General features: G+C 41.8%; 3 protein-coding genes across 6 annotated transcripts; 1 reads left to right on the forward strand and 2 right to left on the reverse strand.

Moving 5' to 3' along the window:
* Positions 1–9539: 9539 nt before the first annotated feature.
* On the forward strand, positions 9540–15686 carry MKRN2OS (MKRN2 opposite strand). The gene is made up of 4 exons (XM_068557430.1): positions 9540–9813; positions 13319–13368; positions 14366–14528; positions 15325–15686. The coding sequence occupies exons 1-4, from the start codon at positions 9596–9598 to the stop codon at positions 15563–15565; spliced, it is 672 nt and encodes a 223-aa protein (XP_068413531.1). The 5' UTR covers positions 9540–9595; the 3' UTR covers positions 15566–15686.
* TSEN2 (tRNA splicing endonuclease subunit 2) lies at positions 14818–60236 on the reverse strand. 4 transcript variants are annotated; one of them, XR_011075633.1, is made up of 15 exons: positions 60188–60236; positions 54470–54692; positions 54080–54294; positions 52209–52290; positions 48132–48168; positions 42617–43142; positions 41385–41462; positions 35469–35519; positions 33220–33358; positions 27012–27048; positions 25755–25866; positions 24589–24678; positions 23575–23708; positions 16177–16258; positions 14818–15578 (listed from the first exon to the last, which is right to left on the reverse strand). XR_011075633.1 is itself a non-coding variant. In XM_068557428.1 (13 exons), the coding sequence occupies exons 2-13, from the start codon at positions 54627–54629 to the stop codon at positions 23649–23651; spliced, it is 1587 nt and encodes a 528-aa protein (XP_068413529.1). In that variant the 5' UTR covers positions 54630–54692; positions 60188–60236; the 3' UTR covers positions 22958–23648. The 4 variants fall into 4 exon arrangements, 2 of the variants coding, with proteins under 2 accessions (XP_068413529.1, XP_068413530.1); XR_011075632.1 differs by having other exon boundaries at positions 14818–16258; XM_068557428.1 differs by lacking the exons at positions 14818–15578; positions 16177–16258 and having other exon boundaries at positions 22958–23708.
* A 40370-nt stretch (positions 60237–100606) lies between these two features.
* PPARG (peroxisome proliferator activated receptor gamma) lies at positions 100607–227142 on the reverse strand. Its single transcript, XM_068557219.1, has 8 exons — positions 227102–227142; positions 203723–203796; positions 148578–148805; positions 147020–147189; positions 133565–133703; positions 126907–127106; positions 117180–117630; positions 100607–100867 (listed from the first exon to the last, which is right to left on the reverse strand). The coding sequence occupies exons 3-8, from the start codon at positions 148795–148797 to the stop codon at positions 100620–100622; spliced, it is 1428 nt and encodes a 475-aa protein (XP_068413320.1). The 5' UTR covers positions 148798–148805; positions 203723–203796; positions 227102–227142; the 3' UTR covers positions 100607–100619.
* Between the last annotated feature and the right edge of the window lie 57839 nt (positions 227143–284981).

The raw sequence follows: 284981 nt of genomic DNA on the forward strand, positions 1-284981 counted from the left end.
CCCACCCAAACCCTCCCTAGGCCCCTTTCTCAGACCCAGCCTCAGCTGTTTCCGCCAAGCCTCGCCTCCCACTTAAGGAATTCCTTAGCCCTCTCCAGGGCAAAATCCAAAGATTTTGCTCTTTTTCAAAATCTCCATTCCCACCCCAAGTTTTAGACCTCATTTTCTTTCCTGGCATTCCTCAACTGTTCATCTTCCATTTCCTCTGGTGGAAACCCCAAAAGACATTCGTGACATTTTCCTCTGGTTGTCTACATCCTGCAGATCCTGCTTCCACACCCGTCTCCAAAGCGTCCCTCCTCTCCATTTCCACCGTCATGGTTCCTGTCTAAGCAAACGGCACTCCTTGCCTGGGCCCATGCACTGGCCTCTTAACTGGTCTTCTGGCTTCTGCTCCTGCCCTTTTCTAGTCTGTCACACAAAACCTGTTTTAAAAAAAATAATAATAATTAATTTTACCTTATTTATTTTTGGCTGCGTTGGGTCTTTGTTGCTGCACGCGGGCTTTCTCTAGTTGTGGCGAGCAGGGGCTACTCTTCGTTGCGGTGCGTGGGCTTCCCATTGCGGTGGCTTCTCTTGTTGCGGAGCATGGGCTCTAGAGCGCAGGCTCAGTAGTTGTGGCTCACGGGCTTAGCTGCTCCGCGGCATGTGGGATCTTCGCGGACCAGGGCTCAAACCTGTGTCCCCTTCACTGGCAGGCGGCTTCTTAACCACTGCGCCACCAGGGAAGCCCACAAAACCTGTTTTTAAAACATAAATTGGATCATGTCATTCACCTCTATTAACCTCTCAGTAGTTTCCCATTGTTTTTTTCAAAATTTCTTTTTTAAATTGTAAAAACTTGAGATATAGCAAACTACAGGGAAGTGCACAAAATACATATATACATGTGAATTTTTACGTATGTATACACTCATGAAACCACTAACTAGATCAATATAAAGAACTGTATCAACACTCCAGAGGGCTCCTTTATGCCACCACCCAGTCAATACCTCCCAATTGTTCAATTGTTTGAACAATTGTTTCAATTGTTCTTGACTTTCATATAAATGAAATAATTCAGTATGTACTCTCTTGTCTTTCTTTTGACCAACATTCCGTGAGATCTACCCATGTTGTTATATACAGCTGTATGTTGTTTTTACTTTGCTGTAAAAATATTGTCTTCTGATGAATGAGCATGGTATATACCTCCAATTACTTAGACCTTTTGAAATTTCTCTCAGAAACTTAGGAAGAATATTGGAAAATTTGTAGTTTTCAGTGTACAAGTCTTCAACAACTTTTATTAGATTTATTCCCAGGTACCTAGATGAGTTTTTTTGATAGTTTTAAATGATATTTTAAAAAATGTCCTAATTGTTTGTTGCTTGCTCCATCCTACACTCATGTATTAATTTTAATTGTTTGTTGTTTTGTATTTTCTACACACACAATCATGCCATCAACAAATAATGACAGTTTCACTTTATTTTCAACCTTCATATCCTTTATTTCTTTTTCTTGTCTTATTGCACTACTGAGAATCTCAGTGCAAGTGTAAATAGAAGTGGTAATAGTGAACACCTTGTTCTTGAGTTCATGGAAGGTATTTAATATTTCATCATTAATTAGCCCTAGAGTTTTTGAAACTATCCATTATCAAATTAAGGCAGTTTCTTTATAATTCTAGTTTTCTTAAGAGTTTTTTTTTTTTTTTTTTTTTTTTTATAAATTTATTTATTAATTGATTGATTTTTGGCTGTGTTGGGTCTTCGTTTCTGTGCGAGGGCTTTCTCTAGTTGTGGCGAGCGGGGGCCACTCTTCACCGCGGTGCGCGGGCCTCTCACTATCGCGGCCTCTCTTGTTGCGGAGCACGGGCTCCAGACGCGCAGGCTCAGTAGTTGTGGCTCACGGGCCTAGTTGCTCCGTGGCATGTGGGATCTTCCCGGACCAGGGCTCGAACCCGTGTCCCCTGCATCGGCAGGCAGACTCTCAACCACTGCGCCACCAGGGAAGCCCTTCTTAAGAGTTTTTAATCATGAATATGTCTTGTTTTTTAAATCAAATCCGTTTCCCCCCCCCCCCCCATCTATTGAGAAAACCATACTGTCTTATCCTTTATTCGGTTAATGTGTTGAACTATATTGATTTTTGAATGTTAAACCAACCTCAGATTCCTCGGCTATACCCCCACTTGCCCATGATATATTATTCTTTCTATAAATCATCAGATTCTATTTGTTAATATTGTGTTTAGGAGTTTCACATCCTTATTGATAAGACATATTGGTATGTAGTGTTCCTTTTTTGTAATGTCCATGTCAAGTTTTGTACCTGAGATGTGCTGGCCTCATAAAGTGAATTTGGAAGTCTTCCCTCTTTTCTATTCCTTGGAAAAGTCTGTAATATAGCTATTAATTTTTTCCTTAAATATTTGGAAGAACACAGCACTGAAGCCATCTCAGCCTGCAGATAACATCATAAGATATTTTATTAAAGGTTTAATTCTGTATTACATATAGGGCTATTCAGATTTTATCTTCTGTCAGGTTTGGGAAGCTTTTTTTCCCCCAAGTAAATTAGTCCATTTCATCTAAATTATGAAACATGGAGTTTTTAATAACATCTTCTTTAAAAAAATGATCTGTAATGGTGTCTCCTTTCATTACTGATATTAATAATTGGTGTTTTATCTCTTTTTAAAATCCATTTTACTAGAAATTTATCAATTTTGTTAATCTTTTCAATGGACAAGATTTTGGCTTTGTTCATTTTCTCTATTGTACATGTTTTTTTTCTATTTCAGTGATTTCTGCTCATATCTTTACTATTTTCTTTTTCTATGTTCTTTGAATTCACATTGCTATTGTTTCTGGCTTCCTGAGATGGAAATTTAGATCACCAGTTTTCAAATGTTCTCCTTTTTTAAGTATTTAAAGCTATAATATTCCCTCTAAGCACATTTTAATTGTGTTCCACAAGTTTTTATGTCATATTTTCCTTGTCATTCAGTTCAAATATTTTCTAATTTCCATTCTTTGACCCGTATGTTATTTAGAAGTGTTCTGCTTAATTTCCAAACAACTGAAGATTTTCTAGTTATCTTTTCCTTACTGATTTCTAGTGTAATCCCATTGTGGAATTGTCTATTCTCCTTTTGGTTTGGTCAACATCTGATCTATATATTTTGAAGCTGTGTTTTAGGTTCAGACAAATTTAGATTGCTTTAGCTTTTTTTTGTTTCAACACATCACTAAGAAATGTCCTTCTTTGTGCTTAGTTGCACATGTTAATTAGGGGAGTGTTGTATCAGTGAAAGAATGTGTTAGAAGGTGTCTAGAAATTCTTTTAATTTAAAAGTGTACTTTTTCTGATATAAATATAATCATATCAGCTTTCTTTCAGATAGTCTTTGTATGGTATATCTTTTTCCATCCTTTTATTTTCAACTTACCTGGTATTTTTATATCTAAACTGTATCTCTTGTAAATGGCATATAGTTGATTAATTTTAAAATCCTATCTGATAATCTTTGTTTTGAATTGGATTATTTAGACCATTTACATTAAATGCAATACAGTTGGATTTAAACTTACCATCTTGCTGTTAATTTTCCATTCATATCATCTGTTATTTATTCTCCTTTCTTGTATTCCTTTGGATTAAGTATTTTCATTTATTCCATATTTTTCTTTATTGATTATACACTTTTAATTATCATTTAAAAATTATTCTTTTAACAATTACCCTAGAGATTACAATATGCGTCTGTGAATTTACTAAAGTACTAGTGCCTTAAATTAGTACCAGTACCACTTCCTCAACAATGCAAAAAACCTATGATAACTTACCTCCATTAACCCTCCTACCCCATTTTGTACTATCGTTATCATATATTTTACTTCTGCATATGTTTAAACCCAACAACATGTTATAATGAATGTTGTTTTAAAATGTGGTATTCATTTCTTTCAACCATTCCATGTTTCCATCTAAGATCATTTTTATTCAGCCAGAAGAACTCTTTTAGTATTTCTTATACTGAAGATCTTCCAACGATTAATTTTCTCAGCCTTTATTATATGAGGAAGTATTTGTTCCCTTTTTAAAACATGCCTTTTATTTTAGAATAGTCTTAGATTTGCAGAAAAGTTGTGAAGATAGTAGAGACTTCCCATACACTCCACATCCAGTTTCTCCTATTATTAACATCTTATATCAAGATGGCAATGTATGTTGAAACACTAATGCGTTATTATAAACCAAAGCCCATACTTTATTCAGATTTCATTAGTTTATACCTTTTTCTGTCCTGGGATCCCATCCAGGACACCACATTGCATCTATTCATCATGTCTCCTTGGCTTCTCTTGGGATGGCAGTTTCTGAGAGTCTCCTAATTTTTGATGATCATGACAGCTCTGAGAAGTACTGGTGAGATATTTTGCAGAATATCCCTCAACTGGGATTTATCTCATGTTTTCCTCATGATTAGACTGGGATTATGGGTTTCGGGGGTGGGGGAAGAACTTGGAGCTAAAGTGCCATTCTCTTCACGTCATATTTGGATTAGACACACAAACTACTGAAACTGACTCAAGAAGTAAAAAATATGAATAGACCTCTAACAAGAGACTGAATTAGTAATCAAAAAACTTCCCACAAAGAAAATCCCCAAATCAATGGCTTCACTGGTGAATTCTATTAAACATTCAAAGAAGAATTAACACTAATCCTTTACAGATTCTTACAAAAAACAAAAGAGGAAATACTTCCTATTCTATGAGGCCAGTACTACACCTTGATACAAAAACCAGACAAATACATCACAAGAAAACTATAGACCAATATACCTTATAAATATAAAAACCCTCAACAAAATACTAGCCAATGGAATGCAGCAGCATATAAAAAGGATTATATGCCATGACCATGTGAGATTTATCCCAGGAGTGCAAGATTCGTTGAACATATGTAAATCAATCAATGTAACTCACCATATAAATAGAAAAAAAAATATGGTCATTTCAATAGAAATGGAAAAAACATTTGACAAAATCCAACACCCTTTCATAACAAAAACACTCAAAAAAACTAGGAAGAGAAAGGAACTTCCTCAACGTGATAAGATCATCTACCAAAACCCCACAGTTAACATCAGACTCAATGGTGAAAGACTGGACCTTTTCCCTCTAAGATCAGGCACAAGATAAGGATGTTTACTCTTAACACTTCTATTCAACATTATATTGGAATTTCTAGCCAGGGCAATTAGGCAAGAAAAAGAAATAAAAGTTATTCAGATTGGAAAAGAAAAACTATTTTTACTTGCAAATGATATGATCCTGTATAAAACTCTTAGAAGAAAGCATAATCATAAATTTTCATGACATTGGATTAGGCAATGGATTCTTAAATAGGACACCAAAAGCATAAGAAACAAAAGAAAAAATGGATACATTTGACTTCATCAAACTTTAAAAAATTTGTGCTTCAAATAACACCATCAAGAAAGTGAAAAGACAGTATTTAGAATATATATAGTATATCCAGAATATATAAAGAAACAAAAAATACAAAAAAAACCACAAAGATATATAAAGAACACAAACTCAACAATAAAAAAAACAAATAACCCAATTAAAAAATGGGCAAAGCATTTGAATAGATATTTCTCCAAAGAAGAAATGCAAATGGCCAACAGGCACATGAAAAGATGTTCAACATCATTAGTCATTAAGGAAATGCAAGTCAAAACCACAATGAGATACTAATTCGAAACCACTAGGATGGTTAAAACAAGAAATACAGACAATAACAAGTGTTGGTGATATGGAGAAACTGGAACCCTCTTAAATTGCTGGTGGGAATGGAAAATGATACAGCCACTTTGAAAAAAAGTTTGGCAGTTGTTCAAAATGTTAAATACAGAGTTACTATGTGACCCAGAAATTCCACTCCTGGGTATATAATCAAGAGAATTGATAACATATGTCCACACAAAATCTTGTACAGTAATATGAAACTTGTTTATAGCAGCGTTATTCATAATAGCCCCAAAATGGAAACAATCCAAATGTCCATCAACTGATGAAAGGATATACAAAACGTGGTACCTCTCTACGGTATATTATTCAGCCATAAAAAAGGAATGAACAACCAATACATGCTACAACATGGATGAACTTTGAAAACATTATGCCAAGTGAAAGAAGCTAGATACAAAAGACCACATATCGTATAATTCCACTTATATGAAATGTCCAGAATAGACGAATCCATTGACAGGAAGCAGACTGGTGGTTGCCAGGGGTTAGTGGGAGGGAAGAATGGGGAGTGACTGCTAACAGGTACAAGGTTTCTTTTTTGGGGTGATAAAAATGTTCTGAACTTAGATTAGGTAAAAACCACAGAACTGTACACTTTAAATGGGTGATTTTTATATGTAAATTTTATTTCAATTTTTTTAAAAAAGTAAGGCATATTGAAGATAGAAAAAGGGGATCCAACATACACAGAATAGAATTTCATGAAGAAGAAAATCAAAACAGAATTGGGAGACTGGATTGACACATATACACTAATATATATAAAATAGACAACTAATGAGAACCTGCTATATAGCACAGGGAACTCTACTTCACTTTGCTGTACAGTAGAAACTAACACAACATTGTAAAACAACTATACTCCCCCCTCAAAAAAAGAAAACGAAAACCAAAACAAAGGAAGCAGAACAAATCCTCAAAATTATAATTTATGAAAAACTTCCTGGAATAAAAAAGATACGAAACTGTATATTCAAAGAGCACACCACAGAATATAACAAAAAGGAAGCAGACTCACAGATACAGAGAACAAACTAGTGGTTACCAGTGGGGAGAGGGAAGGGGGGAGGGGCAATACAGGGATAGGGGATTAAGAGGAACAAACTATTAGGTATAAAATAAGCTACAAGACTATATTGTACAACATGGGAATATAGCCAATATTTTATAATAACTATAAATGGACTATAACCTTTAAAAAAATAAAGTTTTATAAGTTAAAAAAATACAAAGAACACACCACAAGCCTGAATAAATCAACCTAAAAAAACAACATCAAGACATATAATAAAATTACTGATCTTTAAAAAAAAAAGAAATATCCTTTGGGCATACTGGGAAAAAAGAACACGACTTATAGGAGAAAGAAAATTGTTTTGTCATCAGACTTTTGACAGCAGTGCTTTATACCAGAAGAAAATGGAATAATCTATTAAAGAAAATGTGAGCCAAGGATTTTATATCCAGCAAAACCGACTTAAAGAACAGAGATAAATTATCGACATTCAAGAACTCAGAGAGGGACTTTCCTGGTGGTGCAGTGGTTAAGAATCCACGTGCCAGTGCAGGGGACACGGGTTTGAGCCCTGGTCCAGGAAGAACCCACATGCCACGGAACAACTGAGCCCGTGAACCACAACTACTGAAGCCCGCGCGCCTAGAGCCCGTGCTCCGCAACAAGAGAAGCCACCGCAATGAGAAGCCCGCGCATGGCAACGAAGAGTAGCCCCCGCTTGCCGCAGCAACAAAGACCCAACACAGCCAAAAATAAATAAATAAATTTATTAAAAAAAAAAAAAAAAAGAACTCAGAGACTATTCTTCCTATGAGCCCTTCCTAAGGAATCTTCTAGGAATGAACTTCATAATTACTAGAGAGTGAGGAAAGGACTAATAGTGAGCATGAAAAGATATTTGTGTGTAAAACTAAGCCTCAGCGAGGGCTAGAGGGGAGAGGTTATTGTTTACAATGGCAGATGCTCTGACAATGAAGAAATAGGACAACCACTTAAATACATGAGAGGAAGACGGGGAGAGTATGTGCAAAAATTTTAAAAAACCTCTAATCGTAATTAGAGGTGGTGGTATTACTATTGCTACTCTGAGATTGTGTAAAGTGGGATAAAGCATCCCCTGTATCCTTGAGACCAAGGTTTTCAGTGTGGAGGAAAAGAGATACAAATGTAATATAGAAGAGATAAAGTAAAAACACTAGACCTGAACTTGAATTGGAAACAGCATTTAATCTTTATGTGTATGCATGTATGCGTGTACCTTTTTTACCCTGCTCTGTTCACTGAAAAGATCAAGAAACGATTTAAAAAAAAGAATGCTAGTGTATTAAAAATGTTTATTAAGGCATGGTTCCTCTGTTTCTTTTCATAGGACTAAAAATACCTCTTGGTATTGGTGTCATGAAGATGAATATATTCTCAGTTGAAAGTAACTTGGGTCACACAAACAATCGAACAGTAGCGGTGGTTTATATTAATAATGAACAATCTCAGATCCTTGTCACCTGAGCTGGGCGTCTAGCTATAACCTGTCTGCCTTCACTGTAACAAGAGAAGGTTGGCTGAAATGATTTCTAAGGTCTTTTATATTGCTGTGAGTCTGATCATCATTCCATATTATTACACTGAATATGTGCTTTTCTGCACTTCAGCATACTGTAGCTTATTTAAATGCACATTAGGAAACACTTTTCTGAAGCGCCTTTACCTGCCATGATACCTTCTCTGTGGGTCTTCCCTCTACGATCGCTTTTCTCTGGAACCACAGGCATCAGGAGGCAATTGGCTAAGTAAAGTGTGCTGCCACCAAACTTTGGATTCCTCTGCAGGCATCTGCAAGGCTGAGCTGGACCTATACAACTGATAGTGTGAAAAAGTTTCCAAGATGAGAGAAAAACCACAAATTTCAAAACAGTATACAGTAAAACAACATTGGGGTTTGAAGAAAGTATGTGGAAATATTCACTTATTTTACCTTGCAGTTTTCTCCCGGGAGTACAATATGGTGGGTGGAAAAATGCTATGAGAAATGGGGGGCATTACCTTTCTTTCCACATATCCTCATGCAGCTGCTTAAAATTATTTTAAAACTGAAGAATCATGAAGTGCATATAGTAAAATGTGCAGCTTGATGTATTTTCACAAACTGAATATTCTCATATAATCAACACCTAGATAATGAATCAGCACAACCCCAGACCCCCCCTCATGCCCTCTTCCAGTCAGCACCCACCACCTTGGGTAACCACTATCCCTATCCCTGTGCTGTTAATTTTTTATGAGCAAGAGTCCTTCTACAATATAAAATATCAAAAGAAAAATAGCCTCAAAGTAAGGATTCCATTTATTTATCCAAAACCCAACCGATATAACCTATTCTAGAAGACCAAAAGTAAACGTGGGTCGCTAACTCCAAGAAGCTCACAGACAAATTAAATAACAGCGCTGGTGGAAACAAATACAGCGTTGCCAGCGCAAGGGAACGCTGGGGGAAGCTGAGGAAGGTTTCACAGAAAGGTAGGGCTTTGGAGGAAAATGTACAAAGGTTACAAAGAAACGTTGTGAGCGCAAATGAAGCTGGCTCTTTAAGACACCTGTTTATGGGGAGGCCTGGTTACAGGTTAACCCTAGCTGTTTTGGCTTCCGAAGCCACCAGTCAGAATGACATCACTGTTACCAGGTTACTCGGATGGAGGGCATTTGCTGGCCATGTAATGAGGAAAAGGAAGTCCCGGGAAACGCGCCCCTCCTTGCCCAGGAGGGGAAAGCCATGCAGCGCCCAGAGGCCGGGAAGCCTATCATCAAATTCAACCACTGCCAGAAGTACATCTACAGCTTCAGCGTGCCGCCATGCTGCCCCCTCTGCCGGCAGGACGTGGGCTCCAGGAAGCTGGAGGAAGCGCCTGTCAGCATCCCTAATCCGTTTACCGATGGGCATCAAGAAGAGTGTTCATTCCTCCTCAGACCAACTCAAGGGACGTTTCTTAGGTACAGTGTTTTATGTGTTGCATTGGATTGTGCAAAGTTTTCCTTCGTTGTTTTAGTCACTTAAACTTTCTTTTTCTAACGTGCTATATACAGTGTGAGATTTGGTGGATAATCTTTTCAGCGTTCTGGTGTTAAATCCTAAAATGTAGGCCTTTTTGTTTCATAAGAATAGAAGGCTGCATACTTTCCTGGAATGATAAGTGCAAGAATATACGAAGGTCAAACCTGCTTATACAATTTTAAGAGAGAGGAATCGACAGCCTGGAGATTTTTTTTACCCATAGATTTTGTGCTAAGAGGCTAACTGGGAAAATGACCCAGCAGCTAATCTCATCAAAATAATACCTTTACTTCGAGTTAGTCTGTAACATTTGTGACAAGCAGGTACCCTGCACAGAGCCTGAAGAATGGCCACGTACAGACTATTTTGCATGGAGGTGCATGAAATTGAGACTAGAGCTGGTCTGTTTCAATGGTAGATGTCACCTGACTTTAAGAAATATTTCAGAAATCAAAAGAAAGGATGGTGCCTTCCTAGAGTCCTGAGTTTACAGGTGGAATTGGAACTGGCCCTGCACAAGCCAGGTTTCAAGAGAACAGTGATGAGTAATGGTGCGAGCTTTGGGAAGTGTGTCGTGCACTCCATCATGGTCTGATGCCCAGACCTTCCTGCCTCCTTGAAACATACCCTCCTGAGTCCCTCATGCCCTCTAGTGCTGGTTTGGGATGAGAAAATTGGAGTTGACTACTTCCCTGCTCACTAACTTCCTTAATCAATTTCCTTCCAGTCCCTATGGGGATGAAACGAACCGACGTGCGTACAAGGCATCGGTCAAACACTAGGGGCAGAACAGTCTGCACTCCTGACCCTTCCTCGTGGAGGCAGCGGGATGCAGAAGGGACCGTGCAGCTTGTACGCCAAGAAGCTGCCCATTCCTACCCTGATTCAGACCAGCTCCAGGACCCTCTCCGAGTCTCTGGTTCCTCACCTGTAAAACGAGGACCCGCTGACCTTGCAGAGTTGTGAGGGTCAGCGAAAAGGCCTATAAAGCTGGCCCGGGTGCCAGGCAGGACGATGAACCAACACGCTCCTTCCTTTCCCGATATTTTCATACTCAGCTCAGAACGTGACTGGCAGAACCTTCATTTCTACCTTAACCAGAATCATGAAGCCCAAACTGTTTTATAAGGCCCCTCATGCACGCTACCTTGGAGTTAGTAACTGGCTGGATTCCGAAAGCTTTTGAACAGAGGTGAAAATTCAGAATTCATTTCCTGTAACGCTGGTTCATTCAACAGGTCCTCACTGAGCAGCTCTGTGTGGGAAATGCTAGGGATGTCATAGTGAACAAGCTGCAGCCCTGCTCTCCAGAAATGCCACAACACGCGATAGGCTTTCAGGCTAGCCCCTGAAAAGCATTCATCTCTTCTGTGATGTGGTGGTGACACGAGCAGGCCTGGCCTCCCTCGGCAGCAGCAGAAAGGAGGTGGTGGTGCTGAAATGCATCGTGTGCTCAGGCATCTTCCTATTCCCCTCAGGAACTCAGGCCACAATCCACAGAATCCAAGCAGCCCCCTGCCTGCCAGTCCCTCGAAGGCCAAGTTCCAGACTATTTTTTTCCCTCTCATCCTGTTTCTAAACCCTCAGGACCAACTCCCACAACTCATCTTGAGACAATTTCATCTACTTCATAAGAGAACCAGCAGTGACTCAAAGGAATCACGGAGGCTCTGATCTAACTAGATGAGGATCCCTCAGGGCTGCCACATAGGGTTGTGCAGCTTGTGGACTGCACAAAGGCACCTGGCCAAGGCAGTGGCGGGTACTGAAATTCAGCCTGCATTCCACTCACCCTGGGCAGCACCTGGGCAGAGCTGCATCTGCAGGAAGAAGGGGCACCTTTTCTTAATCTGTACAAAACTATCATATGGGATAGGGGTGGCCCTGGCCCTGCCCCATCACATGCTTCTGTAACACTTCTCAATCTATTAAAAACTTGTTAAACTAAAAAAGTCTTCTCTGGAAGCAAGCAAACCCTGTGAGGCAGGGACCTCATTTCCCGTTGTGTCACTAGCCCTTCACTTCAAATGACAGGCCCGTAGTTGACATGTTACATGATTGAGAAATAACTGAAGGAGAGGGAGGAGACCAGGAGTGAGAGGGAACGCCTGGGATTTAGGCAGGAAACAGAGAGGCTGTACGTGCAGGGAGTGATCTTGGGATGGCACACATCCAGGTCCAGCACCGTGATCGGCCACCCAAGACTTACTGTTTTTCCCAGCTTCATTCTTAACCTCTGAACCCACAGGGTCTCAGAAAACTCACAGTGGCTGCAACAAGACGGCCTGGGGGGATTGCTCTGAAGAGGTGGGGCAGCCATTTGTGTCCTTGGCCATTGTAAACCCCGGGACTGCTTGCTTCAACGAGGAACCAAACACTCAGAACTGTGGTCCGACAAAGGAGCTTTGTCATTTAAAAATTACCTGACTTATTTGACACCTCTACACGGTAGCACTCAATAGGCAATTTATTCTTACAACCAGCTTGCTAGGAGGCTTATGCTATTTCCATCTTACAGGTGAGAAAGTCTCGGGGCGAGTAAGTGATGGCCTGGGATCATATACAGAGGTTAAATTACCTAGAGTGTACATCTAATGCACAGTCTCGGGGGAAGAATAATTTCAGGAAAGAAGGGCTGTCCAGGAAAAGTGAGTGTGGCCACAGGCTTCAAGACCACATTAGTTTCAAAGGTAGAAGCCCACTGAGGTGCTTTCAGGACCCTCTCACCCACGCTGGCCTGAGGAACAGGCTGCCCTCTCACACTTGAGGAGGAAAGAATCAGGAGCTTCCTCAACAGCTGACGGCCGGGTGGGCCCCTCTGCCGCAGAGCCAGGCGTCATGCTGACTTTACGCACCAGTGGGGCTGGCCTTCCAGCACACTCACCTTTAGGACTGCGGGGGCCAAGAAAATCCAGAGGGGGTGCAGGGCACTGTTTTCTACCTCACATGTACTCTTGGCCTTTCCACTAACCTGGCCTCTGGCGCCGAGTTCTGGCACCGGCCAGGCTGGGAGGCCCACTGTTCCCCTCCCACTTTTTTTTTTTTTTTTTCAAATATTTATTTATCTATCTATCTATCTATCTATTTATTTATTTATGTATGGCTGTGTTGGGTCTTTGTTTCTGTGCGAGGGCTTCCTCTAGTTGCGGCAAGCGGGGGCCACTCTTCATCGCGGTGCGCGGGCCTCTCACTGTCGCGGCCTCTCTTGTTGCGGAGCGCAGGCTCCAGACGCGCAGGCTCAGCAATTGTGGCTCACGGACCCAGTCGCTCCGCAGCATGTGGGATCTTCCCAGACCAGGGCTCGAACCCGTGTCCCCTGCATTGGCAGGCAGATTCTCAACCACTGCGCCACCAGGGAAGCCCCCTCCCCTCCCACTTTAAATACCAATTCTACACGCCTGCTGTGTGCAAATGAGAGGGCAAAAACGCTCTTGTTTCTTCTAGGGAGTATGACGGAAGGTCTGATCTTCACGTGGGGATAACCAACACAAAAGGTAAGTGCACTTTCATAGCTTAAAAAGTTCCTCCAATACCTGGTTAGAAGAGAGCAGCAACTCTAGAGAAAAAGTATTGTGGCAACATTACTAACAATACTGAGTATCTGAAAGCTCTTTAATGTTTTCTCAGCCAAGAGCTGAGAAAACATTAAAAACATCGCAAACCTGTATGTTTTTTGTTAGTTTTTAAGACAGGAAGAAACAGACGTCCAGAGAGGTTGAGCTGTCCAAGACCTCATCTTGTGTTAGAAGCAGACCCTCTGCTCCCAATGCTATACTCAGCCCACTGCCACTGGGTCCTCCTACTCCGGGGTCTCCAGGGGCCAGGCAGGAACACCAGGGATAAACTGGAGGGACAAAGCACCTGAACGTGCGGTAGGGCCTGCGAAAGTTTGCTTTAAAAAATCAGAAAAGCAGCACATTTGAATAAAATGGTTCCTTTGGCCAGATTTAGCTTGGAGGGCACAGTGTGCAGGAAAAGGCCTGGGGAGTGCCGCCAGCAGGAAGGTGCAGGCCTGGGAATGGTGAGCGAGGCCAGCCACTTGCGGCTGCGATCAGGCCCCACAGGTGAAGTCTGATTACAGCCCTTGCTGCTCCCTTGAGGCAGGAGAACTGACACAGTGAACAGAAACCTAGGACTGGGTTTTGAACTCAGTGACTGGCAGAGCAGTCAACTCTGCACCAGTCTGCCAGGAGACATGTACTGCTGATTTAAGGAAATGAGACGGACGCCTCTGTAGATAGAGAACTTCAAAAAAAATATTTGGAGATGATCACCCCAGCACCTATTACTGTCTCGTTTCTCTGGGACAACCTCGGGTGCTGAGAGCAAGGAGGCAGAGGCTCCCTGGAGGAGGGGGTTCGAGAGCTCTCGGATGGCAATCGGGAAGTGCCGTCTGGGCCCCTGTTGTGTGCAGTTACCAGGTGGCCGCTGTCACGTTCACCGGGGTGCGTTTCCCCTGACACCTCTGTGTGATTTTGGTGTTGGCGGCAGGAGTCGTGTATAATTACACGGTGCACGGTGTCCAGCGAGACGAAGCGGGCTGGGAGCAGAGTGTGAGCGTCCCGCTCCTGCAGCCTGGCACGTTCGGACTGATGGACCAGTGGGACCAGTACCTGGAAGACTTCTCCACCACGGGGGCCTGGCTGCCTCACAGGTAGGACAGCGCCCTCACTCACCACCAGGCGCGATCACAGCTCACAGAGGACGCTACGCTGCACTGACTTTCATGTTGAGCCTGTACTGAGATAGTAGCGTCTGTAACAGAATTAAGCAGGGCCTGAATTACTTGGGGTTTCTTCAGAGGTGAGCTAGCACACATTTCCCAAATAGAACCACAGCACTCTAAGAGCCGAAAGGACCAGAACTTAGTACTTTAGTTACTGTACTTATTTGACTCTTTTACACACTCGACATTTAATAATATGTACAGCAAAACCCACAGTATTATATTCCCTTAAAACAATTTTAAATGAGGTTCAAAATGTAAACCTATCTAAAGCTCCCCCCTTTTTAAGTTTCAGCAATTTTGAAATTAATTTATCGATTCCTTGCCCCCTTATCACTGTAGAAGATATATAGCATACTTGTGGACTTAAATTGTTCTGATGCTTCCCTTGAAGTAAGTTTAGACACTGCAGGATATCATAAAACTCAGACATGGAATTCCACTTCTAGAATCTAGAATTTCAGTGAAATTAAGTTCCCCAAATTGGGGCTTATATGCAACTTGAGTCACCACTCTGGACATCCCGGTGAGTCCTATCTGTACTTAAGCTGCGAGCAGAAATAGCCCCAGATGCCAAGTGTCCCTCAGAACTACACCTCTGGACACTTTGTCATCAAGGGGGCCAGCACACATGGGGGCCCAGCTTGCAGCGAGATTAAAATTATGAAAGGCCTTGGGCAGCTCAGGGCTAAGCCTTGTCTTCCCGACGTCCTTGCCCCGTAAGGTACGAAGAAGACCACCACAACTGCTACAGCTACGCCCTCAAGTTCATTAACTGCGTCCTGGCCACAGAGGGCGAGGAGCGGCTGGACCGGGAAGAGTTCACGGAGAAGTTCGTGATCCCGAGGACGAGGAAGGCTTCCAAGTACATCACGCTCTACCGCGTGATAGAAGAGCACGGCTTCTACGTCATCGACCCCCCTGGTCCCCAAACAGGCCCAGGTCCGGGAAGCGGCTCGTGCTGAGTGCGCGTCGCGCCTGAGAGCAGACAGGAAGGGATGTCTGGGGGTTCCTGCCTGGAACAGCTACTGGGCCTCTACGTGTCTTAAACTGTGGTTAATAAAAAAGAGTTATGGCTTCCCTTTACGCATATTTCAGCTTACTGCAGTGTAGGAATTTACGAAATTAATAAAAATTGCCCTGGGTTTTCAAAATTGTCGGCACCACAACTAAAATTCTTTTCACAGTAGTTTGGGGTCCATGTTACAGCGTAAAGTGGCAGCATCTTACAGAGCAATGAGAACTCTTCCTATAAATTAATTAGGGAACAAATTCACCTTTCAATGTGAATCCAGAAATTGGGGACTTGTAGGAAGAGACCCTTACAGTTTATGAAGTAATGACTGCCTTCACCTCATTGTTTTTACATAAAAAGCACATGGTAACCTTTTGACAATCAATAATAATTAAAAAAAAAAAAAAGAAAAAAGAGAAAAGGTCTCAGAATCTGAGCCGGGAACCATATGCACTCCTCCTGAGTCAGCCTTTCTGTGTCTACGCGCACAAACAGGATTGGCAATTCCTCAATCAACCTGCTTCCCAGGCCTGAGGTGGGGAGTTGGGGTGTTGGAGTTACCACAGCGAGTCACCTCCTCTGCCCACTCTAGGTGCAGAATTCAGCAAGGACACGATGAAAGTCCGTCTTCTTTCTCTAATACCTTCAGGAGGAGGAAGGGGACGAAGGAGATGAGTAACCACAAGGATTGTTAACAAGCACATTAGAATTTTCACACCCAAATAATCAGACTTTAAACAGCCAGTGAGCAAAACGTTTCAGGATTCCTCTTTGGAAACTGCTTCCAGAACTCTTTGTTTTTGACCAAACGTGATATACTACCCACCTAATCTTATTCCTCAGCGTGGGCACCGAATGATGTCTAATTTCCAAAAACCAAACCCATCTTTCAAGGTAGCAATAGTTACTTAGTAATAGAGATATTCGGAAAACTTGCTACAGATCCTTCAAGCTTGTTTCCAAAGAGGCATTGGTCAGTGATTCACACTAGCGACTTCAGTGGGAAAAAATGCAGGCGGCTCAACATTTGCATTTGTTAAGTTTTAGGACTGTTCTTTAAGAAATACAAAACTTCCTACCTAGAAAATGAGACCACCTTAAACAAGCTGCCTGCTACTCTGTGTGTTCAAGGAATCATAAAGACCTCAGCGGGTAAAGATGAAAGGAGCGTGGGGTTTGGGGGATATTCCGATTTGCCCCATTCTCTTCACGCTCTGTCTTAGGACTCTGCTTCCCTGGTCCAGTTCTTTACCTTATTATTAGTAATCGTAACAGCTGCAATTAACGCGTATTCATAAAAGACTCCACAACAGAGTAAACACTTCTTACTCTTCCCTTTTAATCTCTAAGACCATCCTGTGAGGTAGGTACTGACATCATGCCCATTTTACAGATGACAAGGGAAACGGACTTGCCCAAAGGCACCCAGGGGCAAAACCAGGGTTCAGACCAGGTTTGACTGCAAAGCCCGTGCAGTTACCTCCAGCACCCAGCAACCCAAAACCGACCACTGGCACGCAGGGTGTAGGGCAACTGGGTCAGCAATTTGCCATCATTAGAGAAGATAAGCATTCTGCTTCCATCAGCATTCGAATATGAACAGGAGCTAAGAAACATGTCATAAAACAATTAAAATAAGAATTGTTGGGACTTCCCTGGTGGCACAGTGGTTAAGAATCCGCCTGCCAATGCGGGGGACATGGGTTCGAGCCCTGGTCCGGGAAGATCCCACATACCACAGAGCAACGAAGCCCATGCGCCACAACTATGGAGCCTGTGCTCTAGAGCCCGCGAGCCACAACTACTGAGCCTGTGCGCCTAGAGCCTATGCTCTGCAACAAGAGAAGCCACCACAATGAGAACCGCGTGCACCACAACAAGGAGTAGCCCCCGCTGGCCGCAACTAGGGAAAGACCGCGCGCAGCAACGAAGACCCGGTGCAGTCAAAAAAAAAAAGAATTGTTAATATTAGAAACGCTAATTTGATGCTACTTTCTCTAATTGCTGCATGACCTTGATTTTCAAACAAAGCTTTAACAATCCCCACTCCCTATTTTCGGGGCTGCTCTACACCCTGGGGGTGCCTTTGGTAGCGGTCGGCCTCGTATTTCTTCTTTCACTTCAGCAGGCTACAAATGCCCTGCTCACAAAACCACAGTACCAGCCTACAGGTTTTACTCCAGTAAAGGAAATGGGGCATCCGAATACCACAAACAGATGGGCGACGTGGCTCAGTTCTGCAGAAATGTGAGCTGAGAATCCTCAGCACTGGCACCAACTCCAACCCCAGATGAAGCCTCAGAGGTCCACCCGGCAGCCCAAGTGCACTCCTTCACGTCAGCGGTGAGCGCAGCCCTGGGCACACATCTGTCTCCGTCAGTGCTCCTGGGATGATGGACGGCTGGGCTCCCGTTCGCAGCAAGGCCACAGACTGCCTCAGAGTCAGCGATTCGCAAGACTAAACTAACCCACATGAAGGCATTTTTCCAAAGCCTCCACAGCGTGCATGGATTACTCTTATAACCAGGAAAACCCAATAAACAATATTAAAAAAACAAGAAGCCACCCGCAATGGCTGCACCTCGCTCCCTTCGTGCAGGAAGTGCTTACCACGGTACCCCTCCCCCATCCCCAGAGCTGTCTTCACTACTTTACCTCGAACTTTTTCTGTCACCTCCTTCTCCTCCACTGTCTTACCTACCAGGGCATAAAATAGGCTTTTTACTTCCTAGAGGAAATAATTATGTCAATGATCACACTTTTGGTTCATCTGAAAGGGAAAAAAAGCACACCTATAATGTGCCAGATCCTTTCATATACCATCTCATTTAGTCTGCAAAACAAACTCAGGAGCTAGTAATTATCCCCACTTCACAGCTGAGGAAACTGAGGTTCACAGGGATTAAGCAATGTTCCCAGGGTCACCACTGTTTTCCTAGTGTAGACCTGGACTCTTGGACCCAGGTTTTTCTGATTCCACTCTTTCTACTCTTATCAGAATGTGCCATCTAAACGTTAGGAAGAAGAATATCTACCTTTGAAATACTGCTTCTGAAAATGGAAAGATTCCAAAAATTTTTAAATGCTAAAAAACTTTCACTTAAAAGAAATGATAGCGAGTTACTTTGAAATAACAAGTACTGCCTTAGTTTAACAACTTCACAAATTTGCTTTTCCATATCATGTATTCTTAACTGAGGCATCCGTATATTTCACAAAATGGTAAAAAGACTAAAAATTTTCAGCTTGTATATAAAAAACCAAAGATTTAAGATAAACTCATGGATTCAAATCTCTCTCAATCCATTTTAGAAATAGGCCTCAGTTACAGTCTTAAGGAAGTTAACATTCATGGGATAATTATTCGAGTCTGTAATCAGGTTTTTTTTTTTTTTTTACTAAATTTCTTTCTTTCATTTATTTATTTTTGGCTGTGTTGGGTCTTCGTTGCTGCACACGGGCTTTCTCTAGACGCGGCGAGCGAGGGCTACTCTTCATTGTGGTGCGCGGGCTTCTCACTGCGGTGGCTTCTCTTGTTGTGGTGCACGGGCTCTAGGTGCGCGGGCTTCAGTAACTGTGGCGCACAGGCTCAGTAGTTGTGGCACACGGACTTAGCTGCTCCACGGCATGTGGGATCTTCCTGGACCAGGGCTCAAACCCGTGTCCCCTGCATTGGCAGATGGATTCTTGACCACTGTGCCACCAGGGAAGTCCCTGTACTCAGGTTTTTAAAAATTCAATTCGGTTGGAAAAATCATAAACGGGAGGTGGGTGATGGGGAGGAGAGACATTTAATTTCTTTTTAGCCTAAGTACTTTCCCCACAGGGGAACACTAAAAACCACATTCAAGTAAAGAGCAACTTTTTTTTTAAAAAAGAAAATGAGGGCTTCCCTGGTGGCGCAGTGGTTAAGAATCTGCCTGCCAATGCAGGGGACACGGGTTTGAGCCCTGGTCCCAGAAGATCCCACATGCCGCGGAGCAGCTGGGCCCATGAGCCACAACTACTGAGCCTGCGCGTCTGGAGCCTGTGCTCCGCAACAAGAGAGGCCGCGATAGTGAGAGGCCCGCGCACTGCGATGAAGAGTGGCCCCCACTCGTCACAACTGGAGAAAGCCCTCGCACAGAAACGAAGACCCAACACAGCCATAAATTTAAAAAAAAAAAAAAAAAGAAAGAAAATGCTTTAATAAAGGTAAAATAATTAAGACAAAATAAAAACTTTATCAATAAGTAACAATGAACTTTCAGATCTGTATACTATGCTCAAAAACGTTGGGAAACCTAACCAGGTCCAGCCTGGTAAACCTGCCTAAAACTATATCCCATTCATGTTGGTTTAATCCCTGCCAAGTGTTACACATAAACTTATTATTTTATAGAACTGAATCTCTTTATGAGGGAATTTTAGAACAGTGAAGGCACAGATATCACCATTTCCCCTTATAGTTTGGGGCTGAGGTCAGAAAAGGCCAGCCTCTACAACTGAAGGCAGGAGAATCAACCTACGATAATCACCCGTGTAAGCAGCAGCTGTCACAGGCAGCGTGCATTGTGGCTGTGAGGACATGGTGCTTCCTCCTTCCCCCACATGAACCCTCACAGCTGCAGAGCTGAAGGGTGTTACGGGCCAGGCTCTGTGCTTAAAGCCCCTTGTAAGGACCAGCCCACTGCATCCTCCAGCAACCCGCTGGGGGAACATTATTATTTTTTTGGCAGTGCCATGTGGCTTGCAGGATCTTAGTTCCCGGACAAGGGGTTGAACCCAGGCCCACGGCAGTGCAAGTGCCGAGTCCTAACCACTGGACCGCCAGGGAATTCCCACTAACATTATATTATTATTTTTACTTTCTTTTATTGAGGTGAGAGTCATAAACAGTATCATCGGCCCATTTTAGAGATAAGAAAATCAACGCTCGTAAGGGCAAGTAAATCGTCCAAGGTCACATAACCACGAGAGACAGAGCTGAGATCTCAATGTTTCCTTTCTAGAAGGCTCATTCCACTACACTGACTTCAATAAAATTCTCTCTGGGGAAACTACGAGCTAAGAACCACACTCTGCCCCGAGGTTCCTGACCTTGGATCCACAGAGGGTCCTCATGGAATCTGTGAACCCCTGACACTGTGTGCCAAGTGACATGGACCAGCACGTTCCTGGTGACAGGCGCCCCGGGCTGTACCCCAACCTTGAGGTGGGGACCACTGCCCAGCGTTGCCAGCACACCCCAGGCCCTGCCTGGAGTGGTGGGCGGCCTTCCCCTCTAACCTCCACTGGATGAGCCCTAGCAGGGCTGTTCTGTTGACTTCACATGATTTTTCTGGGCCGGTGTCACTTCAGCTGTGGTGATCTCACAGAGGTACCGAGGGCTCTTGGATCAAGTCCCCCGCGTGGACATCCTGGCGGTGGCATACGGAGGCCACACCTCTGAGCCTCCCTATTCCTCCTGTGGAGCGTCCCACCCCCTGAACTCAGAGGCTGCTACGGGATAAACAAGAACACAAAGGTATCTGCCCCATCTCAACTCTCACTATCCAAATATTGGCTGTAATGGTTTGCAAAAAGCATTAGCCCATATTGGCTATCCAAGTGAAAAATGACGAATATGTAAGAGCCTGCAGCAAAAGCACTCAAGTTCTGAGTGTCTGAACCGAACAGAGGACACGGCACATGCTGCTGTCTTAGCTGACTGCCGGGAGCTTATGCTGTTTAGATGTGTAGTGTGTTATCACCCCATTTTCCCCACTTTATTAGGTGAAACTGTCTCCTCTGGAAGTGGAGGAGTCCACGAAGAAAGCAGGTGAGTTTCAGAGGCCGAGGAAATTCCCTATGTTAGGAAAAAAAGCTGGAGCGACACTATATTGAGAAGGGTGATCATATAAAAGATATAACCTTGGCCAAGTACGTGCATCCCTTTCCTGTGTATGGTTTTTGCATTGGGTGGGTGACAAAGCACAACTTGTGAAACGCGTGGGTTCCACAAAGTCTCGCAGTCTTCTGGAGCATGGGAGCTATTTTTATCAAGCTAGTGAGATTCATGTACGGAGGATGCACAGCCAGTCAGCGTGATGCCACTGAGCACATGCTGGTACAGATGGAGAGTTAGGAAAGTGACGGGGAGCAAGGATTTGGTGATGGACTTCAGATTTAAAGCAAGCCTGGAAGGTCTGGGAGATTTATGTAAGCCTGACTGCAGCTGCATGTAAGGCTGCAGCAGCTCCCCCAGTGAACCCCTGAAATTCCCGAAGGTGGCTGTATTGCAGAGCAAATTTCCAATCTTGATGAACCTGAGCTTTTTTTTTTTTTTTTTTTTGAAAACAAAGCGCATGGCCTGCTACACGGTGTTCAAACCATACACATGACGCAGGAGAATCTTTCACACAAGGCTTCTTTGACGGAAGACGATGCTTCTAGGCATCCTTCTAGAGCTTTCAGTTACAGATAATAACTGTGGTCTTTCCGCTTTCACACACCTTTAATATAGCCTTTATTCCAAGGAGTCACCACAACCGTCAAAGCATATCGGCTGATGATACAGTACCTGGAGAGCTGATAGGATGACTGAACTTTGATGAAGGATTCATGGCAGAGTTTTTACCATAAAGGCATTCGATGCACTGATTAGGCTTGGAAAGGAGTGTCATCACAAATGATGAATGAAATAGGAAAGAAACAGCTCTTGAAATTTTTTGCTGACTTCCAAGGTTTTGATAAAGTGATGATTCAAAGCCAAGTCTTCTGCTGTGTAAGGAGCCTGGAGTGAGCAAGGCGGACGGTAAAAATGCTGACCAACTATTCTCGTCACTAATGAAGAGCAAAAAGGTTGCCACAGGCTCTTTCAAACTGACGGCTTTACTGGTCTGAAACAGGGAAGGAAGAGGAGCTCCATCACCTGGATGCCAAATCTTTAAGATGTAGATCACGCTGATGTAATGGTCTGGCTGCCAGAGCAGGATCGTGAGGAGAACAGAGGCAACCCCTTAAACACTCAACCTCAAGCAGAATCTTCAGTCATCAGGAGCTCTAAGCCCAAGGTCAAGGGAATGCAAACAGAGGCACATTTTAGTTTTTTCATCTCACAGCTTCCCAAGATGGTTCTTAGCCATCCGCTTCTGGGGTACTTGGTGTCAAGGAGAAGCCTGCCCGCCAGTGATGTGAATCTGGGCGCTGGGTGGATCTCAGACGTTCACCGTCCCCTCCACCCATCCCCCCCCCCACCCCCGCTGCCCCTCAGGCAACTCTTCATTGTCATCTAAACAATTTAAAAAGGGCTTTGTTTACTGTATTTTACCAAATATTAATTGCATTCACTATATATCTCCATTCATTTTTTTCACCACATATTTTTATTGTATAACGAGTTCAGTGAAGCAAGATACAATTCTTATCTAATCCTGTACAATATTGTTGTGTACTCTACACAACGTGCCCACTAATGAGTTCACTTGAGAATTAAATAATGAGGTAACTTGTTTTAAAATGCTTCCTATGATACAGAAATCCTTGGTAGACAGTAAATGGAATTTCCCATGTTTGCGAAATTGGCTGAAGTTCCTGGAGAGCTGGACACCTGTGGACAAAGGCCCCTCTTCCAGGACAGACTGGACGTGGGTAATCAGAGAGGCAGGTGCACAGAGGTGCCCTGAAAACTGCACAGCCGCCTGGAGAGAAACTACCATTTCAGGTAAAATCAGAGAGTAACAGAAGTTGCCTGTTGCTGGGAGAGTCCTCTCGGGACTGGCCTAGTCCAGCGCCCTCGCAGAAAGGACGAGGCCCCGAGGCGAGAGGCCCGGGGTCAGTGAGTGGCCGATCCAAGGACAGAACCTGCAGTCCCCGCACAGGGCTCTTCTTCCCTGTGTAATTTTAACTTTTAACACGCTAACACTTTCTGGTGCTGGGAGTGCCACGCCCTTTAAAACTTTTACATTAATGGGCAATTACAATAAAAGGACTCTTTACCTCGCCCTGAACTTGGCTTATACAGGAGACTCAGTAACATTTGCTGGTGAAATCAGAACCCTGAGGCTGAGTTGTTAAAGCTCGTCTTGATCACTCCTCTCCCGTGAAGAAACCCAACGGCTCAGAATCACCTCCTGCAACCAATCAAAATACAAAGGCGACTGAATTTCAAAAACAGAGATGAACGAACACGAACACGCTAGGCATACAGCATCGCAGAGACATTTTGTAGCGAGCCGTCTGTACAAGGATGATACCTGCTCCCCATTCCTTGTCACTAAACATTTGGAGAAATGTGAATGCAGCAAACCTTATGTGGAAACAGCATCTACAGTAATCACCCCAAGATTTTAAGAGCCACCCTTGCTGTGGTTTCCTACCAGCACATTTCAGGAAGAGGAGCGCTGGTGCGAACCCAGTGTTCAACACAGAACCAGGTCTGTGACGGTGCCGGCGTGTCTGGGTCAGCACGGGGAAGGGAGACGTGGGTCTGGACTGGCATTTTATGAAGAGCTAACCCAGTGGGTGTGAGCAGGACAAACAGGGGGACGAGGCGCTTGGGCCCTGGAGACCAATGGCCGGCCTGCTGCGGGACGGGCAACTGGATGGCGGATTGGCAGTCCCGGCGGAGAAAATCCCGCCAGGAAGATGCGGGAGCCTCAGCCCAACACAGGCCCCCAGCAGCCAGACAAGATGTTCAAGGAGGCGGCGAGCCAACAGCGACCCTTGTCGTTTCAGGGGCCGAGACCTGGGAGAGGTCTGGGCTGCTCCCGGCCGGCTATGAGGGCGGTTTCGGCCGAGTGCCAGGGGCAGAAACCAGAGGACATCACAGGACAAGGGACCACAGGGTTGAGGGGGAGCGAGGCTGGGCTCAGAGGGGAAGGACCTGAGAGGGCTCTCGTCGCCGAGGCGAGATGCTTTTCCTGTCCTGTCTCGGGACCACAGGTTCCAAGGGACGCAATACGCTGGGCAGAGCCTTTGTGACGACATGAATTTGTCTCCGAGTTCACCTACCTGAACTTTAATTTGTTTCATACATTCTGGTGACTCCATTTCTTTGTCAGTCATGGCGGAGGGTTTAATCAAATAGCACAGCATAAATTCCTGTTGAGACATGAAAAACAAACTCCGTATCCCACAAAACAAATACAAATCTGGGCAGGAAACGCAGCCGTCTCCACCCCCTCTCAGTGTGTGCTACTCGAAACTCACAAAACATGTCTGTTTCCTCCCGGGAACGTAACCGGGCCCCACTCTAGACCAAAGACCTGCCGTTCACTCATCGTTGACATGACGGGAGAATGCAAACAGAGCATATAATATGCTGATTATAAACACAGCATTTAAAATATTCAATACTATTGAGTATTGAATTCAATATTCAATACTGGAAACAGTTTAGACCCCTATTTCTCTAGGACAAAGTTACTTTCACAGGATAAAGCCTAAGCAACGTAGCCTGCACCCAGGCAGCTGCCATCTGGCCCCTGCTGGCCCTTCCGGCCTCACCGCCCTGCACGCCTCCAGCAGCCGTGGGAAGGAGAACTCAGAGAATTACTGAGTAACAGAGAAAACACAAAACTTTCGTTCTTTGTAGTCCTGGTGTGAGACGAAATGTCCCTCCTAACTTGATGGCAGCGGGATATAGGAGAACACAAGCGGGGCAGTCACATGGCTCTGGGTTGGAATCCCAGTTCTGCACATGAGCTGTGTGATCTTGGATTTGTCACCCAACATCTCTGACTCTGACTCCTCACCCTTCGGATGAGGATAGTAACAGGGTAGTGAGAAAAGACATAAGGTGTTTAGTGATAAATATTAATTCTCTTCCTCTCTCTCTTTGAGAGACCTGCTACCTATGAAAACAAACATGTCAATGTTTTTTGAGTCGTCTGTGAATGAGTGGGAGTGGGTTCTGAGCACGTGCTGGCTGGGCTTGCCCCCGGGAAGGAAGGCAATGCCCACTGACACCCATCACCATGGGAAACCTCGGAGCTCCGTCCCTGGAGCTGTGCACCAGCTGGTGGGGGGAAAAACGGAGAGGAGGATCAGCTTCCAGAGCTTCGTGCACATAAACGCTCTGCGGTCCCTACACGTGACTTTTATGCTTCTACCACAATTAAGACGAAAAATCCAACCATTTAAATGACACGTGAACCCCAAAGCTGATGCGGTGTTACCTTGGAGACACTAACTGAAACTCTGCTCAAGGCAGCCAGGGACCGCCAGCTGAGAGGTCTGCGAGGAGAGCCCTCAAAACGGTCATCCACCAGCTCGATGATGACAGAGTAACTGGAAAACAAGGCAAGGGTGTTTTAAAAATAAAAAACATGAAGTCAACCCATTTAAAAAGAACATTGTTTGGGACTTCCCTGGTGGTCCAGTGGTTAAGAATCCACCTTCCAACACAGGGGACGTGGGTTCGATCCCTGGTCGGGGAACTAAGATCCCACATGCCACATGGCAAATAAGCCCGCATGCCGCAACTACTGAGCACGCAGGCCACAACTAGACAGCCCGTGTGCCACAACTACAGAGCCCACGTGCTCTGGAGCCCAAGCACCACAACTAGAGAGAAGCCCGAGCCCCACAACGAGGAGCCCATGCACCGCAGCGGAGGATCCCGCATGCCGCAACTAAGACTCGATGCAGCCAAAAATAAAATAAATAAATAAATACTAAAATAAAATAAAATAAAAAGAACATTGTTTATCCTACCAAGAACGAAAATACAGAAAATAAAACACACAGCATCTGATCCTGAATTCCCCTAGACTACTACTGGGAAAAATATTAACGAAAAACTCACACTTTACGTTACAAACTATAAGCCTGATTCAGCACTTACAGGAAAGGAACAGAAATATTTCTCCCAACATGAAAGCCGTGAATTCACTCAACTGTTTAGATAATAATACTCACTGATATGAAGATGAAAAATTACTACATAGTAGTAACTACATAGATTAACTCGATGTTTAATGCTAAAACATAAATTATCCTGACCTATTTATTATTTTATAGATAGTGTAACAACTTTAACTTATAAGGGACAGACATATAATATCTATTCCTATTAAGCCAGGAGGAATTTGACTCTAATTATTTGTGTGCCTCTGAAAATTAAATTGGGGCTCAGAAATTTCCTCCTGTCACTTTACGCCATTAACTTATTTACAAATCACTCCAATAAATCATGAGCTTGGGATGAACACACACACACTAATATGTACAAGATAGATAACCAACAAGGGAACTCCACTGTATAGCACAGGGAACTCTACTCAATATTCTGTGATAAAAAATGAGAAAAGAAACTAAAAAAGAATGAATATATGTGTATATGTAACTGAATCACTTTGCTGTACAGCAGAAACTAACACAACACTGTAAATCAACTATATTCCAATTAAAAAAAAAAAAAAATCACTCCAAACCTTGCGTGGTAAAATGGAGGGCCTTTTCGGTACAACACTGCAAAGAAAAAGAAAGAAAACGTATAACCACTCGAAATCAAAGTCTCATTTTATACTTATAAAGTATTTTCTTCTCCAAAGGCACACAAACACCCAGTGCTCTGTATGTGGGTAACCTGCAATACACCCTGTCGTCTATTTTTAAAACCCAAACTGTTTTTTCCCCAGAACAAAAATTAGCAAAGCAAATCTGTTGCCAAGACCCTAATACCCTCGTCCCACCCGCACCCCACAAATGAATTCCAAATCCAAGTATAAGCAATTTTTGTCCTGTCTCTTGTCTTACACTCTCCAGAGAGTCTGAAATCATGTCAAGCGTGTCAAGTTGGTATAATGCGGACCAACATTCAGTTATTCATTTCAATCTTTTGAATCGTTATTCAGGGTCTGAGCTCCTCTGGCCGGTACAGGATAGGTGCTGGTGCTCAAGATGAATGAGACTCATGCCAACTTTTAGGAAATTCAAAGTCAAGTGGGGAAAAAGTCACATAAGCACACACGCCACTCGGAGACCCGCCTGCCCACCTCATTCAGTCTGTGGAGGTCAGAGCGGCTGGCCGGCGAGGAGCCCGGGCCAGGGTCTGCCGTGGACCGCGGAAGCGCAGGGGAGCCCTCAGTGGCGCACAGCCCGTGGCAGGGTGCGGAGATGTGCCCACCAGATCTGTTTGCTCTCTCTCCAGGCACGTGAGAGACCCCGTATCAGCCTCCCAAGCAGCAAGGAGTGGCTGTGTGTCATGGGGCACTTCCAGATTGGCCCAGAAAACCCTCCCAGGCACCCAGCCTGTGCTTGTTCCTTTGTGAGGCTGAGTGAAGCTCGTGGGACCACGAGAATAAGCCGGGCCCCTGCAGTCCCTGTGGGAGTTGGTCCACCCACCACTCAGACACTGGCTTTGGATTTCACATGAACAGAATTAACTCCTAGTGTTAATTAAGCCCATGAAATCTGGAGTTTATATGTAACTACAGCCGCAGGAATTACCTTAACTAACAAACAATTATATCCATGAGCTTGTGCAAAAACCAAGGCAGAAAAGCTTTGTTTCCTTTGAGGAACTGGCAGAACTTTTCCTTTTGGGCATGAACCCGGTATTTAATCACGTTTCTCTTTAGCTCACGCACCACGAGGTCAGAACCAGTTTAGGACCCAATGGATGATACAGTAACCCTTCACATATATTTTCCATGGTCACCTTTCCTTCTTATGAACATATTTCCTATTTAAGTTGTATTTAAAGTATTTGGCAAGTCAGCTCAAATTCACTGTGTAAGGGCCCACATTTAAGTAAATATCTAAACACCCATTTCTCAATTTCTGGGGATGTGGTGCAGTGGAAGGAGACCCTGTACTGGGATGAGACTGAATTCGGGGCTCCGGTTTGGCCTGATCTCTGCCACTCCTGATTGTGTGGCTTTAAACACATTATTAACTTCCCTGAGCCTCAGTCTCCAAAATCATAAAATGAAGACATGAGGGGAAATTAAAATCTTCTCTAGCCCTCATGTGCTATTATCTATGATCAGTTACACATCCTTCACCTAAGATGCATCTGGAAGGTGACACAGCTTGAAAGCAGCTCCGACCCCCAACTCGGGCCATTCAGATGCCTGACTACGATGGAGGTGCAGCTTAGGGGTTAAAAGCATAAACATGGCATCAGTGAGACCCCAATTCAAGGCTCAGCAGTGCCAAGACCATATGATGACACTCGTGCTTCAATCTCCTTACGGAAAATGGGGGTAATGATGCAGGTGGAGGTGCTCGAAAAGTTACCCGTGATAATAGCGATTACGATGGTAACAGTGTATTCAGAGGGAAAAATGAAATGGTTTTACAAAAATGCCTCCCAAGTAGAAAGATGAAAGCTTCAGAAGTCTAAGAAATAGTGGGTATTTAAAAATAAAAGTCTGAACGAAGAGGGAGAAGAGAGGAAACGTGCCTTCTTACACTAACACCAGACGTGACGTGCGGAAGGAATGACAGAGTCAGAACACAGTGATCAGTGCAGTAATCAATTCGGGCAACCACTGTAACTACTAGGGAACCAGATACTCAGTGTCACCCTACAAATCGCTTGTGAACTACAAAAGGAAAAATGCAGACACCCGACAATGGCTGCCCTAGCAAACGAACGGCATCACCAGCAGTAGGACAACCTGACATCAGGCACCCCCGGACGTGGCCCGGTGAGGACACACATCACCCGTGCTTGCAAAAAAACGGCAAGCCCGAATCTAACCACGAGGAAGTGGTCAGACATACCTAGACTGTGGGACACCCTACGGGACTCTTCAAAAAAAGTCAACGTCACAGAAAACAGACAGGTGGAGGGACTCTTTTAGATTTAAAAAAGACTGAAGAGACTGCAGTGGTTGAATGGTGGCCCCCAAAAGATATGTCCACGGCCCAATTCCTGGGACCTGTGAATGTGACCTTGTTTGGAAAAAGGATCTTTGCAGAGATTGGAGGGATGCAGCCACAGCCAAGCAACAGCTGGCGCCACCAGAAGCTGGAAGAGGGAAGGAACGGAGGGAGCACGGCCCCGCCAATGCCGTGGTTTCAGACTTCTGGCCTCTAGACCTTCTGCTGCTTTATGTCTCCCAGTTTGTGGTCATTTCTCATGGCCTCCCTAGGAAACTAAAAGTGGTAAATGCACTCAATGTGATAAATGACTCTTGAGTGGAGCCTGTCAAAAAAAATCAAAAACAAAACAGCCACAAAAGACATTGTGGGGGACAAGTGGGAAAACTGAAATACGGACTGGATATTTTTGACGATATTACATTACCGATTAATTAACTAATGAAGATTAATGGGTAATCAATAATGAATTATTAATTACTCTGATTAATAATATTAATGAATAATTCTGATTTCTCTTAGGTATTGTATGATGCCATAATTATGGAGGAGAATATTCTCAGGAGTTGCATGTAAAAACATTTATGATTTAATATGGATTATGTGTGCAAAAGTGGAAAATGTTAACAAAAACATTTGAAGTCTGATTAGAAGACTAAGCCAGGAGGGTGGCTTGGGAAAGAACTGAAGATGGGGATGGAAGGAGGGTGCACCTCCCTGCTCTGTGAGGAGCACGGGGCCCCAGTGCCTCTCCCCGGGGGCAGAGCCAGCCACCAGCTCTGGGCCGATGCCACGACCGGTGATGGTTCTTATGCTCTGGACATCCCGTAACTCTGCTGGCTTCTAACGGCTCCCCTCCTCCTACCTGTTTTGCAACTTCTAATTTGCAGGGAGCTGGGGAATGACATGATCAAACTTAGTCCATGTGAACCCAAAATTGGAATGGGTGGGAAGGAGGCTCAGGAGTAACTAGAACTTCGGGTTAAATCAAGTTAAATCAACCAGTAACTGCGTGCGTAAGGCAAAAACAGAAGCCTGGAGTTGGTTTTCGGCTTTCTGGCTGGCAATGTTAGTCAGGTGTGGCGGGAAGTACACAGAGCTGGGACCCAAACAGCCCTAATCTCTGTACTTACCAGCTGTGGGACCCCTGGCAACTCCCCTGACCCTTCGAAACCTCAATTTCCTCAGCTATTGAAGGAGGTGAGCGCCACGCGCCTCACGGAGCATGAAGATGAAATAATACGGGAGAAGAAAAGCACCAAGGCACCTGCTGCTTTTGGCACCTGGTCACCATATGAGCCAGCAGCCACGGGAGCTTCTGGGGTCGGGGGGAATGTATGGAAAGGCTCCCAGGTGATTTCTGGCCTGGTTTTCAGCACTGGGCAATCAAGGTCAACTGGCCCGGCAGCTGTGCCTGATTTGGGATCTTATCACCTGTTCCAAGTGAAGCTCCTGGAGTGAAATCTGATTGACAAGACTTAGTCAAGGGAAGAGTTTCCCTGATAAGATGTGAATTTCCTAACGGCCCTTTGTCATGAGTCATGACCTCTGTGAGCAGAAACAACTGTTAAGGGAGCACGTCCTGGGTGTAGCCTGTGTCGGCAGTTCTAGGGTACGTGTGATCACGTCACTGGCCTTCAAAATTAAAATGATGCTGTTAAGAGACCAGCAGCACCACGTAGCCGTGCCTGGAGCAGAGGTCAAGTTTAAGAAGCCGCTCCTCTCACCCCAGGCTAGCGCAGCTCCTGAATTCTCCCTAAAGCAGGAAATGTGAAGACACCCTTCATGGCACTGCTCGGCCAGAAACCCGGTCTCACGCTAATCACACAAGCAGCTCCAAGTGCACGATACACCCCTCCTGGGGCAAAGCCCTTGGGCAGTTGGGAAACAACAGCTGATGTATTTCTTTTCTTTTTAAAAGTCTGTCCATCTGTCTGTCCTTTCATCCAGCCCTATAATATGGGCAGTTTATTTTTAAATGAGGAGAGTCTTCTCTACTCACCATCCACAAATACGGCTCGAGGACTGAAAACACATGCAATAAAGGTACGCTTACAAGGCACTCAACAGAGGTCCCTTGCCCCGGCAACGTTTTGTTTTTATTTTTTATAAAGAAGATGCTGTCTTACGAAGATGTTGTTATCCATGTTACATGATGAGTGAATGGAAGCTCAGAGAGATGAAGTGACCTCCCTGAGGTCACACAGGTAGTAAGACGTGGAACCGGTGTGAGCCCGAAGAGCTCTTTCCGTTACCCCTACCTCCTCAGAGCGCATCACTGCGGCCTGGTCGACTGGAAAGTTCTGCTCAGGTTTCGCCCATTCGGTGAGCACACTGGCCCGCCAAGCACTCACACGGAGCGGCTATTCTCACGGGGCAGGAAAAGGAGAGCAGGGCGGGGAGCCAGTGACGGCAGTGCAACAGCTACGCCACTTATTGAAACGCTGTGACCTGTGGGCCACGCAATTATCTGGAAACCTGGCAAACTAATCTCGAGCTAAGCCCGATCATTCTGTCTGCAGGGCTGGTCAGGTCAGCTTCCCTAACTACTCTCTCTGCTTCCATCCCCGTCCCCCGCCCCCCCGCCGTCTATCAGTAAGAAAGCACACAAAGGTCCCACTAAATCAAGTTATTGAATATAAGTCACTCCTTTGCTCAAAATCTCCCAAGACTTCCAACAACCAGAATAACACCCCGAGTCTCTGCCCGGCCCCACGTGACCGTCCCCAGCCTAACTCCCAGACATCACCTCACGTCACTCTCCCCCTGGGACCTCTAAGTTCCAGACGCACTGTCCTTGTGCTGCTCCTGAGTCCTGCCTCGGGGCCTTTGCACTGGCTGCTCCTTTGTGCCTCGGGTGTTCTTCCCCAGACTGTCAAGTGACCTGTTCCCTCACTGTAGTCACACTTCTGTTGTTGTTTGGGGCACATCTTTTCAGAGAGTCCTTTCCTAACCACCCTAACTTCCTGTTTACTCCGTTCCTTTACTCTGCTTTATTTTTCTTAGTACCCTGACATTACAGTACGTATTTATGTGTTTGCTTGTTTGTTCCCCACCCCCGCCCCGCCCCAGCACGTGAGCAGCTCCATCCAGGCAGTTTTGTCTGTCTTGTGCACCTCTGTGTTCCTGACACCTAAGAAGATCTGGCTCACACAAGACCCTGAGCAATTATCTGGTGAATGAGGTGCTCACCGGGTCCCTACCCGCTCCTTTAAATAAAGATGAGGGAGGCAGTGCTGTGTAGAAGTTTCCAAGAGCCTGGGCTCCAGCATTCAAAGCCCAGGACTATGAGTTACTGACCCTGGCAACTTTTAGGGGCAAATGACCCTTTCTCTCACAACTTCAGTCTCCCCATCAGAAAAATGAGGACGGTGAGCACTGATCTCGTAGAGCTGCTATTAGGATTAAACGAGGTCATGCACGTCAAACGTCTCCTACAACGCTTGGCACACAACAAGGGCTCAATCAATGACAGCTGTGATTACCACCACAGTTATACAATGATTATTAATGGTATTGCACACAATCTGCCAGATGAGACTACCCCAGAAGATAAGGGACTGCCCTACATCACACGATCACACACTAAATGAGAGGCGGGGGTAGGGGCTGTGGACTCTCTTCTAAGATCTCAGAGCGGAAGAGAGGAAAACATACCCTCCACCCCGATCCAAACATTCTTATCTAAGGCAGGAGGACATCTATCACCTCAGGAAAAAACAGCAACAGCACATATAACCAATTCGATTTTCACCCCAGGATCTGATGTGAACCCTGGTTCTCACACCTGCCAAGCCAAGAATCACTTACGCAAGTCTGTTCCGTACTTAAGTCCCGCTTTGGGCACCCAGCCCTTGCTTCGGAAGTGATGGTACGCCATGTACGTAGTCCCGAACGTGGGCTGAACTACGCGGAAGGTGTTCCAGAGCTTCACAATCGTCAAAGGCTCCTACAGTTGTTGGGAGAAAACGAAGCATTATGACGTATGTATCCACCCATTAACCAGGCGGTGAATCAACAACATCTATACTAAGTGTGAGCTGAAGATAAACAAACACGATGCCCATGACGAAGGGTTTAACCACAAGATCCAGACCCGCGCTGTCCAGTGTGGCGGCTGCCAGCCACTCCTCTGAACTTAGATGTGCTGCCAGTGTAAAAAAAAACACTGAATTTCAAAACTGAGTATGAAAAAAAGAATATAAATTATCCCAGCAATTTTAAATATGTTGGGTTAAATACACTATGTAAATAATGTAAATCAATTTCAGCTGACTTATAAAAAAAAACCTTTTTAATGTGTCTACCAGAAAATTTAAAACTATGCATGTGGCTCCCATCTGAGGCTCCCATCATATTTCTACTGGACAGCACTGCCCCAGAGGACCTGTGAGAGGCCCCCTTGAGACAGCAACCCTGCAGACTGGAAGCAGCCAAGCGAAGCGGGGGAGGGCAGCGGAGGGGCTGCTGGTGGGAGAACAGTCCAGCCAGAGGAATGGGGGCGGGCCGGGTGTCCACCAAAGCCAGAGGGCGCGTGGTCCAGCATGCACAGACCCTAACACCCTGCGGTATGACACCCTGCGGTATGTCAGGCCACGTTCAGAAAAGCCAAAAATAATTCTGTAAAAGTTTTTTATAAAAAGATGTTCCATTTAGTCTTTGAAACTAGAAAATTAATCTCAAGGCACAAGTTAGTAATCCAACTGCTTCAAAGGGAATTTTGTTTCTAAGGTCAGACTTGAAGACACTGAGAACAGTTCAGAGAACATTCTGATGTGTCAACACAAAAACACAACAGGAAAGACCAGGTAAGCTTGGAAGGTTTTCCACTTCATTTCAGTGCTGAGTAAAACGACCAGTCCTTCAGCTGGTTTACGGATCAGTCACTCAATGAGACTTGCTCAGTTTGTCTCAGCCTGAGATTTTAACACCATAAATATGAGCTAGAGTTGGGTTTGTTTTTTCTTTTCTCCTTTTTTTTTTTTTTTTTTAAAAAAAACCCAGTTGTTCCTAAGGTGGAAACTCCATATGTGTGTGGTCTTGAAATCCACCCCCCCCTCCAAAACAAGCAACAGTCTTGTGGAGAAGGCTGAACTTCCGGCGTGGACAGCCCACCGAATTTCAGAGGCTGAGGGTTCTACGGAGCAGCTGGAACGCCCCGACAGACGTCAGTGAAGGCCCAGAGGAGGAGGTGGGGTGGGCTAAGGATGGCCCCCCTCTGAGACAATGGGTCACCCGTCAGCCAGACACCCGTTTCCAAACCACTGGAATACTCATGAAGGGGACTTACACAGTTAGAAGCGGATGAATGACAAAATACGTACCCCCAACAACAGAATAAAATGTATTTTCTCTGTTCTAATGTTCTGCTTACCTTTTTCAGCTTAATTTTAATTTCACGTGAATTATTCTGAATAGGTATTGTATTCACATGGTCCAAAATTCAAGAAGTACAAAAGCGTACGGTGAAGTCTCGACTTCCACCCCCCAATTCCTCTACCAGGAGGCAAGCATTGGGATTAACGTTCTGCTAAGGGCAGCAGGATACAGCACAAAATCATGGGCTTTGGACCTGTCCTGACAGAGGTTCAAATACTAATTCTAACCAGACCAGCTGTGTGACCCTGGGTGAGTTACTTGTTTCCTGAGCCTCGGTTACCTCGTCTTATATAAAAGTCTTTACAGGCGCAAGTGAGGACTAGAATTAATGCATATGAAGTTCCTAACTCACAGCCTTTACCAAATCAGGTGCTAAACATGAGTAGTTTCTATTTTTGCTGTTAATTTTTGGTACCGTTCTGACAGATTTCCTGATTATATAAGACACTGCTCTCCTCCTAGTCTCTGGGAATGAAATTCAGTCTGAAAGGGTCAAAGCTGGCTTTTGCCTGAACAATCCCAATTCAGGACCCAAAGCCTAAACTTAGAGAAAAAATTCAATTCCAATTTTATCCAGTGGAAGTGGACACATTTGTATTAAAGCAATATGGAAATTACTACAACCTGCTTTTAACATCAGGGAAATTTTAAGTGGACTGTGTCTGAATAAAACATCTTACCTTCTCATAGTAAATACTTAGACATCCCAGAGCATAGACCAGGAAGAAGGCCTAAAAACAGGGCAAGCAGAAAATGCTCATCAGAAACTGTTCCACGTTGAGAAATTATTTTACAGACTGATTTCTCTTTGCCTTAAATACAAATTAATGTCCGTATCACCATCCAAATGGTCACATATTTTTAAACATAAATGGTTCATTCAAATTTCAAGGATTAAAATATAAATGCCATAAAATGGTTTAGAGTCAGTACAAAACATTTCTATGAAATTTTCCATGTATTTTTTCTTTATAAAAACCACACAGCTAAACTGAAAAACGATGTAAATAGCAAAAACAACAATAGAAACCTCTGCTCATTGGATTTTCCTCTGTCAACTAACCTTACTAAACTGAGAAAAGAATTTATAGAAAAAAATAAGTAGAAAATTGTGGAAAGTGGGCAACGTAGACTTGGTTTGTGTAAACTAAATGAGTTTCTTGGTCACTCTTGCTGTAAAGTGATTTCCGATCAAGTAAACCCCATCTTTCCATTAACTTCATTAAAAGGCACCATGTTTCACTCACAAAGGGAGGCAAGAGGAACGGCAGACAAGGTCGGGCCCAGTTGAGTAAAATCACACTGACGTGGAAATAAAAATAACTTTCTGACAAAAACAAGACGATACCAAGCACTGACAACAGCAAACAGGCCCCGGTGTTGGCTCTGCCCGTAGAAGAGGATTAGGATCTGCGTTCACGCCTGAACAGCTCAGGTGAGACTGGTCTGTAGCAGTCAGTGACGAAGAAACAGTGGCTCTAAATGCTACTTTCTTTTTTAACATGAGGATGGAAGATGAGATTTCAGGTATCCTGGAGGGCCCTCTGGTGCAGGTGGCAGCAGGAAGGCGGTCCCTGCCCTGAGCCCTCAGGCTTCTGTCCCACCACAGTGGTGCTGATGGCTTTTTCCCTCCCCGCCCAGGGCTCAGGACTCAAGAGAACACTGGCTGTGAAGGTGCAGGGCTTTTAAGCAGCGACAAGGTCCTGCTAAGGAAACACCTTCCTGACCCTCAGGAATTGCCCCAATCCACCCCACCGTCATCCTCTCCTGGCCACCTGATGACATTTCTCTTTACAGCAGTGGTCCTCGAAGTGTGGTCAGTCTGGGGATCCTGGGGTCCCCCTGACCCTTGCAGGAGCTCTCAAAGTCAAAACCATTTTGTGAGATCAAGGCATTATTGGCCTCGTTCATACTCATTCTCCCCAGAGGCTCCAAGACACGTGACACCACAACAGACTGAGCGCAGTAGCAGATGTGAGAATCCAGGGGACTTCTCTTAAGCCAGACCTTAAAGTCTTTACAAAAATGAAAAACAATGCCATTCTTTTCACTGGATTTGTTTTGTTTTGAAACAATAGAGTTATTTTTAATAAAAATATTATTTATGTTAATGTATAGTGGGTTTATTATCATTATTTTAAAATGAGTTAATAAACACATATTTAAGTTTTCATTTTAATTTATAATTTGGTAAACACTGACAGATATAATCCACATAAAAATGCTCCTTGGGGTCCTTCAATAGTTTTTAAGAGTACAATGCTTTGAGGACTACTTTATTTATTTATTTATTAAATTTTATTTATTGATTGATTTTTGGCTGTGTTGGGTCTTCGTTGCTGCACGTGGGCTTTTCTCTAGTTGTGGTGAAAGGGGCTATTCTTCGTTGCGGTGCACGGGCTTCTCATTGCGGTGGCTTCTCTTGTTGCGGAGCACAGGCTCCAGGCGCGCGGGCTTCAGCAGTTGTGGCTTGGGGGCTCTAGAGCGCAGACTCAGTAGTTGTGGCACACGGGCTTAGCTGTTCCGTGGCATGTGGGATCTTCCCGGACCAGGGCTCGAACCCGTGTCCCCTGCATTGGCAGGCGGATTCTTAACCACTGCGCCACCAGGGAAGTCCCTGAGAACTACTGTAGTTCTACCCAGATCCAAATTAAGAGCTTCTCTGAAGATGCAGGTGGTTACCTGCCGGGCCCGCTTCTCTGGGTCCAGCGCCCTGATCCTGGCTGCCGCCGCCTCCCACCTGGACTTCTGCAAAGGCCTCTGTGCTCCGGCCCCGCAGCCCGTCTCCTGGGGCAGCCCGAGCTACCTTCTCAGCACGTAAAGGCCCCTGGCTCCCAGGCGCCTCGTGGCACTAGCCCAGCGCTCTCCCTACAGGTTCGCTTCACTTCCGTCCCCGGACACACTGAACTCAGTCCTGCCTTCGTCTCTGTAACTGCCGCTCCCACACCCGGAGTCAAAGGTCACTCCTCAGAGAGCTCCTCCCCGACCACCCAGTTTGCATGACCCCGTCCCGATCGACTTCCTCAGAGCATTTATGTTCGCCTGAAAGTACCTTTCTTAGGTGTGTCTCTCCAGCTAGAACGTAAACTCTGTGAGACAGAAACTCTGCCTGCCGTGCCCCTGACCGAGAAGGGGCTCAATGCGTGTGCTGAAAGAATAAAGAAACGGGTGTCGATCCCGCCCACGGTCTGGAGCATGTGGCCAGGCCGCCCAGGGCAGGTCTCTCAGCTCTGTTTCCTCAGGGTGGACACTGCCCTGCTTCTCCTTTAGCTACTGGTGACAGCCTGCCCCCTGCTCTCCTGTGGCCCACTACTTATTAACACAAACACTGCTTTTTCAGACGGGCACAGGTGGTGGCCAAAAGGTGCAACAGAAAAGAAAAGGTGGTTCCTCAAAAAGCCAAGTCCTACTTTCCCTTTCGTTTTCCCTCAACTTTCCCTTCTGGGTCACAGTGGTTGAACAGGAAGATACTCTGAGATAAGCAGACCTGGGCTGAAATCTCATTAACAGCTTGGAAGTATCACTTAAACCCTCCCACCTCATCTAGAAAATGGGGATGATCAAGCCTTCTTAAAGATTTAATGAGGTTAGATTTCATGAAGACTTAAACGACCATGCTGGGAGTTGCCTGGTGGTCCAGTGGTTAGGAGCTGCTTTCACTGCTGTGGCCCAGGTTCAATCCCTGATCGGGGAACTAAGATCCCACAAACCGCAAGGCACAGCCCACCCCCCACCCCCCCACCCCCAAAAAAAGCATGCAAAGCACCTAACTGCTCAATTCACTTCGTTTCCCTGCCTTTCTAAAAAGATACTGTAGCTGGGAAAGGTTCAATCCAGTCCTTGCCTAGGAAGAGATGACCTCCTGGTATCCATCAGAATCTAAGTTCTTCAGAAACTTTCCATTATCAGCAAACACACATTTCCTTAAGAACTGATGAAACCAAAGCCTCGTTTTTAATTGGCCTAAAATGGCTTTTATGAACCTATGCAAGCTGCTCTTAGGCACTTATTATAGATGGGGAGGATCTTAATCCAATGGAGTTGGCTTTATTTAGAATTAAGTCATCAGTAGACCGGGGAGGTCTGTGGAGGCTGCAGACTAGCCCCTCGAGATCTCATGAGTAAGTTTTTACTTTGATAGTACTAATAAGATGGACGGATGAGCTTAATGATGGTTTTAACGTCTTGTCACTAAATCTGGTCAGGGCCTGAAGCATTAACATGAAAAACAGCTCTCAGAGACAGATCTCTAAGTCAGCTCGGTGTTAACCATTCTCAAAACCTAAGAACCGCTTTGAATCACCACAGCAGGGCTGCCTGTGTTCCTGAGAGACATTTATGGAAACATTTTACACTGTACGGGTGGTGCCACCAAACACGGGTGATTCATCCAAGGAAACCTGCCAAAACAGAATTGGGAAGCGGAGCCAGCTTTAACTGCACGCTCCCTGGAAACTTCTGCAACATGTCTCTGGCATGTTCTCAGGAAGCGAGCGGCCTCCAAGAATGAGAACCACCTCATCTCCTGTCTCCCATCACCGTGGCACTGCTTCAGCGGGTGTGCGGGAAGAGGGAGCAACAGAGTCAGTGAAAAGCACCAGCTGGTCACCGCCTGGAGCAGTGAGGCTCAGCCCCCAGCTTCTGACACCGAAGCCTCGCCCTCCGCCCACTGCTGCCGCCCCTACAGCTGAGAGGCTGGCTGCCTCCTGACGGCTCAGCCCTCCAGCCTGCCCTCACCCGGATGCCAGCTCTGGTCCCTGCCACTCCCCTGCACAGCCGCCTGCAGTGCCCCGGTGCCACCAGGACCAGGTCAGACTCCCTACTCGTAGACGCGCCCTCCGTGATCTCCCCTCCTGGGCGGCCGCTTCTGGGACCACGCTGCATGCAAGGGCCTGCCGTCCCCCGTGTCCACGTGGCAATCCCCTATCTACCCTTTAACACCTGCAGGTACCACCAACCCTGTAAAGTCTTTCCAGGTGGCTCGCATCCCTTTGGACCCCACCAGTTTCTGTGCCTGTCCCACCTTGTACACATCCATTTAACAAATACTTATCAAGCGCCTCACAGATGTCAGACGTGGGGCACGAGAGGAGCAGCACTGGCAGAGCCCACGCACCACACGGTGCCCATCGCACTGAGCTGCAATCTTTGGCTGTCTTAGGACCAGAGCCACGTTCTGCTTATCTCTGGACTGTTAGGACTCAGCCCAGTGCCTGGCACATAGGCAGTCCCTGCTAAACACTGATTGCAAGAGTTCCAAGCAGCCACTAAATAGCTTTTACAAGTGACTTAATGATGGTAATAACAGAAACAGCAGGCACAATGCTTACTGAGCATCTACGATACACCAGGCACGGTGCTGAAGCCATCACGTGCACTATTTAATTCCAGAACATATTATGAACAAGGTGTTACATCACCCTCATCTTACAGAGCAGAAATCTGAGGCTCAGAGAGGTCAGGGACCTAGAGGATGGTGTCCCCAGCGCTGTCCAACAGAGTAGCCACGTGTGCCTGCTGAGCGTCTGAAACGTGGCTGGCACAACCGAGAAAAGAATTTTTAATTTTGCACAATTTTAATTAAACAGTCACATGCGGCTAGTGGCTACTGTGTTCAACAGTAGACTAAGCTGTCTCATTTGTAAAATGAGTAGATGGAGTAAATAAATCCCAACATCCTTTCCTGCTCTGAGAGCCTGTTCTTTGTACCGCTGGCCTCACTGCAAGGAAGGAAGCACAGACTTAGCAGGTGAAGAGAATACGGAGACACAATCACTTCTCTGTGAACACATCTATGAAATGACCAGCGTGGACGCTTTCAACAAGCACTGCCTGAGACCAACAGATACGCCAAGCACTGAGCTAGCTGCTGCAGGAGCCTCCAGACAGGCAGGAGCACCCCTGCAGAAGGGCACAGCCAAGGGCAGGAGACAGAGGAAGGGGCGCTGTCGTCAAATCCGGGTACAGTACAGACATAAGCAAAAAAGCGGGGACTGATGGCCGCGTGAACACAGGACCCAAATCAGACGGAAAATACGAGGCAGGTTTAGAAAGCCACTTGCAGCAACTTTTGAGAATGCAGTAAAGGGAACACGTGTTAATAATTCTGCAGAAGGAAATACCTAGAATCCATTTACGTAATGAGCAGTCACTACATGACTCGGGGCATGCGTCGAAGCCTGTGAAAAGCTGGTGAAACTCCATGAATATGCTAAAAACCACTACACACTTTAAAAGAATGAATGGTATGGTATGTACTCTGTGTCTCAATAAACCTGTATGTTTTTTAGAAGCTGGTAAAAATTAGTAACACAGTATTTGGACAATCTGAAACCTTGATGTGAAAAGAAGTGCTCAGACAACCCCCCGGAAACCTCTGTGGGATGATACGGGGCGGGCCCCCCCCAAATGGACATCTTAGAATCGATGAAATGAAGGCCGAGGAGTGAAACGCAGGCAGGCCGACTGTGGACTCTGCCTGCGGCGACCTCAGTGCTGAACCGCACGCAGAACTGCATTTTGAGGCGGACTCATCTATACGCCGTTGCCCGGGCCCAGAGACCGACAGCTGAGAAGACGACATGCCGGGAACATACCTCTTCCAGGCTGAGCTGCAAGTACTCAAAGATCCTAAATGGATTTCTTCTGCATATCAGTCTCTTTTTTGGCGACAACTGAAGAGAAAAATAAAATACATACAGAACAAATGGAAGCACTACATGTTACCTGGAGGAGGGCGCATTTTAAAACAAACGTTTTCTTCTAAATTTCCCAGATTCACATTTGTTGGATTAATTCTGTTAAAAAATAATTTATTTATGTAGAAGAATAAGTTTTCGTTTTTCTACTACAGCAGACCCTTGAACAACAAGGGGGCTGGGGTGCTGACTCCCCAGGCAGTCGGAGGTCTGCACGTAACTCACAGCCAGCCCTGGCCCTCCACGTCTGCGCTCCTTCCTATCTGCAGATTCAACCCACCGCAGGTCGTGCAGCAGTACAGTATTTACTACTGAAAAAAATCCTCTTTCATAAGGGGACCCACATTCAAACCCATGTTGTTCAAGGGTCAACTGTATTAACATTTTGACCTAGTTCCTTTCTTTTATCGCCCATGAACTTTTCCTGCAGTTGTGATCATTTTGTTGGTCAGTTTTATGGGTTGCTTTTTTTCACCCAACTGCACCTCACGAGCATATGCCTAGGTTCTTAATGAGACTTCATAAACTCCACTCTAAAGGCGAGATATTTCTTCAAACGGGTGTTTCTCATGTTACTTAACTATTAGACTGTTTCTCACTTTTAGCTGCTACAGGTGATGCTGGGGCAATTATCTTGTAGGTCCCTTAATGAAGTGGATCTAGTTCTGCGCCCAGGCTCCTCCTGTGAGGGCTGCCCGCCCCACGTGAGCCCCTGCCCACCGCTGCACTCAAGACTGCGTAACTACCGTTGCATTTCTTATTCTCCCTGGCAAGGGAGAGAATGTTACTGGACCTGATTTACTTTATGTGTTATGTTATGTATTACAGATATATGTTATTTAAATATTATATATATATTCATATATTTTTTAAAGTTAAGCTATTCACAGACTTTGAAGTTTCAGTTGAAACAGCCCTCACGACTACTGAGCCCTCAGGGCTGGGACCCAGGGCTGGCTGGTGCCCTTGAAGGGTCTGCAGTGTGGGTCCTGCACCAGCTCTCACATGTCCCGGGTGCTGAACACGGGCCTGCTACTGGTTCCGAGTAAGCGATGTCCCTGTTGGCCAGCATCTCCTCTGGGCCAGACACAGATGGCTCTGGAGGAGGTGATCTCTCTCCTTCTACTTACGTCCCCACCTGGGGCGTCTTCCCTCTCACTCGCGTCACACACGACTTCCTCCACCAGCACGTAGTGGTGCTCAGGTCCTCTCTCCCTGGCCGGGACCAGACCCGCTCGTTGGCTGCTGTCCCCAGGCTGAGCGCCAGAGGGCGGGAGAAGAGCATCTTGTTTGCCGCAGTGGACGTGGGGCAGAGGAGCGGTGACCTCCGCCACGTGTTCATCGGAGCCGTGGGTAGGTATCGGGTCAGGCCCGGAGCCCTCCTGCAGGCGGTCTGATCGCTTGCTGGGATCCTCCAGATCACGTGACTTTCCTGCAACCCCATTCGTGGCAGAAAGTTTCTCTCTATCTTCTGTGCCTTCCGTTTTGGAAACCATTTCAGAGTTCAGCTCGTTACACAACTGGCCCTCTTCATTCCTTTGCAGACAAAGATGCTGAAGGGGCTTCGTGTAATCCTCAAGGAGTCTACGCGCTGTGCTCTCATCCTGGCCTCGTCTTCGCATGAGGTTTGTGGCCCATTCCACGCTACGCTGATACCTGCCAAGTAGAAATTCTGTTAGTGACAACACTTAAATTTCAATATTTAAAAGACAGTGGAATGTGTGAAAAAGATGGGAAGGCAGTATGCCAAAATGTCTATAGTTCTTCTCAATGATGGGCTATAGGTTGTTTTCGTTATACTTTTTTGCATTTTCTAACTGCTCTGCAATAATTATCTACTACTTTTTTTTTTTTTTATCTTTGGCTGTGTTGGGTCTTCGTTGCTGCACGCGGGCTTTCTCTAGTTGTGGCGAGCGGGGGCTACTGTTCATTGCGGTGTGCAGGCTTCTCATTGCAGTGGCCTCTCTTGTTGCGGAGCACAGGCTCTAGGCGTGCGGGCTCAGTAGTTGTGGCTCACGGGCTCTAGGCGTGCGGGCTCAGTAGTTGTGGCGCACGGGCTTAGTTGCTCCACCGCATGTGGGATCTTCCCAGACAAGGGCTCAAACCCATGTCCCCTGCCTTGACAGGTGGATTCTTAACCACTGCGCTACCAGGGAAGCCCTATTACTTTTTGTTTTTATTACACAGCTTCATCTAATTTGCTTAATTTGAAAACAATGACCCCAGTTTAACAAAGTGTGAAAATTTATGCAATTTAAAACTGGTGGACCAAATGATTTAGGTAAATTTAAAGAGAAAATGGCCATCCTTTGTCAGGGTTTGTTTTGCATTATTTTCAATTTTGGATGTCATGTTTTCAGATATGTATCTCAGTCACAGCGAAAAGTCTTTGTTTAGTATTGGAAAGCAAAATGAGAATTTTAATAAACATTTTTCACAGTACAGTACTTACTAATGTCTCCACTGTGTATGGAAAGAAATGATTATAGTTACATACACCCAAGCATCTTAATAAAAAATGGCCCTTTTTTCCATAATTTTCAAAGTATATTTTAATGAGAAAATACATGCTTAGTTTCTTAAACTTGAAGGCAAGCCCTGAACACTTCCCAAGTTACAAAAAGTTACAGGCAAGACAAAAGGATTCTGCCTATTGAAGCAGCGTCAACACCTGACAAGGCTGCTGGGCTGCGTCATGTGACATAAGACGCCACACGTGTGTGGAATCTGATCCGCAAAGGCGAAAGACATTGCAAAACTCAAGCACTTTTTGCCTCCACCTACAGCAATCAGTCTGCAAAACATCGAAGAAGACACGTGGCTTGTGGGAAGACAGATGTCACTTTTCTCTTCACCTTGAGTATCCTGCCTGTGTATGGATGATGGGATATGTCATAGTCTATAAACTGATAATTACACACAGTGAAGCAAGGAAGCTGGCTTCTGTTTTTTTAAAAAATAAATTTATTTATTTTACTTATTTATTTTTGGCTACGTTGGATCTTCGTTGCTGCACGCGGGCTTTCTCTGGCTGCGGTGAGCGGGGGCTACTCTTCATTGCAGTGTGTGGGCTTCTCATTGAGGTGGCCTCTCTTGTTGCCAAGCACGGGCTCTAGGCACGCGGGCTTCAGTAGATGTGGCACGTGGGCTTCAGTAGTTGTAGCTCGTGGGCTATAGAGCACAGGTTCAGTAGTTGCGGCGCACGGGCTTAGTTGCTCTGCGGCATGTGGGATCTTCCCAGACCTGGGCTTGAACCCGTGTTCCCTGCCTTGGCAGGCGGAGTCTTAACCACTGTGCCACCAGGGAAGTCCCATTTTGCTGTTTTTAAAAAAAAGATCTGTGGCTGATTAACCCTGATTCATCAGAACAATCTCCAAGCTGTCCACACCCTGCTTATCCTACACGGGGATAAGCATGCAGCCCTATATACTGGGGACTGTATCTTAGATGTAAAGATTAAGACCTGGCAAGGCTGCTCTACAGCTACAAGGCAGGATGGTGCAGTGATTACACACGTGGACTCTGGTCCTGCACGTTTTGTGTTCAGCCCTCTGTCCCTCATAACTGGGTGACAAAGCCAATGACTTAACTGCTCTGTGCCGTTTCCCCACCCCTAAGATGGGAGATAATAGTACTACTACATCATAAGGATCACGTATGCACTCCTTTTTATAATCAGCATAAAACGTAGCTGCCCAGCGAGCAGCAGGGTGTCTCCTCTCCTGTATGAAAGGTACAGCCTCTCTCATGTGCAGTTAGAAGGACTTTCATATGAGAGATCTAAAAGGATCTATGCTCTTCATGTCACCTGTAACATTGGCTAAAGCCTTCATGGGTCTATGAATCTCCTGTGTCTGAACACAAATTTTCGTGTCATGTGTATTTTCCTGGGGAAGGGATCCACAACTTTCATCAAATTCCCTGATTTAAAATATGTGAAAGAACCACAGCATTAAAGGTTCAACAGTTCCCACTTTGAGCAGGAGACGTGGAACTGAGAGAGAGAGAGAGTGCGAGTGTGCACATGCACACAGGTCCCCGCTCAGCTCTTAGCAGCAGAGCGGTCAAGGCAGATGTGAGTTCAAGCCCTCACTGTGAGCATGAGGTTCTCGTACCAGCTACGTGCGCTCCCCTCCAAGGCTCAGGGATAACTGTACCTGCCTCAGGGGGCTGTGCAAGGATGAAAGGAGAGGAGATATGTGAAGTGCTCAGCACATAGTAAGTGTTCAATAAATATTTGTTACTTTATGACTGTGGGATTTTTCGGGGAGACTGGAAAAACAAAATCATTTTGACTCAATACCTATTACATTTAAAAAAACAAATGACATTTTAATGGATGGAAACGTACACCTTCATGAATCGCTCTTCGGGAGCAGGGGCAGCCGTGTGGGTCGAGCACTGTACCGGATCTGGGTTCCGGAGCTGGCTCTTCCGTGATTCTCGGCTAAGCCACTCAGCACCTGACACCTTCTGCTCTTCTGCCGAATGCCGGGATCACACCGCTTTCCCGCCTCTAATGACCTCAGACGTTTGTTTATGGAAGCTTAATGCAACAGCGGCTGCTAAAGCCTGTGGAAGAAAGCCTCTGACTCAGCCTGTGATCGACACACGGCAATGGGGCACAGAGCAGAAGCTGTCCTCTCACTGGCTGGCAATGCCTTAAAAAGTCCTGCTGTGATTAACCCTGAACACTGCTGGAGAGGCAGCAGGAAGAGAAGAGTAAAACGTACAAGTTGGAAAACATAAGGGGAGAGCAGGAGGAGGTGGTAGCTGCGATGAGAAGCAGCCAAGGGCCGGGTGATGCAGACCCGTGCCGGGGCCCCAGGAACACCGAGCGGGGCCATCTGAATACAGCTCAGCTTCTCAGGTGCCTCTGCCCTCAAACACACCTCTTCCATCTGCAGCGAACATCCTTCTTCACCTCTGGGGTGAAGAAGGCCAGTAATTACCGGCCTTCTTCACCCCAGAGGTGAAGAAGGATGTTCGCTGCAGATGGAAGATTTGGGACCTCCGGCCTCCAGAACCGTGAGAATAAATTTCTGTTCTCTTAAATTGCCAAGTCTGGGACTTCCCTAGTGGTCCAGTGGTTAAGAATCCATCTGGCAATGCAGGGGATGCCTGCTCGATCCCTGGTCGGGGAACTAAGATCCCACGTACTATGGGACAATTGAGACTGCACGCTGCAACTACTGAGCCCGTGCCGCAACTACAGAGCCCACGTGCCGCAACTACAGAGCCCACGCGCTCTGGAGCCCACGTGCCACAACTAGAGAGAAGCCCGCGCACCGCAACCAAAGATCCCGCCTGCCGCAACTAAGACCTGATGCAGCCAAAAAAAAAAAAAAAAACAAAAACAAAAAAATCGCCAAGTCTGTGGTACTTTGTTACAGCAGCCCTAGGAAACTGACGCAAGGGGCAATAAAATTCCTGGAATGTTGCACATTCTACAGAGCTTACCTGAGGGATGACCTTCAGATCGGGGGGCGGCAGTCTCCCCCACCAAGAGCCTCACATATTCAAACGGGCTTGCTGCCGTGTCATCTGTCCTGCCAGCCCGATCGGAATGCGGTTCTGAGGAACGGGCTTCTGCTGTTTCTGCATCCTAGTGTTGGTTGCAGCAGCCTGTCTACACTGCAGTCCCCAGTGGAATGGGGGCTCGGCCAGGTCTTCTCAGGCCTCACGCCGTCCCCAGCCTGTGGCTATGGCCAGAGCAGCCCCTGAGATCTCCCAGGTGCCACTGCCTCTAGGGCACTCCCTGGCCGTGGGGTTTCAGAGCATGAAAAGGAGCTGTCAGATTCTGTCAGTACGTGCCAGAAGCAAGATGAAGAACCACTGTAGGCTTGAGCGGTTTCAGAAGGCTTCATGGAAGAGTTGCAACTTGAGCTGTCCCGCAGGGATGACGAGCGTTTAGAATGAGGAACATTTACTCAACAAAATCCTACCAAGGGAGCGCTGGGTGTGGGGCTGCAGAGGGGAACCAGGCATGGTCCCTGCCCTCTGACAAATGACAGTCTAAGCCCAGTGTGTGATGTAAGGCACAGCGACAGGCGCCAAGGCAGATTCTGCGGGGGCAGCGGAGGAAAGGGCGGCGCGCAGACGCTCCAGGAAACTGGCACGTAGGCTGGATGTGCAGGAATAGCCAGCAGCACGCGTGCCTGGTAGGTTAGGGAGAAGTGTTCTGGGAAACGCGAACAGCATAAACAAAAGCCCAGAGGAAGGAAGGATCATGGCTGTGTGGGTGGTCTGTGTGAGAGCCTCTGGGAAAGCGGCTTCCTCTAACCCCGCAAGTGTGGAGCGATGAAGGACAGGGCTGTTTACGCCCACACAGCGCAGGAGGCCAGCTCCAAACCTAAGTACCTTAGTGCTTACAGACAACATACGTTACAGGATTAGCGTTCATATTTTGGAAGGAATTTAACTGGCAAAGGTTTTGGCTTAGGATTATTTTTAAAAATAAACTTAGTACAATTCAAATATGATTTGATTCACATTAAATTCAGACAAAATTTTCAAGGACACACCTACTACTACTACCACACACACACAAAAAAGGTGTGGACAACCACACCAGAAAAGGCTACCTGAAAACAGATCTGATTTAAACCATAATTTTGCCCAAGGTCAAAGTCCACCAAGACTTACTTTTTTGACGTGATTACAGGCATGTCTGTCTTCATATCTGCAACAACAAAGAAGTTGTATTAGTTTAGACAAATTTTCCTTAAGGGGGAAAACACTGATAACCTAGAAAAGACAAAGAATTTCAAGATTCACAAAATCTCACACCTAGAAGGTTGATGAATCCTGTCCAAGCAGCCAAACAGGTGCTTTACACACCATCACTCCCTGCACCCACGCCCTGGCAGGCGCTGCTGACCCGTCAGGGCTCTTGCTGGGCTTGGATGTGACCTCGGAATCCTTCTCAACACTCCAGCTAAGCAGCGACAGCATGGAAGGGGAAACTCTGCCACCTCCGAATGCTCAGGCCCTCAACTTCTAGGCGAGAGTACCGAAGCCCTAAAGTTACACACTTTACCCCCGTTCTCCGTGTTCCATCAAGCATCTTCTGTGACAGCTGCTCACATGCGCCTAAGGAAAGGGATGTTGAAGTAGATCTCATGGCGGTGTTAGCTCTGGATGTGGTTTTGGGAGTTCCAGGCTCTAGTTCCAGCTCTCGGCATCTGGCTGGAAGAGTCTTTCCGTGTAAAATGTTGACCAGGTCACTAACGGTGTGGGTTTTTGTCCTGGTCCTCCCTGACCCTGCCTTTGGGCAGCTCATCTTTCCTTTTCCATACTCGGCCTCCTCTCTGGTGCTCTAAAGGCCTGGAATTGATGATGTTCGGCTTTAAAATCCTAGGGAGGTGAGTTCACAGACTCCTATCTCCTTAGTAATTTGACCTAAGGAGACCTCCCTCCTCTGGTAATTTAACAACAAGCTACAATTTAGCACGTTTTACTGACAGCCTTCCATGTGCCAAGCACAAGATATACAGAAGTAATAAAGCAAATCCCCTCTCCTTGAGATACTCACACTCTAGTTGGGGAGACAGACCAGACATGACTGATTCTAACCCAAGCTGATTCTAACCCTTCCTGAGCAAGGACAGTACGTATTGTAAAGGGACTGGCTTACTTTACCTGGAAGGGTTAGGAAAAAACACAAAGGAGAAGGAGTAATTGAGTGGGGCTCTGAAGGATGAGTAAGAGTTCGCCAGGCGGACCAGGGGAAAAAGGCAGAGGACACCATGCACAAAGGCTGGGGATGGCAAACGCATGGCAGTTTCACACATCGGCCAGCAGCCCAAGGTGGCCGTGGTACCAACGAGTAGAAGAGGGTGGGTGGAGAGGGGGCAGAAGATGAGGTTGAAGCCAAAATGTTGCAATGGACATTTGAGATCTACTTCCTGAGGGCAGCCCACAACCTTAATCTCTGTTTCCTTGGCCTAAATTCATTTCCTTCAAATTTCTACCCTACTTAAAACTTAGTTACTACACAGATCAGGAAAAGATTCTCAACTGTTAAGACCATTACACTATTTGAAAACTTTCTATTTTTGGGGGGCCCAATATTAGTAACTGCTGAAGCTGGGTGATGGGGACAGGCAGGGTCATTATGCTACTTGCTCTACTTTTTTTCTCCCTTTTAAAAACTCTATGGAAAAATTGAAAACATACAAAAGTAGAGAGGACAGTATAATAAATTCCCATGTTCCCATCACTCAGCTTTAAATTAACTCACGGCCAATGGTGCTCCACCTGTTCTTCTGCCCACTCCCCTGGCCCCCAGATTACGTTGAAACAGATCCCTCATATCACTTCATCTCTAAATGGTTCAGTACATCCACAATCACCATGAGAACATGCCCGGGCTGGCCTGTGGAGGACGACATACCCGGTACCCTCCCCCCCTCATCCCGCTTGTGGCCATCCTAGATCGGCTGACAGCCACCCAACAGACAACCAGACACCAGTGAGTCCAGCTACATCCATCACTGGACTTCTAATAGTGCAGCCAGTGGACCCATAACTAACCAGACGGATGAGCACATCCAGCCTAGATCAGTGGACCGACCCAGCAAACCTGGAAACTCAAATGAGCAATCTGCTTGCTGCTGAAAGCCACTGAATTTTGGGGTGGTTTGTTAAACAACACTGTGGCAGGAGATACAAAGTCTATCCCATTAGGACTGAACAGTCAAATTCCCATGTTTTAAAGTCACTCAAAATAGCTTCCTCTGTGGCTACACCACCTTGTTGTCATGCAATACATTTACAAGGTTCCAAGGTCAAATCTATAGTCTCACCTCTCTCTCCATCCTGTTCCATCCCCTCGACCATAGGCATTAAAAAAAAACTATGATTTTATCCTTCTTTACATTTCAAAAATATATTTATATTCCCCTCCCCCTAGATAAGCCATAGCATACTTTCCTTTACCTTGCTTTCTTTGCTGAGAAATATATCCTAGTGATGGCCCGTTCCTACCTCAGCTCCGCAGCGTGTCATTATATGAATGGTCTATAGTTCATTCAGCTGGGATCCCCACCTTCCACGGACATTTTGGTTGTTTCCAGTCTTTTAACATTAGAAACACTGTTGCAATGAATAGCCTTGGGCTCTTTCTTTTCATATTTTTGCCAGCGTATCTTTAAGATAAATTCCCAGAAGTGGAATTGCTGGGTTAAAAGTAAATGCATATATTGGGCAACTGGATATCCACAGGCAAAACAATGAAGCTGGACCCATACCCTACATCATAGAAAAATTAAATCAAAATAGATCAAAGACCTAAACTTAAGAGCTGAAACTATTAACCTCTTAGAAGGAAACACAGGGAAAATCTACACAAGCTTGGATTTGGTAATGGTTCCCTAGTATGACACCAAAAGCACATGAAAAGAAAAAAAAAAATTAAAACGATAAATTAGACTTCATTAAAATGAAAAACTTTTACCACTTCACACCCATTAAAATGGCTATCATCAAAAACAAAAACAGAAAATAACAAGTGTTGGTGAGGATGTGGAAAAATTGGAAAACCTTACGCATTGCTGGTGGGAATGTAAAATGACGCAGGTGTTATGGAAAACAGTTCGTGGTTCCTCATAAAATTAAAATAGAATTATCATATAATCCAGCAAGTCTACTCCTAGGTACACACAGAAGAGAAATGAAAACGTATGTCCACATGGAAACCTGTATGTGAATGCTCACAGCAGCCCTACTCGTAACAGCCAAAAAGTAGAAACAGCCCAAATATCCATCTTTGGATAAATGGATAAACAAAACAAAGTATATCATACAATGGAATAGTATTCAGGATAAAGTTCTGATAAATGCTACAGCATGGATAGCCCTTGAAAAAATTATCCTAGGTGAAGGACACAAAAGGTTTCCACTTATATGAAATATTTAGAATGGGCAAAATCAAAGACACAGAAAGCATATTAAGGTTACCAGGGGTTAGGGGGAGAGGAGGATGGTGGGGAGTAAATGTATATATGATTTTTCGAGACAGTCAAGTCCCCTCCGTAATGGCCATACCACCTGCACTCCCACCAGCAACGCATGAGAGTGTTTCTCAGGGGCTCACCAATGGGGCACACTGTCAAACTTTCTGATTTCTGCCACTCTGATTGCTGAAATGGTATCTCAGTGCAGTTTTAATTTGTATTTTTTCATGCAATAAAATGTTTTAAAAAATCCTTTCTAATTCTGTTTTAACCTGCTGGTATTGGTTATGTAATTACCATGAGACTCCCTTAGAAAAATACACCCAGATGAAAGATTTATAAATTAAAGAGGAACAGCAAATGGGAACCATATACATTAGTATGTTTTAACAAATACATCAATGTCATGGTTATTGTTGTAAATTCCATTTCTAGAAATGAAATATAAAGCCCACCTTGCATACAGGTGAGCAGGCACTTAATTACTAGTACCTTCCACGCGCACAGGACTCTGCTGAGCAATGCTTAACAACAGAAAAGCCTAAATAACACTTTCGATAATTCCAGAAATTAGACGAAACACACCGTCACCCATCATAGGAACCCTTTCACCTTGATTAGAATTATTCTAGTTGCCATTTTTACCAGTAAAATTGCCAGTGGCACGTTACTTCTCCTCTAGAATTTTACTGTATAATCTGGTGTTAGAGCCAAAAATGAAGAAAAAGATAATTTGCCAAAAGAACTGAATGTTGCACAAGTTTACCTTTCCATTTGGCAACCAGCTTAGGATCTGAAATTGTGAAGTTTGGACGGCTTCTGGACAGGATACCTTTTCCAAAATAACCCTTCCGGGAAGAGAAAAAATAGAGTTAGTTCAGGATTAGTTACCAGGTTTTTAGCTGAGGGAGAGTAACTATTTGAGTTAACAAGAGAGTCACTGCATTTTTCACAGCTTGACACCTTCCCTCTGATTACAGATAATTCACGATTACTGGTGAACACCTTAGCGTTTTCTCTCTCCGATCGTTTGAAGGCGGCTGGGAAGTTTCCAGGGCACCTCGTCTGTCTCATGAGTAGTGGTCTCAGTCCCGGTCTGGGAAGCTGAAGGTGAAGGGCAGGCAGAGGCAGGATGTCCTCTGCACACGTGGACCAGGAGCAGTGGCCTAAAAGCTGGAGCCGCGTCCCCCAGGAACAAAAAGCTTCTCGGATTCTCTTGTACGCAGAACTGAAGTACTACTCTTCTCCTTCCCGCTGACTCCAGAAACATTGATTCCCCACCCCCCCGATTCCTTAAAATTAGAAAATATTTAAACCCATAGAAAACTGAAAGAATAATAAAATGAACACCCTATACCCTCCACCCAGATCGAACAATCAGAATAAATCACGTGTATGGCACTTCACGAAGCCTCCGCTTAATGTTACATATTGCGAATGGGGAGGAGACTGTACTTGATCCCTGTCTCACTGGGGTCAGTGCCAGCCACTGTACCCCACTTTGGGAAGGTGACTACAACATGTATTTTATATAAAATGTCTAGAGAAGACACATGACAGAAACAGGAAGCGGATCAGGAGTGCCTGGGCTGGGAGTGGGGACAGGGGTGAAGTACAGTGAGCACCAGGGAACCTTCTGGGGCCGTGGGGACTGTGACGGTGGCCGCACAGCTCTATGAATTCATTACAGTCACTGCATCGTGCACTTACAATGGGTGAATCTTATGGCTGTAAATTATACCGCAATAAAGCTGCTTTAAAAATGCCTCCAGGGGCTTCCCTGGTGGTGCAGTGGTTGAGAATCTGCCTGCCAATGCAGGCGACACGGGTTCGAGCCCTGGTCTGGGAAGATCCCACATGCCACGGAGCAACTAGGCCCATGAGCCACAACTACTGAGCCTGCGCGTCTGGAGCCTGTGCTCCGCAACAGGAGAGGCCGCGATGGTGAGAGGCCCGCGCCCCGTGATGAAGAGTGGCCCCCGCTCGCCGCAACTAGAGAAAGCCCTCGCACAGAAACGAAGACCCAACACAGCCAAAAATAAATAAATAAATTTATTTTAAAAAAAAAAAAAAGCCTCCAGTGTTGAATTGGCTATGGGGGAAAAAATAAGCAAGCTTCCAATCTCATCCCAAACCTATCGTTGATGGAAAAAGCAAAAACTGGAACTCGTCCTCATGTAAGAAGAGGTCCTCAACCAGGAGAGCGAGCAGAGGACATGCTGAAGCCCCATCTGGTTTGTCCGGAGCCAGAACAATCTGCCACCCTACAGTTACCTCTGGGGATGGAGTGGCAGTGAGAGGGAAAGTTTTACTTTTTACCCATTACATTTCTGTAAATTGCTTGAATTTTTTTTTTTTTTTTTTTTTTTTTTTTACCATGCACATGTGTTGCCTTTATAATCAAAAAACAAGAAAGGTCAATGCACTGACCCAGCTTCACTGACGAAATGTGGGTTTGTGGCTGGGAGTTGTCCTCTGGGCTTATGGCTTCGGGGCACCTGATTCTGATCCTACATTGGCCTAAACTGCAAGGAAAGCACATGGGTCATTCATGGTCTGTTTCTGGGGGTGGACGGGGAGAGAACGGCTGGCTCAGGGCTGTCAGGAAGCAGCAGAGCTGAGGCTGCCCGCACATACCTTCCCAAAGAGCTGCTCCATATCTTCTGCGTTCCTCACAATCACATTGTTGTTTATCATCTCGGCCCGGAATATTCTAAAGTCCTTCTTAGGACCACACTCCTGACCGAAAGGGATCGGCAGAGGAGACTCATAGCTCTCATACACTCTTCTTTTTCTCTTTGGGGGACGGAAAACTGCCTCTGCCATTTTCCAAGGTAACTGTTCTTTAAAGACTGTATTAGGGAGAAAGAAACAAGTCAATCAATAACTGTACTGACCAAACATGTGAGTACATTTATATCCAGGCTCAGAAAACCTTGTGGTCTGTGGGAACAATATTTATAAAGCAGTGAACAAAAAGACAGAGTAATGAGAAGATTTTGTTTGAGCAGCACAAACCCTACCCACCTAGGGCATCTCGATTACTTCCCACAACAATGCCGTGGTACCATTTCTCACTACAGCTGACGAGACTGAGGCCTAGTGACAGGTCCATGGTCACAATGCTCCTCGTGGGTCTCCTGACAGCGAGCACAAGAGGATTTCTGCCCATGAGGATTCCTCCCATCCTCTCAAGCGGCCGACAGACGTTTACCGAGCACCCACCAGAGGCTCCCAATCATCAGAAGTGCTAGGGATAGAAAGAGAAAACCAAGAGGACCCTGTCCTCAGAGAAGTAAATCTAGTGAGCACCTCCTTTTCCAAAAAAGGACCTTAAAATATGTTCCACACATTCGGTCAATCATCTCCCAGTTTTTCGGGTAAATTAATAATAGTAACAACAACAGCAGCAGTCATCATTTAAGGGTCTACTCCTCAGCACCAAGCGTGAGTGGCTAAGAGCAGGAAGTGTCAAGCCAGAGTGCAGGGATGGGAATCGGCTTCACCACTGCCCAGCTGTGTGACCTGGGGCACAAGTTACTTGATCTCTCTGTGCTCTGGTTTCCCCATCTGCAAAATAAAGATAAATACAGACTCCATCTTATAGTTTAGACCCATAGGAGCTTAGAACAGCCCCGGCACGCAGCACTGAGTGCTCTGCACGTTCGCTATGATTACTATTATGGCGCTATTGCTATTAGCACTAAGAACACCGTGTGACAGATGAGGAAACAGAGCCAGGTTAGACAGATGTTGTCAGAGGCCTGGAGGGTGGTGGCCCTGGATGACCCCGGGTCTGCTGCACGCCCAAGGCCACGCTCTTCCCTCTGGGTTCCGCTGTGAACACAGGCAGCAGCTGCCTCCTCTTGTTGGAAGGCTCACTGTTTCCCCAGGTTAGGGGCTGAAGGGTTACAGAGAATTATGGAGAATTATGGAATTACCACGTGCCCAGCACTATGAGGGAGGAAAGGAAGGCGAAGCCAGTACCTCTCCCTTCCAGGCCTTACCCTCAACCCGAGGAAACAAAACAAGGACAAAACGCACACAGGCTGCAATTCAATAATGGCTGGGGGAAGGAAGTCCAGTTGAGTGCGTTGTACGATAAAGACAGAGAGCCACAGCAGATGCATTTGACTCAGGAAAACTCAACCACATGCAAGGGGGAAACGCAGACAGTGCAGGGGACTGGGTCAGGCGCTCCACTCGTTGGGCAGGTGCCCTGGAATGTGACAGGGGACCTGAATCTGCTGCGCCCTCAGTCCCGGCTCCGGACCCGACTTACACGGACAGCACATCTGGTGCTTGAAGATACAGTGGAGTTGTATCACACACGTGTTTAGCCTCCATGGCTCCAAACCCTCACAGGGGAACAAGTACGACTGATTATTTAGGCGCCTCCTGCACTTAATACCAGCATCCTGTTGGGCAAAGGATGTAATCAAGCCTGAAACAGCCAGTGAAGGCGGCGAGAGCTGAGGCAGGAAGCTGAGTGGCTTTAAGGGTTTACGCCCATTAAAAAGAAATCAAAAGCCTTGTCCAATGTGTAATGATTCCTTTATCCACCCTCCCAAAGATGTTGAGGAATTAAATGAGGACAAAGAAAAACAAAGGCCAAGGAAGTTAGAGACGTTGATAAGTCAATTACAAAAGTAACAATAAAAAGTAAGAGTCAGCAAGTTGGAACCGTCATAGAATTGCCAAAGTATTCCCAGCAGCAAAATGCTAAAATAATTTAATTTCTAAATAAGAGTCCTTCAATGGAATTAAATAATGAGCACAACTGTATGCATTTTACATACATCTATGTGTGTGTGTATATACGTATATACATACACACACACACACACATATCGCTATATAACGTTCATAACAATACTATGAACACCACATGTTAATGGGCAATTAAAATTTCCTCCCAAGGGCATTTTAAGTAGATTTTCACTTGCCAATTTATCACTCAACCCAAGCAACTACAGTCGACCCCTGAACAACATGGGATTTAACTGCATGGGTACACTTACACCCAGATTTTTTTCAAGAGTAGATGCTACAGTACTACACTACCCACAGTTGGTCAAATCCACAGATGCAGAACCTCAGATATGAAGGAACCAGGGATACAGAAGGCCAACTATAAATTACACTCAGATTTTTGACTGCAGAGAAGGTCAGAGCCCTGACCCCCTGCGTTGTTCAAGGGTCAATTGTATTGCATTTAGCATTCAATTGAAGAAACGGCAATTTGTTCTAAAAATTAAAATGATGTTGTATTGGGCTTTTTTGAGGCAGGATGCGGGTCTCTAGTGAGGCACCTTCTAGGGATTTCCAGGAATAATTCGAACTTTTATGATCATGCACTTTTATAACTTAACCTTTTGTTAGTATTTGATTTGTATATATTACCTTTGAGATTTTTAAGAAAGAGAAAATGTTTAATGGCTAACTTCAAGAACTTCCAATTAAATTCTCTCAAACAAGTGAAAAAGTTCTGTTTCAATTTGCCTGGTTTGTTTAGGATTTTCCCTTTCAGATTGCTATTACACTCTAAAAAAAAAAAAAGGCAAAAATGAGCTATGACACTTGATGGCAAGAACTCTGTACTCCAACCCAAGTTTGCATGACAGAAGGTTCCTGCCACAAAAGATTCCCAGTTTTCCACAAACCCTCAAAATCCCAGTTTAGTGCCACCTCTGCACATGTGAGAGCAAGCATATCAAGAATTTGGCTCTTAGTAGGCCTTCCATATATGCAAAGCTGCCATTACGATCATGTGGCTTTCAACACCCCACGTAAAGCTCCCTGAACCCAGTTTCTTCATCTTCAAATTGAACAGAACTAGAAAACAGTCTGGAAGCCACTCAAATGTTAAACAATAAGTAACCATATATTCCAGCAATTCCACTCCTGGGTAGGTAAAAGAAAACTGAAAACACGTTCGTACAAAAATTTGTACACGGGACTTCCCTGGTGGCGCAGTGGTTAAGAATCCACCTGCCAATGCAGCGGACACGGGTTTGAGCCCTGGTCCAGAAGGATCCCACATGCCGTGGAGCAATGAAGCCCGTGTGCCACAACTACTGAGCCTGCGCTCCAGAGCCCAGGAGCCACAATTACTGAGCCCACATGCCACAACTACTGATGTCCGTGAACCTAGAGCCCGTGCTCCACAACAAGAGAAGCCACCACAATGAGAAGCCTGTGCACTGCCACAAAGAGTAGCCCCCGCTCGCCACAACTAGAGAAAGCCCACGCGCAGCAACAGAGACCCAATGTAGCCAAAAATAAATTAATTAATTAATTAAAAAAATATGTACATGAATGTTTACAGCAGTATTGTTCATAACAGTCAAAAAGTAGAAACAACCAAGATGTCCATCAACAGATGAATGGATCAACAAAATGGGCTATATCCATATAATGGAATATTATCAGCAATTAACAGAGGAATGAAGTACTGACACAGACTATAACGTGTGTGAACCTTGAGAGCATTATGTGGAGTGAAAGAAGCCAGTCACAAAAGACCACACATCGTATAAGACCATTAATATGAAATGTCCGGAACAGGCAAATCCAAAGGGACACCAAGTAGATTAGTGATTGCCAGGTGCTGGGGGAAGGGAGCTATGGGGAATGACTGCCAATAGGTATGGGGTGTATTTTGAGGGATGAAAGAGCTTTACAATTAGATTGCAGTGATGGTGTTGGCTGCATAACTCTGAACATATTAAAATCACTGAATTGCACATTTCACAAGGGTGAATTTTATTGTATATGAATCATCTCTCAATAAAGCTGAAAAAATTCAGTAGGACAAACCAGAAGATCTCTCGTGTCATAGTTTTGTAGAAGAGTTGCCTTGTGCAGAACTTGGAAGGCAAAGCAGGGGAGAAAGGATTGAGTTTGTTATTCTCCGTATCTGCAATAGGCATTTAAGAAATGTTTCTTCAGTGCCAAGATAGGAGACCAGCACGATGGGAGATGTGGGATGTGAGTACAATTACAACAGCTAACCATCACTGGGAGGTACAACATGCCAGGCAGGCACTGACTGTGCCAACGCTACACACGTGGGTACCGCTACCCGCATTTCACAGATGAGTAAATGGAGGCTTAGAGAGGGCAGGTCATTTGGCCACAGAGCCACAGCTGGAAGATGAGAGGCCAGTAAGGCAGGGAGACAGGGCACGGTGAGAAGACTGGCTTCAAAGAGGACCCCTGTCTGAAGCACACACAAATGTATAAGAAGGACTGGGCCATCGGTCAGGGGGTTGGGGATGTGAAGGCTTGATGCCTGTGCAGCTTCTCAAGCCGGGAATGACAACTGAAAAGATTAAGAGGGAATTCCCTGGCAGTCCTGTGGTTAGGACTCCATGCGTTCACTGCTGAGGGGCCGGGTTCAATCCCTGGTTGGGGAACTAAGATCCCACAAGCCACTCGGCAGGGCAGAGGGGAAAAAAAAAAAAAAGTTTAAAAGAAAAGATTAAGAAAATTAAACTGGGGTCACATATAACAGTGGCTCTCAAGGCTTGGCTGCCCTTAGAATCACCTGGGGAAATTCTGAAACTTCCAATGCCCAGGCCTACAATTGTACCTACAATTACATCAGAAATTCTGGACTGGGACCCAGGTGATTTCAATATGTAGCCAAAGTTGTCAACTACTGGTGATAGGATGGCCTATTCAAACTCAATGCCAACAGCCATCTCCACTGTACAGATGAGGAAAGGGACTCAGGGGTTGACTGCTATGCACCTGTAAGGAAGGAGCTGTTACTTTTCCTTTTCTAAACCTGGGCATACCAACTCGAGGCACCAATAGTGTTAAGTACATTTACTTTTCTATCAAAAGCAGGACTTGTTCCTAATTCTTCCCTTGAGCGGATAAGCTAACTCTTTTTGGGTGTTCAGTAAATGTTTATTCCAAACAAAACTAAGTAAAACAAAAAAGGGGGGAGGTAGCTTCATTTAACTTTCCAACCCCGTGGGCCCACCTTGCCAAACCAGCCTGGTTAAAACCTCCCACTCAGCAAAACTCACATTCTCCCAATTAAAAAACCGTTGAAGCTCCAAATGCGTACCTCCTGGGCCAGGGGAGGCAAGGATTAAAGGGAGAAGGCAAACAATCCTGCCTCTGGGGAGCTTTCAGGTTAGAACCCGAGACTAGACATGTAAACAAACGATAAACCTTTGCAAGCTGTTGTGACGATTAGATGGGTAATTGTGTGAAGGAGCCTGGTACTGGGCCTACCATGTGAAGTGCTAGCCCGGCGGAAGCTGTAGCTGCAACTAATGATCAAGAACTGTTAAGGGCCCAACAAACCCGCAACTCCTTGTCATTACGCATCCCTTTGCTGGTTCCCTAGAGTGGCGCCCCCAGCAACCCTATTAGCGGCTAAAGCTCCACTCGGGCAGAGCCGGTGTCAGGTGCACCTTGACGTCCTCTGCCCCCAGCACTGGACGTAGCGTCAATGTTTCCAGAAAGGACATAAAAAAGAGGGCTACAGGTACACGGAGAAGGGGAAAGGGGCTAATTCCGGTGGAACAAGGAAGCCAGGCCCCGCGTCCCGGCCCAGTCTGGTGCGACTCTGAGACCCGGGGAACTTCTGTGGGCCGTTTCCGCTCTCGCCCCGGAGGGCTTTCGAAAAAGGCGATGTCTCCTCCCGCGGCGGAGACCCCCACTTGTGCTGCGGCACCGCCCTCAGCGCCCCGGGACACCACCTGCTCCCGGACCCCGGAGCCTTACCTTCCTCTGCCCCACGCGCTCGCCGTTACCCCAGCAACGCCGGGCGGGGGGGCGGACACCGCTGCCGTCAAGCAGTGCGGCCGCAAAGCCGGACGACTGCGCAGCCGCAGAGCCCGAGGGAGGGCCCACCGGGTGTTTGCGGAGCGCACCTGCGCAGGTGCGGGTCTTCGGTGGGTGCTGCTGGTTCCTCGCGAGGTGTAAGGCAGAGGCGGCGCGTCCTCTTTGCTGCCTTCCCCGCGATCGTAGCGATACCCCCCTGCACAGATGCTGTTCTCGTTTAATCCCCACAACAATCCCGCAAGATCCATTTTACAGATGAGATCTAAGTTACTTATCCAATGTCACGTAGCTGGGAGGTATTGGAGTTAAGAGTGATAGGACTAGACTCAGAACTCAGGTCTAAGGACTTTGGGTCCTCGCCCCTGGGGAGATGGGACTCTTGAAGCGACCGGACTTGATATGACCCCAGCCCTGAGGAAGCGGGTCCGCTGAGCTCAGCCCGCAGACCTCAGATTTCTCAATGCTTTTGTATAAGTGCAGCATGCAGGGAAACTGTAAGAAGTGCCCCCTCGCACAGGGCACTGACCAAAAGCCACTGTGGGCACTGGCCGCCCTGTGCAGCGTCAAGGACAAGTCAAGGACAACAGGCGGGAGTCAGACCTGCATTTGCATCCCCACCTCCCCGCTCACTGGCTGTGTGGTCTTGAGTGAGTGACTTAACCTTTCTGAGCCACAGTTTCCTCTATTGAAAAATGGGTCGTCAGGATTATGAGGGAGGAGCAAAACAAAAGTGCCCTGGGAATTGTAAAAGCTTCTCCCACCTGGTTATTTTAAAGGAGGCCTGGTAGGGAGTCCAATAAACACCTTCCTAAATATGAACCCCAGGGTCCCCAGCACACGTACCACACATGCTGGGCAGGTGGGGAAGGTGGGTGACAGGGATGGGTGGCAAATTGTGCCAGAGAGATTTATGGGGCTAGGTGAGACAGGCTTTGAAATCTGGACCTTTCCCAACTTTCTCTTGTCTCTAGGCCTTCCCACACGCTGTTGTCTCTACCTGGAACATCCTTCTCCCCTGTCTGGAGCAGTGATTCCTGGTCACCCTTTAGGCCTCAGCTCAGATATCTCTTCCTCAGGAGACTTCCTCTTGCTTCCCCAGGCTGGCTTGGGTGACTTGCCTCTGTGTTCCCACAATAGTCTGGTGCCCCCTATGCTGTCCCCGATTCCTGGTCCTCTTTGACTGTGAGCTTCTAGTAGAAAGAGCTCAAGACGTGGCATTAAGTGGGTGGTCTGCCTGCAGGGGCCTTAACTGCTCAGCTCAGGAGTTCAGATTTTAGAGAAATCAAAAGCCGAATAGCTTCCTGGTTAGAACGTTGCAAAAAAGGGAAAACTTGAGCAAGATTCACAGAATAGTGGTATCGGGATGGTTTGGATTGGGAAGAGAGAGGTGGAGGGAGGCTGTAATATTGCACCAGAACATGCCAATGGAGGAAATACTGGATTTAGAATGAGAGGCTTTTAAAAATGAAAGGGAACTCCGAGGTTGTCCAGTTCAACTTCCTTACTTAACTGATAAGAAAAAAGGCTCAGAGGCACCGTGAGTTGCCAGAGGTAACAGAGCAAGTCTGAGGTGGCGCTGAGACTAGAGCCAGTCTCCACAACCTCAGTGGGTGCTCGGCACTTGGCTTGGGAAGCGCCCATAATGGGATGTCAGGGGCCATCATCTGGAGCCCTGTCCCCACAGAGGGTCCAGAGCGAAAGCTAATGAACAAGATATTCTTCCCCCAAGATTTTTCTCCTTGGTGTTCCCCCCCTCCCCGCTGTGTGGTGCAGCTTTCGGGAAATCAGTTCCTCGACCAGGAATTGAACCCGGGCCACAGCAGTGACAGCGCGGAATCCTAACCACTAGGCCACCAGGGAACTCCCAACAGTGTGTATTTTAAACCTTTTGTTATGGTCCTTTTCAAACATACACAAAAGTAGATCGCAAAAAAAAAAAAAAAAGTAGATCGCTTCCAGCATCTTCAACCTTTGGTATCTTGTTTCTTTTACACTCTCCATAAATACACCTTTTCCCCACTGCTGGTGTATTTTAAAGCAATTCCAGACATCATATAATTTCACTCATAATATTTAAGTATGTGACTCTAACAGGTAAGAATTTAAATTTTATTACATATATATCTATAGAGTTGATTCTTGTTATTCACAGAAGTTCTATAGAGTCACCATGAACACTGAATTGGTGAACACTGAACCATTGCTTCTAAGGGAATGCAGGTCGGTTCCTGGCAGCCTCTGGTCACAACATTTTCATCAACCAATCGATACACAACCTTGTTTTATGTGTGCTTTCGTTTAAAAACACTTTATTTAATGTCTGTTGTAGATTCATGAACATTGAACTCATGGCCCACATCAGTATAACTCACACCTGAACAAATCTCATCTAACAAGTATATTTTCTCCGTAAGGCACGTCACGGCATTCTTGGCTTAGGGACACTAGACAGCACTTAAGCACTCTGCTTGGGGTTCATTTTATTTATTTTAAATTTTTAAATTTTTTATAAATTTATTTTATTTTATTAATTTTTTAATTTGTGGCTGCATTGGGTCTTCGTTGCTGCGTGTGGGCTTTTCTCTAGTTGTGGCGAGTGGGGGCTACTCTTCGTTGCGGTGCGTGGGCTTCTCATTGCGGTGGCTTCTCTTGTTGTGGAGCACGGGCTCTAGGTGCGCGGGCTTCAGTACTTGTGGCTTGCGGGCTCAGCAGCTGTGGCTCGCGGGTTCTAGAGCACAGGCTCAGTAGTTGTGGTGCACGGGCTTAGTTGCTCTGCAGCATGTGGGATCTTCCCGGACCAGGGCTCGAACCCGTGTCCCCTGCATTGGCAGGCGGATTCTTAACCACTGCGCCACCAGGGAAGCCCCTTGGGGTTCATTTAAAAATTACCAACACAAATCACAAAAACATGAAAAACGTGGCACTAACGAGATGGCAAAAAGCACACTTGTTTATGATATGAGAGCTGAAACAAGACAGAGTATCACCGGTTGACTTCAGCTGAGAACACGCATATTGGGAGACTCAAATTTTTCTCCTGTCTACGCATGTGTGTGTCTGTAAGTGATCCAGTACTGTGAATATTGGTTTTGGCATTACAAAGACATTTTAGCCAGGAGGTGAATTTGCAAATGCAGAATCTGCCAATCATGAGGATTGACTGTATATGTATATTCCCAATATCATCAGCACATCTAACAAAATGAACGATAATCCTTAACATCATGTGTCTGTGAAGGGGAACACAGAACCTGCATGTACTATTTGGGATATACTTACACTAAAAAAAAATCGTTTATCTGAAATCAAATTCAGTTGGTATCGTGTATTTTATGTGACCACCTAACAAGTTATTGGGCCTTCATATGTGCCAGCCGCTTTGCATCCAATCTTGACTCTCACCACAGTCCTGTGAGATAGGTGTTCTCACGGATATTTCACAGTTGAGGTTCCCTCCCTGCCCAAGTTCTCAGAGCTAGAAAGTAGTGGAGGCCAGGTGAGGATCCAAATCCACGGGACCAGGGGGCTTGCATTCATTTTCTTCTATCATGTTGGATACAGGAGGGCAGTGCATTGATAAAGCACAGCTTTAAATATGGAAATACAGAAATGATGCACAGCAAGTTTTGGTGGGAGGTCAGGGAAGACCCAGATGGGTTGAAGGACCCGGGAGGCTTCCGGGAAGAGGTGGCCTTTGCGCTGAGCCTGGGATAAGGGTGAGCCTGGGGAGAGCGTGGAGGAGGAGGGAGACGGCAGTCGGGGGCACAGGGCAGGCCCACGTGCCAGGAGGTGTGGGCCTGGAGGTTCTGGAGAGGGAGGAGCCGGGCTTGGCGGGTTAGGAGGTCGAAGACGCCGATAAGGTCCGATAGGCAGGGCGCGGCCCAATCGTGCAGGCGCTTTAATTCCAGGCTTGGCATTTGGACTTTACCCTGTAGACAGTGGGGAGCCACTGGCGTTTCTGAGCTGGGCAGGGCGGCCTCCGCTGTCGCCTCATTGTTTTTCCCAGACAGGGGCCCGAATGAGCCCTGCAGTATTTCATTGAGGCCACTAGATGGGGATATTTTAGCAAATTTAAACCACCCAGCCTCCAATTTCCAGCGAGGAAAACAAACACAGGGACCAAGCGACAGGCTCCACGCGTTTACCCGCAGCACGCAACGGAAAACGCAAGGGCTGGAAACGAAAATCAAACGAGGGGCACAGTTCAGCTTCTCCCTGCCGCCGAGACGAAACCTCAGATAATTTCTCTGCCGTGAAGGAGAAAGGGTCCAGGGTGTGCAGGAAAGGGCATTTCCATTTTAACAACTGCCCTGCAGACATTCTCTAGCATTTAAGCCTCACAACAGTCATTCAAAGCAGGTGTTATCATCCCATTTTACAGGCGAGGAAACTGAGACGCTGAAGGTTACATTTGCTCAATTATTTACGGAGGCGACACCAGGCTAGGCAGACAGATAGAGTTGGCAGCAGGTGTTAAGGGGTGGGCTGGGCAAGACCCCAAGGCAGTGCTTTGCTGGGCCCAGAGTCCCTAGTGCAAAGGGCGGGGCACTGCCTTTAGATCCTACTTTGGCTGCTAGAAAAACCTGTAGCGTGGATGGTGGGAGCCGCTGTACAACTACCATTTGCTCAATTCCCGCTGCTTTTTAGAGATAGTCTCACTTAATTCTCTGACAACCACCCAGTGAGTTAGGGGTTATCACACACCCATTTTACAGGTAAGAAAACCGATTCAGAGAGGTGACGTGACTTGCCCAAGGTCACACACTGGGGTTAAGCACTGGAGGGGGAAGTGGATCCCAGGTATGCCTACTCCTCCCTGTGATTAATCAAACACATTTGACTTCTGGGTAAATTTCCTAGAGAAACTTGGGTACAGATGCCCAGAGAGACACATACAAAGATTTTCCTTTTTTTCTTAAATCGAAGCATGATGGTTTATAATAAAAAAGGGAAACAACATAAATGTCCATCCCTAGAAGAATGGACATATGAAATGTGGTACGAAGGATTCATAAAGTGGAAAAGTATTCAGCAATGAAAAGCTAGCTCTTCTATGATTATCAATATGGATAGATTTCACAAACATGTTTGCTCATAAAGGCCAGAAGCAGAACAATATGAATCCTATGATACCTTTTGTATAAATTAAAACACACCCCAAACCGTACCAAGTCCTGAGTGTATGTATAGGTATGCTAAACTATTTTAAAATAACAGGAAGGTTATGCACCAAAGTCATTAGTTATCTGTGGGACTTGGGTAGTAGATAAGGGGTTTTAGCTTTACATTTTATTTCTTAAAAAAAAAACTAGAAGCAAATATATGGTTGGGACTATAGGTGACTGTTAAATTATTTGTTGTATTCATTTCTCTATTTTAATTTTTGCACAAAAAGATGCTTCAGTCAAACCAATAAATACAAAGATAGAAAACTACAAAACCAAAATAATTTTCCTATTTAGGATCAACGGTTTGAAGATGGGGGGCGTGGGTGCCAGTACTCTAGGGGGGTCGGAGAGGAACCTGGGAGAAGGTGATCAGAGGAAGTGGCACACAGGTTAGGCCGGAAATGCACAGGCTTGGCTCTGCTGCTATGGGAATGTGGCTGGTGGGGTCCAGTTCGCCAGCGTTTCCAGAGGGAGAGCCCATCCTGGCATCACACAAGTGGTCCCACCACCCTGTGACTGTCGTGCCTGCCGGGGAGCAGCAGGCAGCAGGTGAGGCCATGGGAACCCTGTGAGGGGGCCAGAGAGGACCAGGACGGGGTGCAGGGGTCCCGGGAAGATGTGGCTCCTGTGTGCGAGAGAGGTGGCTGGAAGCGGTTACACCCTCTGGCTTCTCTCCCTCCCTCCCTTTCCTTTGGTCATTTTCTCTGAACTCATGGTCACATGGACCATTTAATGTGTGGCCTGGAGGGGTCACGCCCACTTTCCAGAAGCAGGTGCTGCAACCAGAAACTAAGGGCAGTTCTCACTCTGTCCACCTCCCGGGGCTGCAGTGACCAGCATGGGAGGTCATGAGTGCTAACGATCAATCACTACAAAGTAATAAAGTCTTCTCACTTTTCCTCCTTCTCCTCATCCTTTACATTTGTCATAATACACAAAATAATAAGACATACAGGTAGAGCCTAGCATTTTCCTTGTATTGGCTCATTTTCCCACTCACTTATTCCTCCTTACAGCTCTATTAGTGAATACTTTTATACTCCCCATTTTGAAGATGAGGAAATTGAGTCAGAGAAGTTATGTAATTAACCCAAGGTAACCCAGCGAAGAAGTGGCGGAGGTAGGATTTAAACCCAGGTCCGCCTGACTGCAGGGCCACTGTGCTGTACTGATACAGTAAGTGTGATGGTCTTGTATCTCATCCTAAAAAGGAGGTAAAGAGAACATTTTGTGTTTTGTTCTGTTTTTCCTCTTTCTCATGGAAATTTTCTTTGTTCCAAGTTGCTTTTGTCTTGTGTGTGACCCCCTGCAGGTCATCCCCATCTGAGCTCAGGACTGTAATTTCCTGGGTGGTTGAAGAACTCTTTGGTCTGTTCACAGGAGAGACAGGAGAAGAGGCCCAACGTGGCCCAAACCTGGCTTTCCTGCTCTCCTGGGTATGTCCGCCTCAGATGTCAAAAGGCCTGAATTCCAGGCAAACCAGGAATAATGCCCCAGTCATCAAATTTGAAACCAAAATTCAGCAAAGACATGTATTTGCTGCCAGAAAGCAAATAGCTTTTTCTTTTCTTTCTCATTTTTTTTTTCGCCCAAACAAAACATCCTCTTATGAAATATGTCCAATTTGCAATATTTACTTTCCCTTTATTTAATAACAGGAAAGGGTTTGCTGGACTTTTGTTGATTTTCGCATTTCTTATTAAAATTCTTAAGGGGGTTTTGGGGGAACTTAATCAGCAAAAAAAGGAGAAGGAAAAAAAATCTCATCTGCATTCCACAGGCCTTATTAATGGAGGAAACTTGCTGTTTGTTTAAGAGCATTTTCTGATGGGAGAAGGCAAATCATCATGTGTTCCAGAGCCTCTGACTCTTATTCTTGACTGTGCTTCCTTCTCAGCTGTCTCCAGGGCTCTGAATCCCTTGTTCTAAGCTTTCTGCCTAAGAAGATGGGGCTGGGCTTCATGCCCCCCTGCCAGGCTGGGAGGGAAGCTAACATTCCTTCAACATCTCAGCACAGTTCTCTGCACCCACAATCTCAGTTCACCTCAAGTCAGCCCTTGTGGCAGCCCTCACTCGGCTGATGCGGAAAAGGAGGCTTAGAAGGATGAAGTCCCACGTCCAAGCTCCCTTTCCGTGTAGCTTACATTCCTTGGGATGAAAAGGAAAGGAGTCCTAGTATTCACGGAGTCCTACATCCAACTGAGTCCTCACTGAGCAACTCTCTGAGATAACTAGACAACCTCCACTCTTCAAGGCTCAGAGAGGTAAAGTGACTGGCTTGAGGTCACACAGCTGGAGGGTTGTGGCGCTGGGATTTCAGCTGTGCTCTGCCTGACCCTCACATCCACGTTTATTTTGCTTCTCTACACCTCCTCTTTGGGACCACGAGCAGCATAATTTTCTTGTAATGAAATACATTGCTCCCCAAAAGTTAAAACTCTCTCCCCCTGAGAGGTCTTGGTCCTGCCTTCCTTGGTTCTACAATTAGACTGCAAGTAACTTCAAGGGCTTTGTTTTTGCATTTTCATTCTACCAGAAATATTCATGTACATTATTATTACATACATTATATAATTATTATAATATGTTTATTTCTAGATTAGTGCCTGATGCAGAGTAAGTCTTAATAAATGGCATTGCAGGTAGTTGGGTCCCCATGCTCTCCTTCTACAGAGAAGCAGACTGAGGTCTCGAGAGAAGAAGGAATTTGCCCAAGGCCCCAGAGGTCCAGAGCCAGGTCCAGAGCTCCCTGTTCTCTGGGCTTGGTGCTTCCCCATGAGCACGTCTGCAGCAGCCATATTCTTGTTCATCCAGCCCCTGCTCCGTGTGGCACCGAGCTGGAGGTTAGGACCCTGAGGTAAACCAAATGTGGTATCTGATGTCAGAGTTCCCAGGGTCCAGCAGGAGAGGATACTTGGAAAAGCTACTCTCGTAAATGTGGTAAATGCTATTACCACGTAGGGTTTCAAGCAGGGGAGGGGGCTCAGGAAAGACTTCAGGGAGGACTGGACGTTTGAGCTGAGACTTAAAGAATGAGGATGAATTGGCCAAGTCAGGAAGGGCGTCCCAGGCAGAAGGCCCTGCCTGAGCAAAGGCCTGGAGGTGTGAACACACATGGAATATTCAGGAACCATCCAGCAGTCTAATGGGGAAGAGGAGCAGGCCTGGAAAGGAAAGTGGAGGCCAGGCTGTGAAAGGCCTTGACTGCTATCCATGGGGACGCAGGAAGGGTTGAAGGAGGGGAGTGGCTCGGTCAGATTTGGTTTCGGAAGGTCACTCTGAGGGCCGGGGGTAGAGGAGGATCCAGAGGGCTGAGAGCCCCCTGGAAGGAGACTGCTGCATATTCCAGGCCAGAGATCCCCAGGCCTTGCCCACCTAAAACCCTCCATCTCCTCTCACCCTCGAAGGAAATCTTCCTGTCCTTCCTGCTCTAGGCACCCTCCCAGACCACACGCTTGCCTGGAGCCCCTCTCACTGGTTTCTGGAGTTCTTATTCTTTGGGTAGCTGCTTTGCACTCTCAGGGTCCTCTCTAGCCATGGACCTTAACCTTGTGGCGGTCAGAGAGCTCTAGGAGAGCCGAAGGAAAGGCTTGGAAAATTGCTCAAGGCTAGAAGTGTTCCAAACGTGGAATGTGTGTGGAGTCTCACAGACCCCCTGAAGCTGCTTTCACTTACGGGAAGGGGCAATTCCAAGACAACGGAGAGGCAGACACCCTAAAGTCTACCAGCTACGCTCTGTAAATCCCCGGGGAATGCGGAGGCGGTCCAGGGAGGCAAAGGAATTAGGAGGGAAGACCGCCTTGAGAGTTCAAGCATTGACCCAGGAGGGCTCCGAGGCCAGAGGGAGCCCAAGATGAATGTAGTAATTTCTAAATAGTAATGTTTCTAAAGAGAGAACGTGTCCATCTGAAGAAGGGCCGGGCAGCCGGGGAGGCGGAGGACAGAGAAAGAGGGATGCCATCCCGGTCAAGGATCCGGTGGACCCCGGCAGCAGGTCTAGCTCGCTCTGATGCCCTGAAACCCTGGAATCGCATAACCAACCCCTCTCTTCTCTCATTCTGTGCTCACCAAGCATCGTTCTGATTAGAATTTGGCCTCCCGTGCAGTGTGCCTACAGGGAGCAGGGTGTTGGCTGGAGGACACGTGTATCCGGTCCCTTTGGCAGTTATATTTCTTGTTGTAAATTAGTAAATTGGGAACAGACAATTCACAGAACAAGCAATACAAATGACTAAGAAGCACATGAAAAAAATGTTCATCCTCACCAGTATTCAAAGAAATGTAAATTCAAACCAAAACCGAGATTGTTTTCTACCTACTAAATTAGAAAGGATTTCTTTTTTTAAGTGAATACATATTGCTGGGAAAGGGGTGATGCAAGAGGCACCCCCATGTGCTGCTGAAGGGAGCCTAATGCTACCTGCTGGGGTCTTTAAACCCCTGCAACAGACAACCATGCAAGCCCATCGTGGAAGGAGTGGCTGGAGGGGCTCTGCATGAATCTGTTCACCAAATGTTTACTGAGCACCTATTATGCACCAGGCTGAGGAGACGTTGGGGGGGGGGTGCACACAGAAATCTTAGCCCAAATGCCGAACGGTCCCAGACCAGGAGGGAGGCTGGAGGCCAGTTCCTGGTGGGCCGGAGGAGGAGGAGATGGAAGGGAAGGTGAGGGGGCAAAGAATCAGCTCCCCCCCTGGACCCCACCCTCAGCCCTACAGTTCAATTCTCTCCTCTTTCCAGGTCAGCCTCAGGCTCTTGGTGGACCACTGGGCATTTCCTAGAACTCCCACCCCTGAAGATTGATTTAACTGGTCTGGGATGGGCCCAGGCAGTATTCCAGGCCTTTCAGATGTGCGGCCTGGGCTGAGAACCACCGAGAAAATGGAAGATAAGAAACGCATACAAGTCGTGGTTAAGAGCTCCGGCTTGAGGGCCCCCAGACGTGGGTCAAGGGCCGGCCACTCACCGCCTGGGTCACCTGTGGCAGGACGCGCCCCCCTTTGGGCCGCGGTTCTCTTCTCTGTCAGACAGAGATCAAATATGCCATCGTGGGGAGGACTACACGGAGCAATGCGTGTAGGGCGCTCGCCAGGCTGGGTGATATTCACGGTCACGGTGCCTGATCAGCCAGATCCCATCCCACGCTGCCATCTGGCAGGAACGAGGGACATGGGCTCCCAAGGCCTCTGAAAACTGCACGGGAGAAAGACTCGAGACTGAAACAGCTCTGACCGACCACTTGATATTTTTTCTGTGAACTGGGAGACAATCCCCATGGTTTTTACTTGAGCTCCAGGAATTCTTGTTCCAGCTGACTGTGCAGCTCGGGAAGGAACAACATGATTCTAGCCCAAGAGTCCTGATGCAGGAAGGGATGGAGCCGAGCAGCGCCGGGACTGAGCTGGCTTTCCAGCGCCGAGATCTGCTGTCCCCACTTCTGTGAAGACGGCCACCAAGCGCACGGGCCCTCAGACCCCACTCTGCCAATTCCGCCTCTCACTAGCTGTGTGACCTCGGGGAGGGGGCGACTTCACCCCTCTGAGTCTCAGAGTTTCCTCTCTAACGTGGGAGTAACACTGGTCCCTGCCCCAGCTGGCTCTGGGGGAGGATGAACGGGGCTGACGCCAGCACAGCTCCGAGCCGTGGATCTGGTGCAGGCGAGGGCCTCTGCGGATGGCGGCCACGTGGGCCTCTCCCCAGCCACGACCGGCCCTCCCCACAGCAGTGGGATTCCCTGGTGGTGCTCTCCCCACATGTGGTGCTTAGGGTGTAATTGTTCCTGTGGGTGTCTTACCAGGGCCGGGGCTGATTTACACGTTTCTCTCAGTTCCATGGTTCACCATCGTATTTAGCTGCTGCTCAGGGAACCTGTGGGGAAGTGAACTGACCCCTCCTCCTTCGCAGAGGAGATGAGGGTTTACCGAAGGGCGATAGTGGGGCAGCTAATCACCTGCTGGACGCTCGGCTTGCTGGCTGGGGAAGGCCTGGGCAGTGAACTTTAATGGGGGGCGGGTGGACGGAAAGGGGGACACTCCCAGGGACACCAGCCGGCAGTGGTGAGGCTTGGCATGTGGCCCCACGACCAGGGTGAGCAAGGGGAGGGGAGGAGCCGAGCAGGTAAAATTCATGCCGTTGCCGGCAGAGTGACTCATCTGTGCCAACAGGCTGGTGAGACATAGAGAAACTCGGGTACAGGAAGATCAATGGGATAAACGCATTAGAAAGTTCTCTGAAAATGGTAAATTGACCTAAGAGCAAGGGCTCTGGCTTCAAACAGAGTGGGATTCACAGCCTGCTTCTGCAACTCTCCTGTGACCTTGGGCAGGGGCTTAACCACCTGGGGCCTTAGTTTGCTCATCTGAAAGGAGGGGGCAGGAGCGGGACTGCCTCCGAGGGTTGCTCTGAGGATTAAATGACGTGTGGATAACGTGCAGGGCACGGTGTCTGCCAGAGGGCCACCCACGGCAGCTGCGGTGCCGGTGAGGAAGCAGTGGGGCCCTCGGCCGGGATGGCCTTCCTCACTGAGTCTCCCCAGCCAGATCGTCTCCATCCTTCAGCCCTGCCCGATTCCCCTGGACGGAAGGCCCTCTCCCTTCTCCACACTCTCACGACATTTATCTAAGCCTCTCCCACAGCCCTTATCAGCCTAGGCCTGGCATGCGCTGCTGTTCAGCAAGCATGCCTTAGCCTTGTGAAGACCTAGTGGCCTGGGTCTTACTCATCTCTGTGCCCACTGGACCCAGCACTCAGCCTCCAGCCTCTCCAGAGAGCCTTCAGTCTCTTCAGAGAGGCAGAGACGGCAGCTGGGGGATAACCGTCCGTGTCCTGATACCAGAAAAGAGTAAGTCCTTTGCAGTAATGAAAAGAGGAAAAAAGGAATTTGTAAAAGCGTTTTCAAAAATTCTACAGACTTCTTTTGATTGGTACACTTGAATTCATTTTCAAAGTGAATACAGTTTCCTGTTTCTTTGGTTTTTAGGCTGTGATATAAATTCAGTGAATGAGAACTTCCCACCACCCACAAGATGATAAGTCCACCTGGAATGTTTGTTAAAGAGCCGGGCAGAGAAAGCTGGCTCAAATGTAGAAAGCCTTATCCGCCCGCCATCAGCAAAGGCCAAAACAGATGAAAAGCAAAAGCATCCGCTCTCGAAGTCTGGAGAATTCTTGGGCTCCCACCTGTGTGCCGCTGGGGTTTTCTTCAATAAGAAGGTTCTGGGGGCTTCCCTGGTGGTCCAGTGGCTAAGACTCCGGGCTCCCAATGCAGGGGGCCGGGTTCGATCCCTGGTCAGGGAACTAGATCCCGCATGCCACAGCTAAGACCCAATGCAGCCAAATAAATAAATAAATAAATATCTAAAGAAAAGAAAGAAGGTTCTGGAACTACTCTGAACAGAACTGAACCTCTGCTTGGACCATTATGGATGTCTCCAGAAACAACCAACAAACCAGGAAATAAAACCACTCATCTACCAAATATTCATTGAGCTGAGAAGACTTTCTTCCTTCCTTCCCTGCCATGCTCCTCTCCCCTCCCGTACCCTCCCGCCCATCTTCTCTCTCAGGGTGTTAACTTTCTGCCTGGTAATCTTCTAAACCTAACTCTTCAGGTCAGAAACACCCATGGTGTTTCTGTCCCCTTCTTCTTGCCTGTCACGGGGTAAAAATCCCGCTCCTCTGAGCTCCTGGTCTGCAGCCAGTATAACCGGCCTGAGGGTCACGGGGTGAACAGCCCAGCTCTGGCTGTCCGGCCCTCAGGCAAGCCCTGTGTCCTCCCCGCCCTCTGCTTTCTCCTGGCGCAGGTGCGGTATGAGCAGGTGACACGCCGGCCCTTCCGGCTCTGCCATTGTGACCCCAGCTAGGCCACCTGTGGGTCTGGAGCCCAACCAACTGGGGTCCCTTCCCTATTCTACACTTGTGGCTGGGTGGCCTTGAGCAAAGTACCCAACCACCAGTGGGTACCCAGGGGGCCCCTTTGGGGTCGTGGTGGGGATTAAGTGAGATGCTACAGACTAAGGTTTATTCTGGCGCTGGCACAGTAAGTGCCCCATAAGTGGTCTGCACTATTTCTGTCATGCAAAAGAGGGCACACCGGCACGTCAGACCCGTCTGACGGCGGGGTCCAGCCCTTGGTCTGCTCTCTGCCGATTCATCGATGCGGCAGCCCTATTTGCCAGCCTTGGGGCATCTTATGATCGGACACCCGTGAAAGGATGAGGTGCAGTGGCTTCCAGAGGCGCTCAGTCCAGGTCAGGGTGATGTCCCCACAACCCTGGGCGCCCAGGGGTCCCCCAGGCTTGGTGCAGGGGTGGACACGTCAAGCCGAGCAGGTTGAGTCAACCAGTCAGTCCTGAGTGCCTAACAGGGGACTGGAGAGCACATGCCCAGCCTACAGGCAAAGAGATCAAATAAGGTTCTCAAACGCTGCCAGCCGAACAAGATTCCACAGCACGATTTGATCTGCAGGCCTAATTATGGGGCTCCTTACCCTGGGTGCATGCTTCTGTCGGGCTGCAGTCACAGCCCTCCTCACCACTGTGTAATTCACACACCACACAACTCACCCTTTCAAAGCGTATGATTGTTTTTTAAATATATTCACAGAGTTGTGCAACCATCACCACAATCAATTGTAGAACATTTTCACACCCTCCAAAGAAACTTCTTACCCAGTAGTAAAATCATTCCTCATTCTCTCTTCCCTCCCACTCCTGGCAACCACTAATTTACTTTCTGTCTTTATAGATTTGCCTATTCCGGACATTTCATAAAAATGGAATCCCACAAAATACGTGGTCTTTTGTCACTCCCTTCTTTCACTTGGCATCATGTTGTCAGGGTTCATCCATGTAATAGAACATCTATTAGGACTTCATTCATTTTTTATGGCCAAATAATATTCCACTGTATGGAAAGGCCACATTTTATTGATCTGTTCACCTTCTGATGGACCTTTCGGTTGTTTCCACATTTTGGCTACTGTGAATAATACTACTCTGAACATTCACATACATGCCTTTGTGTAGATATATGTTTTCATTTCACTTTTGAAAGTACCCAGGAGTGGACGGCTGGGTCATATGGTAAAGTGTATATTTAACGTCACAATAAACTGCCAAAGTGGTTCCCCATGTACCATTTTGCATTCCCATCAGAAGTATATGAACGATCTAGCTGCTCCACATCCTAACACTTGCTACGGTCAGTCTTTTTAGTTTTAGTCATTCTGATGGAGGAAGAGAGGCAGCTGTAGTTTTACCTTGCATTCCCCCATCCTCACTCTGAATCACATGGTCAGCTGCCTGGCCCCGAGTGGGACACGGGATGGGGAAGAGGCAGCGCCAGCCCCCAAGGGGTCCACAGTTGGTGTCAGGGCCTGAGAGACTGCATTAGCCTTAGCTTCAAAGCCTGTCTCCACTGATCCCTTGGGGTAAACAGAGGCGAGTGGGTGTTGGTGGTGGAAAAATCAGGCAGAGAAAAGAGTGTCTGGGTGGGTGGGGGAGCCGGACGGAACGAAGTGAAGAGCTGACTCAACTCTCAGTTTCCAGGTTGGCCGCCTTTGTTTTTTCAGCACATTGGAATCTCCTGGCTACTAGTCTTTTATTTCCTTTAATTAGCCTTCCCCACTGACAGCGACGGGTCAAGATTTCTAGGAAGTGCTCTAGACAACTCTGCCTGACAGACATCCATCCCAAGGAGTTCATTCCTTAGAGCTGAAATGCATCCTCTCTCTCATCCTCAGAGCTGACTTTAGGGGCTGGCAAAACAGTTGTACTTTGGTGCTCTGACTTTTCATTGAAACGTTACCTCCAACACAGAAGAAGCGTATTATTTACAAAATATCTCTATCGCCTACAAAATATCTTCCTGGGAAGAATGAAACAGTTACACATTAAAACCGCTTAAAAATGCAGGCACGCATCAGCTGCCTTTAGTGCAGACTCGCTGGGCATCTATTTGGTAGAAAAACAAGCTTCTAAAGCTTGAAGGCAAAGTTGGCTTCCTTGAAGGACACTTTGTTGTAAATCTGGGCATCCTCAGAGATTCCTTAAAGAGCAACAATCCACACAGTTACCACTGAAGGGAAGGAAATTTCCTAAAAGTGGTGAGGAAATTTTAAGAGTTTAGAGCAAAATACTCAGAAATCAATTCCGAACTGACTAAGCTTCTATTCCCAGGCAGGAGACAGATCTATAAAGAAGTAAATGATAAGACAGCATTGGTAGCCGTTATGACAGAGAGGACAGGGCACTGTGGAAGCACAGAGGAGAAAGCAACTGTTTGGAGGAGGTTTAGGGCTGTCAGACAGAAAAGGGGATATTGAAGTTGAGCTCTGAAAAATGAATAGAAGTTTGCTGGAAGATAAGAGAAGGAACAACCTACCCATTAGAAGAACATACATAAGGCACCAAGATGTGAAACTGTGTCCAGGACTCAGCCGAGATTGCAACCACCCAAACGCTCCAGGCACCAACTCCTTGGTACTCCAACCTTTCACGACCCAGTGTCCTAAGCCTGGTTGACAACCCAGCTCCCCTAACAGCTATGTCACACCCTGGGAGGCAGGCAGGTCAGGGCTGGTTAGACCCTTGCTTTTCCAGAGGAGGAAAATGAGATATAGAGAGGGGCCGGGGCTTGCCCACGCTCCCAGGATTAAGAAAGGGTAGAGTCAGGACTCGGATGAAGGTCTCCAGGTTCCCAAGTCGCTTTTCTAAGGTGCTTCTCACAAAGGCTCAGGAAAACAAACGCTGGGCCGTGTGTTAAACCTACATTTTCTTACTTGAAGTCTCAAGACTGCTCCCATTTTGCAGATGAGGAAACTGAGTCTGACTACATGTAGCAAGAGCTCGGTCCACCTGAGGCCTCGCACAAGCACCAGGCTGCCTTCCCATATCTGAAAACAGGCTGGATCAAAACTTCTTTCCACACTGGCAATGGTCAAGGCTGCTTTGCTGAGCAAGGAATGATGAAGACACAGGCCTCTGGAGACGGTCATATTTTCTGCATCGACGTGGCAAATCACTTGCAAAATACCACGGTATTGAGTGGGCTTTTTGCAACAGAGCTCTTGTGACAAGGCAAAGAGGCCATAACGCTCTGGGACTTGTGCGTCTTTTGAAAAATCATCATTTTTTTCTCTTTTTGACAAATAACTCAGATCCCGGGCCAGTGTCAGAGCAGCCAGGGGAAGTTGCCCTTCCCCCTGGCGGCACCCACTTCCTCCCAGGCCCAGGAGAGCACGGCCCGGTTGCTATCTCCCAGGCCGCTGCTCTGTGAGCCAGTCCCAGGTACCCGGAGTTTGTTTTATGGATGGGTCTGTCGTGAGTCAATATGATAATGTTTCCTGTGAGAACTTTATTTCCCTGCATTGTTTGCAAGGTCTGTGTGTGTGTCTGAGCACGTACTCCCCATCACCACACAGGCTGTGCGCCTGCGCCCCGGCGATGGGACACCTCTCGGGGGGGGGCGGGTAGGGGCCCAGGGAGACCAGATGCGGGTTGCCCCCGTCGCCTCTGGGGCCGTCTGGGATGCCTCTGAATAGTCTCACTAGGGCTGGAGACGACCCTCTCTTTCAGCTTTTAGCTCCTTGATCTGCAGGTGGGGAAACCCAGAGAAGTGGCAGGAGAAGCAACCAGTGGGGAGGCACGTGGTACAAGCAGGAAGCTCGCTGGTCCTGGGTTCAAATTCTGATGTTGCTACTTGTCACTGGGCAAGTCATTCTCAGCAGCTCAGACTGCCAAATGGGGTTAATACTCACCCCCCAGACCAGCGGTGAGCATTAAATCAGAAAACAGATAGACAGCAGGGGCCACAGGAGGAGTCTGGAAAGTATTCTTGCTTTCCCCCATTTTCGATGAAGTACACGTTGGGGCTGGAGCTGCAGCAAGTGCTACCCAGCAAACGCCTCAGGTGGGTGCCTGAGGAGCCCAGAGGCAACAGCGCACCTGGCCCAGAATGGTCCTCCTCGGACCATTTCATCAAAGCCAGTGGACTCCTGAGGCTTCCAGAGCAGAGAGGAAATGGCCCGAGTGCTGAGAGATGGCTATCAGGATTAGTCAGTAGCTTGGCCAAGAGTTTTAAAGAAGAAGAAACTATAAGTTGCCCTGGTTCTCCTTAACTTCCTAGCCCACCGCCTACTTCCTTCTCTGCCCTCTGCCCCCTCTCCCCACCGCCCCGTACCTGGCGCTCAGTGATGGCCCCACGTTCGCGGTGCTGAGCTTCCCTGCCTTGCCTTGGTGGCCTCTCTGTTAATTCTTCCAACTCTCATTTCCTTCTTCTGCAATTAGGGAAATTTTCCAGTGGATTTCGGTTGTTTTGATCTGCCCAGCATGTATCTCCCCTTCTTCTAGAAGCAGAACCCAGTTTGGGTTTTGAGCCCCTCCCTGCTTCACTAAATGCAGTCTGTTAATGGAAGTGCCCCAGCCAAGCCAATCAGATGCCCTTCTCCTGGTGTCTGCATCTCGAGGGGGAGAAACACAAGGAACGAAAATGGTTACAGCGGCCTCGTCCTGTGGAGGCTTCCTAAAGAGATGAGCGGGGTCTGCTGCGTAGACCTGGGAGCTGCTTTTGACCCATCTTTCCTGTGGCATGAGCTGCGAGTCTCCCCCGTGCCTTCCCAGTAAATTTCGTTTGCCCTAAAGTTACATCCTAAGTAATACACACTGTGCGTATACACTGTGCATCCGATGCCATTTAGGTCTGAAAACAAGTTGATGTCTTGCCTCCTCAACTTGTCCCCTGAGCAGGGACTGAGCCATTTATTCATTCACTTTTTAAACTAATTCAACAAACCCTTACCAGGTACCTACCCTGTGCATCTGTGCTGGGAGTTAGGGTTTAGAAATGAAAACATGGGACTTACCTGGCGGTCCAGTGGTTAAGACTCTGTGCTTTCACTGCAGGGGGCATGGGTTCCATCCGTGGTTGGGGAACTAAGATCCAGCAAGCCACGCCACATGGTTAAAAAAAAAAAAAAAGAAAGAAAGAAATGAAAACATAATGTCCTCCTCCAAGCAGCCCCAAGTCGGGTGAACACTGAGAGAATGTACAAGGCGACCCTCCCGCCACGCACCGACTCATCTCACGACTCCCAGGGGCACCTGCTGTGGGCCACGTGCTGGGCTGGGGTGGCAGCAGAGAAGGTGGCATCCCTGTCCCCACAGAACCCACAGCTGGCTGCGCAAAGTGAACGAAAATGACCTCAGAATTCCACAAGGTCAGAGTCTGAAGGCCATCCGGAGTCCACATGGCCCGACGGTTTTCAAACAATCCTGTGGGGTCCTGGGGGTTGAATGTCGCTGTTTCATGAAACATTCTAGTTCTTTATGGCTTGATTGAGGGATAATTTACATACCATAAAATTCACCCGCTGTAAGTATACAATTCAAGGCCTTTTAGAAAAGACATCACCACAATCCACTTTTAGAATGTTTCCCTCACCCTACAAAGTTCCCTCCTGCCTGTTTGCAGTCCACACCTGCTTGAAGCATTCTATTTTTTTTAAAGAAAGCTAAAGGAACATTTGAGAACCAGTGATCTGTTCTAAGCCACTGATTCTCCAGGTGGGGAAGCGGAGGCCCAGAGAGGAGGCAGGGCCTACTGAGGACACAGAGCGAGGCAGGAGCATTGCTGAGATTCAACCCCAGAACAACCTGATCTCAAAGCCCAGGTTCTCAGCCCTCGTGGGGGGCAGCGCGGAGCAGTGGGGAAGAGTCCCGGAATCCCGCAAGGTGAGCTCACATCTTGGCTCCACCATTTACAAGCCCTGTGACCCTCAGGCAAGATGCTTAACCCTCTGGACCTCAGTGTCTTCCTCGGCAAGTGAGGGGAAGAACGGTACCTAGCACAAGGGTTGGGGTGTGGATTCCCCGAGATGTCGCACGTGAGGCCTCGGCACAGCGCAGGGCGCGGGGTGAGCCCTCGGAGAGAGTTGGCTAATGATGATCGTTTCACCATCTCGCTGTCTCCCAACTTGCCCTCAGAAAGTTGGAAGTGAAAAAGACAGTGACTAAACGAACCAGCCCAGGCCCCAGATGGAAATGCCTGTACATGGGCAGCTTTCTAAGAACGTGGTGCAACACCCGCCCTGGGGCATCATTGCCCTGTTTGCAGATGGAGCAACTGCCAGGGTTAGGGGGTTGCTCAAGCAGCCTGGACCCGGCAGGGAGACGCAACGCCTGCTGTGCCTTCCTCTCGGCTCTCAGCGTTTCCCAACAGGCACACAACAGACACATTTCGTCAGTGACCAGGGAGCCTGGCTCCCCGCCCACCCCCCGCCCAGAGGGGCCAGAGGTGGGATGCTGGGGGGCCTCAGGAAGGACGGGGCCCTGCCTCCTGCCCTGCCCCAGCCAGCACTGCTCAGACATCGCAGGGGCCCCCGCACCATATGGAGACGGGGCAGGGCACCCAGGAAGGAAGAGGACTTATCACCAGGGCGCACGCTTTGTGTGCGTTATCTCTGTCAGCCCAAGAAGGAAGCTGTTAATATCATGCCCCGTAACAGCTGAGGAAATTGAAGTTCAGAGAAGGGGGCTGTTTGCCCAGGTAGGGAGCTTCCATGAGAGGTGGGATTAGGTCCAGGTAACACTGCTTCTGCGAAGCGGAGTGATTTATTTTTTTGTATCTTGGACACATTGGAAAGAGTTCTGCCTTTGAAGCTAAGTGGATGCGACTTTCGGGCGAGTTGCTTAACCTGAAACTTCATTTTGGGGAAAGCACTGCCCGGGTTGCGAGGTTGCCATAGTGATGAGCTCCTGTTTGTAAAAAGCATCTGGCGCAGTGACTGGGTATTTACGGAGCTCCTCTGAGTGCAGGGCATGGAGGATTCTCAGCTAAGACAACACCTCCAACCCAGAAAGTTCCAGTCTCTGTGACGGACGGCCAAAACCCTATGGGAATCTAAGTTCCATTTTGATGAGGATTGGAATAAAATTGCTATGGAAGAACTAAGGAGGGACCCAGGGAGGGTTTGGGCCTTGAATGCCAAATGGACCGGGGACAGCTGGAGAAGGCTTCGTGGCCCTGTGTGGCTGGATTGGGAGGTGAGGCTGGAAGGGCCAGCTGAAGTCAGGCGGTGAGGGTCTTCAACGATGGTTAAGATTTGTAATCTTATCCTGTAGGTCACAGGGAGCCCTTGAAGGTGTCTGAGCAAGGGAGTGACCTGACCAGAGGGGCCTTGATCTGCTGGCAGCTACACTGGAGTCGACAGGGAAAATGGGTTTCCTTTAGGCCCCTTCCCTGAGCTCTCCGACTGAATGAAAGAGCAAATGCCAAGTGAGAACCCGCGATGTGCTGGGTACCTGCTGGATTTAGAAATGCCTTAAATATACGTAGAGTTTTTACAGGGTGACTCAAGTTTTCAGAGAGCAGATGATAATTCAGGGAGCGGGGAGCACTGCTGAAACCCGACACCCATGAGAGGTGCAGCCACCAGCAAAGAAAGAAGCGGAAGTACCACAGGCCAGTCAGGGGAAGGGAGAAGTTCACTTGTCAGGGCCACTTGGTTTAGGGGCAGACAGCTCTGCACTAGCCGCTCTGTTGGGGTTCATCCTGATGACACTGGCAATGAGAAAAAGTCACCGATGGTCTGGACACCATGTTTGCCAAGGCAGGGATTGCTCATTTTATTGCTACCACGAATCTAGATGCAAAGAGCACATAAAAAGAAAGGTGATAGAAGCAGTTCCTTCCTCTGGGTCCTTCCTCTTGACTACCTGCTGTGGCCTGAATTAGGCTCCAGCTAAACCAGATTGACTGGGTGAAGCCACAGGAGGGGCTGGGGCACTGAGAAGGTCACTCTTTTGCCACTGGGGTCACTGGGTTAGCCATCGTCCACCTTTACTTCCTTCAGACGCTCCAAGACCTCCCACGTCTGTACCGCCTGGTCTTGGGCCGCCTTGCACAGGTGGTGTTGCCACTAACCAGGGTGCTGGCTTCCGGCTGCCGGCCTCGGGCTTGCCCACACTCCAGATGGTGCTGAAGCTTCTCCGGGTTTTCCCCACCACTCCACGGCAGCCACAGACACCAGGTTTGCCCTTAAGCTCGGGCTGACGCTTGCTGCTCTGGGCCCACAGACGCACCCTAGAAGAAGCCTCTATGTTGCACCAATGGAGATGAGGTTTGGGGACAGATGTCTTCCATCTAACTTCCCATCTCTAGGTCAAGAGTGGCTCCTGCTAAGTCCCCGGCCGCTTCCTCCCGGGATCCACCAAGGGCAGACGCAGCCCCTGAGCCCACGGCGCTTGAAGACCAGCCAAGCCCAGCGCACACAGCAGTGACCCGAGTCACCCCGTCTGGAGGCCCTGCAGTCCGGGATCCTTCAGCCTTAGGAGTTCAAAAGAGGGCAAGGCCAGCAAGGGCTGGAGTGGCCAGGAAAGTAAAGGAGAAGGAGAAGAGCTTGAACAGAAGAGAAAACATTAAGAAGAGAGGGAATGGAAAGAGGTTACAAAAGAGTGCCATTGTGTATTTGTTTGGTATGGGTATTTGCTGTGGGCGGGACACCGTGTGGGCATATTAACAACTCCTGACTTGTTCTTGTTCCTGTAAGAGACTCAAGGAGGAAAGAGAGGTTGCATCTCCATCCCTCCACATCAGCTTCTCCCAGAGAAGAATTTACTGGCCTTTTCTCCCCTAAAGCCTGTGCTCCCGGAGGTGACGGTGCTGGATGGCTCTGGACAGAAGGGGTAGAAGTGGGAAGGAAGGGGCTGTGTCCCCAGAGACTGGGGACCTGGGGGGTGGCCTGGAGGTGGCTGAGCTGCTGATGGGCCTACGGCACGGAGGCCGGGGAGGAGGGGTAGATGCTGGAGCGGTGACTGTGACCGGGGCGGGGGGGACCTGGGTCAGGGGACCCTTCCACCCTGGCTGGGCCCGCGGGTTCAGAGCCGCCCGCCTCTGAGAGACCAGCGAGTCCTGCACACGTGGCCACGGGAGCGTGAAGACCAGAGGCCCTGCTTCAACTTCCCATGTTCGCCCGCCCTGAAAACATCCTCAACTGATTTAGAGAGAAAACATGTTGACGCTTATCCTCGAGCACCGTGGCACAGCCTTGCCTGCATCACCTACAGCACAGAAACGTCGATGGAGAGGAAATCCCCACCAAATGGCGGCAGTGTGGCCACGTTTGCTTTTGTCCTGTGTCATCCACAGTTTGCGCTTTGTCTATCAAGAACAGGAATTATTTTTGTCATAATATTTTTTTAGATGATGAAGCAGGTTTCCAAACAGCATTTTGGTAAAAAAAAAAAAAAAAATTATGTAAAGGTATGCACGTGTCCACTTAGACTGGGAGTTTGGAAGACGTGAATGGCGCTTGTCTCTCCGTGTCATGTTGTGGTTAATTCTTAACTTCTCAGTTTTCATTTTGAAATGAATATTTGAAATAAATAGAGAATTTCATTCTCTATTAACTATATTTTTTTTCTAAAATAAAATGAATTGCATAGTAAAGAAAAATAAATGCAAGATTGTTCCCTCCAGCCCCAGAAGAAGGACACGGGGGTGGGGATGCTCTAAGTCCAGGTCCAGAGGTGATGGGAGCCCGGCCAGGGCTGAGGTGGACGGTCCCCACGGGAGCCTGTGTGGAGCAACAAGGTTGGGCCAGCCAGGGAGGGACCGGATTCCAGAGGCTGTGTGTCCAGCAACCCTCATCCATCCCGGCATGAGGGTTTGCATCAGACCTGGGAGAAAGTGCCCTTTTCTGCCCCTGCAAAGTACACACCCTGAGGCCTAACAGACCCCCTCCTAAACGTCATGTGTCACGGCCTGAGCTGGGATGCTGATCGTTCGTCAACAGGCATTTCTCGGGTCCCTGTCGTGCTGGGCCCTGGGATGCAGAGATGAACGAGGTAGGTGTGGTGGAAGGAGCTGGGCTGAGAAGACCCGTTCCACCTCTCCATGGTGTGCAGCCTTCCGCAAGTTACTTCACCTCTCTGGGCTTCAGGGCATTTCTCTGTAAGAATGAGGCGAGTGCCACCGGCCAGCAGAGTCAAACGGGATCACAGCATATGCGAAGCCCCCAGCGTGGATATTGGCACAGAACAGACTGGTCAGCAGAGGTCAGGCTCCTCTGTCCTCCTGGGTTTCCTGCAACTTCAGAGCCCGAGGGGAGAGACGGACAGACAAAAGAATATTTGCATAGCAACAGTAACAATGCCGGCAACCATGACAACGATGATACCATTTATTACCCACTTAGTTTGTGTCAATTCCTGTGCTAGGAGCATGAACGCACGTCATGTCGTTCTCCTAATTACCCTGAGAGGACAGGGTTACCATTCCCATCTTCAGGAAATGATGTTGATGATCAAAGAGGTGGAGTCGCCTGTCCAGGGCCGCTAGAAAGGCAGGGGTGGACTGCACTCCAGATCCGCCTTGCTCTTCACCGTGAAACTATATTCTCCTCCAACCCGATCAATGCCAACACAGAGGTCTGTCCAGGGCGTTAAAGGAACACAGAACTGAGAACATGGTGAAGGGGGCCGGTGGCATCAAGGGCGGCTGCTCAGAGGTGATGACATTTATGCGGGGCCTTGAGCCACAGATTGGAGTGCACCGTGTTCAGCAGACGCGAAGGTTAACAAGATGGTGACTGTCCCGCTAAGGGGTGCCCAGGCTCTCGTGGAAGTCAAGATCCCGGCTACGGAGTACCTGAGCCACATCCCCCTTTCAGGGCAGCCCGCAGCACAGATTCTTAGGCTGTTCTAGGTGGGAGGAAACTGAGACTCACACAGGCTGAGAGGCTTTGCCCAAAGCCACAAAGCGTGCAAGTGGCAGCGCTTGAGGGCCACTCTCTCAGACACCTAATGCCCCATATTTAACCCCTGGGCGAAACTGCAAACCTGGACGGGTGCCGCATGAAGGACCCTGTTGTCAGTGCAAAGAAAGGGCCTCCCCTCTGACCACGCATCCTTGGGGCAGAGATCCCCGTCCTTAGAACAGAGGCGCAGCCTGGGGAGGGGGTCTGAGAGTCCCGGAGCCCCGAGTTCCAATGCTGGCTCAGGCCCTAAATAACTGTGACTTTGGATGTCATCGCCCCCCTCAGCCTCAGTTTCCTCACCTACAAGAGAGATGACGATACCGCCCCCATCCCAGGAATGCTGTGAAAACATGAAATAATGTATATTCGGCACCCTGGCCTGTGCCTGCCACTCAGCGGATACCCAATAAACGCTTGTTGTGTTTGTATCTAAGGAGCCCAGCACTGTTCATCAGGGCCTCTGACTAGCAAACCCTTGACCCAAACCATTACACAACATCGGTCCTGATCATATGAGCCTTTGCACCAGAGCTCAGGTCCCCTGAGCTCCCGTGGCCTTATCCTAAGATGCCGAGCCCCACGTGTGTGGCAATAACTGTCTCACGTGGCGGCCGCCCTTCTTGCAACGGGGACGGTGGAGACAGCCAAGAGCTCCATGGTGTCACCACCGCGTGCTCCGTCCCAGAGCGGCCGGCTCTACCCGGGGATTGCTAAACACGCCCCGTGTCCCTGGCACCATCCAGGGAGCTCAGCCAGGGCTGGAGGGGGCTGGAGATAAACACGGTCCCCAGAGCCCACCGTTGGTAGGGGCACAGATGTTCGACTCTACCGTCTTCCATTTGCCCACCTTCTACCCTGCATTGCCTTCAGGCTGAGAGAGACCAGGGTTCAAATCTAGGCCCCGCCACTTCTTAGTTCTGACCCTGGACAGCTCAGGTCTCTTCTGTAAAACGGGGTTTATCATTCCTACAGTTCAGGGTTGCTGTAAAGCCTGAATGGCACGATGCGGGTAAAGGTTCCAGGTCAAGGCCTGGCTCAAAGTGGGTGCCGAGTGTGTGTCAGTTTCCCAGGGACCTTAGATAACTAACCCCCTTTTCTCTCTGGACTCACTTTCTTCACATCGGATGTGAGACTAGACGGCCTCTCGGGGCCTGTCCAGCTCTCAGCCTCCAGGCTTGTCCCAAACTGGAGCAACCATCTTGGGTGGTGTCAGTCATCAGGCAGGAAACAGAGGGCAGAACCAGCTCAACATCACCCGGCCGCTCGGCTAGAGGCCCAGGGCCTCCTGCGCCCAACTCGCAAGCCGTAAGGAACTTCCCCTTGAGGTCAGAACAGGGGCTCAGCTGGCTCTCCGCCTGCCACCAAGGCGTCTGGACTACCTCCTGGGCCATGTTGAGCTCCTTGAGCCTATTCATTTATGGTTCTCCTGACCACTAGCTTGTACCGGCCTCTCCTTATTAAATCTCTATCTTAAATTTCCAAGAATAATACGAGCCCTTGGGGGTAGGGGCTGCGTCAAGCCTTGCACGATGCTGGGACAGAGTCAACGCTCGCCAAACACTAATTGGGTGGCTGTACATGCCAGGCTCTGGGCAAACACTGGGGTGGTAGCCAGCCTCCAAGGTGACCCCCAGTGATCCGAGCCTCCTGGTATTCATGCCTCGTGCAGTCCTCTCCCACGGTGAATAGGGCTGGCCCGTGTGACCAATAGGACCTTGTGGAAATGACAGAATGTGACTTCCAAGCCTGGGTGATAAAAGGCATTGTGGATTCTGCCTTGCTCTTTGGGATCCCTCACCCTGGGGGAAGCCAGCTGCCACGTTGTGAGGACACTCAAGCAGGGAGGTCTACATGGGTGAGGAGCTGAGGCCTCCCGCCAATAGCCATGTGAGCGCACCATCTTGGAAGCAGATCCCATAGCCACAGCCAAGCCTTCCGAGGATGCAGCCCAGCTGACACCTGGATGCAACCTTTGAGACAATCCAAGTCAAAACCTCCCAGCTAAGCTGCCTCGAAATCTGACCCACAGATACTGCGTGAGACAACAAATGATTATCATTGTTTTAGGCCACCAGATTTTGGGGGTAATTTGTTATTCAGCAGTAGATAACTGATACACTCAAGGTACAAAATGATATATCAGTGCAATCAACCACTCATTCCCTCTTCTGAGGGACTCTGACTCACTCACAGCCCCCCAGTACCTAAAACATAGTGTTTTATCCTGCTTGGAAGTTTGCCCAATTGTGGATTACTGACCGTCTCTTTCAGGAGCACCTGGGATGTGCACCTACAGTGCAGGTTTGGGGCTGCACACACGACCCCTCTGGCAGATGCACATGCACCTGGTGCCCACGTCACATCCCAGGCCCACTTCTAATCAGCCACAGCTGTGGGGATGCTTTTGTGCAGGCTCAGACTCACCTTGAGCTGTCAGAGTCCCATGTCTGGTACGTGCAGCACATCTTTCCACATTCTGCCCCAGGATTTTCTCCCAGGCTGTGGGAGCCTTTGAGACCCACATGCAAACACGGTCAGGACACCCCCAGGGTCAATCCTCAACCAGTGGGGGATGGGACTGCGCTTCCGGTGAACAATCTTGGGAGTATTTATCTACTGAGAGGCTAGCAACGTTGCCACCACACACTTACACTGACTTTTTCTCCTTGCCTGTCTGGTTCTCCTCACGCTCTCGCTGCTGCTTCCTGTAATCACCTCCCCCAGATACCACCTGCACCCAAGGCCCAGGTGAACCCATTCTAAGACATACCGAATCAGAGTCTGGACGCGTCCCGGGAAACGGCACTTGTGCAAGTTCCCTGGGTAGTTTTCAAGCACCCTTAACAGTGAGAACGCTGCTTGCAGTGGAGTTCCCCAGCATGAGGACCAAGGGCGCTGCTTTCAAGAGTTGCTGAGCCAGCAGTGTGCTGGGCACCTTCTATCTGCTTCCCTAGATCCACATCCCACCTTTCTCCAGGCTGGAGGCTGACCTGCGCAGTTTGCATGAATAGACATCCTCACCCTGTGGTTTCTGGCCAGCTGTAGTCAACGGGACGCACACCTGAGACAGAGGGAGAAAGAGAGCAGGATTAGGGCTTATTCCCCTGGTTCCTGCCCTGTCGGGGCCCCATGAGCTGGCCACCTCCCTGGACCGAAGTCACTCTCTTGCCAGGCTGTCTTCTCCCAGCTCACTCTCCCTCCAGGTTCTGGTGACTGCTGTCTCTCTGTCACTAGGCCTTGCCCTGGGTCTGCACTGCCCCTTGTGGTCTCTCTACACTCTGCCCACCCCTTTAGAAATGACCCCTTTATTCAGCCCTCTTCAAACTGCTCAGCCTGAGCGTGCCTGCTGTTTTCCAGCGGGACCCTGACACAGTTCTGTATGTGCTCCACGTCTCGTGGATGGAATATAGCACGTTTCCCTCACACGACTGAAGCCGTCACCAGGTATTTGCTCCTCCAGAATTCATTTCCTTTTCCTTTAGCAACAGCTCCTGGTTTTTGTTTAGAGATGTCCTCACCTTCCCAAAGTGCTGGAGGGGGGGCTCCGTCCCCTGCTTCAGGGGTGGGCATGAGACACAGGGATAAGCCCATTGGTTTTTTGCATCCTCCTGGATGCAGGGATTGGGTAGGTGGTGTGTCATGCGACTTTGGTGGACCAATCAGGTTGAGGTTCTAGAGGTTGGCAGGTGCTATCTGAAAAGACTGGCTGTTCCCGGTCTGGTGGCTGCCTGGCTTCACTGCACTTCTAGGGGGTGTCAGAGCTTCATCTGGGGCTGAGGTGCAGTGTGGGAAACTGGCTCACCCCTTTCTCTGTCAACTTAAAAACGTGCAAATTACTTAGCAATTCTGAGCTTCTCTTACCTCTTCTTAAAAAGGGGCATAGGAACTTTACAAGAGCCCCATTGGATTCTTGTAAGACTCAGCCAGAGAACCCACGAAAAGAAATGGGAACAGAGATTCATTAAAGAAGCTCTTTTAGGCTTAACCCAGAGGTCTCTTCTTTCCTAGGACCCAGATATAAGTCAGTGGAGCTGGGCCAGGGAGAGATTTCAGTGACCGTCCCCTGCTGGGCTCAGAGATGCACCTCCCCCCACCGAAGACTGTTACCCAGTCAGCCTCCTGACCCCAATTCCCAGGCTTCTCTGCTGCTCACGGAACTGCCTTTCTGCGGCTCCAATCCACCGGCTCACCTGACGGGCCCAGGAATGTCTGAATCACCCCTCCCCCATACCCACATAAATTATCATCAAAATCTGATTTTCCCATGTTTCCAATAGACAGGGATCTCTGAGAAGAGTGGGAGCCAGGCCTGAGAGGGAGGGGCTTTCAGGGCTAGCTCGCGCTGGCCAGAGAGCGGGGCCCGGCGCCGCCCTGCTTGCTTCCTTCTGTTCTACTCTGGCCTCCAAAGCCTTGAGTCCCTCTGCAAACGGCCACCTGGTCACAGCCAGGCCTGGACCAGCAATGAAGCAGGATAAGAAGCAGTGAAGCACCTTGCTTTCCACAACGGCTCCGCTGGGGCCTGAAATACACGCCCAGTACAGCTTCATTTCCTCCGCTTAAACATTGCCCTCTTCAGATTCTCTTTGAAAAACGCAAACGGAAAACTACGAGGCCTTTTAGGATCTGGATTCGGCTTCACTTCCCAGTGCTCTTTCTTATGAGCCGTGTCCCATCCCCAGTGGACTACTTAGTGTTTCCAGAGCCAGGCCATGCTTGACTCTGCCTTCACCTATACCTTTCCTGACCTGGGACACCCTTGCACACTTTCTCCCGTGGGACTTTTAAGACCCAGCTTACTGGATGCCTCTCCCCACCCCACCCCCCCAGGCTGAGTTAGGGGCTCCCCTCTGCGTTGTCACAGCAGCCTGGACCACATTCCGTCACTGCCCGCGTCACTCTGACCGGTAACCATTGGTTTCCGTGTCTGTCTCCCTCACTAGACAGCTGGTTTCTTGAAGGCAGGGCCCATGACTGGATCCCTCCAGCGCCCCCCGCACCCAGAGTCTGGTATTCAGGAGGCGCTCAGGGGGCTCCCACAGAGCGTCTGGACGGATGGGTGAACGCCACCGGGCTCACTCTGGCTGCCGTTACTGTTAACGGGGTGTCTTAGTGCGGGCTCCTCCACAAGCAGACCCTGAGCAGGGCTCTGAGTGGACGTCAGTTACTGGGAGGTGAGGAGAACACCAGGCGGGGAGCTGGGGGAAGAGAAGTCGGCCCAAAAAAGCTGTGCTTTCAAGCCGTTTACCACAGTGGGAGACGTCATCTTAATCCCACTAGGAAACCCTGGGAGTCAGCACCGGAGGGGTGAGGGACTGCGGGCTGCTCCCGGGGAGCAGGAAGACCCCAGCAAACCCCATCAGGCGAAGCCAGCGGCCAGGTGCAGGCAAGGGGTGAGGGCGAGGGATGCGGCGGGACTCCTCCCTCTGTCTCCTGCAACGACCCCCAGACGGTCTCCGCAGCCCCTTCCAGTTCTGACGATGCGCTCCCTGAGGGCAGCGACGGGCTCGTTCATCTCTGTCCGCAACTTTCTCCCTCCCTGGTGGGAGAAATGCGGTGTCTGGAGATCCCTGGAGCCCAGGGAGAACGTAGGTGTGTGTGTGGGGCGGGGCAGGAGGGGTGGAGGGGGACAGTCCTTGGGAAGGGGAAAGACTGCCCGGTGGCTTTGAGGCTGGCCGGCCAGGTGGCCGTGAAGAAAGGCTCGGTTCATGTACTTTACAGAGCGAGGAGGCTCCCAGCCTGGCCTCGCTGCTTCCGCCCTGGGCCTGTGGGGTTGCGTGACTCCCGAATGCTGGGCCCAGGGCGTGGAAGCGAGCAAACGCCATGAGCCGTATCACTGATCTCCTGGCGCAGATATGGAAGTTTGAGGAGGCCCAGCCGGCTCTGCCCGACTGTAAAGAGACGTGATTGAGGCGGGTCACGGGGAGGTGGCGGTGATTAAGGGGGGCTGAGTCCCGCAGACTTCCTGCCCAGCAGGTAGTAGGAGACCCAGGGAGTGAGATGGGCTATTAGTCATAGTGTAAACCTTCTCTGAGCTCATAAAACCTGGGCAGAGGCTTGGCTCCCATAGCTCCAGGAACAAAAGCTGAATCCCTGGGGTTGAACCTTAGCCCCTGGGCTTATCTTCCTCACCTCAGACCTCTTGCTTGAGTCTTGAGCGCTCCTGCCTTGGGGCTGGACTCAGGGAGGCAGGTGGGGACACGGCTCTAAAAAGAGTGACAGTAGCTCAGTGGCCCCATGATTTCTAGCTTATAGTGTTTGCAAAGCACTTTCTCCTCCCAGTATCTCATTTGATCCTCCAAACAGCCTTGCTCCATCTGTAAACTGGCAATCATGTCCATTTTACTGATGAAAAAACTGAGGCCCCAAGGTTTCAGGTCTGGAAAAAATGGGGTGGATAGAATACCCAGGGAATCAGATCAGGGGCTGAATTTCAACCACGGCAAGTCTAGTCTGGGGCTCCAGCTGTGGTCCAGGGACACAGGCTGGGGTGAGGCTGGACGGGAGGGGGGTCTCCCAGGCTGGGAACTGGAGGAAGAGGAATCTAAGAGTGAAAGGACTCTGGCCCTGGGCCCCGCCGTCTGTCTGGGCCACGGCTTCCTGATAATAAAACTCTCTCTAAAAGGAGAGCTAGGAGCTCAGGGGAGGTTTCTGTTGAGTTATGGGAGAGTATTGAGCCCTACAAAGGAGCCAGAGCAAAGCATCTATTAAGTGGCGTTTCTGTGTGCAGAGGCTCCATGGAACGCCCACGGGGACACATGCATGCAGCCTCTAACCCCATTCCTGGAGGTGAGAGTGAAATGGAAAGAATACTGTTCATCCCTGACGATCACTCTTAGGGGAAATGGGATGGCGTGTGACTTTGCCCACGGGAGGCTCTGAAGAACTGGTCGTTGAATAGAATCCTATTTCTCCAACGGCCCGCAGCACGTAGAAGCCACTCAATAAATATTATGGAGCCAAGGGATAAAAAGAAAACAGAAAAAGTCAAATCTCCTATTGACCTTGGTGGGAAAACAGGGCTTAGGGAGTCAAATGGATTTTTGGAATATTAGTTGGTCTCCTTTCCTGTGGCTGTCCGCACCCTCCTCCATCTAGCCCACGTGCCCCCCCAAGCCCACCTCCCTGCTGAGCTGCAGACACCCATCTATCTGACAGCTAATGAGCCCTCCCCGCCCTGATGACTAACAAGTCCCCCCCATCACCACCGCAGTATTTCTAGAACAGAACTCGTGCTCCTTCCCGCAAACAAGCCCCCATCTCGATAAAAAGCATGTCTTTCCGTGTCACCCACATCAAACCCTGAGAATCACCCTCTGTCACCCCTACATGAAGCCGAGCCTGGACTGGTTCCCAGATCTCTCCTCTCCTCCTGTCCTCATGGCTAATGCGCCCCCCTCACTTGGGCCCCCATCTCTTCTTGTCTCATAACTGTCATAGCCTCTAGAGGTCTCCCCACCTTCCCATCATGTCCCATCTCCTCGCTTGCTGACAGAGGGGTCGCTAGAGTGAGTACCTCAACTGCCCCCTCCCTGCTTAAAATCTCCATGGCTCTGCACTCCCCCTGGGATGAAGTCCAAACCCCTCCATCTGTTGGTTCCAGCCATTTCTCCTTCCCTGCTTCCGTTTCACCCACACCAAAACCCTCACCCTTCCCAACATGCCGCTCGCCTTTGCCTAGACAACCCTCCCGTCTCCCTGGACCCTCATAAATCCTCTCAGTCCATCTCAGAGGGCACCTCCTCCGTGAAGCCTTCCCTAGCCACCCCCGCCCTGGGCAGATTAAACCTCTCCCACAGCTCCATGGCAACAGAAACCACAGAGCTCAGATCATCCAGGAGATCTGAGAGAACCTCTTTTGACGTTGGACCAAAAAATGCAACGTTTGGTTGGGAGAGTGCGGCTGTCCCGTCCAGCCGTGGCCGCACAGCCCTCCAGCCCAGTGTTTATTATCGTAAAGAGATGACAACCAATTCACGTGTGCTGTCAGTGCAAGTGCTGCCATGCGGCACTGCAGGCTTCCTCCCACTAGCTTTATGAGGTAGGCAGGAGCTTGCCCAGTTACAAAAGAGGAATCAGAAACCTAGGAAGGCTATACGACTTGCCCAAGGTCGTACAGCCAAGAAGGGGCAAGGCTGGGGCTCTGAACCCACCTGCCTGCCTCCCAGCCCTTCTACTTCCTGCCACTTGCCTCGTGGGACTGGCATTGCCAGCTTCTATGCCTGTGTCCTCGGGGCGTGAGCTCCTTGAGGACACGAGCCTCACCAGGCTTCTCTGAGCATCCCCAGAGCTGGGGACAGAGAACCCAGTGGACATATGCTGACACCGAGCTCAAATCTCTTCCCCCTCTGCCCTCTCAGGCCGACCACTGGTGACCACCTCCCCTTTTGAGACTCTCTCCTGGGCTCCATTTGGCCCGACTTCCTTTCTCTCAACCATGCAGGGAGCAGGGTCATGGGATTCCAAGTATGATTATTAGCTGTGTGATGTTGGGCAAGGAACTTCTTTCCCTAAAGGACTTCTCTGTGCTTCTCACAGTGGGGTACACAGCCTTATTTTAGGGGCACCTGAAGCCAGAGAAAAAGTGTGGCACCCCTCCCTGGAGGGTCTCTTTCTCCTTGAACTTTTGGGGTAGGTAGCAATAAAGTAACTTTTAAGTTACTTTTATTTTAAACAATTTAAAATAAAATATATATATATATATATATTTGGTGGAGTAAATTATAAAGTTTACATTGACTTTAGAGATAAAACATGCATGGGCTGCTTTAAGCTACACTCCTCAGGTCTCCAGGGAATATCATGGAAATGGGTTAGGAAGCACTCAGTGAGATGGGGTGGGTTCCCGGATACCAGGACACCCTGGCTAGGAGATGCTGAATGAATCGACCCTCCCGTCTTCTTGCCCTGGTCCCCTCGGTCTGCTCCTACAGCTGGTCTAATACAGTGGAAAGAACTAGGGCTTTGGAGCTGGACACACCAGAGTTTGAATCCCAGGATGGGCAGTTACAGTCTCTGCTTCCTTTTCAAGCCTCGTGGGCTTAATGACACCTCCCACCTGCGCTGGATTCTACCTGCCCTGCAGGTTCACCCCCGACCCACCCCCTCTCTACCCTGCCTGAGCCCCAGGGGCTGAGTTGTAGGGATCACGGGTCCTATCTGCGGGCTCTTTTCTGGCTTCCGGTAGGATGTGGCCGATGGGAGGATAAGAGGAGAGAGGGGACGGGGTCCTTATCCCCCAGCTGCTCTCTGCCATCTGGGGGACTCAGTGATGGGGTCCCTGAGTTCCCTGGGCCCAGGCTCCTGCAGGGAGCCCTCTCTTACAGCTGCATTTCTCGGGTTCTAGTAACCTTCCCCCTTCCCCTCGGCCCTGGCTAGCCTTGGGGTGTCTCACCAGCTTTACTGGTTTCCCATGACACCGCCCACCCCCCTCAACTTTGCAAATAGTGCCGCACTAAACTCTCCCCAATGGTCCCTTCTGAGTGAGCTGTTTATTTGCTGTGCGGGCCGTGACTCATAAACTACCTCACTGGGTTTCTGGAAGGATTAAATGGCTGCAAAGCAGTTTATAAGTAAAGCTTGCATGGGTGTTTGAGAGGAATAATGACCATCATTAGGGGATCTAGCGGGGAGGCGGGGAGGGCAGAGGTGGCGCTGGCCAGGATCCTGCCCGAAGGAGGCCGCTCCTGCACCGACGGCTGGTCCCCCCGGAGCCCTGGGAGGCCTGGCTGGGAAGACGCTTTTTCGGGGCCGGTTCCCGCTGCCGCTGCCGTGGCAGCAGCGGCAGCGTCATCGATCGCAGCGGGGCTCCCGGGGGCTCCTGGCCGGGGCTCAGCTGGCACGCCCCGAGGCCAGGGAGCCCCAGCGCAGGGCGGCCAGCCGCTGACTCAGCACGACGCCCCCCTCCCCTCAGCCCTGGGTGGGAACCGGCGCCTCCACGGCCCCCCGGCCCTCGCCCCTCGCCGGCGCCCCCTCCGCCGCAGCAGCCCAGCCCCCGAGGAGCACTGGCTGCCGACCGGTCCAGGGGCCCGCGGAGGGGAGAGCGCGCCCAGGCCGCAGGGAACACAGACAGGCTCCGAGGGTCAGCCAGGCCCCCTCCCCTCCAGCTTCCCCTCCCTCCACCCCAAGGTCCTGGGGCAGCAGAGCCCCAGAGTGGACAGAATGGAGCCTCTGATTGTGTAGATGGCGAAACTGAGGCTCAGGGAAAGCACCCCCCCCCCCCCCGAGGGCCTGGGCAAATTGCTGTCAGAACCCGGGCCAACGCTGCACATGCCTCACAGGCTGGAATCAGGATTTCTCCTCTGGCTGAGAAGAAACCATCTGGTCACCAGTGTGCCCCGGTGGGGACCAACACCCAGCAAGCTTGTGTGAGGTTGGAGGTGCTTGTATTTAGAAGATTCTAATTGCTTAGGAACTCTAGGCGTGTCCCCTATACATGATCTCTATTCCTTACAAAAACCTATAGGAACCAGGATCTTCACAAGTTAGATGTTGAAGCTGAGGTCCAGAGGCAGGAAGCAACCTGCCTGAGATTGCACAGCTAGTAAATGGCAGAGCCAACACTCAGACTTTAAGTCTTTGATGCTGTAGGGTTATGCTCTGACAACCAGGCAGCACTGCCTTTGGTTCTCGAAGAGACAGCCGGCTGTTCTATAAAGAAGCCTAGACAGGCTGGGCCTCAGGAAGCTGGAGGGCTAGCCTAGCTCTGCCCCTCCCTTTCTTTTCTGTAACCTTGGGCTAGTTCCTTCACCTCGCTGGGTCTCACTTTCTTATCCGTGAATAATGGTGATCAGGCCTGCCCTGCTTCCTTCCTGTGATATTCTGTAAGACATGCAGCCTAGGTATTATTATTCCCATTTTACAGATGGGGCAACTGAGACCTGTTCCTTTATTCATGATGAATGAATTAGATGTAATTTGCTGAGGGGCTTCTATAGGCCAGGTACTATGTCCCCAGAGAGGAAAGTGACTTGCCCAAGGTTACACACCTAGAACCTGGCAGAGCTGAGCCTCAAACTGACAGTGGATACTCTAGACACACTTCCGGGCCTCCAGGATTGTGGACAAGTAGCCAGAGGATCACAGTTTTCTGACTCTAGCAGAAAGCCACTTGGATCCTCCTTGAGCCCAGCCCGTGGCACAAAATAGATCCCAGGAATGACCCTTTCCTGGGAACTTTTGGCCTGGAACATATTTACAAAACTCCAGAGGGGATGGAAATATCCCAGCCCACTCCCTACAGACCCAAATTAGCAATTTTCTTATTCTTTATAACCCCTCTGGAAATGCAAACTATGTAATATTAGTCTAAAATTAGGAGCATAAGTCACAAGAGAAAAGTCCCACTACTTTTGGAGAAAATGTTTTCCTAGCCTCATCCCAGCATTTGTTCTAAATCAGAACACAGCAGCTGTGTTTCAAATAATTATTTTCTCCTAGTACTTATGGATTGAGGGCAGAATGCTTTTGAGAGAATGTATTTTTAGTGTACTGCCAAATGTAGAAATCCAATCTCTTTACCTGGCTTTGAATCTATAGGATATTCAGGTAAGGCCCAGATACTTGAACAGGAAGAGACTGTCACGTGGGCTCAGGAAGCCTTCTTAAATTAAGGGCACTTTAATAACAAGGGCAATAATGTTGTCTGTAGCCAACACAGATTCACTGGTTAAGATGTGCCAAGGAACTATGTGAAGTGTTTTACAACCACTATTACATTTAATCATCATGATAACCCTGTAAGATGGGTATTACTATCCCATTTTCCATATGCGGGTAATTAAGACCTAAAGAGGTTAAGAGACTGGCCAAAAGCCATGTGGTTATAGAGCCAGTAAGCAGTGGAGTTAAGAGTTTTAACCCAAATCAGCCTAACAGTAAAGTCCACACGAGGGGGAGTTCCCTGGTGGCCTAGTGGTTAGGATTCAGCGCTTTCACTACAGAGGCCTGGGTTCGATGCCTGGTCGGGGAACCATCCTGCATGCTGCGTGGCATGGCCAAAATACAAAAAAATTAAAAAAAAATAAGTCACATGAGGATACTGTCTCCCCTAAGAGCTGTGTTTTCCATATGCCAGACACAGTCCTAAGTGACTTATACGATAGTTATACAATATTGATACAATAATCTCTTGATTGTCACAATTATCCCTCTCAGGACTTGATTCCATCCTTTTCCTTTGCTCCCCAGTGCAGATACTCATACTAGCTTCACGTTTGTCCCTTTGAGCTTCTCTTGTTAAACTGTGTAATTCAACACCTTTGAGCACATTAATCCTAGACTCCTAGGACCTTGGGCATGTTGCTTAACTTCTTTGACCCTCAGGGTTTCCTCTGTCCTTTGAGTTGGTTGTTTCCTTTAGCTCTAATTTTCTGGAATTCCAGGACAAATGCAGAGCCTGTCTGGAAATGGGTGTAGGATGTGCACATGGGGTAGAAATGACCTTGCCATCAAGGTGCAGGAGCTTTGTGGTGAGGGGAATGTGAGGCCCTGACTCCTGGGACCAGTGACAGGGAGGGTGGCAGGGTCCTTCAGCCGAAAGGCTGTAACCTGACCCCAGGTAATGCGGTGAGTCAGAACCTCTAGGGCGCAGGAAGAAGCGTGTGGTATGCATGACCCCAGGGGCAGAGCTGGGCCTACAAGACTGTGAGATGGAAATCACCAAGGGGTCTGGAATGGAGAGAGCTTCCCATGCCTTCAGGCAGCTGTTCAGCGGGTCAGGATAGCCACTGCAAGCAGTGTAGAGGGGATTTGACTTTTAGAGAGATTTTCCAAAATGTAAATTTGATCACGTCCCTCTTCTGCCTGACAACATCCCCTGGATCGCTAAGGCCTACAAATACAGTCCAAGGAGGTTCCTCAGCACGGAGCGTGAGGCTGTCCCAGCCCGACGCTGACTTGGCCACACGCACATCTCACCCCCTGCTCTAGGGCAGCCATCCCTAACTTCTTGCTGTTTTCTGAGCTTGTTCCATACTGTCACACTTCTGTGCCCCCCCACATCCCCCCCAGTGAACCCTTTTTCCCATCTCTAGGCAGCTCAGCACTAGCACATCTGACCTCATCAGCATTATGTGGCCCCCGCCGAGGGCAGGGCCTCGACACAGCCCCCTTCACATGTGGCAGACTCCAGAGGCCACCGAACGGCGCATACATTTGATGAATGAGGTGGGATTAGATGGCATCTGACCATCTTCTAAACTCCTAAGATGCCACTATTTTCCTTCATTCCAATAAGCATTAAATGGAGGGCCCACCGTGCACAGGCACAGAGCGAAGGCTGGGGATATACAGAGAGTAATAGTGACAGTTATGTAAATGGAGGCAACCAGGGGCCAGGGCCCAAGGACCGGGCTGGGGTGAGGGAAGAGGAAAATAGGGGGGTGGGCACTTAGTGAAGACAGGCGTCTTGGTCCCTTTGTTTCCTAACCCCAAACCGTTCCAGCTAGTATGTGGGAGGAGAGGAGGAAAGAGAACGCAACAGCATGGTCCACCTGGAGATGAACTCTGGTTCCTTCTCTCAGGATTCAGAACGGAAATTAGCTTTTCTTGAGGAGGGCTCATCCCCACCCCAGGTCCCAGGTCGGTTGATGTGATCGTGTCTGTGGTTCTAGAGGTTTGAGCTCAGAAGATGTCTCTCCTAAAGGCTCAGGGATCCTACATTTTTAGGGACTCACTTCTGTACCCTGACTCTTTCCAAGGGAATAGGTATCCGGGGGCCAATTTCCAACCTTGTCAGACCTGCCCTGCTTTACCAGCACCACACGGCAGGAGATACAAAGCAAGTTAGGGCCTGCCCACAAAAAAGATTCGCCTGGTAGCCTCGAGGGGCCAAGCAAAAGGCGCTGGAATCCAGGAGCAACTAAGTAAACCTACACAGCAGTCTGGTCCCTCACCCCTGCTGCCCTCAGCGGAGCTGATGCAGCCGACCCTCCGGTTTCTGCCCCCGAGCTGACGATGGAGCATTTGTAGGGTGGCACCAGCCTGGCTTCCCAGCTCAAGTTCTTACTGAAGAGCCCCAGTCCTCTTGCTCCTCACCTACGATTTAAAAAAAAAGCCCTTGGGTCACCCCCGTTTCTGATGGTGTCTAGAGAAGCAGGGTGTGCAGATACGGTTTCTGCCCTGGGTGCCCTGCCGCTCCAGTGTTCCATGGACAGCGGGGAGATGGGGGAGGAGACAGGCCGTATCCAAGGCGGGTGCTGGGGAAGGGCCCTTGTGGGAGCCTCGAAACCCTTTTGCTTTCTTCCTTCCTTTTTTTTTTTTTTGGCTCTTGACCACGGTTACTTTTCTTCCTATTTTTGTTAACACAAATCCCTAAGTGTGTTTGTGTCCGGGGAAAGCGCTGTGAATAACCGATGATACGTTTGTTGATGAACTTGTGAATCATCCTAGGGGAAAGGGAGTCCAGAGAGCGGAGCAGGAGCTCTGGAGGCTGCATAGGATGTGTCGTAAAATATTTAGCAAATGATCGTCCAAACCACAGGGAAAAAGTCAGAGAGATGGGAATTTGAAAGCTGCCAGGATTTAAAAGCTATTTAATGCTAACCATCAGTGCCAAAGAGCTGAGAGCGGCTCCCTTCCTCCCTGCGTTGGCAGCGACAGCCCCGAGAACGTGGAGAGGCTTTGGACTGGCCACGGCTGCACTGAAAGGCTCTTTGTCCGCGCCCTCCTGTAAACAAGGGATCTCCTCTGAGGTGCTATCCTCACCTTGCCTACTGCCCGCACCCTCTCTCTTTCTCAGGATCCCCCAGTGATAACTCTCCAGGAGGCACAGCAGGGAAGCCGCTAGCTGCTTGGCATCAAGGAAAGAAAAAACAGGCCCATGGTGGACTGAATTTGTCACTTTTCCCTTCCAACGTTCTGATGTCACTTAGACAACGACCTCAGTCCTTTGGCTCTAAAGGTCTGAGCTCAGGAGCTGTCTCTCCTAAAGGGTTAGGGATCTTGCATGTTTAGGGCTGGGGTCAGGACTCACTGCTCTAACCTGACTCTTTGGAGATCTGTTTATTTTGGGGTAAAGGATGAAAAGGTCTTTCCTGATATTTTGGCTTGAAAGCCTCGAAAGTTATGTATGTCCTCCTCAGTATCAATACCACGAGGAAAGATAAACCAAGGGAGAAGCGGCAGGGGGATAATTTAGGTCAGTGGAAACAATCATCCTGGAGAAGAGAGACCTCAGCATAGTTTGCTGAGAGGCGTTCTTCAAAGTCATCATATGTGTTCATGGCTAAGCACTGCTAATGAACTTGGTGGCCTCAATCAACAAATCTGTGCATTATGCCAAGAAGGTCCCTGCTTTTAGGGAACATATCATCTATTTTGCTGGGGAGGCATGCATTACCTAAACAGATAATTAGCCTGTGAGGTCACAAAAGTCAGAGCTCCCTGGGCAAGGTGGTGCCAAGGAGGCCAGCAGGAATACCTGTAGCAAAATTGCTCTGTGTACGTCGGGACCAGAATGCGGCCCTTCTCCCTCATTCGTGTTTTGTTTTGGTTTTGTTTCCTTTTGTTGTTGTTACTCCTGCAATTTTCCTTCCCTAGAATGTCTTCCCTTCCACTCTCTACCTATCCCAAGTCCAACACATCCTTTGAAGCCCACATGAATGAATTTACAGTCACTCATGACTTTTCCAGTCTTCATTACTTTGAACTCTTAGAGTACTTGGAGTCTGAACCATTCATTTGGCACATGGTTGTACTGTGTATTTTAATCTGTTTTTAAGAAGGATTCATCTTTTCTCCTCAATTCAATGGTAAGTTCTTTTTGGCAGGTGCCACATCTTATAACACTTCTGTGTTACCCACAGCATCTAGCCGTTAATACCTGCCACTGGGTATTTGCACATGCCTTGGTATCCTGTTAGAGGGCTGCTGTTTGTGAGTGAAAATCTTGGTTGGGATTGGGGAAGAAGACTGAATTCTTGGTAGGCCTAGGGATACGTCCCAAACGAGTACTTCTGGGTTAAGAAACACATGCTCTGAGCAGTTTTTGGTCCTGAAGTTCCATTCTTAGTTGTGATTTTTAAAGCAGATAGAAGGTTCAGAAAATTTGTAAATTGAGTATAAAAAATTATTTGACTGAGAATGAAAATTGATCAGCAATTCCATTCATAGTGTTTCACATGTGTACGAAAGAAAGGAAAAAGAAAAGGAAGGAAGGAAGGAAGGGGGAGGAGATAAAAGGAAAAAAAGCCTGGAGGGTGGAGTGGGGAACACAGCAGACTCAGTCTCCAAATACAACAGCAATTTCATGATGTAATAATTTTTAATATTAAAAGTAAATTGTAAATGTATCTTTATAAACAATATGCATAAAATAGATCTATTATTCTAAAACCTTTTCTTTTTCAAATGCTTTTTCACAGTAATTTTTTAGGTGTCAGATTTTTCCCTCAAAATAATAGTGCAATTGGAAGAAGGAAAATGTTGTCAGTGAACTCGGACTTCTCTGCTAATACAAGTCCTTGTATATTTCCTGTAGAAGCGGGTGAAGACTCATGTCCGTCTCTGTTTTCTTTATTACTTGCAACAGCTGCACGTGTTCTGTCACAATCTGTCTGAGGTCTGTCATTTTCTGGAGCAACTTGGCAAAGAGCTGAGAGGACTCGGGGTGGTTCAGCTTGAGCTGCAGCTCCAAGGCTTGCAGCAAGTTGTCTTGTATGTCCTCAATGGGCTTCACATTCAGCAAACCGGGGCGGTCTGGGGGAGCAGAAATGGAAGACAGAACAGCAGGTTCAGTTACAAAATTCTCTGGCTCCACATCTGAGGCATATTCAGCCAAACAACTCACTTTTTGTTGGTTTTGCTTTGGTTCTAAAATAGGGTATGGAGGGAGGGAAAGCAGATAGTGGGCAAGAACTGCATACAAAGAGAATGGAATGAAAACCAAGACTATCAAAGCTCTTTCCAGGGCCGTTCTCTTCCTGGCCAAGATTAAATCTGTGTGACCAGTTGACAGAAGAGGGTGGCAAGGCAACTGTCTCACCAGACGGGGGACTCTTCTGCTGGCATGTTTCTACTCACTCAGAAATCTCATTTTCAACTTCTGTTCCGTCCTGATGAGTCTATGTTTTATAACCTCTACTTATTTTCTTACCACTACTTTAAATACACTTTTAACACAAACTTTGTCTTCTTTTTGCTTAATATAGCTCATGCATTTTCGAAGAGACAAGACATAGTTCTCAAATACTGTTACACTTGGGAAGGACAGACCAAATTTTAACATAGGCTTCTTCTGATTAGTGAGGTTGCAGGTAATTTTCACTTTCTTCTTTATACTTTTCCTTATTTGAACTTTTAAATGGCGAGCTTAAATTACTTTTAAGTTTTTAATGTTTTTGCTTCACGTAGATCTTTTTAGATTCAACCTTAAATACTTTCTAGTAGTCTTCTTTACTTTTACTTCTTTACTTTCTTGTATTCTATACTTCTTTTTCATTACATTTTCTAATGGATCCCTGCTGATGTTTAGAAAAAAATGATTGGCTTTGTTATATTGAATCTATTCCAGTTTCACTCTTGTCAATTCAAATAGTTTTTTATCACGGATTTAAAAAATTTTTTGGACAGACAATTGCATCTGCAAATAATCATAGTTTTATTTATTTCTTCTTTTCCAGTGTTTATAGTTCTCATTTCTTTTTCTTGCCATACTGCATTGGCTAATGTCGCTAGTATGGTATTAAATAATAGTAGAGTTGGGAGGCATTCTTGTTTTATTCCTAACCTTGAAGGAAATGCTTCTACTGGTTTACCACAAGTATGATGTTTACTGGATTATGGTGGATAGGTTTTTCTCCTGGCTCTCCAATAGTTCTGAAGTGTTTAATTTGTTTTAGTCAGGAATGTTGTTGCATTTCATCAAATGTTTTAAAGTTTTTCTACCTAGAGTGATGACCATATGGTTTTATCTTAATCTAGTGTAGTGAATTACATTAATAGATTTTCTTATACTCTTGCATTTGTTTGCTAATATTTAGGGTTTTTAATTTGTGAGACTGGTCCAGAGTCCTTTTTTGTGTGTGTGCTACCTTTTGCCTATTTTGGTAATAAATGTTAACTAGTCTTATAGACTGAGTTGAGAAGTTTTCCTTCTGTTTCTATGTAGTGATGATCTATTCCTTGATGGTTTCTTGGAATTTATTTGCAGAACCATCTGAGCCTGGTGGTAAATCTTTAACTATCTTTAATTTTCCTCCTATAGCTTTTAATTTATTCAGGTTTTCTACTACTTATAAAGGAAAATTTTAGTAATTCATATTGGAATAAAGTTGTATATAATATTCTCTTAGAATCTGAATCTCTTTTATTATTTTTATATATACCTCCTTTAACTTAATGCTCTTTATTTGTGTACTGTCTCACTTAAAACTTTGACTTGCCAAAGGCTTATCTATTTTTTGCTTTTTAAAAAAGCACAACTTCTGGTTTTACTGATCAACTCTGTTTTTGAAAATTGCCTTTTGTTTTCAATTTAGCTAATTCATTCTTTTAACTTTCTTTAGGTGTTTTTTTTTTTCTTTCCTCTTTTTCTCATTTCTTGGGTTGAATGCTTAATTCACTTAGTTTCAGTATTTCTTATTTTCTGATAGATGAGGTTAAGGCTCTAAAATTTCCTCTGAGGGTCACTTTTGTTTCACCCCATAGGCTTTGGTAAATCATACTCTCACAGTTCTTTTCTAAATAGTCTGTTTTACTATTTTGATTTCACTTTTAATCTAAGAGTTATATAGAGACATGTTTTTAGATTTCCAAGTGGAAAGTCTGAGTGTTTGTTTTTGTTTTTTCTAATTTCTAAGTTTGGTTAGAATATAAGGTTTTCTCATTAAGGCTCAGCAGAGGGGCGCAGAGATTACATATGACATTCAGGTCACTCACTTGATACCTTGTACTGATTCCAAATTTTAGCTCTTGAAGGCCAATCACCCTCTTTTTCTCATTTTAACTCTTCTCCCCTTCACTGTAAACTAAAGCACTGTATAAAAGTTTTTACTTCCCTTTTTAATGTTCCTCATTGTCTTGCCTCCGTTTATCATTGTGCCTTTGCTTAAGCCCTTTCTACACAAAGTCCCTCAAACATCCTACATTCTGTCATAACTGTGCTTAGGCACGTTCTGTTCCTCCTGCCGGGAGCAGTCTCACCTTCCCTCCAACCATCCTACTGACTTCAACCTACTCTTCAAAATCTAGCCCGTGTCCTTATGTCCTGGAACCTTCCTGGAGATCATCCCTTCCTTGCCCCTGTTCTTCCAATTCCGTTTCTCTGGTCCTCATAGCATCCTACAAACACCTCAATTGCTACTGTCCTAGTAGATTACATTTATTGAGTGGTTATCATTTCCCAAAAATTGTACTGAGGGCTTTATATACAATATATCATTTAACCTCCACAATAACTCCATGAGGTCAGTGCTTTAAGGAGGGGAAAATGAAGATTTAGAGAAAGGAGTTAAGTCCTGCCCAAGATCTGCCACTTGCTAGTAAACAGCACTGCTGAAATTTCAATCTGATTCCGAATGCTATACTCTTAACTCTTATTACCTTGTATTATAGGTACTGATTTTCTTGTTTATCTCCCCTAGTTGGCCACGAGAGATCAGAGGGCAGAGACTATGTCTTGATCATCTCGGAGGCTCCAGTGGAAACACAGGAAGCACTCAGTTGGCTGAGTTTATGAGTGAGAAGGCTTTTCTAGCCAAGAGTCCTGAATTGAAAAGTACAGTTCTTCTGGTTGGTGAACAAGCCTGAAGGCAGGATCAATGCACAAAGAAGAAGCCTCCGGAAATAGCGTTTTCCTGTATTCAGTAAACTCGAGCAACCTTTAGCCGCTGAGGTGAGACACAGGAGAGCAATGTGAGAATGATCTCAGGTGGGATTGTCGGAACTCTAAACATGCTCTTACGTGTTTTTTTTCTTTTTTCTTTTTTTAAATTACAGACAGAAAAGTTACCTGTAGTTTGATTTTCTCCCCTCAACTTCTCTAACATCTCCCATTGACTGGAGTAATTTTTTTTTTTTTTAAATTTCAGCACTTAATTTTGGAAACATTAGCAAGAATCTCAGCTTCTGAGAATGAAACAGATGATTTAGTCCTGGCCTAGAGAATCACACCCCTGGAGGAGTTGTCCTTTCTCACAGTTGCTATGCAATAATGAAACCCCCTGACACTTCAAGGAAAACCAGATCCTGGATTGGTGCCTTGGGTTTAATGGTTGCCGATCCTCCCCCTGAACAGACGTGCCAGATTTCAAAGGCCTGGACTGGACAGCAAACGCATGTGCGTTGGCAGTGGCAGCATTTTGTGTCGAGGCGTCGGTGTGGCTCCTCTGTGGCCTGGGACCCCACACCCTTGTGCAGACCCGCTGCTCACTGGGGCCCGGGCTCCTCAGAGCCTTTTCTCCTTCCTCCTTCCTCTAGAGCAGCATCCGTGGGGTCAGAACTTCTGCAGAGGAGATTATGTTAATCTACTAGGTTTCATTTATCGTGACAGTTCAAACAAGCAAACCCTCAAATGCAGCGGATCGGGCTTGCTGGAAACACTTGGCTGCCGTGCAGTACAATGGAACTGTTCCCTCTAGGAGTGGAGAAGGATCTGGTTTGGATTTTCAAACCTCTCTTTGGCAAGTTATTTTTTATGATGTGACAGATGAAGTTTGGCTGAAATTTTGTGGCCACTGATTTATATTTTCTCTAGTGACAAGTTAGATCATTTACAGATCTGTCCCACTGTCACCCTTACTGAGCCTCAGTCAAGGCAAGAATGGAGTGCAGGAGAGTGGGAAAGTGGTCTGTTCTACTTTTAGGTCTCTCACTAACCAGCTCTGTGACCTTGGGCAAACTGATCAAGTTCACTGCGCCTCAATTTTCTCCTCTGTAAACGAAAAGGACTGGATTAGAGAGATATCTCTAAGACCCTAGTTCAAAAGTTGTAAGCTTTATTCTTATTTGTAATTCCCTTTACAAAAGTCACATAATTAAACTGGGGAAATTAACTCAAAATCTAATTAGAAAAGCATATCAACAGGCTTACACATTAAACTTAAAACATTTGGCTTATTTAAAAAGCAAAAAAGCTTCCTTTGGTCTTAAGCACTCCCTAGGGTCAAGGGCAAAAGGGATTTGTCAGGCTTGTCCCCACCCTTTACCCTCCAGTCAGCGCCAAGGCCTTCCCTGCTTCCCCTGCCTGTCTTTCTCTTTCCACTTTCCTTCTGCTCACACTTGAACACTTATTGAGCTAAGCTGGGCACCACAAACGTGCCATAGAAATCTGTCTAAAGACCCAGCCGTCCTGGGTCCCTTCTCTTCCCTCTCCCTTTCCCATCGGCCCAGGGCCTGCTAAGGTATTGTTCTTAGAAGGCTGGTCTGAGGTCCTCTCCCTACACCTTGCTGAGGGTTACAGTTGGGGTCTGGAATAGGATCAGGGTCAAGGGACCCTCTTCATTGGCCCTAGGTTGCCTAGAAAGCCCTTTTGGGAAACTGCGTGCTGACTCAGGCTCCAGGACCCAACACTCGAGGAAGCTGGAGTCAATTACCGGTTCCTTACTCCCCAGGCTGCAAAGAATTGGGAAAGAAACATTTCCGGTCCCCATCGTGCAGCGCTGGAATTGATTAGAGAGCACTGTTGATTGTGGGCAAATCTACAAAGCTCCCATCTTATCCAGATCTGGTTCTGTTAAGTGAAGAGCTTATCTGAAGCAGATTCAAATTCTCTGGACCCTCCTGGGATCTGCCCACCTGGGCCAGGCATTTCCCTAGACCAGATTTTCTCAGGAGGGGTCTCAGTTAGGGAACCAGATGGCCACAGAGGCATCTCCTGAAGGAGATGCAGAAAAACCAAAGCGCGTGGTTTTGTTTCTTTTCTAGTTGCTGCTGTCATGCTGTTCCCAGTCTTTTCCTATTGGATTTCTTTCTGATGGAGACAAATCTGAAAAGGATTGTACCCAGGGCATTTAGGAAAAAGAAGTCTGATAGCTGGGCAGCTGTAAATTGATCGGAAGGCAATGGAAGAACTTAGCTCAGGTGTGGGCTGAAACTGAAGGGAGGTGGAGCTCCCGGGAGCTCACACTTTGCATTTCACTTCCTTTTACTCTTGCTCCCCAATTTCCTTTTATTCCATTGCTTCCTAAGTTCACAGATGTGTTAAAAAGAGGAGTGGATTTGGGAACTGAAGACTTGATCTCATCTCTCCTCCACTTAGCTTCCATGTGACTTTGGACAAGTCATCTTATCTTTCTGGGTTTTGGCTGAATTTTCAAGGCAACAGTGGTGTTTCTTTCCTAAGGTCATGGTTAGAAGGAGTTAGGTAAAGGAGCTTTATAACATATTACTATTCTCTGTGTTTGTTCAGATAGAGGCAGTTTCCACAGGAATGGGGTCCGGAGCGTAAGCAGGGGTGGGGTGGCATGTATGCAGTTGGGAAATGGGAGGTTTCTGAGCTGTTATTGGTAGAGCATAAATTCAGGAGCATGAGAAAATGATTCCTGATGCAGATACACGTTTGGGGTTTTGGGCAAGTTCTCATTCCTGTAGTTGAACACATGTAAGCAAGACTGAGAACAATGATGAAACAGAGAAGCCCCCGAGCCTAAATTCACTTCTTCCTTAGAGATGGTGTTAGGGATTCTGCGGTCCTTTTCTGATCTAACCATCAGGATCATGGGGCGCATTAGGCAAAACTCTGAATTCATCCAAGTCTGTCTTTGGTAAACTGGTATGGCCTGTAGCAATTCCCTCCCACCATCCTACCTCTAAGAGAAAATAACCTAAGAAAGTTTCACATGTTCTTTTCATATTTAAATTTGAAGCGGGGCTTGACTGAGTGCGGGCTTGATTCTCAACTCTGCCTCCACACTGAAATCATATGGGGAAATTAAAAACACGCAAACTAATACCTGGGTCCCATCCTGAGAGACTCCGATCGCCTTGGCCTGAGGTAGCTTACTTGCTGGGTAGTCTCGGGCGAGTTCCTTAACCTCTCTGTACCTTGGTTTCCTCATTTAAAAGATGGAGACATGACAGTAATCTAGCTCACAGTGTTGTCAAGAGGATGAAATGAGTTACTAGATGGAAAGTGCTCAGAGCAGCGTCTGACACATGGGAAGTTAGCTATTTCTACTCGCACTAGTGAACAGTACAATCCAACGTGCCTCTTTTCTTTCTCCTCCTCTCATTGCTGCGATGCTCTTGGGTCTTCTCTGTATCTTTCCTATTCTGTCTCCCTTAATTGCTCCCTTCTTCTCCACCCCGCCTTCTAGATGTTTTTCCCTTTCCACTCCTGGGACTGCACCTTGCTGGGGATGTGGTGTCTAGAATCCTAGCAAGGCCAGCCGAAATTAATCAGAAGTGTGAACAATGGATGATTTGGGGAGAAATGTGGTTGATGGCTGCTATCAGGGAAAGGGAACAACAGAACAGAGATCTTGTACCGAACAGATAAAGATCATCGGTGACAATCATGTCTGCCGCGAATGCACGTGTGGCTAGTGGAGTCCTTCCCTCTGAAGTGGTCCCGTTCTAACATATCCCTGTTAAACAACAGTTAAATAAATGCTTTCTCTGTCTGTGTCCAAATGACAACCGCAAAATGACACAGCAATGACACGTACTGTTTGGCTAGGATGGAGGGCGCGGATGACCACCACAATGAAACCAAGCCCAGGCCATATTTTCTTTTATCTGCCCATTAAGTAGCAATTGCACACCAAGTCCCCTCACCTCTAACGCTCAACTACCACCTCCAAAAGCCACCTCCCCACCTACAGCACAGAACACAAAAGTATCTGGTAACAAGGTGGGCAGCGCTCCCTCCCTGCAGCGTTCAAAGCTCGTTGCATCTCTCAACGGCACCTGCTGTGAACGGAGCGTGGGGCCCGTTTTATTTCCAGCTCTTTCAGAGTGGAAACGGGACCGGAGACTTCCGTCCTGCCCTTGGGAAGTCCCATCTTTCCTACCTCCTTTCACCAGGGGTTTGGGTCCCCTCATTCTGGTCATTTGTGGTCACTCAAGTGAAGCTCAGCCCCATGGTTTGCTCCCCTTCCCCGTGTCCCCCCCAGGGGAGCAGCGGGCCCCCCTCAAGCTGAGGGATGCAGATAAATTTCTGCCCCTTCTGTGTCCCACACCAGCTCTGATCAAGACTGGGAGGTAGAGGAACCAGGCTCGAGTGGAAAGATGGAGAGTGCTTTCTTCTCCCCCATCACGCCTGACACACTCATGCTCCGAATCCAATGACTCTCCCTTGCTTCCTCAACCTCTAGAAATGCCAACGGCAAACCAAAGGGAGTCAACAAAATAAAAAGTGGCCAAGGATTTGTTCTCTGCACCTCTCCCCTCCCCCCACGTCTTCCTTTGCAACCTCTTGGAGAAGAACCTGTGATCTCAAAACATAGGCGTGATCTCCAACCTCTAAGTATGACCTCTTTAACACATAATGTGCCCCAAACTTTACAGAATTCCCCACCACACTCCTGCTCGTCGGCGCCTCCTTCAGGGGCAGCAGGGCCCAGAGTTCTCCCCTCCCTCCCCTCCCTCCAGTATCTCTGTCCCTCGGGGTTTTGTTCTCAATCCACAGCTAATCCCCTTAAAGTGATAGCTGATACAGGGATTAGCTGCTATCTCCTTAGGAGTATTTATATGGTGCTAAGGGATTTTAAGAATGCTATTGGTGAAATTTCAAGCAATCTGACTGGCAGGGTTGTGTGGAGCTCCTTCACATTATACAGTACAGGGAAGAGGGAAAACGAGCGTTTCTTGTGTGCTTACCACGTCCCAGGCATTGTGCCAGAGGCTTCACATAATGTTCTTTCATTTACTTACGGAACTGATAAGGAATTCAGGCTCAGGCAGGTAAATAACGGCCTGAAGTCACACATCTAGGAAGTGGTGGGGTGTGGGGTTTGGGGAGCCCACAGTCCCCCACCGCCCCATCCTGCCTCTCCTGGTCCACCGATGGGTGACGCGGCGGGACCCTGGGGGCACGCGCTCTCCCCGGGAGCGCGGGGCTCCTCACCACCTGCGCCGGCCTCTGGAACCAGGGCCGGTTTCACTCTTCCTCACTTGCGGAGGATCTGTCTGAGTGCCGTGCCAGTCTGGAAGTCTGCCTGGGGTCACCCAGAGTTTAAACACACATTGTGAGAACCCAAAATGATAAAGTGCTCCCCAAAGCGGCCCACTGACTGGCTGACTGAGCCTCTTCCAAGATGCTGGTGTGGGGACAGGAATGACTCAGCAGTTTGGCTTTCAAGCCCATGTCTGTCTCTGAGGTCAAGTACAGCGAATGATCCCAGCCTACCAGGCCTGGGGTGAGGAGGGGATTTTATCTCTGAAGCAGTCACAGATAAAGATGCTTCAATGTTCCACAAATGACAAAAGCCTCTGTGTGCGTGCACGCGACTGTGTGTAGTTTAAGTTTCTCAGATGATTCTAGTGTGTTTCTCTTCTCCCTACCCACCCCCACCCCCAATTCTCTGGTTTTGAGAATTTGGGTGCCAGCTGAGAACTTATAAATATACCTCCCTCTGTCTAAACCAAGTCTGTGAGGTTATGAGAAGAGTGAACTAATGGGACATTTCTAGATAACCCACACTGAGTCATTACTCAAAGCCATCCCGGCCACCTGACAGGATCTGCCCGCTGGTCACGGCAGCACAGTGGGGGGACCAGAACAGCAGGCGAAGAGAGCAGTGCCATACACCATGCAGACACGGAGCAGGTGCCCATTCAATAGTTTTCAATTAATAAATGAAGGCAAGTACTCTCTGACACAATCATGGGCCAGAGGGGAGATATGAACCATGTAATCAACACTCTTCAACTGCCCTGCTCAAGGCTCAGTCACATGAGAAATCAGATGTCTGTGTTTATTCTCAATATCACGAGAACAGTCAGAAAAACAACTTTTACCACTCAGACCCCAGCCTAAGTCTTGTCCAAAAACACTGTACGGATAAAGTAGCTGAATATTTAACCGCCACAGGAGAATGGAAGAAAGTTGGCCTCTTGTTCTTCACAGTATTTTTAATACCTCAGTTTTCAAATATTTTTGGTTTTGTCTCCCCCCAGTTAACTAGTAAGGATGATGCCAACAGACAACGAAGACATGGGGGCCACTGGGCTGTGGAGAATCAGAGGCCCCCTGAGCTGGGGTTTCCTCAAGAACAGCACAGGCCCACTCAGGCACGCGCCCTCTATCTTTTGTCCCAGAGGAGAGCTCGGCTGTCCATTCTAACTGGTAGAAACAGCTTTGCAGTAAAATGGAAGGATTACACACGAGCTGTCACTATCCTCAAGATTTTGGAGGGCAGTTAGGGGTGGGGAGGAGAGACGGACACCCACAAGCCCAGAGCCCCTCCCGCTCTGTCCTGCGGATCCTTAGTGCTCTCTGAGCTGGAGGGAGGGGTTCCCTGTACACGAATGGGAGGAGTGACGTTTGGATTGTCTCCGAAGGGCAGGAAGAAATTAAGGTACTGGAAGGTATTGTAACAATTTTAAATTTCTCGCACAAGTTTTCCTGCAACCACTTCTCTCCATCGGAACCTGCTATAAGATGTAATCTGATTAAGCTCGGACATATTTACTTAGGTACTTAAAGCTTATGGTCAGCTTTTGCAGGGAGCTCTGCGAACGGGGGCTGTGCTACCGCAACAAATGGGAGAACCAGCACCAGTCTCGGCATTAACACTGGGCTCTGTTCCGTCCCAGAACAGTTCTCAAACCTGGGGTGTAATTTTGTTAGGCAGTCAGGTACAAGTGGTGTCTTGAGAAGGGCTTTGGAAAGCAGGAAGTAATATCTGGACTACAATAGGAAATTCTTGACGAAAATACTTGGCAGCAATATGGAAATGGGTAGTTTCTGATAACTGCCAAAGAACCCCAGGTCCAAGGTAAGGAACTGGGATGCTTCCACATCTCAATACACAAAAGGGCATCCGTTTTAAGGTCAGATTGGATCAGACCTTGGCCTCACCGATTAGTAGCTCTGTGACCTTGGGAAAATTGCTTAATCTCTCTAAACTTCTGTTTTCTCCATCTATAAAATGGGGATAATGAGAGACTTTCTAGAATTGCAGGAAAAATTAAACAAAGATTTAGAATGTAGGTAAAGTGCTTAGCATCTATTCTGGTTCACAATGAAGTATTCAATCAATGGCAGCTATTATTATTATTATTATTAACATTTGATTACTATTCATTCAACAAGGATGTATTCGTACTTATTCTGGGCCAGGTGCTGTACTTTGATTCTATTCTAATTCCAAAAATTAAAAAGTATATATTGATACACATATAAGTCAGGACCAAGGGTAAGAAACAGAGCTCCATGGTATTGACCTGAGAGGTCTAGGAGTTTTCCAACTGTCACAGAATATCCACTCTTCCTTGATCTGTAGATGTACATCTGTGAACAATTCCCCCTTCCTGTACCCTATGCTCCCTGCCCACTCAACAGCAGAAACGCACAGGATCGCTCCAAGAGCAGCTGTCCAAAATCGCTTCACAGAGAAAGAACACGGCTGGGACGGCTGGAAACAGGAGGAACTGCTATTAGGAGGTTTGTATAACCCAGCCAGACCCAAGAGGGTAAATGAGGGGCTGCATGACTTGCCATCTGTGACTGCTGCACCAATATTTACAGCTTCTCTGTCATTAGGATGGCGATGACAATCGGCCTCGAGAAATATATTGTAAAATCCAGTGAATTTCCTCCCCATATCTTGGAAGTTTGGGAAGAACTGTAATGGATTCCAAACTGTTTTGAATTAACAGAAAGAGCTTTTTCCTGTTTTTCCTGTTGCCGAGTTCCAGCTGGAACCCTCCTAAGCTTTTCTCCAGCAAACAGCCAACGCCCAAGGGGGCAAAGTGTCCAGTGGAGTGTCCTGGGGCTTGTCAGCTTTACTGAGCTTTCTACTTGGCCTTGGTTGCTGGTGGGTTTGAGGAGTTTGCTGGTGTGGCTGGCGTGAGGCTGTGGCGCCAGCTGCAAGCATGCCCTTGCTGGAGGCAGTGTGATTACTCTTGACGCCACCCATCCAGGCGGCGAGACCAGAGCGGGCAAGGGAAGTTCTTCCCTTATCACCACGCCCAAGGAAGCTGTGCTTCTGGACTCTGGGCCAGACCTGCAGGAGAGCAGTGACGGGACCACAGGTTGGGGCCACCGACACAACGAGGGAGTTGACCACATCCGCCAGCCAGGTGGCAGAAGAGACACTGGGAGGTGACAGTGAGGACACCTGGGTTTCCCTCCTAGTACCGCTGCTCACTAGTTGTCAGCTCACCTAAGTCTATGACTCTCTCTTCTCTTTCTATGGAATAAGAATGAAAATACAGGAGAATTGTCAGGATCTAGTGAGAGAATGAAAGGGACAAAGTGCTGTCCTTTGGTTCTGGAATGTTGTTCTTTTTAGTCTCATTCTTCTTGCCTGAAGCTCGGAGGAGAAAGAGGGAGAGAGGAGAAAACCTTGAGAAGAACTAGGTCATCTTCCTCAGCAAGTGGTTTGCGACCTGAATAAATAGTAGAAATGCTGAACACCAGGCCAATCTAAGGACCAAATCTAACAGCATCAGCAGTTTCTAGGACTGAAGCTGAGTGACAGTGATCTTTACTACTGCAACTCCAGTTTTCTCAGCAAATACTTAGTTGGGTCAAATCAGGTACTTTCATCCAAAAATCCCCTTTGGGTCCTCTGGGGATCCCCCGCCCTTAATCTCCCCAATCCCTCACCACCCCACTCTTACATAATGCCCATCTCCCCATTTTCCCTTCAGTCTAGCTTCATAGCCTTGACCAGAATGAAACTCTTCTGTGATTCTAAGGCCAGCTTAGAAGGAGGTCACCGGGATCCCTGCCCAAAGTGCTTCTCTCTCAAGTCACTAAAGCTATCTGTAGGCTTCAGAATAAACTGCAGAGGAGAAAATAATCCCTCTTGTTAAGAATAAGCAGGATCAGAAATTTGTTTACTGGACCAAACCTTCTTGCTTGCACGAATGTTTTCCCTTTCTGGAAAACCCAGGACGGGAATTGAGAAATTACATGTTGTACAACAAATTATATGTTGTACTCCAATAAACCACAATCAGGGATGTTGGTTTCACCATCTATAGATGACTGGGACACTGATCCCCCTTGGAACTCAGTCTTTGGATTGGGAATGACTGGAGTAGTTCTTTCTCTGGCCTCTACCCAACCAGCTTCTCTGGGTAAAGAAGGGAATCAAATTCCTTGGTGATGAACAAACACGGGGTCCAGTTTATTCATTCTTATCTAGTGCCCATAGGTTGGCTTCATCTACAAAAGCAAACTTTGATCAGGGAAGGATGTGCCTTTTGTGATATGGGAACTAGTCAATGGTAAATTCTGTTTTTTTTTTTAAAGGAAGTCTCAAATGATTCACAGGGTTTTCTTCTCATTATAACCACAGACATAAGAGTTTAAGAATGTATGACTGGCAGCTATCTTCAGATTTCTTTCACTGTTGTGAGGATCTAATGAAATCTGGATATTGGCTACTGTGAAGACAGTCTGGGAAACGCTAAAAGAAACTTGTTTATACAGCATCGACATTTAAATGATACCGTTTTTAATTTTCATAATTGAAAGCCAAAGTCTGCAGTATCTATTAAATTGAATAAGTTACTCTCAGAGCTATTTTTGACCAATTTAGAAAAATTTTAAAGGCCTAACTGAATCACTGATTTTCAAATAATCTAGCTTGTGTGTTATGGGCAGTATATGGCATTTTTCTAGATGAAATCATACTGTTTGTTGTCTTATGTGCCCATAAGACACCATTGCTCAGGTTCAAAAAGCCCTGATTTATCATGATTATTTCTTGTCTAGACCTTTCCTGGATAGAAACTAAGTATCTTTGAATGGCTTATTTCAAATGCCTCCCTTATTATCTGCGGTAGGAATATAAACTGGTACAAACTATACGGAAAAACCATCTGGCAATAATGAAACAAAAGACTTAAAAATGTTCATAGGCATCTACCCAGCAATTCTACTTCTGGTAATTTAGAATGAGAAAATAATCTGAAATGTTAACAGAAATTTACACATAAGAAGAATCACTCCAGTGGAATTTAGAACACATTTTCCATAATTTTTTATATTCTTCTCTATAGGTTCTTATAACAAATTATAAGCAACCCAAACATAAATAGGAAGATAATTTAGTATGTAATGGTCTTTTATAAAATGAAATACGTTATAGTCATTAAAAATGGCAGCATATATTAGAGAAATGCAAATCAAAACTACAATGAGATACCACCTCACACCAGTCAGAATGGCCATCATTAAAAAGTCTACAAATAACAAATGCTGGAGAGGGTGTGGAGAAAAGGGAACCCTCCTACACTGTTGGTGGGAATGTAAGTTGGTGCAGCAACTATGGAGAACAGTATGGAGGTTCCTCAAAAAATTAAAAATAGAGTTGCCATATGATCCAGCAATCCCACTACTGGGCGTATATCCAGACAAAACTATAATTCAAAAAGATACATGTACCCTTATGTTCATAACAGCACTATTCACAATAGCCAAGACATGGGAACAATCTAAATGTCCATCAACAGATGAATGGATAAAGAAAATGAGGGCTGTGTGTGTGTGTGTGTACACACACACACACACAACAGAATACTACTCAGCCATAAAAAAGAATGAAATAATGCCATTTGCAGCAACATGGATCCAACTAGAGATTACCATGCTAAGTGAACTAAGTCAAAAAGAGAAAGACAAATACCATATAATATCACTTATATGTGGAATCTAAAATATGACACAAATGAACCTATCTATGAAATAGAAACAGACTCACAGGCATACAGAACAGACCTGTGGTTGCCAAGAGGGAGCAGAGGTGGGGGAGGTTGGGATTAGCAGATGTAAGCTATTATATATAGGATGGATAAACAACAAGTTCCTACTGTATAGCACAGGGAATCATGTTCAATATCCTGTGATAAACCATGATGGAAAAGAATACAAAGAAGGAATGTATATCTGTATAACTGGATCACTTTGACAGCAGAAATTAACACAACACTGTAAATCAACTAACTTCAATTAAAAAAAATTTTTAACTGGTAGCATATATATATATATATATATATATATATATATAGTATATATGCTAGCACATACACAGAAACTTTTTGGAAAGGGGAACTAGGACTCTGTTGATCCTATTTTATTCTGAGGATAGAGAGCTTTATTTTTCACTTTCACCTTTCTGTACTCTTTGAATTATAAAATGACCATATATTACTTTTATTTTTAAAATTAATAAAAATATTAATAAAGAGTATTACTGGCATGAGAAAATGATTAAGTGAAAAAAGGAATATAAACATGGTATGTATAGTATGATTAGGAAAAATCTTAGAAATATATCACATGTTAATAATTATATTTCCAACTTTCAATAAAAATAAAATGTGCCTTAAAAATATTAGCTAGTAAAACAATACCAACTTGTTTTCTAATCTGGTTTTCCAAAATTGAATCTTTTTCTCCCAGTGGACCTCAAATAAACTGGAATCTCATTCTTCTTTGCTGAATTAATCACAGATCCCAGATGATCAAGGGTCAATTTGTTTAAGAAGTAGATTCCGTCAAGATATCAAAACATGTTGGATAGTGTATTTTTGTTACATTGAACGTAACACAAAAAAGGGGTGCTGCTTCAGACTTAACTTGTGCTGTGCTGTTATCTATGTGCACCCTAGTCATGTAAAGGGCAGTATCAGTGTAGACTCTGGAGCCACACTGCCTCGGTTCATCATCCTGGCTCCATCTTTGCTGCCTGGGTAATCCTGGGCAAGTGACTGAACCTTTCAGTGCTTTAGTTTCCTTGTTTGCAAAACGGTACTTACCTTACTGGGGTTGTGAGAATTAAATGAATGTGTGTGAAGTGGCTAGAACACTTCCTGCACACAGTAAGGACTTAGTAAGTGTTTGCTACTATTATCATCACTAATACACCATGCACCTGATTTCAGAAGCGTTCTGCGCTGGAGTAATTGGACAACAAAGGACTGCTCTTTGTAACATGCTGTCTAGTTACACACAGCTTACATCGATAGGACCACTGTCCCCTACACATCAGTTTTCACGCACAGAGGATATCCTGTAGAGTACACACAAAAAGCTCGCCCGAAGTCTATTTCAGTCATGAAAACTGGTCACTTGAAAACAATCTTTATATTAGAGAGATGACACTAAAACTTTCTTCTACTCAAGTTGGAAACGTGGAAGGCCAATGAAAGTAGGATTTAGTATAAAACCTGGCTGTCGGAGTTGGTTAGTTAGATCATGTCCTTGCAAGGCCAAAAGTACAATGACTGGCTAAACAACTCAGTTTGTTTCTCTGTTGGGTGTTCTTTGGTTCAGACTGCAACCTTAATCACAGCCAACCACCTCACAAAGGTTCTTCAAGGGGAGCCAACAGAGGACTCTACACGGGAGAGGAGACAGGGCTCAGTAAATGTGTGTTCCTTGATTCCTGATCCTGGGAAAGCAATCCAAAGTAACACCTCACTGATGCTGGGGCCAGACCATAATTTGATCACAAACACAGTGGTGCTTTCTCTATGCCAAGTGAGCACTGTCTTACAAAGTTATATATGTCATTACTTACATGAAGACTAGATTGGCCTTCTGGAAAGGAAAGGAAAAAGACAATAAAGAGAAAAAAAAGGAGAAGAGGGCATTTGTCTTCCATGTTTGGATTTGACTAGAAAAAATATTTTGAAGAATAAAAGAAAAGTACCTGATTTACCTGAGTTACCCACAGCCTTCAAACAGAAAGTCAACAATATTCTTTCTCGGTACGTCACATAGGTAGTTACACTCCCATGGCATTATACCATTGGCATTTTCCATATGAAAAGTGTGGTTAAGTGCAGAGAGAAAAGGCACATAGCCTAACACTAAGGAAAGTCCAAATTCTTTCAGCCATCCCACCACCACGCCACCCTCTTTCACGGAAGATCCAAAGAAGCAGCTTACCTCCACTGAGAATAATGACAGCTATAAATATTGCCAAGTCGCTGTCATCTAATTCCAGTGCATTGAACTTCACAGCAAACTCGAACTTGGGCTCCATAAAGTCACCAAAGGGCTTTCGCAGGCTCTTTAAAAACTCCCTCGTCATGAATCCTTGGCCCTCGGATATGAGAACCCCATCTTTATTCATCAAGGAGGCCAGCATCGTGTAAATGATCTCATGGACGCCGTATTTTAGGAGAGTTACTTGGTCATTCAAGTCAAGATTTACAAACCCAGGAATACTCTTGGCATACTCTGTGATCTCCTGCACAGCTTCCACGGAACGGAACTGACACCCCTGAAAGATGCGGATGGCCACTTCTTTGCTCGGCTCCTGCAGGGGGGTGATGTGCTTGAACTTGATTTTATCTTCTCCCATCATTAAGGAATTCATGTCATAGATAACAAATGGCTGCAAAGAAAAAAGGGAGAAAATGCCTGAGTTGGCGATTTCTAATTCAGTCACCACCACCCCAGCTTCTTCAATGTACACTTGCTTTGCTAACTAAAATCTTTAAAGTCTAAAACACTTAATTAATAATGAGAAAATATTCATGTCTTGATTAATCCTCCAAATTGTCTTCTGGGACCAAACATATTTCACTAATATTGGCCTCCCTTTCCTTCCACTTATACTGCAACACCTTACCTGTGACTGGCTAATAGCTCCAATTTCCGTTGTTTGGAGGGTCTTTGTTGTTGATTTTTCAAATGATACGAAATCTACTGTTTATTTTGGCTTTCAATGGTATATGTTTTTAACCTTCTTTCAATAAAAAAATTATTTCAGCAACTCAGGGTTGAACAGACCCACTTGGACATAAAGTAATCTTGCAATTATAGAATAAATCTACTCAGATCTTGAAAGAAACACAGTGTGCATGTAAACTACACTTAACTATAAAAAAAATCAGTCTGAAAGCAGATTAAAAATACTGAGCCAAGAAAATGTCTGTTTCATTTTTTTTTAATGCTCTGGAAGCAATCTGTTTCAGAAAGAGCAGCTGTGTAAGGCCTGTGGGTAAAAGCTGCAAAAGTGTCAAATTAAAAAACTTATTTTTCAAAGTATGTATCCTTAAGGGTCAAGAATCAATAAAACATTTATCAGTTACTCAGGTTTGCAGCAGGCTGCTTTCAAAAGCACTGTTGTGTTAGTCACAGATGATCTTTCTCTTTCATTTCCTCATATAGAATTAACCAAAGGTTTGTGGTCCGTGTGAAATTCTCAAGGCTACTCTGAATGAGAAGCGGCTACACTTTATATATATAGTGGATCTACTGAGCTCCATAAGGAGTTACCCTTAATAAGAGTTGAGGGTATCTGGGTTCCAGCTTTGGTTCTGCGGTAAACTACGTGACTTTAGAAAAGTCATTTATCTTTCCTAGGCCTCAAATTTCTCAACTGAGGGGAGTGGATTGCATTGGAAGTTTCCAACTCTTCTCTTGAGGATATGCTAGTTGCACTTCTCAGATGTAGCGTCTGTGATGTATGCGTGTGTGTGTGTGTGTATCTGTGAGTGTGCATGCATACTACATGTCCACTAAACATGAAGTCTTTGATATACTAAAAATAAAATTTCTTTTGAGCAGAGACGCTGAGAATTCTCTCCTCATTGGCAAGAGGAAGCAGATGCAATGAGTGCCAGCAGTAGCCAGCTTCAAGACCCACTGGTTCAGAGAATCTGACTATTAATCTCTATAGGAGTCTATGATCATCACCAAACTTTTTTTTTGGCTGCACCACATGGCTTGCGGGATCTTAGCTCCCTGACCAGGGATTGAACCCGGGCCCTGGCAGTGAAAGCGCGGAGTCCTGACCACTGGACCGCCAGGGAATTCCCTTCACCGAACTAATAAGTCTATTCTACACTGAAGGAAATAACAGTAATACTAAGGGGTTTTCGATGTTGAGTAGATTTCCAAACTTGCCTATTATTTCCACACCATTCACTGGAGTTATTCCAGAAACTGTTACTTTTTTAAACCCCAAAATTCACTTCAATTGTATTGTTTAGCAAATACAAAACCACAAAGTAGGACAGATGTGAGTAACCCAAGAGTAAGCTCGCCTGGTGGCTCTAAGTCTTCAAGGAAACCAGGAGTGAAGAGTGCTTACTATGTTTTGGGCATTTCGCTCCCCCCCTCTCCCACTTCAGATTGATATTATTAACGGGAGAGGAAAAAAAGGATGGAGTGGATAAACAGTCACTTCAGTTAACACGTGCTAAGTTTCTCCAGAATGCCAGATTCTAATCATGAGAAAAACGTTAACAGAACCTAGGGAGAGGTGGTTTCTGTCCTCCAGGAGTTTTGTAGCGTATTATAATTTACGTTAACAAGAGCCTGGCTTTCTTTACTGCCATGAGAATCTGACGGTACCTGAAGAGTCCCCCTGCACCTGTACGAGTACCAATAACAACGGATATAACATTATCTCCTCTTCAGATATGAAAAGACGGTACCTCGATCTGCCCACTTCAACTTTTGGATGAGCTCAACCACTCAGCTTCTTGGCACAGAATGGATGCATCAAATTCTTCCACCTCCATGTAAGCAATTTATCTGGAACTATGCCCTGATAAATCATCCTGTGACTCTTCCCCTTGACTTCCCCTGTCCCCTCATATAAAGCCCCGGGTTCCTGTTTTCGAAATTCTGTGAGAGTTGCACATAGGGCACAATCCTGCTAATTTTCTCTCTCAATTTAACAACAATGTGACTTGGTAACCCCTTGGCAATCGGCATTGGTCAGGATTTCCTGGCAGTAAACACTCAAGGACACAGAAAAGAATCAGCAGCCCCCACCATCATGCCAAACCATTCCAGTTTTTTCTTTTTTTAAAAAAAAGATCCCTTCAGCGTTTTCAAAACGTGAACTGGCAGAGAATTATGGGTATTGACATGCAAATGAATCCCAGGTGGATTTCTTTGTTTTTCCTTGTCATAGCTGATTGTGCTGTTTTCGTTGCATTTCTTAAGTCTGCATAGATTCTTTCAACCCCCATGCGGATCTGTCAAACTGCAAGAGTGATCCGGACACGATGTGCCCAGAGATCTGCCTTTCTTTGCCACCAATTCACCAATTCTTAGACTGCAAACAGTTCACTTGCACATTTCACACTGGGACCTCCTTACCCTGAAACAGCGAAGAGATAGTGGCCCACCTGGTTTGCAGAGGGCTGACCTCTTAAAACCACGGGTGGAATTCAGCCAGTGGAGTTTATCTTGGATCATGAATTTAACATTACACTTCTGGTAAAATATTCCCCATAAAATGTACTTCACTTCCATGTTTCTGTATTTTCTACAAAGCAAAGGGAAGCCTTACATTCTCTATTAGCTTGCACCGTATCACTGGATGATCTGCCATTTTAAGAGGAACCATATCCTCTTCAAATGTGGTCTTAATGATTTTACACTTTTAGTTGGGGGCTAACAATGTATTTATCTTCAGACGCTATATCAAATGGCTAGATAAGCATCTCTCCTTAACAGGAAAGAATGCTTAATTATGTCTAGGATGTTATCAGGGATAGATCCAGGCTTTGTGGGGCCTGAAATGCACACAATTGTTGAGGACATTTACAACAACTGTTGGGTTCAGTAATACAAATTATAAGAATAAATAGCTCAGGCCCTTTCTTGAGCATTGGAAGGGCTAAGCACAAGGGAGAGGCCCTGAAGCTTCATTAGCTTCATGGTGAATGGGTCTTTGGCTGTTATAAGTGCTTGTACTTCTCCTATTTTGGACACACCAGAACAAGGTCAGAATGGAATGAAGAAAATTGCACTTGAACACAATGTTTCTCCAGGGAACCAAAACGGTTTCTGTAAGAGGAAGTTAGTTTTCTTTGGAGAGATACATCCAGTGTAATTTATTTTGATATGTTTTGATTTTCAAAAACGGCTCCACATGTCAAAACCGGGATGGGAATTAAGGGTACTGTTTTTATAGATAACTAAAATTAGTTCTAGATCTATAGCACACCTGCTATGTATAACACAAAGATCATGGGGGAAGCTGGCTTACTAATGAAAACAAAGTAGAGTAATAAAACTTTACTGTTTTGAATGGACAGATAGAACAATATTGTTTCTTAGTAGTCCAACAACATCAGCATTTTAATATACAAGTTGTTTTAGTGATTATACATGAATGCTCTAAGTTTACAGCTCCTTTTGAATAATCAAACGGCAAGCTAGAGGAGATAAATGAGAAAATCAACTAAGAAAGCACAGATTATTCTGGTGATTTCTCCAATTTGGGAGATTGAAATTAGCGCAGAATTCAATCATCTGGTAACCACGTCAGAGTTAAAACTGGCCTGGAAAAAGGTGTGCCCCATCCCATGGGGCTCTCCTGCTAGTCTTAGTTTTCCTGACAGATTAGAGCAAAGGCTCAAGGAAGAAAATTGAATTCTTAGGGCCTATCTTCTTCATCTTCTTTTCTTCTTTCTTTTTATACTTCTGACTGACTTTTCATCTTGTGAGACACACATGGTTCTCCTTGATTAGCTCCAGTGGGTGAATGTTAATCCAAAATGCATTGGTTAGGTTTCCTCAACTTCTTTCTGGTTTCTCCCCTGTCGTTCCTATTTCCCTCTTGTTGAGAACCATGGAGTTTAGAGAACTAAAGGGTCTTCAGAAATAACCTACATCATCATTCTCTGACTATGTATGAATAAACTGAACTCGAGACTTTCCAAAGTCAAACAGCTATTTATAGCAAACCCTAAACCAGATCTCCTCACTCATGACTAATTCTTTTCTCTTTCTGTTGCTTTCTACATGACTTCCTCACTTTTGCTTTTTTAAAAACAATGACTATTCTGGGAGGAAGTGGAGCTTTTCAACTCTTATATGCCGGGATCTTGGAGGCAGTGTCCTTTGAACTATTATTTCCTAGAGATGCCAATTAAGTGCTGTATGTGATCGAAGTTAAGTTTGAAAGTTTCTCAAACATAATCTTGTTTTCCTACATGGTTTAGAGATTTAAGACAAATAAAAACTTAAAATGAAGAATTATTCACACTCTAATGAACCAGCACATAGCCACAGCTCTTAAAGAAAAGTCTATTGCTGGCCAAAATGTTACTCAGCTGGCAAACAAGGGTACTGGCCAACTGAGTCTAATCATTAAAAATGAAAAAAAAATTAAAATGTTTTTCTTCTTAACTATATAGAATATTATCTTTTTAATTTATTGTCTGAAAGAACACCATTGGTTCAGATCTGTTATATCTTTATATTCCCGACAGTATTGGAAATAAAGAAATTTATTGTTTTAATATGAACATATGGATTAGTGATTCCAGGAGCCCAACTTCTTTAGTCACCATTGAAACAAATCAGCACTACTACCCTGCTCTTTATACTGCGGTTCCCAAGGCCCTTTTCTCTGAGGGTCTGTTTGGTATCTTTCTTCCCAGGGAAGCAAATTCCAGCTCACTCCGGCTTTTCCACAGTGAAAGGGGGAAAGAGACCACACTTTGTTTAGTTGTTAAGTGTAGGATTTAAAAGGACAGATATCTTTCCAACAGTTTGAGTTACCAGATTTGACGGCCCTTGTAAATTTTAGGATGCGAAAATTTAAATGGGTACAGAACTGTTTTCACAAAAGTTTACATTTCAATACTGGTTTTACTATTTGAAAGGTTCATATTTCACACACTATTTAGAAGAACCGTTTTTATGATGGCACCAGTTTGCTCCTGTAATTATAAAAACAGTGACTCCACATAGATCCATCATAAGCAATGGGATGCTTTGGGACCCAAAGTCCAACATAGTACAAATAACAAGCTTTATTCCTTATTTGCAGACAGAGTGCAGCCAGGAAGGGCCTCACCATGTCTCAGATATGGAGTGAAAAGTTGGCAGACACACCAAGGGTTTTTCTATTTATTGTTTTATGACAAACCATGGCACTGAAGATGGTTTTTGAAAACCACTCTCTGTTTATTTTCATCAACAAACATGGGATCACGTGACAACTGACACACCCAGTGCGATCATCGCATCAGGGGAGTAGTCAAACACTGGGAACTTCCAAAGTCCATTCAGTTCTCAGGTTGCCTTCAGGAGATAAGCAGCCTCGCTCTAGCATATCTGTGGTTTTTAGAGTTCAGTAGGTTCTCTCAAAGAAGGGGCTGGGCTGGAACAAGCCATTGAAAAGGAAGTAGACTGTGCGGAGAGTCGGTTCCATTCCTATCTGAGGGTGGCTAAAAGGCCTAGTGCTCCTAAATTTTCTTCTCTGGTGATCACATCCACTGAGTCCATTTCCCATCTTTCCCTAAGCCTAAAGTTCCCAAGCATTATTCTTTGCGGCAAGACAATGAAAGTAGGGCCAATCATATCCCAAAGATATGATATCTAAGTTAAAAAGATAGGAGGGGAGAAGGGGCATTTAATTTATCTGTTCATTTATCTGTTCTGTTCTGCAAGGTGGCACCAGCGAATAAGAGATAGAAGAGAATTTAGTGGGGAAGGGAGAAGCCCTGGTTGGCCTGGAGGCAAATGCTGGAGCTGGGCCTAGGCAATGGCTAAAATGAGCAGGAAGATAAATTTAAAGAATGGCCTCTTCAATAAAGTCATTTCCTTTTCCAAAGGTTCTGGGTAACTGGTCATCCATCCACTATGCTGAGTAGCCTCCCCCAGGCTTGACTGAACCAACCCTAACGACATCAGTTCAAGCAGGGTGTACAGTGAGAAGCAAACTGCTCTATCGCACCAGCCACGGCCCCTCTTCCACATCCCCCACCTTCTCAAGAGTCCACACTTCTGCAAAAGTTCTCCTATCAATGCAAATCTTAACTTTCAAAAGTCCTGGCCAAGCGATAACATAACAGCCCTGAGACAGATGCTATCAAATGAATAACATGACCACGTAAGATAAAGAACAAATCTCTAGTCTCACTGGAAGTCACATTTTGATTTTTTTTCCCTTTCGCATATTCCTCTCTGAACTATTTCTTTCCACTAGTGCTTAATTTGATTTTTGCAAGATAAGGAGAAAAGAGAGAGCCAAACAATTCTATTGCAGTTTTGTGTCATCAGGGGATGGACTATTCTAATTTGGCCCAGTCTCTTTTTCCTTCCCAGACCCTAACAAGAGGCAATTTTGCCTCTATCCAGATCTTTAATGGTGCCCGGGTTGGAGAGAAAATCTTGGGTTAGAGGCCCTCTGATGAAAAGTCCAGAATTTCAAAGGGCATAGGCAGCAGCTTTTAATTCAATTAAGCAAATACATTCTGAGTAACCATTACAGGCAAAGCACAGTCCTAGTTACTACAGAGGGAAAAAGGACAAACTTGAGAAGCCTATAATCAAGCATTTTGCAGCCCCTTCCCTTAAAAGAGCTTAATACCTATTTATCCCATAAAAAGCCTACAATTACCTTAGTTTCAACTCATAGAGCCAAGGAGTCAATTGGAGTGAGCTTTTAAAGTGATTTACAGTGGATCGGGCTGTGGGCCCCTGAGTAACACGCAGAACAGTATGCTGGCCACTGGGAGTGTAAATTTAAAATCTTGACTACTGAGGAAATTTGTTTTTTAAATGCTTTCCTCTTATCTTTCAGGTACTATTAAATTAATAGGATTTCCAGTGTGGACCGCAGGTCTGGACTGGGAGATTAAAAGAAGGTGAGAAAGCAGTTCCTGGAAACTAAATGGCTCAAGGCAAACTGTGGAGTAAACACTGTGCTGTGGGCTGTCCCCCTGTCATCAAACCTCTCCCAGCTCAGGGTCTCCGGTTCGGCTCCCTGTCCCACATGGGCTCTCAGCGAGCTGTCGCAAGCTGCCTTCAATTGTTAACCCTATTTAGCTGTGTCACCCTGATCTGCCTTTTGTTTCTCTGCCTTTAAATGAACACAGTTTACTTTCCGTAGTCAAATAAACTATGGAGAGGTCATTTGCTTTTGTTTTGCTGTGCCCTGATTTTTTCATTTAAAGAATACGTAGTCTCAGCTTTACCATGACCTATACTCCGTCGCCCTGCCCTATGGAAGACAGTAGCCCTCCTCACTAGAATTCAAGAACAAAACAGCACAAGGAAAATTTCCTGACTGTGAATGTACTGGGACAGCAGAACAAGGTGGAAAATTCCTGCCATTCTAAATATTCATAAAAATAAACCATAACTCAGAATGCTTTCCCAAGGTGAAGCTTCCACAGTGTCTATGTCAACCTGGCCACTGCTGGCCGATGGGCAGGACTGGCTTCAGGGAGGAGAACACACTCGAGTGGGAGGCACAGGGCCTGCGTTCTGGTGTCGCGTCTTCCACATGCTAACTCTGTGACCTCAGGGCAAAGCGTTCAACCTCTCTGGACTTCAGTTTCCTCATCTTTAAAAAGAGGATAATAATAGCAGCTGTAAGGTGGTCATGGGTCTTGAACATAATAAGTATGCAAGAATTAAAAAAAATTATAAACAACTGGATACAGGTATAATACTGTCAGAAAACCTACTGCCCTTCTTGATATTTGGCTTTTTATGCAGCAATATCCCACAGAAGTTTTCTTTTTCTATTAGCTGATTCTACTCTTATGGTTTAGCTAAAAGGGGGAAAAAAAAAAACCCATCTTGAGATAGTCATTAAAATACATTAATGGGTGATAAAACTTTTCCCAAAATATAACTGAGTGCGGAAAGAGTTACACATTTCTGTCCAGTAATCGCACACCTTTCCTGCAGGGGTTCATTTGAAAATAAACGACAGCATAAGAAGGCTTTCAAGGGCTGGGACAGTGTCTTCTGAATGTCCTGTGGCTCTTACTACCCTAGGAACCTGCTGCAGATATTATACTCAGAGTCAGACCCTACCTGTGAAAACTGCGGTACAGAGATGTGACCCAGGTCACAGTGCAAGTTGATGGCAGGATTGGGACCAGAATTCAGGCACAGTTATATTTTGTTTTAATATAATTCCAAGTTGCTTTCTCAGTTTCCTATCAGGGAAGAATTTTGCTTCTTGGAAAACTTGACTCAATCACCATTATAACCCACTCTGGGTTTCCTAAACAGTGGTCATCAATGTGCCTGCAGATGTTTGAGAATGCATTGGGGTAGCCCCGGCTGCTCAGAGCCTCCAAGAAGATAAAATTCATACACACAATAAAAGGACAGAGCTTCCAGTTCCCAGGAATAATCAAGACAGTGCTGCAAGGAAAGAAAGTAATATCTGAAATGTATTTTTATACCCCACGGAGAACTTCTAAGAGGTAATTTGAGTAGTTCTGAATGATATAATAATGGGATTAGCTACCTTTTCCAAACCTAGGTCAGGCCCTTCCCAGAGAAAAGCAGAGCTGTTTGAAGGCATATAGATGTGGCCAGTTATTTTGATGCCAAGAAAAGACACGGATCCTGAAAGAGCGTGGTGGGATGAGGGAGGTCAGAGTTCATTTGTTCAAGTTAAGATGACCTGTACTTTTTACACTATTCTCAAAAATTTTATTAGGAGAACTTGAAGGAGTTTTTCCCTTTTCAAAATGTTTACTTACCCTATCTGAAAACACTTCCTTTCCTCTGTTTGAGACTCAGCCTGTGGTCGGTACCAGCCAACAGCTGAGTGGTATTCCGCATGTGTGTGTGTGTCTGTGTGTAACATGGTAAGTCATTTACTCAAAGGGAAAACAACAACAACAAACCCAGCCACCCCAAATGAAGACAGTAGAAGAGAACTAACTGATTTGTCTGTTGTCTTTCCTGTCAAGATCGCCCTCGCCTTTGCTTTGGTCAGCGGGAAGGACTTTATGTACGAGTCATACAAATGTTTTGCCAGGGCCCGGAGATCAGCAGACTCTGGGTTCAGCTGGTCGATATCACTGGAGATCTCCGCCAACAGCTTCTCCTTCTCGGCCTGTGGCATCCGCCCAAACCTGATGGCTACAGAGGAAGAGAAACGGCAGGATGAATGACTGCATTATTGTAGATATATACATCACAACCTCTTTTATCCTTTTATTCATCAATGGACACTTAGGTTGTTTCCATTTCTTGGCTATTGTAAATAATGCTGTAATGAACGTGGTGGGGGCAAATGAATTAAGTTGAGTCTTACTAAAAATGTTTTTGTCCTTTAACATCTAAGGGGTGAACTTGCAGTCATATCAGGCTTTTGACAATGAGTAAGGCTTCGTCTCATGGTCAGTTTTCCACTTTTAACATGTTGATTTTACAACAGCTGTAGCCTGTAAACGAGACTTATATAACACTATTGCTTTTCATATGACTTTTGCCAATAAGTTATGTTTTTCCACCTCTCTTTCTTGAGGAAAAAAAAATGTGCGCATTTAGAGGTTTTGCAGGATTTGGCAACCTAATAACTATCACTTTATTTTCCAGCTCCTCTAAAGTAAAACGAGGAGCAGCCTTATCACCACTATTAAGTAATTTTTCAGTTGGGGTAACATTTTTCAAACTATGTGTAAAGAATATTTAAACATTTGCCTAGGTTTCTTTCCAAGGTCGAGATGAGCAAGACACGTCAGCCTCACCTTCTGACCCTGAAGTCTTACTTGACAACATTTAATTCATTCACTGAACACCTGTTTGATGGAAGACACTGGCTTGACAGACGGGGCTGGGAGACACAAGGATGAAAGGGACGCGTCTAGTAGATCCCAGATATAAAAGAGCCTAAATATACACGGATTATTCTCTCTCTCATGGACCGCTCTTTACCAGCACCTTCCTTTCCACCTAAGCCGAGTTTAAGCTTCTGACCCTGGCATGATCTCCCCCTCATGCTCTTTCCTCCACCACTGGACTTAGTGAAAGAGTCGTCTTCCCTTTCTGTCTTACTATTTATTTCCCAACCCACTGCAATCTAGTTTTTCCTCATCTAAATTCACCAGAACTTCGCTCTTAAAAGGATCCAAAGCTTTCCTCACAGTCAGATCTAGGGGCCTCTTCTAAGTGCTCATTCTGCTTGAGCTTCCCAGCTCCCTCCCAGCCGTTAATACTGTTGACCTTCTCCACCCTCTTATTTCAAATTTTTCTCGCACTGGTTTGTGCTTTTCTGGCTCTCCTAGCTTTCTGGCTGCTATTTTCCAGACGTCTTTGACGGTGCCTCTTCCTTCACTTACATTCTGCTATTCCTAGTTTGACCTTCTCTCTAACTCAGAAAACGTGCTAAGGACTCCTGCCCTCTCTTCCCTGAGATTTGGACCCTTATTTTTCACTTCTTCCTGTGTTCCTTTGCACATGGATGCTGGATATTCCATAAATACCTCAAATGCAACATAAAATCAAACTTTTCATTTTCCCCTCCAAACTGTCTCCTCTTCCTGTGTTCCTTTCTTGATTAATTCACTCTATCACCCAAACTAGACACCTCGAATAATCTTTGACAACCCCTCTCTCCTTGGACACTTGTATTCATTGGTCACTGCTGAGATATTTCTCTCAATGCCATTTCTTCTCACCGTTCCCAATGTTTTAGATCACAATATTGCATTGGTCTTCCGATGGATCTCCCCGATTTTTCCCTCTCTAACTTCTCCTTTTTAGCTGTCAGTAGTTTGGTTTTTGGTAATACAGGTCTGATCACTCCCTCGCTTTATAAGAATGTGGTGCTACAGGAAAGGTAAGAAACACACAGAAGAGGAAGAATGGGGAATTAGAAGTCGGATGGAAAAGAAGGCTTTTGAACTGGGCCTTCAGCACCACATAGGATTTTGACAGGGAACGGAAGGACACAATACGCAGAGCCCCAGAGGTATTCTATCACAGGGCACTTTGCAGGAACAGCAAAGTACGCAGTTTGTCTGAAATGTAAGTGGAAAGGGCAGCAGAAGGAAAAGGAGGTGAAGGCTAGATTATGGGCGGTAATGAATGCCCTGCAGGTATAAGTACCACAGCTCCTTTAGGACTTTTTACTTTGTTATATTTTCTGAAAGTTAACATTTGGGTAATTTTTCCTCACACCACAAAGAAGATGAAAGAAACAAAAAGTAACATGTTGCAGTTTAAATTTATTTGCCATTCAGGCTTTTCTTTTTTTGCTATATACATAGTGCTTCTGTTTACAAGGAAGGAGAGAACTACCTTAAAAATGCTGAATGACACAAAAATCTGTGAAACCATTTTTCTAGCATTTTATGAAGCTGCTAAAAAATTATTTTGAAAGTTGTCGCTTTTTTTCCAATATAAGAAAAAAATCCATCATTTATATAATAGGATATCCTAATCAGTAAAGCTAAGGTTTCACTGACTTTTTACATTTATAAAAATTATTATTTTTGTCCAAATTGAATGGTATGGGGAAACCTAGCTGAATGACTCATAAGTAATATAAGTCAACTCTTCTTTACTTCAGATTTTTTAAAAATGCACAGCCTAAACTTATTATTTTATTATTTAGTTCATACGAAAAGCAGCTCTTGAATATTAAATATTCACTAGTCAAAATTCTTAATGACTAAATTATCCTATTAAAAATAAAGAGGACACATTTTAAAAATATGATTAATGTCAGGGATCTTGACAGCAGGACTTTAAAACAGAAATTGTACTTTGAAAAACTATAAAAATGTGTATGAGTATCCATTTGACTGAAGAAGCAACATTAATATACAAGAGTATTTTTATTAAGATTCTACAGATACCAGCATCACTATTTCAAAGTGTAAAACAAGTAGTAGCTGATACAATGATCACTTAGGAATTTGGTTCTTTATTTCTGCTTTACTTTCACTTAGAGCTTTCCTCTATAGGCAGTGTCTAGACAGGGCATTGAGCCGATTGTGTTCGGGACAACTCAGGAAGACTTCGAGCTGTCAGCAGGATTGAACCATGGTCTAGAAATGATGGATTGTTAAATACCAAAATAGGTGGAACTTCGTTTATCTTGATCATTATAGAAAAACAAACACTTTCTTCCCAAAGCGTATCAATCCAACACCTGGGTGTTGGATCCTTGAAGGTGACTTCAAAGTCTCCTTCAAAGGTGGGAGCGGATGGCTAACGGGGAAACTAAATGCCCTGAAGGGACTGAACAGAGACCAAAGAGCAGAAGGAAAAGTAACACAGAATGGAGAGAATACACTTTGGGGGATGTTTATTTCTTCTCGTGTGTACTGTGAATAGCAAGGAGCTTGATCCTGGGGGCTTCCCTGGTGGCACAGTGGTTAAGACCCCGCCTGCCAGTGCAGGAGACACGGGTTTGAGTCCTGGACTGGGAAGATCCCACATGCTGTGGAGCAACTAAGCCCGTGCGCAACAACTACTGAGCCTGCGCTCTGGAGCCGCGAGCCACAACTACGGAGCCTGCGTGCCACGACTACTGAAGCCCGCGCTCCTAGAGCCCGTGCTCCACAACACGAGAAGCCACCGCAATGAGAAGTCCGCGCACTGCAATGAAGAGTAGCCCCCGCTCGCTGCAACTAGAGAAAGCCCGCACACAGCAATGGAACACCCAATACAGCCAAAAATAAAATAAATATTAATATAAAATATTAATATAAAATAAAATAAAAATAAATTTTAAAAAAAGAAAATACCAAAAATAGTATTAAAAAAAAAAAGGGAGCTGATCTGGGTATAACCCTAGAAACCTCTTTTGATAAGTTGGTCGGTTATTACATTGAGGTCAATTCACATAAACCATTAAGAAAAAGACTTTCTATAAGAACGGAAACCTCATTACTGTTGGCCTCACACTGGCCAGAGCAAGGAATTTTAAGTAGTTACTACAATATCCTAGAAAACTTTGTATTTGGAAATGTTTCCTTCATCAGGATAATAGACAGAACTAATCAAAACCTACTTGTTGAGTTCCCCTTCATGTGTATAGATCAAATGGATGTTTTCTTTTCTGTGCAACCCATTCCCATCAAAACCCATGAAAAAGGATTTTCTTAATCATGTTTGCAAACCTGTAAATGCTGAACTGCATGTGTTTGATGCCATGACATTTAATTTCTTTCTTTCTTTCTTTCTCTCTCTCTCTCCCCCCACCTTTCTTTCTTTCTTCCTTCCTTCCTTTCTTCCTTTCTTTCTTTCTTTCTTTTTGCCTGTGCATGAACTAACCAAACACTCTACCAAGACTGCTCCTCTCTCTGAATAGAGTAAGCTAATTGTCATAAGAAGCCAAAAGATGACCTTATTATCAAGTTCATGATAGCTTTCTTTGACTTTTCTGGAAAGGTAAAATTATACCATCAATACTATATAGGTTGGACTTTAAATAGTATTTGCTTATAAATAATAAGAAATAGGAGATGTATTTTATGTGAATGTGTGCAAGCACTAGGAAATATATTTTTCTTCAATATGAAAAGTGACAAGTTTTAAAGGACAAAAAAATAAATAGCATTAAAAGCAAAACTGGCCTCCTTTCCTAGGCAGTCTTAGTAATAATGACCTTAAAGTCAAAGATTTCTTCATAAAGATAAAATAAGTTTATTGCAGGCTTCCCTGGTGGCACAGTGGTTAAGAATCTGCCTGCCAATGCAGGGGACACGGGTTCGAGCCCTGGTCCGGGAAGATCCCACATGCCGCAGAGCAACTAAGCCTGTGAGCCACAACTACTGAGCCTGTGCTCTAGAGACCGTGAGCCACAGCTACTGAGCCCGCGTGCCACAACTACTGAAACCCGCGTGCCTAGAGCCCGTGCTCTGCAATGGGAGAAGCCACCGCAATGAGAAGCCCGTGCACCACAACAAAGAGTAGCCCCTGCTCGCCACAACTAGAGAAAGCCTGCATGCAGCAACGAAGCCCCAACGCAGCCAAAAAAAAAAAACTTTATTGCAACTTGATTGCATCACCTAAAATATAACCCTTGAATTGAAAATGTACCCTTATGTTTTATGAAGTCTGAAATAAAAAGGAAACTGATGGAATTAAACCAGCAAACTATCTTGCAATTAATGACTGCAGTTGTATACACAGCAGATGTAATCAACTGTTGAGGAAAGTTGGACCAAATTTCCATCCTGTCTAGTATAGCTGATGGATCTATTCAAAATACATTCTTGCCTTTAGAGGAAATGGCCCCATATTATGATACAAATATAATTTTGTAAACTATTTTTAAAGGGTAGAAGATCAGTTCAATTAGTGATTCCCAAATATCTTGATTTCTGCTATAAAAACCAAACATCTGCATGATGGAACAAAAATTTAATTTTCACAGATGCTTTGGAGTCCTTATAGATGAAGACTGACTTCAAATATTATATCTTCTTAACCAGATTAGTTTGGAGAGAGGAAAAGGTAAAAGAAAAAAAAAAACAGGGTATATGATGACATGAGACTTCGGATTTAATTTGATTACTTTGGCATTTTATATCTCTTGAACCCATAATTATTTTGGAAAGAACTGACTAATTCTTGACAAATATAATACTACCAAATTACATCAAAATTATTTTTTGTGAGCCAGTCAACCAATGAGAGCCAAATTAAGAACTATTTCTTCAAACAGGGCTGTCTTCCATGATGTTACTGAGTTAGTGCTACAGTTCATGAAAACATGGGTCTTCTACAGTCCTTCCCTCAAGTCGACATTCCAAATCATAAGCCTGACTTTAGATACAGGTTTAAAAAGTAGAAAGTTTTACTCGCTTATGTTACTATGGATACATGAAGTTTTGTGGAACTTTAAAATATTTGCTTAATCCACATATTGTATGCTGCATAAAGTCAAGGAGAGTGTTCTACTCATTTTTGCATAGTAAAGAGAAAAAAGGACATATATCTAAATTCTGATATACCACTTAAGTTCCATATCCAGAAATCAGAATTTTCTTACATTAAAAGTAGAAACTACTATATATAAAATAGATAACTAATAAGAACCTGCTGTATAGCACAGGGAACTCTACTCAATACTCTGTAATGGCCTATATGGGAAAAGAATCTAAAAAAAAAAATAAGAGTGGATATATGTACATGTATAACTGATTCACTTTGCTGTCTACCTGAAACTAACACAAATTTGTAAATCAACTATACCCCCCAAAATTTTAAAAAAATAAAGTAGAAACTACTGATATATATAAGTAAAGTATAATCTGTTTTTAATACTATTAAAGCAACACAAAAAATTAACCACAACTATCATTACATTTGTTTCAGAATACTACAGTTATTCCCATTACCTCCCAGATTTCCCAGTCTTTTCTCCCATCATGGCAGATGCTCAACTATAAGAGAGAAGGATTCACATTTAAAGCTGAAAAATTCTGACCTAATTGAGAAACGTTTTATCAGCATTTAGTATTCTGAAATCTGGCAATCTGTGGAAAAACTGTACACGTTTTCAGCAACGGCCCTCATGTCTACTGATCTGGCAGCCATAATGAGAATAATAAAGTATGTGGCACTAAGGGTTCACTTACCATTATGAGACATCCCCACAGCAAGGCATTTCTGAAACCGACAGTACTGACATTTATTCCTACTTTTTTTGTGGATCCGACAGTTAAGATCACACCTATCATAAATAAGCTTCAATCTGATTGTCCTCCGGAAGAAACCCTGCAAAGGGATATGGAAAAAAAGGAAGCAAATTTTGAATGTTTGGGACAATGGCTAAAGGTACACTAGCCTGGGTATCAGAGGCTAAGGTAGGTTCTTGACACGTTCTGTCACTGGTGACTTTAGATAAATCACTTAATCTCTTTCAGTTTTCTCTGCTATAATATAAAGAACCAGAGGATCTCCAGTATCCTTTTTTTAGCTCTTAGACAGTGACCACAACCCACTGATGTCATTGAATGCATCTTGGCTCTACATCTGGATTTCAGCAAGCTCTAAGAAGTGCTCTGGATTTAATGTAATGCAAATAAAACACCATGTAATCAGTTCAGTCTCTCTGTAAATCATTCCAACAGCATGCCCCAGCCTTATAATTGTGCTAAGCAGTTTGGCAAAGTTATAGTCATTTCATTCTAAAACATGAGCAGGGCCAATAAAAATCCACATGTGGATAATTTTCTGGAATTCTCTATGTTGCATAATTTCCTACAGAATTGGTTTCATTTATTTATGCATTTGAAAGAGTGCTCCATAAACGCTGTAGCCTACAAACAAGAAGAGATAACAGAAAATAACATGCGAAGTAATACATAAATCCTCAGAAAATTGACAGCTATCTCAAAATAGCAAATATGTCCATTTGAGGCTGATTGAACTCTGCTACATTTACATATTTTTGAAAGACCTGAAAAAAAATTCTAATGAGAAACATTTTCTTACTCCATTTTTTTTTGTTGTTGTTCAGAATATTCCTACTCATTTCTATTGTGCTCATCTTCATGAAACTCATTTCTTAATTCTTTCAAATTTATCTGGCCCTGCTTGATACAAAAAGCACTGAATTAGGACTGACTCTACCACTGACATGCATTTTGACTTTCTCCAGATTTCTACCTTGAACTCTAGACAAGCATGTTCAGCTGCTTAATTGACATCTTTACTTGGAAATCTGACACCATCTCTAACCCAGCAGGTCCAACTGTGAAGTCCTAATCATACCCTGCAAGCTTATTTCACTGCAGCTCTCTCCATCTCAGCTGATACAACTCCATCCTTGAAGTCACTCTCAACTTCTTTCTCTCATGAGGAAAGCTCTTGCTCTAAATACACAATTGCCTGTTTCCCTCACTGCCTTCAAGTTGTGCTAACACCTCGACTTCTCAGTGAGGCTTATCTACCTTACTTCATACTGTGGCCTCCTTGGCAGTTCTTGTTCTCCTTTACTCCGTTCTTCTTTTTTCCCAATAGGCTTTATGACTTCCTAACATACCATATAATTTACTTATTATATTTATGTTTATTTTCTGCTCCTCCCCTACTGTCCAACTAAAATTGTGAGCTCCCTGGGAGAAGGGATGGTCTCTTATGCCCCTAGATGTAACCCAAACTCCAACAACAGTGCTACACTAAAATCTGTTGAGTAAATGTGTGTGTCATTTAACTTCCTTTCTAGGCCATCTCTGATATTTTGTGATTCTAAACCATGACTGAGATATTACAAGGCCACTGGCACACTCTTTTCCTTTCAGTTTTTGTTGCTATCTTATTAAACGTAATAATTACAAACATGCAGGAAATACATGTAACTATAAAACATAAGGTACTTATCACACATGAGCCCATTGTTCAACCCAAGATTTAAAATCATAACCAGCCACTTGCATGCACATATGAGTTCTTCCCTTATCCAACTCCTGCCTCTGTGGCCTCTTGAAAATATAATCATTATCCCCAATTTTGAGTTTATCATTTCCTTGACCTTTAAGAAAATATAGTTTTATCACACAATCTATAAAACTAAATAATACATGGCTTAGGTATCCTAGTTTGGGGGCTTTATTAAGTAGTATCATACTATATACAGGTATTGCAAATATATTCCCCTCTCTATGACTTACTATCCTTGAAGTTTACTATTTCAGTCTTTTTTTTTTTTTTTAACTTGTAAAGCTTTTCATTTTGCTCTCATTCTTGAAAGATCACAGGGCACTCAGTTTTTCCTCTTAACACTCTGAATTCCATTGTCCCTGTGCTTTCATTGTTTCTGTTGAGATGTCTGTTGTCAATTGACTTTGGTTGCATTTATATATTCTCTTTGTTTTTCACATTCTGCAGTTTTACTGCAGTGTGTCTAGCCATGGATTTCTTTCATTTATCTTCTTGCACATGGTTTCTGCATCATGGTTTCACTTGTTCATCAGCTCTCGTACTCCAATTAGTTAAGTGTTAGAATTTCTTTTCAATCCTTCAATATTTCCCAACTTCTCTTTTATATTTTTCATCTTCTTACCATTAATTACTCATTAATGTTGATCACGAAGGTAAACATCAGAAGAGCCAAATAAGATGACAAAAAATATATAATTACAATGGCAAAAGTAAGTAAAAGCAAACTCTTCTCACCAAAGTTCATCAGTAAGAAGAGTTCTGTACATTACTCTACTATTCATCACTAAAGAAGACATATTTTTAATATTCAAAGATCCTGTGAATACTTAAAGAACTAAAAGAGGTTTCAAATTCTAGCAGATTCTGGGTAGGACATATTCTTTAAGACATTGTTGGTCTCATTCTTAGTAATTTCTTTGCATATATCTTTCAGTTAAGTAATCCTTTCTTCTCCTGTTTCTAGTATGCTAATTAACCCTTGCATTGAATTTTTATTTCAATGATTGTATTTTTCACTTTTAGAAGTTTCACCTGTTTTCAAAGCTGTTGGTCAGATAGTCTATTATTGCTCATTCATTGCTATGATTCTGCCCTCTATCTTTGAACAATTCATACACAGCTGTTGTACATTCTGTATCAGGCAATTCCAATATCTGCTTTCCTTGGGTAGGGGTGGAGAGGTCTAAGTCTGTTTTTTTGTTTATTTGTTTACTTCTGGTGAATGTCATCAAGTTGATTGCCTACTTATGTGCTTGCTGACATTTTATTTTGAACTCATTTCTTGACCTTAAACTGTGAGAATCCTACAGGGTCTAAATTGGGAATTCTTTCCTCCAAAGAGAATTTAAAGATCCTTCTGTTGAAAGCCAGGAGTGCCACTGGCTTATGACTATTTCAGACTCTCTTGAGAATTGTGGCTCAACTCAGAAGCCCCAGACTCAGCTTCTCCTCACTGACGGCTCAGAATACTGACATAGGCATCTACCTGTGGGGCAATGCTGCACCTCAGTATTCCTGTGGGCATCTATCATGAGGAAACTCTGCCCTGCCCCTCCAAGTATGCCTGCAGCTACATCTCAAGACTTAGGATTTGTTTCTTTGTTTGTTTTGCTATTAATGTTTTGGAGAGTTTTCCCTACCTCTTGTGAGATCACTAATATCTCAAACAGTATGTCCTGTGTACGGTATGCTGGGAAGTTAAGCCTCTTTAATTCTCAAAGGGTTCTAAGAAGTTTTAAATATTTAAAAGCCATTTTCCCCCCAATGATTCACACAAGGCTAAAGTACAGAACTGTTGTCACTGATAAATATTGGTGAGAAATTTTGTTTTGATTTTTGCTATTGTGACCATATATATTTTATGATATCCTTGACTGCTTCTCTGATGTTCACTGTTAAAACCTAATATTAGTGGTTGAAAATGCTGCTTGGCTAGCTGACAGGCCCCAGAGTACTCACTTATTTGGCATGGTTGGAGAGGAAGGCTTTTTAATACGAGAATTATGTTTTTTAAGCTTAACCCTTATAATGTGATTTTTTGTTTTGAATCCTATGATGTCTTTCAAAGTGTATCACATTCTTTTTGTAATGATTCCAATGTTGAAGGATAATCATTCTGTATATCATTTACGTACTGACTATGCACCTAAAATCTTGAACTAAATATATACAGACTCCAGCACAAGCTTGGAACTTACTTTTACTTTTCTTTTAAGACTAAGTTCATGATAACCAACCGTTTTCTTACAATTTGACTCTTTCAAGAAATCTAGAGAGGAAGATACAAGGCTCTCAGTGTTTCTTCTGTAAAATTATTTCTTGACTTGAAGAACGAAGCAGGCTTCTCAAAAGTTTCTTCATATTGCCAATAAAGAAACACTCTCTAACAACACTCTTTTTTATTGGGTCAGCGTCCATAAAATGATGTGCAATTTCAACAGCTCACAGTTCTGATTATCATGAAGTCTGTGAACTGGTGTGATGGAGATGCATCAGTCAGCATTTCAGAAAATTGTTTTGTGTACATTTTTATTATAAAGTCTTCATATTTGCTTGTGAGAACGTAATGCCCATTTTTTTGGGTTTTTTTTTTTTTTTCTGCTTTAAAAAAAATTTCTCCAACCTCTCCTTCATTGCTTTACAAGTAACAAAACTTCAGGTGCAATGAGACCTAAGAGTGGTATTGTTAAGTTTACAATGAGATTAAACGCCCTGCATTCAGCTTTATCATAAAATGGTATGGCCCATAGAGGCTGAATCAACGAGCTGCCACTGGCACATGGGAATATACTAAAAACTCTTTCTGAGGTAGGAATACGAAAAATACATAGAAATACAAAAACAGATTACACTGTATTGTATGGTAGATTGTGCTTCCTTATGCCTTTAGCTAAGTCTATGGTTCTAAAATGATCTTTCACTAAAGACACAAAAATATGATGAAAACCTACTAGAGAAAAAAATAAGTGTCCAATTTGTAAGCAATAAATGCCAGCTTAGCAAGCTGTAGAGTTTGTTAGTCTTTCAGTAGCTACAGGTTATACATTACCTAAATCTGTAATGTTAATAACCAAATACTCCATCACTGTTTCCCTGTAATCCAAACCCAATCTTTTTATTCCTATCTGAATTTTGGCAAGGATCACCAACATAAACCTGTTCCACTGGCATTGTAAAGTTGTTTAAGAAGACCTACTGACAGTTATCTTAAGGATTATAACTATTTTTTGCAATCTATAAATTAGTTTGCAGGTTTGTGGTCAACTGTATTTTAATTATGGGTATATCCCACATTCTACTGAAATGACAAATGTTAAATTGCCAAAGCACCTTTCAGAAAACACATACAGGTGAGTCTTACACATGTGTTAATTTCATTTTCACTGAGTACTGTTGATGACCTAAGGTGATGTCTTTGATTACTGACAGCCACTGGTCTAATTTAGCTGCATTCAGAGTGTGGCAGCAATTCTGTTTAACTCCATAGTAGCAAAGAATGAGTCAGTATGTCTTCAGCCTCATTCCTTGTAACAGTGGTTCTCAAACTTTTTGGTCTCCATACTCCTTTACTCTTGCAAATTGCTGAGGTTTCCAAAGAGCTTTTGTTTATGTGGGCTATACCTATTAGCATTGATCAGAATAGAAATAAAACCTGAGAAATTACTATGTACAAGAACACACAGGCCACATTCCATCAGGCATCAGAACTATGCTAACATTCCATGTCATGCAGTTTCTGGAACACTCCACTTACACTCCTGAGAATGAAAAAGGCAAATAACAACTTATTATAATTATGAAAATAGCGTCAACCTCATGGGTGTCTTGAAAGGGTCTTAGGGACCCCATTCCCAGACCACAATTTGAGAACTGATGACTTATACTTGGAGAAGCCAAATTACATTATTCCTCTAACATTTTTCTTGTTCTTAACTTTAAAATGACCAGATGTCTATTTTCCCTTCCAAGGATAGCATAACCTTCCTTGCATTTTAGTCTAGGAAGTCTGTAATCTATATTTTGAATGGTTTCCAAGTTACTGCAGGTTACTATACAATACTGTTAATTTTTTTCTACTGCTTTTCTTTATTTGTTTATCTCTGGTAGGTGAAGGACTCCCCTAGATTCCCCTAGTTTTAAGTGTTTATTCTCCATTTTTGCCTTAGAACATTTCTGTTTGTAACTCGAGGGCACTTGGGTTTTCTTCTCCCTGTTTTCTTTTTGCTACTTTGCTTCTTTGCTTTCTTTTATCTTCTAAGTTTTTATGCCCTCAGAACATAGCTACTTACAATATTTGTCTTTCAATTTTTAGCTGTTCTCAGAAATGTTAAAACTCTCTACAGGCAGAAGCAAGAAGAACTACAATCCTGCAGCTTGTGGAACAAAAACCACATTCACAGAAAGATAGACAAGATGAAAAGGCAGAGGGCTATGTACCAGATGAAGGTACAAGATAAAACCCCAGAAAAACAACTAAATGAAGTGGAGATAGGCAACCTTCCAGAAAAAGAATTCAGAATAATGATAGTGAAGATGATCCAGGACCTCGGAAAAAGAATGGAGGCAAAGATCGAGAAGATGCAAGAAATGTTTAACAAAGACCTAGAAGAATTAAAGAACAAACAAAGAGATGAACAATACAATAACTGAAATGAAAACTACACTAGAAGGAATCAATAGCAGAATAACTGAGGCAGAAGAACGGATAAGTGACCTGGAAGACAGAATGGTGGAATTCACTGCTGCGGAACAGAATAAAGAAAAAAGAATGAAAAGAAATGAAGATAGCCTAAGAGACCTCTGGGACAACATTAAATGCAACAACATTCGCATTATAGGGGTCCCAGAAGGAGAAGAGAGAGAGAAAGGACCAGAGAAAATATTTGAAGAGATTATAGTCGAAAACTTCCCTAACATGGGAAAGGAAATAGCCACCCAAGTCCAGGAAGCGCAGAGAGTCCCATACAGGATAAACCCAAGGAGAAACACGCCGAGACACATAGTAATCAAATTGGTAAAAATTAAAGACAAAGAAAAATTATTGAAAGCAGCAAGGGAAAAACGACAAATAACATACAAGGGAACTCCCATAAGGTTAACAGCTGATTTCTCAGCAGAAACGCTACAAGCCAGAAGGGAGTGGCATGATATACTTAAAGTGATGAAAGGAAAGAACCTACAACCAAGATTACTCTACCCGGCAAGGATCTCATTCAGATTCGATGGGAGAAATCAAAAGCTTTACAGACAAGCAAAAGCTAAGAGAATTCAGCACCACCAAACCAGCTCTACGACAAATACTAAAGGAACTTCCCTAAGTGGGAAACACAAGAGAAGAAAAGGACCTACAAAAACAAACCCAAAACAATTAAGAAAATGGTCATAGGAACATACATATCAATAATTACCTTAACCGTGAATGGATTAAATGCTCCAACCAAAAGACACAGGCTTGCTGAATGGATACAAAAACAAGACCCATCTATATGCTGTCTATAAGAGACCCACTTCAGACCTAGGGACACATACAGACTGATAGTGAGGGGATGGAAAAAGGTATTCCATGCAAATGGAAATCAAAAGAAAGCTGGAGTAGCAATACTCATATCAGATAAAATAGACTTGAAAATAAAGAATGTTACAGGAGACAAAGAAGGACACTACATAATGACCAAGGGATCAATCCAAGAAGAAGATATAACAATTATAAATATATATGCACCCAACATAGGAGCACCTCAATACAGAAGGCAACTGCTAACAGCTATAAAAGAGGAAATCGACAGGAACACAATCATAGTGGGGGACTTTAACACCTCACTTACACCAATGGACAGATCATCCAAAATGAAAATAAATAAGGAAACAGAAGCTTTAAATGACACAACAGACCAGATAGATTTAATTGATATTGATAGGACATTCCATCCAAAAACAGCAGATTACACTTCTCAAGTGTGCACGGAACATTCTCCAGGATAGATCACATCTTGGGTCACAAATCAAGCCTCAGTAAATTTAAGAAAATTGAAATCATATCAAGCATCTTTTCTGACCACGCTATGAGATTAGAAATGAATTACAGGGAAAAAAACATAAAAAACACAAACACATGGAGGCTAAACAATACGTTACTAAATAACCAAGAGATCACTGAAGAAATCAAAGAGGAAATGAAAAAAAATACCTAGAGACAAATGACAATGAAAACACGACGATCCAAAACCTATGGGATGCAGCAAAAGCAGTTCTAAGAGGGAAGTTTATAGCTCTACAAGCCTACCTCAAGAAACAAGAAAAATCTCAAATAAACAATCTAACCTTACACCTGAAGGAACTAGAGAAAGAAGAACAAACAAAACCCAAAGTTAGCAGAAGGGAAGAAACCATAAACATCAGAGCAGAAATAAATGAAATAGAAACAAAGAAAACAATAGCAAAGATCAATAAAACTAAAAGCTGGTTCTTTGAGAAGATAAACAAAATTGATAACCATTAGCCAAACTCATCAAGAAAAAGAGGGAGAGGACTCAAATCAATAAAATTAGAAATGAAAAAGGAGAAGTTACAACAGACTGTGCAGAAATACAAAGCATCCTAAGAGACTACTACAAGCAACTCTATGCCAATAAAATGGACAACCTGGAATAAATGGACAAATCCTTAGAAAGGTATAACCTTCCAAGACTGAACCGGGAAGAAATAGAAAATATAAACAGACCAATCACAAGTAATGAAATTGAAACTGTGATTAAGAATCTTCCAACAAACAAAAGTCCAGGACCAGATGGCTTCACAGGTGAATTCTACCAAACATTTAGAGAAGAGCTAACACCCATCCTTCTCAAACTCTTCCAAAAAATTGCAGAGGAAGGAACACTCCCAAACTCATTCTATGAGGCCACCATCACCCTAATACCAAAATCAGACAAAGATACTACAAAAAAAGAAAATTACAGACCAATATCACTGATGAATATAAATGCAAAAATCCTCAACAAAATACTAGCAAACAGAATCCAACAACACAGTAAAAGGATCATACACCATGATCAAGTGGGATTTATCCCAGGGATGCAAGGATTCTTCAATATACGCAAATCAATCAATGTGATACACCATATTAACAAATTGAAGAAGAAAAACCATATGATCATCTCAATAGATGCAGAAAAAGCTTTTGACAAAATTCAACACCCATTTATGATAAAAACTCTACAGAAAGTGGGCATAGAGGGAACCTACCTCAACATAATAAAGGCCATATACAACAAACCCACAGCAAACGTCATTCTCAAAGGTGAAAAACTGAAAGCATTTCCTCTAAGATCAGGAACAAGACAAGGATGTCCACTCTCACCACTATTATTCAACATAGTTTTGGAAGTCCTAGCCACGGCAATCAGAGAAGAAAAAGAAATAAAAGGAATCCAAATTGGAAAAGAAGAAGTAAAACTGTCACTGTTTGCAGATGACATGATACTATACGTAGAGAATCCTAAAAATGCCACCAGAAAACTACTAGGGCTAATCAATGAATCTGGTAAAGTTGCAGGATACAAAATTAATGCACAGAAATCTCTTGCATTCCTATACACTAATGATGAAAAATCTGAAACAGAAATTAAGGAAACACTCCCTTATACCATTGCAACAAAAAGAATAAAATACCTAGGAATAAACCTACCTAGGGAGACAAAAGACCTATATGCAGAAAACTATAAGACACTGATGAACGAAATTAAAGATGATACCAACAGATGGAGAGATATACCATGTTCTTGGATTGGAAGGATCAATATTGTGAACATGACTATACTACCCAAAGCAATCTACAGATTCAATGCAATCCCTATCAAATTACCAAGGGCAATTTTTACGGAACTAGAACAAATCATCTTAAAATTTGTATGGAGACACAAAAGACCCCGAATAGCCAAAGCAGTCTTGAGGGAAAAAAACGGAGCTGGAGGAATCAGACTCCCTGACTTCAGACTATACTACAAAGCTACAGTAATCAAGACAATATGGTACTGGCACAAAAACAGAAACACAGATCAATGAAACAAGATAGAAAGCCCAGAGATAAACTCATGCACCTACGGTCGACTAATCTATGACAAAGGAGGCAAAGATATACAATGGAGAAAAGACAGTCTCTTCAATAAGTGGTGCTGGGAAAACTGGACAGCTACATGTAAAAGCATGAAATTAGAACACTCCCTAACACCATACACAAAAAGAAACTCAAAATGGATTCGAGACCTAAATGTAAGACCGGACACTATAAAACTCTTAGAGGAAAACATAGGAAGAACACTCTTTGACATCAATCACAGCAAGATCTTTTTTGATCCACCTCCTAGAGTAGTGGAAATGAAAACAAAAATAAACAAATGGGACCTAATGAAACTTCAAAGCTTTTGCACAGCAAAGGAAACCATAAACAAGACGAAAAGACAACCCTCAGAATGGGAGAAAATATTTGCAAACGAATCAACGGACAAAGGATTAATCTCCAAAATATATAAACAGCTCATGCAGCTCAATATTAAAGAAACAAACAACCCAATCCAAAAATGGGCAGAAGACCTAAATAGACATTTCTCCAAAGAAGACATACAGATGGCCAAGAAGCACATGAAAAGCTGCTCAACATCACTAATTATTAGAGAAATGCAAATCACAACTACAATGAAGTATCACCTCACACCAGTTAGAATGGGCATCATCAGAAAATCTACAAACAGCAAATGCTGGAGAGGGTGTGGAGAAAAGGGAACCCTCTTGCACTGTTGGTGGGAATGTAAATTGATATAGCCACTATGGAGAACAGTATGGAGGTTCCTTAAAAACTAAAAATAGAATTACCATATGACCCAGCCATCCCACTACTGGGCATATACCCAGAGAAAACCATAATTCACAAAGACACATGCACCCCAATGTTCATTGCAGCACTATTTACAATAGCCAGGACATGGAAGCAACCTAAATGCCCATCGACAGACGAATAGATAAAGAGGTTGTGGTACATATATACAATGGAATGTTACTCAGCCATAAAAAGGAACGAAATTGGGTCATTTGTTGAGACGTGGATGGATCTAGAGACTGTCCTACAGAGTGAAGTAAGTCAGAAAGGGAAAAACAAATATCATATATTAATGCATGTATGTGGAACCTAGAAAAATGGTACAGATGAACCAGTTTGCAGGGCAGAAGTTGAGACACAGATGTATAGAACAAACATATGGACACCAAGGGGGGAAAGCTGCGGGGGGTTGGTGGTGGTGGTGTGATGAATTGGGCGATTGGTATTGACATGTATACACTGATGTGTATAAAATTGATGACTAATAAGAACCTGCTGTGTAAAAAAATAAATTAAATAAAATTCAAAAATTAAAAAAAAAATTTCAGAAAAAAAAAACCTCTCCTCAAATTATGATGAATAGAATCACAGTGAAACTATTTGCTTAAGCTTTCTAGTTTTCTAAGTGTTTTACCAGCCCATAAAAATAATAATTTATTGTGGAAACTTAACCAACCATACTTTTATTTATCAGCATAAATTACCAAGGTGACCAAAAGTGAAAGATTTCTTTGGGTATTTCTCAGAATTTAGCCACAATTTACTCAAAATTATATAAATCTAACTCAATAAAATGACATGTTCTTACTACTCCTTGGGAACATAATGATTTCATATAAGATCACAGATATTTTAGTTTGGTTTCAATCACAGAATGAATGGGTTTTCGTGTTTTAAACGAAAGCCATCTCTTGCCAGTAGTATTTCAAGGAGTCATTTTGGAATTTTAGAACTTAGAGATGAATAAGAAGCCCTTGGGGAGCTAATCTAACCGAGTTGTTTTACACACAAGGTGTCTGAGGGCTGAAGTGCTCATGTGATTGGTTAGGGACCTTGGGCAAGTGGCCAGGTGACCACTAGCTTGTCTCTTTCACTTTATTAAGTTGCCTTTGGAGTAATAAACTATTGGACTGAAGAGGTTTTAGAGATCACCTAATTCAACACCATCATTTTATACATGTGAAAACTTAGGCAGAATATGGTTTAAAAATGATAATATGCAAAAGCACCTTGCACAATATCTGGCGCATAGTAGAAATTCAATAAATATTAACTTCCTTTTTTGGCCCATGGTCCAGGTAGGAACCCAGATATTCTAACACCTACCTAACTGCTGTCATATATCTTTATTCTGAACAAAAAAGCCCAACTGAGGATTGAATCTGATCTTACCTTTTATAAGCAGCATTATTTTATAAGGTTAGTATTTATGAACAATTTATTCTGAGCCCTGGAGTATATAATAAGTGCCATTCGATTACTATTTTATTCATGGAGCCTATTAGAATTAATTCTTTTAAAAGACTAACTACATTTTAAAATATGAGTAGAGGGACTTCCCTGGTGGCTCAGTGGTTAAGAATCCGCCTGCCAATGCAGAGGACACAGGTTCGAGCCCTGGTCCAGGAAGATCCCACATGCCGCGGAGCAGCTAAGCCCGTGCGCCACAACTATGGAGCCTGCGCTCTAGAGCCTGTGAGCCACAATTACTGAGTCTGCGTGCCACAACTACTGAAGCCCGCACACCTAGAGCCCTGTGCTCCACAACAAGAGAAGCCACCGCAATGAGAAGCCCGCGCAATGCAACGAAGAGCAGCCCCCGCTCGCCACAACTAAAGAAAGCCCGCGCACAGAAACAAAGACACAACGCAGCCAGATAAATAAATTAATTAATTAAATAAATTAAAAAAATAAAAATAAAATAAAATATGAGTAGATTAACACTTTCTTAATAATTGGGCAGAATATTACTAAATGAACTTTCCAAAATACCCTTTTTCACAAAGAAAAGAGGTGAGGAGAAAGAGTACCTCCTTTCCAAAATAGTTACATTGCTTTGCCTGCTCATAACACATAGCTCAAACTGATGCTGGAATAAGAAAGCACAGAGCACTGGTTTAGGAGTCATAAGATATATGTTCTGGTCCTGGCTCTGCCACTTACTGATGGATGACCATGGGCAAGTCTCACTGATTCATGATTTCTACACCTGTAAACTGGCCATAAATAAGCTTGACTTTATAGGACTGTTCTAAGGCTCAAATGAAGATTCTCTATCTATCTATCTATCTATCTATCTATCTATCTATCTATCTATCTACCTACCTACCTACCTACCTACCTACCTACCTACCTATCTATCTATCTATCTATCGGGTCTTACATACACAGAATATTCCATGGTATAGTGAAAAATAATAATAGAATATTCAGGAAATCGGGTACCAGTCTGGGTCAGCTCATCACTGTCTGTCCATGATACCTTGAACAAGTGACTTTTTTTTTTTTTTTTAAATCTGCAGAATGCAAGGTTCGAATTAGATGGTGCTGCACAGGACCAATTTGGAAAAAGGGAAGTGAGGCAAAGTAGCCTTGCTTTTAACAATTTTCTTAGGTTTTCAAGTATTATATCATTTGAAGAATGGGTTTTACCAAAAATATTTAAAAGCTTGACAATGTTATCTCAGTTCTTTGCCATCTGTTTGCAACAGGAAATGAAATAATAGGTACATTTTCAGCAAATTATTTCAAAAAAGAAAAAATTTTTTTTTACCTTGCATCCTTCACAAGCATGAACTCCATAGTGGAACCCTGAAGCTTTATCCCCACAGACACGGCATTCAATTGCCATGAGGGAGTTGGAAGGCTCTTCGTGAGGCTTATTGTACAGCTGAGTCTTTTCAGAATAGTAAGGTGGGGATGCAGGCTCCACTTTGATTGCACCTGTGTATAGAAAAACATGAGCAGGTAATTATCACATGAAAAACAATGCTCAAGAAGCAACAGGGCAAGTCACTATAGTACACCTTACTGCCATTATTTTATTATTTAAGTTAGATGCACTATGGAACATGAAAAATACACAGGAAAAAGTAGGCTTTGTAATCACAGGCAAGTTGCAACGCCTCTGAGCCCCACCTGTGAAAAAAAATGGGGTTAACTTTGTGGTTAACTTTTAACTTTGTGGTTCTATGACCCTGCAATACCTCGTAATACTAAAGCTCTAACAGGCAACATATGGTATTTGAGATCATTAAGGTTATTTTGCTACATAATGTGCTGTATTTGGCATTCGTGACAATATTAAATTTTACATTTTAATTTAAATGTTGCATTTTAGAAGTGTTTTAAAACCACTCTTGCAAAGGAAACAGAAGGAACATTGCCATGGAAAGGTAATGGTAAGCCCAGCTTGAAGGTACATGAAAAGTAAGAGACCAGGTTCCCATCAATGTTGAGTCAGAAAAGATGGTTTGTAAAATGATCTCTGATAGAGAGAGGCCCTATGGAAAGCAAGCACTATCTTTCCGCTGGTCAGGATCAGGCCTGTTAAATTTTCATATTAGGCTCCAACCGAAAGCCACACATATAAATATAACCAAGTATATCATTTATCTTAAAAAAAAAATAAACTAGAACTACAGGAAGTTCTTACTTATTGTCAAGTAATGGCTGCAGTTACATGGTGGTGGCTCTGGAAAAACAGCATATCAGCAAAGAGATAAAAATCAAGGAAAGAGCATCATAGAAATTTAATCTTGAAAAGTGCAGTTTTAGTTTTTCTTGAGTCTGATGGCTTGATGTGAATTGCGTTAATGGCACGGAGATTTATCAACAGTCTACAATGTCAACATTTAAATTTGTGCTGAAAAATAGGTTTCACTGTAAGCTGTTCAAACTGCAGAATTAGGAAAGATGCAATAGTGATTTAGAGATAAGTTATAAAAAGTAACAAAATGTTCCTTATCTACTTACAAGTGGAAAAAAGAATTCAAAGTTTGGGGGGGGGATGGACTCTTAGCCTGAGATGCACCTGGCAAGGTAATCATGCTGGAAAATGTCCCTGAGAAGGAAAGAAGAAAAGAAAGAAAGAAGACAGGCAGGAAGGAAGGGGGGGGTGTGTGCAGAGAAAGATGATCTGGGGTGTTCGCACACTACCTTCCCTTTTGGTCAATTATAAATGCCCACTATTTCATGGATAAATGGGTGAATAAATGAATGGTAAACGGCTTCACTATAGGCTTTAGTCTCTGGAGCATTTATCCCAGTGTGAATGAGAGATTAGTCCAATTCTAGTCTCAGTAGTCTGAAAAGTGAAATAAACCTCATACTTTGGTACTCTTGGAGTTTCAGGTCATATTTATAATCCGCAACCATTGGGTCAGCTCTTGGGAACGGAATGTCTTCATAGTGTGGAGCGGAAATGCTGGAGAAATCAACGGTGGTGAAGGGCTTGATGTCAAAGGAGTGGGAGTGGTCGTCCATCACAGAAAGATCCACGGAGCTGATCCCAAAGTTGGTGGGCCAAAACGGCATCTCTGTGTCAACCATGGTAATTTCTGAAATGGAGAAAAGAACAGCTATGATATTAGTCCTGGAGGACAGTGCCATCTTGTAAAGATCCACAGAAAGGGAACAGAAAGAGTCTTGGGTCAAGTGATGTCACCTAGGTGATCATGAGGAGAGAAGAGAACATAGCCACCATCTTAGTGCCGTCCAGGCTGTTGAACTAATGGAGGGAAGTCACCCCTTACCTGGACATCACAGTTGAGGACCCTCTAATAGTGTCACCTGTACGGCATACTCATATCAATGTCTTACAAACAGCCCTGTTCTCATCAGAGCAGGATGACTTTCCTAAGGGTATCTGGGAATGGGCCTCTTGTTTTTTCCCAGCAAGCAGAGAGCTAAAGAATGTAGCTCTCAAAGGCTGACTCTTGCAAGAGGTTAAAGATTCCAGCTGTGGTCTTCATAAGAAAAACAAAGCGCCTTGAAAACACAAATAAGGAGACTAGTGCTGTGAATGTGCTTCAGTGGTTCCAAGAGGACGCATCAGGCACGGTTTGGGTTCACATGTCTGAATATCTACATGAATAAGTACCCAAACAACTTGAAGTTATCTGTCTTACAGTACAAACACTACTCTGGTGATAGCTTAAAGGTCATACGGGGTCTCAATGACATCCAGAAAAAAGTGTGTGCTCCTAATGACAGGGGCAGCCATTGAACAGTATCTTTTGTTCCAAATTTCATCTAAACCTACCTAACCCACGTCACTCCATTTACTTTGCCCATCTCCTCAGCATGCTTATTTTCTATTTCTCTATCCATTTTTCTTAGTATATATTACTGTCCTATCACAATACACCTCTCTTGTCTCAACTGCAATATCCACAAAAGTGGGTTCATCAACTATGTCTCATCATGCCTATTGCAAAGTTCTTCTGTAGACAAAGTAAAGGTTGGCTGAGTTAAAGTTAGTGTATATGCTTCTGTATGAACACTGGGAAATGAAAATAAGGATGCAGAAAACGCCTGGGTTGCAAGAAAAATTGTTTGCTCATCATTTTACTGGTTTATTTTTGTTTCACTTTTAACATATGACTTCAGTGACTGCCTGCCAACCAATGTCAGGCTTCTCAACACAGGAATCATATCCCTAGGGGTCATTTATTTTATTGAAAAGTTTCAGGGAAAATTTTAAAGATAAAATAGTTATTTATGTGTAAATAAACAGAGCAAAAAATTCACGTGATTTTAAAGATATACTATGAAACTCCTAAAAAAACTTGATACTTGTAGTCCATTTCATGGCTAAAAGAACGCTATTTTTAAAAAAGAATAGACTATTTTAAAAAGCAGCTTTAGGTTTACTTAAAAATTGAGCAGAAACTACAAAGTTCTCATATACCCTTTTCCCTTTCTCCCTCCCCCACAAACCCTGAAACACACAGCTTCCCCTATTATTAACGTGCATTTCCCCTATTATTAACACTTGCATTAGTGTGGTATGCTTGTTGACAAAACTGATGAACCAATAGTGATACATTATGATTAACTAAAACCCACAGCTTACAGTAGAATCCATTCTTTGTGCTGTTCATTCTATGGTTTTGACAAATGCATAATGTCAAGTATCCACCATCACAGTGTCACACAGGATGGTTTCACTGCTCTAAACACCGGCCGTGCTCTGCCTATTCCATCCCTCCCCTCCTCCCCCGAGAACGCTGATTTTGTTGTCCTCTTCTACTAAGGGCAATTTTGGGTGGAAAAGCAGGGGAAGCACTGACCTACATCATAAATTAAAAAGTCTTTGTGTGGCATTCAAGGCCCTCCCTGACAGTCTGACTTGCTTTTTCAGTGTCATTTTCCACTCGGGATCCCAGACCTCACCCCCATTCTCATCAGTCCTGTGCTTGGGCGCATCACACTGTGTGCCCAGGGCAGACACTCTGCACTGTCTAGTTGCTCATCTCCGTTCACGCTGCTTCCTGAAGCTGCTCTCCTCCTCCTGTCCCTCATCACCACCCGTCACAATTCCCGTCTGCCTTTCCCATGGTAGTGGGGAATCCCACACTGGTCCAAATGCCACTTTCTGCATGAAACCTTCCACGAATTCTCCAACTTAAAAACACTCTCCATTCTCCGTGTTCCCACAGCACTGAGTACCTCTCTTTCACTCTGCTATAATTATTTGGATAAATATCTCCGCTGTTAGATTTCCAGTTCTGGAGCAAAGGACAGTGTCTTATTATTCTGTTTTCCTTTTAGACCTTATGCATAGTTGTTGTTTACTAAATGCTTGCCAACTGAATGATCATATTTTATAGGGAAGGACAGAACAAGTATTCATTTTTCTGTGAAAATGGAAAAAATAAAGATACTTTCTCAGTGGTTTAGTTTTGCTAAGACTTAAGCTCCCCAGAAAAGATGTAATCTTCAATATCATAAATAAAATACAGCTTAAGCTGTAACTCCTCCTCTCAACAACGTATACTCAAGTTTTTCTCTTCTGATAATTGCAGGAGGAAGATTAGGGTACTGTAAACTTTTTTTCTACATAGAAAGGACAAAGTAAGAACGAAAAACAGTTTGCCTCTTCATCTCTATGAAAACAAATTATCCCAGTACACACTTTCCTTCCCCTCTTTCCCTTCTCCCTGTCCTCTTACTCTGGGACATCTTGACCTAAACAATATTACTCCACGGGGGCCATGGTTACTGGGAGGCACAGTGGTTCCCTAGACATTTTATTTTGACTTAAAGATGGGGTCCAGGGAGCCTGCTTCTAATTTTGTCTCCAGAAAACATAAGCTACTGTTTCTGCCAAGCTGTAAGTTGAGTAGGTGTTTTTCGTTACTCCACGCAATTACTCATGAAAGAACAAATGAACAAAGTGCTTGCATGGACAACAGTCCTTCTCAGGGATAAGTAACAGTGTCTTAACTTTCCAGCTGGGTGACAGGAGTGCATTGCGTCAGGCACATCATTAATTTCACAGCCTTTGGTGTGTTTCAAGCAGGCGGGAGTCTTGAGGCAGACACTGCGGGGAAGGACATAGACGTGTGCCATTTATCTCAGAACTTCACCTTGGCTTTAAACTCTACGATACTCAATGAGCAGACTTCACAACACGCCGAAGTATAATGTAGTTCAAACAAAAAGACGTATCAGCAAAAACACAGCAACTTCTCTCACCTGAGAGGCATCATTATTCGGGAGTATGGATGTGGGTCAGAAAAGATGTTAAACGATAAAAATCAAGCACTAGAACTATACAGTTTACCTTTGGGGTTCTACGTTGTCCCTTATGAAAAGAAAAGAAAAACTTCTACTAGAATGTCTGGAGAAATGCTGTGCCTCCTTAATAATGACATTAGCTAATATTAATAGAACCCTAAATCTCTGCTAAGTATTATACCAAATACAATGCTTGGACTGTCTCACTGAATGCTCACAATGGCCCTATGAGGTAGGTACACTTATAAATCCCCTTAGAGAAGAGGAAACTGAGGCACAGTTATGGAAATAACTTGCCTAAGACCACCCAGCTACTAAGGAGTACAGCTGGGTTATGAACCCAGATGGCCTAAAGCTCCACAGCCCGCACACGTGACTTTCTAAGCTTAATACTGATTAGAAAAACAAATCTCTTCCTGATCTTCTAGTTCTATATTAAATAACAATTAATTTAGACGAACCTTCGCTGAACACCTATGATGTGCCAGGTACAGGGGGCTGGGGATGCACTATGAAGGGTGAGTAATTCTCAAATGGAAGCTTCACTGGAGAAACATGTTAAGCTGAACAAGAGTGGGTGCAGGAAAGAGCCTTTCCTACATGTCTAAAACTTAGTAGCCTTGTTGGAAGTGACCTTAGAAAGATACATAATCACCCGATTTTTTTCAATCTCTTCTCATTTGTTTCAGTTCAAGGTCATGGTACTCATAAATATTATTCATCCAGCCCCTCCTTATTGATCTATTCAAATCACTTTGCAGTGTAAACTGAGCTGTGAATTTCCTAATTCCTCTCCCGTTACAAGAGCCGATATCCAGAGACAAAAAGCACTCTGAAATGTCAGAGCAGAAAGGGCGTTTTGGAGATAATCTAAGCTCCTCATCTGGCAGTTGAAGAAAACCAGGCAAAGCGATGTGCTCAGGAGCTCAGGGCTAGAGGCCAAGTCCACGAGAGTCCAGGTTCTCTGTCTCCTACCCCTCGCATCCTCCACACTGCATTACGAAGTTGTTACCATGTGTAAATACGTTGAAAAGGGGACTTTTTAACCTATACCAATTTTCACAGATCCAGACTTTTTGGTCTTAACTAACACACAGGAATGACATCAAATTTATGAAGGAAAAAATGTCTCATGCAAGGAGCCATTTACTGGTTGACAAATTAGAATAAAGAAACTGGTAGTAGAATTTGTTTCTAACAAAAGTAATAAATTCCGAATTCATCAAAAGGTTTAGGGAACAGTCTCATAAAGTGAGCATCGTATCTGCCCAAGTCTTTACATAATAAATACAGATGTATGTATTTGTTTGTTTGTTCATTGCAGGTTGCTGTTCTGAACATTAACAACTGAAGATGGAGAGCTAGTAGCGAGTTAGAAGCCCTGGGTTTGAATCCTGACCTCTTTCTTGTCAATTTTGTGATCTCTTTATCCCTAATTATCCCCATCTGTAAATAAGCATACTGCCGACCTCACAGAATTGTTGTGAAGATTCAGTTAAATAATACATGTAAAGCATGCAGCATAGGGCCAGACAGTAAGTTCTCCATAAATGTAATTATTGGTAGTCGTGGTAACTTTTGTCACCAGGGTAACCAGAGTACTAGAATCATGTAAAAGGTAGGCTAAAAGCTCCCCAACGCTACCACTAGGGGACAGGAAAAGGAAGAAACAGCAGCAAAGTCCCATTGTTCAAACAGGATTACGCCTAAAACAGATGTCCTGTTTTAAAGGCTTCTGCAAAAGGAGAGTCCACAGCCTCTCTGGGTTACTCATTCCAATGCTAAGTTGCTCTTCTGTAGCCAGGAAAGTCTATGTCTTATCTGGCATTTCCCCAACTGTGTTATACATATGTTAATGATGTTCCTTTTAAAATAATTAAAAAGAAAAAAATTCTGGTGGGCAAATAAACTTAGGAAATGCTAGGTGAAGCCAGTTTAAATGGGTCTATTGCAGGACTTCTTAGAATTATATGCTAATAATCCATGAGAATATACAAAAGAGAGGGGAGGGTACGGCATACAACGTTTGAGGAGTTTACCATCTGATGGAATAGTTTGTGAAATGATGGTCTAACCTATGTTGTTGGAGTTTGTAAGTTTTTCTTTCATTTTCTAAACATACAGGTATCATCCTCTGCATACTTGTCCTGTACCACATGTACTTGAAAAGTTTTATTAAGTTGTCCCTTAGGTTTTCTTTAACTTTAGAGTGACTAAGGGCAAGGATTTATGTTGGTTAAAACAACGAGAGAAAGGATTTCTAACTTAAACCACAGAGAAAGGAATCACTGCAAAGACTAATGCTCCTTTTACAGAGACTATCCTAAAAGCCTCCAGACAGGAAAAAAAAAAAAAAAAAAAAGTCCCTTATAAAAGGGTCAGGAATCAGAATGACACTGAACTGCCCAAGAGCAGCACCGGAAGCTGGAAAATCAACAGAGCAGTATTTTCAAAATTCAAAGAAAAAAATTATTTCCAACTTAGAATTTTATATTCAGCCAAACCATCACTCAAGCGTAAGAGGAGAATAAAGACATTTTCAGAAATACAAGACCTCAAGAAAAAGTCACCTCCCATGTGTTTTTTCCCAGAGTTCTACACCAGAACAAAAAGGAAACATGGGATCCAGGAAGCAAAGGATTGAGGCACAGGAGAGAGGTGGGAGGAAGACCCAGGACAACAGATCCTGAGCAGAACCTGTTCCTTGGGAAAACGGATCGGAGGATGGCAGTGGCCTCATGAGATTCCCTGAGAAACCGCAATGCCTGAGACGTGCAAATGCCCACTTTGAGGGAGAGTTTGAGAATGAACTAGTGACAGGTTTGGAGAAAAGGAACAACAACAAAAGTGAGTAATTACTAATTAAAAAAAAAAAAAAAAAGAATGATTAACTCCAGAAAAACCAACAGCTATTCAGGGTCAGAAGTAAAACTGTAGGGCCTTTCCTGCTGGTCCAGTGGTAAAGAATCTGCCTTCCAATGCAGGGGACGCGAGTTTGATCCCCCAAACTAAGCCCGCGCCCCAACATGAGAGCCCGTGAGCCACAAGCTACAGAGCCCACGCACCCTGGAGCCCACGCGCCACAACTAGAGAGGAGCCTGCGTGCTGCAATGAAGACCCGACGCAGCCAAAAAAAAAGTAAAACTGCAGTATACTGTCCGGCTCAATCGTAAGCACACTTCCAAAATTACTGCGATGTAAACACAGACAACTAATTTCACCTAAAATTACGAATAACCAACTGTGAGGGTGGGGTGCGGGAGAGGAGAAGTGTACGTTTTGGGAAAGGGAGTGTGATGGCAAAGGGCTAAATTCTTATCTTCTGCAGCAGTAAGTCAGTGGGTAATGAACACAGTTTTAAAAATAGCCGTATAAGCATGTTAAACATACAGCAGTAAAAACCAGGAGACATGTTTTAAAAAGTTAAAAATCATTGCCTCTGAGAAGTGGGAACTAGGTGTAGGTTGAAGATTGCGGTTCTTCATTCAAAGCTTTGTACTACAATCTGACTTCTAAAACTGTGTACAAATATTACTTTGATAAAAGTAAAAATTAAGTTAAATATCTTTAAACTGCAGTATTTTCCCATGATTTCACCTAACAGAGGGAGTTAAATATATTCCTTGCCTGTTTCCCAGTCCTCTTAAAGGACTTATCATGCAATAACCTGGAAAAGTAGAGAGAATTTTAATGTAGTTTCAAGTAAAATAAAGGAGTATCAGAAAATATTTTTGATACTTGACCAACAGATGACTGTCCTTGTGACTCAAGCATTTAAAAAATAAATTCTATCAATTCATTTCTTTTCCTTCACTGGTATCATGAGTTTTAATTAGCAAAGGAAGAAAAAGAGTCTGGACCCCATTAGCAGAAGTATAGTTTAATAGTAGCTAATTATTTCTAGGCACGTATCGTATGACAGGCACTGTACCTTAGACCCATTACATATGTAATTTATAATTTGTTAATGTATGTATAATTTAGAAATGTACATATAGTAATATAACTTACATATATAAATAGTCCTATGGGTTGTAAATAATTATAATTACTACCCAATAGACTAAAAACATTAGACAGAAAGAGGTAAGTGATTTGCCCAATACAACTAATAGGTATTGGAACCGGGGTTTGAATTCTGTTATGGTTTCTCTGAACAGAGAACCTCTTATTTTGGACACCAGGAATTAAGAAAAGGATTAAAATTCCTTAGTGTGGAATTTTAGTGGATTCCTTAGTGTGTCATTTGTTTCTTTAATATAAGAAAATATGTTTTCATTGTGTTGTCTACTTAAACTATATTACAAACCAAATTCAGTGCTTCTGTCCTGGTGATACTCCCATCGATAGCCTTGGCAGAGGTTGAAAGCATTCTAATACGTATCCTTATATGCACATTTCTTTATAAAAAGCCAGAAGGTCTCATAGCAAATTTCCAAATTCAGACCAACAAAGGGCATATGATCAGCTTTAGAGAAGACCATGTTAGTTTATGCTTTCTAAAAATTCATTTTCTCTTGCATGGGCCACGTCTTGTTTAGATAGCTTGCTTAATCCAGTCCTGAGGTATCACGGGACAGGAAAGATGATAGGATCATGCCCTCATCCAGAATGATCGTTTCTTCCGCTACCTTAGCTGGAGATTCAAGTCCTCTTTCTCATCATGGTCAAACTAGTTCAAGGTTGGTTCTTCTGCTAAAACCACCTTCACATGTTTCTAAAAGGAGACTTACTAAAAACTAGTCAGGACTAAGGCTAAATCTGTTGAACAGTTAGTTACTCTGGTTTAGCTGAAACTCTAGTCTTGCCTAGCACACACCAGCAGCCAGCGAAGACTGGTACTTAGGTCAGAAAAAAGGAACTGGAATGTTTCCCCCTGGCCAGCTCCTTCCGCGCAATTTGGTTTTGGTTTTGCAGTGACAGGGGAAGGAAAACGGGAGAGAGGAGACCGAATGGTAAGGAAAAAAAATGCAAGGAATCCTCCACAAGTTTGTAGCTACTTAGAAAGGAGGGAGCCACCAAAGATCTGCCAAAGGACTGTTTCTCCTTGCTTTGTCCACCCGTCAACCACTGTAAGGGACCTCCTGCAACCAGGAAGAGATAAGAGTGGGTAGGTGTTTTTAAAGAAAACTTTACTACTGAAGCATCTCTAATAGCCTGAAATTATGCTAGAGGGGAAAGCTGGCCTTACTCAGAGTTGTTTAGTCTGGCAAAGTGAGTGATACACTACGCTTCTGTTTACTCTTTTGTTTTCAATTTACTGTGCCAAGCACTCTTAATGAGAAGACAATGGTCTTAAGCTACACAAACTCTGAGAACAAAAGTGTCAAAACACATGTAGCCAGATCACTTGTGGTTATGGGATGAAGTGCAGATTTTCACTAGCTATACTATATATTATCTTAAAACATATTGCCATGTGATATTAAAATATTCTTAGTAAGCATTTTTCATTCTAAGTCCTCCTCCTGAGCCATTATAGCATTATCAAAAATATTCTACATGAACACATTTGATACAACACAACACTCATCCATGAGTTCAAAAAACCTCTTCACTAGGAAGGGTGAGAAACTTCATTAATCTGATAAAGAACAGCTATTTAAAAAAGACAAAAAACCTAAAGTAGCCATCATACTTGACAGTGAAATATCTAAGCTTTCCTTCTGAGATCAGGAATAAGATAAGGATTCTAGTTATCGTTAACACTAGAGATCCTATCCGATCCAACAACAACAACAACAACAAAAAGACACAGAATTAGAAAAGTAGAAATAAAACTAACATTACTCACAGATGACATGATTGTATAAAAAAAAAATAAAACCATTACAGTTAAAAGGAGAATTTAGCAAAGTTCCTGGATATAAGGTTGATATTAAAAAATCAACTATATTTCTATAAGCCAGCAACAAACAGAAAATGTCATTTTAAAATGATGTTTACAATAGCATCAAAACCATCAAATACCTAGGGAAAAAATCTAGCAAAATATGAGTACAATCTCTATGCTGAAAACTCAAAAGTATATTGAAAAATATCTAAATAAATGAAGGGACATATCACGTTCATGGGCTGGAAGGCTCAGTATTACAAAGCTGTCAATTCTCCACATTTATCTATAGATTCAGAACAATTCCAATCAAAATCCTAGCATTTTTGTCTGGAAACTGACATGTTGAGCCTAAAATTTATGTGGATATTTAAAGGGCCAAGACTAGCCGGGGCAATCTTGAAGAGAAGAAAAATGCTGGAGGACTTATACTACCAGATACCAGAACCAATGATAAAGCCACAGTCATTAAGACCAGATGTTGGTTGGTGCAAAGATAGAAAAATAGACCAATGCAACCAATGCAAGCCCAGAATCAATGCCACATGTAAACAGTCACCTAGTTTATGAAAAAATGTCACTGTAGTAGGGCAAGGATAATATTTTCAGTAAGCAGAGTAGGTAAACTGGATATCCATACAGAGGAAAATAAGGTTCAACCCCTACCTTATACCATACACAAAAATCAATTTCATGTGAACTGCAGATCTCAGTGTAAAATATTAAACAAAAGAGCATTAAAAATAAAAACTAGGACAACGCCTTACCAACCTTGGAGTAGGCAAAGATTTATTCAACAGGATATAAAAAGCACTGACCATAAAAGAAAAATGTGATACACTGGACTATATTAGGATTAAAAACTGTTCATTAAGTGAATAAAAAAGCAACAGAGTGGGAGAATGTATCTGCAATACACATATTTGACAAAGTTCGCTTTAAACCTCATATCTAAAGTAACTGATATAAAAATAGGCAAAAGACTTGATCAGGTACTTTGCAAAAGAGGATAGCCAAATGGACAACAAATATTTTAAAAGGTGCTTACCTTTACAGTCATCAGAGAAAGGGAAATAAAAATTAGAAATAAAAATTACAAGATGATACCACCACTTACCCACCAGAGTGATAAAATGAAAAAGATAGAAAATGCCAAGAACCGGGAAAGGTGTGGAGTGAATGAAACACTCAGACACTGCTGGTGGAGGTATACACTGGTAGAGGCGCATTCAGAACCGTTTGGTAGTGACTCAAGGCTGAACACGTCCTACAGCCCAAGTATATATCTAACAAAAAGTGTATACTTGTTCACTGAAAGACCAATACGAGAGTGCTCACGGTTGTACTGTTTGCAATACTGAGAACCACCTGAATGCCCATCATCAGTAGGGTAGGAAGATATATTGTGATATATTGGCACAGTGAAATACCATACAGTAATGAGAATGAAGGGCAATTACACTCAGTAATGTGATTAATCTAACAAACAAGTACTGAGCAAAAGAATCCAGATACAAAAGAGTAAACCATGTATGATTCTACTTACATAAAATTCAAAAACAGGCAAAACTAATCTATGGGTTAGAAATTAGAATAGTCAGAGGGCTTCTGGAATGCTGGTATTGTTCTGTTCTTTATCTGGGTGCAAATTACACAAGTATGTTCATTTGTGAAATGATTTACACATTTTCGCTAATAAAAAGGTTAAATAAGAGAGATGTTTCATATGGGTCCGGGGAGTCGGGGTTGATAGAAGCAAACGTTAAGACCAATTACATAGCCAGCAAAAACTCTTCCATTTGTATTACAAAGGATTGGTGTAGCATTTCCAGGGCACTCATTTGACAATTTTCCTAGTCAGAAGTTGTAAAACTGTATTGAAATGAGTCTTAATAAACTACCTATTTTTTAAACTGGCTTCCTTGTACAATAAAGGCTAGATACATATTTAACCAAGGTTCTCGAATCAGTGTAAACAAGGCAGGTAAAAATTCACAGGGTGCACACTTCATCCTAAGGAATGAGTATTAGAAGTTATGTTTTTGCTTTAGATATTTTTGGCCTTTTCTATTTTACAAGAACCCCGTATTTTTTTTTCAAACAATGCAGGAAATCTTTTTCCAAAAACTAATGCCTACATTAGGAGTCCCGTGTTTGGGAAGTTAATGTGCTTGGAACAGTTGAGTTGTCTTTTGAGACATTCCATTTAAGTGAAATAAATCAACAGGTTAAATCCAAGCTACCAATTTTATGCTAATTATTTAACTCTTCTCTGTATCAACAATCTACTTTATAAACCTTGTTCCTTACAAGAGTCATCATTATATTTTAGTATGGTGTTTCTCTTCCCAAAACTTCTCCTTGTTTTACTTTTCTTGGGCATTTTTCTTTCTCAATATCTTAATCTCAGTACATGCTCAGTCAGTAATACAAAACCAAAACCACCTCAAATCAAGATAACCAATGACCTAAAACTATGTGCAAGGTATTTTTCAGGCCCCACAAGAAATACATTATAGTGTAGTTCTTGAGATCGAAAAGTTACCAAGATGAAAGATGTGTGATAACAGAAGAAAGTACAGAGAAAATAAGTGCTCTAAAAACATCGAGGAGACAGAGACTCACACATTCTGAAATAATCGGGGATATCGCCTCGGTAGAGATGGGTTTTGAATTATGAGGGCCCAGTGGAGTGACTGGGATTTGGATTATTACTGATAAAGGTATTCCAAGGAAAATATACTTGTCTCCATCATCCAGCATGGCCCTTCTATGACCTGAGTTTATTTAAGCAATAATAACAAAATGAATATAACACCAAAGAGGATTAGATTTCATGTAGGACAGACACTTGCAAATTGGATTGGTTTCTCCTGGTCAGTTGTTTGTACCTTGTAATTGGCTAGAGGTGTATTGTATCAATGGCAAAGAGATTTCTTCGTAAATGGGAAAAATTTCTATGTGAACCTGGCCATGATTAGGTCAAACTCACACCTTTGGATCTTTTTAGCATCATACTTTAATCAACTAAGCAAACTTGCCCAGTCTACATAATAGGTTTTTAATTTTTTTTTTGGCAGTGCGGCATGTGGGATCTTAGTTCCCCGATCAGGGATTGAACCTGGGCCCTCAGCAGTGAGAACGCAGAGTCCTAACCACTGGGACGCCAGGCAATTCCCAATAGGTCTTTAATTTTTAAAACTAAACTAAAGGCAGGGTTTTAGGTAAAGTGTAAGACAATAGTAAAATAATATCCAATTATCTTACATCAAAAATATTTAATTGCTAACGCAAAGCAAAAAAATAAGAATAATGAATATTTTACTTACTCCAAAAGAATTAAGGGGAGCCATCGTGTTCACATGTCTGAAACATGTGAAGGATATCAGAACTTCTGTTCTGTTACTAAGTTTTGTCACTGGCTCTTTGCAAAACAAGAAATTGAACCTTGGTTTCTTTCTTCTAGAACTATGATTAATAATAAGTATCTTTCAGATAATATCTAAATATTCTGAAAAAAATTCTAAGGAAAAGATTGGAAGAGAGTAAGAAGTAACTCTGACCTAATTAACTATGGAAATAGAAAATTTTTGATAGTATGGATAATGAAAATCTGTATCATCCCAAAGTGTAACTTCCGTTTTAGAGGTGAGAAGACAAAACTAACACTTGTTGGACACTGATTACATACCAGACACTGCTCTAAGTGCTTTATATATTGGATATTAGTTACTTAACCAAGTAAGGTACTTTTCTGCTAGCAAATAAGCCTCTTGAAGTTCAAATGAATACTGAAGTATCAAAAGGTAGGCAGACTTGCAAAAGAAGCCAGGCATTTGGATAATTCACAAACTTATAACATTCAAATTGATATTCAACTAATGATATTCAAACCAATGGAGGGCCATGGTGCAAATAACTCTAAATAACAGGTAATTCAAAATATATTTGTACCTGGTTTTTAGCATATACTATAATATTGTTGCTTATATTAACATCAGTTTTAGAATATTATTCAGTGTACACTAAACTTTTGTTTTTATACACTAAACAGATTCCAGTGCCTGAACTCAGGAGAAGTACAGCAAGGGATCAGCATGGTCTCAATAAGTCAGCAAGAACTTATTAGTTACCTATTATGTGTTAGATACTGGTGGAATATAGGCGAGAATAAAACTTGGATCTTATCCTCAGTGACTATGTAATTTGGCTTAGGTAATATATAAAACAGAAAACAATATCAGGCAGTCTCCAATTAAGGTCTAAATACTGTGATACAGGCCAAAAATGCTAGAGGATTTTATTCTTTCATTTAATAAGTATTATTGAGCCCCTCTATTCACCGAGCATGTTCTAGGCAGTTGGGATGCACCAGTGGGTGAGCAAACTAGACAAAGATCTCTGTCCTCATGGCGTTAATGTGCTAGTGAGATAAAACGGACAATAAACAATAAATACGGGCTTCCCTGGTGGTACAGTGGTTAAGAATCCGCCTGCCAGTGCAGGGGACACAGGTTTGAGCCCTGGTCCGGGAGAATCCCACATGCCGCGCAGCAACTAAGCCCGTGCACCACAACTACTGAGCCTGCGCTCTAGAGCCCGTGAGCCACAACTACTGAGCCCACGTGCCACAACTACTGAAGCCCGTGCGCTCTAGGGCCTGTGCTCCGCAACAAGAGAAGCCACCGCAGTAAGTCTGTGCACCGCAACGAAAGAGTAGCCCCCGCTCGCCGCAACTAGAGAAAGTTCACGCACAGCAACGAAGACCCAACACAGCCAAAATTAAATAAGTAAATAAATTAAAAAATAAATAGATAAAATAAACAATAAAAACGATGAACAAATAAATTATATGGCAGGCTAGAAGTTGAGGACTGCTTAGAAATAAGCAAACGTAGAGCAGGGGGGAGGGGAAGGGCAGTGGGGAGGACAGATAATTCAATAAGGGGTCAAGGCAGTGCTCACTCGAAGGTGAGAGCTGAGCAGTGATTAGAAGGAGCTGAGAGTCAGCCAAGATGTCAGAGGAAGAGGGTTCCCAGAAGACGCAAGAGCTCGAGTGGAAGCACTAAGGCAGGAGCAAGTGTGAAACATGGGAGCAACGGCAAGGAGGCCAGTGTGTCTGGAGAGAGGGGAGGGGGGGGACGCTGATGGCGTGGGGTGCAGGGCTTACGTGTCAGGAGAAGGGGAGTCACTGCAGGGTTGTGAGCAGAGGGACAGACCTGACTTCCATTTTAACGTGATCCCTCTGGATGCTGGGTTGAGACTAGGCTGTTGGGGGCAGAGGCAGGAAAACCTGTCAAGAGACTGGGATAGCCCTCCAGGCAAGAGACAGTGGGTAGCTTGTATCAGACTCTGGCAGTGGAGTGGGGAGAAGACACATATTCCTGCAGGGGAGAGGGAGAGTGATTAACGGTAACGTATTCAGAGAGCAGACATTACTTGAACCTGACCTTGAAGGACAGAGAGAATTGGAACAGGTGGAAGAATTAGGAGAGGCGTTCCAGGACATGTTAGTTTTGGAGGCAAGAGTGAGTGTGGCTTGTTCTTGGGACAATGATGTGAGTCTAATAAGAGCAAAGCAGGCCAGTCTCTGGGGTGTGGAGGGAAATAAGGTACATGAGGTGGAACCAGAATACAAAGAGCTCTGAATGCCAGTGTTCACACTGGTGCCTTGTATATATTGCAGGCGCTCAACACGTATTAGAAAACGGGTAATAAAGACAGGCTTTTAGGACCACTTATCTGGCAGATCGGATTGGCTGGCTGAGAGTTTCTCATTTAGCTCAGCTAGAAGGCCATACAGAAATCCTGGCATGAGGTAATGAGGGATAATTCACATGTAGGTAATTGACAGTTGGCTGTTTTAAATCTACTTTCTAATGCAAAGCATTCGCTACTTGTGGGAACCTCAATCTTGTGTTGGCAATCCCTTACTCAAAAAAAAATTACGTGGGTCTAAAAAACTGTGTTCTCAAGCAGCCACGTGATCTTAATTCCCAGGTTACAAAAGTTGAATAGCAGTTGCTATCAAATACATGTGCAATGTCTGTGTTTCTAAATTAGTTACAGGTGCAAAATTGTCTACCAAAAACGTTAATCTCGTAGAGGTTTATAGAAACTAACTCCCACTCAGACAAGTCTGATTCATTTTCTACCACATATTTTCACAAATACTCAACAGTAGTAGGTGGACATAAGGCATTTTCTGGACAACTTTCTAATGCCTAATTAAGGGTATCCAAAGGAAGCTAAAATAACAGACACTTTGTGTCTGTTCTGATGATTGAATATAACTAAGAAATCTGCTTTGGTCAGATTTCCTCTGACACAAAGAATACATACCTTACTAAGAGCTATGATGATCTCAGAATTTCCTCCAGCTCATCTTATTCAAGGTATAAGTGAGAATGCTACAAAGGTAATAATCTATGACAACCTCCATCAGAGGTATAAAAATTGTTCTTCACTTAACAACCCATGTTTTACACTGCAATTAACAGTTTATATGGATAATTGCTGTCGGGTAGCAATTCATCATACGGAGAACACGATCATCTAAGGCAATTTTCACTGTCTCAGAAGAAAACATAATCATCGCTCTCATTTAGGCACAAAGAATGACTTAACTTTTGGATATTCAATCTTTTCATAGATAAATGTTAATAAAAGTGGGAAGTAATTCCCCCCTTTAAAAACATCAGACATGATGCTTTCTCTAAGTCTGATCATTTCCTTATCAAAACACTCACGGGAGCTCATGCAGAGGCCTCGTCTCACTCAAAACTGACACTTGCTTTGATTCCTAAGGAATCCTGCTGATTTCCCCACCATGTTCCTTAAAATGCTTCACATTTAGGATATTATATGTCTTCTATTCTATCCACAAGTGATTAATACTACAAGGCCAGGCCAATAAACTCTATACAGGCTGTCCGGTGTGCTTTCGCAACTACTGTGTCATTTAATCCTCACAATAGCCCTGTGTTTTCTGTTAATATATGTGCAAACGGAGGGCAGAGAGGATAAGTGACTTGCTTAAATTCACACAGAAAGGATGTGGCCAAGACAAGTTCAGGAGTTACATTCCCTGATACTACATGGGTCCCCTCAAACTTCTGGAAAGGTAAAGACTTGGGTCAATTATCTAAACGCTTCCAAGTACACAGCTGCCTGGAGTCACACAGCCACAGTTTAAGTCTCCCTCAATAGAAATGGTGGCCAATCAATCACTCACTCCTCTCTCAGGAGAGACTCTCATTTCAAAGAATCATCTATTGCAGCATTTGTCATGTCTCTAAGGCACACTTCCATTGCTCAATCAGCTCCAAAGGACAAGCGTGTCATCATCTTTCAATGCTCTGGTGCAACAATTTAAAATTAGAGAATTCACACAGGACTAAGTCTGGCACTAAAAGTGGGAGGCATATTCAGCTTAAGTTTAGGGAGCTTCCCTTCAATCTTGCCAATTTCTCTAGTGGAAATGGTTTCAGAGCCAGCATGGGGTTACTTGGGGTCCCTTGAAAAGCTCATGATGAAAACAGAAAGGGAAATAAGATAAAGAGAGTCACAGTGATAATGAAGCCCAGGAAAACGTATAGAAGTCCCCTCTGGGCACAGTGGCTACACACAGTGGAGTTTTTAGTTTCATGAATGGGACCAATATGGCTGGACATCTGGATCATTCACACTCAACGAGCCACTCTGTCTTCAGTAGCAGCACTCAGATCCTTGCAACATCCCTATTCCCCTTTGCCTGTGATACAGATGAATTCCTGTATTGAGGCCAAGTACCTAATCTCTGCAGTGTTTCACCTCTGCTGGCCTCAATTAGCTGACGATGACCACAATCCCAATTTGTTTTCAAGTTTGTTTGTCTGTTTGTTTTGGCAACGGTGGAGTATTTAGTGGCCACCTACAAAATATGATAGAAGTTTACAATCACAGGTCTTTGGCCTTAAGGAACTCATATTTTTAACAGAAAAACATTTACGAATAAGGAGTAATCAGAGACCATATAACACAATAGTTAAATGATTGGCACAATATATAATTTCTTAACTGCTAATAATTCTATTCTGTACCATGTTAATTAAGAAGAAAAGTACTGGGTTATTCTTTTGAAGGGGATATGAGACTCAAACAAATTATACCCAGGGAAAATTCAAGGCATAAAAATAAAGAGATTAGTACAGGATGAAAACTAACTTGAAACCCATAACTATCCCTTACCATAAAGAGTACTTGCCCCAGTTAACCTAAAACATTTGTTGTACTGCATTCTGGACATATTCTTTCAAACAGACAAAACTATCAAATTTTGACTCAAGAATTATTTTACAGTATAGCTAGGACATTCTGCCCTGATGCAGCATAAATGAAAAACTGGAGAAAGATAGCAATAATTCTATGGCTTATAGAAAAACAGAGTAACAGACTTTTATATAATATAATGAAACTAAACTCCTATTTAAGAGACTCAGATGATAGAAACATACATTGAGTCCAGTCATCATAATAAAATGAAATGGTATTTCATGAAATATTTTCTCTCAATTTTTAAAAAGCTTGATGTTTTAAAAATTTGTGATCAATATGTTCAAACTTCAGGCTTCCAGAAAAATTGAAAATCAAAATGTAAAGCCATCCATTTCAACAATTAAGCAACTTAATTTTAATGCTTTAGCACTTGCATTGTAAAACGTGAATCAGACTAGTTAACACAACCTATTTTTATGTGGCATCTGTGAGAAGAAAATGCCCAGAAATATAGAAATAAATACAAAACAGTACAAAACAGAATCAGCTGTGCTAATACGCTCCAGTAGAAGGAGCTACAGAAATAAGAACTTACATTTTGCAATGGCCAAGAAAGAAATGCTGAAAATGAAGTATCGGACTCTTTCATATCCGAACAAAAGTAATAATCATTTACTTAGCATACGATAGGCATTAGGGGCCTCATTTTCTTTATGTGTAAAATGCGACACTTAGACCTTCTCCGAGGTCCCCACACCATTCTACAAAGCCTTAGGCACTATGCTGCACACCCTAAGAAATATAAAGAAGAATACAACTTGGTCCTACACTCAGGAACCTTACAATTCTTTGGGAGAGATAAAATGTACATGCAAGTATCTAGATTTCAGGGTAGAGCAAAAATATGCAAAGAGTACTTTTAAGATGAATAAATGCTGTGAGAGGGATAAACACTGCTATGAGAGACAGGTAACACAGAAGGCTAAAAGCAGGCAAGTGACTCTTCAGGTATTCTAAAAAGACCTTAGGTATTCGGGGGAAACATATATAAACCCAGGAAATAAAAATGAATAGGTGGATGGACCTAGAGACTGTCATACAGAGTGAAGTAAGTCAGAAAGAGAAAAACAAATATCGCATATTAACACATATATGTGGAATCTAGAAAAATCGTACAGATGAACCTGTTTGCAAAGCAGAAATAGAGACACAGACACAGAGAACAAACGTATGGACACCAAGGTGGGAAAGGGGAGGGTGGGATGAATTGGGAGATTGGGATTGACATATATACACTAATAACGTATAAAACAGATAACTAATGAGAACCTGTTGTATAGCACAGGGAACTCTACTCGGTGCTCTGTGGTGACCTAAATGGGAAGGAAATCCAAAAAAGAGGGGATATATGTATACATGTAGCTGGTTCACTTCACTGTACAGCAGAAACTAACACAACATTGTAAAACAAATATACCCCAATTTTTAAAAATGAACAGGATTTTTAAAAGTATAAATATACCTTTAATGCTTAAAATTCAGGACACAGGAGTCATGCGCAGAGTTAAATAAGGATTAATTTAGGTTATCTAAGAAGTTCTAAATATGCTTATAAGTGAACACAGTAGTAGCAAACGAAGCATCAAAATACTGAACTATACACATCATTGTATTAGAACAAACATAACTTGGAAAACAAACCACAAGAACAATTTCACCCTTCCATGATGCCCGAAGTATCCCAACAGCCGTATCTGGAATTCACTTTACCTTGTGAAGTGCTTGCAGACAGTGTGTCAGCGAAGGAATCACTCTCTGGGTCAATAAGAGAATCTCCCAGAGTTTCACCCATCACAGCATGGAATAGGAGTTTGCTGTGATTCACACTGATATTTGTCTATTTCTTGCAAAAGTCCAATCCGTTAAAAGAAAAAGATTTGTGGTAGTAGAACTTGTGAACGCACCAATGAGTCAAGACATCAGTTTCCAAATATTTGGGGGAGGTGGAAATAAACTCACAAAGGACCAGGCCTGAATTGGCTGGCACCCTCTTGTTGGAGACCAGCTGTGACAGAATGTTGTGTCATAATCTTGTTCACTGCTTTGGCAAGACTTGGTACATTACAAGGAAAACATTGCCACACCGTCTCGCCAGTGACCCTCATGTTCCGTGTCTTGTGAGGGGCGCAAGCGAGCAGCAGTACAGTATTCAGAACTCTTGGAGCGAAGAGATTTTTCAATATTCAATTGCTTCTTAAATGGAAAGCTTTACATCTCTGGGTTATGAAATAAACTTACTTGGACAAAGCTTTTTTCTGTCTGCCAATCCCTGGTTGAATCTCTAATCACATTATCTGATATCTGAAGAAAACATCTGAATTCAAGTATGTGTTCATATTTTAAAATTTGCTATCAGCTACTAAAATGTTCTAAGGTATTTATTCTACTACTTTGTAAAGTATGTAAAAAATGATGCTGAAAGCTATCCAAATTCCATAAAATTAGAGTTAAGAGACTGGAGGCAGGGGCTTCCCTGGTGGCGCAGTGGTTGAGAATCTGCCTGCCAATGCAGGGGACACGGGTTCGAGCCCTGGTCTGGGAGGATCCCACATGCGGCGTAGCAACTAGGCCCGTGAGCCACAATTACTGAGCCTGCGTGTCTGGAGCCTGTGCTCCGCCACAAGAGAGGCCGCGATAGTGAGAGGCCCGTGCACCGCGATGAAGAGTGGCCCCCACTTGCCACAACTAGAGAAAGCCCTTGCACAGAAACGAAGACCCGGCACAGCCATAAATAAATAAATAAATAAATAAATAAAATTAAAAAAAAAAAAAAAAAAAAAGAAGGCAGTTATTAAAAAAAAAAAAAAAAAAAGAGACTGGAGGCAGGTCCAGCTATGGCTTAGATTTTATGTATCAGGGTCTGTGTTTTGAAAAACTTATTAAGTTTATCCATCAATAGCAAATACATCAGCTGATGTCTGAACATCGGTTAATGTTGAAACAATAAATTCTGTACCATAATGAAAAAAGTGGAGTTCTCCCTGAGAGGAATAATGCATTACCAGAAAAAAAAAAAAAAAACACCAAAAACCGGACTTATACTGATAGGTTGGCGAGGAATTGTGGTCAGTTTTGTAATCAGGAAAAAGCTGGCTTCTTGCTCAAGGCCTTTGCCCTTTTTGGCAAAGAGAAACACTAGCTGTGCCAAACCTCAATGTGGGAGCAGGCCTCCTCCTGTCACATAAGTGGCCTCATAGAACTGCAGGGACTTATGGATTTAAAAAGATGCCCCACATAGGCAGTATATCAGATGGCAACAAATCTCTGAACACACTGATCCCAATATTCCCCAAGTGGAAGAAATACATATCTGATTCATCTACATTGAGTAACTAGTCATCCTGCAAGGGACTTCCTTGTCAGTCATGGAGCAATGGCTCAGTGGGGAGAACACTTAACTGGGTCTCCACAGTGCAGAATACAGTGTAGAGCTGGGCAATTACAGTGTATAAACCTTTAAAAACCAAAAAACCTTTATTAAGGTAATTCAAGTTAAAGCAAGGTTCTTTTTTTTTGTTTAACATCTTTATTGGAGTATAATTGCTTTACGTTGTCGTGTTAGTTGCTGCTGTATAACAAAGTGAATCAGCTATACATATACATATATCCCCATATCTCCTCCCTCTTGCGTCTTCCTCCCACCCTCCCTATCCCACCCCTCTAGGTGGTCACAAAGCACCCAGCTGATCTCCCTGTGCTATGCAGCTGCTTCCCACTAGTAAAGCAAGTTTCTTGACAGTCCAAATGACTGAGGGAATTATAGTTGCGTAGAACTAGCTTTTTCTATATTCACTTTGAATTCTCAATAAAGGAGTTTCTCTCTTCCTCTCAATGGGAAATTTCACACAATGACATAATATTTAAAGGTGTGTTAATCCAAGATTCTTGGTTGAATTTATGATAGATAAAAATAAATTATTAAAGTCAAGAACACTTTCCTTCTTGTTAATAAAACAGAACAAAAATTTAAGCCCCATTCTGCCTACAGATACTCCTACTCAATGTCCCAAGATGTGTTTGAGTCTGAAAGGCAAATTTCAGCTTTATTCCTATTAAGTGGCAGTATCTCACCCAATTCCCTATCATCACCTCATTCTTGCCTTCCGATTCCAAAGTCTAATTTTAAAAAAATGAACAAGTTTATTAAAATGTTCTTAAGATTATGATGGATTATCAGAATGATAAAGTTTGCAGAATGATAGCCATTTTTGAGTGAGAGAAGCCCTTTGTGGTCTAAGGCTCTATTAATACGATGAGAAAATGCGGCCCCCAAATAACAAGTAAATTCTTCAGGTTGAACAGCTAGGGAGGGGCGGAGCCGGAACTTGAATCTAACTCTCAGGTCAGTTTACTATTGGCCTTCACCAACTCCCACTCTTAGAAGTGTCTAAATCACCGCTTTCAATAAATCAGGTGCAACAGAGATAGAGTATAGGGTGACTTCAGGGGAAAATATGTTAACTCTTTCAAGGAACATCAATGAGTAACTGTGTTATTCACTTTTCAGTATCTATGGATATGGAGGGGGTGTGGGGAGTTTCTCAATGCCCTTCTTTCTCTCATTCCCACATTTCCTCAATGACCATGTAGCTCATTCATGCCACATAATTCTACCTGAGGATCATCTTAGTTTTGTTTCTGAGGCTGACAGTATCACCTAGTTCTCGAGTTCTGTAGTATTCATTCTTTCCAATGATCATCAAAGGGACTAATTTCTGGGTTCTTCACCTACTGTTACTTCTATTCTCGTTTTTTTTCTTCTCAGACACCATTCAACTTGGCCTATCTCCTGTGTCACTAGGACTTGTAAGCCTCTAATAGTTCTGATGGTGTGCTTCAGCTATTCAAACATAAAATTATTTTTAACAGCTAATTATTCCATAGCACCTGAATCTAATACTACCGACTCTTACAGCACCACAATCTGTCAACCCTTCTCCCCTAGACGATATTACTTGAAAGCAAAAACCTGACCTATTCACTGTTTTTCATTCATTTATTTATTCAACAAATATTTATTGGCAATATATCACACTATATTGGCAGGCATGGAGCTAGGTGCTGGCTTGATGAACAAGATGGATGAGTTCTTATGTGGTGGAGTTTAAAAAGTCAGTAGACAAAAATTACAGTTTTAATAGAGCCTGGCACATAGCAGGCGCAAAAAGTGTTGCTTAAACTCTTGACAACATATCAAGCAATATAGAAAGTATCCCAAGTTACTAACAAAATACTTATATAATATAGATTGTTTAATCATATTTGTTACATTAGTGATAATGTTCTGTCCTATCACACTGTAGCAATGGGTCACTTAAGAAACAACTTGCTCACAAATTAAAATGGACAAAAATAAACTGAGCCAATCTCATTTGTATCTAATTACACAGCTGTTTTGTCCTTAGATATTGAAAAGGCATTATATTTTATTTTACAGCTATCCACTCATGCATCCCTCAGATGTTCATGAAATACCTACTAAGTGCCAGGTATTATTCTAGGCATAGGAGATAATACATTCATAAGCCAAGGTTCCTATCCTCACTGAGTTCACATTTAACTATATTTATCAAAATTATCCAAATATACCTAAAAGAGTGATAGTTTAGCTTACTTAACTTTGAAGGTCAATTAGCATGTGCTGATATCAGAAATAATATATTTACTTACCGTTACCATCAGACAACACAGTATGTGATCACCAGAAAATTTATGAGAGTTTCGACATGCATGTGAATTTCTTTATCTTCAAGGTCTTAAGATTCCCCAGTATCTTATTCTTTATAATATCAAAATTTGAAGGATATTATAATAAGATGCATAAAAGAGCATGCCGGTGAATGGGACTGTTATGTAAGGTCTTGGAGCTTTAGATCATGTCTAGGTGTTTTGTACACCAACTGGTTATCAGCACTTTGCATTGATACCTCTAGAGGTACTGAAGGGTACCTCTATATAGAAGTCTATTGCCTTCCATTCTATGGGGAACCCCCTTTGAAGGATAGTCCTTGGTAATTTTCCAGAGTCAGGAGGAGTGGGAGAAGGCCACCTTCCTTATGCAATTGCACAAAAGCTAACCCAGCTTCCTCTATTGAGGAATGTTGGGTTTTGTGCCATGGAGAGGTGAGAAGAAGACCGTCTCCCCTTGGACTTTGATGACATGGCGGTATGGATGTGATTGTGGGTACAGTACACACCATCAGCAGGAGGAAGAATGGGGATAATCAGGAATGATGATATAATAGGAGGATGAAAAGCTTAATGCTATCCTAGTTTATGACATTAAAAAAAAATGGACAGTTTGGTATTTGAGAAGGCTACTCTTCAGTATTTGGTCTTCAATATTATTTATGAAACTGTCTTTGACCAAAAGAATCTGAATATTACTCAGCCAAAATACTCCCAAAATTTTAGTACATTTAGAGAAGGCAACTAGAGTAATAATAGCTATAAATGATTCCATGACAAAAAGGAAGAGAATGTCTAAAAATGTATAATTAACAAAATCATGGCATTATATCTATATGAAGTTTTATAAAAAGTATTATTCAGTGTTTAGAATGATTTACATCAAATATTCCCATAAAATAGAATATTTTCATGTCACATTACTCTCGAAAACTAATTAAAACCTTGCTCTTTTTTTATCTTGGTAACATTAGTTGATAACATCATGTAAGTTTCACGTGTACAACACTAAGTTTCCACTTCTGTATACACTACAGCATGCTCACCGCCAAAAGTCTAGTTTTCTATCTGTCACCATACAATTGACCCCCTTTACCCATTTCGCCCTCCCCTCAACCTCCCTTTCCCTCTGGCAACCACCAATCTGTTCTCTGAACCTATGTAAAACCTTGTTTTGGGGGGTCTATAGGTTAAATTTTGATTTCATTCTCTAGATTGCATTTGAATTTTAAAAACTGCTTTAATTGCTTTCTTTTCCTTTTCTGTAAAACAAGCTATGTTAGTACAAGTTAGAATGGTGCATATAGTATTCTTTTCTTTTGCTATAGCCCCATTTAAAAACTTGCTTCATTTCATGCTACAAGCGCTATAACCACTCACCTTAGGTCCTAAAAGGTCAGGAGCTCCCTCCCTAATACCTGTGAGCATCCCTCGGGCTTTGCACAGTGTCCCTAGTGGGCATAAAGCGGGTGTTTATTGCTGTTGTTGCTGATGAGAACGATGAGAGGACAGCTGCCTGACACATCTGTCTCACACGGATCATTCAAGGAGTTCAGACACCTCAGAAACTGACAACACCTTCAATTTTCTTCTTGTTCTGAAAAGACTGACATTTCCCGATGGTCCTCCAAAGAAAGCCACATAACTGCCAACAACCAGAACGACTACTGAAAAGATCACTTCCCCCTGCCCAGGACTGCTGCCTTTTCCTAGTGCAACTAAAGTTGGCTCAGAACCCCACCTTCTAGTGGGGGGTGCATAAATTCAGGGTTTCTCCATCGTCACAGGGAACACAACGTGGGAGAAATGATGTTCCAGTGGGACACGTGCCTTTTAGAAGAACAAACAATCCTGTATCCTAACGTAAATTCTACCACAACCATCCCAACAAGCCCAGGATTCCCACGGAAAGAGACAAAGGAAGGCCGCCATTGATAACACCTGGGTCATTTTTCTTGAAGGTACGATCCATTCTTCTTTAATCAAAAACTGTAACTTGGTTCAGAATTGCAAAAAGTAACATATTTTCTCTACAGGATTAATATTTTAAGCTAATATACCATTTTGATTGAAAGAAAATTAACTTGAAATGATGTTAGCTTGTAGCCAATAACTGCAGCAGATGTGTATTTGGTACTTTAAAAGGTCTTCTTCACCCTGAAGCAATGTAATCTATGGAAAAACACACTGAAACTGGAGCCAGAAAACCTAGGTTTTAGGTTCTTATATGGGTTCAGACTTGTGTCAACTCTTTGGGTTCACATTTCTCATCTCTAGAATGAGAAAGTCTTTCTGCAAAACTGAATAATCCTTTAAGTCCTTTGGGTTCTAATGTGGAAATACTTACCAGTATGCCTGTAATTCATTTATTTAAAGTGTAATGGAAATTCTGTATACTGTATTCTTATTCATGTTCTAATCCCGAGTTACCTCTTCCTTTTCATACCCGGTGGCTAATTAGGTATAGCATGAAAGGCACTTTTATCTGGAAACTTCCTTTTTTTTTTTCCCCCCCCTTCAAAAGTTAACTTGCTTGTAATACCTGAAGAAAAACCAAAAAAACAACCCTAACCTGTCTAACCACTTTCTAGGGATCAACTAGACACTTTTCAAGTCATTATACCTTTGAACCAAAGACATACCACCTAAACTATGTTAACCTGTGTTTGCAATGTAATATTTGAAATTCTCCAGCAATTTGGTTTCTAAGCATAATAAAATACCATGGGTGATATTATCAAATGACCCATATTTAAGTTGTGGGAAATCCCAAACTTCTATAACATGTATCTTCTTCATTGTTCAGATTTTATCAATTAATTTTTCAAGATCAGTTATATGGAGATTCCCTAGGTAAGATATCCCATCATGGGTGAACCACACTAAAACCCACAATCCTAAAGCAAGCTTAGAGCCACAGAGCTATAGGCAAGTTTAGTTTATGTAGAATAAGCAATTTACCAGTTTTGTGACTGTCCTAAAGGAAATACAAGGACTTTTGAGATCACAGACTCATATAACTTAATACTAGGGAGATTAATATATTCAAACTCTTAATTTTTCACAAGGAAAATGTGTTCCAGAGAAATCAAATGATTTGCCCAAGGAATTACTCAGATAATTAGTAGCAGACTTTGAGCTAGAAATCAGGTTTCTTCATTCCCAGTCCAAAGCTCCAAACTGTGCTCTATCTCATTAAAATGATGCAATAAAACGTTCAAGTAAATTGTTCTAATCAATTTTTCTTAATGCCAACAATCGTGTTAGAAGTCGATCAGCACGAAAGCATTTGTACTATGTGAGTCACTTAATTTGGAGGATTCACCCCTGGGAATGCCATAGTTGATCACAGAGTTTAGAGACAGTGGTTTTTACAAAGGAAGTGCTCAATAACGACTTGGTAATTAAAAATTGGTGATATCTGATCAATCAATTCAGGACTCCATTCTGCTGACAAATGTCCTTTTGCCTCGTGCTTAGCCTTCATGAGTCATCCTAGCAGGCTGGGGTTCTTCTGGTACGAATAGTTGTGCTTTCTATTGACATAGTTCCTCTAACGAAAATAATAAAATTACTGTGTGAAAATTTCTACTGTGAGGTATTCATACTATAATTTTTAAAAAGTACCTTAAAGCTGTACTGTGTTTTCATCTATTTTGAAATTCGCAATGATGCTGGGAGGTCCTTTAAAGCAAAACAAGAAAATAACAGCAGCTCTTGAATAGAGCTTCGATGTGGAACCTGGTAATGGTTTTTGGCTATAGAGTTAATCTTTATTTTTCTATCAATTCTTTAACGGCTATCATAAATAAAATGGTTGTATTATTGCTAAGTGAACTTTTAACATTCCTACTTGTTTTTGAAGATTCCATACTCTACTTATATACCATTTCTTTGTGAAACATACTTATGCTCGTAAAACATTTAAGAGCAACAGGGGTGTCAGCTGGTGACTGTTATTATTTTGTTAAACAAGTTGTCATGTGTAAGATTTAAATTTTTGATGATATGAATTCATAATATTATAATTTTGAAAGCCCACTCTGCTCCAGGCACTGATTTATTTAAATCATCTTTAATTCTCACAACCACTCTTTTAGATGAGAAAACAGAGGCTTGGAGAGATAAAGTGACATGCCCAAAGCAAAAACGCTTGTAAAGTGACAGAGTTTGAATTCAAACGCTCGGTTTGACTCTTTACACCATGTTGACTAAAGACAAATAGACAAAACTTTACCGACAAAACCCACCGCCACATGTTTTTGAAAGATACTAAATTGTTTTCTAGTCTTTTCACCTTTCTTCCTCAATGGAAACATTTTATTTTAATTTTCCTTAAAGGACAGGAAACACTGTTGCTTTTCTAAATGAAAACTTTTTTTTTTTAAGTACATTTTATTTTTACAGAACCAATCCACATTCATTGTTGAAAATTTAAAAATACACACTGGTAAAAATAAAATCATTGTATTTCTACTACTCAGAGATTATCACTGTTGAACTCTTAGGGTTTATCTAACTGGATCTTTTTCTGGGCATATGTATGATCATAAGTAAATATATGTGTACACATATGTACCTATACACATAGTATTTGTGCTTTTTAGTAAAAATGAGATATGGTACTTACTGATGGTAACCTGCTTTTTAAAGCCTGTAATCTCCATCTTTCCATTTTAGTAAAGTTTCATTTCAAACAATACCCAGTCCATATTTAAATTTCCCCAGTTGACCCCAAATGTTCTTTATAACTGGTTTGTTCCAAACCTGAATCTCACCCAAGATGTTGATATCCATTTGGTTGTATGTCCCTTAAGTCTTTTAAAATCTAGTATAGCCATCCTCCCCCACCCCTGGCTTGCCTTAATTTTAAGGCCACTGACTAACTGAAAAGATCAGACCAGTTTATCACGTAGAATGTTTCACCCTCTGGATTTGTCTGACTGTTTTCTTGTGGGATCATTTAGCTTGCTTCTCTATCCCCATGTTTCCCACAAGCCGGATGTTATGTCTAAGGGTGTGTGGATTCAGGTGAAACATTTTCTATTTTAATGTAACATAGGTGAGGTTCTATGCTTCCTATTCCATCACATCAGAGACATGGCATATGACTGACCGTTAGTGATGCTAAGATCGATTATTAATTTAGAATGATGATAATATTGTAGGGTTACTTTTTTCTTCTTGCACCTAGAAAGTAAGCTGTGTGCTGTTACTATGTAATTATAAGGATATTCAGTTTCACCAATCATTTACCTAAAGGTTATAACACACTTAATAATCTTTGCCTGAATCAATGCTTTGAGTTTATGAAATGAAGTTTTTCTAATTCTATCACTCCTTCTACATTTATTAGCTGGTATTTTTCTATGAGGTAGAGCTTTTCATTGAGAACTAAAGCAATGTGGATACCCTGAAATATAGTTCCTATTGCAAAGGAAAAATAAATGTTTAATTTGTTCTCTGTTACTAAAAAGGTAGATATCTTCAATACCAAAATTTCTGGGTTAGGCATACCTGTTTCTTCTGTTCACTGGATGCTCATATCATAAAATACTGACATATCTAAGTTTCTTTTCTTCAATTATTTTTAGAGAATTTTATTTTAGCTACACTTTTCTCTGTTATCTTTGGTCCTATGACAGTTACAACCAAGACATCCATCACCTGGGTCTTCAGCTCTCTGATCCTTTTTCTTTTTATTGCATATACAAAACCACTTATCAACCCCTAATAATATAGCTAAGGCTTCAGTTTGACCTAACAATTTCCATTAATAGTGATTTTCAGTTTTTAGCAAGTGGTTATTCCTAATGTATAGGGAATAAGTAGAATACAAACTTAACTGGTTCCTCCATAGTTATGTTGTGTGTCAGCATAGCTTTAGGAAGGGAGTCTAAGATTCCTGACAGGTTTGTGGACTAATTAAACCACATTCCAACCACCTAGTTTGTTCTCTGCACTCCAAGGGTGGTTTTCTTCAGATACACTAAGCTCTAGGAGGTAAGATGCTACGTTTTTATATTTACAAACATGAGCTCCATTTTAATAAACTTTTCATTTTTAAACACTCAGAAACATCTTATTGAACACAAAGGGAAGAAGAGAAAGACTAAAATATGAAGGCAGACAAGAAACAAGTCTTTCAATTCTAAAATAAGTATGCCCTCCCCCAATAAAAATAAAATTGAGTCTTAACTCAGTCTTCCTTCTAATTATGTCTTTATTTATCTATTGCACACACTCAGATGAAGAGCACAAAATGCCTAAAGTCCTTCTGGGCAAGTTGACAAGTATCTTACACACTGAAATGAGAAGTGGGAAGAAGGCCAGATTGCTTAATTGTTACTTGGGAATCCAAGGAGGTGGACAAGCCAAAATCTTTACGGGGATCCAAAGAGTACAACTTCTTCCTTAGGCAGCAGAAGAAAACAATGGGCCAGATTCTCATTCTCTGTAATTTAATAGGATGATTCCATTGTTTCTTTCATGTACTGCCTGAAGGGGATGTGTACTGCTATCTATGGGAGAGCTTCCATAAGAGAGTTATTACAGAGGATGAGAACATAGCCCCTGGGAGATTAATGAATGATAACCACATTCAGTCTCCTACAGAGATTTCATATAAACATTTTGGGAATTGTGTACCCGAAAGACCTATGCATTGAGGTCAGGAAGTTTTAGTGACCAAGAATTAATGAGACAAGCAATATGCCAAGCTGATTAAAGGAGCTTTGAAAAGATCATTTGGAAGGGGGGATAAATAGGGGATTGAGAAAGGGTATGGTATTCATAGATAACAGAAATGTGAACATGAGATTGTCATTTCTGCAGGAAGTCTTAAAGGACATTTAACCTAAACCCTTTTCATTTACGGTTGGAGAAACCAAGGTACAGACAGGTTAAGTGACTTGCCCAAGGCCCTGCCCAAGATAACAAAGAGTTAGTGACAAAGTCAAAGCTAGAATCCCTGATATCTTAATTACTGAACCCTCTCTCTAATTCCACTAAACCAATATATTTTCAACTGGTCTCCTTACTCTGGGGAGGGATATCCATAGATGTATAGTCTTAAGAAGTCCTAGAAGAAAAGCTTTATAAAAGCTTTTTAAAAACAACTTTATTGAGGTATATTTTATATATCATAAAGTTCAAGTGTACAACTCAATCAATTTTAGTAAATTTACTGAGTTTTGCAACAATCACCATAAATCAGTTTTAGAACATTTTCATCACCTAATAAGATCTCTCATGCTGATTTACAATCAATCCCAGTTCCCACCTCCCCCAGGCAGCCACTAATCTACTTTGTACCTTTATAGATTTGCTTTTATTGAGTATTTTGTATAAATGGAATCATACAATACATGGTCTCTTCTGTCTGGATTTTTCACTTAGCATAATGTTTTTGATCCATTTGTAGCATGTATCTGTAGTAAGTTCCTTCTTATTGCTGAATAATCGAGGCCAGGCTGTGTATGAGTATACCATATTCTGTCTATCCATTCAGTTAATGGACATTTAAATTGTTTCAATTTTTTGATTAAAAGTTTTTAATCCTACATTTTCAATTTTTCTTTCATTTTAATGACAGAAAACTTGTAAAAATTCATATTTTAGATTATCTGGATGATTTTTTTAAACTGAATACTTACTATCAGTTCAGTGCCACACTTTGTATTTATGATTTCATTGGTTCCCAGTACTACTACTTTAGTTGTCCAGGATTAAGGATGGAAGGACAAAGGTAGACTTTTAATATGTAAGTGATTCACTGGAGTTAAGTGAAGGCCAAACGAGACCTATTAATACTGTAGGAAGGACTGTTTTACAGAAGAGTTCAACAAGAGAAAAGTAGAGGGAGAACTTAATCATATACACGGCATTGAGAAGCACAGGGTGTAGAACCCCCCAAAGCATGTGTTATAGCAGTCATTTCCATTTTGGACTGTTAATTTGAATGTTAAGGGTTTTTAAACATGTTATTTAATTTGTTTTGGTTGCATATAAGAGCTATAGGCATAAACAATTTATAATTAGTTTTGAGCAAATTTCAGTTACATTATAATAAAAATTATGTGAACACTGAGAATCATAAGAAATTTCTTTCCTTAAAAGAAATCTGTGCTTTACTCAAGTAGTAATAAGATACAGCTATATAAAATAACTGAACCAAACTTTAAAGAGTTTCTAAGCCTCTCATTTTATAAATAAAGAAAAAAGAGGTGACAGGACTTAACGCAGAATTATACAGCTAGTTAGTGATAGAGCTGGGTCTAAGATATAGGCTTTTCACTGCCATGGCTACAAAACATTTATTCCAGGTTGTATATTGTTAATCTCATTGAGCCTTTAGTCATTTCATAAATAAGACATCTACTGAGATTGAGAAATGAAACAGATTCATTTTTTATATCATATTTTTCTACCGATGACTGAGTAATGATTACAATCCAAACCTTTAATTTAGGATCTAAGATCTGATATTCATACAGTTGGCATGAGGGAGAAGGAAAAGATGTTTAGCTAAATTCAAGAGTCAAGAGGCAGAATAGTGTAAGTGGAAAAAAACAGAAGACCAGGGTTCAACCTTCAGTTCTGCCACTAACTCCATATGAACTTATGCAAGTCACAATGGCTCTGGTGCCCCATTTATAAAGTTGAGACAAGGAAAGGAGAGTAGATTAGATGACTTCTAACATTTTATTTTAACTCTTCCATTCAATATATTTTAAGGGTTAAGAGCTCAGCTATTGTAAACTCTTGTCCCTAATCAGAATCATGCCTAACCGATTATTAACAGGTTAATGGTATTATTGCTACCATCTGCCCAGACACCCACCCACTCACTCACCTTATTGTTCACTATTTCCTAACACATATCTTAAGTTCTATTCAAAAGGATGTATCTACTCACTCCTATGTACCTGTGGTATACAGCAGGTGCTCAATAAATGTTGAGCGGCTTTATTAACGTGTAAGTGAATGTGTATATTCCTATTTTCTGTCATCCACCAGGACTTGTTTCTGGCTTCCTGATCTTATGTATGACACAACACTTAATGATATGTTTTTCTTGATAGGCGCAAAGTAAATGCTGTTTAAATGCCAATTCATTAGTTCTTACCCCTAATAACTCATTATACACAGAGTCAAGACCACATAATTTACAGCTGAGTTGTTTCACATGTTTGTTTTATTCCTCCAGGTATACTGTTAAGTCCTTTGAAAACATAAGAGGGTATGCCTTTTATTTCATTTATTGTTCTTAATATAGCATTAGAGGTTCAAGACCTGATTGACTGTTAATTCCAAACAGATAGTACACTGTCTTTTCAAAGGCCTTCAGGAAAGTTCCCTACCCCAAACTCACATGTCCCCAAGAAGCTCAGCCCCCTTGTTTTACTTTCAGAAGAGGTTCTAAGAAAGATGGTTATCATTCTTTGAATACTGCCCCTCTACAAACCTAAAGGCCATTCTTCAAACACAACACTCCTCTTCCTTACTTTCTTTTCCCAGCTGAAGAATCAGTTTCTCATAATTAGTTCTTTAGACCTGATTCTGTTTTGGAGGACTTAAAAGTTCTAGCATAATTAATTTCTCAAGTTGTACATAGAAAGAGTCTTGGACTATGAAGGAGCCCAGGGTTCTAATCAAGGCTCTACTACTTACCAATGTCTTTGGGCAAATCACTGAGCAGTTCTGACCTTCAATTTCCCCATATGTAAAAGAGGAAGTAATATCTGCCTTGCCTTACAGGGATATTATTAGGATTAAATATGTTACTATATAAAAGAACTTTACACGTTTTAAAGCTCTATGTAAACGTAAGATATTATTTTCCTATTGTTACCAGAATACTAAAAGCATTTTCCATAAGGTTAAAATTTAAGATCTTCATTGAATAAACATTTAAAAATATATATGTGTAAGAAAGTTGAAAGGAACTATGCTATAGTGTTAACATTAGTTACTTCAGGGTGACAGGATTATGAGTACTTATTTTTTGCTTTATATTTTTCTGCATCTTTTTCAATAGTAGCTATTACTCTTAGAATTTAAAAAGTTATTTTAAGTCAAATAATGACACTGTGCAACAATTGAGTTTAAAAAAAAATAGCTGTCAAATCCTGAGGACTCTTTAAAAGAGAATATCAAAAGCAAGCCTTTTATAGTTGATACAATTAATTTCTAAGTAGATTATTAAGGTAAATGGCAGAAACGTTTAGCTAAGCTTTTCAAAGAAGATGAAAGTTATCAAGAATAATGTGTTTCTATTTTTCTAAAGAACTATTATCTTCCATCTATTTTTTTCTTTGAAGTCTTTCTACTAGCTACCAGCATCACTACTCCTCAAAGACCGTCAAGAGGTGAGAGACTCAGCTTGGAAAACCTCAGACAGGAAGTCTAACGTTGGTGTTGCATAAAAGATACCACAAGCACCTGACCTGGTTCTTGTCCTCCGCCTTTCCACGCTCCCTACGAGCAACCAGCATTAATCTGGTGGATCTTGTGATGTTCAGAATGTGTTCACAAATCAATTTCTAGCTCAGCTTTCACCTTCGTTACTGAGAATGCTGATCAGCAGCCTTTTGGTTTCAGCACTGCCTCAACCTGAAGATCACTGTCCCTTTAATTCGTTCTCATCATTCCCACTCCTTAGCCTTCCTGATTAGTGTCTCAGGGATTCAATAAAATGGTCATATATTTAATTGCCCAAACTGGAGCACTTTGAAGAGTGAAACAGGGCAAAAGGCATAAACTGAGACTGTCCCAGGCCACTACGACATATAATCACTTTAAAATTAAGCAAAGTGAGGAGATTTAAAGAGAGGAGAGAGGTTTCATGATGTCTTTGGTCCTGACAACTAAAAACTAGGTCAGTGCTGCCATATTTTCACATTGCCTTCCACTTCCAATGGTTGCTAGCTCTTAAATGTAGGAATTATATTCACACTTTTATTGGAAATTTATAATTAAATGTGAAGTAAATTTTCTTTGTTTCTTTTTTCTTCTTCTTTTTTCATGTTAAAGGTTCACACAGGGCAGTTGTTTTGCAAAGGAGGGTGGGAATTGCAAAGGTTGTGCCCCAGGCTGTCTTGCATTAAGAATTGTTGCATCTGGCCACTTTTCAAGGAACCAGATGTGAAGTAAGTAATGCCCATTTGGATTACAAATCTCATTTTAATATCTTTCAACATAAATAACAATAACAGTAGTCAATGTATTTATTTCAAGGTTTCCAAGAGATGGACAGACATTACCCACGTAGGAACCACACTCTAGAAAAGCTAGAGGAAACAATGATCCTATTAAAAATAATTTTTAAATGCTCAAAAAAGCTTACTTCAATGAAGATAGTAAAATAAAGTTTGGTTTGATGGCTACAATTAACCAAAGCACCAAAAGTAGCAAAGACCAGAATAACTCAATTCAGTAAATTCTTAACACTTGGGAAATCTTAATCACAAGATTTAGCTATTGAAATTACTGTATTTGGGGGTTCTTACTAAATTTGCCAAGGTTCCATAAACATGACCTAAGGCAACACAGGCTTGTATGGTACCAGTCCTAACATATACTTTGGAGAATATACAAAGTTCTAATATAGATTAAAAAAATCTCAATATCAAGCTCCTAACAACAAATCCTTTATATCAATCTGAAACTGCAAGTGAATGGATTAAGCTACCGTGAAAGAAAATTAACAGTAATTTCTATTACTCCCAGTTTTTCAGCGTGAGGGACCTTGTGACCCATCAGATAAGGTAGTCTGAGGACAGTTCATTTACATCCACATTCGTAAATAAGACTAAGATTTGGGAATACCCAAAATAAAGGAGAAAAAGTTTAGAACTACGCTTGGAGCAAATAAAGATGTTAAACTGTAGAGAGCAATATGGTAGGACAAGGGAGATAAAAGTAGATCAAGTGAACAGTTAAAGTAAATGTTGGGACATGAAGGACCTAATGAAGGAATTCAGGACAGGGTGATTTTTCACCACAAAGTATAATAAATATGTAAGGCTTGTATAGTCTTTTAAGGTACCCAAAGCATTTTTCCATATATTATTTATTTAATCTTGAGAGGTAGGAATTATTTCCATTTTATTGAAAACTGAGGCTCAAGGAAGCTACGTGACTTGGCCAAGATCAGTTGACCAGGAAGTAAAATCTGAACTTAAAAAATTTAATCCAAATCAACAAACATTTGTTGAATGAACCCAGTCAAAAACTTTGCTATTTACAAGACACTGTGGGAAATACACAGAAGTCTCAGCCTGCCCTTAAGGAATTCATATCTTGTTGGAGAAACAAGCTGCAAACAGGTGAAAAGTTAAGTAATGATTCATGATGTGAGTAAGAATTTCAGCCAATGATAGAGGAGGTGTCACAAGGTAGCACCTGGTGATTTGCCAAATACATGGAAAAATGACTCAATTTCACAGGGGCTCAGAAGAGAGTATCAAGATGGGATGGTTCATGGAAGAAATGGGATTTCAGCTATGGCTTATACATGAGCAAGATGTAGATACGACGAGAGCATGCCTCCTGAAAAACAGTGACCATGTATCTATAGCCTATAAAGCTATGGATATATCTATTCATAGCTATGTCAGAGAACCTCCGTTATTGTACGGATAGACTATTTTTGTCTGACCCACTGATGAATGGATTAATGATGCATGAATGAACACCTGGACAGGAAGTGAGGAGCATTCTAGACAAGGGGAAAGAGCAAAAGTCTGTCTGGGAGAGAGTGAATGCCAACATTATCATGCTGTATAGGAGTCTAGTAAGTGGCTTATCCAAGGTTACATAGTTAGAGGATGTGGCAGGAGCTAGAATATAGGTCTCCTGACTTCCAGGGAGGAGTAGAGGTGTAAATGGAAAGAATACTCGCTTTAAAATGAGATAAACTTCAATTAGAATCCCAGTATCACCACGTACTGGGGTGTAACATTGAGCAAAGTACTTAAGTCCCAGTGGCCGCATTTGTAAAACAGAATTGTCGTGAGGATTGAAAGAAATAATGTATGCAAAGCCCTTAGAACTGCTTGGCACAGAGTTACCACAGATATTAGTTTCCTTCTCCCCAGACCACATTTTAAAATGGGCATTTTACTTTATTAAAAGATTCACTTTGGTATTATTACCACTGGAAAGATCCCCTGGGCAGTTGCCTCATGACTTAGTTTACGCAAACCTGATATAGATGTAACTTTTCACATTGCTCTTTACTGCCCGCATATGCATATCTGTAATGTCAGCAGAATAACTCTGAAATAGCTGCATTACATGTGGGGCCAGTGATCAAAGAGTACACATGTTGATGAAATTAACAACGCTGAGGAATGTACTGATATACCTGGTTCTACTAGGTTAGAATTATATAAACATCCACATAAAAATAAACGCAATATAATTTTCATCAACTATCAAAAGCTCTTGATGTACTGAAAGTTGTTCCTATACCTTTAGAAAAAATGGACAAATGCTAAGAAAAAAAGGCAGTTAAAAAGTGATTTGTTTTTAAAAGCAGCTTCCAGAGCATTTCTGGAGATAATCTTCAATATTTTCTATATCTTCAGTAAAATGTTATTTGCTATTCAAAATGAAACTAAGACATTAAGAGTTCCTGAATCATCAATTCATTGAGTTACCTAAATTCTATTTAAATTTTATTTCATCCCACAATAATTACCAAGACAGAAAAATGGCTTACTGTGTTTAAGAAGGATTTTACATAACCAGAAATGAAAAGGGCTTTCTGGTTGACGGAGTTGACCAGAAACTCAATTTACCGAGAACAATGTACATCCCAGTTCATCAACATTTCACATGCCTACCTTCTGGAAAAAGAATTGGAAAAATGTTTAACTTGAAATTAGTAGCATAAAACTATCTCAGCATGTAAGGTAGGTAGATATTTTGTGGAACTAATCATTTGACTTTTCCATCAGAGAGCAGACCCCTGGGTCCTGGCCCTTCTTCCACTGTTTCTCTTCTTTTTGGCTCCTGAGATACCAATGGTCCTACCAAGAAATCTGGTTCTCCCTCAAGGCTCTTCATTCTTCCAATTCTCTACGCTCTCCCCTCAGCAATCTCATTACAGAAGGCTTCAAAGATCAAGGATATACTGAGACCAAATCTCTATCTCTGTCCTTGTGGCCTCTTGTGTGCCTCAGGCCTATGTACAAATACCTATTTGATATGTCCATTGAAATATGTCATAGGCAACTCAAACTCAACAGGTCCAAGACTGCATCTATCACCTATCCCCAGAACTGGTTTTCTTCAGTGAGCCTTACCTTCATAAATGGCCCCACCAGTCTCCCAGCTGATCATGCCAAATCACGAAAGAGAGTCACGACGGACTGTTCTTACACCCACATCCGGTCGGTCACCACGTCCTTCTGATTCTACCTGGTAAGTACATTCAGCCACTTCTCTCAGCCCTCTCTGCTATCAATCCCAGTCCAAACTACTCTCATCTCTTTCACACATCACTTCCCACCTGGTCTGCCTAAATCGGCTCTTATCTCCTCTCCAATCAATTCTGCAACTTTAGCCAGAGTGACTGACCTCTTAAAGTTCAAATCAGACATGTCACTCCGCTGCTTAAAATCTATATTGACTCCTGATTGTCTGAAATCCAAGCTGCTTTGAATAATCCCTGTTTAGCTTTGAAGCCTCTTCCCAGTCCTTTTCTCCAGTTAAACTATGCTTTTCTCCACTCAGAGCCTTCACACATAATTTCCTCTGTAACATCGTTTTTTTCTCTCAGCTGACTCCTTTCTTAAGCTGGCTCCTATTCTCTCTTCGATTATCAGCATAAAAATCACTGCCCCAAACACCAAGATCAGGTGAAATCACCCTGGAATCATTCCAAACAACTCATTACCCTTTTCCTCCCTCGTAGCACTCACCGTTTTAGTTATCACTTGCTCACTGTCTGCCTTCCCCACTACATTATAAACCCAATGAAGACATGATCTCTGCAGCATCCCCATATGAGCACAAGGAACCGGACTAAAGACTCGAGTTTCGGTATTGGTTGGTCTTATTAACTTGCTGTGTTATTCTGGGAAGTCAGTTAACTTCTCTAGGCCTCCTTTGTAAAAGGAGAGGAGTTGAATTTGATCAGAGTTTCTTAAGCGTCACTAATGTGTGGGTCCATTTTAAAGGCAGAACAAGGGCTTCCCCGGTGGCGCAGTGGTTGAGAATCTGCCTGCTAATGCAGGGGACACAGGTTCGAGCCCTGGTCTGGGAAGATCCCACATGCCGCGGAGCAACTAAGCCTGTGAGCCACAACTACTGAGCCTGTGCATCTGGAGCCTGTGCTCCACAACAAGAGAGGCCACGACAGTGAAAGGTCCGCACACCGCGATGAAGAGTGGCCCCCACATGCCACAACTAGAGAAAGCCCTCGCACAGAAATGAAGACCCAACACAGCCATAAATAAATAAATTTAAAAATAAAAAATAAGAAAATAAAGGCAGAAAAAAATTTTAAAGACCTGCCAAGGTTGTGTCCTCAGACTCCCCAGAGGTCCTCTATCCCCAAGTTGAGAAAACTAATGTAAGAAACCAGGAAAATGTCCTTAAATTGTGAAATCTGGGCTTTATAAAGACCTTTTAGATTACTGTTGATATAACAATGCAATATTTCTTTTTACATTTTTTTTTAAAGCAATGGGATGCTTTGTGTGTGTGTGTATGTGTGTGTGTTTAATAATTTTTTAATCTATTTTTGGCCGTGTTGGGTCTTCGTAGCTGTGTGCAGGCTTTCTCTAGTTGCAGCGAGTGGGGATTACTCTTCGTTGCAATGCGCAGGCTTCTCACTGCAGTGGCTTCTCTTGTTGCGGAGCACAGGCTCTAGGCGCGCGAGCTTCAGTAGTTGTGGCACACGGGCTCAGTAGTTGTGGCTCATGGGCTCTAGAGTGCAGGCTCAGTAGTTGTGGCGCACGGGCTTAGTTGCTCTGCGTCATGTGGGATATTCCTGGACCAGGGCTCGAACCCATGTCCCCTGCATTGGCAGGCGGATTCTTAACCACTGTGCCACCAGGGAAGCCCCCAATGCAATATTTTTAAATTCTGAAATTCTCTAAGCCCAAGAATATATTTGTTGATCCCCAAAAATCTGTGGATCCCAGTTTGAGAAAGAGACAGTCTCTTCCAGGTCTAAAATTAAATCATTCTAGGAAAGCAGATGTTTATTTTCCTGAGTACTTCTTAGTGAATCATTCCCTACATGTGGGCTCATTAAACTGCGATTTGGGAGAGAATACAAGGAATTCCATAGCATCAAATCATGTCGAAAAATTCTTTCATTTTAAGAGAGACAGATTCTCAGGTACTAATTTTGGCAGCAGGATGAGAAGCATTCAACCTTAATTCCACATATGTGGCAATGAAAGGCAGATAGAAAGCATTTCTCTGGGCTCAAACGAAATGATCTTTTTGATTATATAAAGAAGTGTGTAAGAAAATAAAAAGTGAGAGAAGAACAATAAAAAGGCAAAAAGCAAACAGCTCAACTAAAAAATGGGCAAAGGACTTGAATAGACCTTTCTCCAAGGACATACCGATGTCCAATAAGCACATGAAAAGATGCTCATCATTATTAGTCATCAGGGAAATGCAAATCAAAACCATAATGAGATATCACTTCATACCTACTAGGATGGCTATAATGAAAAAAATATGGAATGTAACAAGTGTTAGGGAGGATGTGGAAACTGGGACCCTTGTACATTGCTGGTGAGAATGTAAAAAAGTACAGTAGCTGTGGAAACAGTATGGCAGTTCCTCAAAAGGTTAAATACAAAATTACCAAATATGCCAGCAATTCTACACCTAGGTATATATACCCCAAATAATTGAAAACAGAGATTCAAAAAGATACTTGAACACTTGAATGGTCACTGCAGCGTTATTCACAATAGCCAAAAGGTGGAAACAACCCAAGTGTCCATTAACAGATTAATGGATAAACAAAATGTGTTATATACATGCAATGGAGTATTATTCAGCCATAAAAACGGAGTTCTTGATACATGTTCTAACATGGATGAACTTTGAAAACACTGTGCTAAGTGAAAAAAGCCATATACCAAAGGACAAATATTGTATGATCCCACATAACTGGAATAGGCAAATTCATAGGCACAGAAAGTAGACTAGAGAACCATGGGCTGAGGGATGGGTGATGAGGTGTTAATTGTTTAATGGGCAAAGAGTTTCTGTTTGAGGTGATGAAAAAGTTTTGGATATAGATAGGGCTGTTGGTCGCACAACACTGTGAATGTAATTAATGTCGCTGAATTGTATACTTAAAAGTGAGAGAGTGGCATGGACATATATACACTACCAAACGTAAAATAGATAGCTAGTGGGAAGCAACCGCATAGCACAGGGAGATCAGCTCGGTGCTTTGTGACCACCTAGAGGGGTGGGATAGGGAGGGTGGGAGGGAGGGAGATGCAAGAGGGAAGAGATATGGGAACATATGTATAACTGATTCACTTTGTTATAAAGCAGAAACTAACACACCAGTGCAAAGCAATTATACTCCAATAAAGATGTTAAAAAAAAAATTGGTTAAAATGTCAAAATTTTGTTACATATATATTTACCATGATAAATAAAAAGTGAAAGAAGATGGGCAGCTTGTCATTTACTGAGTGGACATCTAAATTGCTAAACTGTTAATGATCTAATAGAGATATGAAATATACAACATATTGTTTTAATAGGAAAACTTGTTCTACAGTCAAGGACCTCAAGAACTATCAGTAAGAAGTGTATGATAAATCCCCTATTCTACCTGCTTCTTTAGGAATTATGGAGCTCTCCGTAACTGGTTTATACCTATCAAGTAGTACAAACTTTAATTCTATGGCTCAAGTTAATTATTAATCATCCTTAGCGATGAATGTTAAAGGCTTCAAGGATAACTGAAAAAAGTTGAACTATAAATCTAAATATGCTGATTTCCTATTACCCTTTTTATCCCCTTCTAGCAGAGGTGATAATAGATGATTAAGTGGCTATCAGAATCCAGGAGAGAAAGGTTAGAGCACAATTGTTCTCCCCTGTAGGTTCTAAGAGCAGAAAATAATACTATTTATTCCTATTTTTACCTTACAGTGTTTTGCAAGAAACAACAGAGCTTTGCCAGTGCTATTTAGATGCTAAAGAATTATTTTTATTTGTTCAGTTTGTTTGCTTTGTTTTTTAACTTGATGAGTGATTCTGATGGAAGCAAGTGCCATTCTTGGCTGAAAGATACTGGGATTTTAACACCTCTTTTATGACATGAATATATGTTTCAAAGGACTTTCCCAAATGTAAGTCAACTGTACTGTGAACAATGACCTCTTACTACCTCTTCAGACTTTGGGTCTGAGACCTTACTCAACAGAGCCAAAAAAGCACGCATGCCAGCTGCCATCTTACATGCTCTGCTGTGGTCCTCCTTCTCTTTTGATTTGGGCTGCTCACTCTCTTAAAAAACTTGCCAAGTAAGTAGAAAGAGAAGTATCTTTAGTTTTTCTCAGGCTGTTTGGAATTAAACCCCTGAGTGCAGAAAGGTGACACCTATTCATAATAAATATTCTGTTCTTCGTGGCTTCCCTTCCCTGACTTCTTACTGAATGCCCAGAGGCCAGGTTCTCGAATCGCCTAAATATAAACAAAATGCTTGTTTCCTGACGGAGACCTCATCTGCCAAGATTCCACTCAGTCTACTGATTTATAGGTGGTTCTAACTCTCTAAGTACAGAAGATTGTAACAGGAGTGGTGACACTGCCTATGCTCAGGCAAACAGAACGGCTAAAATAAAATCAACAGCAGTCCAAAGAGGAAGAAGCAAATTGGGTTAAAACATCCAGTTTCCTTCTCTTTTACCACTTGATTCTTTTCACTCTACCTCTCATATTTCAAATTACAAGAGAACCTCTTTCAACACAACTTGTTCGTATACCACAGTAAATTGGTCACTCAAAATAATATGGTGAGAGTGCATATTTTGAAAAAAATAAGCAAATACTTAAAACTGAACAAACTTTTAAGGAGAAATAAAAATCAATCTTCCTTCATGTTCATGTTTTCATAGGATGGCTGATTCTATAAGCTATGCTACTTACTATCTTGACTCAAAACCCAAGATAACTGTAAAGCTTCCACTGATCATTCAATTTTTGGATACTTGGTTATCTTGCCCAATATTTCAGTTTCTATCCAAGAATCAAACAGCCATTTATTAAAGTCAGCATGTTCATGTATCCCATGTAAACAAATAGTCTTAATCTCTATCTCAGGGAAAGGGAAGACCAATGACAATCTGCAGACTTGAAGCTTGGTAATGAAAGAGAGTCAGGTATCTTCAGGTCACCAGATCGCTGAAGACAGAGTCTGCTAACAGTGAAATGTCAGCTCTGGTTTTAATTCCTACCAGAGAGATAAGAATCAGTAATTCCCAAAGTAGTACTAAGTAAAACTGATAATATTCTGGAAAGTAGTATAAAGTCTATAAAAGTATACATTTGGAAAAATATTCCTGCAGTCAATCTTCGCATTGAAGTACATTAGCCAGAGATATTTCTGTTGATTTTGTTACAACTGCAACTTTTCCAATGTACGAAGCATTAAAGTTACAAAGTGGCTTGCTGGTTGAGTGGTCTGGAAAAAGTATATTCTGTCTCACTGGACTGCTGTAAATTTAAATCCATTTCTTCTATTTCTCAGCTCATTTTGGCAGAATACTTCTAGCTAAAAGTGTAATAAACTATATTGTCATACTTCAGGGTTTTTACAACTCCATCTACCATATTTGGGAGTGGGGGGGGGGGGAAGCAAGAACTCATAAGGAAGTAAAGGGTATTATGGTGACATTTTGTAACCTTTAGCTAGCTATGGACAACTGAAATCATGTGTTTAAGATGGGAAGCATTGCTAATTTGGGATGATTTCTAGTGGCTTTTTTTTTTCTTACACCAGCATCACTAAATTTGTTCAGGAATAGATTTCTGTTTTTCTTTAAATCATTTTCCCTCCATAGTATAGAACACGATTCCTTTTAATGAAGGCAATATTCTTGGTAAAATTTAAACTGACAAAAGATGGGAAACTAGATTACTAATTAATTTGTAAGTTTCTACAAAAGATCATTTTGAAAAACGCTGACTTCCATTAACTGTCAGTCAATTCACCAAGTATAGTTCCCTTTCTACAAAAAACCAACATAGTAACCAAATGAAAAAAACAATTAAAATGATACAGATACATTGAAAAGTGACTATCCTGACATAATTAACACACCCCTGAATTGTCATGGAGGAGAAGGGAGACCAAGGGGGAGAAAAAGCACAGGAAGCCTATTTACTGGCAACACTTTATTTTGTAATTCAACTTTCATTCATTTAATATGTATTTACTGAATTGCTATTATGTATCAAGCATTATGCTCGATGCTGAGGACATATCAGAGAATAGGATAGAGGTCCTTGCCTTCAAGAGTTTACAGTTAATAACACACTGACATTCTAATAACTTTTAATAAGGGGGAAAATCTTTAATAAGATTTAAATTTAATAAGATTTAAATTTAATAAGATTTAATAAGGCAGAAATTTTGAATTGAGGACTTAAATTTCTAAACATTTCCTTTGTATCTCTAATTTTAGTTATTCCTACAAGTTCCTTTGATATATAAAGCTATATGATTGCCCTCTCTGTGAACAGATCAAGGCTGTCGCATTCCACGATGCTTCGAAAATTAAGTATTGGAAGGGTCCTTAGAGACCCATTTGTCTTCTCTATCCTAATCTGTCAACGTCCAGGAAAACTGAGGCCAGAAGAGGGGAAGTGATTGATTAAGGTCACGTATCCACCATGTCTATTTTTATGTGCTTTTTTCCAAGTAAGTTATAACTTTGGAGGTATCATTACAACTAGTGCTTTAAAAAAATCTATGTTTTAGAAAACAAACTTATGGTTACCAAAGGGGAAAGGCGGGGGTGGGGAGGGATAAATTAGGAGTTTGGGATTAACATATACACACTACTTTATAAAAAACAGATAACCAACAAGGACCCACTGTATAGCACAGGGAACTATACTCAGTATTTTGTAATAATGTATAAGGGAAAAGAATCTGAAAAGGAATATATATATGTATAACTGAATCACTTTGCTGTACACCTGAAACCAACACAACATTGTAAATCAACTACACTTCAATTAAAAATAAATAACTGGGCTTCCCTGGTGGCGCAGTGGTTAAGAATCCGCCTGCCAATGCAGGGGACACAGCTTTGAGCCCTGGTCCGGGAAGATCCCACATGCCACGGAGCAACTAAGCCCGTGCGCCACAACTACTGAGCCTGCGCTCTAGAGCCCATGAGCCACAACTACTGAGCCCGCGTGCCACAAACTACTGAAGCCCGCGCGCTTAGAGCCCATGCTCCGCAACAAGAGAAGCCACGGCAGTGAGAAGCCCATGCACAGCAATGAAAAGTAGCCCCCGCTCGCTGCATGTGGAGAAAGCCCGCGTGCAGCAACGAAGACCCAACACAGCCAAAAATAAATAAATTAAATTTAAAAAATATTCTTTAATAAATAAATAACTAAATAGGGGACTTCCCTGGTGGCCCAGTGGTTAAGACTCCGCACTCCCAACTCAGGGGGCCTGGGTTTGATCCCTGATCCCTGATGGGAGAACTAAGATCCCACATACCGTGTGGCACGGCCAAAAAATTAAATAAATAAATAGGAAAAAATAAGGAAATTAAAAAAAAAATCTTTATCTGATACCTTTTTCCTTTACCCTCCCTCTGGTCTCCACTGTGACACTAACCTCCAAACTTAGTGGAAGCAGTCTTTTCTCACAGGGTCTGCCTCTTCTTAATGTCTTTTCTGAGCCCTCAGCCCTGTACTACCTCCTCCTTCTCCACTGATTTGCACTCTTCCCTCCCTTCCTTGATTCAGCTTTTCTAGGAGAGCTGTCCTATTGGCTGCCCCAGTCCTCAGTGGCCTAAAATCGCTCCCTCCATTCATACACCACCTATTACCTTCTAACCTCCCCAAATACCCAATACCCATTCCTCCCACTGTACTTAAGCTATAATCTTAAACAATGATCTCCTCCTTGCAGCTGTTAATGGCATTACTCCTTTTTTTCAATTCTTCTTGACAGTTCACTGTCATTTTACAATATTTCCGTAAAAAAAAATATGTGAGCTTGGGAGTCAGAAGGATCTCAGTTTAAATTATATTCCTCCTGGCACTGGCAGTATGCCCTTAGACACGTTATTTCACCTGCTAAACTTCACTTTATTCATCTGTAAAATGGGGGTAATCATAATTCCTATGTGACAGGGTTGCTATGAGGATGAAATAAGATTGTATACCTGAAGTTGCTCACACAATGCCAGGTCCATAGGAGGCACTAAGGGTTGTGTTCTTTTCCTCTTCTTCAAGCTCTCCTTGTTTGGCAGGGATGACCCTATCTACTCTTGCCACTCTCATCTTCCCCTTTTAAACTTGACCAGTGTGTTGCTTCTTGAGAAGCATTCTCCACTCTACACTCATGACACCCAAAATAACGTGTCTCGTTCTGGCCTCCGAAACGGGTTCAGTCCCGAATCTTCACCTCTCTCTAGGGCTTACTGAGATACTCCACCTTCACTTCAAATTCAGCAAGTCTGAAATCAACCTCATCTTTCTTCCCCCAAACAGAGTCCCTCTCCCATATTTCTTCTACCTCTCTATACATCAGCCCAGAGTTCATTTTTGACTCTTTTCTTTCATCCTCTTTTTTATTCACTCACCAAATCTTACATTATCAAAATATCTCTTTCACTTGTCCCTTCCAAACGGAGCTTCTGTCACACCACTTCCCTCTCCCCAAATCTTCAAGTTCCCCAATGCCTCCTAGACGAAGTCCCAAGTTCCTCGCTCTAGCCTTTGTATCCTGCCAAGCTCAGCCCTTTTCCCCTCTTACGTGAACCTCCCACTGATTCTAGAGTACAATGTGCCCCCGACATCCTGAAATTCCTGCCCCATGATGCTCCTCATGTTTAAAATTTCCAGCTCTTCCTTCTCATGTTTCCGCATCCACACTTTCGGCGTTCAGCTCAGGTGCAAGCACTTCGTGAAACAACCACTGACTATTCCAGCTCTGCAGATGTGTTGTCTTCTATGAACTTGCACTATATGTTTTCCCTCAAACACACATCACCCAGATCTGTGATTTAATTCTTTCATGTGGTCTGTGTTGGTATTGCCCTTGAAACGAGACTGTGAGGGAGGAATGGCCTAATTCCACTTTGTCTAGAACAGGGCTGGATATAGAAAAGTAGCTTGGAAATACTTGTTTAATAAACAACATATACAAATAGGAACAGCAACAACAATAAAACCTCTGTACGAATAACTGTTGTAGCCCTTTACCTGACTTAGCAGCCCTGCTTCAAATGCTATAGAAGATTGAAAGGCCATAACAAGTCTGTGAGCTGAACATTTCTCATCCCTGAATTATACAGGCAAAAAGTAGCTGATAAGGTATCTATGTGCTTTTATGGACTCATTTTCAACATCTGCAAAAAAATTAAAAAATGAAAGGAGGAGGAGGAGTTGAAGAAGGAGGAGGAGGAAGAGGAGGAGGAGGAGGAGGAGAAGGGGGAGGACGGAGAGGAGAAGCAGCGGCAGCCCCCACCTATGCAGAACTTAAATCTACAAAATTGTAAAATACATATTATATCACAGAATTTTCTTAATTCAATTTTGCATCATGTTTTGCATCTCTCATTGGTAAATTTAAAAATAACATTTAGGCAAGAATGCTAATAGTATTATGCTTAATTAGCAGACATAAAAGTATATCTTAATCATTTAATTTTAATTACATTATAATTGTAACACTTGCATATTCCTTGCTAGGAACTGTTTTAAGTGCTAGGGACACCCAGAAGATAGTCTCTGTCTTCAAGAAGCTCACTCCAGGGACTTCCTTGGTGGCGCAGTGGTTAAGAATCCGCCTGCCAATGCAGGGGACACGGGTTTGAGCCCAGGTCTGGGAAGATCCCACATGCCGCGGAGCAACTAAGCCCGTGCTCCACAAGTACTGAGCCTGCGCTCTAGAGCCCAAGAGCCACAACTACTGAGCCCACGTGCCACAACTACTGAAGCCCGCATGCCTAGAGCCCGTGTTCCGCAACAAGAGGAGCCACCGCAATGAGAAGCCCACGCACCACAAAGAGTAGCCCCCAGTCACCACAACTAGAGAAATGCCACGCACAGCAACGAAGACCCAACACAGCCAAAAATAAATAAATAAAATAAATAAATTTATATAAAAAAATAAGACTAAATTAAGAGATTATGAAAAAAAAAAAAAAAAAAGAAGCTCACTCCATAAAACTAACTACAAAACCAACAATAATCCAATACGATAATTGGTACATTCCAGGCATGAATCCAGTGCTGTGAGAGGAACACTGATGAGCCATCTGGAGTGGCCGAGCCCTAATATCCATGATGCAAATGGAGGCAATGAGTCTGAGGGGGTAGGTTGAGGTAGACCACAAAGTCTGTAATGCTCCCAGGAAGGGGGGTGAAATGCAAACACAGTGTTTGAGAAAGAACTCTGTCTACTTGGAGGATGAAATGGAAATGGTGCATTGAGTCGGAGAGACAATTTGCAATAACTCAGGTGAGGAATAAGGAAAATCTGAACTAAGACAACATCGATGGAAATTAAAAAGTTGGAAAAACAAATTTATAATAGCAGCAATCAGTAGGTTCACACATAAAGATTTTGTTCCCCACTACAGCAGGGAGCAGAAGTGTTCAAAGAATTTATTCTCCTTGGACTCTTACTTGCTGTTGCTATTACTATTATTCCAAAGTCTGATGGATGAAAGGATGAGAATAGTTACTCCACATATTGAGAACACAAGTTGGCAACATTGTTAACTTTCACTCATCACTTAGGATGAAAGTCAAGTCACCTCATCACATTCCAGCCACCACTCATCCCAGCTCTTAAAAGGATGTGAACTTAAAGGAAGTTAGTCTACTTTGTGGGACTGCTTCCAATAAGCACTTTTTCTGGTGAATGTGGGGTAGGGTACAGATCTGTTACATTTCACCCTTTTCATGTAGGTGCATAAAATAAAATTTAAAAAATGAATTAGCACAATGAAAGAGCTTAATGCCTTTCCTGAACAAAGATATTACAGAGATATTGAAGAGTTGCAGAGATTCTTTGAACATAGGCCATTATCACACAGATAAGCATTTTATTTCCTCATTTGGAAAAGATGAAAACTAAAGGCAATGATTATAGTACTATCTTAAAGATATATAGTGCTGTAAAAATTTTCTAAGCACTGTATATATTTAATCTTACTTGATCCTCACAATCAATATCTTAACAGGTAAGGAAATTGAGGTCCAGAATATTTAAGCGATTGGCAATTAACAGAAAAGGACAGACTACAACCCAGGTGTCCTGATGTTCAGGTGTCAACTTTCAGGTGTCCTGGAAGCAGCAACTCTCTCTAGAATTACATACTTAGGGTTCTTCCAAAGTATAACGGGAGGTCAGGGCTGGTAAAATCACTTTCTCTGTTTGTATATAATTATTATAATACTTCCTAAATAATACTCCTTATATTTTCAGTGAAAGTAACAAAAAGCATTTTGTGGTTTATTATTCATGCTAGATTTCTCTGGATATTCAAAATGGATTACTAAAAAAAATTAGGTCTTGTCACTTGTACTTATTCTTCAGTGGTTATTTCTGTACACAAAAGTGCTCTCAATTTTATGACGCTATCTGGAAGAAGTTCAACAACACATTGTTAATACTCTACTGCTACAAAATAATTTTAAAGCTCCATGGGAATTTAGATTTGCACAAGTTATTAGGATGTGACCTTTCCCTTAGATTTCTTATTTTAGGATCAACTTAACATGGTATTTCCCCAGTGGGAACTGTTGTACTTCCTTCGCAGATAAGAAAAATAGCAATCACAAATTATAGTGAGTAAACTCAGGGAAACATATATTTCTGTGATGCAGATGAAACTGAAATCATAAAAGGGGGCCACACGACTTATTCCTTGAGTTTGAGAGGAAAGCCAAGTGGCTTGCTAACAAAAGAAAACAAGTCATGCCATTACGGTATTTCCCTGAAATTTATACCTAATTGTTTGTCCCAGCTACCAAGTCTTATGACTTTTAAAGATTATTAAAGATGTTTACGTCACTAAATTTCCTATGTCCTGTCTACTGGGAGTATAAAAGGTTAAAAATATCAAGGTTTTAATAATTTAAATGATTTCAGATCACAGGATCTGGACTGAAGGACAAGGAGTTCATAAGTGTGAAGAAAAAAAAAATCAAAACAACAACTAGAATAACACAGAGATCACAGTTGCTTCACATTATGGTCCATGGAATACTAGTGGCCTCCAATGTTTGAGCTCTTACTATATGATACTGTGGCAGAATTTATGAACATTATTGGTAACATATGAGTTACTGGGAGTATCCAAAGAATTAAGCATACTACAGCTAGGACTGCAGAGCTCATTATTGGCAATTTTTTTAAAAAAGGTAAACAAAATCATCGAAAGAGAGAATAGGAAGATGTACATTTTTCCTGCCAAAATCAATAATTTTACACACTGTTAGTTCATGAAAACATTAAAATTAAGAAATTAGAAAAATATTAAAAAATTTTTTTCTCTTATGAGAATGAAAGTGCGGTTATAAATGAAAATCAAGTAATCGCCAAAAGTAATTTTTAGTATCCTCTTCTATCAGACGTTTGTATAGTAGGTTTTATTAAAATTACTACTTGAGAACAAACACTGCTTTATTGAAATTATTACTCAAATAATAATAAGAGTCTCAAATAATCAAACCCCTCCCCCACCATGCATTCTTCAGTTTAACAAACTGTTGATATCATAGAAGTTCTTTTAAGCTTAATTTTTAGGAATTAACCCTCTACATTTTATAACAGTGACTCATGTTTTTAAGTAAAGATAGTACTCATTGTGATCAACTTACATGTTTTTCCAGAAGATATTTATTATACAGTTTAGACACAGCTAGGTTTTAAAATATTGTTTTTGAATGAACAGATAATTTAGAAATCATTTATCACAATCCCTTAGTTTTATAGACAGTGAGGGTCAGGGATAGCAGTGTATTTACTTTCTCAAATACCACATACACATATTTAAAAATCTATGCATATGTATTAAGAACCGGAAGGCAACTTGTAGAAATTAAAATAGTTTCAATAAGGATGTTAAGATTATAGATAATTTTTCGTTTAAAATGTTCTTTATTGTTGATATTACGTTGCTTATTTGATATTCAAAAATACAATACACCGCATTGTAGTTAAAAGCTGTAATCTCTATTTCATGTCATTAACTATAACACTTAACCCCCAAATGAACATTCAGAATAAAAAGGAAAAACAAACACCCATAATCTTTTTTCTATTCATTGTACACTTTAACCATATGATTTTGCATTTTAAAATTTTCTCTTATCATTGTATCTTTATTCCAAAATTACTAGTCACCTCAAATATTTAAACCACAAATTAAAAATATTTGATTGAAATAAATCCTTTAACAAAATTGATTTGTATCCTTCTCTCTGGATGTGCTACTTTGTTAAACCTTCATTTTTGCAAGTAATCATTCCTTTATAACAACTAGCAACATGCAGACTTAAAGGCCATAGGGACCTGCAGCACAGGTTTTAAATTAGATTTAAATTTGGTATAGCCTCAAGAAATCATCTGCAATTTCACTGCAACCAAGTTAGTTTTATCCTAACCCAAAACATAAACAACACCCCCATCACAATCCAAAAAACCAAAAACTACCCCAAACCCCGTATTATGCTAATCTCTAAACAACTGGTGAAAACTCCTCACTCTCCACCCTCATTCCGCTGTCAAACACACAGAGCCAGAGCCAAATGATAATAGATTTAAATGAACAGAAATCATTTAAACATATGCTTTGGAAATATGTTTTTGTTCATTTTGCTACTAATATATCCTCAGAGCAATGTGAAATGTCATAAAAATGAATAATGCAGGAGCAATATAGTTGCTCAAACCCTTTAACATAGAAACTCCTCTTAAAGCAATTTATCTGAAGAAAATGATTTTTTAAAAAGTGAAATATGTGCATGAAGATATTCACTATATGTAACTGTAATAATAAACAGTAATTGTATAATAATAAAAAATTAGAAGCCACCTGAAAACTGGCTTAGTAAATTCTGTGATATCACTAATATGGACTACTGTGTTGCCATTATGACATCTGAAAGCCAGGTAAAAAGGAAGAAAGACATGTAATCTAACAGCGAAAGAAGCAGAAATGCTACATATACCGTAACCGTTAGTAATTAAAAAATGTATACAGGTCAACCAGAACTGAAAGAAACCATACAGAAGTTAGAATAGTAGTTTATGTGTGATTAAGTGTGGTCTTTTTATTTTAAAAGATATTTTCACAGCTTTTCAGTAACAAAAACGTCTGAAAGGAATTTAATGTAAAATGAAACAAACCCAAGGGCCCAAATTCAAAAGCCAAAGTCATTTATCTGTCCTAGTTCCTAATCTTATTTCTGTTTGTACCACCTCCCCACCTTTAAGAGTTTAGAACCCTATCTATGTTCCAGTCCTGCAGCCCTGAATTCATACACAGCAGCATAGCTAGGCAGAGAGTTTATTTACAGAGGGCAGGCCTGAACTCTGCATGCGAGCACATACAGAAAATGATAAAGATCGTCGTGTCCTATTAGCAATTCACAGAATTGTGATTTGCTCCACCCAGTACACCTATAATTGAATTCCTCAGCCATAAAATCATTGGGACCAAACAAGTTCAGATATCTTTTATCTAAACCCTTGTTTTCTCCCTTACCATCAGTTAACATATTTCTTATGGGGCTTTTCTTCTTTTTATAGATTCATTTGTCTTAGTTATAAATTAACCCACAAGCAACTCTCCCAACCACCCAGCTCTACTGTTTCCTGTGTACCAGGTTCCTTTCTACTTGCACAATTTATGATATAGGGGCCATTTAAACTGCCGGTTGGTAAATGATGTCCAGGAAATCATCTCTAGATTTTTAAAAAAGATTCCCCCTAAGGAGAAATGCCCCCCAAGCAGAGATTCTCCTCATAGCTGGGCACCCTGGAAAGAAGTGGAGTGGAACTGCTGAAGACTTCTATTTCTTTTTCATTTCTTAAAATTGTGGTAAAAGATACATTACATAAAAATTGACCATTTTAAGCATTTAAAAATGTACAGTTCTGTGGCATTAAGTACATTCAGGCTGCTGTGCACCCATCACTACCATCCAGAACTTTTTCATCTGCCCAAACGGAAACTACGTTCCCTTGAAACACTAACTTCCCATCCCCCGCTCCTCCCAGCTCCTGGTCACCACCACCCTACTTGCTGTCTCTATGAATTTGACTATTTTAGATGCCACTTCTGTTTTTTCTTGTTTCGCCTGAAGTGTGTGAACTAGTGTAGTTTCCAAAATTGGTTGAACACATAAGAGAGTTGCCGGCAAAAACCCTTCAGGGAAGAACTCTTAATACTTAGCATTTTGTTTTTCATGCCCAAACGCTTGAATTCAGACCAAACACTCATTTCCAGATGCCAGAGTACATACTTGCCCCTTACTTGGTCTTTCAAGAGTTTGGTCTTTTGATTTATCTGTTTTTTTTTTAAAGTTAAACTGATTTTCAAAGCAAACTTTATACAGCTATTGATTTCCTTTAAGAATCAAAGTTCCCTTAGTACTGCTTATATTCACAGAATTCCCAGACATTTTACCTAAAAACAGCATGATCTTCTCTCATCTTCACCATTCAAATACAAGGCTACTAATTCTAAGTGCTTGTTCAAATGTTGTCCTGGGTAAAGAAGACTGGTGGACCAAGAGATCATTAATGAAATCTGAAGACTTGGTTTGAACACTGAAATCACACCCTGACCGTCACCAACTAAAAATTTTGCTCAGAGGTGGTTTGTGAGGACTCGGAGCCTTGTGGGGTTTTTTTTCCCCACTCACAGGTTTTCTAGGGGCTGGAAGTAAGTGGCTGGAGAACTAAGTGGAGAGCAAACCTGTGGAGGTGAGGATGGCTCTGTGTATGGACAGGATTAAGAAACAGCTCAAGGAGTATCCTTGATGAGAAGAATGTTCTAAGGTTGGCAAACAAACAGAAACTCACTCTAAAAATCAGTAAAAGTCTAACAAGAATGATTAGTTGCAACATGAGTGACTCCAATGTAACTTTAAAAGAACTTTTCATCTTGAAATAATTTGAGGTTTACAGAAAAGTTGCAAAGATACTCCAGACAATTCCCACGTCACTTTCACCGGGCTTCCTACTGTTAACATTTTACAACCACAGCCCAATGAGGAAAACTAATAAATGAAAATTGGCACACTACTATAAATGGCTTTATCTGGATTTCACCAGTTTTTCCACTCATGCCCTTTCTCAGTTCCAGGACCCAATCCAGGATCCCACATTGCATTTTGTTGCCACTGCTTCTTATTTCCTCCAGTTCCGCAGTCTTTTCTTTTCCTTTATTTTTTTTTAAGTGGCTTTATTGAGGTATAGTTGACATACAGAAAAGTGCACATATTTAATGTATAGTTCCCCAGATTTTTCTTGTCTTCCATGTCCTTGACGCTGTTGAAGAATGCTGGTGAGGTATTTTGTAGACTGTCTCTCTATTTAGATTTGCCTAACATTTTCTCATGATTCAACTGTCGTTATGAATTTTGGGGAAGAATACTGAAGACCTGATGTGCCCTTTTTGGGGGGTATATAAGCTCAATATGTCTTATTACTGTAGATATTAACCTGTTAACCTGGATCACTTGGTTAAAGTGGTGTCTGCCAGGATTCTTCTGCTTAAAGTTACTACTTTTCTCTTCGTAATTAATAAATATTTAAAGGGAGATACTTTGAGGTTCTGTCCATATTCTGCTCCTCCTTTCACCTTCTAATTTGAGTATTCATCAGTGGGCCCTGCCTGTAGCAGTAACTGCTGCTGAGGTTCTCTGGTGGCAATTTTCCATTTCCCTTATTCCTTTAACATTTACTAATTTAAATTCTTCTGTAAGGAAAAGTTCTCCTCCTTCAATTTATTCATTCAGTCATTTATTTATATCAGTATGGAATCATGTATATATATATTTTATTTTGGGGGTTGTAATCCAGTGCTATAGTTTTAAAAAATTTTATTTATATTTATCAAATATATTTGATATATATATATATTTATATTTATCAAACTATTTATATTTATCAAATTATTCCAGCTTTGGCCATTGGGAGCTGGAATAATTTGAACAATAAAATAAATAACTATAGTACTGGATTTTAATTCCCCAAATAAAATATATAGGTATGGGCATTGGATAAATTAAGCTACTTTCTCCTTTGTGACCTGGGATCATAGTTGCATGGCCTACAGAGAATCAGGAAAGATATTTTAATTTTTCCCTCAATTCAATTACAAGTAACACATGAACCTAATATAATGTACTTGTACTGAGACTTATTTCTAAGGATTTGTGTTATTTCTCAACCTCTAGGTTTGTTTTGTTTTGTCTATCTTCGTTTTGTCTTAGACAAATACGTTACTGTGCTTTCCTTCCACTGACTGGTAAATTATACAGTAGAAAGTATTCTGATAGTCAAAATAAAAGCTCTCTAAGAAATTTTACAATAAAATACTATGAAGCATTTGCATGTTCTTTAAAAAAGACTCTTCTAAATACAAAGTTAGTACAATAAATTCTGAGTTTACCTACCGTTAAAGGGTAACTCTTGCTTAAGGAAGTGGCCTTCTTGTATGTCTGTGGCTTAGAGCTGGCTTCTTTCAAATCTGAACAATTAAAAAGAAAAAAGATTTTTAATATACACACATATTCAAAATTCTTAGACAACCTAGGATACCAAAATATACAAGCACAAATGAATGTATTTTCTCTGTTGGATTTCATCATGACTGTTTGCTTTCCCTGAGCTTAGAATGCTTTGTATTCTCTAGAAGCAACCAACAGGCTGACTTGTAAATCATTCAGGGCTGGAGAATCTTCCTAAAGAGACATGGATTAGATTCATTTTGCCTACTCTCCTGTTCTGTCACTGATCATGAGTCAAGGTCCTTTGTCTCATCCATCTTTTATGTCAAATTAATAAAGACACCTACGTTGGGCAGACTTAAGAAAAACTAGATTTTAAAAGGGTTAGTAATGTCAAGAGATAGATGACTGATAAAATTTATACACAGCGAAGATTACATTTATGAAAATATAAGCTCATTCTAGAGGGCATATGGCTGTTAAGCCTAAGGTAAAAGCATCACAACCATTTAGGGGCAGTAGATACAGCACATTTCACGTGGACCAGATTTTTAAAGGAAGATGCAGAGAGCAGATTATCTGAGTAACTGTGCCAAAGGTCTAAGGATGTGTATCCTTGGCTCTTACAAAGGGCTCAGGGATCCTAGAATAGCTGTACAATCCGTAAAGACAAAACAGTACCCAGTGCCAAAGCCTTATCATCAGGGCCTTCAAAGTCCCAACATCCAGACCCAACATTCTGCACAGTCTAACCTACCCAAAATTCTAACTTTTTTTCTTTTTTAATGCTGCACCTTTCCACTTGGAATTTGCAAAACCTATTCTATTACCCAGTGCATGGGTAACATAGTGGATCATGAATATAAAATGTTTTCCCATTTTGTTATTTCTACTTTGAAAGAATATAAACTACAGCCAATGTATTTTGTTTGATTCTTTGTTTCACTCACATTGTTTAGTACTGCTGTTTGGAAACTGAAAACCTCCTAATGAACTTGCTATCAACAATATGGTAACAATTTTGTTTTCATAATGGGGCATATTCTTCTATAGAAAGAGCTAGCTTGTCAGGGTTTTAGACCTGTCTGCTTTGCTTTTTGACTGCTCATCTGTATCACAGCAGTTTACTCTCCATGTGAAACAAACACTCTTTCATTTGTTAGTCAAAAATGGAAGGAGTACCCACATCAAACCTGTCCATTACATATAACATGCGTAGCACATGAGAAACAACTTTATAATGGATTACTATTTAGACTTTTTTCACCTTTAAGTCAACAAAAAAGTGCTTAAATGTGTGAAAACAAACAGAAAGAGTATTAATAAAGAAAAATTTGAGCAAAATCTCTATCTGAAAAATTAAATAATGTTGACTCCAGGGTAAGATTAAGTCATACTAGCTTTTCTTGACACTCATTCCAATTTCTCTTTGAAATACATATGAATTCATTAAGAAATAGACAGCAAGAAAGAGACAAGATAAAGTTAAGATTTCTGGAAACTGCTATGTATTCCTAGCTTGTAGCCTTAAGAGTTGGATCAAACAGAAAACTGGACCAGTTCCTGTGATTTTCAAAGGCAGACAGAATCTATAACCTTTCCCAAAACCCCCTCCCCCTGTAAAATCAGTATCTCCTTTCTGTATCCATTCAGAACTGCATTGTACCATAGAAGGTACAGTTTGCAGGCATAAAATATAATAAGTAGGGCAGAAACAAGATCCATTCTGGGGGCAGTATATATCAAGTATTATAGTTCTTTCATGTTCCCCATCTGGTCAGTTAAATACAGACTGGTTTATATTCATTAGTTTATAAATCCTTCTACTCATTAATATAAGCCAGAGAACCACACTGTGAAGAGAGCAGACAAGCCCCTCACATTTCAACAAAACCCACACTACACAGGGTCTGTTCTACTCATCCAGCTTTTTAATATCTGAGATAGACTTTTTACCAGAATCTAAGTAGATAATAATGCAAGCCAAAGGGAAACTTACTATATTTGTCTGAAATGGTATATAAATGGTAAAAGTTGACTTAAGAAATAGGAAAATAATTAAAAATGAAAACGACTGAAAACTTATCAAAGAATTGCTTCCCCAAGAAGCTCTGAGGCTAGATAATTTTATAGATACAACTTTTTTCAAATGTTCAAGGAAGAAATAAGTTTCTTGCCACATAAACTGTTTCTGAGTAGGCAAAAAACCCAGAGTGACCAAATTAATTTTTCAAAACCTAACAAGACAAAATAGTTAACAAGGTAACCTAACAAGAAAAATACCTAACAAGAAACAAAAAAACCTCACAAGAAAAATACCAACCTCACTTATTAATATTGACTTACAAGTAAAAATAAAATGCTAATGAACAAATGCAATAGTATACGAAAAGAATAAACCACCATAATAAAGTTGGATTTATCTCAGAAAGACAAAGAAGATTTAATATTGGAATACGTATTAAAATAATGTGTTCCAGCACTAGGTTGAATTTTAAAAGAAACCACATGACTATTTCAAAAAATACAAAAGAAAATACTCAATAAAACTCAACATTCATTCTTGAAAATATTTCCTTAAAGAACTAAGAAACTTTAATAACAAGAATATTAATCTCAAACTTAACAACCAATATCATCTTAATTGTGAAATATTATAGCAGCATCTCCCAAAATATGTTCTATAGATAACTAGATTCTTTAAGATTTTCCAATGGAAAAGCTTCTACCACAAGATGAATTTGCACATGTTGTTCACATTTGGAGGTTAGTAAAGTACATTAGCATTGTATATGCTCAGTAAGCCCCACAATTAGAAAAAAACAGTATCAACAATAACAATCTGCTTAGCTGTTTAACTCATTAGTTCTCAAACTTATTTCAGCATTTCTTTTCTCACTTTCCGTTATTTCACTCCTTAACCCACTTCACTGTGGCTTTTGCCACCCACCTTTCTACCGAAACTCAAGCAAAAGTGACAAGTGGTCTCCTTCTTGCTAAATCCATTAGACTTTTCTTCATTTTCATTTTATTTGCCCAATGGTGTGCTGGTAAGTGTTTAACAACTGGCTCTCCTTGCAGGAAAAATGCTCTGGTTTGTAGTGTTTGCTAATTTCTGTGGTGTAAATACTCCCACGGTGACTGACTTAGGGCCATCAACATGACAGCAGAGTCGGGCAGAGCTGGGGCGGCAGCAGCAGCATATTACATGGTATCCCCACCTCACAGATGCAATCCACACCAACACCGCATCGATGTAAAATCATCAGGAAGCAATGCAGTTGGTGTGGTTACTACCTCTGTTTTTATCATAACTTGTTTCACTGCTCGTATATACAATCTAACTTTTAACAATGGCTGTGGATTAACAGTCAGCTCACAAAAATCCTAAAAATTTAACAACTGACTTCACAAGCCAGTCTGAGCTGGCTCCAGCACCGTCGTCTCTGCCTCTGCACCATTTGATATTCTGTGTATCCTCTACTCTTGAAACTGTCTCCTCCCTTTGCTGCCTAGTGACCAGTTACTCTGAATTCTTATCCTAACCCTATGACTACTATGTTAGTCCTTTTTCTTGGTACCTCTTCTTCCTGAGTTCTTCTATCCTATGTGTTCGGCAAGTTCCTTCTTGGCCTCACTCTTACCCATAAACATATCTACTTGCTTACAGCTTCCAAATCTTCATCTCTAACCACGTCTTCTCTCAAGACTTCTAAATCTGTATTTCCAATTTTTTGGGAACACCTCTCCCTGAGTTTCTTCAGGAACCTCAAACTCAACAATTCCTAAATACCCATCTCCTCCCTCTGAAGAATTAAAGACACACAATCCAACACATATTGGACCACTCCTCGCTCCCTGCTAGATGAAAAGGTGTTCGATTCTCTACTCCAGCCTCGCAAAGTACATTCAAGGAGGCTCAGTTCACAACCATAGGCAACCCTTCTCACATCCCTTTTTCCCTTCCCTTCAACTTTTTCACACCCCACACTTTCCAAAGTGTCACCTTCAGCAAAAGCCCTCCCAACTCAACACTTTCTCCATTCTCAGCCCAGTAATGTCATAATCTCTCCTTCATCTCTTTCTCAGCACTTTATGACATAGGGCAACTTAAATCTCCTCCAGCTTTTCATGTCCAGACCCTTTCTTCTCATTCTCCAATACTTCAGCACAAAAATCTAGGAACTGACCTTGTAAAATCAACTTTTCTAAGGGTAGGGGAAAGGGGTTTTGTACTGTCAAATGAAAATTCTCTTTGGTGCATTGGGGGAAGGTGAAAGTATATGAACGCTCCCAAACAACTAATTTTTATCCCATTGAACTAAATACATGGGTCTCCCACTGCCCCCGCAAATTGCTGATTGATTCCCTTAGAAGCCAGAGTCAGGATGAGCCAATCACATCCTTCCCTAAATTTTTACAAGATTCATACAAAATTGGCTATTAAATTGACATCTATATCCTGAGGTGACAAAATAAAATGACTTTATTTGAATTAAGAGGAATTTAAGAGAAAGAGAAAAATGAAAATAAAGAATCTCCCAAGGGTGGTCGGTTTTAAGTGACAGTAGAGTTACTGAATTGAATATAAAGTAAAGATTTGGTGATCTAACTTACCCTGTCACAAGTAACAAGAATAAGTACTTTCAAGTTACTTACCACTTACATGACACATAAATGGATTTGCAATGAACCAGAACAACTAAAAGCTTGGATCTAATCCATGGTTACATCTGAATACGGTTACACTTGTGTAGACATAATTGTTAAGTGTGGAATGGTGCTGGTAGTATGGGGTATAGTTATCTCATTCTCTGGCAAGTTATATACTGGAAAATTAGACTCTTGCTAAAGTGTGCAAGACAGGGTGGCTGGGTTCAGGCTGTTTGAGTTCAAATCTTAGTTTTATCACCTGGCAGGTTATTTTTACCTCTCTGTGTTTGTTTCTTCATCTGCAAAATAGAGATAATAGTGTATACCTTTTACAGTTTGTTGGAAGAATAAAACGAGATAATGTACACAATGTGCTTAAAATAGAGCCTGATATAGAATAAGTGCTCAGTAAATATTAACTATTGACTATCAATTGCTAGGCTACTTTATTGGTGCTTGAGATAATTAAGGAAGAGTCCTTTAAAAGGATGGGTAAATGACAGTTTAGCTGAGGATTTAAACTGTGGGGTAGACTGAAGTGTAAACTGAACTGGAATAAAGCATTATCTAAACATAAAATCCTACGGTTACATTTATAAATCAATCATAAACTAAGTTATCCTAATGAGTAATATTACTCCAAAAAGTCATGATATCTATTTAGGATTAGGAAGTCGAATGAAACGGCAGATTTGAAATTAAAAAGAAACAATTATGGGGCTTCCCTGGTGGTGCAGTGGTTAAGAATCCGCCTGCCAATGCAGGGGACACGGGTTCGAGCCCTGGTCCAGAAAGATCCCACATGCCGCAGAGCAACTAAACCCGTGCACCACAACTACTGAGCCTGTGCTCTAGAGCCCGCGAGCCACAACTACTGAGCCCACATGCCACAACTACTGAAGCCCGCACACCTAGAGTCTGTGCTCCGCAACGAGAGAAGCCACTGCAATAAGAAGCCCGCTCACTGCAACGAAGTAAACCCCGCTCGCTGCAATTAGAGAAAACCTGTGTGCAGCAACAAAGACCCAACGAAGCCAAAAATAAATAAATTAAATAAATAAATTTATTTTTTTAAAAAGGCAACAATTATTTGTTGAGCTTCTGATATTTGTTAGCAGTGTTCTAAGCACTGGGGATAAAGAATGAACAAAACAGACTAATATTCCAGCTCTTATGTAACTGTGTAAATAAAGATGTAATAAAAAAAATTAGATGGTGTTAAAGGATCCATATGCTATATCTGATATACCTACCATGTGGAAAAAAAGAGGAACTAAGGCTGTTAAAGACGATTAGGAATTATTTCAACAAGCTACTGTGCTTTACTAAAATTTATGAATTAAGGTCTATTGATCCCCTTCTCCAAATTTGAGGATTAGTGATTCACTAATTTTTTAAAAAATCAGTTGAAATCCATTTATAAGTGATAATCAATTTTATTTTGTCTCTGAAATAGCAACATAAGCATTTTGCTCATGTTACATTCAGAGTAAAAAATCGCTAATGTACAACACGGTGACTATAGTTGATAACACTGTATTGTATAATCAAAATTTGGTAAGGGAGTAGAACTTAAATGTTCTCACCAAACAAAAAGAGGGAGAGAGAGAGATTTGCAAGGTGATGGATGTTAATTAGCAAATGGAGGGAAGCCTTTCACACTGCATATGTATTTCAAGCCACCACAATGTATATTTTAAATACTTTACAATTTTATGTCAATTATACCTCAATAAAGAAAAAAATCCCTACTTTCTTATTTGATTAGTAGATAAAAATACATTTCATTTCCATACTATAGTTAGAGACCAAACCAAAAAAAGAGATATTAGGAATTGGGAAACTGGAAAAGGAAGAGGGCAATCGGAAGGAGAGAAACAGAGGCAGAAAAAGAAGGAAAAAAAAGAGACAGAATATGGGAAACACCAAGAATGAAAAAGGAAAAAAAAAGGTGGGAACAAGAGGGAATAAAAACAGAGCTAGAGCAAGAATTGAGGGGCAGAGGGAGGCAGGAGGGAGCAAGGAGGAAGAAGACGGGAGAGGAGAGGCTCAGAAACCAGAGTCAGAGGAAATGACGTTTCCTGTTTTAGCTCAGCGGCTCACTGTGGATACAAGCGTCAGAAAGTCATCACTGGTGTGTTAAATATTGTGCAGAAATTAAGAAGCCACCACAATTATTGAGCCAAAAAAATGTTCACATTGGTAATTACATAAGGATGTTGCCTTCAGGAAACTGTTTTTCTCTAAACTCACATTTTCCCTACTTCTGTGCCTGTGCTAATAGTAGTTTCCCATGTGAAATGCTTTGCCCACCATGACCCCACGTTCGATGAACAATATTCAATAAATATTTATTGGGACTTCCCTGGTGGCGCAGTGGTTAAGAATCCACCTGCCAATGCAGGGGATACGGGTTCGAGCCCTGGCCCGGGAAGATCCCACATGCGGCGGAGCAACTAAGCCTGTGCACCACAACTACTGATCCTGTGCTCTAGAGCCCGCGAGCCACAACTACTGAGCCCACGTGCCACAACTACTGAAGCCTGCGCTCCTAGAGCCCGTGCTCCACAACAAGAGAAGCCACCGCAGTGAGAAGCCCGCGCACTGCAACGAAGAGTAGCCCCCGCTCGCCGCAACTAGAGAGAGCCTGCCAGCAGCAACGAAGACCCAATGCAGCCAAAACTTAAATAAATTACTTAATTTAAAAATATATATTTATTGAGTACCTACTATATGCCAGGCACTGTTCTAGGAACAGTTTGAAATGTTACATAGTTTATAATGAAAAATATCAGCTGTTTCAATCATACACAATGAAAATGGGCTATTTTAACAAAACTGTTTACTAGGCTTGAAGTGAAATGAATTTTTTCTTCTGCAGCTAACGTTTTTCTTCACCAGATACCATCGGCACTAAACCAATCCTTATGAAAATCATGTCCCTTATTGAAGTTAAAAGCATTCCAGCATTTCCCCCCAAATATGGTAAGGCTATCACTCCTATAGGAGTCTAGTTCTCTGGATCTTCCCAAGTACAATTAATCTGCGATGATTTTAGCTGCTAAAATGTTCACAATTACTGTTTGAAGCCTGTAATAACTAAGTGAAATACGTTGAATAATAAAAGTTATTTGAACTTTCACCCACATCAAAATGGAATCCCAAAGACATTCCCCAAATGGGTAGCCATGTCTGGTCTTGTTCAACCTTAGCGTTACATTGAACAAATCATTTAGAATCACGTCAGCAGCCTGTGATTTACGTAACTCACTTCTGCAGAAATTCACATTGCTTGTGAAAAACATCACATGGAAGAGGAACTTACTACAAATATGACAATTGGAAATAAATGAACGCTGAGAAGGCATTAGAGAACAGTACTTTCTTTAAAAAGAACTGTGGAACTAACTGCACAGATATGTTTAAAAATCAAATTTGCATTCAAATTTAGGGAAATGTAGTTACCCGAATGATGAAAATGGTAGTATACATTGGTGTTCCAATATAGTCAATTAAGAAAGAAATAGGAGTGTAATCCGCAAAAATGCTGAATCACTACGCTGTACACCTGAAACACACAATATTGTAAATCAACTATACTTCCATTTAAAAAAAAGAGAAAGAAATAATGTTCTCTAAGTTAATGTTGTAGAACAAGAAATCACCTTAAAGTTGAAAGGGACTTTATAAGCTCCCTAATTCATTTCTTCTATCAAACAAGACTTCTTAACAGATGGCCATTCAGATTCTGCATGAATCTCTACTGACAAAAGCATGCACTTCCTCACAAGGCAGCCTTCCCCACCGTTGGACAACTGTAGTCATTAGAATTCCTTCCTTAACCATTCACCTGTCGATGGACACTTAGGTTGCTTCCACGTCCTGGCTATTGTAAATAGTGCTGGAATGAACACTGTGGTACATGTCTCTTTTTTTCTTTACACCGAGCTCATGTACGCCTCCCTTTAATTTCTAGCAATCCTTTGACAAGGGCTGTCTATGACCCAGGAGCTCCATAAGGGAAGGGACCAGTCTGCCTTGTCACTGCTCTTGTCCGGGGCCAGCACGACACGTGGCACAGAGTAAAGTACCATAAAGATGAGCCATAAAAATGAGTAAATGGCTGATGACTGCCCGACAGGACCCAGTCAGTAAGTCCAGTCCATTTGTCCTTTAGGGCAGTGGAGTTCTACTGGGATGAAGGCTTTTTTTTTTTTTTCAATCTGTTGTGGATACTTTTATAAAATGTAAAACCATGTGCCTAAATGTCATGACAATATAAACTTTTTTTTCCATTAATGATGTTTTTCATTTCTTTTTTTTTAAATTAAAGTATAGCTGATTTACAGTGCTGTGTTAGTTTCAGGTGTGTACACCTTAAAAGTGATTCAGTTATACATAAATATATTCTTTTTCAGATTCTTTTCCATTATAGGTTATTACAAGATACTGAATATAGTTCCCTGTGCTATACAGTAGGTCCTTGTTGGTTATCTATTTTATATACAGTAGTTTGTACCTAGTAATCCCGAAGTCCTAATTTATCCCTCCCCCTTTCCCCTTTGGTAACCGTAAGTTTGTTTTCTAATATAAACATTTGTAAATGCTTATCCTCAAATCTGCACTTACCTCGTGCCAAGTCAGTAACTAGGAGTGCGCGGAGAAGCATCAGTGCATAAACTGTCCTCAGAGGCCACTCACTGCTTCACAACATCCCTCTCATTTTCTCTCTCTCTGTTCTGACAGGCCCTCTTCATGTTACGTCCAGATTTTGCGATAGCCTCCCAGCTGCTTGCCCTGCACGCTACTGCCAAATTAATCTTCTGATTAAATCATCTCACTCTTCTCCTCAAGACCTGGAATCTCAACACTCCTTCCAAGATAAAACCCACACTCCTTTGCCTACATTCCAGACCCGTTCTCATCTGACCTAAAAATCTACATCTCCAATCACGTTTCTCACTCCTCACACAGACATACTACCCACTTCCAATGGGATGATCTCTGCAAAATGACCCCCCAACACACGCTTATTCACTAGTCCAGGCTCCGTCTTCTTACACTGGAAATTCTTTCCCCCACCTCTTAGGTCATCGCAAGCCCTGACCTTTTTTTGCTTTTAGGTAAAATTCACATACTTAAAATTAACTATTTTAAAGTGTGTGATTCAATGATATTTAGTACATTCTTAAAGCTGTGCAACCGTCAACTCTATCAAGTTCAGAAACATTTCATCACCTCAAAAGGAAGTCCTGCACCCATCAAGCAGTCACTCCCCCTGCCCCGTCCCCACGCCCTGGCAACCACCAATTTGCTTTCTATCTCTACGGATCTGCCTAGTCTGGGTATTTCATATTAACGGAATCGTACTTGGATTCCTTTCTGTTTCTTTCCCTGTATATTTTTAAAGTCATTTTTCTTAAGGTTACCCTGTCAATCCCTCAACTTTTGATGTCTAGTTCAACCCCCATATGCTCTACAGGCTTTTCCTGGATTCATCCTCCACTCCACACCGATCTCGCCATTTTCTGAATTTTCGTAGTGCTTGTCTTCTGCCTTCTTTAGTTTAGTCTTTAATCACATGGTGCTTTGAATTTTTGGTTAACTGCTTCAACGTTACCCCTTTTTGATTCATGTAGATTATAAACTCCTAGTTCTAGGAGCTGTGCTGTCTCCCTTTGTGCCTAGAAACTACTGAAGCTGTATGCAACTCATCGTGTCCGGCTGTTTATGAATGAGGAGCAAGTTAAGGAAAGTGAAGTCTTGATCATCAGTGAGAGAGAGCTTCAAACCCATGTCAGTTCTTATCCTTCCTTCTATCATGGTCTCCTCCCTGCCATTGTGCTTCTCAGTGTTGTACGTATAGGTACGGGTCACCTCTTTGCTCTGGCAGGGGATGAACAGGTGTGGCTGCAGGAAGATGATGGCAGGGTGCCCAAGGGTGGAGAGGGTGCAAATTCCCTGCGTTGATCTCTTGCTAAGAGACCCCTACCTTCGTTCTACAAGCACAGATGAAGGTCTACCGAGAAAAGTTGGCATGCAGAGATGTCACAAGGCCACATAAAAAAAGGTTCATCTATTTGCTTTGCTTTTATATGTAAATCAGTTCCTTTGTCTGGTATTTTTGATTTGAAGTGGCTCATAAATGCGTATCTACCTTGTAAAAGGAGATTAACTGTTAAACAATTATGGTGATAATACTTGTGATTCATACATGAAATCGCTAAGCGTATAATTATTTTATATGTTAAAAACAAATGAATAGGTTAAAACTATGTAGTGTTTTATCTAACAATTGACAAAAAGTTTGAAAGGGAACCGGTTTTATTTTGTGCATGAGTAACAAGTCTAAGTAACATTTTGTATCACACATCCTTATGAACTTTTCTCCAGCTGTAGTACTAAACAGAATTTGTTACAGTTGCCACTGGAAGCCTCCAAGCAAGAAAATAAAACAGTGCTCTGGCCCTTAGGCCATTTAAAACCTGTTCTTCTGACCAGAACAAGTAAAAGATCCAACCTAGAATGCTGAAGGCTATAATTAACATTTTTTTCCCTTTCATATCCCATTTTGCCCGCTTTAGGAGAGCAAAATGGAAATTTCTTCTGGCATTAATTTCATATCATTATGTGTTACAAAAGATGTTAAATAAAATAGAAATAAACACTTTAGAGAGTAATTTAGGGAATTCCCTAAACATGTAGAAAACAGTAGCACTGAGAATCCCACATTGAAAAAGCACAGAGTTGTCCTCAATATCCAACCAAGTTTAAAGTACTTATAAAGTACTGATAATGCGCCCAAGTCCCCTGTACTGTAGGCTGTGAATTAGGGAAGGTATGCAGGGCATATATATGTAAGTGGAATAAGAAGAATTACAACATTCATTCCTACTCTCTAGGAATTCACAATTTTGTTTGGTACACAGAACTTGCACATAAAACTTATAAGACCTGACAGCAAACAATCAGCAAATACAACGTGTAATATAGAATCTGGAACGCAGAAAATTACATTTCAGAGTAGCTCTCCCTTCTAATTGTTTTACTTCAGCCAGGATTAAAGTTAGTTTGCATTTTCTGAGTTCAATAGCTGGTGGCCAGGGTAAATATTTCACACACATGCTGTATGACAAAGGAAATCAACCTGACATTTAAAGCTTAACATGCATAATAAGAACAAAATAATTGTGTATATGCGTTGTATTTTGTGAGGATTGGAGATCATTCCAGCAGGCATGGTCAAATACACATGAATTGGGACTTCCCTGGTGGTCCAGTGGTAAAGAATCTGCCTTCCAATGCAGGGGACGCGGGTTTGACCCCTGGTCAGGGAACTAAGATCCCACATGCTGCGGGGCAACTAAGCCCGTGTGCCGAAAACTACAGCGCCCACGCGCCCTGGAGCCTGCGCATCACAACTAGAGAGAGAAAACCCCGCACGCCACAACTAGAGAGAAGCCTGAGCACCACAGCAAAGAGCCTGTGCTGCAATGAAAGATCCCGCACGCCTTAGCGAAGAGCTCGCGTGCCGCAACTAAGACCTGACACAGCCAAAAAAAAAAAAAAAGAAAATAAATAAATATTTTTAAAAAAGGCATCACCGTCTGTTGGGGATGGGCAGAATGGCTGCACTTTATTAAAAAACAAACAAAAAAACAAATACACATGAATCGTGATATGGCCTAAAGACACAATCATGCCAATATGCTGTGTTCCATCACTTAATTATTTTCTCAGCTTTCACTGTGTGGTTATTTGCCTGCCTAGTGCTAGCTGCTGGTTCCCCTACCCGGTCTGGAAAGCACCTGTCCCACCATCTATAAGGCCATGTCACCAGGTGGGCAGATTTTGTTTCCTATATAAGGATATTTGGTGCTGAAAAGCAAGCAGTCATTTGATAAATGTTTATGGATTTTGAATAAACCGTGGTCAAATCTGTAAAATTTGAAGGTTTTGGTTACATCTGCATTGAGATGCACTCTAATATTCCATGTCTGTATATGAAAAAATTAATTCTTTTTAACTTCATATAAATTCCTTCAAAACCTATTTTCCTTATCATTTTTTCCCAAAAGTTTCATGTTGTTCAGGATTTATCTCTAAGTGGTCAGTAATATATTTTCTGCGAATTTAAAAACAACTGAAATGGTAGTCAGACAACTGGATTGTGAATATAGAAGTTGGAAATAGCTATAATACTTAAATTGACCAAAGGATGGTCATTTGAAATAAGATCTGGGTCTCCCTTTACTCAAATATTATATTCCAAATATGTAAAAGTTCTAAATATGCTTTTAAAGGTAAGTAGCTAACTTTATTTCCCAGGGGAAAAAAGTTGTGTGTTTTTTTTTCATTTTAAAGGGATAGTCCCAGTGAAATTTGTTTTACATTTTTGTTAGGTGTAAATAAAGTTATGAACTATATTCACTTGGATAGTTAACCACTTAAATATATCCATTTTGAGAATATTATAAAATAAATAACTCTTCTGCAACGTGAGTAAGTACCCTATCATTTGGATTTTCAAGAATAGTTAATAGCTTATTAACAAAAGATGCATTCCTACATCTTTTGCTAATAAACTTTACTACTGAGAAATAAAGTAATATAGTAAATACATTATACATTATATGTGATACATACTACATACATATAACCTAAAATACGTAATAATAAGAGATTTAGGAAAAATATTCAAGGACACAGGTTTTTCCCTACTTCACACATAACTGAAAGATAGCCACCTGGCTCCACGCACTGCCTGGTCACAAGGCAGGGATTAGGCTATTGCCTCCTCTTAGTCACCATCTCTCCCATTAACATCCTTGTTAAATCTAGATAACGATACTCATGAACGTCAGGAGGGATGTATTTGTCTGTCTTGTTCATTGCTTTACCCTCCTTCTCTAAAACAGCTCTTGGCACAAAGTAGGAGCTCAACAGATTTTTGTTGAAGAAGTAAGTCTTCATTAAAAAGGAGCTTCTTCTCCGTAGATTTGCTCTGGGTGGGGGGGTATTATCACCAAGTTTGTGTTACCCACAAATTCTGAGAGCCATAAACTGAGTTTTGTTAGCTGAGGTTTGCCTTGGGCTGTATTGAGAATTAAATCATAAGAAATGATAGGGGCAGGGCAGGGCAGGGTCGGGGGGAGGAGAAAGAAGAGAGAAATATTACTTAGTATCTCTGATATAAAGTTTCTAAAAAGCTTTTAAAACTTTGTTTTCATTTAGATAAAGACTATTCCAAAGACATCAGACTGATACAAATTTCTCAAAAGAAGTTCCAAAGAAAGTGACAAGAAAAATGTAACCTGTAATCTGGGTCAAAGGCAAAACTACTTAATATTCCCTTTGGGATTTCTAGAACAATGCAACAGAAAAAAGGAAAAATTAATTAATTCAAAGGATATTGCTCTGCGTATGTGTATTGTATACACACACACACATATATATATTGCTGTGTATGTGTGTGTGTGTGTATATATATATATATCTTTTACAGCATTCACTTAGAGGTCTGACAAGATTTTGGGAAACCTCTACTCATTTGCTATTTTAAAGCTCTTGTTATTTTAAAAATTATTATCACAAATTACATCAAGGTCTCATAATGACCATTTGTAGTAGAAGTTTACCTTCATGTGCTTCTCCATCAGCTATTTATGGTTATAAGTTCAGTATTCTGTCAAGACTCAGAAGACAACTCTATCCTGAGGTTATTGAATTTTAGGGAAAAAAAACCCATAATAGATATATATTTTTTAGAAAAAAACTTAAAAGGGGGGGCTTGAAAATAAAATAGCTCTGGAAACCAGTGTTTAAAAAAAGCTTGGTTGTTGGTGTATGCTAAAGATCAAAGAGTGCACAGGCCCAAAGAAATCAACAAAATCAAACCTTATGTATGGCTGAGAAAATTAAGAGGCTGTAACAAAGATGGGATATTTTTTCCTCCCAAATACAGGCTAGTCCAGCAGAGTACAGACAAGCCCAATATATGTAATAAAATTATGTATGAAATAAAACTGGGTATAACAGCAATGAATTCATGTAGTGTCTCACATTATCTTCAATGGCTTTAAAGGAATAAAAAAGCTAGATGGGTTCTCAATGTTTAATTTACTTTTTGCTTGATCTTTACTGATCAGCGTCATAGACATACTAAAAAAAAAAGCAATAAATGTAGGCTTTTAATTATAGACGTAAGTTTATATTACTGGCTAAACTTTGGAAGAGAGAAAAATATAAAAACAAAAAGCCCTCCATACCTCACTATTTTAATATAACTGTCATAATTTTTGTATAGTCCCTTCCAGACTTCATATATACATGTTTATATAAGGTTGCAATCAATGGTGCACATACATTCTTTATGTTACTTTTTAAAAAATATTTTTCAGGTTTGCTCTAGTTTTCTAATTTGTCATTGATGATTACATAACATTCCACCTAGTGATTACACCATAATCTACTTAACCATTCCCCTGCTGTTGAATAGTTATTTCCAAATATTGGTTCCTATAACAATGTTCGTATGAAGGTCTTTGTGTATGTGGCTTGTCCTATATCCTACATTTCTTTGGAAAAAAATCTCAGAAGTGAGGGTATAGCAGCAGAGGGTGCAATATATTGCCCAATTGCTTTTTTAGCAGGCAGAACTAAGTGACAGTGACATCAGCTACACATAAGAGTACAAGTTTCTTCAATTCCTGAATTATAGAATTTTAGGATTTAAAAAAAACTATCATCAACAATCACCAGGACTGGCACATTTTCTACTGTTATTAAACTGGAACTGAAGTTTACAAATCCATATCTTGTAAGTCTGTTTAATGTGGGTCCTCTAGGGTCATATCATCCTCAGAGATTTTATAAAATCCAGTCTTTGAACTTGGAGGCTCAGGATTCCGGGCAACCATTCTAAGGTAAGAGGAACCAGTGATGCCTGGACTAAGACGGGAGCCGGGGAGCCTCTACTGACACAAGCTTATTGAAAACAAGACTGAGCTTCTCTAAGTAATAAAATGCCAAACCAACAGAGGTAATTTTACAGGATGACCTCAAGAGATTCTACCAATAGGATAATATGGCAAGGGACTTAACTATAGGCAAAAGTAAGGCCTACTAAAAATAATCCAAATTAACTGCGCAGAGCATTGGGCTCTACGCTCTCAGATGGGATGCAGGGATCATCTGGAGTGAGAGGTTTCCAAACAGTACACATGAGAATGCCCTGAAGGGCTTGTTAAAAGATGGATTACCGGGCCCCATCCCCAGAGGTTCTGATTCAGTAGGTCTGGGGTGGGGCCCGAGAATTTGCATTTCTACCAAGTTCCCAGATGATGCTGAGGCTGCTGGTCCAAGGACCACACTTTAGATTATTTCTTTATTCTTTTAAAATCATGTATTAAGTACCTAATAAGTACCATGCTATGTGCTGGAGATACAAAAAGGAATAAAACCAGTTAGTACCTGCTTCAAGAAATTAATAATCTATGTTTTTGTAGACATTGCACTGCTCTAGTCCTAAAAGTCAACAAACTTGGACCTTGTTGAAAACAAAGTTTAAAAATATATTATATTGCCTTTAAATAAAGCCAGGGTATTTCTAATTAGTTCCAAACGCTTTAGGAAAACATGTAGTAATCCTACAATGGCAAATGCCTGAGTGTTTTCTTCACTCTTCTGGATTTTATTAACATATGCAAATAATTTGTTACAGTATCTTCTTCATTTATATATATACCATTCATGTGTTTGTTCTCTTTCATAACTCCATCCACCATATAAAAAAGAGAAAGATTTTCTATAAGTACTTGTCCATACACAATCAAAACCTTGTTTACAAAACCCAGGTAATTATCAACTGACAGAAAAGAACAACATTGAGTACAGTAAGACTTGGGGATTCTCTGATTTAGATTCAGACTTCAGTAACACTGTGGAAACGTGAATGACAAGTAAGCAATATGCTTAGTCATACCCATGAGGGTGGCCTATACTTGTTAAACACTGCCTATCAGCTCATTCACAGAATTAATGAACTTGCTTTTGAGGTGGCTGCTAAGCTTCTATTTCTATCAGATACACGTTGGCTTCCCATAACTATTTTTGGAAAAAAAAAAAAAGGCAAAATAAAGTAGGTATAAAATTTTGTGATCTGTGGATCTGCCAAAGTATTAGGCATTATTTATATGTCTTTGGCATATTGTTTATGACATGATTGAAAGACTCCTCTCATTTCAATCTATTAGAAAGCTACTTTAAAAGTCTGGAAGAACTAACTCATGAAGAGATTACATAATTTGTTTAACGTCACAGAGAAAAGACATAGCAAGAGGTAATATTCAGATATCTAATTACATTAACCAACTACTAACTCCTGGCCTTAAATTTGATAAGATTTCTTGGATAAACTGACATTTAAGAATGACAATTTGTTTTTCTGAAGGAAAAAAATGGTTCAAGGAAGAATTACGATGCATGTTGATTTTTTTTTTTTTGCCACACCACACAGCTTGTGGGATTTTAGTTCCCCAGCCAGGGATCGAACCTGGGCCCTTAGCAGTGGAAGCACTAAGTTCTAACTACTGGACTGCCAGGGAATTCTCATGTGTTGATTTTTAAGAGAAAAACAAATTCATGTGTGGGAGAACATATCCCTTCCTATCACGGCTATTTCAAGTGGCTATTTTCATATTTGGTTTCGTGAAGGGTGGTTTATGGAGAACTGGGGACATGAATCACTTTAATTTTATTTTTCCTTCTCCTGATCCCCTCTTTCAAATTCCAAGTGTGTTTAATTACTATTCCTTAAAAGCCTTGCTTGCAGGTAGCAAGCACACCAGGAACTAACCTTTCAAATTTTTGCTGAGGATGTCTTAAAGAATTAACCCTGCTGGAAATACTGGCATTTTGCAAGTGGACTCCAAACTTTCAAAGGACACAGACGGTGTTGGCGGCAAAATGACGGCCAGTGGGGTGGGGTCAATGTTAAGGAGTTCTTTCCAGCACCTCATCGTTGCCCCTGGCAGTCTGATAGGTATGTTTCCCCATCGCCTTCGCTGTAAAGGAATAGTTACTCCTTAAACATGCAGGATAAGAATATCCTCTTTCCATTCACTTTCCCAGATTCTCTCCTGAAGCAACTTATAGAGCCCAAGAGAGAAACAGTGCTAAGTGGCAACTTCAGAATTTAAAGCTGTCCTAAAAGTCTATGATGTCACCGAGGGGCAGGGTAAATTCTTAGAAACCAACCCTTTCATTCAGGTGTCTGTACGGTTACTGTGCAACCCGCCGCGTGTGGGAAGTGAGCACTCGCAGATCTCTTACACTCCCACTCAGGGTATTTCCCTACTTTTCTCCCTCCTATCTACCTTCTCCTTATCTGTGGTAAACTGTGCAGACTTCTCACCCCAGGTCTGCGCTAATCTGAACTCTTCCCAGAAGGTCAGGAAATGTGTCTCAGAGAGGCTTATCCACATATTACAATTCTCCTAAATGAGTCCACAAATTAAAGTGCTCCTTAAAAAATCAGGTAAAACTAGCAATGAATTTATTTTCTAAAAACCAGTGAAGTGGAAGAAAAATGTTTCTTAAACAAGACACTGAAGCAAATTGAACTAAACTATTACAGGATTGAGTGTAAATCCTCCCTGTAAGGTTTTAAATCTCTGTTGTAAATGATTCATGGTACATGAATTGATGACTTCATTTCTTTCCTTCACATCTGAGAAGTCACAGTAGAGAAAAGAACCTCATTGCACCTCGTCCCTCCAAAGATTTTCAAGTTGAGAATGGCCTGGTCACTGGAATAGCTGAAGGTATAGCAATGGCTCTGAGAAAGCCAAACTAGACCGTGAAGACAGCGGAAATTAGGGCTGCTCCCCACTCCCCACCCGCATAGGGGAAGCCACCGAAAACATGGAACACTCATCTACAGGCACTGGCCTAAGCCATTCTTTGCCCTCTGCCCCCCCATCCTCTTAGTTAGGTCCCCACTTGGGCTCTGTAGCTGCATACTCAGGGAACAGGGTGGGAGGTTCAGGCCTGGAGCCAAGGCCCTTACTTGCTTGCAAAGGAGACAATAAAATGGATTATTTAACAATCCATAAGGAGAATTTAAAATTTATTATTTGGATGATGCACGGTTAATTATATGCTTTTCCAGTGAGTCCCTACTAGTAAACTGTTGGGTTCCTAGGAGGCAAATTCACTTTTCAAGCCACTAAAAGTCTATTTTTTGGCTGCAGCTTCTTAGAAAGAGCCCCAAGTTTTATAACAAGCACAGTCACTATTTAGTCTTTAAGCTGTGATACTAAAATGTCTTTTGATCTGAAGGATCATAGGCCTCACTAGAAAACAAACACACATTAAGTATTCACAGGGTGCACCATAAAAATATGTAAAGAATAGAACTTTATCAAATAAAAGCACAGCCTGCACCTTCTAAACGCATTAGACATAGAAACCAACACGAAAGGATACACACTGTGTCTACGCAGGACTCACAGAGATATTATCAGTAAAACAAAAATAATTCCTAGGCTGATTTTTGTCCGAAGTCACCAGAGAATAGGAAATACAGTTTTAAGCTGAATAATGATGAAATTTCTCATTTCAGAAACATTTTATAAATTGATCACCCCATGGCAAGCATTATCTTCAGTTCATTCTTAACAATAATCTCAAAATTAATACTAGGGTAAACTATTAATAGTTGGAAAAGTATTAGCTCAATTAAATTCAGGGCCAAGGTCATATCATTTAAGATACACAGGTTTGCTGATAAAGTCTGAAAATCATACAAAAAAAAGAGCATAGAACAATAATTGCAATACTTTCCCATTTCATTGATAAGGAAATGGAGATTTAGAATGGATAAGTGACTTGCCTCACTATAATAATTAAAATGGTTAAAAATGTAAACATTCACATTGTTATTAAAACATAGGTGTGCATTGACTGTTGAAGAAAAATATGAAGAATATATAAACCTGTTTTTTAAAATAAAAAAATAATTTAAGTATATACCATTATCGGGGATAGCTGTTGTCTTAACATCTCCAAAAGTTTTCCCCAAAATACGATCTATTTTATTTGAGCTGATTTCCTTTCAAGAACCTACTTAAGTATTGTAGGTAAATAAAAATTAAAATATGACATTTTTATTAAATAAGCTTCAAAAGATATGCCATATAACTCCCCCAAGCCTACCTCTGTATTGTGATACAATACAAATAGTAAACGACAAAGCCGAGGAAGATTATAAATAATCTTCAATTTGAAAATTTTATCTAGAAAGCTATGAAGCTAACTGAATGTTGATACACTGGGGCTATCTATGCTAGCTAGCAAGGTGGTTATTTACAGATCTTATTGTACTTTTGTGGAGTCAAATTAGATCGGTTTCAAAGGACCTTTGTAATAAGCATTTTAAATCGCTGCCCTTTTTGTTGCTTTTAGGCCTTAAGAGAGAAAGGGACAGGGCCTTAAGAGAGGTCAGCTACCCTCATGAGGAGATCTGTTAGGGAAAATGAGAAAAGCAAGTTAGAAATTCAGTTTAACAATTTTGAAGGTGTCAGGGGGCATATGTTTACGCCTATAGACTGGTGACTTATAACAAGTTTTCTTGATTAGTGATTCAAAAAAATCCTCTACAGCTGATATTTATTTAGTGGAATCCTATGAGACCAAAAAATTCTTCCGGTATATTTGCCACACCTTATGGCATTATTATATTTCCAAGTTCAAGTGACAGTGAATTCAGCAGAACATCCACAAATTAGAAAGACCAACATTTTCTGTCCTACCCATTGGGCATATATAAATCCTATGAAAGAAGAGAAAGTAATAGACCAGGATATATAAAACATTTGTAAAGTATTATTTTAATATTGTTTTCATGAAAGTCTCTCGTTATTAAAAACCATTTCACAATTTGAAAACTAAATGAAATGTATTATTAATACTTGTGTATGTTTCCACAGCTGTGCCACTCACACAGCTTTCGAATACATAATGAACTTGATAATTAGGGTTAGTGGCAAACATCCTTATTTTCAGAGAATTACAGAAGAGAAAAATAAGCATTTGTTTATAGTCATATAACTTACTAAGAGCAATTAGCTGTGATCAGTAATGTATTATTTCTAATGCATACTCCTAAAGTCATACTTTTTTTCCTGTATAAATTTTAAGACACAGGGACAATACAACTTTAATGTCACAGGGATTTTGGAATTAATATTGTGATTTTTAAAAAATTACAATTTAATGGTTTTTTAAATGTAGTTCTGAAAAATATACAAAGAAACGAACAGTAAGGAAACTAGTCCCTTCAAAAAAAATAGTGTATTTAATTATTAAAAATGCCAATTGCAAAAATATTTTCAACATATTCTAAGTTTAATAAAGAATATGACGCTGGTGAATATTTTAGTTTTAATTAAAAAAAGAAATTATATGCTTTTAAACTTAAAAGAATGAAAAAAAAGTGCCCAAAAAACTTAGCCTGGAATTCTCCAAAACTTTATACTTCACTGATGCCATGTTTTCATAGCAGTTATCATAAAAGCAAGAAACAAACTTTTAAACATGAAAAAGTTCTGATTTAAAAATTAAATCACCAGGTTTTTCCCCCCTTCCACTGATTTGCAAAAGATGGAGCAGTCGGTCACTAATTGATTCTAAGATCTTTAAATTTAAGATATAATCATCGGCAAGTGAAGTGTCAAATATCATTATAATTTAAATAAAGGAGAATGATGAGAAGTACACATGAAGACAAAAATGGATGCTTTTGTAACAAACCTCACTTTTTAGCTAACAGCATTCATTTTACAATTTTGTATATTAAAGAATACTATGGTGCCGTATTAACTTCAGAGTGAATCTGACTGAAAACAGACAACACAAAAATTGTTTTCAAACTTGAAAAAGATCTTTTGAAATATCACTGCAAAAGCTAACTGGTAGCATCTCTGAGTATTTTCTACAGAACTTCCATAGGAGTGGAAGGTATTTCTTTAGAAAGAAGCTGCAATGAGTGTCTATGTCAGTCTCTATTCCAAAAGGGTTTTCTAAATCATCTAGACCATCAGGAGGTCCTGTTTTCAGTCAGCGATTGATCACTTAGCTATGAACAAGACTGCCACCGAATACCTGGGATCTGTCCAAGATCTGCCCAGCCCCTTCTAAAGGGTGTTAGTCATTGCTCTCTCAATAACTCCAGTTACAATTTGTTTCATGAATGATAAAAACAGTTAACGTGAAAATAATGTACTTTAAAATCGAGTTTTTCATACAACTCAGTTAGTCATCTTGCCTGGTTTTGTTTTCAGACGATGATCTATACAAATTAATTTTACATTTTGACCCCAATTTTGAAAGGAAAAGAAGAAAACTTCAGCTTCTTCATGACAGACTTTTTTTTTTTTTTTTTTTTTTTTACTTTATGCTTCCTAAAATAATTGACACTATTTTCCCAACCATTATTCTCAGACCCAAGTGAATTAAATTCTCGCGGTAAAACAAGAGCACAACAAAATAATAACGATATAATATCATCACCACGATCATCATGATCATCATCTTGCAAATTTTGGACGCATCACCAACACATTTCAACAACGTGCAGTTACAGTAAGCCGACTCACCTAAGCAATGGGAGTTAAGAAGGATTTAGAAACGCAGCCTTCTGATCACCAGCAGAGGTAAAGGCCCCTTCTTTACCTAACAAGTGACCTTATATAAAACCAGCAGATAGGTTACTCCCAGTTTCTGCCTCCTTACCTCAGGCTCCTCCCCAAATACCGAGACAGAAAGTACCACAAATACACACCCACTTTCCACCCCTTACACGGAGGGACCAGAGACTTCAGTTAAGCTGCCCTACCTCCACCTACCCCAGTCAGGCTCCGAAGAGCAGGAATCGAGCCTGGCACATGGAGGAGCCACGGCGCCGGCAGGCCATCTTCCCGACCACTGCGGGGGTGGGAGTGGGCCGCGCTCTCCATCCCCTGCCCCCGGGCAAGCCAGCCCCCCTCCCCGGCCCTTCCACTCGGCTCACCGCCAGCAAGGTGCTTAAGGGCACCGAGGCTGGGTGACCCCCAAGTGCGCCCCTAGCTTAACTGTCACCACGACCCCGCAGTGGTCACTGTCTGGGTGCTGGAGGCGGACTCCGTCGCCGCGGGACGCACCCGCACGGGATCCCGCGCCCGGCCACGAAGTACCCCGGGAGCAGCCCTCGGACCCCTGCCCACTTTCGCCGGGGCTCGGAGACCCGGGTTCTCTCAGACCCCCGGGCAGGCGCGCGCCGAGGGGCCCGTCCCGGCCGCGCGGGGCGCACGGTCTCGCGTCGCCGGTGCGGACCGCCGCTCTCCCCCGCGCGCGTCGCGCGCAGCCCGTGCCCTCCGCCGCCTGTGTACTAGCCCTGTGCCGGGACGTCTCCTCAGGGCGCGACCCTCGGCCGGGACCTGTCAGCCCCGGTGCCCTCGGACCACGACCCGTCCGCCCGGGGCCCCTCCGTCCGAGAGCCCGTCGGCCCCTGCCCCCCGGAGCGCGCCTCAGCGCGGGTTCCTCCGGGGCCCCTCGCCCCTCGGCGAGCCCCTCCGTCCACGGGCCCTCGCCCGGCGCCGCTGCCCCGAGCGCCCCTGGCAGCCCGACTCTGACCTGAGGCGGTGGCCTGGCGGTCCGCTCCGGTGTCCCGGTGGCCAACCGAGCGCCCCAGGCGGCGGCTCCGGCGCGGGCTCCGAGTGCGGTCGGCCCCGCCTGCAGCGGCTGAGCCAGGCCGGGCCGGGGGCGGGCGGGGGCGGGGGCGCGGGGCGGGCGGGCGTTCGAGGGGGAGGGGAGCGGCCGGGCCGCCGCCGCCTCGCGCACAGTAGGACTCCTGCTCGCCGCGCCCACTTTCCCTGGAGCGCCTACTCTGCGCCCGGCCTCGCTTGTTCCTCACAGCCGCCGCTGGGAGGCGACCCAGAAATGGTCCCATTTTCCCTGAGGAGGGACCGGCCGGAGCCCAGGAAGATGCCCACGGTCACGTCGGGGAGACCCGAGGTGTGGAGTTCCGGAGCTGCCCTCCCTCTCCAGGCCCGCGGGTCTCGCCTTCGCACAGTGGTCTGCGGGTGTTTTGTTTTGTTTTGTTCTTTTCCTCAAGTTCTTTTCGATGACATTCTTAAAAAAAAGAAAAAAAGAAAGAAGAGCATATTTAGGATCACCTGGTTTTTATCCCATACCCAATGGCGCTGCACACTTTCTGCTACCCCCCTTTCGCATTTGTACTGCCCACTGGTGTTCATTATTCACTTAAAGCGTCAAAGTTTTAATTGCAAAAATTTAAAGCATTCATTAACCTCTGACAGAATTTTTAAACTTCTTTAGCAGTGTTTTTTACGCTGAGGGATCCGGACACATGGTGCGGGGCTGGGGCGGGACGCGGGGCATGGGAATCTGAAGTTTGGAGTTTGAGGAGCACTTTGGGGTGGAGCTTCCTCGTGCATGGACCAGGGGGACTCTGGGCAGCTTCGTTTCCTGCCGCTCCCCTTATCGTGACCCATCCAAAGGGGGTTGATAGATACCCAGCCAGAAAGCCCCCTAGTCTTCTGGACTTGAGGCCTTACTTTCCTTACCTTTTTCCAATCCCATTTACTGAACATCCTGTTCTGGGCCTGGCCGTCCTTGGGGAGCAAAGGTGCATAAAAACTGTAATTTCAAGAAGCCTATCAATTACTTGCCCAGGATTACTTGCTGCAGTCCTTTAGCGTCTTAATTGGTTGGGGATGGCTAGTTCTTTTTCCTCTAGGGCAGCTGGTCCTTGTTTGCAGTTTAAAGTAAAACATTATGAGGATGGTTATCACCTCGGAGAAGGTTCAGAGCTTAATTCAATAGATTCATGCCCTCCACCTGTCCCATAAAGTAGGAAGTTAAGAGCCACAGCTGAATAGGGACTTCAAAGAGGACCATTTTATTTATCACTGAAAAACGCCATTTCCTTGCCTGCCATTTAGGTAGTCAGATTGACACGGCTCAGCAGTCTACACTCCAGCATAGAAGTGCTGCATGCATCCCACTTCTTTTTTTACTAAAATAAATTTATTTATTTATTTATTTATTTATTTTTGGCCACGTTGGGTCTTCATTGCTGCGCGTGGGCTTTCTCTAGTTGTGGTGAGCAGGGGCCACTCTTCCTTGCAATGCGTGAGGTTCTCATTGCGGTGGCTTCTCTTGTTGCGGAGCTGACGCTCTAGGTGTGTGGGCTCAGTAGCTGTGGCTCGCGGGCTCTAGAGCGCAGGCAGTTGTGGCGCACAGCTTTTGTTGCTCCACGGCGTGTGGTATTTTCCCAGACCAGGGCTCAAACCCGTGTCCCCTGCATTGGCAGCCAGGGAAGTCCCTAAATACCGTACATTTTAAATGTACAATCCAATGATTTTTAGTTTGACAGAGTTTTTTTCCCCCACTTTTATTGAGAAATAATTGACATATATCACTGTATAAGTTTAAAGTGTACAGCATGATGGTTTGATTTACATAAATTGTGAAATGATTACCACAATACGTTTAGTTAACATTCATCATCTCTTATAGATACAATAAAAAGAAAAGAAAAAAATTTTTTCTCCTTGTGATGAGAACTCTTAGGCTTTAATCTCTTAACGACTTTCCTATATATCATACAGCAGTGTTAACTATAGTTATCATGTTGTGTATTACATCTCTAGTACTAAATTATTTTTCTTCCAGTTTTATTGAGATATAATTGACATATAGCACTGTATAACTTTAAGGTGTACAGTATAATGATTTGACTTACATGCATCATGAAATGATTATCACAATAAGTTTAGTGAATATCCATCATCTCTAGTACTAAATTATTTTATAACTAGAAGTTTGTACCTTTTGACCACCCTCCTTTAATTCTCCCTCCTCCCACCTCTGGTAGCCACAAATCTATAGGTTTAGCTCTTACATTTAGGTCTATGATCTATTTTGAGTTAAATTTTGTGTATGGTGTGAGGTAGGGCCAATCTGCTTTTCGTGGAGAAATACTCATAATTCAACAATATTGACTAAATGGAATCCCACCACAGTGAGCTTATAACTGGTGCAACATTTTAGAGTTCATCTGAATACTTTCTAAACTTTCTTCCAGATTAAAAAAAAAAGCGATTTTCTACTATATATAAAATAGGTAAACAACAAGGACCTACTGTATAGCACAGGGAACTATACTCAATATCTTGTAATAACCTATAATGGAAAAGAATCTGAAAAAGAATATATAAATGTATAACCGAATCACTTTGCTATACACTTGAAACTAACACAACAGTGTAAACTAACTATACATCAATAAAAATTGTCATTTTAAAAAGTGATCTATAGTTAGTAAAGCCTAAAAATGTAAGAAGTTAAGCAATAGAAATAGAAATAGCATAAATCTATTTTTTAAACTACTGGTCTTGATTTATTAGTGGATTATGAAATCAGTTTACTGGGTCATAACCAAATTTTTTTTATAAGTCAAATAATACAGAACACAAGAGAACAGAAACTATCAGAATTCTTCCCCTAAAGTGTTGCTTCATAACTTTTGTGTTATGTGTGTGCGTGTGTGTGTATTTGTATGTACCAGGAGTTGGTGTAAAATGTATTTCTTACTGTGGGGCTGCATTTTCAAAAGCTGGAGAAACACTGTATAAACTATAATGCAGAATTCTTTCATTCCACAAACATTTACTGAGTGCTTATTTTGTGCCAGGCCCTCTGCTAAGTCCTGGGGACAATATGATAAATAGCACATGGTCTCCACCCTGCAACAGTGCACACATGCAGTTCCATCCACATTTAGCTTCTAGAGATGAAAGATTGTGCCTTGGTTCACTTTTCCCCAACCACAAGGGCTTCTTCCAAATATTGAGGTTTGGTCCTGAGGCACTTATTTTTCTGCAGTTAATGCTCAGTTGTTAATCTCATTTGAGATTTGCAGACATATTTGCTTTTCTTCCAACTAGGGGAACTTTGTTCCCAGGTTCATAATTGCATACTGTGTTTATTATACTGGGAAGGAAGTACAGGTCTAGTAGTGGGAGTTGGCCTTAACTGAATTGATTCCCAGTTTACTCCAACTATACTTAAACTAGCCCTACTGACGGACCTCAGGTATTTTTAAACACTGGTATATTATTTTTAAAGGGAAATATTTTGAATCATGACAAAAATTTTATTTTCAAGGCATTCAGCAAAACAGCATTGGCATCAATAGTGAATGACATGTAACCATTTTGCAGATTGAGTTTAGGAAAATTAATGTGCTGTATTTCCAGTCATCCGGTGGGGGCGGGGGGAGGGTCACTTATTTACAGCAGCTGTGTGCAGTCATGGCTCTGACATTTGCTCCTCTAACTGAGATACCATTTCTCAGTCTCTAGACACCATAAATTCTCAGGAGATTTAGACGCTCTTAATTTAAAATTAAAAAAAAAATGATAACCAATTCGACATGTTGGACAGGTTAAGCGCGCGCACACACACACACACACGCACACACACATCTACTTTGTGAATGACTCTGTTGTGTTCCCACATACGATTTTTAAGTCTAGTTATGAAATTTTACCTGCAATCTCCCAATTTTACTTTGAATTTTATTAAGGTCCTTTTCTCCTACTCTTGCTATTCTGTCTTATCTTGCCCCTCACCAAATGACTTGCTCATTTTTATAAGGTCTTAAGTACCAAAGCCAGGCTTGTAACCCATTTCTTCTGATTTCCAATTGCCTGATCCTTTCACTATACATCTCTGCTTAACTTACATTCTCTTTCTGTTTTGAGTGATTGCCTATAAATTAAAAAAAAAAAATTGCTGGAATATTTTAATAAATACTTGATTATATACAAATCATTAGTTTACAATATAATACAGCTATGTATTGGTTCAAAATAAAAAACATGGAAGATATACACCAATTCATATTTTATTTTCTCTTAATACCCAAATTTAGAGCTTTCTTTTAGATAATTTGAAAGAACTGAAAGAGACATAATTTTAAGGCCATTTCTTCAGTAATACGCTTTTCTTTAATATTGAATGAGATGACTCCTATTTTTGAAAATATTTTATTTCTCATAATCTGTAAGCACCTATGAAATTAATAATAATATTTAATTCCAAGGAAATTCCATTTGGTAATTTCAATAGTTTTGAGTTAGAGTATTTAAATTTTAAAGTTTTAATGGTTTGAAAATATCTTTTAAAGGTTCAAAAATACTTTTGATATTCAGGAAATTTAAAAAAGAGGTTTTTGCCCTGCTTTATCAGTTTTTCTTCACTTTTTCCCTCAGAAATTGATGTATTTTGCATATCAGATTGGCTTGTAAGTATCAAGAGGTAGGAGGTAGCTATTAGGAAGAAGAGAATGCCTGGCAGAGTTTTCAGTTCAGGAAAATTGTCCTACCTTCTGTCTTTTCTTTTCAAGAGTTTGGTTTTAATTAAGCACTGGTAGAATGGAAAGAGCCCTGATTTTTATCTCTGCTTATTGTGACCTTGAGCAGGAGACTCACCCTCTCTGAGGCTTAGTTCCCTCATCTATAAAATGGAAATATATTCTCATAATCTCATCAGTGAGATAACATGAGAAAATGCCAAGTCAGGCTCCTAGTAGGAACTCAGTAAATGTTGTTTATCAACTATGTGAAAGCAATGAGAATATTTTTTTCTGAAAGTCACTCACTAATGTATTAAAACACAGTTTGGATGCTAAATTGAGGGGGGTTTTTCATATATGTGTCATATTTAGTCATCAATCTACATGGATACTCTACTCTCTTTCTTGTAAGTAAAAAATCACTAGTCGAATAAGTAGATTTTGAAATAGCTATGAACCCCAGATTTCTGTATGAGAATGGTTTTCTCATGACATGCATGTGAACTTATGGGTCCTAGGCTTTGTCACGTAAAACTAAAACAAAAACAAAAAACAAAACCTTTTTATGATGGAAAACATTAGACAAATACAGAAGTAGACAGAATAGTGTAATGAATACCCCTTGTACCCATAACCCGGTTTCAGTCTATGGCTAACCCTGTTTCATCTATACCTTCACCTGCCTCCCTCTTCTGTATAATTCTGTAAATCCCCCAAATGAATTTCATCATAAAACATTCAAACTGTTTTAAAATGTTGTCCTTAAGTCTTCTGTTTAAAAGTTGGTTCAAACAATTTGCCCTGGTAGATTTTGGATTTATCAGAAAAGTTTCTCTGCTGAAATTTTCTCAACTCTTAACGTCTATCATGGGCGACTTGTAAAACGCATTCACTGCTCAGAGGACCGCCATCTGCACACTCCGGAGTTTAGCGACCTAAGGACATAAATGCCGTGTCCAGGCTGAGTAATGGGCAAGGAGCTTGGACCTGGGGAAAGGCAGTTATGGTACTTCACTTGGTAACAACAACAAAACCTCCAAAACAAAAAACAAAAACAAAACCCCAACGCTTGCGTGCCCATGAAGTGTCTATCTTCCCTTACTTCCCTTATCTTGCCCAAGCACCTTGACAGCAGAAGCCATGGTTTATTGATCTTTTTACGCCCACGACCTGTTGCCCTACAAGACCTGAAACCAAATAAGTGGACAATCAATGTTTGTTGAATGATTGATTGCCAAGTGTTTAACTTGCAACCCAAGCCTACTATTAAGTAAATAATTCAAATGTCAGTTCATCAAGAGGTCCTCCATCACTATTGTTCTTTATTCTCTTAACAGTTTTATTTTTCTTCCTACCACTTATCACTACCTGAAATTATATTTTTAAACTTTTATTTATTTATTGTTTCTCTCCCCACACTAGAATGTGAACTCCATGAAGGCAGCTTTTTTTTTTTTTAAGTCTTTCTAATTTTAGAGCAGCCTTAGGTTCACAGCAAAATTAAGAGGAAGGTACAGAGATTTCCTGTACGGCCCCTAAGGCAGTGATTTTTTTATTTGCTGTTGTAGCCCTGGCTGATGGTATGCCTAACATACGGCGTACATTTTTATTATTGAAAAAATAGTAATGCCATAAATTCAGTCACCCTTAGAGGTTGTATTTTCATCCTTCATGATGTCTACAAAGTTGATGAATATCATTTATGTAAATTCTCAGGCTCAGCTACTGACCTGAGCCTTACTTACGTAGCCACAAGCCTTTCTGTTTTTATGAACATAATTTTATTTTGAATATTTGGACCCATGTGCCAACTTTGCTCTTGATACAAGGAACTGCTTCTATTGATACACAATTTCTCTTTTGAGCAGACTGAGGACAGGGAAGTTTGAGCAGAATGCTGGGGAACTGGGCTTTCTATTAGAGTGATTTCAGCTATTCTGTTTCCATGGTGATATTCCAGTAATATCATTTCCTTTATTCCTTTTTACAGAAGAGGTTTTCAGGAACGCAGGTGCCTACTTCTGAAACGCCTTAAGGTATAAGGATGCGAACTAAGCTAGCAACAGACTTCTTGCTGCCCTGGCCATCCCCACAGCTCTCTCGCCAGTCTCTAGCTGGCCAGCCCTGGCACTGACACCTAAAGGAGCATTTTTCATGCATCCAAGACAGGAAATTTGGAGCCACTTTCTGGGGATGGCACTTTGGCCCGGCGTAGACTTCTTCCTTCTGTTTTGCATTTTTACTGCGTTTTAAATAAGTAACTGGTAGGTTGATCATGAATTGCATTTATATGTTTAGAAACTTTTGTACACTAGTGGGAGGAGGTAGGGAGGGAGTTGGGAGATGTGTATGCTTTACCAAAGGGCTTTGTTTATTGACATTATGTCTGGCAGCCACTCTTCCTACCACTGTAACATGGATACATGGATATTTTTTCCTCCCCAAAGTATTTTTCTGATTTTAATCTCCTATAATTATCCATTTATTCTCACAGTAAAATTTCAGTAGATCAATTCTTTTAGGTCAATTTCTGCATACCTTCACCTAGGATGCAGAATTTTTTAAAAATTATTTTATTCCTGTGGTAGTAAGAAGTTGATTCTTCCATGTACAGGGCTTTAAAAAGATAAATTTAGTTGACGTCTTTAATTGTTCTCCTGCCAAATGGAATTGCAGTGACCTAGATGATTTGCATAATTTATTAATGACAGAAATCAAATTATTAGCATTTAGGGCAAAGTTTAGTCTGGTTTTACAGAACAAAAGTCTCACTATAATTTTTCAATTATTATATTTAATCCTAGAATATCACTAGACATTCCCCCCCACCCCCAATTTTTAAATCTATGTATCATGTAGCATGTTTAAAGATGCAATGTTGTATAAAACAAATAAAACATTTACAAACCACAAAATTAATAACAATTGTAATATAGGGGCAACAAAAGTCAGTACAACCAAACAATGGAAGGATACTTAAATCTAAGAGGAAAAACAAAAACAAAATAGAAAATAAAAAGAAATCACAGCCTTGGACTTTTATATAAATTGTGACTTTTTTCTTTTTAATTATTTAAAAAGTTATAGAAGTGATATAAGCTTCTTGTAAAAAGTCAAGCCACTTGTATACCAATGTTCATAGGAGTACTGTTCATAGTAGCCAAAAAGTGGAAACCATCCCAATGTCTATCCATTGATGAATGCATAAACAGAATGTGGTCTATCTATACAATGGAATATTATTAAGCCATGAAAAGGAATGATGTGCTGATAATACTACAACAAGTATAAGCCTCAAAAGCATTAGGCTAAGTGAAAAGTCAGTCACAAAAGACCTCATACTGTATGATTCCATTTATATGAAATGTCCAGAATAGGCAAATCCATAGTGACAGAAAGACGATTAGCAGTTGCCAGGGGATTGGGGTTGTGGGGAGAAAATCAGGAATGATTATTAATGAGTACAGTTTCTTTGGGGGGTGATGAAATGTTCCCGTTAGACAGTGCTGACGGTTGCACAACTTTGTTAAATATACTAAAACCTACTGAATTGTACATTTAAAAGGGTGAATTTTACAGTATGTGGATTATATCTCAACTAAAAAAAATGGAGAAAAAAATGATTATTTGTATCCTTCCCTTACCAAATAACAACCAGCATGTTTTATTCTTTTCTCCAGCCACCTACCTCGTTTTGTCATTCTCTTATTCCAGGGCTGCAGCAGACTGCTGTGCAGGTTATAACTCTGCCCAAAAGGGCTAGCCAAGTGGACAAAGAGGGTCTGAAGTCCTAGTCATGCACTCATTCTACCTGAAAGAAGAGGTGTCTTTCTTCTAATTTGCACAAAGTTTACTTATAGACTAACAGTGGCCTTAACCATTTTCCTGGGCTTTTGGAGTAGGGACAGTTGGTAAATATAGGTACTTAGTTTGCTATCTTGGATTAAAAGTCAAGCACTTCATAAATCAGAAAGAGAAAGACAAATACCATATGATATCACTTATATGTGGAATCTGAAATATGGCACAAATGAACCTATCTATGAAACAGAAACAGACTCTCAGACATAGAGAACAGACCTGTGGTTGCCAAGGGGGAGGGGGTTGGGGGAGGGATGGAGTGGGAGGTTGGGATTAGCAGATGTAAGCTTTTATATATAAAATGGATAAACAACAGTGTCCTACTGTATAGCACAGAGAACTATATTCAATATTGTATGATAAATCATAATGGAAAAGAGTATTTTTAAAAGAATATATATATATGTGTGTGTAACCAAATCACTTTGCTGTATAGCGGAAATTAATACAACATTGTAAATCAACTATACTTCAATAAAAAAAAAAAGACAAAATTAAAAAAAAAAAAAGTCAAGCACTTCATTTTACTCTAATACTATAGTGGATTATTTTCCAGACTAGAACACTCTTTGGCCCTCTCTTTGCACATTGGGTTGAAACTTATCTGATTAAGCTTAAAAAGTACATTTCTAGTTTAAATGTTGTCATACAGTTCCTTTAAACTTGCCTTTTTTGTTTAAAAAGGAATTGGTGTATTGTTCAACTTTACATTATGGTCCTCCAATACAGTTTTTATGTTTGACACCACCACTACTAAGAGGATTTCCTGATACTTACTTGTTCTAACAATGCAACTTTTCTGACGGCATTCTTGTATAGATTTCAAAAGAGCTCAAATAATAGTATTTTCTACACTAAATTTAATCAGTGAGTCAACACACATTTATTGAATTATTATTATGTTCAAAATAACATTCTATTCCAAACAGGAAGAACCCCCAAATCCTGGTACTTTACATACAAAGTACTTATGTGCTTGGCATATAGTAGGTACTCAATAAATATTAGTAAATGAATCAATGAATAAGAGCAATTTTGTTTATTTGTGATACCTAAAGATTAGACACTTTGACAAATAACCATAGAATTTAATAGGTCCTTAATTCTACCATTAGAGAAAGAAGACAAGCTGATGTAAAAATGTGATATAATTAGTGACTACTTCTAAAATAAATCCCACAACTCTGGCAAACTAACAATTATTTTAGTGTTAAGTATTTGTAGCTGCTAATTTTCCTCAGCAATTTTTGTCTACTTTGACAGTTTGTTTGTTTATGAAAGAGTATTTACTGCTAACTTCCATGATTACTCAAAGTGTTTCCATATAGAAAATAGATAATCAGTGGTTCTCAAATCTGGCTGCACATCAAACACTTGATGTTTCTGTTTTGTGCTTGTTTGTTTGTTTCCAATCCTAAAAAGGTGGAATCCAAGATTTCACCTGGTTGAGCTCGCGGATGATATTTTGAGTTTTATTTTTAACTACACAAATTGTACGTGAACAAAATTTTCTTAAAAAAAGTGTAAAGATTTCAGGACTTGCCTGGTGGTGCAGTGGTTAAGAATCTGCCTGCCAATGCAGGGGACACGGGTTCGAGCCCTGGTCCGGGAAGATCCCATATACGGCGGAGCAACTAAGCCTGTGCACCACAACTACTGAGTCTGCCCTCTAGAGCCCGCAAGCCACAACTACTGAGCTCACACGCCACAACTACTGAAGCCCATGTGCCTAGAGCCCGTGCTCTGCAACAACAGAAGCCACTGCAATAAGAAGCCTGCTCACCGCAACGAAGAGTAGCTCCTGCTCGCTGCAACTGGAGAAAGCCCACGGGCAGCAATGAAGACCCAACACAGCCAAAAATAAATAAATTAATTAATTTTTTTAAAAAGTGGAAAGATTTCAAATAATGCCAAATTCTCATCATCATTCCCAATCTTGGTTCTTTCTCTCCTTCCCTGACACAGGTGTACTTCTTATGCACATTAAAATTTGGGAACCATTGCTGTAATGAACAGGTCAGTAGTAGTAAACTGAAAAATTATGTTAGAACTCAAATATGAGGCCAGATTTTTAATGTTTTCTCTGTTGTGTGAATTACAGAGTCCAAGTCCCAATCAAGATAGAATTACCTCTTCAAGTATTTGAGGGCCATCATTTAAGATGATTTCTTACCGAAAGAATCTCTTCCTTCTCACGAAAAAAAAAAAAAAAAATTTCAATTACCCTCAGTAAGAAATGTAAGCAATGGAAATAGTAAACATATTCAGTATATGGGGAAAACAGTTGGTATTCAGTAAACACCAAGTAATTTATTGACTTGGCAAGGCTCCCTTGAACTTTAGCATATAGTTAACTCTTACTTATCTAGGAACAGATTTACTATTTTGTAAGCTGTAATGTCATCGAGCTTCTCCCCATCATTTTGCTAAATTCTAGGCTGTTTTACAGTGTGCCTGAGATAGCAGAAGAATTAACCAAGCTGAACGGGGCAGGGGGAGGGGAGGCTGGTGTAGGTTCACTGTCAAATACACTGTGTTAGCTGAAAGACAAAAATTCTGCTTTTAGGGAGCTCACTGTCCTGTAGAGGAGGCAGACAAGCTAAAGAAAATTAGAACACAACGGGTAAGTGCAATGAAAGAGGTGTTATATAGTGCTGGGGGGTACATAGAAAGGGGAGGAATCTAACTCAGGTTGGAGAGGGGAGTAGTAAATGGGAAGGCTCCCCACAGATGTAATACCTGACCTTAATCTTGAAGGATGAGTATGATGCAGCCGTACAAAAACATTTAGGAGGTAGAGTACAAGACCTTTAAAAAAAAAGATTTGCTCCAACTTGAGCAGTGGATGGGCTGCGTTTGGGACATGCTGAGTTTTCGGTGTTTGTTGGTGGGGGCGGGTATCCAAATGAAGATGTCCATGGACGATAGGCTCCCCACTCCTGTAACTTTGGAAGGGAATCTCAAATGGAAATACAACGTGGAGTTGTCATCGTACACTAGCAAATGAAGCCTTTGATGTGAAAGGATTGCCAGGGAGAACAAGAAGAAGAGGAGGCTGAGGAGAAATCTCTGCAGAACATGAGCTTGTAAGGGATAGAGGGAATCTGAGAAGGAGCAGCTGGAGAGGTGGAAAAAAGAAAAATGAGAACTGCCTGGTACAATGAAGGTCAAAGGAAGAGAGCAGACAGTACTCTCAGATGGCACAGAGATGTCAGTTAAGATGGGCCTGGTGACTTGGGTGAAAGAGGAGAGGGAGGTAGAAGCCCGTGTCGGTCAGGAACATTTACTGAGCAACTACTATGTGCCTGGCATTGTAAGGTATCGTGCTGTTTAACCTTCACCACAGCTCTCTGAGGTATTAATGCATCATCCTCATATTACAGATGAGTAAATGGAGGCACTGAAAGGCCTTGACCAGAGTCATACAACTAGCCTGCAACAGATGAAAGATAACTCAGCTCTACCTAACTCCGGGGTCTAGCCTCTCAGCTACTGCTGGTTACCAATGGTGGTGAAAAAGTGGACATAATGAATGTAAACAGCTCTTTTGAGATGTTTGTTTGTGAAGAGAAGAGGGTTGATTTTACAGAGGAGAAGCTGAGTCTAAACAAGGTGGTTTTTATTTTTGTTTTTTAAGATGACAGAAGTTTGCACATGATGATAAGCTGAGGAGAAAGAGCTAGTGAAAAGAAAGACACTGAAGTCTCCAGAATGAAGGGGTTGAGGCATTTCTAGCCAGACTTCTATTTCTGTGGCTAGATCAGAACAGATCTGGGGGGAAAAAAAAAACATATCTGGAAAGAGGCTCTCAGCTTGAATAACTGAAGCTATTTGGTACTGTATCAGTATGTTTTATGAAAGAAGTCACCTGCAGTAAGTGTCCATCCAGTTTTTTCTCACTTTGGAATCCATTAATATAATTAATATAATTCATGATGAAGTAGACTGAATTTCTTATTTCACTACAATTCGCAACAGTAGTCACCATATCAAACTCGGCCCTATCTATCTAGGTTTAAGATCAATATTAACAGTCAGGGATAGGCCCCATTTACACCTTCCTTCCTATGTTCACACTATAAAATCTAGCATCGTATTTCCTTCCATCAGCTGCTGTGCTCCTGTGGAATGCCCAGAGTTCTTTCTTTCGTAACAGAAAAATTGGTGCCCATTGTAGAGCTCCTAGGTGATCCTGCTGTGGTACTAGAATTCACTATTTTCATTTCTCCCAAATCTTATTTTCAAAAAAAATATGCCATGTGTGGTTAAACTTTATTTAAACTGAGCTTCTACTAATTATACTAGAAAGGGCAATAAAATTCAGTGTGTTTAGTTTACAAAGGACTTACAATGAATTGCCTACCGAGACCCACCAGAGCTCTTTGTAGATTCCTCTCCAAAAGATCATAGTTTTGCTGCGCTGGTGGCTTCTAAGTCATAGAGAATGAACTTATGGTTACCAGGCGGGAATGGTGGCGGGGGAAGGATAGATTGGGAGTTTGCGATTGACATGTACACACTGCTGTATTTAAAATAGATTAACCCACGAGGGCCTACTGCTTAGCACAGGGAACTCTGCTCAATACTCTGTAATAACCTAAATGGGAAAAGAATTTGAAAAAGAACAGATACATGTATATGTATAACTGAATCACTCTGCTGTACACCTGAAACTAACACAACATTGTTAATCAACTATATATACTCCAATATAAAATAAAAATTAAAAAAATCATAGTCTAGGTCATTATTTTGTACATTCAAGACAGACACACTAGGACTTCTTGTGCCAAGGCGCTAGTGCCAGGGCTGTGGGGAAAATGCCAAGTACCACGCATGTATCTCCTCTAGGAGCTTTCAACTTTCTTAGGAGAGATTAGCTGGTTACGGAAGTGACTAGAATTCAGAGCAGTGAAGGGCCAGTATAAATGGTGAAAGGATGTTAGGTCACCCTAATTTCTTCCACTTAAAAATAATTACACCAGTAACGCAGGATTTTTGTTGAAGGGAATACAGAAATATCTAGAATAAACTGTAAAAGTTCCCTCTTACTTCCTCCCCACTTCCACTTCCCTTCCCAGATTGAGGCGTTTTTTGCATTTTCATAAATATAGAAGTACATATGGACTTTAGCACACACACTTTTATAGTTGTTTAGCAAAAATTATTTGAAATGCATTGTTCTGTGAATTTTTTACTCAATAAGGCCTTTCATGTCAGAACATACAGATCTATTCTGTTTAAAGTCAATGTAGAATACATTTTAAAATGTATCTTAAGTGAGTGAAACAAAATGCCTAAGTTCCAAAACTTTTGATTGGCAAACATTAGTGATTATATTCAATTACTTCCATGTTTAATTTCACGTTTGAGAAAACTAAACCTCATAGGAATTTCCTCAACTTTTCCATCTTTTAAGAACATAGATTTAATGCATTATTTTGATATATAAGACCATACATAAGTATTTTGTTCAAAACAAAGTATTCTTAAAAGGAATACGTAAGTAGAATATACTAGAATACTACATAACAAGCCATAATAAGCTATAATTGAAAGCTATGGATCCCATGATTCAGAAGCAGAATGAAATAAAAGAAAAAAATTCTTAAATATCTAATAATAATGGTAGTTCTAATGGTACCTAAGGGCAATGGGGGTTCTTTTTAAAATTTTCAGTTCTTTTCTCATCATTGTTAAACTGATAACTAAAATCTTTAAAATAAAAACCCAAAATGCTACATACATCTTGTTTAAAAAAATATTTACATACACATGTATAGAAAAATGCCTAGAGAAAAATAAGTTTATGTTTTAACAGTGGTTATTGCTGGGTAGTGGGATGCGTTCAAGGTGATTGCTATTCTTTATCTTTTTCTGAACTTTCCAATTAAAAAAATAATGAATACATATTCATTTTCTTAATTAGAAAAACTGTTGAAGCAAAATAAAATGAATTAATAATAAATGAACTGAATGACTATGTCTCTAGATTTAAGAAAAAGAACTGTGCCCTCCTTATATTTCCCCACATTACTTTTACTCAAGTAGATGTCAAACTTTAAAAATTTATAAAGACAAAAAAATAACATTGGACCATTAAGTATAGTGTATAAAATTATAACCTCATGTCAAATAAACTCAAAAATAGACTTGTATAAATAAGCACAGCATCTAAAGTAGCTTATTCTAGTACTGTTAGGCCAGCTCACAAAATACATTTTTATTGACTAATATGTTAAATCTCTTTTGTTAAATAATTACTATTTTTAATTTATAATTTAGCAAAATTCAGTTTTTCAAAAAGCTTATTCTTGTCATTTCCAAAAAAAGACAGGGGAAAGGAGAGAGGAAGCTGTGTTTACTGGGAAAGTTGCAACATTCAGTTCGTAAGTACTTTTTGCTTTAGATATTTTTTTCAACTACTTCTCTTACATAAGAGTCCTGTAATCTCTCCATAGGGAGAAATAACACTGGGCTACATTATGTCTTTTTAATTTTTCCTCCAGATAGTGTTTACAAATCAACATGTAGCAGTGACTCCATATTCAAAGTTAGCCAATTTAGGTGTCCATTTGCCATTAAGGACAATTGGTAATTTTAACAATCAATGAGAGTTTATTTTAGGAGAAAACTTACTGAAATTTGCAGGAAATAACCTTTTTGTTCCCAAACAGCTGTCATTGAACACCATTATATCTACAACAATTAAAATTATCTCTGGTGACTTTTAGCATTTGGCATTGCTCCATTATTGTTCAGTTAAATATTTTTCAAGTTTGCTAGGACTTTTGCCCACTGTGTGCTTACGGCCCTTTATTGTCACTATGTATCTTAGAATTCACCTTTGTGACATTATTTTTTTGCATTGTGGGAGAGAATGTAATTTCTGAAGCGAATTGCCTGAGAAATCAAGTAATATGTATTAGGAAATTGCAGTACAGATTTATAAGTTACTTATGAAAATATGATTACAATGTATCCCATCATATTTGGCAACAGATAGTCCCCTTGTCTGTGTTTCTGGATCTTTGCAAAAAAATTCCAGTTTAAAGGATTAGCTAATGTTTAGTGAACAAAAAGAGCAAGGGTGACACGTGCTGTCATCTTAATAACTTGAATTTTGAAAATTGTGATGAAAAATTCTAAGACCAGACCATCAATGCAGGGAATTGATTGTCAAAACCCAAACCAAACAAACCCCAAAACATTCTATTTTGCATGCCAATGGAAGTCATAAACATGTTAGCTCAGCACCCACCCTAAATGTACTGTCTTAGAAAGAAATAACAAGCTTCAGGTAACCCAATTTAAATCTTAAACAAGACTTCATGTTTGTTCATTTAATTTTGAAAAGAAGTAAATGTTTGTCTTCAGAAATGATTAGTTAAATACTGAAACATAATAAATAGCTTATGAACCCTAAACGCATCATAGGATAAAATATCTTGGACTTTGATCACTATTACTTGGTTACTATATTTTGAGGGAAAGCATTTATTTGCCATGATTTATTCAAACCAAAAAGTTATTTGGAAAATATTTAACAATTATTACTCATTATTTAAACCTAGGATACTGATACCAAAGAACATTTCTTATAACCTAATACTTTACTGAACACTTCCAAGCTCATAAGTAACTGTTCAGACAAAAACAAAAAAAAAACAAACCAAAAACTGGAAAGGATTAGAAGGGCTCACAGAGTGAAATTTATTTAAGCAACTTCAATCTGCAGGAATTCAAAGCACTGTAAGCTCTGTGTTTATGTGTTTAGGGCTCATCAATTTGCATATGTTGTCTTTAGGCTAACTCTCTTTGGTGGTCTTCCCTCTGTTAGGTCACAACAGATATTTTTATTTCTGAACCCTCCTCCCCATTTCACATAATTAAATCCAGGACTTTTTTGAGGAGAAATAGTAGCTAATAAAACTGTTTTCCCATCTTAGAAAGTTGTAAATAAAGGGCATGCAATATATTATTTAAAAAGCAGATGCAAAACTTTCATAAAATTTAAAATCGACTAACAACCTGAAGACAAATACCCCAAATTGTTAAATGGTCTTATCTCTGGGGTATGGAATACTGGTGATTTTTCTTTTCCTGACGTTTTCTGAACTTTTCAGAAATTCATGTATTACTTTTATATTTAGCACAGTATGGAGAAACCGGTGGAAGAGTATCCCATTGATCATGAAAATGTGAATAAAATATGTAAAACACTGAGTTTTCTAAAGTAAATCACTTTTTACAAATTACAAAATTACTTTTGTAAAAATAATCCAGGCCTCCAAGCTCTTCCTCTCATTTGTGGAACATAAAGTATATTTTGGATCAAGACATGGAACATTCCAGACAATGTGAAATCTAGAAAGGAACTGCACCTGTATCCCCATGCAGCGCCAAAAAAATGTAGCTACTGAATAAATAGTCTTCCTAAATTAGAGAAACGAATTAAAGCCCACTTTTCCACTTACTACTATACACAGAAGTGAAAGTTTTATCCTTGGCATGAATGTGATAGAATTTGTGGGATAGCAATTATTAGTAATAAGGTATTTTTTCAGAGTTTTATTATAGTGAACAGTTTTTACATGGAAGAATAGATATTGCAGAATATAACTCAGTGCTTAACTGAAAACTTGATGATTTTGAATTAAACTATAGCTATTTACAAGTTTTAGAAATTACTTGATTAATTATTTTCCTCAAAACTGCTAATTGTACCAAACAGAAAACATTGTGTATTTGAGGATTTGTTTACCTAAACAGATGCTCTTGGTGGGGGTGAATTTAGCTTCAGCAGAATTTTTTGTAAGAAAAATAACATTTATAGAATTGCAATTCTAAAAAAAATGATCTTTTTCATAGGAAAATGTGAAGCAATGTATGTGGAAAGCTGCAAAGTCTGGAGTTACAGGCAGATTAAGCAAGGGACATTTGGTAGTAAAATAAAAAGAATTAAATGATGGCTAAAGTTCTTTTTGACAGAAGTAACTAATATATGGAACAAACTATTAATAAAACTTTGGGGGATGAACTATTAGTACAACTGTTTAAAAATAATCAGAAGTTGTAAAAGAATTCCAGTGCAGGAGAGGCACGAGATAAAGAGGGAAGTTGAGAAAGAAGAATAAGTATGTGACTAGACATGTGACATTGTCATATTTTTATTATCTTTGCAGAAAACCTCAGACTAATGAGGAAAGAGGATTGAGGAGAAGACAAGCTAAAATTGAGGTCTCTAGATGAGATTTTTTGCTTGGATTTTATATTCTTCCTTTTTTTAAAAACACATTTTTTGGAGTATATTTCATGGCAGAAAAATCTCTCAAATAGTCTATAGTTTACAATAAAAATTGAAAAGAAAATGAAATATGTGGAATTCTTCTCAGATATAGATAGAGACCAAAAATAAATCTTCACCTTTGCATTTCAAAGTTCAACAGAAGTGTTGTAGTGGTTAGAGTCTGATGTTTCTGCTGCTCTTATTTTTGCAGTCCTTTTTGCCATAATCTTGGCAAATGCTTAAGGAACCTAAATTGCTAAAACCATTTCCAATCCAGTAAAATGATCTGTATTTCTTTCTTCATTGAATCTTTTTATTAATCTTCCATTTATCAGAATTTGAAGCTGCTCTTGAATTTGCACTCTTCCATTTGAAGGTTTGATCATGCAATCCATTGTTTTATTATATATAAAATATATATACGTGTGTGTGTGTGTGTGTGTGTGTGTGTATATATATATATATGCCAAGCATTGTGCTAGGCACTTGAGACAAAATGCTGAACAATTCAGAAAAGTTTCCCATTCTCACTGTACACCAAGTTCTTTCCCCAAAAAAGCTTGTAAAGGTTCTAACCATCTCTACAATGGTATCAAAAATAATCTCTCTTTTCTAATTTGGAAAACCAGAACATTAGGCGTTATTTGTTTCTTAGTAGTTTTCCACATGCCAGTCATCCTATCTTGGAACTCCTCAATCTCAGACCAAACCCCTCTGCTAGTGTATGTTTTCCCATGTGACCCTTTAAATAAATTCTAAGATTTTTCCCATAATTAATTAATCTCAGAAATCAAAATGAAACATGTCACCAGGGTCTTATTTAAAGCCAAGAAATTTATTGGCTATTGTCCAGGCTTCTTTCTAAATTAAACAACCCCAAAGACTACTCTCACCATCCTTACGTCTTGACATTAGGCATTTTCTCTTTAGAGATCTAGGGCACATATAAGAAAGAGTTTTGATATGTCTATGCTTTAACCAGGACCACATTTATTTCTTATTTCAATGATACATAAGGAAATTTTCCTCTAAAATTTCCATATCTGTGTTTTCTTAAAAAGATTTATGCACCCCATCCTTAGTAATAAAATGCTATTATACCATTTTTCATTATTTGAATGATCCAAACTATAGCAGCTCAAACTCTTTTCTCAAATCTGAGTCTTTAGGCCTGGTAACAACTTAATGTACAGCTAAATCTTTATGATTTATACATGGATTACTTGAATTATACTTTATCTTTGGTGACTCAGCTCTTTCCCACTTCTGCCACCTGAGCCAGGTTCAAGGATGCTGAAAGGAAGCTGAACTGAGTCAGGGTCAAACAAGCAGAATGAAATCGTGGGATGTGTGCGCGCGTGTGTGTGTGTATGTGTGTGTGTCTGTGTGTATGAGACAGAGAGAGACACACAGAAAGACAGAGACAGATTTAATTCCCAAGTCAAACTCAAGATTGTCCACGTTTTAAAAAAAGGTCTCTCTTTTGCTGAGGTAGACAAAAAAATTACATAGAGCTAGACATACCATATGATATCACTTATATGTGGAATCTAAAATATGACACAAATGAACTTATCTATGAAACAGAAACAGACTCACAGACATAGAGAACAGACTTGTGGTTGCCAAAGGGGGGTGGGTGGGGGAGGGATGGATTGGAAGTTTGAGATTAGCAGAGGCAAACTATTATAAAGAGAATGGATAAACAACAAGGCCCTACTGTATAACACAGGGAACTATATTCAATAGCCTGTGATAAACCACAATGGAAAAGAATATGAAAAAGAATGCATATATATGTATAACTGAATCACTTTGTTGTATAGAAGAAATTAACACAACATTATAAATCAACTATACTTCAATTTTAAAAAAAGTTAAAAAAAAAAGAACTAAGGAGAAAGTTGGGTACCTTTTCTTTCTCCTTCCTTCCATTCCTCCCTCCCCAGGAAGAATTCTTCCTTTTTCCTCCTTTTTCCTCCCCCTCCCTCCCTCTCTCCCTCCCTCCCTCCCTCCTTCCTTTGCAAAAGTGTTATCTCAGTTGAAAGCACAGGATTCTTTGGCAGCAGGGTAGGGGATACCTACTCATCCAACCTTCAGCTTAATTGCATCTGGTCCTTAGGGAGATGTTGACCCAGCTGTTAGGACCACTGCACCCCAAACATGAAGACTGTGGCCTCTGAACAGTGCTGTGCCTCCACTAATGCACATCTCAGAGCCCACGTGCCTTGCTTCCTGTATTTCCTTCTCCCTCCCCCTTTTATTCCCTCCTCTGTCTTCCACGTTTGTCATTTTCTCTTTCTGCATCTGTCTGCGTGCCTCCCTCTGTCTCTATTCTGCTGTTTTCCCTGTTTCTCTTTCATTCACTAAGATTTTCTCTGTTTTTCTCGTAAAAACCCCTACATTATTATTTAAAACATTTTCTTTCTTGAATTTAGATGAGAAAGCTGGTGCCTTGACAAATATATACTTCTTCAAAGATATAGCTGTTGTAACTTCTAATTTTTGTTTCTATGTGTCAGTGATCTTTGACGGAAAGAAAGCATTCTCACTACAGCTTACAGCATTACCACTTAGGAAATGTATGAGATATTCTAAGGGGCTCCTGTTAATTTTTTCTAAGTTTTTTAGGATAATTCTAGAATGAAACTGTCATAAACATTGAAAAGCATAATTATCCTTGGGTAGGGTTGCTGGATTTAGTAAATAAAAATACAGGTCACTCAGTTAAATTTAAATTTCAGATAAACAGCAAATAATTATTTAGTATAAGTATGTCCCATGCAATTTTTGAGACATATGTATATTAAAAAACTATTTGGTATTTATCTGAAATTTAAATTTAACTGGGTATGTTTAACTGGGTATGTTATGATTGACCTTTTATGTCTATATGCAATATTTGTAAGCTGGGTGTTTTTAATTTGGGCACTAATTGTATTTAGAGTTCCTTGCTGCTTCTATATTTAGAGTTCCCTGGTGCAGTTTCCCATTGAGATTTTACTCCTCCGGTGGATGGCCACCGGATAAAGATGAGTGATAGTGAAAAAAACTATAATTAAAATTAATTAAATTTTCCTATTTACTTCTAGCATGAGGCTCTGTGAGAGCAAACAGTAAATTTCTCAGTTGTTTGTCCCCCACTAATTCTGAATTCAAAAGAATGTCCTGACTTTATATTTTTGCCCTTGGATATATATTTTTTTAATTTCACTTCCTTTCTGTTCCATCTAAAACATGCATGGTTTAAGGAGAAAAATGTACCTACATATTCCATTCCAGATCACCTCCCGCTGAAACAGGCATGTATTTACTTAATAAACACTGTAAAAGGCAGCATTTCTGAACCTCTTATAAAAGTCAGCCTTATAAATTGCACAAGGTCCATTTTTTTTTCTTAATCTCTCTCTCATTTTAAAATAAAATATCTGAAAGAAAGCGTGAGTGACTATAGTAATCATAATAGCTAACATTTATTGATCACTTACTATTTGACAGGCACTGTTCAAGCATTGTATATAAAATGGCTTAAATCATTTGAATCCCCCAAACCAATAAGGTGGGTACTATGATTATCCTCACTTTAGAGATCAGGAAACCGAGGCAAGGGGAAGTTAGGTAACGCCCAGTTTCCTCTGATATTAACATTTTACATTAGCACGGTACTTTGTCACAAAATATATATTATTATTAAAGTCCATGCTTTATTCATATTCCCTTAGTTTTTCCGAATGTCCTTTTTCTGTTCCAGGATCCTATTACATTTAGTCGTCATGCCTCCTTTGGCTCCTCTTGGCTGTGACAGTTTCTCAGACTTTCCTGGTTTGCAATGACCTTGACAGTTTCGAGGAGTACTGGTCAGGTATTCTGTACAATGCCCCTCAGTTGGGAATTGTGTTTGATGTTTTTCTCCTGTTTAGACTAGGATTATGGATTTTGGGGAGGAAGACCATAGAGGTTTACCTGTTGCCATTCTCATCATATCATGTCAACCTTGATCTCTGGCTGGGGTAGTGTTTGTCGGGTTTCTCCACTGTGAACTGACTCCTTTTTCCCTCTTTCTACACTGCCCTCTTTGGAAGGAAGTCACTGTTCCCCACCCACACATAAGGGATGGAGAGTTATAACTGAGCTATTATTCTAATAACAGTTTTATTGAGACATAATCCATATACCGTATGATTCATCTATTTAAAGCGTACAGTTCAGTAGTTCTCAGTATATACACAGAGTTGTGAAAACATCACCACGATCAATTTTAAAATATTTTCATCACCCCAAAAAGAAACGCATACCCATCAAAAAGTCATTCCCCTTTTTCTCTTGTCCTCCTCCCCCAGTGCATGGCAACCTAATCTACTGTCTGGATTTGCCTATTCTGGGCATTTCGTATATATGGAATCATGGTGTTTTGTGACTGTCTTCTTTCACTGAGCATAATGTTTTGGAGCACGTCTGTGTTGTAGTATGTATCAGTATACTGCATTGCCCTTGATTGCTGAGTAGTAGTTCTACTGTATGGACACACCACACTTTGTTGCCCATCCATCAGTTGATGGACATCTGGACTGCTTTCCTTTTTAGGCCACTATAAATAATGTTGGTATGAACATTGTACACAAGTTTTTATGTAGACATATGTTTTCATTTCTCTTGGCTAAACACCTGGGATTGGAGTTGCTGGGTATAACTGAGCTATTTTTACAATAAGAGAAACATGGCTGACTAGGCTGTGGGCTGTCCCTGCTTTCAGCCATCCACAGGGCTAGGAAAACCTAGCCAAGTGCCCTATAAAGCCAAAACAAGGCCCCACATCTAATCTGTTGGCAGGTACCCAAACTGCAAGCATGTTGACTAAGATGAACGAAAACAGCTTCATAAAAGCCTGCCTACACATCCCGTTCTATAAACCTATGGCAAATAACATAGTTTATATGTGCTGGAAAAAAAACAGATCCCATTTATCACTCATTGCTGCTAAAAAGTTATGATGAGAAAGCTCTGCCTGTCCTAGGTCTAGATGTTCTTCAAGGTGCATAGAGTAAGTTGTTTGCCAAAATCCTCTTTTTGAAATTCTTCTAAGGCTGACACTATCATTATTAGGACTAAGTATTTTTTTAAAATATTTATTTATTTATTTGGCTACAGCGGCTCTTAGTTGCAGCACGTGGGATCTTCGTTGCCGCGGGAGGGATCTCTTTTAGTTTTGGCATGTGGGCTCTTAGTTGTGGCATGGGGGGTCTAGTTCCCTGACCAGGGATCAAACCTGGGCCCCCTGCATTGGGAGCACGGAGTCTTAACAGCTGGACCACCAGAGAAGTCCCAGGACTAAGTACTATTTGTAAAGAAAACAGGAACTAAGGAAGGGGCAGTAGCTAGTACTTTCCAGTGCAAGAGATGTACACATCATTTTAAGGAATTATTTGGTAGAAGGCAAAAAGACATGATTATACAGATATTACACATAGACACTGCTACACAGGGACAGAAAAAAACAATGAATCTAGAGTCTAGAATACCACTCCCTATAACCACTCACGGTAGGAACTAGTTTAGTTATTGATTGGCATGTTTAAAAAGTCAGAAGATATTTGATCATTCTCCTCTTCTTGGTGGAAAGAAATTAAACCCAAGTACTTTGTAGTGGATATCATTTAAATTATTCCCTTAAAAAATAAGCCGTCTGTCAGTGCTTCTATGTAATGCCTTTGACCATATCCATTGTTCCCTTGAAATATGATCAGCAAAATTAAGCAGGACACTTTCAGGCCTAGTCCTTTAGCAGTGAAAGGACTTATAGCAGAGAATAAGAAAAATGGAAATAAGTCTGTTTTTAATGAATAATAAAACACCAGAAGATCGTGGTCTTCACAAACCCATCATGTCTTCTCTTGTTTTTGTTCCTTGTTCTCTCCCCAAATCCCCCATGCAACCCGAGAAAAATAACCGTTGGCTGATTGCTAACTGATTTACTTCAGTATCTACTTGTAGAGTTTTGCTGACCCCTGATAGAAAAGATACTTATTAAGCAATCTGTGAAAGTACAAGTCAGAGCCTGGTCACTGAGTAAGGTATGCGTTATGGAGGGTGGTTTACAGAAGAAGAAAGTGTGATAGGAAATGGCTTCTTTAAAGAATGCACTCATGAGTACACACCTAAAATAAAGTCCCTAAATGATAGTGGTGGCCTAGATTAGCATGGCGTTTGAAATAAGGGATCTCTGGCTGCTATTCAAACAGGGAAATCTGATAGCCAAAGGAAAAATTTACCTCTGAAAGAGGGGTAGAATGTCTTTTCCCGGGGACATTTCTAAACAAAATAGATGTACCTCTGGCTAAATGATGTAGATCAGAGCTGGTGTGCAGGGAATGTGTTTCGGGTGTGCAGAGATAGTGATCGTTTCAGCCCTAAGGGAAGCTGGGCAGGGCCTGTGGCCCACAGAGACCTAAGGTTGACCATCTTTGTCCACTAGTGTCCTCTTGGATTGAGCCCTGTGTGCCATATAAATGCCATTTTCCATGTGCTCCACAATACGGAAAAGTTTGGGAAGCTTGAATTTAGACAAAGCTTGACAGAGGTTGAAGTAGATGACTATTCAGTAAGGATTCGGGATATACTAAATTCTCCATCATGTCTTCTCATGAAGATAAATGATGAAAACAATAATTGCAAGTCATTTTTTTTTTTTTTTTTTTTTTTGCCGCACTGCACAGCTTTCAGGATCTTGGTTCCCTGACAAGGGATTGAACCCAGTCCTGGCAGTGAAAGCGCCAAATCCTAACCACTGGACCACCAGGGAATTCCCTAACTGCAAGTCATTTTTAAATTTAGCTTTAGAATTTGATTTTGTTTTTAGACAAAATATAGCCATCTCCCATATCCTTAGGAGTGGGAATTGAAGGGTTTTAGCCCAGCAGCAGAGGACTCAGCATCAAGTAGCTCTAGTTAACTAATTTAATGTGTTTCTTGGTATCCTGATTCCGATAACTGGGGTTCCTCCCTATTCCTCTCTGCCTGAGTTCCTGTCTTAGTGTTTTGCCTGATACCCCAGACCCTCTCCACCTTAGGCCCTGTCTTGTTCTTACAAGTCTTTTCTCCAAAGGAATGAATGTCTCTGCTTCTGAAATCAAGCCCAGGGCATTCCAGGAAAAACAACAAAAAAATCCAGCATCTGTAGATAAACATGGCACGTTCAGGGAGATTTAGCAAGAGGTTTCAGCATGACTGAAATGAAGGGAAAGATCTGCGAAGAGTAAACAATAAAATTAGTAAAGTAAGTAGAGAACATATCATGAAAGCCCTTATATTACATTTTTAAGGATGTATATGTCCCTATCCTGCCAGGGACACATTGTGGATATATAGATATTATATACGGCATATATAAATATAATACATATTTTAAAATCTACTTCATTGTAAAATAATGTGTGCTCATTAAAGAACATTTGGAAAATATAATGAAATTTAAAGAAAAATAAATAAATATCGCCTATCATCCCATTACCCAGGTAGTTTCACTGAGGATATTCTTTTGTATGTGTGTGTGTGGTTGAAATGTTTATTTAAAAACTAAGTATCTAAAAAAAAAAAAACAAAAAACTAAGTATCTAAAATAATTTATATTTTGTTTGTTTTAAAAGCACGTTTGAATTAGATTCTTCTTAGAACACTGAGGATATTCTGATGTATTTCTTTCCAGATTCATTTCTTGTGTATAATATATCATGATTTAACATAACTAGAATAGTCTGCTTCTTTTGCTCAACAGTATACTTTGTACTTTTCCCATGCTGCTAAAATTCTTCCAGAACACAATTTTAATGATTAAATATTATTATACCTAAAGTAGTAAAATTTACTTACGCACTTTCCTAGTACTTGACATTAGGTTGTGTTCAATTTTTTTCTTCTTATTAGTAAACAGTGCAAGAAATGTTCTTGTACATAAATACCTATATTCTCCTCAGGTCATTTCCTTGGGGTGGTTTCCTGGCAACAGAATGTCTAAATCTAAGTGCAAAATCCTCAAATATTTCTTTCTAAGAATTTTCAAATTACATTCCATCAAGATTACATTCATTTTTATTTATATCAGAGTATCTCATTACACTCTTCTCAACAGTTAGAATAAAATCTTTATCTTTGTGAATTCGATGAGCAAATAATGGTGTCTTCTTTTAATTTGAATATATTTGATAAACACTGAGGTGAACATTTTTAATGGCTATATGTACTTTTTTCCCTTAGATGGCTTGTTAATGCCATTTTCTGATTTTCCTATTGAAATTTTAGTGTTAGACTATTAATATACATGCCCAACTGACCTTTTAATGTGTGGCGTAAGTTGGGAATATCTAAGTAGAAGATATACTTGTTAAAAAATCTGACAGGGGCTTCCCTGATGGTGCAGTGGTTAAGAATCCACCTGTCAGTGCAGCGGACACAGTTTCAAGCCCTGATCCAGGAAGATCCCACATGCCACGGAGCAACTAAGTCCGTGTGCCACAACTACTGAGCCTGCGCTCTAGAGCCTGAGAGCCACAACTACTGAGCCCGTGTGCCACAACTACTGAAGCCCGCGCACCTAGAGGCCATGCTCCGCAACAAAGACAAGCCACCACAATGAGAAGCCCGCGCACCACAATGAAGGGTAGCCCCCGCTCGCCACAACTAGAGAAAGCCCGCGCGCAGCAACGGAGACCCAACGCAGCCACAAATAAATAAATAAATAAATTTATTTATTTATTTTAAAAAAATCTGACAAAAGTCATTCTGTGAAAACCTAATTTATGAATATCTTGTAAGTTATTAAATTTCTTCATGCTCTATGTATTTACATTAAAGGTAAACTAATAGTGGGTAAAGAATCTTTAAGATAATGCTGCTCACTAACCTAAATAGAACTGTCTGCTCTAAGTATGCTCTTATTGTAGTTACTCCTTTCCTGAAGACTTAAAAATAGTCAAATGTATTTTGCTTAAAAGATCCTTTCTTCCATCTTCTTCTGGGCTGTAGGTTGCTTGTAGGAATAAGCATGTAAAAACAGCAATAATGACCACAAAAGATATTTTAAAGAAGACCAGGTGAAAACACTCAAGTAAAATTTTGAAGACCTGATTTCCCATAGAAAATTTCAATGCAAATAATCTTCTATACTTAACTCAACCACATTCACAACAGGAAAGATATATACAATATGAACTTGGAAAGAATTTTAGATGGTAGTTAAAATGCGACATCACAAAAGAATTTTCCTCTCCTAAGTTAAGCCAAATGTACAAAATGAAGTGACAAGAGCAAGTAATATACAACTTATGGAGACCCCCTGCAAGGGTCTCCATCTCATTCTACAAACTTCAAGAAACGTCATCAGATATAACACAAATTTTGCCAAGTTAAAAGGAGATACAGGGAACAGACTCTTGACTTTCTCTCTCAGGAGAGAAATGCAGTGGGATGATCAGGAGCCAGAGAAAATTCTGGGAAACCTCAGTGAGGTTTGGTATAAAGACTGGGAATAAAGAAAACAAAATGTAGAGAACTTCTAACTAAAAGCCCCTCCTTCCGACCTTAGATAAATAGTGCATGAGCCTAATTTAGAAAAACTCATAGGATTTGCCTCTTTTTCCCTTTGGCCACATAGAAAGAGAAACAGGTTTTTTGTTTTGTTTTGTTTTAAGTAGCAAATAAAGTCTCTGGATGGTGGGTGGGAGGGAGGAATATTAGGCCACACCAAACTAAAAGTTACAACACCCAATGCTTTCACCCTAAATACACTAGCTTGATGACCCTAAAGCAGGGAAGCATACTGAAACTCAAGAGAACCTCATTGTCTCAACTCTTTGTCTTCACGGACAGCCCATCTCCCCACAAACTCAACAAAATGACCTCTTTATACAGGACTCATTAGGAAGGGTGGTGATAAAGCTCCTCGACTTCATCTGTTCCAAGTCCCAACCCTCTCAAGCCCCTTCCCACTCTCACAGGACAGAACATAACCACAACCCATTAATATGAGCCCTTAAACTCATGTTCTGAGGGGAGAATTCAAATATTACCCAGATAACAAGGTCTAGAGTCAAGGAGAACTTACCTTCTTGATTTTCCGGCAAAGAGGCCAGGATAGAATTGCTGTGGCAAAGGTGATAGGCAAAGCAAGCCGAAAGGGGAGCTGTGCAAAAATTTGTTAGTCTCCTCTCCATATTTTCCTCCCCTCGAACCCCCCGCAAAAAAAGAAACGTAGCAAAGAATCCAAATTGGAAGAAAACTTACCCTGGAAAGAGAAGAAATGTTTAGATATTATATTCTTCATACTCTTGAGGAAACGAAGAAGAAAATGAAATAACAAAATGACACAATAAGGTCCAAAAGAAGCTGGCCAAGAAAAGGAACTGAGGAGAAAACAGCACAGTCCCAGAAAAAAGAAATGTGTTAGAAATTAAAAGGCAAGGAATGAACATGTGGAAAACCATGTCAAAGATATATTCAGTGATGGAGAGAAATGTTTCTTAAATGATTCGTTCAATTTGCATATCAAAAGGTTTTAGGAAAAAAATAATAGAAAATAATTAACACCAAGAAGAGTACAGGTGGGCTGCTGAAGACCAAGAAAAATTGTTACAGAACAAAAAAAAAAAAGGCCTCCTGAAAAAGGGGTCAAACCATCTACATAGGAAGAGGAATCAGGCTGCCTTGAGCCTTCTTCACAGGAACATCTGAAAACAGAGAAGCAACATCTAAATGTTTTGCGTCGTAAGGGATTTTTGACAGAAAAACTCTGTACCCAAGTGTCATCAGGCAACAGATAAACACAAGCAACATACAGGGAATAGATAGCCTCTAATAGGCAAAGATTCTGGAGATAAACCATTTCTAGAAAGTCTACGTGATGATATAATTAAGTCAACCAAGAGTTGAAATAAAATGAAAAGCTGCAGTGTCTGAGTCACAGAGAATGACTATTTTCAAATTTATTAGCCATTGCCAAAATGCTCTTCAAAATGATCCTTTAGATTTATGCTGTATCTATCAAGCATACACAGTATCAACTTTCCCACCTGCTTGCCAACACTTAGTATGGTAAGATTTTAAAATTGTTTCCAATCTGATGTGCACTGTTTTATTTTGCATTTTTCTGATGTGAAACTCTACAATGCTTTGCAAAGGGCTGTACCAACTTTCACTCCCATTAGATGCATATTAGCATTTATCTTGACCCATATGTTGTCCATGCTTGAAATGTGGGGAACAACGATGGTCACCAGTTGGCCTGACATAGCCTGAAAATTTGATATAAACTCTTTTAACCATGTAAATACTTCTAGACCCTCTCTATAAATATATGAATATTGCCCCCATTTTAAACACAGAGTGGATATGATGGTACATATCATGACCTTTTTTTATTCAACTATGCATTGTGGAGGGTTCCACAATCCCCCTTCCCTCTACCCCTCACCAACAACAAATTCTGTGAAGAAATTGTGCAGGAAAAATATTCCTTTCTTCCTTTATTACATAATTCAACTAAAACTCAGTAAAGTTTTAATGGAGTATCAAGTTGAAAATCCTAAACAATGTATGGATTTTCTTCCTGTTGATCTAGTGGACATCCAATGGATCTTCTTTTTCCTACACTACGTCACTGAGAAGATAAACTTTACCTGAAAACCGGCTGTGGTTTCACACACACACACACACACACACACACACACACACACACATGAATATTTATAAATAAACTATTGATTCAGTCAAATTGCTTAATTTCCAGTTAGTCATGGGATTATAAAATACAGTTTCCTTAAATACCTAGGTAATATTTTACTGAATGAATCCCTCTGTGATAAGTCAAACTGCACCCTAGGCAGATTATATTTTATAGTCACTCTCCAGGTTTGTTTTGTTTTTTTTTTACTATATAGAGTCAACCACAGTTTCCCTATTTCATCACTGTAACCTGGGTTTGTCTGCATTTCTGCCAAAAACACATTTTCTCCTGATGAGGATATTAATGATAATGTAGCAAGAAAATCTAGGAAGTAAGCATCTAATATTGTGCCTGGCACATAATAGGTGTTGGACATTAGTTTTGAACATGCAAAAATTAAGTCTTGTTTTCTGATTTAATTTTATATTAAATCTATCCTTGTATTCCACGTTATATTTGAATTGTCATTTTAAATGGTGAAGTGTAGGTCATTTGCATCATATCCATATGATAATCTCCATTACTGGGTCTTCTTAAAGTTGTTCCATTTTTCTAGATCCATCCTGTGAAGGTATGTGGGTCAATGCATATGAAATACAATTTTACCTATTATGTAAAGAAATATGATGTAAATAGTTTTTCTTGATGCCCTTCCCTGAGTAGCTACATCACATTTCTCCCCTACACTAATCCTTTAGGATCATGTCTTTCCCCTTGATCACAGAACAAACTTATGTGCACAGAACTCATACCCAGAAGCCATTTTCACTTGAACTGGAAAGGATTAAGCGAAGGTAGCTAGAATGCTGATTGTAATCTTGGACTTTGCTTCTCTTATCCTGATTCAAAATTTTGTTTGCATTCCAGTTAACAAGGTGGATCAAATCCATATCTTTAGTCTGTTTCCCTTTGAAGCATCTTCAAAATGACAGAATAGGAACTTGAAATGGCATAAATTCTACAGCACAAGGGAATGGGAGAGGAGACAACAACGGATAGAGGATTCCACACATTTCTAAAAGATGGAAAGTAGAAGGACCTGTGATAATTGATTTAGTAGAGTGGACAAAGCTAAAACCTAAGTCTACAGATGGCAGAGGGCAATGAGAAGAAAGTTCATTCTATGGAACCCTAGAAAGTTCAGGAATTGGAGGCATCAGGGGAACTTGGGATGGGGAGGATTGAGGACTGGTTGAAAGTCTGTATCAAGAACATCTAGTTCCCCACATCTCCTCCATTACTCCACCCAGTTAAGTGACTACTCCTCTCTTACCCTGCACAAGAATGGAGATTTGTTCTTCGAAGAAATTGAAAGAGAGAGAAAGAGACACGGGACTGTACGCATAATGGAGGGTGTGGGTGAGCACTGTGAAAAAGCTCCTTCTTTGTTCTCCAGCATCTAAGCTTATATTGTCCTCTTCCCTCCAATCATCTCGCCAATCATCCCTCCGACTCCCCATCCTCCCCCCTTCCCCCAACACACTTTCCCCCAAGGTAAAGAGTGGATGATATGCCCCCGGAGAAACTACCTCAAGAGAAAAAGAAATCTATAGACACTGAGATTTAGGGGCATCTCAAGAAACAAATGTGTCCTACCAAATCACATCACAGTGAAGCCCACCAGGCAGCCAACCCTGCTCATGTCTCATTCTTAAACATACTCTGTCAAAGATCACTAAACATTTGAGGAGCACCTCCAGCATGAAAGGCACAACAGTAATTAAAAACAAAAAACAAAAAAACCCAAAACAAATCATCTGGAAAAAAAGGAACTCAGGGAAAAGAAACAGAAACAACATAGGGAGTAGAAAACAGGTTCAATAATATTCCAAGAGGCAAAAGAGTATACATTGCATCTATGAAATAAGAACAATCAGAAACAAGAAAAAGCTCTTGAAATGATAGCTAGAATTGAAAATATTCCACATAAGAATTAGGAGATAAAGTTAAGAAACTGTCCCAGAAGGTAGAATTAAAAGATCAAGAGGTGAAAAATAGGAGAAAAAGATAAGAAAATTAGAAGATCATGGCAGAATTTGAAGAATAGGAATTCTAGAAAGAGAGTAGGGACAGTAATGAATTATAAACCATGGAGGGGAGGGGAGAAATCTATGAGTCAATCCATACCAAGGATAAAGAGATGATAGGATAGATAACTGATGATAGATAGATAGATAGATAGATAGATAGATAGATAGATGGTGGGTAGGTAGACAGAAGGATGGATGGATAGATGAGGAGAGAAGGGAGGGCTCTTGCTCTTGGTGGAATGCTGAGTGCTGACTGCTAAATGCAGGAGTTAAATCATCATTTGCAACCATCAAAGTAAAGATTGTTTCAGGCAAGAGTCATCAATGGATGTGAAATCTAGGGGGAAATTTCAATGATGAAGAGGATATTAGCATGGCCTTAAAGTGTCTTCCTGCAGATTTCTTGTCACAAGCAAAAGAAATAACTATCCAATGGGGAAAAAACTGAATAGCACCTGGACCAGGTGACCAAAATTAACACTATCAGTGAGAAGTGGATGGACACTGGGTGTCTCCAGATGTTACGACTTGGAAAGCACAGCATCTCTTTTGTTGTATTCTGACCAGGAATGCATAACTTGAATCTCACCACGAAGAAACACTGGGAAACCAAAATGTGGAGCATTCTACTCAAAATAAAAGGGAGGGGGACTTAACTCTTTAAAAAACAAAGCATCACAAACGATAAAGATTGGCTGTGGAAATGTTCCAGATTAAAGGAGACTAAAGAGACATGACTACTAAATGCAATGCCTGATCCTAGGCTGGATCCTGTACTGGAGGGAAAAAAATAATACAAAAAACATCTTTGGATCAACTGACACAATTGATTTATTGGAATATGAATGATAGATTAAAGTATTATATCAATGTTAAATTCACCGAAGTTATAATAAAACTATAAATATATAAGATAATATCTTTATTCTTATGAAATATATATTGAAGTATTTAGGGATAAAGGGCCATCATGTTAAGTTTTAAATGGTTCAGAAAAAATATTTTTATTATATGTATACACATCACACTTGTGTGTGTGTGTGTGTGTGTGTGTGCAAATGGGGCAAAATGTTACAAATAGGAGAATCTGGGGAAAATTAAAATATATTCAAGTAATCTTGAAGTCATTTACAAATATTTATATTTACAAATATTTATATTTACAAATATAAAGTTGTTAAAATTGCCTCGCACTCACCTTCTCTTAGGAAGTTAATAGGTGATGTAACTCCAACAAAGAAATGGAGTGAAACAATTACAAAGAAGAAAAAAAATCCAGGAGACTGGGAGCCACCATGGGGGAAAGAAAGGGCAATTCTCGGGATAATGGTAAAGGCAAGGTTGACAAGTTCACAGGAGACCAAAAGAACCACTGATCCTACCTGGAGCAGGAGGATGGAGAGATTCCAGAAAGATATCCCCCCAATTCCCCAAAATGATATCAATAGATTACCTGACTGCATTGAAAGGAGTTTACAGTTCTTTTAGAGAGTCTGGGAAGAATTAGTGGTAGTAAAAAAAAAAAAAAAAAAAAGGCAATTAGTAACTCTAGGGGAAAATAACTTTGTACAAGAAAAGTAATGTAATGATATACTATTTGGCTCACTTGTGAACAATATTTACCTGGAAACAATACATGGGAACACAGAATGTTCATTTGTCCAAAAATTGTGATAAAACTGTACTGAGAAAAATGAAAAAAATGGAGTGAAGGAAAGGGATGGATGTGGGCAGACGGGGGTGTAAGAGCACTAAATTCACAGCCTCCATAGCTGCAAGTGAGCTAATGCCCAAGTTGACTGATAAAGAAAAAGCAGCATAAGCAAATCATTTAGAAATATGGGGGAAAATATCAGAAGAAACAGAGGAATAGCAGAAGAAAGAGGTGAAAGACTGAGAAGTTCTGAGAAGCAGAACTCAGAGATGGTGGTGTGACAAGTGAACTGCAGTTTTTTGGGGTTTTTTGTTTGTTTGTAATAAACTTTGTAATACTATTTGATTTATATACATGTATTGTTTAGATTAAAAAAAAACATTTTAAAACTCCAGATTTCTGCTCAGTATGATGATTAACAATTTATTTTGCATTTCCTTTTTTGATAGTACTAGGATATAGGTAAAGCCTAGGATATAGGTAAAGCTAAGGCGAGCTGCCAACTAAAAAAGGTGATCATTATACTCACGATAAAACTTTGTTTCTTATGTTAATTGTTTAAAGTTGTGAGTGTGGGGTGGCGTGTCTCTGTGTGTGTGTGTGTGTGTGTGTGTGTGTGTGTGTGTGTGTGTGTTGGTATTGAAAGGGAGAGAAAAAGAAAGGTTTGAGTTTTGAATAATTCAGGTATTCGCAAAACTCAAGAAGGAACCACTAGTCATTTACATGCTTTATAATATGCTTGTGCTCAAGAGAGTAATTAGGACCCAAGTGGAGTTTGATGCCTAAGCATAAGAAAAGGAAGCACAAAGAGAGGGGTTCTGATCAAATAGGAGGTTGTTGTCTTTAATTTTGGGTACAGAACAGGATGGAAAGGGGGAAACATAGAAAAGATGTTTATTTATTTGATTTTTACAGATTAGGCACTTGACATAATGTGGTACAGCTGGGGAATTATTTTACCTGCAGGACAGGTGTAACAGAGCAGGGCGCAAGAGGAGTTTCTACATGTTACATGGGTTTCAAGCTGATATTTCCCTAGGGAAGTGGGGACGCCAAGGAGAAGAGTGTGGGCGGTACCAAGTAGCTCATTCTGGTTGGTGGAAATTTCATGGCTAGGCAGAAATACGTCGAATTTTCTTTGGCCAAAAGACATGTGTAAGAATACCAGTGATTTCTTAATCCAATTTTGCAAGTACAAACAGTGACTGTGTATTATAAAAAGTGGCTATTCAGATTTAGATTTCTTCATAGTTCCAATAAGGCAAAGATCAAATTTTAAATGTAAAAAAGAAAAGACAGGCAAGCAGACAAGGAGTGAGAACGCTCTAAAAACTTGAGAGGCATTTTAATTGCTTTATAGTTTATGGCAAATGGAAGCCAACATGCAAAACTGAGTTAAAATGTTATGGTTTTGGAGTTTTTTACTCTCTTGTGTCAATCTGAAGTAAAACGAAGCATATGCTTTTTCAAAGGCTGATGATGTCAATGTTATTGATTGGAAATGCTTCTTGGTTATAACGCCAAATATCCCATCAAAACGAAAGTTTTCGAGTCCATGATCTGGATGTTTCCAAACATCTAGATATTCAGTGCCATGTAGACAAAACATACAAATGACATAACCCCAAACACACAGACATTTCACAGAAACTTGCAGGTTGTGTCCAAATATTTAGATGGTATGACTAGATGTGCCTTGCTCTTATCTCAGGCCTGAGGAAGTGGGCTGTGCAAAGCGCATGACTTTATTTAAATCTGTCTTAAGTTAGCTTGGCTTTTTGCTGAAATGAGTTATGACTGCAACTCTTTAATAATCACATGCACAAGTTTGACTGTGTTGTTTAGCACATCAAGAAAAAAAAAGATTTGTACCCTGGGGTTTCTAAACCTGGGTCAGGAGTTTGTTACATTTATTTTAGTGATCAATTTGGTCTCAAGTGGACAACCTGGTAGCTGAATTTTTAAACATAACAGAAATCAGGTGTGATCTGTGTTTTTTTTTTTGGTTGAACTGAGGACAGTGCAAGAATGAGTACCCTCTCGGATGACAGTATTCCCCTAGGAGATTCAAGAATGAGGAGCACCCAGTCTACCAGAGGAACATTTTCCTAAACTCACCTACTACCCCAAATTTTCAATTTAAGAGAGGGGGGAGAATTTAACCAAATGAGTTTAAAAAAAAAAAAAAAAGAAACGCTTCCCTTACCAATAACTCCTAAAGTTTTTAATAGGTACGTGTACATACATAGATATGGATGTAGAGACAACAACAAAAAATCTACCTCATATAGTTCTAACATCTAAGTGAATAAAGTCCCAAATCAAATCCTCCTATGTGGTAAAGAAGTAATGGAGATGGAAGCAAACAAAAATACTTCCTGGTTTTCTGAGTTTCTGAGGTCTTTAGTGAAAGAGAGCATTTTTCTTGGCTCTGGACTATTACCTTTTCACGTGTGACCCTGTGGGAAGCTTACAATTCTTCCATAACAATATAGGATTCTCTTTCCAGAGCTACCTATGGTTTGGTCCCCATTAAATGATGAAATTGCAACACATGAGAGCAGGAAAGAACACCTCAGAGGAAATTCAGCTCAACCCTTTTGCCCTCTCCACGAGGGAAGCAAGATGTTAAGGCTCTGATCCCGGGTCCCAGAGCTAATGGGAAGCAGAGCCCAGGTGTCCCATCGCCCGGCGCTGTGCTCTCTGCTGTGTTCCACTTGTCACACTACTTCTCATCCGTGAGAGGGATTGGCATCCCTCCCTCATTCCCACTTGACTCTCGTAACTTTTTCCCAGACATGCTCTTGGCTTGCCTCTGATCTTTTTCTGACTCTCCTCATAAACTAATCCTGTAGCTTCTAACCTTAAAATGTCTGAATTTTTGCTGAGATAGCATCTATAAACAACTTATTAATGCATTTTCAAAAACCTTATGGCAAAATAGCGCAATGAAGAGAATATTAAGTTTGGATTTAGGAAACCTAGGTTGTAATCCTGAGTATGTCTTTAATTTTCTGTAGCTTTGGGTAAGTCGCTTTGCCTTTCTCCTACACAGTTTTCTGATCTATAAAGTTAAATATTTTCTATTTCCATAGTTGTATGATTATTTTGCTTTTTAATAAATTTAACTATGGAAACAAACTATTTTTCTTAATCTTCATAATTCCTTACCCACTGGAACAAATCTATATTCTTCATGTAGTGCCTTGGTCTCAGCTTCCCTTCCCACCCAGCAAAATGGGAATTGTCTCTATGTAGTTCTCTTTATACACTGCTTACCACGGCACCATACAGACTCATTAGCTTAATAAGTATTTTTCAATGGGATGATGACAACAATTATAAAATATAGTGCAAACGTTGACATTCTAACGCCTGACATTTAAAAATCTTTCTGTTTTACTCCTCCTTTCAAAACATGAGTTTTGGCAAAAGAAAATTAATTAAATTGCTTTAGGGTCCATCCCTAGCCAAACTGTTAGGTTAATTAGGTTTAGAGGGATCCTAGGAGAGGCATCTTTCTTTCTTGGCCCCTAATAGCCAGGCTTTGCTTAATCTTTTCCAAAAAAACTGGAATTCAAGTGGATAAAGAAATACTTGAGGGACTTCCCTGGCGGTCCAGTGGTTAAGACTTCACCTTCCAATGCAGGGGGTGTGGGTTCGATTCCTGGTCGGGGAGTTAAGATCCCACATGACTTGTGGCCAGGAAAGCAAAACATAAAACAGAAGCAATATTGTCACAGATTCAATAAAGACTTTAAAAAAATGGTCTACATAAAAAAAAAAAATCGTTAAAAAGAAAAGAAATATTTGAGATAGAGGCTAAATAAGATTTTAGCCCTTGGGAAGACTATGGTATTTCTTTCTTTTCAAAAGTGTGTTTAAAAGAAAAAGAAACACCTTTTTTAGGAGATGAAAGGAGGTAACTGGTTTATAAAGAAGACTTACTTAGGCTTATGGTCTCTAGGATTTGCCATAACATGTTCCCTGGAAAAGGAACTCCATGCTATTGGAAAGTGTGCAGTATGCCTCAAGTCTAAAATGAATTTGAGGAGTCAAAGGAAACTACCCAATAGCAAATACGAGTCATCATTCCAAATGATAAGCAAAGGACAAAAATTAAATGAGAGCAGCAAAAAAGCAGAATTACTGGAAGCTTTATGGGATTATCCAGAATGTTAGTGCAGCTCCTCTGCTTACAGAACTGGATTTGCCTTGTGAAGACATTCTAGCCATTAGGCACCATGCTAGCTAGCATGGCGGTGTGGCTTCACTAGTTTATTGGCAATTACAACTTTTTTCTTGTCTGATGGTGCTCTGTGTTAGAGAGATGGTTATTTGTCCTGGTCTTCCTGAGAAAATGAATGCTCATTTTGAACTTTCTCCTGCTTGACACTGGTGCTAGGAACACGGGGGTGGCTTTAAATATGCTGTGGGAGAGATTCTTGCTTTATTTGGCATGACACTTCAAGGAAAGAGCAATAAAAGGAAAAATGGCAGGAGGGAACTCTTAAGCCAAGTGCAATTAAAAACAGTGAACATTATCTGATCTTTCACTCTCACAACTCACGGTGAGTGAGAACAGACAGTCCATTCATTAGGATGAAGCCTGACATGCAGATATTTGGGTCTCTTGCTAGAGAATAAAAGATGAGCTATCATTAAAAAGACATACAGGGCTTCCCTGGTGGCACAGTGGTTGAGAATCTGCCTGCTAATGCAGGGGACACAGGTTCGAGCCCTGGTCTGGGAAGATCCCACATGCCGCGGAGCAACTAGGCCCGTGAGCCACAAGTACTGAGCCTGCGCGTCTGGAGCCCGTGCTCTGCAACAAGAGAGGCCACGATAGTGAGAGGCCCGCGCACTGCAATGAAGAGTGGCCCCCGCTTGCCACAACTAGAGAAAGCCCTCGCACAGAAACGAAGACCCAACACAGCCAAAAATAAATAAATAAAATAAATAAATTTTTTAAAAAAAGTGTAAAAAGACATACAGGGAGCCACAAATCTTCATATTACTGCGTTCGGAATGACTAGGGAATCTCCTTGTCAACCATAAGGCCAGCTATGAATTGACCACAGTGCCTGAACGTCTTCTAGTAATTTAGAAGGATATATGTGCCATTCATCGAAATGCTTTTCAGAGGAGAATTTCTTTTCAGGGGTTCACCTTCACAATCCATGTGTACCCCGTCATAATAGAAACACATAGTTCAAAAAAATCCCTTCTGCCAAGTTGGACTTCAGTGAAATAAAGAGCTGATAATTCCATAATGCTTGTGATCATTTCTCTTCTACCTTCCCTAGGAATTTTTTTTTCTTTTTTTGCCATATATCCCTGCTCACTAGCTTCTCCAACAGAACAAAGAGGAAATTTTAAAAGATGGCGCTCAAACAAGAATTTGAATCCTATGCAAAAGCAGCAGGTTTGGGAAAAGGTTCTAAGAGGAAGAGGCTGAAACTTTATTTACCAGGAATTTGAGAATTATGTTTTAACTGTTTCAAAGTCTGCCAGTGAGAGTTTTTCAGAATTGACCACCGGAACAAACAGGAATTTTGAGACAGGCAAATCAGTAAATACCTTAAAATCACATTCCCAAAGGCCTGTCTCTCATAGCTAAAGTTTCACCATTAAAGAGATGGCCAGGGCTTCCCTGGTGGCGCAGTGGTTGAGAATCTGCCTGCTAATGCAGCGGACACGGGTTCGAGCCCTGGTCTGGGAAGATCCCACATGCCGCGGAGCAACTGGGCCCGTGAGCCCCAACTGCTGAGCCTGCGCGCCTGGAGCCTGTGCCCCGCAAAGGGAGGGGCCGCGATAGTGAGAGGCCCGCGCACCGCGATGAAGAGTGGCCCCCGCTTGCTGCAACTAGAGAAAGCCCTCACATGAAACGAAGACCCAACACAGCTAAGAATAAATAAATAAATAGAGTAAAAAAAAAAGAGATGGCCATTTGAATTATAACCTACCATAAAGCAAATATTCCCTGAGACATGATCACATATTAATGCACTGTTATCTCTTCATACTGCCACAGGGTGACTTCTGTAGTCTGATTTCTATTTCTGGAATAATCATTGCCTGAGAGTAAATTTGAAGAGCGTGTAGGAGTGATGGGGACCCTAGTGGGGAGTGGGGTGGGGTAGAGATGGAGGGAAGGAGATGGTATACGAACCAAGTAGAGAAAGTGGTGCAAAGCAAGGGCACTGACCCAGGAATTTCTGGGTTGAGCCCAGTGAGCACGTCTTGTCTGCCTGGGAGCTGCATGGGCCGCTAAGCAGCCAAAGCAAGGAGAGGAAGGAGAGGAAGGGGATCCTGAAATAAATTTTATCTTCACAGTTTGGTTTAGTTCTGACTCTTGGCCACCTAGAGAGTAGACAGGATGACAAAGATTTTAGCTTTGGTGACAGGTCAACTCTGGGGAGGAGAAGACTGCAGAACGGAGGAGGGTTTTGGCCTGCCACGGTGTGTGTGTACGTGTGTGTGTGCGTGCATGTGTGTGTGCATGTGTGTGCATGTGTGTGTATAGAAATCGGAATCAGGAGTTTGATAGCAGAGCAGGCCCTTCTGGTTTGAACAGCAGAGTCATCTTGGTAAGCAAACAGAAACGCATAGTAAGTCGAACTAAGAATCAGAAGAGAGGCTGGATTTGGGGGTTAGAGGATGGGTGGTGAGGAGCTCTGTGGCTGGGAAAAGCTGTACTGATCTTTGCTCTTTTTGGCATTGTGCCTTCTTTGTCTTTTTCTCTCTTGTCATTTTGTGCTTGTCTCATCTTTCCTTTTTATTTGTTTATTTCTTTTAAATGTGGTAAAAAAAACATGACACAAAATTTACCCTCTTAACCATTTCCAAGTGTCCAGTTCAGTAGCATTATGTATGTTCACACTGATGTGCAACCAACCTCCAGAACAGCTTCATCTGGCAAAACTGAAACTACTCCCATTGAAAAAAGTCCCCATTCTCCCTCCCCTCAGCCCCTGGCAACCACCGTTCTACTTTCTGTTTCTATGAATCTGATGATTCTAGGGATTCTGTAAGTGGAGTCTTAACAGAATTTGTTGCTTTGCGACTGGCTTATTTCACTTAACTTAATGTCCATGTTGCAGCATATTTCAGAATCTCCTTCCTTTTTCAGGATGAATAGCGTTCCGTTGTGTGTATGGACCACATTTGGTTTCTCCGTTCTCTTGTCGATGGACACTCGAGGTGCTTCCGCCTTTTGGCTGTTGGGCATGTTTTCCATTTCTAGCAGTTCCTTTCCCTCTTCCTTAATTGTATACATCAGGAAACTGAAGTATATATTTTACATTATTTATTTACTAAATAAATCATCAGGAGAAAGGCAGGAAGCATAACATATGGAAATCAGGTTAGTTTCCAGTTAACTGTATGACCTTGGACAAGTTAATTAATATCGCTAAGTCTCTGTACATCTGTAAATTGAGGGATTTGGTCTAGATGAATGTCCTCCTAAGGTCCATGATTTTTTGTTCTCTCTTCTTATGTTTAAAGCAGGAGGGTTAAATTATTATCTCAAATCAAGTAGATAGTTCCTCACTTGTATGAGACTATTTTGGATTTTTTTCCCTTAGAGTAAACACTATCTTAAGAAAGAAGCCTCCACTTCTGAACTCTTTTTATGAGACTGTTTATATTTTCCACTTGTACTGCCTTTTACTTGTAATGAGTTTCCTAAGTTTCCTATAGATAAACTCTAAATTTGTCTGTTTTAAACCTAGCCTCAATCAAGTTTTTTTTATTGCGCAAATATTCATTGAGCACTTATGTATGTCCAGAATTATGTTAGTCACCATGGAGGCTTTAAAAAAAAAAAAAGAGAAAAAGAGCAGTATAAGACAATGGTACTGCTCTTAAGAAGCTCAAAACCGGGCTTTCCTGGTGGTGCAGTGGTTGAGACTCTGCCTGCCAATGCAGGGGACACGGGTTCGAGCCCTGGTCTGGGAAGATCCCACATGCCGCGGAGCAGCTGGGCCCGTTAGCCACAACTACTGAGCCTGCGCGTCTGGAGCCTGTGCTCCGCAACAAGAGAGGCTGCGATAGTGAGAGGCCCGCGCACCGCGATGAAGAGTGGCCCCCGCTTGCCACAACTAGAGAAAAGCCCTCGCACAGAAACGAAGACCCAACACAGCCATAAATAAATAAATAAATAAATAAAAATTAAAATTACTCCCAGTCCATCTATCTTCCTAAGAGTTTGGGGTGTTCTCAAACCCTTTGGAAAAAAAAAAAAAAAAGAAGCTCAAAACCTAGTAAACTGCATCCCAGGTTTAGGGGATTATTAATTTTTTTAAATTTCCTTTCAAGTTATCCTAAGTTATACCTGGATTTTATCTTCACTACTGTTTCTAAAATTGATTAATCCTGTGATATTTCTCTGGTTTTCCTTCCCCATTCAGAACATTAGGTATTTTCTGATCTGGTGGACACTAACAGAAATGCAGTCCATCATAAGCTAAAGTCCTTGCATGTATGGCATGGTATGCAGTGTTGTGTACTTCACCCATGAAGGCATGTCATGAAGAAGAATTGGAGGGACTTCCCTGGTGATCTAGTGGTTAAGACTCCACGCTTCCAATGCAGGGGGGCTGGGTTCGATCCCTGATCTGGGAACTAGATTCTGCATGCCACAACTAAGAGCCTGCATGCCACAACTAAAGACCCCGCACGCTGCAACTAAGACCCAGTGTGGCCAAATAAATATTTTTTTAAAAAAAGAAGAATTGGAAACAAAATTTTTAAATTATTCAGAAGAACTGTTGAGTGTATGCAAGCAGTCTTCCTACTCTGGAAAGATGAAGGATTATGAGCACACCATCAAAGTCTAATAAATATTGATAGATGTTAATGAAGGACACTGGAACTAGGGAGATACAACAGAAGTCGAAAATGGACTCTGGACCAATTAAATAAGCCAAACAACACTTAAGAAATGTGCTACTCTGAAGAAATAGTATGGGCTTATTGAACACATTAAGTCTTGAGGCGAGGCAGAGGCTGTAAGCACAGCTTTAAATAAGAGTTTGATAGATGAATACAACAGGCTTAAAGGAAAACATGTAGATGAAAGACCCGCCCTTCCACGTGGTTTGGCAGCTGCTGTTACTTGTGGCTGCTTCAACTCCATGTGGTCCCTCTGGAGACGAGGAGCCCCTGTTGAAGCTGTTGTTTCTATGGGCTGAATGGTGTGTCATCCCCTAGTTCATATATTGAAGTCCTAACTCCCAGCACTTCAGACTGTGACCATATTTGATGACAGCACCTCTACAGAGCTGATGAAGTTAAAACGAGGTCATTAGGATGGGCCCTAATCCAATATCACGGATGTCCTTATAAGAAGGGTAAATTTGGGACACAGACAGGCACAGAAGGAAGACGGTGTGAAGACATAGGGAGAAGATGGCCATTTACAAGCCAGGGAGAGAGGCCAGGAACAGATCTTTCCATTGTGGCCCTCACAAGGAACCAGCCCTGAGGTCATCTTGATCTTGGACTTCCAGCCTCCAGAACTGTGAGACGATAAATTTCTGTTAAGCCGCCCATTCTGTGGTATATTTATGGTGCCCTGAGCTGACTAACACAGTCGTGACACACATCTTTTTTCATTTATTTAACAAACACCTATCTAGAGCTTACTATGTACCAGGCACACTTTAAGCACTTTACAAATATTAATTTAAACCTCATAATGGCTCTGTGAGGTAGGGACTGCTCTAGTCCCCATTTTGCAGATGGGGTAACCAAAGCACAAAGAGAGTAAGCAACTTGCCCAAAGTCTCCTACTTGGTAAGTAATGGAGCCAGGATGTGAACCTGACCAGCCTGACTCAAGTCCGTGTGCTGAAACCCCACTCCATACTGTCTCTCTTCTTTTGTCTCCTGGGATTTAACCAGGGGTTCCAAGATACAGGTTAAAACCTGTCTCCCCAGAGAGAGAGAGAGAGAGAGTGTGTGTGTATGTGTGTGTGTGTTTAAATCTAATATCATACCATCCCTCACTGCCAAGTAGATAGAAATCACATTTCATAATGTTTTTCTAGATTTTTAAGCCTCACATCAAGGAAAATAATCCAGGATTCCTGCAAAATATTTGCTGGACCTTCCTGAGAGGCAGACCGTCGGACTCCCCGGGCTTTGAATGAATAATTCTTATTTCTTACCCAGCAACATTCCACGGAGGTATGAGAGGAGCGATGTTGTCTTCTCTGTGGGCCTGCAGGTAACTCCTTCTAGCTATGAGGGACACGAAGAGCTGCAGGAAAGATCAGCCTCTGCGTGCAGGCAGAGGGCTTTTCTGACTGTGCTCTTGGCTGTCAACGGACCATCATCCAACATGTGTGCAGGTGCCTGACTTCAACGTGTGACAAAAATCTCTCTACAAAATCAACCAGAGAAGCCAAATTTAATTACGAAACGTTTTAGAACATGAGAAACTAGGGGAAAACACCAGTGCAGGGAAAGACAGAACTCTTTATCCCTGGCCAGAAAACACAAGGCTTTTGAAGCTTGGTGTTGTCCTGGTGGCATTCTCCACGAGGAGCATCGGAAGCTGGACAGCAGTGCAGCGGGGAGAGTTAATTCCTTTCTAATTATTAAATGGAAGGAAAGTACACATGTCCAACCTGCTGAACATGCACTGGGCTGCACGCTTTCCCACACCCTACCCTTGAGAGTTTCAGGTTGAAAGACTTTGTTTGCACTCCTTCATTGCTCAGAGTCTTGAGTGCAGGAGCCAGAAACACACCTCTTTACTCCTTCCCATTTCAGCTGACTCACCTGTAGATTTTATGGAGGTGATCACGAGAAGCCAAGGTAGGGCAGTGGAGGTCAAGGTGGTGCCAGCAAAAGTTTGGACTTTAATGAATCAACATACTTAGTGATTGAAAAGATAGAGGGAAGGACTTCTTATTCTTCATGCATTCAGTGCTTTTTCCCTTTCCTCAAGTTGATACCGGAACCCAAGTTATGCAGTGAGCACGTCGGCAGGAGAGCAACAAAGCTTTTTCCAATTATGACCAAGGAAACAAGCCAAAGTACGCTCAGCAAGAAGGGGGCTCTTCTACACCTCTCACGTCCAGTCAAAAGCCTGGCTTCTTCAAAACGATCTGTGTGGTTTTCTGTCTTGTTCTAATAGGAAGCACTGACACTTTTTTTTTCTCAAGTTATCTCTGGTATTTCCAAGCAGGCCCCAGTCCTAAAATTTCCACTGCAGAGAAACCCTAAGCAAGCTTGTTGGCAAGTCTCTCCTGTTGATCTGGGAGCCAGCTCTGCCCCAGGTGTTCTAATGTTGACATGCACTGCAGCGAGCCGACTTAGAACATCTGAAAACAAAAGGAGAAAAGCATTATGAAATGTGATTGCTACCTGGGATATGTCAGATAGGAAGGAAACAAGTCTTTTGTAAGGAAGCAGGTCTCAGCCTGAATCTCAGTGCCCCAGTAAAGAATGCCAGGAGGTTGGTGGTTTGATGGTGGTGGTGTTGGTGGTGGTGGTGCAGAAGGAGAGTCAAGAATTTCTAAATGAGAACACCTGGCTCTAGAGAAGCAGCTTGATGCACTGCCATTAGGTATCAGCACCTACCAAACCTGTGGCAAGGACATGGTTCATTCTGGTATGGTCCATTCACTTCAGGCAAATATAAGAAGCAAGATCAGGGGCTTCCCTGGTGGCGCAGTGGTTAAGAACCCGCCTGCCATTGCAGGGGACACGGGTTCAAGCCCTGGTCGGGGAAGATCCCACATGCCGCGGAGCAACAAAGCCCGTGCGCCACAACTACTGAGCCTGCACTCTAGAGCTCCACGCACCACAACTACTGAGCCTGCGCTCTAGAGCCCGTGCGCCACAACTACTGAAGCCCGTGTGCTGCAACTACTGAAGCCCACGTGCCTAGAGACTGTGCTCTGCGCCAAGAGAAGCCACCGCAATGAGAAGCACGTGCACCTCAACAAAGAGTAGCCTCCACTCACCGCAACTAGAGAAAGCCCGCGCGCAGTGACGAAGACCCAACGCAGCCAAAAATAAATTAATTAATTAAAAAAAAAAAAAAAAGAAGAAGAAGCAAGATCAGATCCACCCACAGCAGGCTTGTGAGAAAACTTCACGAGAAGCCAGGGAACTGGGAAATATTTCTATAACTGAAACCTTTGTAGATCTGTGATATCTTTGGAGATGTTGCTAAAGGATGAAGTTATAGATAAGGTCAAGACTGGGTTTGGCTTCTTTACTGGGTAGTTTAACTCAAATTGAAGGCTCTGGAGAGTTCTAGTTCTTCGTGTCATGCTGAAGGCAAAAAAAAAAACAAAAAACAAAAAAAAAACACGTTGCAAACCACCTCCCACCCAAAACTGAAGTTCTTTATCACTCTTTTAAAGAGATACCATGACAGCATAGCAGGTAGCTTTATGCTCCTTCAGGTCCTTCTAACTCGAATAACAACATTGTTAGTTTATCATTTCCAGCTAAGTCAGGCAATACCTGCTATACAGGATTTCTAAGCAAAATGATTTACTGCAAGAAACTATCAATTGCCTGTCTGTCTTGGTGACTCTAAAGAGATTGACAAAGACCAGAGATATGAAAGGAAAATATTTGTGAAATTAAATCAGAGTCCCTGCTCCCTCCACTTGGCACGACTCTTATCTTTCTAGAGTAATTCTAAGACTCTTATTCAAGTTGAAAGCTCACCCTGCCTTTCCACAATGAATATTCGTATAATTGGATGTTTGTTTCTTACTCATTTAGCTAACCAATTTATTTCAGGTGCAGCCTAAGTGTATGGGGTGTGAACCAATTTGCATGTACTTTTTGATCAGAATAAGAGTTTCATCCTACCACAAGTGAGGCTAAAATTCACACAAAGAAGCATAGTATGTAAGGCACTTTGTAAAAGGAACCTGATATTTTCTGATTATTTTAGTACACTGGGTTCAAGTAGAGCTTGTAAAAAGGTCTTAAAAGGTTATTCTTTAAAAAAAAAAAGTAGGTGGATCTAGAGACTCATACAGAGTGAAGTAAGTCAGAAAGACAAAAACAAATGTCGTATATTAACGCATATATGTGGAGCCTAGAAAAATGGTACAGATGAACCAGTTTGCAGGGCAGAAGTAGAAACACAGATGTAGAGAACAAACGTATGGACACCAAGGGGGGAAAGCGGCGGGGAGGGGGGTGGTGGTGGGATGAATTGGGAGATTGGGATTGACATGTATACACTAATATGTATAAAATAGATGACTAATAAGAACCTGCTGTATAAAAAAATAAAATAAAATTCAAACATTAAAAAAAAAAAAACCTGATATTGATGAAAGTGCCTAAGTATTTTCTTACCCAAGCTAATTTGTGTTGGTTAAATTATGCTGATGGATCGCATAACCGAATTAGGAAGCAGGAATGCCAGAAACCCGCTTGAGGTTGAAAGGGCAATGAAGTTAAAATAACTGTGGTCTCCAAAGTATTGACTCAAGAAAATGCTCTGGGTTCATGGAGGGAGCTGGAGAGAAAGTCAAAGGAATTCAGTGGTTATGTGGTAGAGTAGTAAGATTTCTGAATCAATAGTCAAGGGATCTAACTTCAGATTTCAGTGTTTGTCGCCTCACCCTGGGGAATTCGTTTCTTCTCTCTGGGCTTTGTCCGTAGAATGAGGTGCTTGGATTAGATGATCTTTGAGGTCCCTTCTGTGTCTATTAGTCTGTAAATAGGTGACATCAGTTTAGAGGATGCTGGTTTTGATCAGTAACACATTTTTTGTTTATACATGATTTAATTAAATGAAAATTTGTACTATAGTAGCATGCTGAGGATTTTGCCAATGGCTTTTCCAATCCCTGCATACAATTTGGTTAACCAGGCTATTTAAATAGTTTAAAACTAGAAACTTCCAGGTAGAATTAATGGGGTAGGACTGTCGATTATAGCTCAATTAAAAAAATTAATGGGGTGGGGAGATTATCAGAGAAAACTGTCAAAATAGCAGGATGGGGCTTCCTTGGTGGTGCAGTGGTTAAGAATCCACCTGCCAATGCAGGGGACACGGGTTCGAGCCCTGGTCCGGGAAGATCCCACAGGCCGTGGAGCAACTAAGCCCGTGCGCCACAACTACTGAGCCTGCACTCTAGAGCCTGGGAGCCACAACTCCTGAAGCCCGGGCGCCTAGAGCCCATGCTCTGCAACAAGAGAAGCCACCGCAGTGAGAAGCCCGTGCACTGCAACGAAGAGTAACGCCCCCCCCCCCCCCCCCGCCACTCACCACAACTCGAGAAAGCCCACGCACAGCAACAAAGACCCAGTGTAGCCAAAAAATAAATAAATAATAGCAGGATGGAGACCTTAAATCAAAGAAAAGAATGAAGGTATATAATACTTGTCTAAATTTTAGCAGCAGGAATATGAGAGCTAGGGAATTTGAAGAAGGCCACAGTAGGAAAACATGTGTTCATAAATATTCTTTTCTTTTGGACAATAAACTTTGGTTTAAAAGAATAAAGAAAACACAGAGGATGATCAAAATAAATATTTCTAACATTGAAGAAATAAAATAACATTAAAAAATCCTTGATACTTCATAGTCTGCAGGCAAAGACATAAAGCCGCTTCAATAAAGGTGGTTAACTGAATAAATGTTAGCCTATAAGCTATCTTTGGAAGCCTAATTTTTATAACCTCAACTAGTCAACTTCAAAATCTCCACACAAAGAAGGAATTCTATAGAAAATATGGAAGTCAAGAAGCGGGAGCTGAAGGAGGCAAGAGAGAGGTCCTGTCCTGAGGCACACGTGCATGTCCCCTTGCTGTGAAGGGCACTGGCCAGGCTGCGGTCAGCCCAGCTCACTACTGCCTGTCTTAGTGGGCGTTCCCTGGGACACAGACCCAGAGACGGAGATTTGCCTGCAGGAGGGTCAGTGGGAATTCTCTCAGGAGTGACACCTGGAAGGGAGTGAGGGAAGCAGGACTGGGCAGGAGGAGAAGTCGAGCGGTGATGCAGTTACAACAAAGGCCTCAGCCAATCCCGCGGGAAATTTCTGGAGCTGGGATGGCCTTTCCAAGTTGGCTCAAGTCAAAGCAGGAAGGCTGGGCCTTTGTACAATCACCTGAACTGGTCACTGGATATAAGCTGCACCTGGGAAGAGAGCATAACCTTGGGTGAAGCAGCTCCCTGGGGCTGAGGGCAATGCCCAAAGAGAAACTCAGCTGTGAGTTTTAAGCAGCCAATACTGTCAGCTGCTGGGGGAAACAGCCCTGACCTGGGGGGAAGGGGATCTGGGGTCCTACACTAGATGTCAACAAGTCTATGCACCACAGATAATGAACTTTATTCACAGGAGTCTCTGCACAAGAAACTTGGCAATACATGGTCTATGCCCATATCCAATGAGAAATAACACATTAAGAGAAGAATTTAAAATGTCTTAATAACGGGAAGTTGTGACCACTAACAATGTATCTGTGAGGGAGGAGCCAAAGAAAAATGACATGAGGGAGAAAAAAATCCAACTTAAAGGGCACAGGTGTCTGGAATTAGTGTCATAGTGAAAACATGTCCTAGCATCTCACTATGCCTGACGGCATCATCCTATTACATACAGCCCATCACTGTGACTGATATTTATAATGATTAGATCTTCAAGAAAATAGAATTCCTTACATTTTGTTTATAAAGGAGAAACAGATTTCAGAGTAATTTCCTTCCAGAATAGTTAATGGTTTAAAAACTTGACTGCTTACAGCTATTCAGACTCCACCCCCTTCCCTGAAGGATGAGCGTAGCCAAGTTTTTACTATATGCATGGATGTGGCGATTAAAGGTTAATAGGCATGGCTTCAACAAAGGCTTTATTACGTAGATGCTCCTAGTGCAGATCTGTGGCAGCAGCTCTATATCCTATTTCTTTTCTTCCTTAATCAGGTCCCCTAGGGAGTACACTTGATAAGCAAGAGACCAGGTACAGATTCAGTTAGGTGAATTCTTTCTTTCAGGTCAATTGTTAAGTTTGGAGCATGCTCTTTGCCTCATCAGTCATCTTGCCCTTGCTAACCTGGCTTAGGAAAACTTTCTGCCAACACGTAGAATTCTGCTCTAGCTCAGCCATTCAGCCAGAGCCTCTTTTCTAACATATAAAGAAGACATGGTAAAAGCAGTTACCTAACCAGCTTTCAGAAACTACGCCTGCGGCCGGGGGAGGGAGTGAGCGGTTGTTGCCTTTCAACTGACTCAGCCAAGTGTGAGGAGAAAGTATTCCTGAAAATTAACCTAACTGGAAAGTCAATGGAAGTACATTTTTTTTTTTTTTTTTTTTTTTTTTTTTATGAAACGCTGAATCATTCTGATGCATGGAGCCAGAAGTTTATGCAATTTCTCTTTTATCACCGGAAGATCTTTAGTAATTGTGGGCACTCCTCTTATTTCAATAGCTTCAGAGAGGGATTGTTGACACCTTAGATTAAGCCAGTGGATACATGCCATCTTTTTCCATTCATAAACTCAAAGAACCAGGCATGTGCTAAAAACCTGAAAGTCGTTAAAGAACTGGACTTCAATTTTTTTTTAACCTTGAATTCTTTTTAACATTCCTGGGGACTTCCCTGGTCCAGTGGTTAAGACTTCGCCTTCCAATGCAGGGGGTGCTTGTTTGATCCCTGGTTGGGGAGCTAAGGTCCCACATGCCTTGCGCCAAAAAACCCCAAAAAACATGAAACAGAAGCAATATTGTAACAAATTCAATAAAGACTTTAAAAATGGTCCACATCAAAAAAAATCTTAAAAAAAAAATTCCTGTAAGACCTCTATACCATGAAAACAATTAGGAATCCTCTATTTAAAAAAAAAAAAAAAATTGTCACCGTAGTAAGAACACTTAACATGAGATCTACCCGCTTAACAAATTTTTCAGCGTACAATATAGTATTGTTGACTCTAGGTACGAGGTTGTACAGATATCTAGAACTTATTCATCTTGTTTAGCCCATTGATTAGTAACTCCCCATTTCCTCCATCTCCCTGCCCCTTGCAACCACCATTGTACTCTTTGATTCTATGAATTTGACTATTTTAGATACTTCATATAAGTGGAATCATGCAGTATTTGTCTTTCTGTGACTGGCTTATTTCACTTAGCATGATGTCCTCAAGGTCTATCCATGTTGCCTCATATTGCAGACTTTCCTTCTTTTTGGGGGCTGAATAATATTTCATTATGTGCATACGCCACATTTTCTTTATCTACTCATTGGTCGAAGGACATTTATGTTGTTTCTATATCTTGGCTATTGTGAAGGGTGCTGCAATGAACATGGATGGAAGTGTTGATATCTCTTAGAGATCCTACGAGTCTTCTAATCTTAAATGCATCAAAATCATATCCATTCTCTGCCTCTCTCTTCCCCTCATCATTCTTTGTCTTCAGACAAGCCTTCTGGCTTATATGGCATTTCTAGCACATGCATTGATTGCTGTGTTTTCACAGTGTGAAAAGCATAACACTTTATACCCTGGCAACCTCTCTGCTAACTAAATCGAGGAAACTGGCCATAATCTCAAAAGCAGGATCTTACATTTTTATATCTTACATCTTATAAAGAAAGACTTTATTTTCTCTATGAAATCATATACAAATATTAGTATACTTGACCTCAAAAATATCATTGGATGACTTAATTCCAATAACCTTGGAGCAAACTGGAGCTTATTATTTGCACGTCAGTGATTTAAGACACATTTGGAATATACTCAAGTCTTCCTAATTTTATGTAGAAGGGAATCACAGAAGACAGCTAGTGTCACTGGAGGTAGAATTCTATCGTTGTTAAAGATCAACTAAAGGCCCATTGTGAAGGGATAATTTCTAGAATATGCATGGCCTGGGAGGAAGAATGGACCTTAAGTTAAACTGGCAATATAACTTAAAGTATTCTTGTTTAAAGTGAGAAGTTAAAGTTTCTCCAGTCTATAGGAGATCTGATTACGTGAATGGTGATTTATTTTACTATATTTCATTCATTCCTACTTAACCTTGAGCAGGAACACAGCTATAAGCTATCATTGTTCCATGAGACTAAAAAACAGATTATAGTTCTGCTTCCAGCCATGATGGAATAACTAGTACCAGACTTGCCCTCCCACTAAACAACTAGAAAACTGAGCAAAATTTATGAAACTGTTTTTCAGACATTAGACAACAGAGAGCACAGGACTGTGATCCTTGACAGAAGACAAACAAAAGAGGTAACTCCTACGCTCACCCCAGGTTTCCGCCAATGTACTTTCTGGACTACAGTGTAGGGAGGGGCAATGTAGGCAGAACACGTATCGATAGGTCTTGCTAAGTGAGGAGACAGAGGTTGGAGTTCTGGGAGCCTGGGGAGGCTGAAGTTCATGGGGTAGAGTAATAGTGAGGTGGGAGCTACACTGAGAAAAAGCTCCAGAAGTTGTATGAGCCTGAATACTAAACTGAGCATGCATAGATTGAGACCACAAGGCAGGGCTAATAACAACTATAACAATTACTGGGGAAAACATAACCAGCAGGGAACACAGTTCATACAGGTCACACAATGCCAGGAGACATTCAAGTGTAGACCTCTTTAAGCACCTAGATCATTCTGTAGAGACCCCAGAAAGACCATGCCTTAGAAGTAGGGCTAAACTAACTATAGATTAAGACTATTCTATACATACATAAAACTTAAAAACCAAGGCTTGAAAAGACCAAACTCACCTCCAAGTATTTTAACTCCCTACCAGAAGCCCATAATACTCTTTGAAGGAAGATAACTAAATCCAAACAATCAACACAAAACATCCCAATGTCCATTACCCAATAAAAATTTGTTCGACTTGTAAAGAAACAGGAAATGTGATCTGTGGCCATAGTAAAACTTAGTCAATAAAGACAGTCCAAAAAATGACAGAGATGGTGGACAGACAAGAACTTTGAAAGCTAATGTAAATATACAAGGGTTTGAATAAAAACATGAACACAGGGAGGAGTGAAATTAAAGATACCTAAAAGGACTGCATAAACATTCTAGAGCTGAAAAATACAATATCTGAAGTGAAAAACTCACTGGATGAAATTAACAGTACTTTAAAAATGTGAAGGAAGATCAGGGAACTTGAAGCCGTAGCTATAGAAACTATGTAAACTAAATACAGAAGAAAAAAAGATCGGGAAAAAGATGGGCAGAGCCTTTGTGACTTGAGTGACAATATTAAGTGGTCAAACATGAATGTAATTAAAGTCCAAGAAGGAGGGGAGGCAGAAAAAAAAATATGGAGAAATAAAGGCCAATTTTCCCTCAAATTAAAAACAAAACAAAACTAACCTATGAGTCCACAAATCAAAGACATTCAATGAACCCCAAGCAAAATAAATACAAAGGAAACTACATCAAGGCACATCATAATCAAATTGCGGAAAACAAGTTACAAAGAGAAAATCTTAAAAGCAGACAGAGGAAAAAAGACACATTCTAATACAGAGGAAACAAAGATAATAATGACTTCCGACCTCTCTTCAGAAACCATGCAAACTAGATGATTTTTAAATGCTGAAAGAAAAAACAAACAAACAGAAAACACCCTTAAAAAGTATCCTTGAAAAATAAAGGTGAAATAATGACATTATCAGGCAAACAAACCCTGGGAGAATTCAGCAGCAGCAGACCAGCACTGCAAAAAATTCTTTTTTTTTTTCAGCCTATCATTACCGTTCAGTGGCTTTTTTTTTTTTTAATCATCTTTATTGGAGTATAATTGCTTTACAATGGTGTGTTAGCTTCTGCTTTATAACAAAGTGAATCAGCTACACATATACATATATCCCCATATCTCCTCCCTCTTGTGTCTCCCTCCCATCCTCCTTATCCCACCCCTCTAGGTGGTCACAAAGCACCGAGCTGATCTCACTGCAGCGCTGCAAAAAATTCTAAAGGAAGTTCTTCAGGATGAAGGGTAATGATATCAGAGGGAAATCTGGATCTAGATAAGGAATGATGAGTCTCAGACATAATAAATGTGTGGGTAAATATAAAAGATTTTTTTCTTTTTTATTTCTTTTAAAGATAATTTACTATTTGAAGGAAAAACTAACAACAATGTATTGAGTGTTTATAATGTATAGAATTTTAAAAGTATACAAAAGCAGGAGGAGGAATGGAATATCATTTTTGAATTTTATTGTGCCTATATATATATATATATATATATATATATACACAATATATATGTATATATATATTGTGTGTGTGTATATATATATATATATATATATATATATATATATATATATATATAAAACACATTTGTCTATTTCCAAAATATTTTCATCATCTAAAACAGAAACTCCATGCCCATGAAATAATAACTCCCTGGCATAACACTCCCAGACTTCACACAATACTACACAGCTACAGTAATCAAAGTAGCATGGTGCTGGCACAAAAACAGACATATAGATCAACAGAACAGAATAGAGAGCCCAGAAATAAACCCACATACCTATGGTCAATCTACAACAAAGGAGGCAAGAAAATACAATGGAGAAAAGATGGTCTGTTTAGTAAGTGATGTTGTGAAAGTTGGACAGCTACATGTAAACCAATGAAACTAGCCCAGTTCCTCACACCATATACAAAAATAAACTCAAAATGGTTTAAAGACCTAAATACTAAGACATGACATCATAAAACTCCTAGAAGAGAACATAGGCAAAACATTCTCAGACATAAATCAGAGCAATATTTTCTTAGATCAGTCTCCCAGGGCGAAAGAAATAAAAGCAAAAATAAACAAATGGGACCTAATCAAACTTAAAAGCTTTTGCACAGGAAAGGAAACCATCAACAAAACAAAAAGACAACCTATAGAATGGGAGAAAATATTTGCAAATGATGCAACTGACAAGGGCTTAATTTCCAAAATATACAAACAGCTCATACAACTCAATATCAAAAAAAACAAACACCCAATCAAAAAATGGACAGAAAACCTAAATAGACATCTCCCCAAAGAAGACATACAGAGGACCAACAGGCACATGATAAGATGTGCAACATCACTAATCATTAGAGAAATGCGAATCAAAACCACAATGAGGGGTTTCCCTGGTGGCTCAGTGATTGAGAATCTGCCTGCTAATGCAGGGGACACGGGTTCGAGCCCTGGTCTGGGAAGATCCCACATGCCTCAGAGCAGCTAGGCCCGTGAGCCACAATTACTGAGCCTGCGCGTCTGGAGCCTGTGCTCTGCAACAAGAGAGACCGTGATAGTGAGAGGCCCGCGCACCGCGATGAAGAGTGGCCCCCGCTTACCACAACTAGAGAAAGCCCTCGCACAGAAACGAAGACCAAACACAGCCATAAATAAATAAATAAATAAATAAATAAATAAATAAACATGGGAAAAAAAAAACAAAAAAACACAATGAGGTATCACCTCACACCAGTCAGAATGGCTATCATCAAAAAGTCTACAAATGATAAATGTAGGAGAGGGTGTGGAGAAAAGGGAACCCTCCTTCACTGTTGGTGGGAATGTAACTTGGTGCAGCCACTTTGGAAAACAGTATGGAGGGTCCTTAAAAAACTAAAAATAGAGCTACCATATGATCTAGCAATCCCACTCCTGGCCATATTATCCAGAAAAGACGAAAAGTCTAATTTGAAAAGATACATGCACCCCAAGGTTCAAAGTAGAACTATAAGACATGGAAACAACCCAAGTGCCCATCAACAGATGATTGGCTTAAGGAGATGTGGTATATATTAATACAATGGATTATTACTCAGCCATAAAAAAGAATGAAATATTGCCATTTGCAGCAACATGGGTGGACATAGAAAATATCATACTAAGTGAAGTAAGTCAGACAGAGAAATACAAATATTATATGATATCACTTATATGTGGACTCTAAAATATAATACAAATGAATCTATGTACAAAACAAAAATAGACTCACAGACATAGAAATCAAACTTATGGTTACCAAAAGGGAAAGGGAATGGGGGGGGGAGGGATAAATTAGGAGTATGGGATTAACAAATACAAACTACTATACATAAAATAGATAAGCAACAAGGATTTACTCTATACTACAGAGAACTATATTCAATATCTTGTAATAACCTATAATGGAAAATAATCTGAAAAAAATATGTATAACTGAATCACTTTGCTGTACACCTGAAACTAACAAAATATTGTAAATCAACTATACTTCAGTACTAAAAAAAAAACTCCCCATCACCCACCCCTCAGCCTATGGTTGCCTCTATTCTACTTTTGATCTCTATGAATTTGCTTATTCCAGTTATTTCATATAAGGGGGATCATGCAATATTTGTCCTTTTGTATCTGGCTTTTTTCACAATGTTTTCAAGTTTCATCCATGTTGAAATGGATGAAATGGAGTATCAGAACTCCATTTCTTTCTGTGGCTGAATAATATTCCATTATATCTATAGGCAGACCTTGGAGATATTGTGGGTTTGGTTCCAGACCACCAAAAAGTGAATACTGCAATAAAATGGGTCACAAAAATTTTTTGGTTTCCCAGTGCATATAAATGTTATGTTTAGGGACTTCCCTGGTGGTCCGGTGGGTAAGACTCCACGCTCCCAATGCAGGGGGCCCGGGTTCGATCCCTGGTCGGGGAGCTAGACCCCTCATGCCGCAACTAAGAAGCCCACATGCCACAACTAAAAAAGATCTCACATTCCGCAACTAAAAGATCCCGTGTGCTGCAACTAAGGCCCGGTGCAGCCAAAATAAATAAGTAAGTAAGTAAGTAAGTAAATAAATAAATAAAATAAAATAACAATGATTCTTAAAAAAATAAAAATTAAAAAATTAAAGTTATGTTTACACCATGCTACAGTCTATTAGGTGTATAATAGCATTATGTCTACAAAAAACAATGTACATATCTTAATTTAAAAATACTTCACTACTAGAAAATGCTAACCATCATCTGAGCCTTCAGTGAGTTGTAATCTTTTTTTGCTGGCGGAGGGTTTTAAATATTTCAAGGATTACCACAATATGACGCATACACGAAGTGAGCAAATACTATTGGAAAAATGGCTCCAATAGACTTGCTCGATGCAGGGCTGCCACAAACCTTCCATTTGTAAAAACAAACAAACAAACAAACAGTATCTGCAAAGCACAATAAAGCAAAGTGCAATAAAAAATATATATGTATGTGTGTTCATAGATGTACATATATAATTTAATTTTCAACAAAAAATTTCAAGGTAATTCAATAGGGATAAAAATGTCTTTTCAACCAATGGTGCTGGAACAACTGGATATCTCTGAGGAAAAAAACGAGCCTCAACCTTCACCTCACAAAGCTAGCTTGAAATGGATCATAGATCTATGTGTAAAATCAAAAATTGTAAAACTCTAGAAAAACATTTGGAGGAAAATCTTCATAACCTTGGGATAAGCAAAGATCTCTTATATAAGATGCAAAAAGAACTAGCCATAAGAGAAAAATAAACGTAAATTTGACTTCATCAAAACTGCAATCTGCTCTTAAAAGAATACCACCAAGAAAAAAAGAAAAAAGAATACCACCAAGAAAAGGAAAAAAGCCACAGAATAGAAGAAAATATTCATAATACGTATAACTGACAAGACTTGTATCCAGAAAATATAAAGAAGTTATACATATTATGAAGACAAAGAAACTAATTATTTTAAATGGATAAAAGATTTGAATAAAAACTTCACAAAAAAGGATATACAAATAACCAATCAGCACATGAAGAGATGCTTAATAATCATGAGGCATAAGGGAAATGCAAGTTAAAACCACAATGAGATACCACTATACACTCTGGAACGGCTAAAATTAAAAAGACATACTATCAAGTTTTGGCAAGGATAGAACACCTTGGTCTGCTATATATTACTGGCTGGAGTGTAATATAGCTCAACCACTTTGTAAAACTATTTGTCAGTCTTCTATAAAGTTAATGTATCCTTACCATCTAACCCAGAAATTTCATTCCTAGATACTCCTCAAGAAAAGTAAAAACATAAACCACACAAAGACTTGCAAATGGATGCTTACGGCACTTTCATTTACAATACCCCCAAACTATAAACAGCTCAAATGTCCATCAACAGATAAATGGATAAACCAATTGTAGTATATAAAGAACTACCACTCAGCAATAGAAAGGAACGAACTACTGGTATATGCAACACGGATGATTTCAAAACCATTATGCTAAGCAAAGGAAGCCAGACACAAAAGAGTATCTGCCACGTGATTCCATTTAATGAAATTCTAGAACAGGTAAAATGAATCTTTAGTATTAGAAGTCAGATCAGTGATTGCCTATAGCCCGGGGGTGGGTGGGTGTTGAAGTACCAGGAATTGACTGCAAAGGGCACGAGGGAGCTTTTGGGGTGATAGAAATGTTCTCTATCCTGACTGGGGGCAGGGGTACATGAGTGTATACATTTGCCAAATCTCATCAAACTGTGTATCTTTTAAAAATGAGTAGTTTTATACCTCAAGAAAGTTTATTTCTAAAGGTTTTTAAAAAGCCGATTATAA

The sequence above is a fragment of the Eschrichtius robustus genome, chromosome 12 (genome assembly GCF_028021215.1).
Source record: "Eschrichtius robustus isolate mEscRob2 chromosome 12, mEscRob2.pri, whole genome shotgun sequence".
Taxonomy (NCBI): Eukaryota; Metazoa; Chordata; class Mammalia; order Artiodactyla; family Eschrichtiidae; genus Eschrichtius; species Eschrichtius robustus.

Excerpts from the sequence above, each read along its gene's own strand:
- MKRN2OS (XM_068557430.1), top strand. The coding sequence starts at position 9,596 with ATGCAGCGCCCAGAGGCCGGGAAGCCTATCATCAAATTCAACCACTGC. Across the intron at positions 9,814-13,318 it reads ACTCAAGGGACGTTTCTTAG|GGAGTATGACGGAAGGTCTG; the intron begins GTACAGTGTTTT and ends TGTTTCTTCTAG. Across the intron at positions 13,369-14,365 it reads GGGGATAACCAACACAAAAG|GAGTCGTGTATAATTACACG; the intron begins GTAAGTGCACTT and ends TGTTGGCGGCAG.
- TSEN2 (XM_068557428.1), bottom strand. The coding sequence starts at position 54,629 with ATGGGAGGAATCCTCATGGGCAGAAATCCTCTTGTGCTCGCTGTCAGG. Across the intron at positions 54,295-54,469 it reads AAGTAATCGAGATGCCCTAG|TCTTTAAAGAACAGTTACCT; the intron begins GTGGGTAGGGTT and ends TCCCTAATACAG. Across the intron at positions 41,463-42,616 it reads AAGACGCCCCAGGTGGGGAC|TTGTCGCCAAAAAAGAGACT; the intron begins GTAAGTAGAAGG and ends TTTTCTCTTCAG.
- PPARG (XM_068557219.1), bottom strand. The coding sequence starts at position 148,797 with ATGGTTGACACAGAGATGCCGTTTTGGCCCACCAACTTTGGGATCAGC. Across the intron at positions 147,190-148,577 it reads GAAACTCCAAGAGTACCAAA|GTGCAATCAAAGTGGAGCCT; the intron begins GTATGAGGTTTA and ends TTCTATACACAG. Across the intron at positions 133,704-147,019 it reads ATGCTTGTGAAGGATGCAAG|GGTTTCTTCCGGAGGACAAT; the intron begins GTAAAAAAAAAT and ends ATCCCTTTGCAG.